Source organism: Grampus griseus (genome assembly GCF_964374135.1).
Source record: "Grampus griseus genome assembly, chromosome: 17".
NCBI lineage: Eukaryota > Metazoa > Chordata > Mammalia > Artiodactyla > Delphinidae > Grampus > Grampus griseus.
Window position 1 is genome coordinate 39,366,966 of NC_139011.1, and position 288,358 is coordinate 39,655,323.

Genomic DNA, 288,358 nt, shown 5'->3' on the forward strand with positions numbered 1-288,358 from the left:
GTAAAATATTTTACCAGTTTGAGTGACGTATAGAAAACTTACCTATTATGTCCCTTTACTTCTCCATGTTTATATAATTTTCTTAAATATTTTCTCTACATACATTTAGAATCACATTTAGAGAGTGTTAACAGTTTTCACCTCAATCATCAAACATAATTAAGAAAACTCAAGAGGAAAACAAAACCCAATTGTATTTACTGACATATTTGTTTATCATGTTCTTTCTTTCCTTCCTAATATTCCTTCTTTTAGCGTTTCCTTTCTGTTCAGAGAACCTCTTTTAGCCATTCTTTTAGGGTAGGTCTGCTTAAGGTTGTTTCTTTTACCTGAGAATGTCTTGATTTTCCCTTTATTCCAGAAGGATATTTTTGCTGGATATAATATCTAAGTTAACAGTTATTTTCTTTCAGCACCCAGAAAATACTGTGCCATCATCTTCTGACCTCCATAGTCTCTAGTGAGAAATATACTCTCATTCTAATTATTTTTCCCCTAAGGGTAAGGTGTCATTTTGCTCTGGCTGCTTTCAAGGTTCTTTTCTTTGTCTTTAGTTTTCAGAAGTTTAATTATGCTGTGTGTTGGCAGAGATCCAGTAGAGTTTATTCTGTTGGAAGTTTGCTCAGCTTCTTGAATCTCTAGGTTTATGTCTCTTATCAAATTTGGTAAGTTTGCAGCCATTATTTCTTTGAGGGTTTTTTTCAACTCTGATTTCTTTCTCCTCTCCTGAAACACTGACAGCATGAATGTTAGAATGTTAGAATAGAATGTTGAATGTTAGAATAGAATGTTGTACTGTCTTTCTTATAGTACAATGGCCTCCTGAGGCTCTGTTCCTTTTATTTTCCAGTCTGTTTTTTCCCTGTTGGTCAGATTGGGCAATTTCTATTGCTCTATCATCCATTTTACTGATTCCTTCTTCTGTCGCCTCTGTTCTGCATTGAGGCCATTCATTGAGATTTTTATTTTGCTTATAGTATTTTTCATATATAAAATTTCCATTAGATTTTTCTTTATATCTTCTATTTCTTTACTGAGACTTTCTATTTTTCCCTGAGGCTTTCTATTTTTTCATCTGTTTCAAGCATGTTTGTAATTGTTCATTAAAGCATTGTTGTCTGGCTGTGTTAAAGTCCTTGTCAGATAGTTCTAAAATTTCTGTCATCTTGGTATTGGCATCTATTGATTTTCTTTTTTCATGCAGTTTGAGATCTCCCTGGCTCTTTTGTTATGACAAGTGATTTTCAACTGAAACACAGACATTGTTGCATTATGAGACTCCGGATGTTTTTGAAACCTCCTATTTTAGCTGGTTTCTTCTGATACCACTGCAGTGGAGGAAGTGGGTAGGAGATGTTGCTGCTGCAACACTGTCAGTGGAGGTAGCAGTGCAGGTTCCCCACTTGGCCTCCACAGACACTCAAAGAGTGGGGTCTCCTTATAAATTCTGAAGGAGGACTGGAGTTTCAGATACCCCACGTGGTCTTCACTAACTATGTAGTGAGAAGGTCTCACTACTGCTGACAATGGTGAAAGTACTGACTCTCCAGGATATCCCCTCTGACACCATGCCAGCAGGTAAGTGGAGGGGTACATTGTTGCCAAATGGGTCATAGTCCCCGCTCCCCACATGGTCTCTACTTACTCTACAGGTGGGGCTGGGGGTGGGGAGGCTCATTAGTGGCTGGTGGGTATGAAAGTCTTGACTCCCTGCTTGGTCTTCTGTGACACCACCCAGGAGGCATGTTGGGATACCCTGCCTAAGCTATCCACTCAGTCTTTTTTGAGTGGATAGATGGGTAGAAGTCTAAGCTATCCAATCAGTCTTTGTTGACATGGGTCACACAGTGGGCTACATATTTTTCTGTAATGTTTGACTGGAATAGAGTGATTACTTTCTAAAAATCTTCTGTCTTGCTAGACTCTCCCTTTCCTGGTCCTTTGCCTAGAGAGAGCCAGCTTTTGTTGGGTTTTTTTGTTTGTTTGTTTTTTGTCTGTACTCATTGGTATTTCCAAGTTGCCAGCTTTTTCAGCTCCAAGTCTGAGATATATGACACAAAAAGAAAACCCAAGGAACTCGGGTCCCAATGTCCCTAGCTGGTCTACCTTCTTTCCACCTTTCAGAGTCTTATTATGTTTGAGTAGGTAGGTAGGTAGGTAGGTAGGTAGGTAGGTAGGTAGATGGATAGATAGATAGACAGACAGACATAGGTTTTTAGATTTTTTTAGTTGTACTTAGCAGGATAAATAGGAAAAAGTACATCTACCCCATCTTCCCAGAAGTGGAAACTCTCCAGCATCTTAATTTTTAACAACACACTATGTAAATTACAAAATTGTAACAAAGCGAACAAGAGTGTCAAAGCTACCTCCCTGCCCACTTCATTTTTTTCCTGAATGTTATCTCCTCTGTGAATCCTTTCCTGAACTATCAGGTCAGAATGAATTGCTCCTTTCTTTGTATGTCCACAGCATACTATTTACTTTTCTATAATGCCTTATAATCAACCAATGATGTCATCGTTGGTCATTTAAGCAAAGCAAATTAAGGATGTGGACCACGTGGACTTCCCTAGTGGCGCAGTGGCTAAGAATCCACCTGCCAGTGTAGGGGACATGGGTTCAACCCCTGGTCCGGGAAGATCCCACATGCCATGGAGCAACTAAGCCTGAGCGCCACAATTACTGAGCCTGTGCTCTAGAGCCCACGAGCCACAACTACTGAAGCCCACATACCTAGAGCCCATGCTCCGCAACAAGAGAAGCCACCACAATAAAAAGCCCGTGCACAGCAACAAACAGTAGCCCCCACTTGCTGCAACTAGAGAAAGCCCGCAAGCAGCAACAAAGACCCAACGCAGCCAAAAATAAATAAATAAATAAATTTATTAAAGAAAAGGATGAGAACCATGTCATAGTTATGTTTTGATTCTCAATGTCTGAATGTCTAATAGGTTACATGTATTACAATAACTCACGCAGTGTGGGGCATATAGTGGATACTCAATAAATATTTGTTGACTGAATAAGTGAAAAAATGAACGTTTATTGAGCACTTGCCATGTGTTCCAGAATTCAATAAGGGTTTGTTAAATTGGACTAAATTGTTTCCACATCTGTCAGTCTAATCAATCCACAATTATTTCTTCCTCTGGGGAAAAGAGAAGCTCACTAAGCATATCCAAAGTGCAATTATTGCAGGTTAGCACTTTTTCCCAATTAACAAGTAATTAACTACCAACTATTTATTTAAACCTATATGACCAGAACTATGCATGGTATAAAGATAGTGAAAGTCAGGATTCCTGCCCTCAGAAGTATAAGATACATTGTGGAGACTGAAAGATAAGCAAAAATTAAAGCGTAAATAATCAGTAGTGAAAAATGAAGTATAAGAAAAAAAAGAGAATATAGGTGACCTGAATAATTAAGAAGGACTTCATAAAAGAGGCAGGACTTCAGTCAGGCCTTTAAAAAAAATGGTTAAGATTTAGTTGCCAGGAGAGAAAAGAGAAGGGCATTTTAGGTTTAGGAACAGTAGAGAAAGATAGAACCAAATGTGGGCTAAGCGTGGGGATAGAGAGGAATTCACTTTAAAAGAGGAGATAAGGCTGAAAATTAGAGTTTGGAAAAGACTTAGAATTCATACAGCATAGAAAGAGAAATAAAGAAACCACCATCATCTGAACATTACAGTTTACAAAGATTTTTCAAACAAGCACTTTCTCATTTAAGCCACAAAATGTCTCTAATGAAATGCAGAGGAGGAACATGAAGTGACTTGAATTTAGATTCAGACATTCACCCTTGTGCCATGTACACACCATTCTCTCTATATAATGTTCAAATAACTGGGGGTAGGGGGGTGATCCTGGGGAGTAGGAGGATACTTAGCAGGATGACCTGGTTCCTCTTCTCACAGGTTGTATTGAATGTCCTCTTCTACAACTTTCTAGCACCCTCTGCTTACCCCCTTCAAAGTTTACCACAATCTGAATCAAAATTATCCAGACTATCTCACTAGTCTTAAAGCTTTTCAAGGGAAAGATCAATGTCTTTCCACCCAGTATACACTAAAAGCTCAATAAATGCTTTTGAGCTTTTAAAGTGAACTGTGTTTTCTTCATCCTTGTATCCCCACCACTCAGCACATGTGTGGCACAGAGAAGCAGCTAGATTGACACTGGCTAAGTGAAGAGCCTCCTGCAATAGACTGAATGTGTCCCCCTAAAATGCATATGTTGGAATCCTAACCATAATGTGATGGTATTAGGAGGTGGGACCTTTGATAGGTAATTAGGTCATGAGGGTAGAGCCCTCATGAACGGAATTAGTGCCCTTATAAAAGGGCACCTTCTTCTTTTGCCATGTGAGGACACTATGAGAAAGTGGCAGTTTGCAACCCAGAAGAGGGTCCTCAGCAGAACCTGACCATGCTGCTGCCTTGAACTCAGATTTCTAGCCTCCAGACTGTGAGAAGTAAACTTCTGCTGTGCATAAGCCACCCAGTCTACGGCGCTTTGTTACAGCAGTCAGAACTAAGACACTTCCTCGTCTCCAGTCTGACTGTACTTCTATCCACCCAACTCACCATTGCAGATTAATCTTGGTTCAAAACCTCAATTGGTAATTAATGATTCCAACAATGCTTTCATTAGCACCTTAGAATACCTTTGCTTTTCCTCCTCACCCAAGTTGCCAATTCTTCAAAACTAATTTTGAACTTTCTCTGTACGTGCTGCATAACACCATCATCCACATTTACTTAATCATGCCAAATATCTCCATATGAACTAAAGGCTGTCTGATCTCAGCTGGGTCCCTTGCATTGCTCAGCAACCCTTATATTTATCTTCAACTGACCCCTATCAAATTCCCCACAGCAGCTGCTACAAAGTTTTTCCACTCTCCTTAAGCCCCAGATTCAACCCCTACTCCCCTCATGCTCAGCAAAAGCTCTCCTCTTCTACATAACTGAGAATACGATATTATGACCATGAGATGACTTGGCTTTCTTTGTCCTCAACTCGTAACCCTTCTATCCCTTTATCTATACCGCTCTTCTCAGCTCACGTCCCAGTGAAAGAAGTGCTCGCCCTCCTTTCCAAAGCCAAATTCTCTCTCCATACTGTACCAATTATTGGGAGGCAGAGATACTGAATAATATCCTCCAAACTGACAAGGAACTTTGAGACAGAAAAACAAAGCAGGCAATTCCATAAAGTGCAATTATGAAGTTTGTCGTGGGTAACGTACACACAGGCAGGAAGGATCAGGCCGACGGGATGATCCAGAGGCATTCGCAGCTGCACTTTGCACCATAGAAAGGGGTACCGGGGGATCTAAAGGGGCCAGAGCTAAACACGGAATCTGACTACCAAGTGAGAAGCATGACCACACCGACGGGGACCGGGGATTTTCCCCTCCCCCAGGGATCTCAGGACCATTAACCATCTGTGTCAGCATAAGGCATTCTTCCAGTTTCCACATCAGATGAAGACAAGGGTAAAAGTTGATGGGGAACATACCCTTGTAAGTTAAGCTAACGCTGAGTCACACAGAAGGGGGACGGGGGAGGGCTGTGGACCTAAGATGGAGATGACAAAATGGAGTCAGTGTGGTTCAGCCACACACGGCCATGCCACGTGGCTTGCGCACCTTAGTTCCCCAACCAGGGATCGAACCTGGGCCACGGCAGTGTAAGCACTGAGTCCTAACCACTGGGCCACCAGGGAATTCCCTTAAGAAGAATTGTGTCTGAACAAGGACAAGATTGGGTCCAGAAAGGAAGAGCATACAACAGTATCAGCTGAAACTCCTTCCCCATCAGAAAGGCCGGGCTGACACCAGGTCAGCTGAGGAAGTGTTTAATTGGACATTTTGAGAATCTAATGTCATGTATGCAGATGCAAATGTTTGAAATGTTTGAGCTGTTTACAGTGTAGTCTGTGCCAGACAGGCTCCCATGCCAAGCCAGAACACAGCCTCCCATTATTCCGCTGGGCTTGGTTTCTAAAGATGTTTCAGGGCTCTCTGAGCCTTGTCAATTTCCACATCCAAAGGCTCATTTGTGTTTTCAAGGCAGCGTCATTCTTCCCCTCATGAGCAGACATCAGTCCTTCCCCTGCCAATCTCTGTCACTGCCTGCTCTGGTTCAGAAAAGGCTTTGGAGAAATTATTTGAGAGGCAATTACTCCATCTCTAGAAATTTTAGTAGTTTGGGGAAAACTAACACAAAGGAAAAGTCAGACTCTTGATCCCTGCCTGGAAGTTGGGTCTCAGCTGATGTAATTATTTCGAGAACTGTTTCTGTTATTCACTGACCCAGGAAAACACAGCTTATTATTAGCTCAGCGAATAGACAATTCCACCTTAACATACCCCCTAGAAGGCAGCAGTTCTTGATCGGGAGGATAAACAAGGATACACCACAACTGGACACTAGGGAATCCGTTCATCTTTAAGAACTGAACCATCCACACTCTGCCTTGAAAATGCAAAGCAAAAAAATATTGTCATTATCACAAATTGTTATGATGCCTTCGCTATATCCTCTTCGTATTATCAAATACCTTCTTCAAGAAAAAATTTTACATGTTTAAAGTCCTAAATTGGAAATACACATGAAGACTACTGTTCATGTATCATGTTAAGGATGCTCAATTCAAGAATAAAAATTTGCCACTAGTTTTACATTGGATAAGCTTATTTGTTTTATCCAATGGTCTCCATTGGATAAAAAGTCATAAGAAAATTATTAGCATTTATTAATGAGTTCATTCATTTATTCATACTACAGACATTGATTGACTACCTGTTATGCTCAGAACAACTGCAACTGTTTCAGATATACAGAGATAAAGAATATGTCGTCCTAGGCCTTAGGAAGCCAGTGAAAGAGGAAGGCAAATGACTGCGATACAGAGACAAAAGGAAACAGATTCTCAGGTACTAACAATAAAGTACAGTTGACCCTTGACCAACACGGGTATGAACTGTGTCTGTCCACTTATATGTGGATTTTTTTCAATCAATACTGCAGGTACTACAGGATCGAAGGTTAGCTGAATCTGAGGATGCAGAACCACAGATAGGTGGGGCTCACTGTAAAGTTACTCTCGGATTGCCGACTGCTGTGGGGTTGGTGCCCCAACCCCCAAGTTGTTCAAGGGTCAACTGTAATGATAAAGTATTGCAGGATTATCACAGGAGAGAACAAGGAAGCAATAACGGAGAAGATGATATTCCAGCTCAGCCTTGCAGGATAGATGAATTTGCATAGTTGTATGATGGGAAGGGTATTTAAAGAACAACCATGAGCAAAGATGTGAACATTTATAATATGTTCCCCAGAAATGATTTAAAAAAAAAAATTCTGGCGTATAAAAAGCTGAAGTATTATAAAGCACTAGGGAGAAATTTAAACATACACATGCATACAAGAAGTGTATTCCCAGTCCCATTTCAGACATAGTGATTCAGAACCCACAGGGTTAGGTGGGGGCCAGGAATCAGTATTTTTCAAATCTTCCCAGGTCGTGATGTGCACTCATGATGTGATCTGATACACACATCTAGAATACATGGAGGGATCTAGTAGGTGTTATGGGCTGAATTGTGCCCCACCACAGTTCATATGTTTAAGCTCTACTACCCAGTACCGCAGAATGTGACTATATTAGGAGATAAGGACTTTAAAGAGGTAATTAAGTTAAAATGAGGGCACGGGGGGTGGGGCTAATACAATCTGACTGAGGTCCTTATAAGAAGAGGACATTTGGACACACAGAGACACCAGGGATGCACACGAACAGAAAGAAAATGACCATGTGAGGAAACAGCAAGAAGATGGACATCTGCAAGCCAAGGAGAGAAGCCTCAGAAGAAATCAAACCTGCTGACACCTTGATCTTGGACGTCCAGCCTCTAGAACTGTGAAAAAATACATTTCTACTGTCTAAGCCACCCACTCTATGGTATTTTGTTTTGTCAGGCCTAGCGAACTAATACAGTAAGTGAATGCACCAGGAACGTACCGAGAAATACATTTTAATGCCATATTAGGAGTTTAGACTTTATTAGGAGTTTAGACTTTATTCCGCAGACAATTTCTCAAAATGTAGGTCTTTTGAGAAGGGAAGTAATATGATTGAGCCTATGATCCAGCTCTTGAAGCAGTGTGGAAGACGAAGTAATTTAAAAAATTCTGCCTGGCCAAGGCAAGAGACAATAACGGATGTGACTAGAGTCATGATAGAAAGGATGGGGGAATAAAAAAAAAAAAGAAAATTTCAGGTGCTATCACAGGTAGGCACAACAGCATTTGGTGACTTAATAATGTGGGAAGATGAGGAAAAGGGAAGAGTTAAGGCTAACCTCCCAGATTTTGATCCTGTTTCGTACCCTATATTTCAGATACATCACATTACCTACTATCTCATAGATTGAGATGCCATTAACCAAAATAGAAAACCCAGAAAGCATATTTGGGAATGAAATTGATGAGTTGAAAACCAGAGAACAGAAATCAGAAGAACGTCAAGTGTAGAGCTAGAGATCTCTTGAGAACAGAGGAGCTCTTTAGAGCCACATGGCAATGAGAGCACTGAGCTCACTTCCGTCGTCACTCCTGTCCTTACAGCAACAAATAAAATGAGCAAACTGAAAACCAATGACTCTCCTTGGAGCAGAGACGTGAGAGTGCAAAGCAAACCACCACTCTAAAATCTAGAGAGACAGGAAAATCCAGAGAGTCACAGCCCAGATCTGCTTATCTGGAGCAGAAGCCACTGGACCCATTAAGTCTAGGAATACCTAAACAGTAATTTTGACAAATTGCTGGAGACTGAGTATGGCCTACCTTGAGAGTGAGAAACACAGTCTTGGGGAAGGAGGAGGGTGATTTCCAACAATTTCAGGTAATCACAAAACAGCTATTACAAAGGTGCAAAGACAGGAGGGAACCTACCAATGAAAAAATTAATGATGATAGTGGCTAATATTGACTGAGCAGGCCTGTCCTAAATGTTTATATTTCTTAACCCTACAGCAAACCTAGAGGATAATGCATTGGTTTTCTATTGCTGCTGTAACAAATTACCACAAAATTGGTGGCTTAAACAATACAAAGTTATTATCTTACAGTTCTGTAGGTCAGAAATCCAGCACTGGACTCACCAGGTAAAATCAAAGTGTTGGCTGGGCTGCATTCCTTCCGGGGGCTCTAGGGAAGGATCTTTGCCTTTTTCAGATCCTAATGGCCACCCACATTCCTTGTCTCATGGCCTCCTTCCTCCATCTTCAAAGCTGACAACATTGCATCTCTCTGGCCGTTCTTCCATAGTCACATCACCCTAACTCTCTGATCCTCTTCTGCCCCCCTCTCCCACTGTTAATTAGGCCCACCACATAATCCAGGATATGGATTTCAAGTCAGATAATGAGCAATCTTAATTCCATCCACAGCCTTAATTCTCCTTTGTCACATAACCTATCATATTCACAGGTTCCAGGGATTAGGGCATGGGCATCTTTGGGGGAGGACATTATTCTGCCTACCACTGATAGTTATAATTAGTTTTCCCATTTTACAAAGGAAGAAATTGAGGCATAGAGAGGATATGTAATTGGTCCAAGGTCACACAAGTGTTGGTGATGGAGCTGAAATCTGAACCCAAGAAACCGACTTCCGATCCTATTTTCTTAACTGTTAAACTACAGCAAATACAGGGTGCTAGTGATGGTTAGTTTAAGTGGTAAACCCTAAAATTTAGGCTGAATAAGTAGTGGAATGAAGTCTGAAGAGTGCTGACTTCCATGATTTGCCCTCTGCTTCCCAAAGAACTAAACTGGGGTTTGGGATCCTCCGTTCATTCCCTCGTCTTCCTATGGCCCCTGGTTTTCTGTAAGGCTTATCTCAGAAAAGCTAATGAAAAGAAAAACCCTATAAAAGAACAGCCAGATGCTTCAGATGGTAAATTTTGCGATACAGCACACACGCGATTAATGATTTAGAACATTAAACAAATGTAACAAATGCATCTTCAGATTAGTCACCGATAACACAGATCCAAAGTATTCTGATAATGGTAAAAGAACCTCAAAACGATGTTCTGGGAACAAAAGGGACACATGAAGGTGGAAGATTCATTCTATGAGCCACTTGACAGCATCGTGAAAGAGAAGATGTTTTCTCTTTACCATTTCAATCAATTACAAAGCTAATTGAAAACATGGGCTAACCAGAGGATCAAGGCACAAGACCAGCAGGCCTCTCGAATTCACTGAATTCTTCGTTAAACGTTTTTTACAATCTTTCATAAATGCTTGAAGAAGAAAGGAATTTTCTGTGAATAAGGGACCATATATATACATATATAATCATATATCTTACACATATATATTCATATATAACATAAAGAATTTTTTGATAAACCTTTAATATACCATATTATGAAACTTTCGATATCCCTGTTCACCCTTATGAATTATATTCTTCAACCTCATGAATTATATTATTCAAATCTTACCATTTGGCTTTTGTCTGCTTGATCTGTCATATAAACAACAGATCTTAAAGTCTCCTATAAATTGTTTTGGTCAAGTCAGACAGAGAAAGACAAATATCATATGTTATTGCTTATATGTGGAATCTAAAAAAAGGCTACAAATGAACTTATTTACAAACAGAAAGAGAGTCACAGATGTAGCAAACAAACTATGGTTACCAAGGGGGAAGGGAGGAAGGGATAAACTGTGAGACTGGGATTGACATATACACACTATTATATATAAAAGAGATAACCAATAAGGACCGACTGTATAGCAAAGGGAACTCTACTCAATACTCTGTAATGACCTATATGGGAAAAGAATCTAAAAAAAAGAGTGGATACATGTATATGTATAACTGATTCACTTCGCTGTACAGCAGAAACTAACACAACATAGTAAATCAACTATACTCTAATAAAAATTAATTTTTTTTAATTGTTTTGGTCATTTTCTCATACTTCTGACCATTTCCTTTATATTCTTTGAAGATAAATATGTTTAAATGCCTGGCCCATAAAATGTCACAGCTATTCTGTCTTCCTTATAGATTTTATCTTTTATCAACTCTAGATCTGGTATAATGCTCTTTGCTTTGAATTACACTTGGTTTCTTTTTAATAATGATGTGGAACTCAAGGTCTGTAAAGGTTTCTGGTTTTCCCACTCCGGCCCACTACGTTGACGGATTTACACTGATGACTGTCTCTTGTGGGTCCCACCAGGGGCAGTGCCAGCGCTAGGCTTTTCTCTCCATTTCCCAGCTGAGCTGTGGCCAGTGTCCTACCTGTAGGTGCTTCATAAGAAGCAAAGGTAGCTAGATGGATTTAATTGAAAATCATTACGTTCCATGTGCTGTAAATGGCCTCAAATAATTAGGGGATCCAGGTCCAGGTCCCCATTTTCTTACTCGATACTCAACTTGGAAAAGTCTTCACATATAATATGATCAATGTAGACATAGCTTACTGCAGATGTATCTTGCTTTAAGCAAACCCCATATTGAAAGTCTGGATTTATCCAGATAATATGTTAAGGAATGATTAATAGTTCACTTTGTAAAGAGGTTATTTGCCTCTTGGAAGATTTAGTCCTAAGATTTTTTTATATTGCAAACTCTCCTATTACATTTTAAGTATTATTTGATTTCCACAGCAATTCTCTATATACAACCCTTCATAACCATCCCTACTGCACATAGCAGAGTTGGTGCTAAGGATCCTTTCCGCCACTGCCTGTCTCCCCAGAGATCTTGGCTCTGTTGGCCTTCAAATATCATCTGCTTTAGTCTTACTTTTACATGATGGACATGGTGGGAGGTGGAGGGGACTCATTGTAAAACGCCAAGGTTCCAAGGCAAAGCAAGGTTCCGATACAATGGACAGAGCAGTGGGCTGAAACTCAGAAGGCCTAGAGTTCTTGCCAGTTATGCGATCTGAGGCAAACTACAGCCTCCTTAATACCCAGATTTTCAGTTTACAAAAGAAAGATAATAGTGCCTGCCTGCACATGCTTCTGAGGGTTCATATAAAAATTATTTTTAAATATAAGGTGCTATGCTAATATACCCTTTTTTTCCAAGCAGGTCTAATGCCACGACCCTAAGAGAACACTACATCAATCTAACTTTTTCTCTGTTAGCAACTGTTTCTCACAGAATTCGTTAAAAGTTCTGAAAATTCCTCCTAATCATTATCCTTTTCATTTTATCTCACTCTACTTGTTATTCTTCCCTTAGTTCAAAGTCTCCCAACACCATCTCTGCAAAATAAGATCAAACCCTCTGCACAGCACCTCGAAACAATCACCTATCTGTCTCTCCCTGACAAGGTGAATAAGATGAGAAAGCAAAGCTTGTGATATTCTTACCACTAAAGAAATACGTTCTTTGGAAGAGCCAGCTCAAATTTCCTCTCTGTATTCCAAATCTGCCTATACCTGTGCTTTAAGCAACCAGTCCTCTCTGCTACACTCCTGCCATTTGCTCATCTTTGTGCCTTTCAACCACTCCTGTCTGTGTTGCTCTGTTTTGATTTCTCTTGGTGGTTTATAATAACCCCTCATTGTCTGAGTATCTAACTTTGTTCCTTCACTAGAACTTACATAATATTTAGAGTTCTAAAGATCTCACCTGAAATATAAGGGTCATTAGTTAAGTCTAATGTGGTTTTTTTCCTTCTTTTTAAGTGTTTTATTGAACTGATATGTCTTTTTAGACTGTGGACCTGTCGTAAAGTTTGGCCAGTCTTGGCTATATATGACGTCCCAGTACAGCTACAGTCAAGGCTGTACACCAGGGATCTCCCCTGGATGTTCCAAAGTTGTCTCACTGTCTTTCTGCCAGAACCTCTTCCTCATCTGGTGTTCATTACCCTCATTAGTGGCATCTCCATCCACCCAGGTAAGCAATTCCAAAACCTCAGAATTATTTTCAACCTTATTTCCCATATGCAGCTAGTCATTAAATCCTGCCTTCCCTATATTCTGAATATCTCTCCAACTTACACTAGTTTACACCCTTATCCTATTTCATTTGGACTATAGCAACATCATCCTCACTTTCTTCTGGCCTCCTTGGCTTTTCCCTCTCTAGTTCCTCTGAAATACTATTGCTGGAGCTATTTTCTAAAGGAAATCCAATCATAGCACTCCTCTGCTTAAAAATTCAGCTTAAAAACTCTTAAAGATTATCTAGGCTGTGATAAACCCTGAAAAACACGACATTCAAGGACCTTCCTTCTCTGGCCCCAACCTCACAAGACCTCTTTACTACAGACGCACCCAACCCGTCTCCCCCTGGGAGTGCCACGCTCAGACTGCCTCCATTTCTTTGCCCATGTAGTTCTCTGTGCTTAGAACAAACACCCTTCTCCCTCCTCTTGGCTTTCAGCCTTCGAAATCCAGTTCAAAATTCACCTGCTCTGCAAAGTCTTCCTAAATTCTGACCATACCTCTCTCCTGGGAGAATGAGTGGCCACTACTTCCACATCACCCTGTGCTGCAATTATTTGTGGATGGGTCACTTTCCTACGTAAACTCGGTATCTCATTCATCTCTACCTGGCACACAGTATGCACTCATTAAATGTTTACTGAAATTAATATGCGCTGAGTAAAAGAATAACTAAAGAAAAATTCCATAGATCTAGAAGCACACCAGTCCTCCTTCTTAGCTGCATTAAAGAAACAGGGCCCAAGGATAAAGAAAAGGACTAATAATCTGATGTAGCAAACACATGAATGGGTTGTTTGTTTTTAAAACCTAAGTGGTTTAGGGAGGGCAGGGGGAGAAGAAAGTATATTTTAAAGCTCTAGCTCCAGGGCAAGTAATAAAAATTGTTGCTTTAATGTTTTTTTTCATAATATTGTGAGCAATGGGAAGGTCTATTCCATCACACCGGCCTTCAGGGCAGAAAGTTTCAGCCTCCTGAGCTAAGTCAAACTGGCACTGGCTCTCTGTTTTTCAAGCAGCCGCAATTGGTCTCTGCCTTCTATGAGACTAAACTTGACTGACAAAGAAGAAACAAAATAATTTCCCAGTTACTTTATGGGCCTCTCTTTTCCGCTTTTGCACTTGTCAATTAATTATAAGCGTGCTGGAAATTCGTCTCACATTTCTGCCCCTACATTACACTGAGGTAGGCATTGTACTCTGTCTGCGTTAGGAGTTGTCATTAGGTTGGGAGGCAGCAACTAGCCCAAGAAACAACACTGTTTAGTACTCAGAGTTTGAAGCCCTTAGATGCCACTCACCCACATAGCTTTTGATGTCATCCTTTTTATACTCCCTGGATTGTTAAATCTGAACACGTTTAAAATTAGGATGCATGTGCATCTAGGTCAAAATATCAGAGTCTAGAGTACCAATGGAACTCAATAATTTTCAAAATGATAAAACAAACAATTCTCTATAGTTCAGTCTTAATCATTCCACCCCTGAGCTCCCATTCTAAATTTACTTACCCACAATGCCCAAGAGTTTAATATACTACCTGGAACACACACAGAGACCACATTTGACAACATTACAAGGCTTTCCTAGCAGGGATTGTCTATATTTCTGGCAGAAATCCTGCCTCCATCTACCTGTGTTTTGAATGCCTGACTTTCCCATTTCCCAAGCACTGTTTCCATTTAGGAAGGTTGAATAGGGATTACAACTGTACCTAGCACTTGGGTTTATAGCGAGGAATAAATGGAACAATACAAGTAAAAAGGTTAAATATAACAGTGCTTGGTGAGTGGTCAGTGCCCCATAATATGACCTCTGTTACATTCCATGCTGGAACCACATGTGACCCCATAATTGGATCTTTGAGAAAAGAATCAGAGAAAGTTGGTCTTTTTCACCAAGCACCATGTTTGACTTCACTTCTCCCAATAGACTTGAAAGAACTGAAGTAGGTAACATTAATTTTACTTTACTTAACGTGTTTGGGACTTTGTGTTTGTGAAATGTAGCATGCAAGAAATACTCCAATACATACGTAAAATGACTTTTTAAGTGCCTTTTAAAAATCTCTAAGGTCCTTCCGTTTCCAAAATGTTGTGACCTATGATAACTAATCTCAAATGCAGGCAAATTAATAGTGATATAACTCCCTAGATATACTGAAAATATATGGCATTGTCAGGCTGGTTGTATTGGAAACAAGTTAGACCCAGGACCAGGAACCTGGGGCAATGCACAAAACAATCTTGCCCTTCTTTCTCCCCTCCAGCCCAGAGTCTATAATTCTCATCTCAAGCTCCCAGGTCCTTTTGTAGCAGATGTGGAGAGGATGAGGAATGAGTTGGAATTTGCAGAGAAAACAGTGGAGCCAAAATTCTACAGAATCCCAAGAGGAGCAGCTGAAGTGAGCAGGCTTCATGAAATCACCTGCAATTTCACCTTTTAACCGATAAAAGAGAATCCTAGAAGTCTGACTCAAGAAGGGGCCCTACCTAACCTCCTGCATCTTGGAGATTAAGAAACTGAGACCTAAAGAGATCAAGTAACACATCTAAAGTCATCCAGCTTTTCTGAAACCTGGGTCTGGAAACCTAGAAGTGATGCAGTGACCAATCGAATTAAAGCAGGCTCAACCTATGTCACTTCCAAAGTGTCTGCACACCGATAAATGTCTCTCTTTTCCTCTCTGAACTATATTCAGCCTTCTACGGTCACCCACAAACCAGTCAGCACTTGTCTCAGGAAGACAGACAAGATCCTCCACAATCCTGAATTCAAAGGGACATCGGGTTTTACAAACAAGTTACTAAAAGCAGAGTCATGTGGTACTACCTTCAGATTCATCCTTATCTTTCAGAAATACATTAAATAATATTAGAGTGACAATGATTCTCCAAAGTAGAAAACAAAACTCAAGAAAAAAAAAAGCCTAGGCATACTTTGCTTTAAGTAATGCATATAGGAGAATCTACTTAGAGTGGAAATATGAGGGGGTGCTTCTGGTGATTATTTTCTTTTGAAACAGCATAGAATAGAACTTTTAAGTAGCCACAGTCAGAATGACTCCATTTACAAGAGTGCCACATTCACACAGCTTTTGGGAAACTACCAGAAGATAAGAGTTGTAAGCCCGTGTCTCCACTGCCTCCTTGTCGTGTGTATTTATATCCATTCATGTATTCCTTCATTCAGCTCTACTTCATGTGTACTCATTCATTAATTCACCAGTTCTCCCTCATAGGAACTCACTCATTCATTCAATTGCTCACTTGAGTACTACCGAGTACCTGAGAAGTCCGACAGGGGCTTTGCCCTCGTGTAACTTAAGAGCCTACGTGGAGCCTAGACGTACACACCGAAAATGAAAGCACAAGATAAAAGGCGAAAAGAACCACAAAGGAGACCCGATAAAGCAACCTGGAGGCTCAGGGGAACTAGGTGCTGGTTCCAGATGCAGGCGAGGGAAGCTCCTGGGCGGCTTGGGGCGGGGCACCTCCCCTCCCCGAGACAAGAGAGAAAAGGAGACATCACGCCTGGCTCACTGCTCTCCGTGCACAGCATCTCCCTCTATCCCGGCGGCCGCACGCGGCCCCCCCCCCCCATTGCTTGGCCCTTGTCGCGGAAGCCGCACGCCCTGCCCGTCTCCCGGTGGCCTCCCTACCCTGTCCGTCAGTCGCTCCCACGAATGGGTGACTTGGGAAGTCCACACCGGTGCCGGCAACGCCTAGGCCCGCCCGCCGGGAGGAGCCGGGCCCAGCAGGCCGTGGGCAAGGCCCGGCCCGCGGCGCACGAACCTGGTCGACCGTTCGGCCTGCGGCGGCGGCGGCGGAGGCGGCGCCCAGGGTCACGCTGCCGGGTATCTGCGGTTCTGCCCGCTGCGCACTGAGCGGGAAGGCGGGGCGCAGCGGCCCGGGACGCTGGGCGCGGGCGGGAGGGCCCGGCGGGGCGCCGCCCCCACCACGCCCGCAGGCCTCGCTGCGCCTCGGGAGACCTGAGGGCGGCGGGCCGACCAGCTGGTGCCTCACCTTCTGGCTCTGGCTCCCGTTAGAAAATCAGTGCCCCACCCTGGGTCCTGGGCCCCGCGGCCTTGCTTCTTTATTTAGGGGCCAAAGCGCCCGAGCGTCGCCCTCAGGCCCTCGCGGGTCTCTGGCCGGCGGAGGTTTCAAGAGCTGTAACCTCCGGTGGGCCGAAGGGCTTGGCCGAGGTGTCCTGTGCTTTCATGAGTGGCCGTGCAGGTAGGGAAGGAAGGGGTTGTGGAGCTGAAAGGAAAGCGTGAAAGGTGTTTTTCTGTCTCTGCGCCTGCATAAGGGCGTCTGGAAACCCCATGCTTTGTAAGCGTGGATAGGACACGCGGTTATTAAACCGTTATTGTCCCATCCTGCCGGGCAGGATTGTTAAGAGAGGTGGTGATGATGGAAGGTGGACAAGAGGACCCGAACTGGGAGATCAGAAAGAGTTCTGTCTCTTTGGTTTATGCGTTAATTATATGAGGGTGCCCAAGAAGAAAGGAGACTCACCTGATTACCCGGTGTAGCTTATCTCAACGAGTCACTCGCATCGCTGGTCACAAAGCGTGTGCTCACGTAGTTTCAATGTTTTCTGTTTTGATAAATTTGAATTCCTTTGTTTAACCACACTTTTCTCAAATACAAACAGTTATCTTTGTGAAACACGGAGCAATTCAGGTCTCCTCTTTAACCAGGAAAAAAAAAAAACCAAAAACCTTTTAATTAAAAGAAAAAACACGTGCTCACTGGGAACTTAAAAAAGTACAAAATTTGTAATGTCCATTTACCTGCATACACTTGACCCCCAGTTAACAATCTCTCTAAACTTTAGTAACCCCGTTGCCCACCGAATAAAGTGTGAACTCAGACATTCAAAGTAGTTCCTCACAATGTGACCCTGGCCCACCTTTCCAGGACCATCTCTATGGTGCTATAACCAGCTCCATTGAATTACTTTTTTCTCAAACTACCTGAGGTAAAGGACAAGTTTTATTATTTCCGATAAGTTATGGACTGTCATTCTTGTAATATAAATTAAAAACTTGCTAGAAAAGTGAAAAAAGACATAAAAAACTACAAGCCCCAATTTTCATTACAGGTATATAACAGGCATACAAAAATAAAATTACTGTCAATTTATTTTTGTGTTCTTTTAATTTCTAAGTGTTTACTCTCAATTTCTATATTTATCTCATCCCAGGCCAGTAAAAACAGTTCATAGATTCACACTGATGACCATACTTAAAAGTGCCTTTTGACTTTGGGGCCTTTTATTCCTTCAGTGCCAATCAAAGTTCTTCTCACTCAAGGTTCAATTCGTAACGTTATAATAACAATAATGGCTTCACATTTATTGGGTACTTTATGCCAAGACTTTACATGCATTAACTGTGAATTCTTATCAACTGTATGAGTTAGGTATTATTATTATTCCCACTTTACAGATCAAGAAACTGAGGATTAGGGAAGTCAAATCACAAAGCTAGTGAGGTGCAGAGTTAGCACTCTGACCTGAGCAGGCCTATACCGTCAACCTTGAGGTGAGCCCTCCTCCCTAAAGCCTCCGCATTTGCTTTGGAGTTGAAATGAATCACCCCTTGGTCCCTCTACTACATTTTTCCCCCACTGGTTTGTGTTTATTGTTTTGGGGGGGGGGGTTTTGGCCATACCACGCGGCTTGTGGGATCTTAGTTCCCCGACCAGGGATTGAACATGGCTCCCGCAGTGAAAGCCTAACCACTGGACCGCCAGGGAATTCCCCTCCACCCCCGCACCCTTGTCTTTTATTGATGTCTGGCGTTAAGCTTTAAGATCCTGAGTCACTGTCATTTGTGTATCTCCACACCTTTCAGTGCTGCTTTCTCCAACTGGAATTTCCTTTATGCTTTATAAATGGTCTGGCAGAGTAGGTATTATTTGATCACCATTTAACCCACGAGGAAACTGAGGCACAGAGAAGTCACTAATAAGATGCTAGTAAGTCGCGGAGTCAGCCTTCCAAGCCAGGCAACCAGGCTCCAGAGTTGATTTCTGAACCACCACGCTATGCTGATTTTCCACTGCACCATGAGGTCTTCCTGATCAAAACACTTCACTGACTTTCCATGACTCTTAGGATAAAGATGAAACTCTTTGGTGGGACCTACAAAACTCTGTGTGGCCTCCACTCTGCAGCTGCCTCTCCCAGCAAGCTTCCTGGTTCCTGTCTGCCATGCTTGTCCTATTTCCCTTGCCCCTGGGGGTCATGTTCCCTCCAACCATAGCACATGTTGTTCCCTGAACCTGGAATGTCCCCTCATCTGGTTCCTACCTGAACCTAAACTTATCCTTCATCCAATTTTAGCTCAGGAAATCCTTCCTAGACTAGGTCAAATATCCTATTAAAGAGTTTTAAAGCGTTTTTAGGTCTTAACATAATTATTTTAAATGTAGTTTATGTGGATATTTGACTACGGTCAGTCTCACACATTCAACACTGTCAGCTCCATGATGGCAAGGATTATCTTATTTTCCCACCTTTATATCCTCAGCGACAAGAACAATATCTGACATATAGTAGGCAGTGGGTAAACATTCACTGAATGAATGAAGTAAATGGTGTTCCAAGTGTTATGAAAATATAGGAGGCGCACAGCGTTGTTCCAGTAAATGTTTATTGATCAGTTAAAAAAAAAAATCCTGGTTTGTACCATTTGTCAATTTCCCTGATGCGAATACTCCCATCATGGCCAGTTTCGAGATGCCAACACTACGTCCCACAATGCTGAAACCAGGACGTGATGCGAACAATCGGCTGTGAGAGCCTGTCCCAGTTGGCTCCAGCACACCCCTGGAAGGGCACCAAAGTTAGTGGGACAGAGAGTGGCTCACAAAGCCCAGGCAAGCTGCCCAGAGATCTAAACTAAGACCTCAAGTATGAATAGAAGACAGGTTTGGGAGGTGGATGTGTATGTGGGACAAATAATTGGCAAAGTGGGTGGGACTGGAGAAGAAAAAGGAGAACAGTGTAAATTTATAACTATTGCGAGTTTTTTCAAGTATTTTTTTTAAAATGGACTGTGGTGAGTAGCCAATCACTGTGAAATTTAAATGCCTTTGGGTACATTTAGAAGAGTGATATAACAGTTTTATTTTGAAATGCCAATATTCACAATGCTGGAGATTGTATTCTTTGTAACTACTATACTTACAATGAAAACTATAGAAGTAATTCTTTTTAATGTGCCGAGGAATACAGTAGCAAAAACATCTGAAGACCATGGGTTTACATGACCTAGAAGTTAAAGTCTGGCTCTGCCGTTTGTTAGCTGTTAGCCACGGACAAGTTGTTTAACTTCTCTAAGCGTTAATTATTTTATCTATAAAATGGGAAATAATAAACCTGCTTTGTGAATTAGATTGCATAAATTTTATAAAAATTCCTAGCAAGCCTGGCACTCCAGCCTGGTACTCAATAAATGGTACACAATGGTACTCAATGTTAACAATAGCTAATATTTCTTAATCACTTACTATATGCTAAGCACTGAGCTAATGCAATTTAATTTTCATATGACTCTCTGAGGTAGGTTTCTATGAATCATAGGTGAAGAAACTGAGGCACAAAGCAGTGTCATTTTGTTTTTTAAGTACTTTACAAAACAATTGCTTAATGGTAGAGTCATCATTCAAAATCAAGTAGTTTGACTCTAGAGCCTTCCCTGGAAACCACTAGACCTTATCTTCCCTAGAGGCTCCTCTTGCCCATCCAGGAACCTGGGTTACTATCAGGATTTAAGAATAACTCTCATTTATAAGTGGAACTTTTCAGTGTGCTAGGGGTCTCTTACTATTTTTTCTCATTACTGACTTTCCAACCCTTTGTACATTACTTCACACAGAGAAAATGATATCTGCAGGAAACAATGGATTGAAGGATTGAGGTATCTCACTGTAGGAGTGACCAGCCCAGTAATCTCATTCTCTTCAATCCTGGCTTGACCACCCTTGAAGGTTGAGTAGAACCCATGCCTCCCTACACACGTAATTCATTCCCAGCATGCAGTGTGCCAAGGCACACAGATTGGGCAGCTCTAGTATAGGTACTACTGAAGAGAGGTCTATACCTTCTTTTCCCCTTGACATGGGCTTGCAGGAATAACTGTTGGGTCCTTATTTTGGTGGGTCCTGATCAACTTGGCATGATGGAAAAATGTTTTTTTTCAAAGTTGGCACTATCAGAATATTGCAATTAGGGAAGATATAATCAAATGCTATCTGTCAGCTAGAAAAAGTCAATGTTGTTTTGATTCTTCAAAGAATGCAATAAGAAGCATTGCTTATTCTCTTTCATCACTCACTCCTAACTACTCTCCCAGGTATATGAAAAAAGAAGTCTACCTAAATATGAATGGCTGAAACTTATACCAAGACACTTATCTTGTCTACTGAGAATCCAATGGCAAAAAAAAAAAAAAAAAAAATGCATGTCATAGTAACTAAAAGCAGTACAGGATCAATGGATTTTGATCATATTTCTGTTTCTATGCAATCATTTTTAAATAAGACTACATTAAATAGTATAAAGAGTCTGCTGGTAATTATGAATGCTAAATACCTGTATAACTCAATGACGTTTCAAAGTGAACACACCTGTATAATCAACACAAAGATCAAGAAACAATATTACCAGTAGCACCAAAACCCCCTTCTTGCCCTTTCCAGTTACCACCCACACCCACAAGGATACCCCCTGACTTCTAACACCATAGATTAGATTATTTTTGAATTTTATGTAAATGGAATCATACAGTTTATATTATTTTCTGACTCCTTTTATTTAAAAATGTTTGATGGCATAGAGACAGACTTATAGACAAATGGCTTAGAACAGAGAGCCCAGAAATAAATCATCATGTATATGGCCAGATGTTCTTTGACAAGGGTGCTAAGACCACACAATGAGGAAAGGACAGTCTCTTCAACAAATGGTGCTGGGAACCTGGACATCCACATGCAAACAAATGAAATTTGACTATTACCTTATACCATATACAAAAATTAACTCAAGATGAATTGAAGACCTAAATGCAAGACATAAAGCTATAAAAATTCCAGAAGAAAACACAGGGAAAAAACTTCATGACACTGGGTTTGGCAATGATTTCTTGGATATGACACCAAAAGCACAGGCAATAGTAGCAAAAATAGATTAATTGGACTTCATCAAAATTTAAAACTTCTGTGCATTGAAGGACACAATCAACAGAGTGAAAATTTATCCCTGAAGGACAGGAAAAAATATTTGCAAATCATATATCTGATAAGGGGCTCACACCCAAAATGTATAAAAATTCCTATAACTCAAAAACAACAACAACAAAAACAAATAGCTGGATTTAAAATGGGCAAAGAACTTGAACAAACATTTCTCCAAAGATAACGTACAAATGGCCAATAAGCATATGAAAAGATGCTCAACATAACCACAATGAGATTCCACCTCATACCCATTAGGATGGCTACTGTTTAAAAAAACAAAAAACTGAAAATAGCAAGTGTTGGCAAGGATATGAAGAAATTGGAACTGTTGTGCCATGTTGGTTGGAATGTAAAACGGTGCAGCCACTATAGAAAATGGTTTGATGGTGACTCAAAATGGTAAAAATAGAATTACCATAGGATCCAGATATCCCACTTCTGGTTATATATCCAAAAGAATTGAAAGCAGAGTCTCAGAGAGATATTTGCTCACCCATGTTCATAGCAGCATTATTCACAAGAGCCAAGAAGTGAAGCAACCCAAAAGTCCATCAAGATGAATAAATAAACAAAATTCAGTATATACATCCAATGGATATTATTCAGCCTTAAAAAGGAAAGAAATCCTGTCACATGCACAACATGGATGAACCTTGAGGACCTTATGCTAAGTGAAATAAGCCACTCACAAGAAGACAAATATACGTAAGATTCCACTTATATAAGGTATCTAAAGTAGTCAAATCCATAGAAACAGAAAGTAGAATGATGGTTGCCTGGGGCTAGCAGAAAGAGGAAATAGGGAGTTGTTGTTTAATGGGTACAGTTTTTCAGTTTTGCAGGATGGAAAAGATCTGGAGATGTATTGTGCAACATTGCAAGTACACCTAATGCTACTGAACTGTACACTTAAAATGTACACTTAATATATTTTGTTACATTTTTTTTACCATAATTAAAAATTTTTTAATGTATGTTTGGGAAATTCATTCATATTATTGTACATAGCTATGATTCACTCAGTCTCATTGCTATTCCATTATATACATATACCACAATATATTTACTTATTCTACTGTTGATGGGCATTTGGGAAGTATCTAGTTGGGGCTATTGCAATTAGTGTTACACATAGTATTTTAAAACAAGGAAAATAAAAACCTACCAGATTTTTAGGGCTTAGAAGGCATTCAGAGAACACTAATAATGTATTTTGAATACGTTAATGTATCCTCACTCTAAGTTTGTATATCCAACTGCTAACTACTCCACTTGAATATCCAACAGATGTCTTGAACTTATCGTGTCTGTATCTGCTTTACCTGCAACCTTCTTCACATCTGTTAGCAACTCCATCCTTCTAGTTGCCCAGGTCAAAAACTTTGGTAACATCTTGACTCCTTTCTTTCTCTCACACCCAAATTCAAGTCATCAGTAAATAATGATGGCTCTGCTTTCAAACTAAATCCAGAATCTGACCACTTTCTATTATCTCTGTTGTTATCATTCTGGTCTACACCACTGTCACCTCTTGCTTAGATTAACCTCTTGGATAGTCTGTCTTTGGCACCTGCCACTCCCATCCTTCCCCCAACCACCCAATCTATTCTCATCGCAACAGCTAGAGGGACTCTGAGGCATATTATATTTTCCAAAGATAGAAATAATAATACCTCCCAAACCACATACTCTTTTGCAGTGTGAGCTTTGCCATTCCCCCACTAGAAGTGGAGTCTACAACACCTCTTACGAATCTGGGCTGACCTCAAAGACTTGCTTGAACAATGGCAGAAGTAACATTCTGGGGTTTCCACAGCTAGTTCGTAAGAACCCTTGCTGCTTTGGTCTTTTGGAAGTCTTGCCTTTGGAATGCTTCCCCTAGGAACCTACCTTCCATGCTTGAGAAGCTCAAGCCACATGGAAAAGCCACACATGGGTGTTCCAGTCAATACTCAAGCTGCGGACCCAACCAACAGTGAGAATCAAATGTCGTCTGACTGAGAGAACTCAAGGAAGAACTGCCCAACTCAGCCCAGTCAATTCACAGAACCATGAGAGATAACAATAAATTGTTTTAAGTCACTACATTTTGGGATGGTTTGTCACAACAGTAGATAATGGGAACAGAACTTCTAAACAGTGAAAGTCAGATAATGTCATTCTGTTCAAAATCCTCCAGTGGCTTCCCATTGTACCCGGAGAGTAAAGGTTCTTATAACAGCCTACAAGAAGCTGCATGATGTAGCCTCCATCCTCGCTTCCTTTCTTCAGGGTTACTCTGCTCCATCCATACTGCTTTCTTTTTTTGCCACTTCTTAAACACTCCCACATTAGGAACTTTGCACTAGTTGCTCCTCTTTCCTAGACATCTACTTAACCAACTCTCCTCGGTCACTTCCTTTAAGCTTTGGATCAAATCTCATCTTCTCTATGAGGTTAACCCTGACCACCCATTTAATATAGTAACCAGCCCCCAATCTCCCTTACCCTGCTCTATTTTTTTTTCCATAGCACTTATCATTTTCCAACATACAATATAATAATATTTATTTATTATGTTTATTGTATACCTTCTGAAAATTCCTCAAGGGCAGGGAGTTTTCCTTTTTTACCTACTGTATTCCCAGCGCCTAGACCACTGTCTGACACATAGTAGGCACTCAATAAATATTTGTGTTGTAAGTCCTAATAATAGTTAAGACTGAGCTGGCCAGGATAACCGGGAGAGTAAAGTAAGTTGACTTGCAGGCCATGTAAGAACAGAGAGGTAAAGTTAAGTATAAGGGAATGGATTATACTTCCAGAATCCTAACCACCAGCCGTTCCTCCACTCCCAGCAGAGTACAGCACTATGGTAGAAACCATGCTTGAAATAAAGCATTCAGCTCATGTAAGAAACCCAAAATGGTAACGTGTCCCATAAGTCAAAGCCAATGTATGAGTTGAGCTAAACTTCATTATAATACTGTTCCTAATTATAGTGAATCACAGCCAAATTACATTCCCCAAAACCAAATAAATATAGAATACACCAGGTGGTGGCCCTGTTTTCCAACACCAGAATTTCAAAGGAATTGCTTGATATTTATTTTGAATGTGCTATTCTGCAGTTATCTGATTAACAATTTACTTTTCCCAGAATTGCAGGACCAAATCCAGTTGGGCTTTTTTTCTTGGTCTTGTTGGTCATGAGATATTACTATACCTTTAAAACATAATGATAGTTTAGGATCTTCTAAGATATTAGCCAAGAAAACTAAGCCTGACTCTCCAGGTCGATAGAGTATTAATTTCAAATTGTCTATAAACTTGTAGATTGGAACAATGAAGTGCATCAAAGAAGGAAAGATATATTTGAATGCTTTAAAACAATTATATAACTTCCATACTTGAAAAACTTCCTAAAATGCAAATGATTAATAAACAAAAATATTCAACTTCACCAGTAATCAAAAAAGGCAAATTTAATAAGGAGTCTTTTCAAGTAAGGTGGTCAACATATTTTTAACGTTGACCATGGTGTGGGCTTTCTCATACATTGCAAATGAGAATATATATTATCAGTACCTTTTAGACAGCAGTTTAAAAATATATACAAAAATAACAAACTGTACAAAGATATTTTAAAGTGTGTATTTTTTGTTAGTCTGACAACATTGATCCAAAAATGTATAATGGCTCAAACAAAATAAAAGTTTTCTTCTTGTTCACATGATTTTCCTGAACTGCTTCAAGTTTTTTTTTTGTTTGTTTTTTGTTTTTTGCGGTACGCGGGCCTCTCATTGCTGTGGCCTCTCCCGTCGCAGAGCACAGGCTCCGGACGCGCAGGCTCAGCGGCCATGGCTCACGGGCCCAGTCGCTCCGCGGCATGTGGGATCTTCCCAGACCAGGGCGCGAACCCGTGTCCCCTGTATCGGCAGGCGGACTCTCAACCACTGCACCACCAGGGAAGCCCTGCTTCAGGTTTTAGTTGTGTGTGTGTGTGTGTGTGTGTGTGTGTGTGTGTGTGTGTGTGTGTGTGTGTTTGAGAGAGAGAGAGAGAGAAAGATAGATGCTCCATACAGTCACTCAGGACCCTGGAAATTCATGGATCCTTGGCCCAATTTAATGGAGATGTTGAGAGTCATTCTACAGAGTTGGAGAGAATACATAGGAGTCTGCGTGTAATGTTCTATGGCCGGGCCTGGAAGTGGCTCTCATTCCCCTGGCCAGAACTCAGTCACGTTGGCACACATCACTGCAAGGAAGGTCGGGAAATGTATCTGGATGTGTGTCCAGGAAGAAGGGGCAATGTGTTTGCTGAACAGCTCACAGTCTTTGTCGCCCAGTAATGCACTTCTAGAAATCTCTTCTAAGGAAATGATTATACAGGCAGCAGATTAATTTAGTATAATAAAACACTGACAATATATCAGATGACTAATAATACCAGAATAATTCACAAGTTTATGTACATTCACAAAGTGAAATATCATACAGCAATTAAAAATCAGGCTTGGGCTTCCCTGGTGGTGCAGTGGTTGAGAGTCTGCCTGCTGATGCAGGGGACATGGGTTCGTGCCCCGGTCCGGGAAGATCCCACATGCCGCAGAGCGGCTGGGCCCGTGAGCCATGGCCGCTGAGCCTGAGTGTCCGGAGCCTGTGCTCCGCGACGGGAGAGGCCACGACAGTGAGAGGCCCGCGTACTGCAAAAAAAAAAAAAAAATCAGGCTTAAAAAATAATTCTTCATGACATGGGAAATATCAGCATATAATTTTAAATTAAAAAGCTTGATACATGGCCATAGTTACAATGCTTTAATTATATAAATATATGTATTTCATCATATATCATATATCTGCCCCAAACAAGGATATGATTAAGTAGGCAATACTCTCATTGCTGTGTAATAATATCAATATTATGAATACACTTATGCTTAATATTACACTTAATAATATTACACTTAATATTATATTCACAAGGATTAAAACAGTAGAAAATGCTTTTGTTATATTAAAGTCTGTTATAATATTAAAGCAGGAAAAATGCTTTATATGATTAACTGTGTAAAAAAATCCTGAAAAACTTGGAAATGAAATGAACCAAAATGTTAACAATGGTTGTCTCTGTATGATGGGTTGAATGTGTCTATTTCTTCTTTTTTCTTGTATGAAATTTCTAATTTTTCTAGAACTAACTTTTATTACTTTTACACTGAAAACGATTTACCTCCTCATACAGATTGATCAGTCAGAGGACATCCTTTAATAAAATTAAGTCTCTACTGGAAGGTTGTGGTAACAATCCTAGAAACAGAAGGTAGAGCTTTCTTGCATCCTCTGCCTCTTAGGAAAGAGGAAGGGGACAATCACTAGTCATCGGCACTGATCTTATCTCCCTGAAGATCTGGCTGTACAGTAACCCTTGAACCTGGGAGTAGGGGGAGGAGAGGACACCAAGGGAATGTCAGTAACTGGTGCTGAAAGATCCCCCAAACATTGGAAGAGGGCCTGAGCTATGCGTGTCCTGCCAGAGCCCCTTTGCTGAACCTCTCTGTCCTGTTCCTGTGACAAGGGGTGGTGGTATCGGGAAGCAGAAAAGGAGAGCACCTGGCTTTTCCCCAACATCACCAAGGAATCTAGCTGCTTTATTTGACTTCACAGTGACTGCTTGTTACAGTAGAACAATAACTAAGCTAACTCTCAAAAGACATGAATTCTGACTCTACTATGAACCCTTAGCTGTGTGGCTCCAACTCCAGTTCTGAACTGCTGAGAGGCGTTCAGCACATACCACAGCACTCCAGGCCTCTGCCTTTATTTCCCTAACTTCTGGAAGTACTGCTGGCAGACAATCAGCCTGCAGCTGTTAGCCCTCTTCCAGCATTTCCTTTGTTGCAGTTGCCTTATTCATGGAGTGCTTCCTTACTTCTTAGCACAAAAAGAGGGTGTGATGTATTAGGGCAATAGGGAAGAAATTATAAGAACATTGGGATTGAGGGGCTGTGCAAAGACAATAGACAGTGGTTGAGAATGATTAATGTGTAATCAAGAGATAAGTGTGAAAGCCAAGAGTGCTCCTTTGGTGGCATATAAAGAGGTTTCGTTGCTACACAGGAGAGCAGAAAAAGCTGCTGACCCTCCTTAATCATTAGAGAAGAGCTTCGAAGAAGGTAGAATTCTCACACTAGGCAGGTTTCCTATGCAAAGGTCAGGACTCTGGTTGAGCTGTGCTGGACCTTGTACAGGAATAAGGGGTTATTCCCAGAGTTGAGGCAGAATCTGATTACTATGTACCGACAGGAGCTCGATCAATATGGTACTGTCCCTAATGATGCAGGATCAAGGAGGGCAGAACACAGAGATTAATAAGAGAGAGTTTGTCAACATGGTAGCACTTTCTCCTGAGATAGGATTTAACATATGGCAAGGACCTCACAAGAGGATACTAATATGCAGCTAGGTTAGTTTTTTGGGAATCTCGGAAAAAGTGATGCCCCGCACTACAAGTGCCAGATCTGCCAAGGCAGATGGTTTAGGAAGGGATCAAAGGTTCAGAGAAGTGGGCATACTAGATAGATTACCTAAGGCTAGAAAGTCCACCAGCCAACCATTTACCAAAGCAATAAGGATGGGCTGATGAGAGGGGCAAGAACTCCAAGATAATAGAGGTCAGGTAGCTGCAGTTAAATGTCAGACGGAGGTGTGTCCAATGATCAAAATGTAAAATTGTGGCAATAGGTTCAGAGTGACACAGAGATCTACAGGATGTAGGGGTGGTGGTCCCCGCTGTATCTCCATTTAATTTTCAGCCTGGTTCCCTCAAAAATTAAATAAGTTTAGAGGATGACAGTGCACTGTTGTAAACTCAATCAAATAGTAACCTGAGTGAAGCTGCAGTTCCATGTGGTACCTTTGCTTGAGCAGATTATCACGGTCTTAGACATGTGGTAAGCTGCCATTAATCAGATACATGTATTCTCTTCCATTCTCATTAGAAAGGAAGATGAGAAAAAAAGTCATGTTCATTTAGAACGAACAGTCTTACCCCAGGGCTATGTTAATTCTACCATCCTCTGTCGTAATATAGTACAAAAACACGTAGGCCAGCTGGACATCTCACAGAACTTTGCACTGGTCCACTATAGCAGTTACATGATACTCATTGGACAGGATGAGCAAAAAAGGCTGAGAGGTAGCAATACTGTAAGACACATGAGCTCTAGAGAGTGGGAAGTAAACCTAAACAAGATGAAAGGACCCACTACATCAGTAAAATATTTGATGAGTGGTCTGGGGTGTGCTGGGACATCCCTCCAAAGTAAAAGGCAGATTATTGAATCTTGCGTTTCCCACCACAGAGAAGAAAGCACAATGCTTGGTAGACTTCTTTGGTTCCTTGAGCCAACATTTCTATAACTAGGGATTCTCTATCTCATATACTGAGGGACAAAAAATGCTGCCAGGTTTGAGCGGGACCAGAGCAGGAAAAGGCTCTTCAGCAGATCCAGACTGCAGTAAGCACTGCCCTGAAGTTGGGCCACACAACCAGGCAAACGCTATGATACTGGATTTATCAGTGTGGGAAAACACACCATAGAGAATTTATGGAAATTCCTAATGAAAGAACCACAACATAGTCCCCCAGGATTCTGGAACAGGTCTATGTCACCTTCAAAGAAATACAATACACACTTCGAAAACAGATGGCCTTCCCAGACCACATTCCTAGTGAGGAAAACTGGAAAGACCCATCCTAGTTTCAGAGCTTCCCATAGAGTTAGCTTCTGTCTTATCCTGCTTTCTTCCCTGCCCTTTCTTTCCACAGATGTTGATCCCTCCAGCCCTCCCTTATAATATTTCTGCATGGTAATTTCTCTCTTAGAGTCTGCATCCTGGAAAACCCAACCTGTGATAGGTGTTGTGTTGGTTGGTTTTAAGCGTATTGTATGATTTCATTATAACCTCTGCAAATGATTCCAGTTGGACCCTGGTCGAACAAACACTGCTGAGTTTAAATACTTTTCTGCTTCCTTTGAAAATTCTTATGGACAGTATGTCCTGAATCCAAACAAGAATTTACTTAAAACATAGTAGCAACCACCTCATACGTCATACCCTTAAGGATGTCAAAAAAATTAAAATATTAGAAAGAATGTGGAGAAATTGAAGCTTTCATGCACTGTTGGTGGGAATGTAAAATGGTAGAGCCATTATGGAAAACAGTATGGTAGCTCCTCAAAAAATTACAAAATAGAATTACTATATGATCCAGTAATTCTACTTCCAGGTATTCAAGGGGATCAGGATGGAGGTTCCTCAAAAAACTAAAAATAGTGTTGCCATATGACCCAGCAATCCCACTCCTGGGCACATATCCTGCCAAAACTATAATTTGACAAGATGCCTGCACTCCTAGGTTCATGGCAGCACTGTTTACAATAGCCAAGACATGGAAACAACCTAAGTGTCCATCAACAGATGAATGGATAAAGAAGATGTGAGATATATATATATATATATAATTGAATATATATATACATATATATGTATATACACAATGGAATATTACTCAGCCATAAAAAAGAATGAAATAATATCATTTGCAGCAACATGGATGGACCTAGAGATTATCATACTAATTGAAGTAAGTCAGACAAGGACAAATACCCTATGACATCACTTATTTGAGGAATCTAAAATATGACACAAATGAACTTATCTATGAAAGAGAAACAGACTCATAGACATAGAGAACAGACTTGCGGTTGCCAAGGGGGAGGGAAGGATCTGGAGTTTGGGGTTAGCAGATGCAAACTTTTATGTATATGTAGAACTGAATCACTTTGCTGTACACCAAAAACTAATACAACATTGTAAATCAACTATACTTCAATAAAATAAAATTTTAAAGGAAAAGCATGCGCTACCAAAAGAATATGCCACTTTAGCATAAGGATTAATTTGAGCTGAAGACAATTGACAAACAGCAGGTGCAGGGGAAAGCTCTCTACCCTCCCCTTTCTGCCTAAAGGGAGAGTACAAATTTTCCTTTGTGAAGAAGTCCCCACACCCCTCTCCTGTACCAAGAGAAGGAAAACAACCTTCATTGCTAGAGACGGCACTAAAATGAACCTGCACAAACAAACCTTATTAAAATAATACTTATCTTCCAGCATCTATTTACCTTCCTACAGTTTACCTCCCCCCAAATCCAAAACCTCTTTTCTTTTATTTTGGCAAGTCTCCACAAATTTATTGCTCTTTGTTAAAATAGTATGCAAGCCCCTGGGTCTAACTGCTTCTTTGGGTCTTCACTTCTTTTCTATGAAGTCCTCTATATGCATACATAGTAAACCATTTCTCTTGTTAGCCTGTCTTTCGGCAGTTGAATTTTCAGGGTCCCAGTCACCAAAGAAGGTAGAGAAAAAAGATTTTTTTCCTCCCCTGCAGTTTATACCCAAGAGAATTGAAAATAGATTTTTATATACCCATATTCATAGTGGTATTATTCACAGTAGCCCCAAACTGGAAACAACCCAAGTCTCCACTGACAGATGAATGGGTAAACAAAACGTGTTGCATACATAAAATGAAATATTGTTCAGGCTTAGAAAGAAGGAAAATTTGATGCATGCTATAAGGATAAACCGTAAGGACATTATGCTGAGTAAAATAAGCCAGTCATAAAAAGAAAATTACTGTATGATTCCACTTATATGAAGTCCCTAGGGTAGTCAAGCTCATAGAGACAGAAAGTAGAATGGTGGTTGCTAGGGGATGGGGGTAAGGGAGAATGGGGAGTTATTGTTTAAGGGATATAGAATTTCAGATTTGCAAGAGGAAAAGCATTCTATGGATGAACGATGATGATGGTAGTAAAACAATGTGAATGTACTTAGTGTCATTAAACTGTATACCTAAAAATGGTTAAGATGGTAAATTTTGTGGTATATGCATTTTATGACAACTAAAATGTCAAAAAACAAAAACATAGTGGCAGCCTTTAAGTAGTTGGTAGGAGCCTGGGGATCATGTGCAGTTAAAATCCTTCTCTTATTGAGGGAAAAGAGCCTCTTCTTAAAGATACAGATGGATTTCTTAGTTTGGGAATGTTTTAAGTGATTGCTTGATATCTCATGCTTTTGTTTAGTATTCATTTCTTGCAGGGGTTGTCCTCTGCCTAGCGTTGTGCTGGATTCCAGGAATCAAGGACAAATGAAACACTGTCTCTGCTCTCAAGGAGATTAGAGGCAAGTGGAAGAGACAAGCATGTGAAAAGATGGTTTTAATATGATGTGACAAGGGCTAGACGAAAGGTGAGCACATCTAAGGGGGCATCTAAATCATACTGGAGGGCAGAGAAAGCTTCCTGAAAGAGGTGATGCTTTGCTTCATCTTGAAGAATGATTAGAATTAATTAGGCAGAGGAGTCAAGACACTCTAGGAAGAGGCTGCCGTGTACACAAAGACATGGAGGTGTGAAACACGACGACCTATGTGGGGAGGGAACGTAATAAGTGTGCGGAGGAGATACAGTGGACAGTTAGGCAAGGATCAGATCCAAGACTGTTTGGAGATCAGTTAGAGTGTGGACTTTATCATAAAATCTACAGGGAGCTTTTATAAGCAGAATAATTACATCCCCATTTCAGGACAATGCAATATTTCCACAGTGGATAAAAAGTGTTTTAAGAGATTGTTTCAGCCAGCTATTGATGTATAACAAACCATCCTAGCGTCATAAAACAACTCATTTATCCTTGCTCACATGTCGTTGGCCAGGCCTATACTAGGCTGGGCTAAGCTGGCTTCTCTGCTTCAACCTGCAAGTCTGTCTGGGCTCAGTTCCTCACTGTCCATGGACCTCACATCTGTTCCACGTGTGTTAATTCTGGGACCTGGGATAAAGGGGAAGTACTACCTATGGGGGCTTCTTCTCATCCTCCTTGGAGCAGTTGACCATCCAGGGCATCTTCTTTCCATGGCAATGGCAGAAGCCCCAGAGAGAAGGCAGAAACTGTGATTCTCTTAAGCCCTGGGATCAGAACAGGGACATAATGATGTCCACCCACATTCCATTGGGCAAAGCAAGTCATATAGCTGAGTCCAAAGACAAGAGGCAGGGAAGTACACCATGCCTCTAGTGAGAGAAACTGTAAACTCACTTGTAAAGAATGTAGATACAAGGAGAGGTGAAAAATTGGGGTCAACAGTTCAATCCACAATAGAGGCCATTTTTTCTCAATACTTAGAGGCTACAGACAGACTATTATTTAATATCTCTGTGGCCTTCTACAAGTTATTTAATTCTCTAGACATCAGTTTTCTCATCCATAAAATCTAGATTTGTATCTCCCCCATCTTGTGATTGCAAGACTTGCATGTGATATTGTCCATGGACTTTGCACTTGGGGCACCACTGCTAGTTATGTGTAGCATGCCATGACTCTATGGATAAGAACTATGGGGAGAGAGATCCGTGGTTTGACTTTGGTGCTGCAAAGTCAACATATTGGAGAGAAACAAAAATTCAGTAGAGGGGCTTCCCTGGTGGCGCAGTGGTTGAGAGTCCGCCTGCCGATGCAGGGGACGCAGGTTCGTGCCCCGGTCCGGGGGATCCCACATGCCGCGGAGCTGCTGGGCCGGTGAGCCATGGCCGCTGAGCCTGCGCGTCCGGAGCCTGTGCTCCACAACCAGAGAGGCCACAACAGTGAGAGGCCTGCGTACCGCAAAAAAAAAAAAATAAGTAGAACCCAGAATACAATATTCCCCTAAGATGACTATTAATACCCTCTCTGAGGCATGGACATATATACACCACCAAACGTAAGGTAGATAGCTAGCGGGAAGCAGCTGCATAGCACAGGGAGATCAGCTCGGTGCTTTGTGACCGCCTGGAGGGGTGGGATAGGGAGGATGGGAGGGAGGGAGACGCAAGAGGGAAGAGATATGGGAACATATGTATATGTATAACTGATTCACTTTGTTATAAAGCAGAAACTAACACACCATTGTAAAGCAATTATACTCCAATAAAGATGTAAAAAATAAAAATAAAAAAAAAAACACCCTCTCTGCTGGCAACTACAACTTTTTGTCTTTGGGGAAAGATGTGTCTCCCAGAAGAAAGCCAGCCAAATGATACGTGTTTGGTCTGACAGTTCTTTTACACATCCACTTCATTCCTTGGCAGTTTGAATTTTTGGTTCATGAATAAGAGAGGTATTTACCCCAGAAGTGTCTAGGACAAAGTTGGGCAGGAGGCAAGTGGAAAAAGCACCTCCTGGCATTGCTTTAGAGATGTTCTCCTTGAGTCTGTAGCTACTGCTCTGTCCAGATGGCCTCCCTTGGCTGAAACATTGTGCCAAAGACAATACCCAAAGCGTTCTTATTTATCTTCTCAGATTGAGAGCAACTGGCCCAACATCACACAGCTCTTCGGACCCAATTCTCTTGAATCGCACTGCAATGCTCTTTCTCCTATTGGTATAAATTAGATAGGCAAAAGGCTAAGCTGCTGTATAAAAGACACCACAAAACATAGAAACTCAAATAATATTGACATTCATTTCTCTCTCGTATTGTCCAGAGATGGGCAGGCAGTCAAAATGGGTTGGAGGCTGAAGTCCAAGTGGACATCCAGGAATGCAGGTTTCTTTTATTTTCTTGCTTCAACATCCTCAAGCAGCCCTTCCCAATTGAGAGAATTAAGCCTTAATGCTTTAAAGCATCCATTGTAGTAATGAATTAACCTTTCTCTTATGTATCTGGAATAGTATAGCTTTGTACCATCCTTGGAATAATGGAGATAAGAGTTACTTAAAAGCAGAAACTAACACACCATTGTAAAGCAATTATACTCCAATAAAGATGTTAAAAAAAAAAGTTACTTAAATCATTTTCTGTAAGGTTTATTTCTCTTACAGGAACCCCACTTGAGATAGGCTGCTAGAGTGTGGTTCTTACCCCGTGGGTGAAGCCGGACCCCAGCACCACATCTGCACATTCTAATCCACGGGAAGGTAGACAAAAAACGGGAGAGAAAGGGGATTCTTAATCAACTGACCTGGGAGTTGCATGCATTACTTCTGCTCACACCTGATTGGCCAAAATATAATTTCACTGCCACATTTAGTTACAATGGTGCTGGGGAAAGCAGTTTCTACCTTGGCAGCCATAGGCACAGCTGAAACTTCTGGGGATTCTATTACTAATAGGAAGAAGGATGGAATAAACAGGGAGACCATTATCAGTCTCTGCCACATTTGACTATTATTCACTAGAGAGTAAGTTTCATGAGAGCAGGACCTGTGACTCATTCACTAAGGACGAATAAATAAGTATATATATTTTTAGCATAGTATCCAATACGTAGAAGATTGAATTCCTTTTATTTATATCACATTAAGGTAGCTCAGAGGACTGTCTGAAATTATAATTTTCAAAAGACCCAAGGACTAAATACTTCAGGGAATACTTACTCAACATTTTTTTTTTTTTTTTTTTGGGCAGGGGAGGGAGGGTAAACTTGATTTGCCCTGAGGTAAGTTTCTCACTGTTAGTTGTTGTTGTTGGGTTTTTTTGGAGTATAATTGCTTTACAATGTTGTGTTAGTTTCTGCTGTACAATGAAGTGAATCAGCTCTATGTATACCTATATCCCCTCCCTCTTGGACCTCCCTCCCACCCCACCCACCATGTTAGTTTTAATTATTGATTACTTTGACTTTCAAATGTTCAGGATCAATTTTTGGACTTTCATAAACCCGTAGAAGAAAAACTCTTTCCTCAACTGTGACACAAAGGGGACTGTTAGGATACGAAAATTATGTGGAATAAAGGAGCTGGTATTTGTAAAAAGCACTTAAAATGATGCTTGGCACATGGTGGGTGCTATATAAGTGTTATAGATGATAGAAGATAAATGGTGATAGATAGATAGATTAGAGATAGAATGAATGAAGGAAACACAATGAGAATCAACCTGATATTATCTGCCTTATTTGTGAGTATATTATAACGTTTTCTACTAAAGGCAGAAACTGTCACTAGGCCTCTTGGGCAGGAGACATCTCACCAGAAACTTGAAGATTCATTTCTTTGCTTGGCCAAGGCTGGATGTACTTTGCCTACTATATGTACTGGAGTCAAGGTAACTCTTACCGATCTCTTTGTGGACACTAAAATGACAAGCAAAAGTGGATGAGAGTGGACATTGGTTTAGCAGGTAGAGACAGCGCCTGACTCAGAAGGAGGCCAGTGCCAAAGCAAGAAACTTTAGGAGTCCTCAGACCTAGTCTTTTGAGGTCATTCTCAGGCACATTAGAGATCATCTAGCACACAGACTACTTCAGGACATAAGATGTAAAATGTGTCCACCCCTGGTTTTGGCAGAGCAGTCTGGAATAGACGCATGGTTTGGCCCACCTTCCATGCATCCATGCTCCATTCCTCTGCGACAGCACTTTGCTGCCCTTCTAGGGATCCACTGCTCTCTCTTTCCACATGGTTTTCGTACAGTTGTGGCCAACTCTCCACCATACCCAGAACGAGTATGCCATCTTCCTAACCAGGTGACTGGTTTGGAAGTGGGTATACGACTCAAACTGAACTAGAGTCTTCCTTAAAATGTAATGCAGACACTGGAAGAGAGAGGGTGGATTCTTCTGGACAGATAAAGGAAAGTGGAAGCTGATCTATTTGAAAACATCTCTCCTGGCGCTAGAAAGGACATATGTGGTGAAAAAAGGCAGCCAAACCAAAGAGGGAAGCAGGGTTGAGCCGATATCAGTTGGAAAGTACTGATGCAATTTGAACGCCAAGATCCAGTTGTTCCTGAAGCTAGATTTGCCCCTTTCAGCTACATGCACCAATAACTTCCTTTTTTTTTTTTCAGTACGCGGGCCTCTCACTGTCGTGGCCTCTCCTGTTGCGGAGCACAGGCTCCGGATATGCAGGCCCAGCGGCCGTGGCTCACAGGCCAAGCCGCTCCACGGCATGTGGGATCCTTCCAGACCGGGGCATGAACCCGTGTCCCCTGCATCGACAGGCGGACTCTCAACCACTGCGCCACCAGGGAAGCCCTAACTTCCCTTTTTATTTAAGCTTATTTTAGCTAGTGTTTCTGCCATTTGCTTCTAAGAGAGTCCTGATTCATAGAGTACATGATTTGGTTGGATTACCTTAGCAGGTGTAAGGGCTAAGCTCACCCATGGCTGACACTGCTGAGGACCTAGAGACAGCTCCTAGTTACGTCCCACTGGTTCAGAAAATTGCACCAGGTTCCACTTTGTACTTTCCACTCTAAAACTTCTTCTCTGGTTCCTTATCTCTACTTCTGTCCTGTGGTCTGGTACCTGGATCTCTTTGGATTGACACTTCATGGTACATTGAGCCTGGCCGCCTCTTTCAGGCTCACCCTGAATGCAGTTCCTCCGAAAACCCTGGGCTGCACCCTTTGTATCCCATGGGCCAATGTCTCCAACCTCTGCACCCGGCCCAGGACCCCTGAGCCAGACCTCTCTCTATAAGCGAGAACCACTGAGTCATTTTGTTTCCATCCTGTGGGCCCTTTGTTTCCTTGCATGGGCCCCTTAATACGTGTTCCCCTTCTTTTGGTGGTGTTGCCCTTGGCTTTAATTGATGTTATTCAGGAAACCCAAAGGTCAAAACTTCCTCTATAGCTGAACAAAATATTCAGACTATTTTTCCCAGATTTGTTAATAGGAATTTTTGATGGGAAAGCATAGAAAGAATAAGCTTTTACAGAGAGGTTAGTCATTCAAATAAGGAAGTCTTAAAAACCTGTTTTGCATAAGGCACTCTGGCCACTTTTAGCCTTACATAAGACTTTTAGCCTATGGGAGTATGTTCCTATTTTAGACTCAATTGTGTCCCCTCGAATTTCTTCCTAAGCCCCAGTGCCTCAAAATGTAACTGTATTTGGAGATAGAATCTTTAAAGAAGTAATTAAGTTAAAAAGAAGTCATTAGGGTGGGCCCTAATCCAATATGTCTGATGTCCTTATTGCAAGAAGCGATTAGGACAGATAAACAAAAGGAAGACAAAGTGAAGACATGGGGAGAAGATGGCCGTCTCTAAGCCAAAGAAAGAGGGCTCCGAAGAAACCAGCCCTGAGGACACCTTGATCTTGAACTCTAGTCTCTAGAACAGTGAGAAAATAATGTCTGTTTTTTAAACCACCCAGTCTGTGGTACCTTGTTATGGGTTCCCTTGCAAACTAATCAGTTCCCTACTAATTATTAGCAAACTGGCATCTCTCTTCACCAAATTCCTTGGGAAAGAACAATAGAAATCTTTTCCTGGCTCTCTCTCTCTCAAAAAATACCCACAGGAAAGAAACCCATGGTATTTGTGGAATTACTACTAAACACTTTCTTATGCAGCCAGTAATAAAGGTGTGGATCTGGGGTCTTGATCATTGGTGGGAGAGGATGATAGTACAGTATTCTCTTCCTCCAGTGTCAATTGTGGCCCCTCTTCCTTCTCTTCTATCCCTTCCTCTCTCCTTCCCGAACAATTTGTGCAACAGCCATTAGATAGAGCTGAGCAAGTAAAGTGTGTATGTGTGTGTGTTTAGGGCCTGGGGGGATGGTAAGCTGTGGTGGCCCAGAGGAGGTTGCTAGTGTCTGAGTGGAAGAAGGAGGGTACCCACACAAGGGCTAAGCCTAGCACAGGGTAGCCTGGCCCGGGAAGGATGAAGAGGGCATTTATGTAGATGAGCTGCCCGTGTAAGGAGCTGAAGGCTGAGTGGGGTGAGGCAAGTCTCCATGTGGGAGGGTGACCCTGTGTGGGGTGTCATGGCCAGAACAAGGTGAGAAGGATGTCTCTTCCCCACAGAGGTGCAACTCAGTGTAAGACATTAAAGCCTGAGCAGAGTGAGGAAGATGTCCACATTGAGGGGGGTGGAGGGGAGGTTGGGACGGGGTTGGAGCCCCAGTGGGGTGAGGAGGTTGCCCAGACAGAAGGGCGAGGTGGTGTGAAGTGGCAGGGCTTGAGCTGGGTGAAAAAGGACATCCACATGGAGCCCAAGTGGTATAAGGAGGACAGATGAGAGACCGGTTACATAGAGGTGGGTTGATTAAATAAGAAAATGTATTAAGGACAAGGAAAGCTAGATGTCTCACGGTTGGAGAAGGACATTACAAATATGGAAAAGGGAAGACTAGAGTGAACCCTGTGGTGCTGGATTAGAGGTGGAGGTGATGGTGTGAACACATAATTTTCAAGACAGATATATAGAGGATAAACAGATAGATGGATGATAGATAGAAAGTTGATAGATGATAGATAGATAGATGATAGATAAAAAAATGTAAGTGTGTACATGCACAAATACACATTCCCTAGCTCTGCGCGTTGAGAGGATCTGGGAGTCGTGATACTCCAATATCAGTGAGCACCCTAAGTGCCTAGATTTTGGTTTCTAAACACTATTCTCCACTAAAAGACACCAGGGATCCTTGGATAAAGGGCTGATGCCAGAGCTGGGCTAGGAAAAGTACAAGATAACCCTGAAACCTCATTTTGTACCAGAAAGTTAAAAAGTGATCAAAGAATTGAGAGACATGTCACATCAAAAAGACACAGAAGCCAGCTCGAAGGGACTCCCACTAGGCAAATATGGAACAATAATAAGCATGAAAATAAAGATAGTTATAGATTATGACCCATTAAATAAAAGAGGAATTCATGAACCTATACTGACATAAATAAATAAAAATTGAAGGTGTGATAAGAAACAGGATAATGCGGGGCTTCCCTGGTGGCACAGTGGTTAAGAATCCGCCTGCCAATGCAGGGGACACAGGTTCGAGCCCTGGTCCGGGAAGATTCCACATGCCGCGGAGCTACTAAGTCCGTGCACCACAACTACTGAGCCTGCGCTCTAGAGTCCGCACGCCACAGCCACTGAAGCCCTCCAGCCAGAGCCCATGAGCCACAACTACTGAAGCCCACGTGCCTAGAGCCCATGCTCCACAACAAGAGAAGCCACCGCAATGACAAGCCCATGCACCACAAGGAAGAGTAGCCCCCTCTCGCTGCAACTAGAGAAAGCCCTCACGCAGCAACGAAGGCCCAACGCAACCAAAAATAAATAAATAAATTTATTTTTAAAAAAGAAAAAAGTAATAAGATAATGAGATATTTCGCTAGTCTTAAAGTGCTTCCCCATTAGATACTGACTAATTACAAAGAGAAAGATGCCTGGGTGGCAGACACTACATTAATGGTTATTGTTAACAGCATCAGTAATGGGACAAATGTAAATCTTAGGACACCTGATGGGATGTAGTGAGAAGAATGCAACATCAGTTCTGTGATATTTCTGCCAAAGATGCATAGCCTGAATCTAATCATGAAGACACACCAGACAAATCTAAATGGAGGGACATTATACAAAATAACTAGCCTCCAATCTCCACCAAGGTCAAGGTCATGAAAGTCAAGGAAAGATTGAAAAATGTTCCATATCAAAGGAGACTACAGAGATGCGACACCCAAACTCCACACGTTATTCCAGACTGAATCCTTCATCTGAAAGGCTTTTTACTGGGGTAATGAAAGAAACTTGAAGGAGGTCTGACGATTAGATGGTAGTGATGGATCAATGTTAATTTCCTGATTTGATGGGGGTATTGTGGTTATGTAGGAGAATGTCTTTTGTAGGAAATATACACGTAAGTGTCTGGATGTGATGGGGCATCATGTCAGCAACTCACTCTCACATACTTCAGAAAAAAAATACAAATTATTTGTACTGTAACTTTTCTGTAACTTTACGATTGTTTCCAAATTAAAAAAAAAAAAAGGTCAAGGATGCAGGACAACTGGCCCAGTCTCTTCAAAGAATCTGTGTCATGAAAACAGGGATAGATTAAAAGAGGCTTATGGGACATGACGAGCAGATGCAAACACGGTCTTGGATGAGATTCAAATTTGGATAAACAGCAACAAAGCACATTTTGGAGATGATTGGATAATGTAAATATGGTTTATTATTAGATGAGATGAAATGTGTTGAAATGGAAAAATGGACATCATTGACCAGAAAAGAAAAAAAAAGCAGGTAATAGAACAGCGGTAAGCATCATGTGATCTGATTTTGCGGAAAAAAGAGAAATACAAGTAAAGTTCTAGAAGGATAGATACTAACCTTAGTACTAGTACTCAGTGAGCGGCGGGAATACGTTTTTATTCTCTTATTTTTGCTTGTCTTTATTTTCTAATATACAACAGTGTCTATGCCCTTTTTCTGTGGTAGTAAAAGATAATTTTTAAGCAAAAATTAAATAACAGAATTAGGGGGAAAGCATCAATGGGGTCAGTGTATACAACTTTGAATAACCCACATTTTTATCCTCTGGGACATGTTAATGTTACAGAAGACGTTTGGACAAAGTCCCTGAAGTATCTCCTTGTCTCTGGCATAGGGTCATCACCTCGGCTGCATGTAGCTGAGAGGTGCCTAAGGGTGTGTCTGGCTGTACCAGTCCATTTTATATCATATAGAAACATTTCAGTTATCTCACCTGTAATACTGGAACTAACACCCCGCCACAGAAGGTTATTGGGAGTGCTAAATGAGTTAATACATTTGTAAAGTGTTAAATAAACTATTAATAGATACCAATAGCACCTCATTTATACAACTACAAAATTTGTGATCATCTCATTTTTTTGTTTCATAGAGAGAATAAAAGGAAAGAGATATAGCCTCCCAGTTCAGATCGGAACATGGCATTTATTTTAATTCATGAGCTCTTATATTGTACCTTCTGTATGCTAGGCACTATTCTAAGGGCTTTACAAAGAATACTTTTTTTTTTTTTGCGGTACGCAGGCCTCTCACTGCTGTGGCCTCTCCCGTTGAGGAGCACAGGCTCCGGACGCGCAGGCTCAGCGGCCATGGCTCAGGGGCCCAGCCGCTCCGCGGCATGTGGGATCTTTCCGGACCGGGGCACGAACCCGTGTCCCCTGCATCGGCAGGCGGACTCTCAACCACTGTGCCACCAGGGAAGCCCCTAGATAGACCAAACTTTTTTAACAACATGGCTGATTCAGAACAATTATGGCCTCAAGACCAGTGTCCCGCTGGGCAAAGGATAGTGAATAGGTTTTATCTCCCAACTCAATTCCAATCAATGACTGTGGCTGCACAGAACTCAGACCACTGTCTGGAGAAGAATTCTGAGATCGGCCTTAGCAGGAAAGGATGCCAGTGTCAATTAATGATGTCTTCCATGAATGGAGAAGCAGGAAGAGAGGCCCCAAAGCCAGGCATTTGCCATCTCTGCTCCAGACCCTTTTATACCCTGACACTAAGCTGTAAGGTAAGGCTTGTGACCCTGTCTCTGGAGATGTCTCAATCTAGAGGCCAGAGGAATCCAGGGAGTGGAAGAAAGGGACAGGACAGGGATTCTGAGAGCAGAAACTGCTCGAGGCTTCCATTGACAGCGTGGGGGGCCTGGTGAAACTAGTGGCTGAGACTTCTCTGATGGGGTGACAACAGCTGTTCAGAATTATGGGTAACGTGCAAGTTGAAAATCTGTGTGTCAACCACGCCAGCCTAGCCTTTCCTCACACTCACAAACGCCACCCCAGTGATCCACACGCCAGCAAGCCCAAGGGAGGCAAGTCTGTGTCTACTCTCGTGGCATTTCAAGAAGTTGTCAGATGGTTAAAGGATTCATTCCAGGTCATACAGCGAGATCAGTCATGAGTTATATATAAAAGCAATGTCAGAGTAGGATGAAAATGAGTACATAGAACCCAGCAAGATGATCCCACAAACCACCAGCTTACGTACAGGGCTGTTAAACTAGGGTTTGGGATGGGTGGACCCTTGCTCACACTGCTGAGGTTTGCAGAGAGGGACATTAGAATGTGAAATAGACTTTGCATGTGGTTTGCTGAGGATTATTTCTCAAGATAAACTAGGAAAAGTTAATTATATAAAGCTAAAAGTGAGTCCCAGGCTAGGTTGCATTTGAGAGAGTACTGTAGCCCAGCAGGCCCCCAAAATGTCACGTCAGCTTTCAAAGGCATTTCACAGTTGCCGCGACAGCACCGTTGGGATAAAGCCAAGCAGCCTTAGAAGCAGCCCAGTCCCTTAGACACAGACGACAGCGCCAAGAACAAAATAAAAAAGGGCTGTGGCATCTGGGTGCTACAGCTGCCAAATCATATCCGTTCACCATGCCAAAGTCATCCTCAGAAAACTTCCCAGTGAGAGGCCCAGTGGCCCAGCAAGCTACAAAATCGCCTATGATCCAGGCAAGCCGTGGGTTCCAGTTCTCCAGCTTCTGCCAAGATTGCCAGGGAGACCTGATTAAGCAAGTCAGTAGGATGATTTCTTGTTCATAAAATGGACACTCCACTCCTAGCGTGTGTGTGTGTGTGTGTGTGAGAGAGAGAGAGAGACAGACAGACAGACAGACAGACAAAGAGACAAGGAGAGACAGAGAGTGCACTAGAAGGCAATGATAAAATGAACAAAAAAATGTTTTAGGGAATTCCCTGGCCGTCCAGTGGTTGGGACTCCATGCCAAGGGGGCAGGTTCAATTGATCCCTGGTCCGGGAACTAATGTCCTACAAGCCACACGGCCAAAAACAAACAAACAAACAAACAAACAAATAAATACAGTGTTTTACAAATTGTCCAGAAGATAGGGTTAACATGATTAAATAAACTAAAAAGAGGAGTGGGGGGAAAAAGAAGATGCTGGCCATCTCCTTATGCCTTCTCCCAGTACAGCAGGAAACTGACACAGGGACTGAAATCCCTCCCTGAAGGAAGGAAAGTCATGCCTTCCTCTGCTGGGGAGGTAAAAGAAAGCAAAGCGAAACTCAGAAAAGTTAGCCAAGCCAGGCAGAACCTTCTCTCCCACCTGCACATCTGCCTTGGGCTTTTCTTTTTTTCAGATTGTTGCAAGAAAACAGATGGCTGTAGAGGCCTGAATTTTAAATTTATAAATGGAAATTTGAACAGATGTTAGCCATCAAGATGGCATATAAGAATTTTTTTTCATACCGTGTTTACAGCCCAGCCTCCTTCACATAAATGGGAGAGGGGGTCATAAAAAGGGTAGTTTTTGATCTCAAGACAGCATAGATCCAGCTTGGTGATAATATGGTTCAATAATGGAAATATTGAGAGAAGAAAGCAAGAAAACACTAATCAGTTCCCTGTATAAATGCTAAATATTTATCTACAAGATGATAAAATATATCTGCAAGAAAACCGTTAACCCACCAAGAGCACATCCTGTGTTTTAAGTGGGTGATGGTCAAACCCAGGGTCTTAACAAATATCTGTGAATACCTAGTTGCTTGGATTCTGTTTAGATTTTTGATGTGATATAGATTCCTTGGTTTGCTTTGCTTTGGCTGAATGTCCCAGACATATGGGGCCTTAGTAAATTTCAGGGAGGAACGAGTAAGAGCTAGTAAGCGATCTGATGATATGGGCATTCATCCATCATCCAATGCTAGGAACTGGGCTAGGTGCTTAGGGTGGGTGGGAAGCCGCACAATGAATCAAACCTGATCTAGGCCCCCACCACGGAGAGCTGAAGGAAAAAGCAGGTATGTAACACAAGGCTGGAACGAGGTATACGTTGAAGGTTATGGGGGTGAAAAGAAAGGAGTGCGGTTGATTGGGGAATGGATCATGACGGTGGTTCCTGATATCCTAAGAAGGGAAGAGTCAGGAGCTTGTGGCCATCTGGGAGAAGAGTATCACCCAGGCTTTGTTAGCAATTTCTGTTGACTACACCTTCAGAACATGGGGTGGCCATAAAGTCTGGGAGCATGAATCATATAACGTGATCAGGTGTTATAATATAATGTCAATAAACCATCTATTATGTATTCACTTAGATTTCCAGACTTTGCAGCCAGTTTGGCTCTCCAGTATACATCACTTCTCACCACTGCCATCCACCCTGGTTCTCTCTCTCCTGGAGGACTGCAACAGCCTCCCTAGTCTCCCTGCTTGTGTTTTTGCCTACATCCATCACCCACAGCCAATCTATTCTTGACACAATAATCAAAGCAATCCTTTGGAAGCAGTGGTTCTCAAAGTGGGGTCCTTGCTGGGAAAGTTGTTGAAAATACAAATTCTTGGGTTCTCTTCACCTATAGAATCAGAAACTCTGGAGGTAGCGTCCAGAAATCTGTGTTTTAACCAGGGCTCCTGGTGATTCTGATGCGTGTTAAGGTTTGAAAGCGAACTGTAAGCATAGGTGAGTTAATGTCACTCTTTGGATCAAAATCCTGCAACTCTCCAAGGCCATTACAAAGCTACAAGGCCATCCATATACCATCTGGCCTGTGGACCTTTCACTGACTGCCCATCACTCTAGTCTCTAGCTCACTTGCTCCTTGGCTATACTCAAGGTCTTGGCATTTACTGTTCCTTTGGCCTGGAATGTTGCCCATTCCTCAGGCCTCCTACCCCACCTATCATGGCTCAAACCCTCCTCACCTTCACCCCCCTCAAATGTCACTTTCTTGTTGATACATTACATATTCATGGTCTGTCTCTTCCCACTAGAATGTAAGTTACTTGAGAGCCAGATGTTGTTTTGTTGACTCCTGTGTTCGCAGAGCTTGAACTGTGTACCTCGTACATAGTGAGTGCCCAGGAAACAGCTGGTGAATGAATGAATAAGTGATCCTGTACTGAGGTCCTACCAGATGCCAGATATTGCTCTAGGTACAGCACCTCATTGAATGTGCCTCACTGAATTCCCACAAGGCATACGGTGTATGTTATCATCTTTATTTTACACAGGAAAAAGTGAACTAAATGCGAAAAAGAAGAGTAACAGACACTAAAAAATTAAAAAAGGAAAGGACTGAGATACAAGGTTATCAGAAAAGGAAACTTTTCATAATCCCCAAGGTCTGGGTCTGACATGGAGCCAGATCCATCTACATTTTGTACCAACTTTACTGTTTTTCCTTGAAATTGGTCTGGGCAGAGGACATGCCAGCTTACTCTGGTATTTACCTAAGCAGCATGTAATTAAAGAGGCAAAATCCTGCTTTCAATGATCCCAGGACAAGGCTACAAGTAGGAGAACTGCTGTTTTGTTTGCTGACCTATTCCCATTGGAAACACAGATGACAGAGATATTTCCTGAATATTCAAATAGTTCTTACTCTTCCAATTACTTCTTTCAGTTTTAAAAACAGTTCGTAGTGTATGTTGTTAACGACCTGGTAGAAGTGGATACTTGAACATGCTTATTAATGTGCTCGAAAATGAGCTCTCTATCAAGCCTCGTGGGGATTTGTTTTTCCCCTGGCCATTAAAAATTGTGTTCTCTGCCAGCCATCTGCCGAAACGAAAATCCAGTCCTGTGACCAGCGCTAAAGAGTGAATCTGGTAGTGGCTCATCTACAAAGAAAGACTGCGAGCGGCCGACCCAGGGCCATGGTCCTTCTCTCTCTGTGCACATCTCCAGATGATCTCATTTAGTCCCATGGCTTTTAACACCATCTACATGCTGTTCGCTCCTGTGTCATCAGTCAGGGTCCAGGAAGGAAAATAGAACCCATGCCGGGTAACACAATGGAAGGAATTTATCCAGGGAATTAGTTGCAAAGATGTTGGAAAAGCCGTGTGGGTAAACCGGGGAGGGTGAGATAACCCAGAGTAGAGCAACAGCGGGAAGCTGTGACCCTCCCTGAGGCTGGAGAGACAAAAGGGCCACGGTGGTGTTTATGAGAGTTTAGGAAGAGTGGGAGCAGGGAACTTGGAGGAGAGTCAGACCAGTGGGATCTCAAACCATAGAGGAGACTCACTAATGCTACAGATGCTGCCCAAAGCAGGGAGAGGGGAAAGAACGCTGGTTTTTCCATTCCTCCTGACCTTTAGTGTTCTGCCAGTACCTTCCATTGGCCAGATTTTCCCAGGAGCCAGCTGGCAGGGAAGTTTGGGAAATGTAGTTTGCGTGGGTCACCCCCACTTCAATACAGAGCAGAGCAGGGAAGAGAGGGAAATGAATCAGAGTGCCAACAGGCAACGATGGACACTGTTCCCAAATTAACATCTCCAGCTCAGACCCCTTCTCTGAGCTGCAGATTCTTACATTCAGTTGTTCACCTGACACCTCCACTTGGGTGTCTAATAGTTCTAACTTAACAAGGTTCGAAAGGAACTTGTTTTACCAGCCAACTCCCCACGATATTCTCCTTCTCAGAATGTGGATCACCCAGGTCAGCCAGAAATATGGGTGATCTTTGATTCCCTTCTTTCCTTACTCCCTATTCCTTCCAACCTTTTAGCAAGACCCACTGATTCCGTCTCCCAAACAGTACCTCTCCAGTCTTCTGAGCCTTCACTGTTTCCACCTTAGGCCAAACCACCATCATTGCTCTGACAGGGAACAAGAATGACATCCTAACTGGCCATGGTACTCTGCTCCCCACCCCGTCTCCTTCCAACGCACCGTCCGGGGGTCAGTTCCTGAAGGCCTGGGGGGCAAGTGTAAGGAGTCAGGACTTTATTCTAAGTGCTCTAGGAGCCACTGAAGGGAGTGACATAAATAATTTATACCATAAAGAGATCAGCTTAGCTTCTTTGTGGGAAATAAAATGTAAGGGCCAAAAAGCGGAAAGAAGACTGATTCGGAGGCAGTCACACTTCTCAGCCGGCTTACCCCAGCTCTCCCACACCTATTCACTTGCTTGGAAGCCACTCCCCTTCTCCCTGTGCCTGCAACATGCCAAGCCCCTTACCTCCTTAAGGCTGTCCACAGCCTGGAACGCTTGTCTTGATGTTAGCACAGCCGGCTCCACGTCATTCAGTCCCTACCCTCTCAGAGAACTTTCCTGACTAGGCGGTAGTAATTACAGCTCTTCGCAAACGTCCCATCCCTCTCCATAGCGGCACAAAGTAGGATTGCAATTCTCTGCACCTGGGCGGTTAGTTGTAGCCACGTGACTTGCTCTGGCCAATGAAACGTGGGTGGAAGCGATATACGGCGCCACTGGGTGGAAGCCTACGAGCCACTGTGTGTTGCCACGATTTTTCTTCGGCCACAGAGACTGGCAGCGTACCAGATAATGGCTCCTCCACCGGCCTGAGACCCAGACTTAGAATGATGATCGTTCAGGGCAGAATTCTCCGCCAACCTACGGACACGTGAAATGAGCAAGAAATCAATCTTCCCTGTTTTAAGTTGCTGAGGCTTTGAGATGGTGACTGCAGCGTACCTAGCCCATCTGGGCTGAAAGAGTCCCTCAGTCCCTTACATCAGCCTGCTTCAGGGCCATCGTGGAAATACCACCAAGTGATCATTTCTACTTGCTGGTTTTATTCATTAATTTTGTTTCCCCTCTGCACCCCTCTCCAAACCCCACGAGAGCAGGATCTCTGTTTACCTAGCTTCTAGAAGAGAGCCCAGGACAAGTCACTAGGCAAGTATCTGTTGATTAAACCTCCGGTGCCTTGCACCCAGCATCTGTGCCTTATGTGTTAGTTGCCAAGGCAACTGGAATGAATGGGTCTTGCACCCAGCACATCTGGAGCATCAAGGCCTAAAGCTTCACTCTGCTATTTACCGGTTAGGACAGTTGCTTGGGTTACACCCTTCTCAATTCACAGGAAACCAAGTTTCCCAAAGTCACCATGATTCCTTAGTCAGAAAAAGCTCTGCTAAAGACCGCGTGCAGCAGATAAGCGAAAAGGAATGAAATCTTGGAACCATAAATCATGAGAGTGAAGCCGCCCAGAGTTAGGAGACATAGTGGAACAAAATTCACTTTGATACTATTTTACCAATGTTACTTGGCAGACAGTTGTCCTATCTTTTTTACAGTTTTCTATGCCAGCTAAATCTAATTCCCCAGAAATGACCACACCTCCAATTTCACTCTGGTCATAAAATACTGGCATTGAAGAAAACCTTAGTGATTACTTAATTCAGACAACTCCATGTATCAGCTGGCTTGATTCCCCTTATCTGGAAACCTCTTAGGGTCTCACTATTTTCTGCCAGAGGCTTAGAACGTAAAATTCAAGTTAGAGATTGTTTTGTTTAACGTCATTGCCTTTTTAAACCAAATAGATTTTAAAACATTTTTTTCTAGCATTCCATTATATGATTATAATAGAGCTGTAAAGAAGATCCTGATGATAAAATTAACCCTGCAATAGTTTTAGGTTTTATATTTTTGCTCCTCACTTAAAATTTTTCCTTCAGGTTTCAAAATGTCTGAGATATTGAAGAAATACACTCTTAAAAACTACGAAGTTATTACCGCATCTGTTCTTTCAGGAACTAGCACCCTTTGGTTCTTTAGGGCAGCCAGAAATTAATTATGTTCTACTTATTTAGCTTAGTCTCTTAGACCCTAGACAAACGGGCTACATCCTCAGTAAGCAAGTGCATTTTGTCTAACTTGCCAAAAAAAGAGAGCAAATATCAATTCACTAAACATTTGATCTGAAACTATCAACTTTTAATGTTAATAGATGGCAACTTCTGCAATCTTGTCCAGACGAAATTCAATGTTATTAACCAGGTCCTAATCCGGAAGTTCAGGTACTAGGCACTTGCAGGTGAAACTTTTTAAAAAAATGAGTTCATACCATTTCCCCCACATGCTGAAAATGGGACAGTTTGAATATTGCAAGTCTCTCAAACAAAGCCATATTCATTCACATGCAGGAAGTCATTTAGATGTGGTTAAGGAAACAGGAAATTTTCCCATTGGCTTTAATATTTCTATTTTACCAAAATTTTCCTGAACTTGGTAATCATCACTAACACTTCTTATAGTACTATTTACTGCATCTTAAAAATAAAATAACTAAGCAGAAAATGTACAGTTGAAGAAAACTGGATGTCAGTCTATACAATGATTTCTTACTTTCAGCACGACAGACTTTATTTTGGCACTTTAACAAATATTTTGCTTTACAGCAGTGACAAAATATTTGCCAGAAATCTCCTTTTCCTGGCATGGATATTCCAAGCAGTTGTTATTCTACGAACTGAATTTCGCTATGCTTTGCACAGTTAGAGGTATACCCACTACATTCTTAACCTCCGTAACCGAGGGACTTTGTGCAGTTTTAAGAAGGTGCTATCACTTCCTTTTAATCACTTCAAAGTGGACTGATTGTGCAAGTGACTGGACAGGAATTTGAGAATTAAGGCCATTAAGAATTGACGTAAACACTGTTCCGAGTGCTGCATTAAAAAAAATTTTTTTTTAATGAGTTCTGTGGCAATTCCGGGGAATGTTCTCTAAATGAAGGATTCATACTTCATTAAAAGTAAATTACATGTTGGAAAGGTGGCTGTTTTTGCTGTCTTCCTACTTTGGCCACTCACAGTTTAAAACAAAATTGGTGGCAAAATAGAAAAAGGAAATGTTCAGTTAGAAGGCAGTCCCCAGACAGGGTACTCTCATATTTCCAGCTCTTCCTCAGGCATCGCTGCTTTCTGGCAATTGCATTCCTAAGCAGGGAGGCCCTCCTTTGAATGCACAGAGCCTCCCTGCCTGACTCTTCTTCCCTACAGTGTGAACTATGGTATTCCATCTATTACCTCTTCGGTTAAGCTTCAGGAGAGATTTGGAGCAGTTTCGAAGGTAAAACAATCTACAGGACTAAACCATAGACACCGATGTCAGGAAAGCCCCCTTTAGTCCTTGGGAATTTATGGTCCTAAGAGTTATTTGCAAGAGCAGGCATTCGTCTCAATATTGCCATCAGCTATCTCCATAAAGGTTGCAAAAGTCACAATTCCCTCTCTGGCGGCCTTTCGATATCTACATTCAAACATACACAGGATGATACATTCAGATTTCCTCTGGCCAATTCACAAGTGAATCTGGTGATAAACAGCGTCATCACTGAGCTCTTTGGCTTTTGATTTACAGACACTGTGGAACACTCAGAAATCAAACCCACAACATCCTTGAGAGCAGACGGTCGTTAGCAAAGGGGAGGTGTACATTTGACCGAAAATGTACAAAATTTATAACAGTGACATTTTCAATATTAGGCCACATGATTTATTCAGTAGTTTTTATGTTCTCAAATTACAATTTACGTCTATTCGTAAGACTACAAAAGTTACCATTATAATCGTCTGTTCTTATAAAATACCAACTTTTTTTTTTTAACTGTTATATATACTCATTAACACCAGTCTGCGAAGAGTTACATAGAATCATAGGCACTTCAAAGGCTTAAAAAGATGTTTACAACTTAAATGCATTTTTAAGAACAAAAACTGATTTTTTCCTTAAGTCCCTACTCGTACCTTCAAATTGCAAGAAATTAACAAATACAGTGGCCAAAGGAATCTGCAGCAACTTCTCAAGATACTGTTATCATCTTTGGGTTTACTGAGGCTTGTCAGTTACTCAAATCCTCCCAAAAGAAGATCTGATTAGACAGACATGACTAAACAGTTTTGCGGTGATAATCCAATTTTACACGTTAATTTGCTGTTGCAAATCTGCCTGAAGCTACAGGTAATGAAAAACAAAGCAAGTGTAAAACGGATAGTCCGACACTTAAAAATTTATACAAAGTGGAGGTTAAAGTTGATATATTTGAAAATCACATATACACTAAATTACCATTATCTGAAATATCCAAAGACAAACTGCACCGTAACAGCTACAAAAGGCATAGAGTTTTGTTTCGCTTTCAAGGGGACAAGAGGGGCGAGCAGAGGAGAGGGGAGCAACAGATAAATTAACAAAGTAAGACGAACTTGGTAAGGTCAATCTGAGACATGCAGACTCAAATGAAACAGCTTTCATCTTCAAACCGTAGGGTAAAAACAATCTTTTCATATTTGCATGTAAAAGTTTAAACCGATTCCATGAACATTGAGGGTTTTTATAACATAATATTTTGCCACTGCTATTCACAGAACACTGCAGATGTTAACTTTGAATTTTATGTTGTTCTAAAGAAATACATGAAAAGTTTTAAATACAATGGGATTTTATCATTAAAGTGCCAGAATGGCTCTTTAATGAAAAAAAACAAAAAAACAAAGATCTTCATTATTCTATGCAAAAGCTTTATTTTTAAAAGTTCAGTGATCTCATAAATAGAGACACTAAATGGGAGTTTTCACGCATAAAACTCCTTAGTAGGTGCTTTCTGGTAAGCAGCACTGGATGGTTTGCGTTCTCCAAGGTCGTAACTTCCTTCATCCTTCTTTCTCATGCGATACACCAACAGCAGGATAAGGAAAATTGCAAAGAGAAAGCCGATAACTCCGCCAGCAATGACAGCTGAAACACACCAGAAGGAAGATTACTCTTAGAAGAGATTCAAGGGTGGCAGAAATGAGCTTTGTCAAGCCCAATCTATCTACACTTTCCTAAAAAGCTTAATTTAAAAACCCCAAAACTGGATTCAATGCAGCAACCAGGTAATTATGCAAATCTGACATTCCTCAGGAGGTATAATACTTTCTTTGATTAATATTAATAATATCCCCCAAAAGCCTCAATAAGAAAAACCTGGCTGTGACCTCAACTAATTCCATACTTTAAAACTCTTGAGTCTTTTCGGTATTCACATTCTGTAGTCTAATCTTCTAATTGCTTTTTTCAATGAAAACACAAAACATGATATAATCGACTTAAATTCTGTAAAGGAAAATAAATATGAAAAAAGCATGCAAATTTCCTTTCTAGTCTTGGATTTGGGACTATCCTCTTTCAGGGATCAAGTGTTGTACAGGCACAGAGAACAGATTTGTGGTTGCCAAGGGGGGCGGGGAGTCGGGGGGGGGATGGACTGGGAGTTTGGGATTAGCAGGTGCGAACTATTATATACATGTATAACTGAATAGCTTTGCTGTACACCAGAAACTAACACAACATTGCAAATGTAAATGTATACTTTAATAAGATAAAAATTTTAAAAAAGGATTAAGTGTTCTAAAATCGTGCACATCTTCCCCTTTAAAATCAAATGTTAATACTTTCATCAGTAAGTTACGATTAGAGACAACATCCTTTAATACCTTGGGCGCTATATCAATGGCCCTCTCCATAAAGAACCTTTCCTTCTCTTAAATTTGTTTTGAAATCAGGATGATGAATGACTTGGATCAAGACTGATTGATTTTCATATTCTGCCACCCCCGACGCCCCATTGTTCCGGACCCACTCAGGCCTTAACTTTCTTCTTCTTGCCTCTCTCCACCCCGCCCAAAAGGCTGGCCAAGGGGTAGGCTGAGGGAGCTGACAGAAAATAAAGATAACTTCTGCCTAACTCTTGCCTCTCCCTCTGGAATGAGACAGGTGCTCAACATGGTTTTCAGTACTAAGGTAACATCCAGCAAGCTTTGCCGATACCTCTGAATATCACTTAGGCAAACACAGGCCTATTTAAGGACCTGCCACCTGATCCCCACTGGCTACTCACCTGCCAGGACTTCTGTTCGTTTAAACAGATTGTCTGAGTGCTTCTCAGTGTACACATTTGTAGCCTCTTCAGCTGGGTCCATTTTCCTTTCTGAGTCAGAGAGGTGAACTTTTTCCTTATCAATTTCTTCAGGTGACTGGGGAAAGAAAAAAAGATTATGAAGATTTTCTTTTAATGTGCTGGAAAGAAGAAATAGTAGATGAGCACATTCCCAAGTTCATTCTTTGCAAACACTGAGTTTAGGAAAGAATTGCAATAATCGCTTTGTGTGGTGTGCAGACAGTGGGTGAGTCCTATGGTGGACCCACGTTGTTGATGGTTTTATATAACACCCATCACATGTATAGGCAAAATGGATAGTTAGTGAGTTTATAATAATCCTAATGACACGGTTAGCTTGTTTTACTCGACATTTCGTAAGATCCCTTTCTCATCACCCTTCTGACTTTAGGCCACCATCCCCCTCTGGCTGCTCCAACCCAACAGCACTGCCCCAATTCTCCTCACTCCTTTATCATCTTTTTGCTACACAGGGCACTGTGATGACAGCTTCCTTGTTGGCATTCTCTCCAAGTGTTCTCCCAGGGCTCTGCCACTCCGTGGGGAGCAGCCCCCAGGCTTCATCTGTAATGCTCCCCTCTATTTATTCACTCTTACAACACCTTCACCAAACCCTGGATTAAGAAGAGCTTCAGGGGGCCTGGGTTCTGCAAGTAGCTCCTATGTGGTCCTGATCAAGTCCTACCACTTTTCTGGACTTCATCTTCTATATCTGTCCAATGAATGGCACTCTCAGGTCCCTGAGCATCCTGCAAGTCTAAAGTACACTCTTCTCATAGAAAGCCCATCGCTATTCGGATACCTGGTAGAAGGACAGACAACTTGACAGATGAGAGAATGAATTATCTGGGTTCTAATCTAGGAGCCTTTTCACTATGTGTTAGCAGTCAGGGAAGGGTTAGGAAAGGGAAGAGAAAAATAGGTTAATACTCAGGTTTGTGACTAGGGAAAGAGGAAAGCAAGTTCTGGTGGCGAATGAGGGGAGAATTGTGATATCAGATTGTGATATCAGAGACTGAATTTAACTCATCCGTATCATCTTTGTCCCATTATTATGACAGATCACGTGAGTCCCCTCAGGTTTTTTCAGTCCCTCAAATCATTTGAGAGAGTTGACATTCCCTCTGACTCAGCTTCTGATCCAGTAGCCAGGAAGGAGCTTGCATTTCAGGGGCTCTGCGGCTGTGGGAACAGGAGGTCTCCACAGAACTGGGGCCACCACGGACTCACAGGAATGGTCCACCAGTGTACAAACTTCCAGGTGCTCTGGCTGGAACATTCACTCTTTAAATTTAAAAGTTTTATTGTATCAAAGTAAGAGCTTGACTAATAAGAATTCTTCCAATAGTATAGAACTAACCTGAAATACCTTAACTCCTGTATAGATGTACAAAGTGAAAGTACGAAAAGGCAGCAGAGATAATTACATTAAGCCAATTAAAGATCTGTCACATCCGTGTCTGGTTGTTTGGATGCCATGGAAATGTGACGGAAGTAAAGATGACGAGCAATGCTCTGCTTGAACAAACAACCGTGTTCTTTGTATTCGGTCACATAAATTTATAACAAACTAGACAGAATATCTATAACAGTGACATTAATGCCACAGTGATGCCCATTCAAAAGCAAAGTCTACTTTAATGGTATCATAGAGGCAACGTTTAATTTAGCTGTGCCATGTAACGACAAAATAGAAGATTTAATCACCAGTATTAATATTATTCATTATCAGTATTATCATGATAAGTACCCTGAAAAGTGTTTGACACAATGAGTAGCACTCAGTAAATCTCCCACAAATGGATGAATTTTTTTTTTTTTTTTTTGCGGTACGCGGGCCTCTCGCTGTTGTGGCCTCTCCCATTGCGGAGCACAGGCTCCGGACGCGCAGGCTCAGCGGCCATGGCTCACGGGCCCAGCCACTCCGCGGCATGTGGGATCTTCCCGGACCGGGGCATGAACCCATGTCCCCTGCATCGGCAGGCGGACTCTCAACCACTGCGCCACCAGGGAAGCCCAAGGATGAATTTTTATTATTACTACATCGAACACAAATGATACCAGGAATACATTAAAAGATTTGGGGGTCCTTAATTTCTGAGCTCATCTGCCAAACATCTGTCTTCTTTATTTTAATCTGACACAATTACTTCCTTAAAACCAATTCTTAAAAACTTAAACCAATTTTCAATTCATTGTTGTCAACTGACCAGAGAGCTCTACGTCAAACTAGGTTTTGCTTAGGATAAACTCCACCATGAAAAGCCAAAACTGAATTTCTTGGCTCACGCTAGTGAGTCCTAATGGTTCCTAACGGTTCTTGACTTCAAGGGATTCAGTTATGACAAGTGGTCAAATAAACAAAGCCAGATGCATCTTTCAGCAGCCACACTGGATGACCTACCCTCAGCTGCACCTGTTACGTTTCATCGCCCCTCTTCTCCCTTCTTCCTTTCACTCACTGAACCGAATCCATTTCTGGAGCAGCTACCGTGCACAGAGCCAGGTGTGTCTGCCTCAGTGCTCAGAGCTTCTCCCTCCTTTCCTATTGCCTGGCCTGTGAAGTCAGTGTACTGCTAACAGCAACGAGCCCTTCTCCATCCGACAAACAGCACTCCAGTCTGGAGAGGCCTGACCTGACTGCTCCACATCTACAGAAACCCATCCAGCCTGTCCCTCACCACCCTGTGCCCAGGCACCGGGAGGACGGCGGGCGAGGGGAAGAACAACTGCACTCTGGGAAGGGGAGGAGCGTCAATGGGCAGGAAGCCTGCGTGCGTTCCGGCCTGCAGAGGGGTGCTCCTTACTCGGGAGAAGGCCCGTCCCTACCTTCGTGACACAGCCTTCCACAGCCCTTCTGCTGCTAAAGCTTAGCTGTACCTCATTTCTAACCAGCAGACGGGTGAGCTCCAAGAGGGGGCACTTGTGTTTCCAAGTTCTCATAAGCAGCGTGCTACCCCCAGGCCGCCTGCAAAGCCTCCTGCTGCTGTCACTCCACAGGCTCACCTGGTCAACTGGCTCGGTCTCTCCTGCTCTAACCAAATTCAATGAAGGCTTACAAAATGCTCACTGGCTCTCAGGTGCCATGCCGCATGCCCTCACATTTAACCTTCTGAAGGATCCATCAGGAATGTGCTCAGAGAAGCTAAGAAACTTGACCAGATCTAGGATTTGAAACCTAGGCCTTCTTCAGACTTTAACATGCATTTTCCAACTTAAACAGCTTACCTAGTAGTGGGTAGTCAGCTAGTTGCAGCAGCGTGCTACTAAGGCCAAAACCACTGGTGTCACAGTTTCCGTTAACTAGTAGCTTTGCTCTGTTCTAAGGCCAAAGACCTTATTTCTTAGTAAGTCAGCTCTCAGAATGAATATAGGGATGTACCCGCATTCATCATTAGCATTGGAAGACGTCAGGGTTTCCATACCACTGAAGGTGGGCCTGAAAAAACTCTGGGAAAACACTTATTGAGACTGGTACCCGGAGCCTCCCTAGTCCATAACCTGTTTCAGCAGATGTACAAGTTCACAATGGTTTTAACTCAGAACAAATTCTTTATGAAATAAAAACAAATTTTCTTAGCATAAGGCAAATAAACTGAAAACTGAAACGTAGCCCAGTTTGCTTCTTAACTGGGCTACGAGTTCCTTAAGAAGGAGTACCCTGGAAAAAAGATTCGTTTATAAGCTACGCCTGGGTGATAAAAGTACTAGGTAGAATTAGCTATCAAGCCATGAACAGACGTGGAAGCACCGTACATGCATGTTACTAAGTGAGAGAAGCCCATCTGAAAAGGCTACGTACTGCATGATTCTGACTATGCAACATTTTGGAAAGGCATAACTATGGAGGCAGGAAAAAGATGAGTGGTTTCTAGGGGCTGGGGCAGGAGGGATGAATATGTAGGGTATAGAGCACTGTAGGACAGTGAAACTATTCTGTAGGCTACAATAATGGTGGGCACATGCCCATTATATATTTGTCAGAACTGACAGGATGTACATCACTATGAGTGAACCCTAAGGTAAAACTCTGGACCCTGGGAGACTATGACCTGTCAGTGTAGGTTCATCAGTTGTAAGAAGTGTACTCCTCTGGCACCGGATGTTGATGGGAGGAGGCTGTGCATGTGTGGGAGTCTATGGGAACTCTCCGTACTTCCCACTCAATTTCCTGTGAACCTAAACCTGCTCTGAAAAATAAAGTCTATCTAACAGCAACAACAAAAAAAGCAGTAGGTGGGCAAATGTCAAAACGATCATAAAGAGTAAGGGAGAGCCATTTACGATACAATGAAAAGACCATTTGTCCTTACACAGTTTTAAAGGGCACCTCTCAAAAGGCAGTCTGGGGCTTCCCTGGTGGCGCAGTGGTTGAGAGTCCACCTGCCAATGCAGGGGACACGGGTTCGTGCCCCGGTCCGGAAAGATCCCACATGCTGCGGAGCGGCTGGGCCCGTGAGCCATGGCCACTGAGCCTGAGCATCCGGAGCCTGTGCTCCGCAACGAGAGAGGCCACAGCGGTGAAAGGCCCGCGTACCACCAAAAAAAACCCCAAACAAACGAACAAAAAAAGGCACAGTCTGTACAATTTTTTAAAAAATCCACATTTACAATAACCTGAGAATGCAATGGAAAACAAAACACACCTTTGTCTGAGCGGGGATCTTATTCTGTATCTTGTTCAGAGTCGTGGTTTCCACTCTCGGAGCAGCAATAGTGAACGGAATCTTTGGAAGGGGTCGAGATGTGGTCAGCTCTGGACTCTCTCCGTCCTCATCAGCTCCTGGCAAAATAAGCAAAGGTGAGCTAAGCACACGAATCAGGACACAGATTTCTACAGCATCAGACAACATTGTCTAAGGTTGACGATGACAGAGCCATGTTCTTTCTAAATACCCGCTCCTCGAGAGCTTAGCGCCAAACTTCCTGCAGTCTTCATAGCAGTGAAGAGTGATTTCAAGGCGGATCTGTGGGGAGACTGGCATTTTTTCTATATCATTATTATCCTGAATGCTCTCAAGTAGCCCTTCTTTCACTTCCAGTTCAGTCTGTCCTACTCAAGAGATCTCTTCCCTTCTATGCCGAAAGGTGCTACATTTTCCATTTTAAAACATAACAACAACAAAAAAGGAACACCGACCCTTTATCTGTGTGAGCTGCTGCCCTCTCTCCCCTTTCTACAACCAGATTTTTCTAATGGTGGTGTGCAGACTCACCGGCCTCTTCCCTCACCATCTACTCCACTCTGTGCTCTACTCCCCCTAGTCAGGTATTCCCTGTCACCACACTACTGGTACTGTTTTGTTAAGGTCACCATTCCCCTCCACGTTCCATACCCAGTGGCATTTTCCAGAGTCCTCATCTAATTGAACCTCCTAGCGCCATTGGACGCTTGTCAACTCTCACCTCCTTCTTGATATACTACCTTTGGGTTTCTGTGGCTTTGACTTCCTGGCTTTCTCCCCTCCCCTCTCTGGCTATTTCTAAGTCTCCTTTTCAGGCTCATTCTCTTCTACCTGGACACAAAATATGAAGAGTTCCTTCAGGTTGAGCCCTAGGCTGCTTCTTACTCCACACTTTCTCTCTCACCCAAGGCTTCAATTACCATCTAAAGACAAATGAAACCTAAGTTGACATCGTTAGCTTCTACCACTCCTCTGAAATGTAGACCTACATATCCACTGGCCTACTTGGCATTTTCACTTGAATGACTCAAAGGTACTATATACATCTCTATCATGTTCAAAATACAACTCACGGAACAGACTTGTGGTTGCCAAGGGACGGGGGGGTTGGGGAGGGAAGGACTGGGAGTTTGGGATTAGCAGATGCAAACTATTATATAGAGAATGGATAAACAACAAAGTCCTACTGTATAGCACAGAGAGCTATATTCAATATCTTGTGATAAACTATAATGGAAAAGAATATTGAAAAAGAATGTGTGTGTGCGTGTGTATATATCTAATTATATACTGAATCACTTTGCTGTACAGCAGAAATTAACACAACATTGTAAATCAACTATACTTCAAAAAAATTAAAAAAAAAATAGAACTCATGATCTCCTTGCCTCTCCCCTCTACAAACCTGGTCTTCTCCCCACATTATCTTGCAGTGAATGGAACCCTCCATTCCTATAAATCACAGCTCTGGCCCCCTCCCCTCCTCCTTACCACCACATTGAATCCATCACCCAGTTCTGTGGATTTTACCTTTTTGTTACGTCTCCACTCTTACACCTTTCTATGGTTCCAGGGCCACGGCCCTCATCCAAACCACTGTAATCTTCCTATCAGTCACTGTACCTACCTTCTTCCTAACAGCTCCCTTTCAGTCCACTGTCCACAAGCTGGCTGTGACCACATCATCCTCCTGTTTAAAGCTATTACAATGGCATTCCACTGATTTCAAGGTGAATATAAAATGCCTCAACCTAGCCTTGTGTAGTCCAGCCCTGGCCTACCTTTCCAGCTTCCTACAGCATCATTTTCCCTGCTGTCCTCTGTGCTCCAGCTGTGGTCCCCAATCTTCGGCCAGAAGCCTTTGCTTAGTTAATTCCTATGTAACCTCCAGACCTCAGCACAAATGTCATTCCTTGGAGAGGGCCTCCCTTCCATATTAGATTAGAGTCTTCGTTAAATGGTTTTCTAACACCACCTTTCTTACCCTAAGACTGCATTTATCAAAAGTTTGTAATGATGCATTTGTTTGTGTAATGATTGACTGAAGTTTCCCCTACAAGACTGAAGCTCTATATGGCCAAGGGATTGTCCGCCAAGTGCCCAACAGAGTCCCAACACTTCCAGACTCTGACCCAGGTTTTGTGCAGTAAGGACTGACCACTGACTGCCAGCTGGGCACTATGTTTTTTTGTTCGTTTGTTTTGCTTTTTTATCAGAAGAATTTGAGAATTTCTCACAGTCAAATATAACATTCTTTTTTTTTTAACATCTTTATTGGAGTATAATTGCTTTACAATGGTGTGTTGGTTTCTGCTGTATAACAAAGTGAATCAGCTATACATATACATATATCCCCATATCTCCTCCCTCTTGCATCTCCCTCCCATTCTCTCTATCCCACCCCTCTAGGTGGTCACAAAGCACCGAGCTGATCTCCCTGTGCTATGTGGCTGCTTCCCACTAGCTATCTATTCTACATTTGGTAGTGTATATATGTCCATGCCACTCTCTCACTTCGTCCCAGCTTCCCCTTCCCCCTCCCCGTGTCCTCAAGTCCATCCCCTACGTCTGCATCTTTATTCCTGTCCTGCCCCTAGGCAACCTTGAGAAAGAAACACAGAGATGGAGGAATTAGCCTCCCGGACTTCAGACTATAACATTCTTTTCTTATAACATTCTTTTTAAGCTGACCATGCGTCAAATTTGTAACAACTGAAAAAAAAACTCAAAGTCTGTAACTCGAACTAACCTGCTTCCTCGGACAGGAACAAAGGATGAATAGCCCCCAATTCCTCACAGAAGCATGTTACAATAACAACCGGTTCAAAAAGCAAGAGGTGAGATACTGGAAATAGTGCAAAGCTATGAACAAGGCTCATTTTAAAAATATTTTGATATATCGACTGCCTCTGGCACGTATACTCATTATACAGAGAAGAAATGGTGAGGGTCTATTGGAATAAATATTGGATTTGGCATTAAACACACTTAGTACCGATTCTGGCACTTATTATCTCTGTGACCTTGGGCAAATAACGCTTGAGTCAGTTTCTTCACCTGTAAAGCGGGGATAACAACAACTAAGTCTCAGAGGTGCAAACATAATATGTATATTTGAAAGCATTCTGTATACATAAAATGTTACATAAATGTAAGTCAGTAATAATGATGGCTCCAAGTACACTGCTCTTTCATATCAGTCTCCCCGATTTTCCATCAAAGTTTTATACATATGATTGATTTGCTTCTTACAAACAAAATTCAACGAGAAATGAAAAATTTTCAATTAAGGGCTTTCAAGACTCCCTTGGTTCACAAGAGTTACAAATACGAACTGCCAAATTAGGAGTGTGGAGAATTTGTCGTGAGAGAAGAGATTTTGTAAAGTAGAAAATTCCCTCAAGTTGGTGCTTCTTAAATTAGAGACAGGTGAGTCACCCACCTCAGGGGCTCTTCCACTGCATTTATTATCTTTATTAAAAATATTGACCCTCCTGCCCAAACCAGAAATCTGGGGACCCCCTTTCAGCCCGCTTTGCCTGAGACATCCTAGCCCAGAGCCCAAAGCTCGTTTCCACCTGGGAAACTCCTGCTTAACACTTTTACGCCCAGAATCAGTGTCATCCCCTTTCCATCCATCGTGGAACTGTTTCTTTCTCTATGTTTCCACTGTTCACTAAGTCTCTTCTTTTTTAAAAAATAACATTTTCTTCTACTTATAAAAAGAATACATGTTTTTTAAAAATACATTTTTCATAGATGATATTGGGAAACAGAAATACAGGAAGGAATAAATAAAAGTATTCCACCACCAGAGAAAGCATCATTAGATTGTATTTACTGAAGTGTTCCTAGCACCTAGAATGGTGTCTGTTCCCCCGTATTATGGGTCATTATTAAATAGTTGTGGAATGAATTGAATAAATATCTGCATATCATCTCATCTCCTAATGAGTTTTTTATCTCTTAGATGACTGTTCCACCCTCCAAGGATTCTTGCACTCTCAGAATGTTCCTTTTTCAAAGTATCCTCTTCTTGTTTCAACGTTAAAGAGCCTTATCTCTCCAGCCGTAATAAGTTTTTCTGTAAGTTCTCTTCTCACTGTGAGTTTCTGTTCTCTTCCAATTTGGGGGTGTGGGAAGGTCTCCATCTTTCAGAAGTTACAAGTTCTCCTGTAAATGTCTGGGGAACCTTGGTTGTCTTCTCGTATTTAAGAAGGAAAGGCTGAGAAGCTGACTAGAAGTTCTGAGCACACAGGAGAGCGCTGTCAAATGTTAGCATCATCAGTTAGATAGACTTGTGTGTTTTGTTGGAGAAATTGCCAATGCCAGTGTCTTGTAGTTGTTTCCTTTGAGTTGGTCCAATTTCCTGGAGAGGGTAAAGGCCAGCCCATCAGTGTTCCAGGAACTGACTGGGAGAAGACAACTGGGAATACCTCCGCATTAAATAACTCTTAATCTAAGAACTTGTATTTCCTGTTTTCAGTGTGGTGTCCCTTGTCCCATCTGTGCCTGGTACACTCCCAGTCCAAAGACCCTCTGTTTTATCTTCCCCAGATGATATACCTCCAGTTTTCTCCTGAGGTTGGGAGCATCAGTCCCTTTGCTGCGTTATGGTGGGAAGGAATTAGGGAATCTACCTGCATCTTGAACAGACTTTCAACCAATCATCCTGAGTTTAGTACCATTTTCATGCTCCATCTAGTGTCATGAATTCTGGGGCCCTACGGGGATTCTACCGTGTAAAGTGGTTGCCTCTTGGCTCTCCCCACCCCCACTACTGGCTAACTCAGCTTTCTCACGTCTGCCAAGTCTGTTACTACTAGCCCATCTGCTTCTCAGCTTTCAAAACATTATGGCCTTTGTCTCCTGTACTGTTTTGTTTGTCCTTGTGAGTTTAGGCCCAATTCCTTTATTGTTGGTTTAGTTGCGTATTGAAAGGTATGTGTGTTCAATCTTCCACCTTTAACCAGAACTCTGCACTTCACTCTTACATTTTTGTTGTATAGCACCTTCTTATGTTATATACCCATGACATGGTATAACAATTATTTTTTTCTCATGTCTACATTTTTCTCATCAGACTCTTGGTTCCTTGAGGACAAGAACCTAGTTTTTCATCTGTGTCCCAAGAACATGGCCTAGTGTCTGGTCCACGGTGAATGCCCATGAAACATTTAAGTGAATGGTTGAAGTTTTCATGTCTGCCAATGTCCACCCCTGAGTGCACATATATAGTCTGGTACCATCTTCTCAGCTGGGAAGCACCCTCTAGGCCTCTGGCCATTTTCCTCCAGTCTCTTTGCTCTTCCACTGGATAGCATGACGGGAGTGAGGACAGAGGGAACGAAACCCTCTGGCCAAAACCTGGGGGATCCCAGTCTCCAGCTGGGACTGGGCATCAGCTAGGCAGGGTCTCCTCATTCTGGAGTAGAGTTTTAAGACACAAGGAGGCAGTAGAGCAAAGGAGTGAAAGAGAACACACTCTCAAGCCCAACTCCCTGGCCCCTATCCCAGCTCCATTTCTTTCCAACAGTGTGATCTGAGGCAAGTTATTCAATCTCCCTGAGCCTCAGGTTTTTTCATGTGAAAAACGGAGATAATACAATCTCTCTTTACAGAGATATTAGAAGACTAGGAACAGTGCCTGACACGCAGTAAGGGCTTTACAAATTTTAGTTACAGCTTCTATTACCTTTAAGCTGAAAATCAACATCCCCAGTGCAATGCAAGGAGGTTTCCAAAATCCAGAATGATACACTTCTTTGTTTTAAAAAAAATAATTTATTTATTTTTAAAATTTATTTTATTTTTGGCTGTGTTGGGTTTTCGTTGCTGCACGCGGACTTTCTCTAGTTGCGGTGAGCGGGGGCTACTCTTCATTGCGGTATGAGGGCTTCTCATTGAGATGGTTTCTCTTGCTGTGGAGCACGGGCTCTAGGCACACGGGCTTCAGTAGTTGCAGCACACGGGCTCAGTAGCTGTGGCTCACGGGCTCTAGAGCGCAGGCTCAGTAGTTGTGGCGCAGAGGCTTAGTTGTTCTGCGGTATGTGGGATCTTACCGGACCAGGGCTCAAACCTGTGTACCCTGCATTGGCAGGTGGATTCTTAACCACTGTGCCACCAGGGAAGCCCCAGAATGATACCCTTCTTCGTAGCAATGATCTGCCTAAGGCTGGAGCCAAGGCAGGAGCAACGTGGGCCCACATTTAAGCCTCAGCTCGATCCATCTGATGAGTGGTTCAGGATTTCAAATGACCCACTCCAATCCCCTTTCACCTGGATGGGGGGGAGTGGGGGAGGGGAGGTGCTGCCAGAGAGCAGGACTGAACCTGAGTCCTTTATATTAAACTTAGGGACACTCTTGGCAGAAGTCAGCAAAATGACTTGGACAACCTCCACGGATCTCTAACAACTCTTAGATTCTAAGATCTGTGAAATGGGGACCAAAATGTATCCATATTTATTATTTCCTGGGACATTTTGAAGAAGACAGTTACAAAGCACTTTTGAGGTGCTAACGGAAAAGAAGAGCGCCATGAGTGAACGGTATTAATAGAGTTGTGGACTCTGGAGAAGAAATTTTCACACTCTTCCCGCGTGTGCGTTATATACCACGTTCCCCAGAATAACTATTTTTACATGAGGGCTATTTTTACATGAGGACTGCATTGTAAGCTCATTGTTACTAGGTCAGCCACCACCCCTCTTGTCTTTCTCAGTCTTGCTGTTTCCCAACCTAAAACACTCACTCTTATGTAGCTAGAGCTCTCCCAAAGACACAACTGATTTTAATTTCCTCTGGGTCATTCTGAAGCCCAGGCCGATCTGATTGTGAGACACCGACGTTCAGCGTAACTTTTACCAAATGTTGAACATAAAATGAAAACTCAGATCAAGGAAGATCCTGGATAAGACTTGCCTAGCACGCTGCTGACTTTGAGTTCCTGACTGGATCATTAACATATGCACAAGCTCTTCTTTCTCTGCTACCTGGGGGCCCATCCTGGCACAGGTGAAACATTTCCCAGGTATGGTAGACCGCAAAATTGGCCAAATCCTTTATTCCCCCTTGCATCCACATCCTCTGCAATGTGGCCCTGCAGCTCTTTTCATTAAGAGGCGGACTCCGGCCTGGCCGTATAACTGGCTCTGACCCATCAGATATGGTAGTGAAATTGTGCCAGCTTTAAGCCTTGGCTTCAAAAGATTTTGCTCAGTCCTGCTTGCCGTCTTGGGATCTCTGCCTCCTCCCTGTGGACAAATGGCTGGCCTTCTGGAGGACGAGAGACCGCATGACCAGAGCCAAGTCTGCCCCATTGCCCCAGAGATATGACAGAATCTAGAGATCAGCAAAGCTGCAAACCCAACCTGCAACTGACCGTTGACATGTGAGGGAGCCCAGTCAGGCCAGCCTAAATTGCCACCCTGCAGAGTAATGAGCTCAATAAAATGACTGTTGTTTTCAGCCACTGCACTTCGGGGTGGTTTGTTACGAGTCACTACTGCGGTGATAGATAACTGATACACCACTGGAGTTGAGGATATCACTGTACAATCATTTTACCTGGCTACTACGTTCTCCCTCCTGCGTTTGAGCAATACACTAGGAGTAAGAAAGTATAACTCTTCTTGGTCTCACCTATAATCTTTAAGGTAGGGTTGGCAGCTGTGTGAAACCAGTGTCTCAGGGATCTCTTTAAGGGTGGTTTCCATGACATCGCTCTGAAAGCCTTAATAATAAAATTAAAAGCTAATGTTGACAGAACACTGACTACATGCCAAGCAGCATACTCTGAGAGCTACAGATGTGTCAACCCCTTAAGCCTCACGACAAACCTATGTGGGAAGGCCTATTATTACCTTCCATTATATAAATGAGGAAACTGAGGTTCAGCCATGTTAAATCCATTCCCAAGATCTCACAGCTCAAGTGGAGGGGAGCTAGAATTCACACCCAGATGCTGTGACTCCACAGGGCATGCTCTTAACCATCGTGCATACTGCCCGTCTCCTTGAAGTAAGTTCCACTAGTGTGTGTGTGTGTGTGTGTGTGTGTGTGTGCGCGCGCGCGCGTGCGCACACACGCACTTACACAAGCACAGAGAACAGAGGTGAGTGTGGACGTAGCCTGCCTTACCCGAGCCTGATGCAGAAGCATAGTCATCGTCATCAATAGGATACACTCCTGAAGCTTCTTCAATGGAGCTGTTGTCAAGGTACATGTCTTTATCAGACGTCAGCTCTGCCCGCTGAGAAAGGAGAGAGAAGGGATTCAGGATGATGAGAAATTAGGACATGAGCTTATTCAAGTCACTGTGCAGGTTTACATCTCAGCGACTACCCGTCCCTCTCCCCTGTTCCTTGGAACCCACATTCCTAGCCCTACCCCTCCTTAGGACACCCTGACAACTCATATTACGTCAAGGGCTGATCACAGACAAATGCCCCCGAGGGAAGCCTACAGAACCTAACTCAGTAACATGAAGATAGCTCAGAGGCCGAAGTGCCTATCACGGGCTGACCTCCTTACATCCCACTAAACCTGTCTGAGTTCCAGGGCCCCCCAGTGCTAGTTGGAACCATCTCAGGCATTCCTGTTGTCACAAAGCCACCGTGAGGCCCCTTTACTGGAAAAGTTACAAGACATTCAAATCATTTAAGACTTTCTTGGGGAGGTATTAGGGTGTTGGGCAAAATCACTACCCAAGGATCCGTCAAGGTCCCTTGGATGTTTGCAGGCCCGGCCACACTCAGAGAGGCATCACCGCAGCCAGGAGCTCGTGGCGGCGGGCAGGCTGTCACAGGGCTTCCTGCCACGGCCCAGACGCACGCAGATGCCAGCACCATACCTCTCGAGGAGCAGGGCCTGCGAGGCTCGTGGACCAGGGCGACAGCCCACCGTGAGCCACGTCTGGGGCTCACAGGCTTAGCAGAGCCTTAATGACAAATGCAGATAAACCCACACGAGCACATTCTTTTTATATTCCTAGCACTTGGTAACAGCAAATCACACAGTGAATACGGAGAGGGATCATTCACTAAGTCGACCAGTTCCACAGCTTCTTAGCTCTTCGGTAAGCATTTTAGTATTACAGTTCAACTTAATCCTACCAAGAGATCAAGTCGCATGAATTGGAGGCCGAGTAGATGTATAATTTTTTTTCTTAAATGGTTTCAGTAAATTGATATTTTACCACCAGTATCTCATGAGAGCCCAGAAACAAATACAGCAATCTGTCAGCTTCTAAACAACATCTGTGTTTGGAAAAAGGCAACACTCATTATTGTCCTAGTTTTAAAAATCAAATGGAATGTCTCTTCCTAATAGGAATGACAAAAAATGTTTCCCTCACTACAGAGGCTTTCATTAGACTCCCTTCAAAGCCTTCTGTTCCAGCTGTCACTGGGACTGCAACCTTCCTAGGAGGATGCTGGCCGCGCCCCATCACAGCACGTCTTCCCTCAGGTTTCGGCCGCTGGCTGGAGAGGCTGACGTGTCCTCAACCCGAGTCCGTGTTCTCCAGGCGTCAGGGACAACTGACGGGAAGGTATGGGCGCCCACTCTGTGTGAGCCGCCACATCGGCACATTCTGAGAACTGAGACTTTAATCAGGGACTGGTTTCCTAGTGGCCTGGCCCGCAGGCACTGAGTGACCACCCTGTGCCAAGAGTGTGCTGGAGTTTCCTACTAGAACGGCCAGAGCTTAACTCCGCCCTCTGAGGCCATTCTGCGTGACATGGGTCTCCAAGGCTCTCCCCAGTCCAGGCCTCAGGTGTTTTCCCAAGCTTGTGAACCGGCCGTATCAGGAGCCCTGGTCTCCACAGCCCCACCGTCAGCGTCACTGAGCCACAGTATGCAGTCAGCTCCTTTGAGCGCGAGGACTGCACCTCCTACATCTTCAGTCCACCCCAACTCCCCACAATCATGTATCTGGCGTATAGTACATGCTCAGTAAACACCGCCTGGGCTGTTTTGTTTGTTGTCCTGCTTGTATTAAACTTTGTCCTGTGAACCTCATCTGCAGGACCCTGTCGTTCTTTCTCTCAAATCCTGTCTACAAAACGGGCTCCGACTTCTTCAGTCCTTCCATGTCCCCTCGTTCCGAACTACTATTTTGGATTTTGTAGCCTATGAACAGTTTAAGACAAACTCTCAGTGTTATTTATTTTTTATATATATACATTTTTAAATTTTATTTATTTTATTTTTTGGGCTGTGTTGGGTCTGTTGCTGCGTGCGGGCTTTCTCTAGTTGCGGCGAGCAGGGACTATTCATTGCGGTGCGTGGGCTTCTCATTGCGGTGGCTTCTCTTGTTGTGGAGCACGGGCTATAGGCACGCGGGCTTCAGTAGTTGTGGCATGCAGGCTCAGTAGTTGTGGTGCATGGGCTCTAGAGGACAGGCTCAGTAGTTGCGGCTCACAGGTTTAGTTGCTCTGCGGCACGTGGGATCTTCCCGGACCAGGGCCTGAACCCGTGTCCCCTGCATTGTCAGGCGGATTCTCAACCACTGCGTCACCAGGGAAGCACTCAGTGTTATTTTAAATTGTTGCCCCTCAGCAGAGCACAGTTGGAGAAGGCAGGGCCTCAAATGCCCTGTGTGTGCTCCCTGGGCCTCTAAGACTGCATAGGGACTCAATAAATATTTGCCAATTGAGATTACCGAAAACAAATTGGCCTTCGACTCAGGCTTCAGAGATAACACATGTCACAAGACCCCTGAAGTTGAAATCTTTCCATCTGAAGCCTGGGAGATCACTGGCCCCAAACCTCCCACACACATGGCATGGCACCTGGCTTAAGTGACCTTGAGTCTTAAAAGCAGAAACCTGTTTGTTTGCCTTTTCTTAACATTGAACGCCTTTTTCCTCCTGGCTCTGTTAAAGAAGTTTGAGGTGGCACCGGCCACACGAAGATATTTAATCCCTCCTTGTAAACTGAATTTCTATTCATTAGGTGACCCAGTTGTCGGATGGACATGTCTGTCACACTCACAGGCAGATGCGCCAAAAACGCCTCCCAGAGGATTCTGGCCACCGCACAGTCCAACCACACGGGGAGGCTTGACAAGCAAGTCACTTCTCCGGGACAACCGGCTCCTTAGGAAGAAGCTTTCAGACCTGAATTACTATAAGACTTGGGGTCAGGATGCATGTAGAGAAGCTGGCTTGCCCTCAGGCTCTGCGGAGCTCCAGGGTGGTCCTGTGGCTGACGGGATGTTTAATGTGCTCAAAGGCAGCTAAAAATATTTGTTCCTCCAGCATCCGGTGTGGTGCAAATAATGATGACCTCACACTAAAAGTTAACTCCTGCTCTGATGTCAGGGGCACAAGCACCTAAGAGGAATTACCAATATCTATCCTTCTCTAGAGCCCAATTTAAGCAGACTCCTTTTCCCTCGGTAGCAGATAATGCTCAAAGAAACACCTCCACTGTCTTTCCTTTTAAACAAAAACCACCTTCACACACATGATAATTCCTTCGGTGAAGCCGCCGCAGTCTGTGGAAAGGATTGCTGCAGTTAACATGCCTGGAGAGGAAAAAGAATTCTGCGTTGACATTCCCTGGGGGCAAGATGTGCGTCTCTAGAAAGCCAAGAGAAGGGGTGACTCAAGGCGACTGCTTCTACACCAGCCCACTGCGATGTGCCTCACGAAGCAGAAAACCCCAAGACACACTGAACGCTCTCGTGTTTGAGGAGACAGAGCCACTGGATGAAAGGAACCAGGAGGAAATGGACAGAGGCACAGCCCAGGGTGCGGAGATGCAGCCGGACGGTAGGATTTCCTAATGCATTTGTTTCACTTGGGACCAGCCATCTCTACGAGGCAGCGCCAATACTGTTGGCTAACAGGGCTCAGAGTACAAGCTGGAAGAAAAACAAAGCTGGTCTTTCAGACCTCTCCCCCCTTGGCTGATGCAAGACATGCATGCAGGGGAGCAAAGGGAAGTTGTAGAGAGCAGCTGGGTACACGAGAAGGAAAACTGACTGCAGGACCAAACGGAGGTTCAACCACGGAAACGGAGCTCTAAGTTGCCTTCATAGCGGAAGCAGCTCCTCCCAGAGGAGAAGGTCCACTGCCTGAGGGCTGGGTCCCCACACGTCTGGAAGGCAGGCAAGGTAACACGTTTGTCTCCCAACTCCATCCCTTCTTTTCTAGCCTTCGAACTGCAGCAACCTCATCATGCTGGGTCCACACCATTACAGAGGCCTCCGTACTTAGCCACCGCTCAAGACGTTGTCTTTGAACCCACTGTCTGTTGAGGGACTATTCTTAAATATGATCGCATTGCTCCCCTGCTGGAAAAAACCCTTTAGTGGCTCCCTATCACCTATAGGATGAAAGAAAAATGCCTTTTCCTTGAAAGAATACCATATGACCTCACCTGCATTTCCAGTGTCAGCTGCTGCCACTTCCTCTGCCCAAACCCTGGGCTCCATGACCAAAAAAACTCCACTCAGAGACCTGGGGACACCAATTTCCTTTATACAAAACCCCTAAGAGGAAATACACTCCTCTAAGGACAGAAAATTGAGGAAAACAATGGTGATCTAGGCCTCACATACACGAGAATGGTGAAAACTAATATTCTGACAAGACGGTTCGGCCCAAACATACATGGTATTTGTAATAAAAATGAACAGAGAAAATGCTGATCCAGTGCCTGGAAGACCAGAAGTGCACCAATCTCGATTTTAGTAAGCAATATCACAAAGCTGCCCGCTTTCTCAGCAAAGAAAATCATGGGACGGCAACTGAACAAATCTACTTGTTGGTTTTTTCTTGTGAGGTGAAGCTTACATCGAACAAATATCATGTTTCAAAGTGCCAGGGTGGAAATCTTTTATTTAGAAATTAGAGGTCTTCCTTGAAAGATACACTGCCTTATCTACTAGATGAATGTCCTCTAAATGCCTTAAACTGGTGCAACCGATAAACAGCGGTCAAGATAATTAAAGCTCAAAGCAGTAGGTGTTAAATTCACCTTATGGTGGAAACTTAGGTTGATAACAAAGTCAGAAAGTAGAAAAACTAACTATTTATGGATACCACTCCCAGACCCAAGCTTCAGAAAATTATCCTTTGGACATGAAAATTAAATATTCACGTGGCCTGCTATGACATTCTAAATCACATCTTAGATAACAAACACCTGGATGGCGTCTCCGTTTTAGGATAAAGGCACATCCAGTCCTGACTTAGACTCAAATGTATATTAAATTTTATGGTGATTACAAAGCACCAAACTGGCTGTAACTTTACCTTATTTTTCCAGAGGTGACTTAATAAACTATTTTATTACTAGCTAACACACACTGTAAAAGAAATAATAGTTAACATTTTCTCCCACATAGTCTCACAGAGATGATACACTTGCCCTTACGATGAACTTGCCAATTCTGGCTTAGGTAGGGCCCAAAGGAACATATAATCTTAGAGCTTGACTGGACACTACAGGTATCCAGGTGACCTATTTATTTCAAAAGTGAAGACACAGAACACCACAGTGGCAAAGTCTCTTAAAATCACCCAGTCTAGTTGGTGGCCAAACTAGAGCCCCCAAAGCTTTGCCTCCTAATTCTTACTATGGCACTGTAATGTCCTACAACGTGAAGCTATCAGAGCCAGTCAGCCTGGGGTTCAAAAGGATTAGCTGTAGCTAATGGTTAAGTGTTTATTATGTGCCACGCATTCTGTGCTAAGTGTTTATAAGCACTGGCGCATTGAATCATCTCAACAATCTCCACTGCTGACCAAGGAACTGAGGCTTGTCCAAAGACAGGCAGCTCAGAAGTGGCGAGCAGGGGTTCACGTCCAAATCTGGGCTTCAAAGTGTGTGGTCATTGAGAGTGCTGGCCGTGCTGTGCCTTCCCCCAGCCTCCCTTGTGATTCACACACAATAAAGGTCCTGAGAAGAATTGTAATAAAGAGTCCTGCTGAACTCTTCTTGATCCAGGACTTTCAAACTTTGGCCATGGAAATTCTCCAACACCCCCCCTCCCCGAAAATCTATTTAACATCTTTTAGAACTAGTATTCTTGGCATCACAGATGGGGAAAAAAATCTGTGTGAAGAGTTAGAATTCTAGCTTAACAATTTCTTCTCTGCCTAACTTCTTGCAAACTGCCCATGTGAAGGATGCCAACTGCCATTCATTCATTTTTAGTAATACCTTCATCTCTATCAGATGTCCCATCCAAACCAAAGATGTAATGGAAGGAAAGAAGCCTATGTTTCTTGTTGGGAAAAGATACTGCTGTCCTTGAATATGTGAGATATGACTGCATTATATATTTCCAGGCAAATGCTATTGTATTTACCAAACACTTGTTTACAGAAAACTACCTGGTACCTAACAATGTCCTAGGCATATTCTACTAACCTGTATATAATTCCCACAAAAGCTGAGGTCAAAGGTGAGGTCACACATGAAAGCAAATTCTTAAATCCTTACTTAAGAAATCCTTAAGAAAGATCTTTAGCTCAGACCTGTTTCAAACACCTAGACTAGTCCTTAATTACTAGTCCTTTTAGCTTTTTGCTAAAGTCTCTAACCTTAAGAAACACTTCAGCATACCTTCCATAAAGTGGGGATTTAGTTTAAATTATTTACTGGTGCATATTAGGAAAATAAATCCAATGCTGAAAAGAAAAAATCAGGTTTATGAAGGTAGAATCATATTTCGGTGTGAATGAGGCAAAAAGATGACTGGGCTGCTCATAAGAACGTCACATCAAAAAATAAATTCTAAAAAAAGTCAAATCATCGGCAACTGTGGAAAATTTCAACTGTTCCATGAACCTTTTGAAACAAACCAAAGCACGACAGATGACAGAATTCCTACCGTTTCTATTCACAATCCTGCAGGTCTGAACCACTCATTTGGAATTGACCAGTCATGGCGGATTTTCCTGCTGGACACTGTAAACAGAGTGGGAATCTTATCTCACCACTTAGAATGTACGTTCCCTGAAGAGGTCCAGGAACCAGGAGCAGGTCTGATGTTTTCTGTATCCCCTACTGCTTTAGAGCCAGCATACGGTAAAGGTTCAAGAAAGAGTACGAGAGGTCACATTTTTCTGAAAGGCTAAACCCAAGCTTTAAGCCATTTGGTGAAAGGAAATAACCATGTATTTTAAATGTTAGCTGGTTACCTCACATCAAGGAAAACTCAATCGATGTACTCTTACTAGGTCTCTTTTTAAAAAGGGAGATCTGGGGGCTTCCCTGGTGGCGCAGTGGTTGAGACTCCGCCTGCCGATGCAGCGAACACGGGTTCGTGCCCCGGTCCAGGAGGATCCCACATGCCGCGGAGCGGCTGGGCCCGTGAGCCATGGCCGCTGAGCCTGCGCGTCCGGAGCCTGAGCTCCGCAACGGGAGAGGCCACACAGTGAGGGGCCCGCGTACCTAAAAAATAAAAAAAAAAATTAAAAAAAAAGGAGATCTGGAATTCAGCCTTTTACTGTGAGGAGAACTAACAGAAAGATAAGTATGACCTTAGAAGAATCCACCAACTCATTACGAATGCCTCCAATGAGCCGGGTACAGCGCTAGTCTCTGGAGAACATTTCAATGGCTGAAAAGTGTTTTAAAAAGTAACACTGAGTTAGTGTACTTCACAGTAGAAATTTTCCTCTTTGTTTAAAAAAAAGAACTGAATGTGGTTCAAAGTACTTAGATTTTCTAGCCAACAAAGCTCAAATAAAATCTTTCTCTAATAAAACGCTCAGTCCAATAATCAGCATGTTAAAAAAAACAGCAAAATAATCTTGCCAAAGGATTACTTGACTCATCTCAATTTATATTTATGATTCAATAGAATCCACATCATTTTCACCAAACATGCCTCACTGTAGGTATATTGGTGCAGCTGGAGCTTCAAAATTATTTTTCTCCCTACAACGTTTGTCTGTTGAGTCTACGGTAGGGTACCTGGCTCAGTAAGTGGTTTGTTGGGTAAATTTCAACCATCCTCTCAGATAGGAGGACCCAGAAAATCCTGTACGCTTATTTAACTGAATGATGCAACCCTCCTCTGCCCCCAAGCATTACGACACACGGAACAGGCAGGATGCAGGTCCCCAGTCCCATTTCTCTTTAATCTAGACCTTGGTAACAATGAACAGCCCTGATTACACAGACTCGTTGAGAATATGCTCATCTACCGATAATCATACCACTGGCATATCACTCTACAAGCCCCCATGTTCCAAAGCCCTTAGTTTCTATAAGCCACCATTTCATGAAGAAAAGCCCTCCACTAAATAAACCAAGCAGAAGGAAATCTAAACCTTGCACCCAATTTCTTGACACACTTTATGCTTTGTCACCTAGAGAAACTACAGGGACAACTAATTAAATGCAAAATCTCTCACCTGGCGAGAGTTCTCACTTTATGTCCTTTCATAACTTTTGAATTTCGAAACATCTATACTACAAAAATTCAATCAATATGTTTTTCTTTTTAAATCCTCTTCCTGAGATTGGTTTACTGCTAATAGTAAACAAAAACCAGTCTTCCTCTCCGGGAGCAAGGAAGTCAACCGGAAGGTAGGGGGTTAGGGGTAGGTAATGGGGGACAAAAGCAGAACACACCAACACTTCTTACTTCGCGTTCGGATTCTTGATCCAGAGAGAGAAGGGAAACCACCTTTGTCTCGAATTAAATTTGTTGGCTACAAAAACAGGGCTCTGTGAAGCAACGTATACTAAAGCAACGCCCGGGATGCAGAGTGGGATTATGTTGAATATGCATGACACACAAAAGGAAAATGTTCATGACTTACAGATGTGCTCCAAGTTGTGCTTTCTTCCTTTTTTGGAATATCAAACAGAGGGAAGCAAGAGGTTTGCAGCCATGTTATCATAAGCACTGCTGCCTCTCCCCCTCCCAAACTAGAATATTCCAGTTTTTATTTCGCCATCCATACGACCACAGTTTAGACTAGGGTAAAAATAGAAGTCGTGTGGGCCTAACCTGAAAACTCCCAAGTGCTGGAGAGGGTCAGTATTAATATATTCTAACTGAAATAACGAGATTCTGTTTCCTGGTGGCGTTTGACAGGAGGGGGGCGGCGGGAAAGAGATTTGGAATTTATTTCTCATTCAGAAGTGTTTTGTAAAAACTACCATCATGGAACAGACTCCAAAGTAAGCACAGGAAGCCAACAGGCTCTGGTTTAGATTTAATAATTCACTCAAAAGGCTTTTCATCTGCTACAATTTTAGGCCCCAAGGCACAACCACATATACTCTCCACCCTATACGGGAGCTGACAGAGTGCCACAGGACACCTACGGGACAGAAAAATGGGAAGACCCGTCCAAAGGGCACACCACGCCCTTCCAGGCTCCAGCTGATGCTGGAGAATGAACCTGCTCTTGGCAGTGAGCGGCGGTTGGTGGATGGAATTTCCAACTGAGCCTGTATTTCAGGTCTAAGCTAGCACTGAGTTTGACCCTTGATAGGAATATGGGAAGCTTTACTGCGGGCCAGTCAAGAGAAGCTTTATTTAAAAGATTCCAACTAAAAGAAATGGGCACAAGTCCTTTGGGAAGCACACTGGCAATGTGTTTTAAGAAGATATGAAATCTTTCTTACCATCTGATCAGGTATTTCTACTCTCAGGAATTATCCTAAGGAAATATTCTAAAAAGAAGGAGAGGTGGTATGGGAACATATGTATATGTATAACTGATTCACTTTGTTATAAAGCAGAAACTAACACACCATTGTAAAGCAATTATACCCCAATAAAGATGCTAAAAAAAAAAAAAGGAGAGGTGGGGTGTTTACTACTGCATTAAAGCAAACTCACTGAGACAACCTAAATGCAACCCTAGAGGGGTAGCTATGTCAATTGTGTATGATACGTTAATTTCTCAACACAGCCATTAAAAATCATATACCACAGAACAATGAATAAAAAGTTTAGACAACACACTATATTTAAAAAGCATATATTGCTTTAATATTTTCTAATATTACAACTCTTAAAATTTCGTATCATTTGGTTAAGCATTGAAAGGTGAGCGGAAAAATGAAGAGAGTTAATTGGTGAGGGTGGTGGCTTGTGAATGATTTCATTCCTAATTGATATTATTGTTATATTTTCCAACATATATATGCTGCTAAAGGCACAGAAAGCACAAGATCAATGGAAAGGGCCAGCGACCAGCTTCCAAACATCAACAGTAACTTCTAACAGTTAATGCATTCAAACAGACAGGTACATACATATATAAAGAACCTAAAGAAAGCATCATGGAAGTATATGGGTGTATAAGTGACAAACACTAACAAAAAAAGTGAACACTTCAGAAAAGTGCCACAGAATCATACCACAGTGCTTGGGCCACTTCCGATCCAGTTTAACTGAAGCCATAAAGGCAAAAGATATAGTAAAATGGATATTTAATCACAAGATTCTAGGTTCTAAAATGTCCTGGGTCTAATTACCCATCTCATTAGCTGCTCTTTGCTCTTGAGTTATTTAAAGCAAGGAAGACACTCCACATCAAGGTGAGGCTGCCGGTGCCCCAGTCAACAAGCTCCCTTCCAGCTTATCCCCACCTGCAGTGGCCACTACCTGACCTGGGAGCACTGTGCCCCCGACACACCTCTAGGGCTGATGTGCCAGTGAGCCCCCAAGATGTTTCGCGTTGTTCCTGGTTTTCAGAGTCCATTCTGTTACACTGATCTCGTCTGTCTGCAAAGGGAGCCTCTTGTTCTATCTCTCCTTCTGCTGATTCCAGAGAGCCTTGGATTGGCACAGTGACTATCTGATCTAGGAGACTTTTTCAATGAAGAAAATGACATGCGGCTACTTCCTTACGCTAGAAAACTGAGAATGTGTCAGTACTTATCTAAATAAAAGGAACAAAGCTACACAGAAAGGGATACACCCAAAGGGGATGAGAACACGGATTTCAAAAGTGGAGTCAAGGGCTTCCCTGATGGCACAGTGGTTGGGAGTCCGCCTGCCGATGCAGGGACACGGGTTCGTGCCCCGGTCTGGGAAGATCCCACATGCTGCGGAGCGGCTGGGCCCGTGAGCCATGGCCGCTGAGCCTGTGCGTCCGGAGCCTGTGCTCCGCAACGGGAGAGGCCACCACAGTGAGAGGCCCGCGTACCGCCAAAAAAAAAAAAAAAAAAAAGTGGAGTCAGGCTGTTCTGAACATGGGCTTTTTTTAAATTTTTAATTTTATGTTGGAGTATTGTTAACAATGTTGTGTTAGCTTCAGGTGTACAGCAAAGTGATTCAGCTATACATATATCTATTCTTTTTCAAATTCTTTTCCCATGTAGGTTATTAAAGAACATTGAGCAGAGCTCCCCGTGCTATACAGTAGGTGCTTGTTGTCTATTTTAAATATAGCAATGTGTATATGAACAGTGGGCTTTTAACACCTAGTGCCAAGTCATAGCGGCGGCTGCACCGTATGCCGAAGGATTATTCACATTCTTGATTATCTACTGGAAAAACACTCTGCTTCTGCCCAAGGCACATAGCCCCGGCCCTGTATTTCTTCTTGTTATATAAAGGAACTGTTCTTGACCGAACTTTCCAACCAGTAAACAATGAAGGCCAAGCAGCTTTTAAAGAAATGATTTCCTTGATAGAGGAAGCTGGGGGAAAAAGTTTAAAGGTATTAGAGTCCCATTATGAAATCCACTGTGGACCCTGCATGGAATTTCCCAAGAAACGAAGCCTGAGCTCCCAGACAAAAGCACCTGTTTCACAAGGACTGTTTACAGTCACGTGACCTGTGCCATCTCTCAAGCGAACGCAGTTTAGAAAGCGCTCCTGTTGGTGTTCTCAAGTGTTGTTTATGAGTTATTTATCTGAAGATAACATTTACAGTCTTGCCATAGGAAGAGGAAAGGAGATGTGTGGATAGTCATATTTTTTTCCAAAAACAGTAAACACTTTATTGGCTGTTCAGATTAACATGTGGGCAAAGCCTTCAAAAATCCAAAAGGTAACCTAATCCACCCCAGTGCTGCCTGTCTTTCTGATCTACCTCCATCAGAATCTATCTATGAAGACATTCTGACATTCTGCTGATGGAATCGTAACTCTTATTCTTAAAATACGAGGATGTCAAAGATGAAGGGAAAAACAGAGCCTGCAAGATGGTAAAATTACATACTCAGTTAAAAGATAATATTTAAGAAGCTCTTTAGAGAATATATTGAAAAGAGCCTGTCATTATTTTTTGCACCCAAATGAGGCCAATTCAGGGTAATTCGCTAGTGATAATTAAAAGTCTCAGCTGGAACACACATTCATAAGTACCATTTCATAGGAGACACAGCACTTCGTTTTCTAAAAATATGGGAGATAAGGAAAAGCAAATAGTTACGAGTCAAAAACATATCAGATCATCGCAAGGAATTTTTTTTTTCTCCAGGTGAATCCAGTAATAAAAGCAGCTTACTAGCTGATTCCATCAGTTCTGAAGCAAGCCATACCAAGAGCCTCTGAGGGGATTTCGCACCCAAGTGTGCTCAATTATTTTCTAAAAATTCCCACATTCCCCAGGATCTTTCCTTCTTCCCAAATTACTGGGCCACCCCATGCCTGCAAATGCCTTCTGCAAAGCAACCAATGGCAAGATCTATGTGAAAAGCCCCGCCTTTCCGGATGACAGCCGCCTGGAGCTACTTGTTACATCTTCATTTCCTAGAGAGCACAGGGTCTTACTGAGAATTAAAGCCCGGGGAGCCCAGTCCACATTCATGGTCTCTCACTTGGGTCCTGTCACAGCCTTTTGAGATGGGACCGGTTTCGAATAGATGGAACTGCTCCAGGCACCCCGCTGCCACATAGTGCCTCTGCCCACAGAGTAGAGTTTATTATTTAATTGGTACAAGATCAGCAGGCAGCCTGAGAAGAACTCTCTCCTGGGGCTCAAGAGTAAGAGACCCAAGGAAGATGCGGCCACTCCTCACTGGCCTCCAGGCCACAGCTGAGGATGTGGAAGCTAGGGGGCTATCAGTTTCTATCCTTCCTAACTTGGACTGGACCTACCTGCCTTTGGCCAATGCTCTGCAACACAGATATATGGATACTTCCATCTCTCTCTTCCAGCCGCTTACACACGGCTGGTAGAAAAACCACTTCTTCTTGTCCCCCCTGCTTTGGAGGCTGAGGGATTCGGCTGTCTGATGGCAGCTGCCAGGGTAACCTCTTCGGCATGCAAGCCAACAACCCCTCACCTAATAGCCTTTCCCCGCCCGGCCGCCCTGGCGCGCCGGTGCGGCCACAAGCCCTTCATTCAAGTGGTCACACGGCAGCGCACCCCCGTGGAAATCCGCTTGGAACTGTTCCAGCTCATACCAAAGAAGGAGGCTTCTAATACAGATTGTTCTTTTAAAATCCTTTACAAAAACAGCTGTAGTCAATCGTGCTGGGGAGCTCTGTAAAAAGCTGCCACTCGGAAAGCCCTAATATTGATTCTTTCCCCTTGCATGGCTTTTAAGAGAGCAATCCCATGGGAAGAAACCGTAATCAATTTCTTGAGACTTTGCTAACATGAAACAGTGTCTAAATTAAAATATACTTTTTAAAATGAAAGGAAAACCATAGTAAATATAAGAAATCCATCCGTTACCCTGCCTTTTATTCAAGGGCCAACGTGTTTGTCTTCAAAGAAAAGTCAGTTGAACAAATGCAATAATTATTAAACACTGATTAAATCTCAGCAACTCTTCTAAGAGTTGTTTAGCAGGTGACCCTAGCCGAAAGATTAAAGGGAAATCTGTCTTCATTTGAGGTCTGGCATTTCCAATTCTTCATTTGCAAGATAATATACCATTTTCTCTGTGCCTATTCTTAGAGAAAACTATCAATTCTAAGCCTGTGTTTACAGACAGTCATGATTCCAAGTGGTCACATCCTGAATGGACGTCCAAATACCAGAATATTTTAAGTCTTTTCATAGGAATTCTGGTAGATATATTATTCTGTCAAATTTGCCTTTCCACATGTGGCCCTCTTAGAAACCCAAGCATGTCAAAAGGTGAAAAATCAATATTTAAAGCTACAGTGTGCAAACAGAGCAATTTGGTGTTTTCAGTTGAAAATTATATTAAAAACCCTCACCAACATCACCAGCCAATTTCTAGATTAAGCATTAAGGAAAAGCACAATTTCATATAATGTCTGTTATCTGTACTTCTATTTAGAAGAAAAAAACCTGAAGACTTTATTGAAATGCCATACATAAAATGCATACAGAATTCAAATCTAAGTAGACTGAAAAAACCCATAACACTCTGCGTCAGCATGGCACTCACCACGTGAATGAAATTAGATCTGATCACATCCAAAGAGCTGGGAAAAAAGAAAAAAAACAAGAAAACTTAATTGTCATTTGCTTTGCTCCCAAATAAGAGGAATCTCAATTTCAAGGGAATGAGCTACAATTTCTGTGGCAAATATCTGATATCTGATATCACATTCCTGGCATCCAAGGACCATAGGCGTTTACTCAGGGGTGGGTATACAATTTGCAGATTTATTAGTTGAGAAGTTTAACTCCCTCTCCACACCCAACCCAACCCCTCAAATTAGAGAAGGCCCCTGCTTTTTCACCAAACTAAATAAGTAAGAACTCAGAGTTCTATAAAACTCCGTAACACTAGCTGATCAAGGGACTAAACCGTTGGCAAGCTAGGCCTCCTGGGGTTGTCACACAAGGAGGATTTCACAGCTTCACTGGCCTGGGCAGCCTTTTTAATCCCCAGTAAGTTATTTTAAGCAACTTTTCTCCAGCAAACAAATCTCTGGCCTTCCTCTCTTCCACTGTAAAATTGTTACAGCTCAGAAACAGCTAAGCATTAAGGAGAAACCAGAATCGGCCTGGTCAACTCATTTCAGTCCCCTCCTTCCATTTGAATGCTCTAGATCAGGGCTGTCCGATACAATTGTCTGTGATGATGACAATGTTTAAGACATGCCTTGTCCAAAATGGGAGGCACTAGTCACATATAGCTATCAAGCAATTGAAATGTGGCTGGTGCAACAGAGGCACTGAATTTTTAATTTTATTTACTTTTAATCAATTGAAATTGCCACACATGGCTAGTGGCTACTACAATGGACAGCGCAGTGCTAGGGAGAATGTTTAAACTGTTGTTGGAAGCCTGGGCATATCAAAGCTGTCTGCAGCTGTTGGGCTAAGCCGCTGTGGGGTTAAATGCTCTCTCCTTAAACAATAACTGCATATTAGCAGAAATCAATGCCTAACACAGAACTGCCTTTTCCATCACAACACTCCCTTTGCACTATACACCTGTCAGAAAAAGTAAGGATTCAATCTAAGTCATTTAACAACTCTTGATTTACCAAACACCTACTATGTGCCGGAATGTTCTATCATCTATTTAAAAATAACGACGACCTAGAGGGGTGGGATAGGGAGGGTGGGAGGGAGGCTCAAGAGGGAGGGGATATGGGGATATATGTATATGTATAGCTGATTCACTTTGTTATACAGCAGAAACTAACACACAATTGTAAAGCAATTATACTCCAATAAAGATGTATTTAAAAAAATAAATAAATAAAACAGTAAGCTTTGTGGATAAGCAAAGTGTGGTAGCGCCGAACAGTGGAATAGTATTCAGCGACAAGATAAAATGAGCTATCAAGCCAGTAAAAGACAAGGAGGAAACTTACATGCATATTACTAAGTGAAAGAAGCCAGTCTGAAAAGGCTACACACCGTACGATTTCGACTATAGGACATTCTGGAAGAGGCAACACGATGGAGACAGTAAAGCATCAGGTGTTCGGGGGAAGGAGGGACCGAGGAACAGATGGAAAGTGAGATTTTTAGGACAGTGAAACTATCCTGTGTGAAGCTGTAATGGTAGATACATGACATTAAGCGTTTGTCAAAACCAACAGAATGTACAACACAAAGTGTGAACCTTAATGTACACCGTGGACTATAGCTAATGATAACGTACCAATATTGGTTCATTAATTGTAACCAATGTATGCAATAATAAGGGAAATGGGCAGGGGTCTGGGGGATATATAAAACTATATACTATCTTTTCAATTATTCTGTAAATCTTAACATGTACTCCCCCAAAATAAAGTCTATTAATTATCACGACGTCCAAGTCTCTGGTGAATTCCTAAGGCCTGCCCATGTACCTGTGCTGAGCTATGCTCCTTTCTAGAATAAAAACACACGTTTTTTGGCAAACCAGCACAAACGAGATGGTTCCTGGGTACTACCAACGTTCGTATGTGGCTGCCTCACACCAATGACAATTAGGTTCACGAAAGAAATGAGACCTCTCCGACTTCTAGGAGTGATAAGTGGCCCATTCACAGTGGTGATGGGTGTCTGCATTCATGCTTATTCATTCACTTTTGCCTACACTTGCTGCATCAAGCAAGTAAGGGAACTGCCAACAACAGACAGGCAAATGCAGTCTTCTCCTGAGGAACTGTCTACATGATTAACAACGTCTGCACCACTGTTCTATCCACTGAGCCATCACAGTCATCCAGATATTCTCTGATGCATTAATAAACTACCAGGAATTAAAACTCTAGTATACTCTGTTTTTCTGTTTGTTTGTTTTTTTAATTGTAAAAGACATTCTTAGGACAACTGGGGAAAACTGAATGTGGACTGGATATTAGAAAATATTATGGAGTATTAGTTCATCACTACTGGGCCAAGAAAGTGCTGTTTTCCTAACAAGGGGGAAGAGTGAACTGCACTTGACTGAAAATTAAGTTGGCTTCAACTAAGTGGACCCACAGAAGACGGCATGGGAGGAGGGGAGGTGATCAGACAAATCTTCTAGAAGAAAAGAAGGCCATGAACTTGAGAGATAAACTACAGCCCTAAAGAGTTTCCACCTCTGAAGACAGAAAAGGGGAAGACATAGGGGTAAGAGAGGCATTGTCATAAGGGGGGGGGAAATCCAGTCTAGGTAAGGAACTCCCTTATCAGAACCACGTGTGCAGATAAACTCTTTGGGGTCCTTTCTTCGGACAAACAAGTAGGACGGGAGCAGGCCACCTTTATATATGGGGGCTTCACTGGAATTCATCTGTGTATTCAAAAGCCTAAAGCAACAGAACTGGAGACAAAAGTTATAGGCTGTGAGCACCAGGAAACAAAACTTGGCCTTCTTGAGCATGTGAGTAACGGGGAGGTTATTAAACAGCTGTGTCAAGAGAATGGAATTCAGAACTTCATTCCCATCTCCATCCTCACCGACCCCTTCATTTAATTCAATGAGAAATTGGTGGTGGCGCCAAATCCTATTAATCTTTATGTATTAACACATGAAAAGGGCAACTTGCAAATTCAAGCTGTGCGCTTCTGATTTGTGTCCTTTTCTGATGGCGTTATACTTCGGTAAAAAGTTGACTGAAACACACCAGCATAAAGAGAGCAACCTATGTCTTAGAGAATAAATCCTTTTCCCTGGTCACAGCCTTCTCTTTCAGACAAGTCTGCGTTTCCAAGATCCGTAACAGGTGGATCATGGGGTCCTTTTTCAGGCACTTCTATATATCTGAGCACGAAACTCAGAGATGTCAACACTTGCTTGGGAACATACTTAGCAGGTTTTGCATCTTTTTTTTGGGGGGGGGGACAAAGCAAATCCCCATAGTTCTCATGAAGGAGAGAGGCTTGGATTTCTAGTGGTTTCAAACATACATGTAATGCAATAAGTTTTCCATGCTTCTTGAGTTTTCCAGAGCATAACATATGGAGGGAAGCGTTAAATGTCTTTCTCACAAAACAATAAGACTAGACTAATGTCTCACAACCTTCTGTGGAAAGCTGTCAGATGACTCTGGACAAGTGTGATTCCAGCCACAACAGGCGTAGTGGTAAGTGCCTATGGACTATAGGGCCAGCAGGTCTGGCTTTGTCACTTTTCGGCTGATGGAGATGGTAGGCCTGGTAACCATGGGTAATCACTCTCAGCTGGTTGTTGATGGGGTGGGGGTGGGGGGAGGCTGGCTGCTTCTGCAGGGAATATTTAGGGACAATGATGATGTAAATTCTGAACAGTCAAATGGCAACTCTGGATAAATTCCTGGTGGGACAGCTGCTGCTGTATATACTTGAACCTCAGGTAGGCTTTCTTGCTGTGATGAAGTGGATGAATTGTGGTGACAGTGACCTCATTTCTCTTCACCCCAAGTTCCCAGGGGCAGACTCCAGGCCTCCTTCTGGCTCAGCTACCAACCCAGGGTCTTGCCCTGAAGATCCAGTCTGCGTCCAGCCTTGCCACCCCCCGAGAGGCACTGGAGACGTGAGAGGACCCTGGGCTAAAGATGCTGGCCATGCAGTATCCACTGAAGTCAAGAGTTCATTCGTTCACTTCTTGAGCACCTACTGTGTGCAGGATGCCATGTGAGGTGCTGAGACCACGAAGCTGAAGTGGGTTGACACCAGCTAGGCGTGGCAGCAGGGGGGGTCTGAGGGGCAGGAGGGAAGAGGGGAAACTGGGGACAGAGAACCAAGACATTTAGGGGACCCAGACAGGATGGGGAATTACTCAGAGGAGCCCCAGTTCTGCACGGTGGAGGGTAGCGTGTGTGTCCAGGAACAGGAATGATAGTGAGATGAGGCTATGAAAAGGGTCAGGTCATGAAGGGCCTTTGGGGAGAAACTAAAGAATTTATATTTATTCTGTAAGCAAATGAAGGACTTCAAGGAGAAGTTCAAATTTGTGCTTTTGGAAATATGAGGCTGGATATAGTGCAGACGATGGATTAGAGGGGCTGGACTGGAGCCACGGCTGATGAGTCAAATTATGGCAGCAATTATGTAAGAAGTCTAAGGCAGAGAGATTGGAAAGGACACAGTTGGTGGTATTAACGTGGGTAGCATCTGCAGGACCTGCCAATTGAATGAATGAGGGGAAAGAGGCTATAATGATATTTAAAAAATGACAACAGTAGCTGCTATCCTTGTTGAGCATTTGTGTGCCAAATGTAAATGGATGAGACCCCAAAATACTCCCAACACCCTGTAAGACAGGTATTCGCCCCATTTTACAGCTGTGGAACCCTGAGCCCTAGCGATCACGTGGTGTGTCCACCATCACGCACCGTATAATCCTAACACCCAGGTTTCGTCAAAGGAGGGGGAGAGTCTTTCACTGACTCAGAAATACAGGAAGAAGCAGGCATGCGGCTCACACAGCAAGGTGGTTTGAGACATGATGAGTTTGGTGACCACGCAAGCAGGACGTGCCAGTGGGAGTCACTAGACAGAGAATCAGAAATACCTGATGGATGATGGGTTCCTCCCCTTATGTTGAATGACCAGATTCTTACAGACCACTGGGCCACGTGCCAGAAAGTTAGGCAACATGTGAGTTAGAAGGGGCTGAAGAGAATCCAACCTGAAGTCAGCACACCTGGACAGAAACTCGGAGGCGGAGCCTCCTTACCTGTAAGATGAGAAAATAACAACGCCCATCTCCCAGGTTTCATGGGAAGATTAAAGAGAGGCAATGTGTGAGACAGCTACTGTAAACTGTAAAGTAAAAAACCCAATGCATGATTATTTATAATTGTGTAGACACATCTGCTCTTTATGGCAGATCCGGTACGCTGTTGAAAAAAAGTGACTGTTCTTCAAACTCAAGCTCCTCTGGGGAATCACACGGCTTTCTTAGTCTGTGTCATAATGAAGCCTGAGGGTCACAATGATCTGGTAACTTGGATATAAAACAAACCAAATGAAGCTGATCAGGACTGAAGAATAAAGGAAAAGCTCTGTTACTACCCTAAACCCAACTCCACCTCCATATAAACTATCCACAAGGAGTTTCTCATGTGGTTAGAAAGTGGGGAATGAATGTAGTTCATGACTTCTATTAGTTGACCATTTGACAGTCAACAAAGATGACACAACGGTGACCCCACAGAAACAGATCACAATATGCAGAGCTGAGAGATCTTCTAGGAATTATGGGACAGATTTTTGCTTTGTGGCCCAGATATCAATACTTACATAACATGCCTCTACTGTTTTTAGAAAATTAGCTTGCACAGCACCTAGGCTACCAGGAAAAGATGTCTAGTCATCCCAGGGGAGCACAACGCTTCCAGTAACTTTTAAAACTCCACATAGCCTGAGGAATCCACACTCACCTCTTCCCCTCACACCACCTGAGATGCCCAGAGCCACTTAGAAGCGTTTGGTTGGGGAGTTCAAACAGGACCCAGACCACTTCCACAAAAGACCAGAGCCCAAGGCGGTAATCATTATTGCTGGCTGGACCCACTGGTCCCCAGCAGGTGGCCAGAGAGGTTTCAAAGCCCAGAGAATGTTTTCACCAAATGAAAGATTTTTAGGTATTAACCATCTCCCCCTCTAATATGAACAAACATTTTCCACCAGGGGCTCGGGTATCGAAGACTATTAAGAAAAAGATTTGTCCTGCAGCACCTCCCATGGGATCTCCTCTCATCATCCCAGGCCCCCTGCTCCGGGAAAGGTGGTAATAACATAACGAGGCCACCAAGGTGGGTGCGGGATGCAGAGCATGGCCGCGAGATGACCTGAGCCAGCGCCGACGGCCTTTAATACATGGATGAACCACCCAACTTGCCTTCCTAACCACCCTCCCCTACGGGGAAGGCCACCCCTTCAATCTTCTTATCCTGAGTCAAGCCCTTTCCAGAAGGAAAAGTCTCCCTGTGCAATAATAATAAATGCCTGCAATGACTTGATAGAGACAAGAGATCCAAAGGTGCTAATGATACTATTATCTTTCCCTCCACATTCCAAAAGCCACAAAGGTGGCAAAGACAAAGGTTTATAAAACGGGAAACATTCAAGAGACTGCGTTCAGAATCTTTTTATGATTTGTGACAGTGTCAGTCTGTGGCCAGCTAGGTTTTCTTCCATTTCAACACAGATTTGCTATCGGGCGTAGTGCTCTGCAAGCTCTCAGAGGAAGGGTGCTGTCCTCTGAGGCGCCCGTCAAAGAACAAGTAATTAGAAACAATGAAGTGCGTTCTTTGCTCGCAGGAAGGGCATAACAAATCCCAAGATTAGGTTCCGTCAGATGAAATTGCCATTTTGTAGGTCAGAAATATTAGCAATTTTGTATGGTGTCGTCTATACAGACTTTGCATTTTTTTTATTGCTTTGTTTCTCATCTCAAGTTGAGCAGAAGTAGTATCTGAACTCTTCACCATGGCTCATAAGACTCTGCATGACCTGGGACCCCCACCTCCATCCTCATCTCACCCGCCTCCCCAAGCATTCAAAGTTGTTCCCACCCCAGGACCTTGGCACCAGCTCTTCATCTGACTGAAACTCTTCCCTCATGCTTCTGTGTGGTCAATTCCTTCTCATTTCAGAGGACTCATCTTTTCTTTTCGAAGATCTCCTCAAAAAAGCCTTTCCTGACCATCTTACCCACCACTCGCTAACCCAACATAGTCCAATAAGAATACAATGCGAACCACACACGTAATTTTAAATTTTTAGTAGTCAGTGGCATTAAGTACATTCATATTGTCTAGTAACTATCACTACCATCCATCTCCAGACTTTTTTCATCATCCCAAACTGAAACTCTATACCCATCAAACAATAATTCCCCATTTCTTGCCCCTCCAGCCCCTGGCAACCATCATTCTACTTTCTATCTCTAGGAATCCAATTATTCCTCATATAAGTGGAATATACAATATTTGTCCTTTAGGGCCTAGCGTATCTCACCTGTCATTTATTTAGTATGTTTTATTTAATCTAATATATAAACAATTTATTTTAAGATGTAATCAATGTAAAAATTGAGATATTGATAATTTTCTTTTCGTATTAAGTCTCTAAACTGCAGTGTGTATCTTACACAGCACTTCACAGTGTGGACTGGCCACGTCTCTAGGGCTCAATGGGCACGTGGCGAGCGGCTGCCGTAGTGGATAGTATAGGTCTATCACATCACCTTTTAAACTTTTTTCACTTACTTTTCTCTAGACAAAATTATTTTTTTCTTTATATGTCTATGTGCTGTTTTGTCTCCCCCCAGCATAATATAAGTTCCTCAAGGCAGGGCCTGTGTCTTCTGTTTTCTTGTTTTGTTTTGTTTTCTGCTCTAAGCCGAGCATATATTAAATAGAACAGAATCATTTAAATATTTCTAGACTAATGTCTTTAGAGCAGATGCTTTTACAAGTGGAAGACTCCATCTCCAAAATATCACAGAGATCCTCTACTATCTGGAATAGGAGCATCCCTGGGGACCACCAGTAATCAAATGTTCCCTTTTACAGGAAGACTCAGGGCAGCATGGACAGTGGTTAAGAGCCTGGCCTCAGCCTTGTCTGGCCCTGCCACTTACCATCTAGGGGTCCTCCCTGAAGCTCAGGTTCCTCATCTATAAAGTGGGGATGATCGTAATAGTGCCGACCCCGTAGGGTTGCTATGAACCTTAAATCAGTTAATATCTGTAAAGCACTTTGAACAGTGCCTGGCACATAGGAGGCGCTCCGCCTGTTTGTTAAGTCAATAAATCACGCTGATATGTCTTGCCAGTGCCGTGTCAGGGATGACTGCTCTGCTCCAGGCATCTCCCCCCTTTGCACAGTCCATCTACACAACAGTGCCAGGATTACTTTACACGGGCACACACTCCCCTGCTTAGAGCACTAACAACCTCCACTGGCTCCAGGAGCTAGTCTAAACTCCGAAGCAGGGCAAGCAGGGAGCAAAGTGGGTGAGAACAAGACTCTGGATCCAAAAGACTAGGGCTGGGCCAGGCTCTGCACTTATAAGCAACCTGTGAGGACCGATTCAACTTCTGTGCCTCAGGTTCTCCACCTATAAAACAAATAGTACCTACTTTCTGGGTTGTTGAACAATTAGAGGTGTTAATACAAATCAAGTCCTTTTCTAGCGCATGGCACATAATAAGCATTCAGTAAATAACTATTATTATTACATTATTAACTATTATTATTATTTAAAACTTACGTTTTAAAGGTATATTATGAAAAACAAATTCGTTCGAGGTGCTTCCCCCCCTTTTGTTTAAACCAACTGAATTCCAACCTTTATAGCTTCATTTAGCAAATATGTAAGCACCTACTAGGTGCAGGGCCCTGTGTCTACATGACCCTTTCTCTCACGGGAGCTTACAGTCAGGTAAGAGTCACTTATAATCCAGGGGGTAGCTGTCTGCTATGGGTGGTAAACTGTACTCTAGGACCCCACAACAAGGGAATCTAACCCAGCCCTGGGATGCGGGGGTCAGGGAAAGGCCTTCATGGAGAAAAGGATAGCTAGGCTGAGATAATAAGAAGGAAAAAGGGGGATTGAGAATGAAAGAACATTCTACCTAAACGCCAGCCACATGTAAGTCCTCACCTTTCCCTGGTCACACAATGACTTTTCATTACTCCTTATGACTTTTACTTATATTACACTCTGATTTATGTCTGCCTACCCCAACAGATGAAGAGTTCCCCTCATCACCTGCTTCCCTACTAAGCACAGAAAACATTCTGTAAATGTTTATTGAATGAATTCACTTCTCCCCTATTTTTCCTTATGAGTAAAGACCCACTTTTCCAAAATGGCAGCCTAAGCTATGGTCCTAGAGCAGGGCTACACCAACCAGCTCCTGGCTTCAGCAGACCCGTGCTCAGTTTACAGTATCAAACCAGTTCACATTCTACACACCTGCAGATACAAGAAAAGATGGCTCTAACTCAATCACTGTGGTATTTACTTCTCACCTATGAATCAAGAACACCAAGTGAGAGTTCCACCTCCAGGTTTTCCCTCAGGCAAGTCATTGAACCTCTCTGACCCACATACATCACCCCCTCCAGCCACGTTGCTTGTCTAGCTAATACAGACAGAGCTTCACGGCTCTATCACCGCGTACTAATCCAACCGTTTTAGCAACTGGATGATTGTTTAGTATCTTCAACAAGTTCTGATTACGTTTTAAAGGTATATTATGAAAAACAAATTCGTTCGAGGTGTTTCCTCCCCTTTTGTTTAAACCAACTTGTTGGACTGGCTAACAATTCATTATAGTTACCATTTCATTTTTCACCCCCACAAGACATATTCTTTCACTATAAGACGTATTCTTTCACTATAAGTTACCATTTCATTTTTCACCCCCATAAGACGTATTCTTTCACCCCCAATGTAATTAAGAACTTCTGAGGAAGAGAGGAAAAACCCACAGGCTTCGTTGCAGACAGAGGGTTTACCTGACCCCTAACTCATATAACTTTTAAGACAAAGCAAAGAAAACGGAGACAATTCTCCTTTAAGTGTAGAATAAGCTTTACTGGCATGTTAGATAAAGAGTTGGCAATTTATGTCTCTACAAGGAAACAGTGGGAAAAATATGGACATTCAGTATGCAGGAGACCTAGGTTTGAATGACAGCAAGAGTTCACAGGAGTTTCCCCTGCTAAAAAGTGAAGATTATACCCCTACAATGGTAAAATGACACCTGCACATAAAGTGTCTTAACAGTGCCTGGCACATAGTAGGTACTCAAAAGATGTTACTCCCGCTCCACTTCTCAGAATACAGCTGGGAAATGAGGTTTTTATGGCAAAAATAAGTTGAGGAAAAAATATCTATGACAACTAAATTATCCTTGTGAACACTCAATCAGATTAAAGATGGCAGAACGCGCCAAAACTTAAGACTTACAGGACACCATTTTCTCTTCAAACTGCAAGTGAGAAATGAGAATTCTTCCCTATCTTTTTGCTACTAGAATTCTTGAAGTCAGTCTTTGATGACATTTGATAGATATACTTGAACATACACACACAAACACATATACAGACCCTCTCCCTAAATATAAGTGCTTACAAAGGAAAGTATGAAAATAATGCCCATGCTTCTCAAATTGCAAGGTCAGAATGACTTTAAAACAAACAAAAACAACCCAAACATCTTAGGGAAAGTAAGATCAGCAAAAATGTTTTCTGGTATGTTATATATGCTTATTAATTGTCTTTCACCTAAAACTAATAAGTACAATAGTTATTATAAAGGCTTCTTTAGACATGTAAAATATGCCCAGATAAACTCTATTATGGTTCACGTTTCATTATTTTCCCAGAAATGTTGTGAGTAGAATGATGAAAACCCTTTCACAATATTCCTTATCATTCTAATGAATTAGCTGTAGCCTTTGCTTTCAGAGCCATAATAATAGTAATGGTTTTATAACTCCAAAGCATTAGGATGAATTAAATGCTCTTAAGTAATCAAGAAATAATTAAAGGCCAGGAGAGAGTTTAAGTGTTTAAGTTCATGAATTTACCAAAATCAACTCCAATACTCTTACATGAAATGTGCTTTTAAATTAAAATCCCATATTTCTTTAAGAGAAAGCATCTAAGAAACCCACAATAAAGTCAGCCAATATAATAAACATATAATATAACCACAACAATTATCATGATAAACACCAGACATTTCATTTGGCTGCTTTACATCTATGCCACACTTTCATGTCATCCAGGGAGATGCTCCCCACACCCAGGTGAGGGAGTCAATGCTCCCAGCACCCAGATGAGGCAGACCAGGCAGTGGGCATCACTGACATCCAAAAGGGTGCTCTCTCTTTTTCTCCGCCATCCTGGTGTGTGCAGTAGAATCTGTTCCTCACCAGGTCTACTCACAAGATTTTCAGGATCAAGTGATTCCTAGCCAAGAAACAAAACAGAATTGTCCCAATTCCCCAATGGATTTGGATGAAAACTTGTAATAAAATCAAGTACAAATCCAAGAGGAGACACTGGAGAAGAACCAAGCTGAGTCTATAAGGAGTTGCACGTAAGCTGGCACACATATTTACGCTGTTACCAAGGTCACTTGTATCTTAACGTATCACTCTGAAAACATTGCCACTATCTGGACAGCCGGATGTGCTTTATCGGGAAAATGATTTTTTCTCTTCGTTTCAATGTTTCTGCACTAGTGGGCTGGCTTGGTAATAAATACGTTAAGACCTTTCGTTTGGAAAAAAAAAAAGAAAAGAATGTGAGTCTACAGAGTCCTACTCAAGATCGCACAGCTACTAAGTGACATAAGAGGCAGGAAAGAAAGCAGGCTCAAGCCCAGGTCTTCAGGGCGCCACGCCCACGGTGTTCTTCACTCACAGTATGAGTCTTCTGGGGGTAACAACCCAGATATTTCAACTGGCTGCAGAACTTCAACTCCACAACTTCTGGGTCATTGATTCCTCAATTTTCCACCCCTGGACCTTCACCTTCCGCACTCAGGGGAAACATCATTACATTCTAAATGTCTCCAATTTCTTCATGGCAGTTATCTATGAGGCTTTTTTGATCAGACACACCTAGGGTTTGTGGAAGGAAATGCAGTTTTCCCCAATCTTTGTGTGATGTGGGTGTGATGGATGTCAGGGAAAACTGAGACACAGCCACAAGGTGACACTCTCAACACTACAGTCATAGAAGCAGCTCCTGCTGGTGTCACAGAGGTTCACTTCTGACTCCCCTTCTCCTACCGCCGCCCACCCTGTCCTCACCCTAATGGACAAGACCACATAAGAACACAGTGTTAGGAGGTACGTATTTTACACTCAGTTTGTCCAAAACCCTACTAAACTAAGACTCAACCTAAGTTCATTTCTTCTGCATAGAGAAACAAGGAAGATTTTTTTCAGTACGATGATCCCATAGGACCTGAGATATCTTCTGAATAAAAGATCAAATCAGATTCAGGGTGGTTTCAGCAACCAGTGTGATTCATCAGGACCTCACTGCACTTAACTATAAAATGAGAGACTGAGCATCTCTAATAAAACATTCACCTCTAGAAAAAATTCTGACAATTTAAAAAAATTGATGACTTACAAAGAGCAAATGTACTCACTGAGCCAGACTATTACTAAACAAAAATCTCATTTCTAAAACAAACTTCAGAAATAAGATCTTAGTGTATTAATGCATACTATTCTTTCATATAATAATTCATATAATATTCATTCATAAAAAACTGTAACTAAAATACTTGACAACATTTTATGCCTTTACTGTAATGCTTAACACACTGTAATTTTCCTAAAAATGACTTTCCTTTCCTCAATGTACAATTTTTAAAAAATAAATAAATACATCTGGGCAGAAAAAGATACCTACCTACCCTTTGATAAGCTTGCTAACTTATCAAAGTTTATGAAGTGGAGTGAACAATGGACAGAGAAAGACTAAAATGCAACAGAAGACAAGTCAGTTTTCCAAAGGATCACAAAGTTCAACTCCCAAAGCAATGGGCAAGGCGCTTTCCCAAAGCACTGGCAGGGCTGACCTCGTCACTTACTTACGGGAAACAATAAAACTTGTAAAGATAAACCACAGAAAAAAAATCTAAAATCTGACGGCATTTCCTTGGAATGTTTTATTTTGGGTTAGATATCAAAAGTCCAGAGGTGTGTAAGGGAAACATCTTAGGTACGTTCATACAACAGCAAGCACTCTTCAGGCTTTCCCTTTAGAATCCTTCACAAATGAAGCCCCATTAAATGAGAGGTCCTTTACCTCTCTGTGTGAAGCCAGGCCACAGGGAAGCAACGTTTAAGGGACTGCAGGCTAGACCTGCAGAATGTAACTGCAATGAGAAGAGGAGTGAAATATATGAGGTATTGATTACCTTTTCAGGAGTCCCAAACACCCTCCTCGAACTGCATTCACCCTGGGACCTGCCCTTGCAAAGTTAAAAGCATGAAAAGTGCCTCTTAACAGGTTGCAGGCCACCCCTCTCTTTTCCCACCCCTACTGATGGTACTACAGGCGGCTTACACAACCATTTGAAATGGGACAAGGACAGATCCCTACATTTAAAAACAAGACTAAAATGTAAAACCTTCTCGCTAGGACAGATGAGGACACCTGAGTCTTTCACAGGGTGTAATTACCAAGCCACCAAGCTACAAGATTATGCCTAGGCCTGGTAACAGAAAGAACAACCAAGAAGCTGGCAAAGCATCAGTACACAGGCCTGTAGTTTGGTAATTGGCAGTTGACGGGCTGTAGAGCCTGTTGGTCTGTAATGACAGAGCGAGGTCATCGGTGGCCTGAGAGTAAAGATGACAAGTGTCCTCATCCACTATGTAGAGAGGAAACAGAAGTATAACCCTCAATTCAACAGTGCTTTCACAGGCAAAGGGCCTGTCAGATGGCACAGAGTAAGAGCTTAAATTATACATGTTTTAAAGTTCAAAACTCAATTTTAGCACTGTTGTAAACAAACTCCAGTGCACAGATCTGAATAACTGACAACCTTCTTAAGAGTTAAATTTATCTTTTAACCCAAATGTATTAAACATGGATGGTAATACTTCCACATCAGCTTTGAAAATTGCTTAGAAGAGCGGTTCTCAGGGTATAAGGTGGAGCTCTGTACCACCAGCATCGGCATCACCTGGATACTCGTTAGAACTATAAATTCTCAGACCCCACCCCAGACCTACTGAAACAGAAACTCCAGGGTGGGATGCAGTGATCCGTGCTGTAACCAGCCTACCAGGTGGGTCTGATGCCCACTGAAGTTTGAAGACCACTAGCTTAGGAGAGAATGAAGACACAAAAGTGAAAAAATGTAAGATATTTATAGGAAACAGGGGTACGGAAAGAACACTCAGCTTAGTTAGGTAGCAAACAGCATGAAGGAATGTACCAGAAATAAAAATGAAAGTTAGGTAGAGAAGCCAGGATATTCAAGTTGGTTGAGTGCCAGCCTAGGAAGCCCAAACTCTAGCTGGGAATTGTGAGCTCTTGAAAGTTTGGGGGCAGGAAGTGAGATCGTGAGAAGGGTAGGTTAGGAAAAGCTAGGAAGACTTGACAGAAAGCTGTCAAGAAGGCTACTCTAGAGCAAGGTAATGAAATATGGACATGGGAGGGATTTGTAAGGTGTCAGGACTGGAAGTTTCAGTAAGACTTGGCAACAGAGACACCCTTTATAGAAAAAGCAATGAAAAGGATAAGTTTGGGAGAAGACCAGCTAATGTCGCTTTCGGTGTTTGAGGTACCAACAGAGTGTCCAAGGAAAATGTCTATCAGGTGATTAGAACAGTGAAAGAGAAAAGAGCATAGGGCCAGAAAAACAAATCAGGGATGAGGCGTGCATGTGAAAATGATGATGTGAAGCTACAGAGTGAAGTGATATTGCAGGGGGAAATGTAAAGAGAAAAAAAAAAAAGAATGGGACTCTTACAGTGAACTGGCCCCTCTCTCTTTTTTTTTTTTTTTTTTTTTTTGCGGTACGCGGGCCTCTCACTGTTGTGGCCTCTCCCGCTGCGGAGCACAGGCTCCGCACGCGCAGGCTCAGCGGCCATGGCTCACGGGCCCAGCCGCTCCACAGCATGTGGGATCCTCCCAGACCGGGGCATGAACCCGTGTCCCCTGCATCGGCAGGCGGAATCTCAACCACTGCTCCACCAGGGAAGCCCTGGCCCCTCTCTTACATTCACTAACCTATCATCAGATGAACCTTGGCCTCCGTGGGAGAACCATTCAAGTCCCCAAATAGGAAATCTGGAATTTAGATCAGCCTGCAGATACAGAGAGAGAAGTGGGGTAATTTAAGCACAAAAGCTCTGCTTGAAAACAATCCTAATTTTATTTTAGGTTTCACTAGAATGAAGAATTGAAGGTGAGGACTACCAATTATATTTGTATCAATGGAATCCCTGGTTTTAGTAGTTACTCATTCTCACTGATAATTATCTTACCAGTGAGCATGAGTGTGCTATGAACGGGTAGCCTGCAGAAGAGAGGGAAACGAGGCTTGGACTCATTGTTATTCTACTGATGCAGAGCCTCTGGTAACAGTCCTTTCCTCAGAAACTCCCAGAGCTCCCAAGACCCACAGGGAGCGTCCTCCCTGCCAGCCCCCTGCCATCCCGACTCCCCCGTGAACCACTGCCTTCAGAAGGCCTGCCAAGAACAAGCAAGGGAGGCAAGGCAGCTCCGGCAAACATACTGCCTCTGTCACTTACTTACCTTTAAGTCACTGAAAGGTTGTGGCCCAGAAACAGACCGGCAGAAACACAGCTGACCCTTGAACAACGCAGGGGTTAGGGGCGACAACCCTCCTCACAGTTGAAAAATCCACCTGTAACTTACAGTTGGCCCTCCGTATCCCTGGCCCCCCATATCCATTGTTGCCAGTATCCTCTGCATCTGCCTGTCACGCCAACGAGTCAACCTACCACGGATCATGCAGTAGTGCGGTATTATATTTTACTACTGAAAAAAATCCACGTATAAGTGAACCCGCACGATTCAAACCCATGTTGTTTAAGGGTCAACTGTATAGTCAGTTGATTTTTAACAAAGAGGCAAAGGCAGTACAATGGAGAAAAAACATCTTTTTGACAAATGGTGCTAGAACAGCTGGACATCCACCTGCCCCCCCCCAAAAAAAGTCTAGACACAGACCTTACACCCTTCACAAAAATTAACTCAAAATGGATTATAGGCCTAAATGTAAAACACAAAACTATAAAACTCCTAGAAGATAACATAGGAGAAAATCTAAACGACTTTGTATATGACAATGACGTTTTAGAGACAACACCAAAAGCACAGTCCATGGAGGAAATAATTGATCACAATTCATTAAAATTTAAAACTTCTGCCCTGTAAAAGACACTGCCAAGTGTCTTTGAAGACAAGCCACAGACTGGGAGAAAATATTTACAGAAGATATATCTGATAAAGAACTATGATCCAAAGGTTGTGCAGCAACTGGTCTTATTTGACAGGGGCCACCTGGCCATTCTGTGTTTACTAGCCTTGATTCGCTTTCTGCTCGTTTTTTCTCCCCATCGCGACCCTCTGGGCTTTGTTCTTAGATCCTTTTACTGCCGGTACCCAAATATTTTCCCACAGTAATAAACATTTCCAACTAAGGGAAGGAACTGGGAAAATAGATATGATAAGGCAAAATTTTTCTTTTTCGATATGGTAAGAACTTTGTTAAATCTACTAAGGGATGCCACACCATGGGGCCATGGAACCACGATGAAATAAACAACAGTGGAGCAATATCGTGAGTAGCAGCTACCTGGAGAATAAACTCAATCAAGGCCATCCCACTCACCTTGCACAGTCAGGCTGTTGTGAATTCCCACTTCTCCACAGTCCTTTGGGAATCCAATGCTTGTTTATACAAGGGTTCTAAAATGGGCAGGGGCTTCCCTGGTGGCGCAGTGGTTGAGAGTCCGCCTGCCGATGCAGGGGACACGGGTTCGTGCCCTGGTCCGGGAGGATCTCACATGCCGCGGAGCGGCTGGGCCCGTGAGCCATGGCCGCTGGGCCTGCGCATCCGGAGCCTGTGCTCTGCAACGGGCGAGGCCACAACACTGAGAGGCCCGCGTACCGCAAAAATAAATAAATTAATTAATTAAATTAAATTAAATGGGCAGGACCAGGGCGGGTGGTGCTTACAATACGACAGATGCTCTGGTTGTTTTCTCACCGGCTCTCTCTTTCAAGGACACTACCCTTCATTTCTTCTCTATGTGAAATGTGTGTACATTTCTATACCTAGAAGAAAATCCGCCTTGCTTGGCCAAACACATACTGGGCACACTTTGACATGGATACTAACACTTGGAGGGTAAGTAAACACACTTCAAGCTGATGGCTGTGTTTTCCTGCCAAGGTGTGGGACTGTTCACTCCAGCTTTGAAGAGCTATTTTATCTCTCTTTTAAAAGACTAAGGGCTCTTAATCTAGTACGCAGGGAGTATATGGATGGTTTTAAGGGAGCCATCAGCCTCCTGATGTTTTAAAAAATAAAATCAAGTGTATGTGTACAGCTTTCATCAAATTCTCAAAGGAGTTTGTGATCCAAAAATAGCCCAAGTACCACTACACTAGGTTCTGCAGGGAAATCCAGAAACACTTCTTCCATCTTAAAAGTCAAACCCTAGAGTCACATAAATAATAAAACTATAGCTCTAAAAACATAAACTCTGTCCTTTTATATGCAAACATTTGTTATGCATCATATTATGTTCCACCAACTATTTTAAAGGATGAATATTTGAGACCCTTTAGTAATTCAGTTACACACCTCCTGTGGAACAATGAACACATACATCACTTAACACTTTTATATAAACATCCTTTAATCTTCACAAAAAGCTGTGAAGTAGATATTATTCATGTTTCAAAAGTATGAAAACAGACTTACAAAGTTAAAGTTTTTTCTCAAGGTCATAGTACTAGTAAGCTGGGGTTTGAACCTAGGTCTTCTGATGCCGAAATCTGTGGTAACATTCTGTAAAATACTAGTTTTGTTTTTTGTTTTTTGGGTTTTTTTGCAGTACGCAGGCCTCTCACTGCCGTGGCCTGTCCCGCTGCGGAGCACAGGCTTCGGACACACAGGCTCAGTGGCCATGGCTCACTGGACCAGCCGCTCCGCAGCATGTGGGATCTTCCCGGACCGGGACACGAACCCACGTCCCCTGCATCAGCAGGCGGACCCTCAACCACTGCGCCACCAGGGAAGCCCTCTGTAAAATACTAGTTTAAAAAATATCAATTGGACTATAGAGACCGAAATTTGATTAGTGGTTGCCTAGAGTTGAGGAGGGGGGAGATGGAGAGAAGAGGTGAGAACTGCTGGGCGGTGGGGGGAATGACTGCTAATGAATACAGGTTTTTTTTCAGGGGCCTGATGAAAAAGTTCCCAAGTTAGAGTGTGCTGATGGTTGTACCCCTGAGCTGTGTACTTTTTAGATGGATGAACTATACGGCATGTGAATTACATCTCAGTAAAGCTGTTAAAAAGTCAATCAAAAACTAAGGGAAGGAATCAATTTTCAATATTTTGTCAGCTTTAAGATCAAAGTAAATACAACTCAAAAACTCACGGAGGTATTTTGTTTCCCCAAGTATTTACAATTCATTTCACATTAGGAAGTTCAGTACTAACTGGAAGAGAAAAGATGGCTTTACTATTCCTGGATTAATTCCAGCTTGGTTAGAATTCGGCTGCAGAACTCCTTAGTTTCCTCCCCGCCTGTAGAGTGGGGACTGAACTACTTATTTACACTCTAACTTAGAGAGGGATAAAAATGGAGACAAAAGCCTAATACTCAGAAAGGTTTAATCCCTAAATCATTACTGGTCATTAGGGGTATAGAAACAGCAAGTTATACTAATGTCATGAGAAGTACTCATGAACACAGCATTTTTTTTTTTTTTTTGCGGTACGCGGGCCCCCTCACCACTGTGGCCCCTCCCGGGCAGCGCACAGGCTCCGGACGCGCAGGCCCAGCGGTCATGGCTCAGGGGCCCAGCCGCTCCGCGGCACGCGGGATCCTCCCGGACCGAGGCACGAACCCGCGTCCCCCGCATCGGTAGGCGGACTCCCAACCACTGCGCCACCAGGGAAGCCCTCAACCTTATTTTTAAACCACAGTTTCATTCTTTCACTTCTCTTTTCAGAAATGTTCAATGGTCTCTTATTATTTATCTTATTAAATCCCATATCCTCTGCCTGGCCTCACACCCCACCTCATTTCCCACCTATTATAATAGCCTCAAGGTCGGTCACCCTCCTCAGTCTCACACTCAACTCCATCTCCAAATTAGTGGAGATTCGCCAGCAATCGCTTCCATTCTCTCCTCTAGCCTTCAAACTCCTAAATCTTTTAAGCCCCACCTCAAATCTCACCTCCTTCTTAGCCATTCAGCATTGACTCTCCTCTCTCACATCATTACATCCTATCTATAGTCACCACCAGACCTTGTACCAAATACGGCAACCTTGTTTCCACCATCATTCTTTGGGGAGGAGGTCCCACATGACAAGCACCTAGACCAGAACTGAGTATAAGGTAGATAACTTAGTCATTAAATTACCATGAGTAGACTTACTCCCCAACTCCAGTAAGTCATGTGAAACAGTCTAAAAATAGACCAGTTCCTCAACTAGCAATCCATGAAATAATCTGGAAATTATAAGTGACATTTAAGATAATGTGTGATTTAAGAGTTTTCTATTGAGGTGCTTTACTAATATATATCACTTGGTTTATTACACAGTAATAAAAAATTCATATGATTTATGGAAGTGCTTCAAAAACGGATATTTGATTTATATGGACTTATCCCATTTAAAAATCACAGCGTTCTTCCATTCAATAAATATTTCAGAGCACCCACTAGGTGTCAGGAACTTAATCATCAGAATTCAAGCCAATTTCAAGAGGTGAAATTCAGAAATGCAGCATCGTTACATTCACTTTGAAAAGATTTCCTCTGTACACATCAAGGATGCAATTGAAGACAACAGCCAACACAGGCGCCGCCGACACAGGCAACATCGCTACCAATGAAGGTCCATCAGCTTCCTGCCACAATGCCACCATCCGCCATCTCCTTTGCTTGAGTATTGTGCCCGGTCACCCAAACCTTGAGCCTGAATCACAAATCCTCTTCTCTCCCAAGAACCAGGGCAAATCCAGTTACTTTCCTCTCCACCCACCAGAAAAGCAGCGTGTCTGAACCCTAGCAAACCATTTCTAAATGACACACATCTCTACCCTACACTTACAATCTCCTCACCCGCCAAGAACAGGATGGATCCTTCTCAGACGGGTTTCATGCAATTAGAACTGCTCACTACTCATGCGTATGGGCTTCACTTACAAAGTACACTGAGTGTAGACACGGTTTAGACATGCCCTGACATCTATCTTCAGTATTGGTTTAATGTACTTATGTTTCACTTGTACTTGTGTATCTTCTTTAAAAAAAAATCCCGGCCTGGCATTCTAGCACCTTTCTGCTACACAACACAGCTGTTTTGTTGTTGGACTTGGGGCAAGTATCAAAGAGACAAAAATATTGTTTAGCAAGAAACAACACATATCCTTACATATGGAGAAACAACACTCTATATATAAAGATATGGAGTGATCGCACATATGACAAAATATTCAATTGATCCAATCTTAAAATTGGTTAAAAGTTAAAACTCCACGGCGTGAGAGCAGTAGTGTGGCCGAAGAGGAGGAATAATTTCCATGTTTAGTTTCTTTTTCTTTTAAACATAATAACATTTCTTATTATCCCCCATAGAGCAATGAGGATGATTCAAGTAGCTGATGGAAGCCACCAGGTGAAACTGCACAGCTATTTTATAGCTATTTTATAAAGCTGGCTTATACGTCGTTAACCTCTCAGATGATCAGCCCCAGAGAGGGAAACATAATGGTGAAAAATCTGAACTAACATTACAAAAATAATCCAAACCATAAATTTTCTAATTCAAGTTGGACTTCCAAGTATGTCACTTAATCCCATTCGAATATACGTGTATGTGTGATATTCTGAGAATTCACTCCAAACAAACTATGTTTTAACAACCAAGCTCAAGAGGAAGTTGAGAGGTCCAGCTTTCACTAAGTTTAACAATTTATTACGGCTCAAGCTGGATATATATTATTCTTAGACCACGAGAAAATTTATACTATCTCAAACCTCTGCAACAGGCAAAGTACGGATGCCTCAATTTGCAGGGTCAGTAAAGGGAGTCTGAGAGATGAACAAAGGAAGGACACTGGTGTAGAAAATGCTATTAAATTGGAAGAGTAAGTGTTGTCAGGAGTGACTGAGAAGTGACCTCATTTTCTGAAAACTTCCAAGACCATGAAGTATTACACGCCAGAGGGAAAACATTTTAATCTAGCCCACTTTATCAATTCCATATTTGCGTTTAAATGTTTATGCAGCTCCCTTAAATAAACACTAGTATCTATTAGCTGTGCAGTTTTACCTGGTGGTTTCCATCAGCTACTTGAATCATTCTCATCGCTCTATAAACGTGAATAAATGCTAAGATGGAGACATCAAAAAGACAACAGAGCTACAACACTTCACACCCTGTCTCATATGCAATAGATATTGGTTAACTGATTGGAGTTGGAACTAAACAAAACATTTCTAATTTGTTCAAATCAGGCCAAGTCCATACCAGCTACTTCTTTTTTTGTGGGGGGGGGGAGGCGGGGGGGCTCGCTGCATGGCTTTCAGATCAGGGACTGAACCCGGGCCACCGCAGTGAAAGCGCCTCGTCCTAACTACTGGACACCAGGGAATTCCCATATCAGCTACTCTTAAAGGATGCTAACTGAATCCCATGAGCTCCCCATGATTCTAATGGCCTAAGAAAGGAGACAAAACAAGTCTGCGCTATCCATCCATCGATCTACCCATCCAGGTATGTGAAACCTCTTATGTGCTGGGCACCAAGCGAATGACTGAGAATATAATATGTGTATAGTAAATTTTTCCAACTTCTTATTTTTCTTATGCCTCAGCATCCCCCAAACAGGCTGCCAACACCTTGTCCAGGTGACCAGTTGCAGCACTACAATATAGCTGGTCTTACCACAAGTTCCCCTTCCTGCCCTTCCCTGACTGCGAGCTAGTGACATTCAGACATACCAAGGAACTCACCTCACGTCCTACACTTGTGTACTCCATCTGAGCCCAACAAAGGCAGCTGCCCGTGGGTCCTCTCTCCCCCTGGGCCGCCCACCTGCCTGGCTGAGTGTGCGCCCCGGAGCTCCTCTCACACGGTCCCCTGAGTGGCACGCGGGGCCTCCCTCTTCTGGGACCTGTGAGTGTAGTAACTCCTTTAATTTCATATGCCTCTCCAGGGGTAACTTCTGCGGCCATTTGTGATGATCCTTAAAGACCCCACAAGGAGGCCATACTCCCCCATTGATAACACAGGGTGCAAAACTGGACAAAATCCCCATCCTCTGGAGCTTGGTCTAATGAGAGACAATCAAGCACCATGAAAGTAAATTGTAGAAAAAAGCGCTTCCAAGGAGAGGTGAGCAGAGCTGTGAAAGTATGTAGGGGTTGGCTTTTTTTTGGCGGCGGGGGGGGGGGGGGGCGGTCAAAGAAGACTTGCCCTGAGGCCTGAAGGATGCTAGGTCTTTACTAAGGCAGGAAGGAAGCAAAGGAAGAGGAAACAGGGAAGAAGAACGTTTCAAGCAGAAATAGCGGTTAATGCGAAAGTCCCTGGAGGAAGGAAGCAGCCCACGGGAGAAGCTGAAAGCTGCCCACACCGCTGGCTGACAGGAAGGCAGGCAATACAGGTCGAGAGGGCAGAGAAGTAGGCAGAGGCCAGACCTGCAGCATCTAGTTAAGGATGTGTCTTTATCTTAACATAAAAAAAAGAGAAAAAACAAAACCCCCCAAAAGTTCCATGTAGCACAGTAGAAAGTGGACTGGATCCCAAATCAGACAAGTGACCCCCAGTCCCAAGTCCCAGAGCAAAATCAGGTGGGCACCAACCTCTGCCCCACTCAGTGTGTCAACGAAGATACCAAAACCTACCTCAGAGCACCTTGTGAGGAATGAATTAGGTGAAGGATGTGAAATTGCTTTGTAAAGTGTTTAGCAAATTAATAGCATTATAAGAGTATAGATTATTTTTAATTAAATGCTGTAAAAGAAACGAGAATTTGCATAAAATCTACTTTCTCCTTTTAAAATCACAAGTTAGGAAAATGTGTCCAAAGATATAATCATTTTAAGAGTAATACTCTCATACTTGTGCTTCACTGAAGGAAATGATATTTACAAAACTCAAGACCTTATTAAATTTCAGATGTTAACCTGTTCTATGACCCTTTACGGATGGATGGCCGGCTGTTCGGATATTCATTTATTATATTTCAATGCACCGGAATCTCATATCTTAAATAATCACCATGTAAACCTCCCTAGAAAAAAATATCCCTGGTATAAATCCAGAACTGTATGTCATCAATCAATTATCTCATTACACAGAGAGCTCGGAGCCAAACTAGACAGAGAGCTTACCTATTCCTGTGTACAATTAAACATAAAGAAGTTGAAGTACAAGTGGCTCTCATGGTCTGAAGGCAATATCCTGCAGTACAGCAATAAAGCAGAAAGAAAAGAATACATCTGTGGTTCTTTACGATGGACAAATAGCTGTATCATCTACTCTGTTTTTGGTGGGTGAAGTTCTTGCTGCCAAAAGAAAGCAAGCAAGAAAAAAAAGCGAGGTGCTCTAAACTGATGTTGGGATAAGGTTAGCTTATCTCTACAGCTTCCCATTACCCTTATCTCTTCCTAAAAGGAAAACATTAAAGCAATCAAACTTTAGCAAGAGGAATGACTCAGTACACACACACACACACACACACACACACACACACACAGCCCTCAACTGTTTAGGCTATCTGCATATCAAACAGTGTAAACTTCTAGGTCCTTTACAGTTACAACTGCTGTAGGGATCTTCAAAAAATTATTTAAAAAAATCAAAATAATAAAACAGTATAAAATTTTATAAACGTGCATTCTCATACAACCCATGTGTATAGTATTCTTATAGATTTGTTATCAGAACTGAATGCCTGTAATTAATATTTTCTGAAATTAATACTGGTTTACAGGGTTTAAGTCTATTTAAAAAGTGTGCCTCATAAAACACATTTTTCTTACAAATATTTATCAAATGAAACTTATTTTATGCCTTTTAGCAATTTCTCCCTCAATGTAGAAGAGCATTTTGTAAAATAAGCGTGTCAGATTTTTCCATCATTTTTAAAATATCAACCTTGCATTACATATTAACTCCAAGCCCAAGACTGCTTTTTTTTTTTTTTTTCATCAGTCTGATTATAAAATAGCCATTCTGGAATTCCTGAAATACCTACAAGACTTTTTCATTCAATCCCAGCAAACTCTTATAAGCTTAATGAATTGGAGAAGCATTACCCGCTAACAAAGGCAAGAAGCTTCAAGACTCCACAGGAATTTCATCATTCAGTTTTCCAATGGGGATGGGGGAGGGGAGACCACACTCGAGGAAAAGTTAACTAAATACACTGAAGGATTGTAAAGTATCCCTTCTACAGGAAAACAGAACCACAAAACAAAATAGACTTCAAAACAGCATGAAAATACTTTTAATTATATGTTAAAAGTTAGTGACAAAAGTCTAAAAACTCCTTTGTCCCTTTTAGCCTTGAAAGCAGAGGAAGACTGCCTATAGGGAGGACTGTTAGAAAATTTTGTCCTAAGTAAAATTTAGGACTTTACAATGACATTGAATCAGAATAAACTCTTACATACGGCAAACACCAAAGGTATTGAGTGAGTCAATCCAAAGTGCAAACTGATTTTATGTCAAAAGACAGTGGCTGGATAGAATTCCTTCCTTTTAGATGTCGGATAGAATTCAAACAAAGGCATGGTAACGACACGGCACCATTTACGTCTCTCAATTTTGAAACCCCCATTTGCCAAGATCAATAACATGGAATATAATTCAAGAACTTTAATGTATCAAAACAAAAGAGGGAAAGAAGGTCCTCGGGGCCTCTGGATAGAACAGAGTCCCAAGATGCAGCTCAGAGTAAAAACAAGTTAGAGTTTTATATTAGATACTAGAATCTGTATTTCATTCCTCGTTTCACCTGGAAGCTGAGACAGTCACTGGAACAAGGTCTGGGTGAAGCAGGGGTTCTGGCCAAGCCTCGCTGGAGAAGAGCACCATCAAATGAGAGGCAAGCCAAATACATACCAATGTGTCGCAGCTTCTGCTGAAGAATGTTGAAGTGGGTTACTTTCCCCAAATCAGGACACATCAAGCCCTCCAAGGAGGCAGCAAGAACTGGCCCCTCGCACTGCCAATCAAGTCCCTGACTCATGGGGCAGATACCCTGCCCCCCCCAGAGTGAACACAGGCTGATCTTGTTCAAGAAAAAGGAAGGAGGAAGAGAAGAAAACATCTGAAGGAAATGGAGATATCCAAGAAAACCTATTCCAAGAAAAAGGAAATGGGCACAAGAGGCACCCAGGTTCACGGAGGTTGGAATCAGAGCTGAAGGAGAGAAGTCTCAGAGCACTGGGCCTGCCAGACTCGCTGAGCTGGTCAAGAACTCTTTCTGTTACTGGCTTCTTTCTTGATATCTCTCCTCCGTAGATTCTCAAAATGACCTGCCTAGTCTCAGAAATAATCAAACTCAGTCACCTGAAAAGTCCATTAGAATCCAAAATTAACCACCCTAAAACTAGCTTGCACTTGATGACGAGCAGTGCAAGAGCTTAAAAGCCTTGGAGCTAGATAGGCTGGGTTAATTCCTGGTTCTACCAGCCCAGTGACTTTGGGCAAGTGACTTACCTGCCCCGGGTCTCTCTGGTTAACCCACCTGTAACCTGGGGTGGATAACAGTATGCCTGCCTCACACAATGGCAGTGAGGACTCCAGACATAGACTGCTTAGGAGAGCTGCTCGGCACCTAAGTAAGCAGTGCATAGCATTAGTTACTAGTAATTATTTACTGACGAAGTCGTCGGTTTTCTACTGTCCTATGAAGAACAGATGGGTTTGATAAGGAAAATTTTAACCACAGGCAGATTTTCTCTCTTAATCCCATTTAGGGGGTGAGAGGTGAATTTCTTGGGGCTTGTAGGAGGAATGTGATGCAACCCACAACAAGCACGTGACAGGTGTCTTCTCTGCACCTACACCACCTGCCTGGGCTAGGTGTGGGCTAAAGAAAGCCTCCCCCGGCGAATGGGCTAATGTGCTCAATGGCTAGAACCAAGCGGGAGCTTCCCAGGGACAGTCACCTACTTTTCCAGTAGCCCTGCTCGCGGGTGGAACTTGGGTGAGCGTGCTGAAATCACTGGCTGGGCAGGAGGCAAGTTCGGAGTCCTCCTCAACAGTAACCTGCGAGCTGTGTGCAACCCAGGGACCTTGTCAGACCGATGATCATGGAGACCGTGGGTAGGAACCAAGAACTGATGATATTAGGAACTAGAAAAATGATCAGGGCGCCCATCAACAGGAAGTAATTTGACTCCTGTAACTCCAGAAGCGAGACCCACACAGGAGGCTCCTGGGGGCTCCAGACGCCAATGAGGAATAATCACAGAAGGGCGGTTGACTGTTAACGATTGGCCAGTTTAAATAAGAATCACTGTCATATACTTCAATGGAACACTTTATTCTAGCGAAGAGAGGTCAGGGGACTTGATTTGGGCTAAAAGCCTTGGAGCTAGATAGGCTGGGTTAATTCCTGGTTCTACCAGCCCAGTGACTTTCCCCAGGGTTCTAGGGCTCTGTGTGTTGGGTGGGAAACAGCCCAAGTCAGTGCACTTGCTACACATGCACAGTGGGGAGTATTAAAACTCCTTCCTCACCAGCACCACTGGCACAAGTGTGGTGCCAATAATGATAGTATAATTAGCCATTAAGCTTTCTTTTTCAGTAGAATTTGTCTCTCTCTGGGAATGACTGTTAGCATTCTCCATCAACTGCTTGAATTATCACTAGATTCTACCAAAAATCCTACAGTGAGACTGGGGCAACCATCCCGTCCTCCATTTTGCTTTTAATTTTTATATTTTACATTATACCCACTTGTAAATATGAGACCGTTGACAAGCTTTTAGGGTTCAAATTTTCATGTGAGCACAGAGATCCCAGCCTATCTAAGCTGACCATATTTGGAGGGACTGTACACTACTAGGGAAACCCCAAAAGCCCAAGGGTAAAATTTCAAACCGAAAAGAAAGAGAGCAGTCTCAAAGGTGAGCTGGATTTCAAAACTGATGAATCAGAAAAGTTCTTCTAACTCTATTCTTTCAGCTAAAGGATTACTAATCACTGCAACGGTTTCTAGGCTCTGGTTCAACCTAAGGAAATAGGCGTTATTTGTTTTAAACACCGCTCATTAAATTAAAAAAAATCAAATTCAGTAATATTTGAGTAATTATTTGAGTAATATTCAGTACTTACTGAGCCCCTATACAAAGGCATTTCTGGGTATGCGAACATATGGGAGTTATTACCATAGCCCTCAGAAGAGAAACTGATACTAGGGCTTTTAAAACCATATTGTCCCTGATAGGAGGCACCAAGATAACAGCCTGATGAAGATACTCCAGACAAGGCGAAACAAAGGGCCAATTAATAAACATTCCGCAAATTACTGGCTCCAAAGGGCCTACTCGTGAAGGACAACTGGGTCTATCTACCAGCTGTGTTAAAGCTTCCTAGTGTTGCTGTCAGGTTTGAACTTCCCCTTTCCCAACAACTCATAAGCCACTCATTTCTAAAAAGGCTGCTCAGTTCACAGCAGTTGCTGGACAGCTCTCAGAGACAAAGACTTCAGTCCCATTTTCAGGGTTACCTACAGATAAGTGTTTTGTTATTCACTTATACCACACCCTTCAGGAGAGCCTCAAGCCACCCAGCTGTTCAGGGGGATTGTGGTTCAAGAGCAGGAAACATACAGAAAACACTGGGAAAAACATTTTTGTTTGTTTTTTCCCCATGTCAAGGCCATTGCTTGGGAGGAAAATGAATGCAAAGGAGAAAAAGAGGGGGAAAGTTTAGAAATGCATCCAATTGGTTTCAAATAACACTCTTCCCTAAGTTTTCTTGAAGAACTAAGGATCTCAATTTCAGTATAAGGTGTTCTGTTAAACACTCCATTTTTAGATTCCTGTATTATGACTACCCAAGAAATGTTTCTGACAGAGAATTTGAGATCCAAGAGATAAAAGGTACCCAGGCGCATTTGAGTTCAATTTGCTAGAACAGTGATAAGAAGGAATTGTACACAACACATAATATGCCACAGAAACCCATTAAATGATGTCTACTCCGTGTGCGCAGTTTTCTAGGACGCTCTAAAGTTGGGAATCAGAGCTTTTTTGTTACTGTGGTCCTACTTACCACCAAAATCGACATGAAGACAGTAAACTGCATGCCCTCAAAGCTGCAAATTCCCTGTTTCGTGTTCATTGCAAAGCAGATTCTCACCTTTAAAACTGGCCGTTTAAACAGAAGGTTCAGACCAGGAATTTCATTGGTCCATTTCCGGTCATAGCTACTTACAGTAGCGCCTCACCTTTCATGAATATTCCTGTCACTTCAAAAAGAAAAAAAGGAAGCACTGAAATGGTGGGGTAAAATATAGGTTAAAAAACAGTGAAAGGACGGCCACTCGCTCCCTGCAGGGAAGACTGCCTGAAGGTGAGGAGAATCCCTCTATCAAGATGGATCACGTTGTACGTCTGTCTGCAGCAAAAAGCATCTGTGATACTTAGAACTTTCTTCCTCCTTGACCTTTCATGTTTGGGGAAAGACAAATAGTGGATATCTCAACTGCCTCTATCATTGTTGTTGTTGCTAGTGTTAGTAATAAACATCTACGAAAGCTGCAGTATAATCTGCATAAAAAGTCAAACCAGGACCCACTCAAGTCAGGCCAGATATCAAGACAAACAAAGCATCCTTTAAATCCAGACCCCACAGTTTTGTGTAAGAGCCACTTTGATATCCTTGGTCAGCAGGCAAAAAAATATAATAATAATACAAAAAAAACTTTACCCAGGTACACCCTGACGCCACGCATTACCATGTGCAAACCTTATGAAGAGCCCAGACTGGCCTCCAGATTGAATACTGGGATGCGGCGAAAGAATACAGACCCTGACAATCGCCGGTGGCTTCTTCTATAAATAGTGGGTGGAGAGCGCTGGTGGGGAGGTGGGCTCCAAGTTTATGGGTGAGCTTGAGTCATAATTAGGCCTTCTAGATCCATATTTACCGACTGTGACTCACGCTGTAAGCAGGGCTGCAGGAGTCTTTCATAGGATAAGCTACTGAACCAGATTTTTACATGTACATCCAAGGCACCTGATGGTAGTAGACCTTTCAACAGCAGGGGAACATCACTGCCTAAATGTCGTCAACTCAAACCTTTGAGACACAGTAATAAATTGAAAATAGCCTGCGTTTCCCCCTCAACTCAGATATGAGACCATTCAATCTGACACCAAAAGGTTTTGCAAATCAACAGGCCCTTTCATTCTAGCACGGTGGCTTTTTTAAAATGGTCACACCCAGTAGAGCAGGCTACAGCCTGCGTGGAAAGTGCCAGTTCAGAAAAGCTTTGCTCTTTGTGAAGGTTCCCATCAGCAGAGGGAATTCACAGCAGGATGCTCTGCTGGGCCCATTAATCAATATATGGAAATTCAAACAAAAGGCTTGTGGAAGCCCTCTTCCCAAAAACATTTTTTAATTCCACAGAGGAATCAGAGGCGATACTCCAGTTGGTTAGAGGGCTAACCGTTCTGACAAATCTTTAATGAAACACTTGAGAAATCCATTCACACGTAGTCCTATTTCACACACCAGCTTTTTCCCTCAGTTCCAAACTTGATAGCGATAACTAGTAATTCACCTCCCTGTCGTTAAAATAGCCCTTTCTTTGTACTTCAGCTGAGACCACTGAAATTGCTCCATGAGGAACAGAAAAATTCATCACACATTCTACAAAAAGCTCCCCATTCCCCTTTTCCTCCAGTTTACTATGATGATGGCATTCCCATCACACAAAAGCAAAGGGACGGTCTTCTTCATGGAAGTCCACGGCTCCTCCATCGCTCCATACTATGGACTGGAGTCTTCTGTGTTCTCTTGGCTAATTTTTTCACTAATAGGAACTTTGTTTCATATTTTAAGAGAGAAGAGACAGAAAGCAAGCCAGCCAATCGGCCAAGTACTAAATTATCTTAACCCAAATCCTAGGAAGGGCTCCTCTGAGAACATGAGGGAGACTACGGACCCTCTCCCCCCAAATCGTGTGTCCACACAAAATTCTACAGTTTCTGGAGTTGATTCATGAAATCCTTAGGTCCGTCCAGGATTCACGGATTCCTAGTCAAACCCCAAGACTGGACCACTCTCTGATCTTAGTCTAGTTTGGATGTCTGTGAGGGACCACTGACAGACCCTTCGAGGGATGGATGAAAAGGTTTACCTTTCTAAAAAATTGCAACAGATTATGAAATGGAAAATTTCTCTGCAATTTCTGTGCCGTTTACAGCAGAGTAAACTCCTTTTTCAGCTAATATCTTCTTCCGAGTTAAACTTCTGCCCTTTAATTCCTGATTCTCCCCTCTCCCTGTCCCCTGCCTGCTTGTAACTCCTCACCAGGATTACTCAACAGCCCTGGAACCGATTCCCCAGCCAGAGCTCTGGTCTCCCCACCTTAAACCCCAAAACCTCATCCCAAAACGGAAGGGCTGCCAAAATGTAGTCCCTGCTACCCCGTCAGCTTATCCTCTTTACTCCACAGAGCAGGGGTTCCATCCACTGCAGGGAGTTCAAGGTCATTTGGATGTCTGTCAGACATGCAGATGCCCAGGCCACACCCTAAATCTCAGAACACCCCAAACTGACAGAATTTCAGAGTGGGGTGCAGGAATGTGCGTGTTTACAGAGCTCGTAGACATTTCTCATGCACCCACAGTTTGTGGACCGTTGCTCACAAATCATCCTCCATTGAAGCCTGGGTAAGATCCTCCTTGCCTGCCTCCCTCCTAATATTATGTGCTCATTCTCACCTTAGACTTCTATTCTATTTCTTACCTCTACATGGAAATATTCTCCACCTACCTAAATCTTACACATTTCAAAAGGTCTATCTCAAAGCCCCTCCTTCCCCGATACTGATCTATTCTGATCTCTCTCGAGGTGAATTTTTCTCTGACCTCACACATCAGGATTACCTAGTCCTTAAAATACCAGTTATTAGCCCAGTCCTGGTGCTACAGAATTGGTGGAACATGGAGTGAAATGTAAATACGTAAACGTTAAAAAATGAAATAGATGAAAAACTGAGAGAACTCTCAAAACCACCAAAATCTTGTCTGTTAAATTTCTACTTTCCAAAAGTCCTCTAAAATACTTCTGAAACGAAGGCCAGGCAGAGAAGAGTTAAAGTCTTTAAACTTGCTCTCTCAGCTAATGCAACAGATGCCAGCTACCAGAGAAAAGCTAGTCAGGTGGGGACAGCTGTGCCAGGGCTTAGCCTAACAGGATATACTGACAGCACAAAGAGACAGCTCACTGAGCTTCTGGAAAAGACCTCAACTCTGCCCCTCCCCCCTCCTCACAGCAGTGTCTCAAAAACCCCTATGCCATTTCATTAAACCACAGGCCCATAAAAAGTAGTGTGGACTTAAAACTGCACATGATGACCTGCTGCATAAAAATATACAATTATTTTTTTTAAATTATGCACAAACCAGGTGATAATTATAGCGATAATAAGGTTCCCTAGAACATGCATGTGTTATAAAAAGCTTCAGTCCTCAAATCTTATGAGTGGGCATAACCATGGCTAAACCCATCCATTTATTAAAAAAAAAATTAACTGCAAAGTTTCCTAGGGATATGGCAATTGTGCTAACTGTGGTGGGGACACCAAGATGAATGAGAAATGGTTCATTGCCCTTGAGGAGCTCAGCACGATCTTGTAAGAAGGAATATAATACAGAAAAATAGTGCAAAGCAGTGTGTGATAAGTGCCATGAGATTCTCAAGGTACTAGAGGAGAGAAGGAGTGATTACTAGAATCAATAGAGAAAACAGCACTGAGGCAGCAGCAGTTCACCTGGTTCTTGAGGTTAGAATTGAGAGCACAGTCAGCGTGCAAGAAGGGCAAGGGCTTAAGAACACAAATGGGAAAATCCTTCTGCTCGGAATGGAATGGGATGGCAATTGAGTCAGAGCTGTCGACAGGATAACTGAACGGACGCTCCTTGGCCTCTCTTGGGTATACCCGTAGGATGGGGATGATTTTACAACGGTCAAGTCACTTTGCTGATGGGTAAACCATGTCCAATTAGCCTAAAGGCACCCAGGTTATTTCTTTACTAACAGTAGTGCAGCCCAACCTCAAATTAAGCCTCCATGGAAAGGAAACTGGGGAAAAAACGATATTCTGCAATAAACTAGGCGAGAAAAAGTACCAGGGAGCATCATGGCTAGACCAGTGGACGTAAAGTCAGAAGACTTGGGTTTGAGTTCAAGTTCATTTTGTCAGCTGTAACACTTGCAGTAAGTCACTCACACTCTGTTTCTTCGCATGCAAAATGCAAATGATAATTTCTCCACCCAGTAAGAGTGCTGTTCCAACAGCATGGATGTGAAGGAAGGTCCTCTGTAAAATTATAAAGCTCTTTCAAAATGTAAGGCAATATTACTGGATAAGTTTTGAAAAGTTTTAAATTTTATTTTTAAGTACACATTGTCGTGATTAAAAAAAAAATAAAGACCCTCAAATAACATGATGACTGTCCACAGCAAGGCGAGCGCTAGGCTCAGGCAGAAGCAGATACCAGAGATGCCAGAGCAGAAAAATGGAAATAAACAGGATGGTGCTGAAATTGTTGGGCTGCTAGAAAACCAACCCTGAAAGCACCCTACAGCTAGTCTTTCCATTTACTTAAACAGAGACACCTCCTTAACAGAAAATCAGCTCAAACTTGTTTAAATTGAAACCTGTGACATAAAAAAATCCTAAATGATACTGGATTTAAAAAGAAAACACTTATTCTGTTCAGATTACATGATGTTCCCCTCAATAACTAAAAAGATATTACTATGGTCCTACCTAATTTCCTTCATTATCACCTTGGCTTTTTTTAAAAGCAAGGGTCAATCAATAATGAATACCCAATAAACAATTATCTAAGTTAAATACATACACATATAAAACAGAACTTTAAAAGATTGAAATTCATTCTCATAGTTAAAGAAACAAATGCAAGATATTCACATCCACTTGTACGTTACAGTGAACTCTTTTGCCATTAGCCATAAAAATGTTTGAAGCTCTAAGTAAATATATTAACCTGCTAACCTGCACTAAAGGATTCTATAGTGTGACTAATTAAAATAAATCTTCATTTGATGCCATGCAGCCCTCAAGACTTTCAAATTCTAACATATTAGACTAGCATGCTTATAATTTAAGAGCCAACTAATTTTTTCCAACCAAAGAATATTTAACATGCCAGACTACACAGCTATTTCTCAAATTCCTCACCTCCTGAATCTCTAGCAGCCTAAATTTCCCTTCCTCGTTCTCCCCACCTTCCCTTAATAACTGATTTTCTCTACATGTTCCTCCTTTTACCACAGTAGCAAAAAAATTTATCATCAACCAGGGCACTTTGGTGAGTGAAAGAGGGGAGCTATTAATAATTAAGCCAGAAAAACAGGTATAAAAAACCGGGACAGGGGCTTCCCTGGTGGCGCAGTGTTTGAGAGTCCGCCTGCCGATGCAGGGGACGCGGGTTCGTGCCCCGGTCCGGGAAGATCCCACATGCCGCGAAGCAGCTGGTCCCGTGAGCCATGGCTGCTAAGCCTGCGCGTCCGGAGCCTGTGCTCCGCAACGGGAGAGGCCACGGCAGGGAGAGGCCCGTGTACCGCAAAAAAAAAAAAACCAAAAAAAAACCCGGGACATTCAGTAACCCTACCTATAGCTATTATTCTAGGTAGAGGGAAAAGTCTACTCAGGAAGAGGGAGAGAAGGAAATCTCTTATTTTATAGGCTGAACTAGTATGTAAATATTCGGACACGGGAGTTTCCTGGTGGCCTACTGGTTAGGATTCAGCGCTGTCACTGCTGTGGCCTGGGTTCGATCCCTGGTGAGGGAACTGAGATCCCACAAGCTGCACAGTGTGGCCAAAATAAAAAATAAACAAAAATTTAAAAAATAAAAGACTATCTTAAAAAAAACTATTTGGACCCATCCCAGCCCTGATTTCCTCTCTGAACCATGAACAAGAAAGAAAGTTGCCCTGCTGCCCCATCCCTCCTCCTTTCTGGGGTGCAAAGTCCAGGTCAGAATGTACCTGACTGCAAATTCTTTGGGACCACTGGCAAAAGCTTGAGGCCTTGTTTGACCTCTGGTTTAAACGGAGGACTATCCTTTACTGTTAAAGAGACATTAATAACCTTCAATTAAATAGGCACTAGCAATGTCATCTTCCAACTTCAGAGGCTCATCCAAAACATTCATTAAGTGTAGTTTACTGTGCTGGGTGCTGCAAAGGTCAAAGGGCATAGCCCTCGTCCTCCCTGAATTTACAGTCCAAGAAGGAAAATGACATGGGCTATAAAGTAAGAGATACTCACACATCAAATAGAGGATACAAAAATGCAGGCCAGGGAGGAAGAACAGAGCTGGATTTGGGAACAGAGCAGAAAGCAAACCAGTTAAAGGAGAAACTGGTTCAAATGATCCCAAGGGGGCTTCCCTGGTGGCGCAGTGCTTAAGAATCCGCCAGGGGACACAGGTTCGAGCCCTAGTCCAGGAAGATCCCTCATGCCACAGAGCATCTAAGCCCGCGAGCCACAACTACTGAGCCTGCGCTCTAGAGCCCGTGAGCCACAACTACTGAGCCTGTGCTCTAGAGCCCGCAAGCCACAACTACTGAAGCCGGCGTGCCTACCACGCTCCACAACAAGAGAAGCCACCACAATGAGAAGCCTGCGCGCCATAACGAAGAGTAGCCCCTGGTCGCCGCAACTAGAGAAAGCCCGCACGCAGCAATGGAGACCCAACACAGCCAAGGGAAAAAAAAAAAATGATCCCAAGGCACTGGCTTTGGGGATGCAGCAACAAGGCAGCACTACGTGTTGTGAGGGGAAGCTGGGCAGAAGTGGGAATCAGAGAACCACGTCTGGTCCTTTTTCATAGCTCGGTTCAGGTTCACCTGAGTTTAGGACCAAATCATCCTTAACCGTGACGTGACTGTACTTCTCATCCCAGCAGCATCACACCCTTACCTCTCCTGTGAGCACCTTCAAACCTGGGCGCTTTTGTGTCAGTCACTGGAGTATAATTGGCACCCAAAACACAGATGTCCAACAAATGCCTTTTTTTTAAAAAAAAAAAAACATAATAAAGTATGCAGAACATAAAATGTATCATCTTAGCCATTTTCAAGTGTACAGTTCAGTAGTGTTTACATTCATTATGTTCTACAACCATCACTGCCATCCTCCTCCACAACTCTCTTCATCTTACAAAACTGAAACTCTGCACCCATTAAACAACTGCCCATTCCTCCTTCCCTCAGTCCTTGGCAACCACCCTCCTACTTTCTGTCTCTATAAATCTGACTGCTCTAGGTGCCTCATATGAAAGTGGAATCATACAATACTTATACTTGCCATTTGTGACTGGCTTCTTTCACTTAGCATAATCTCCTCAAGGTTCATCCATGTAGCATGTGTCAGAATTTCCTCCCTTTTGAAGGCTGAATAATAACCCATTGTATGTATAGACCGTGGACAGTTTTTCTATAATAAATACTTTTTGAATCGAACTAGGTGTACCTCAGAGACTAGAACACAGTCTCCCCACATGTGAGGGAGTTTTAAGTCTCTTTCTTCTTTTTTTTAACTTTATTTTTGGCTGTTTTGGGTCTTCATTGTTTTGAGCAGGCTTTCTCTAGTTGCGGCGAGCGGGGCCTACTCTTTGTTGTGGTGCGTGGGCTTCTCATTGTGGTGGCTTCTCTTGTTGCAGAGCATGGGCTCTAGGCACGCGGGCTTCAGCAGTTGTGGCACGTGGGCTCAGTAGTTGTGGCTCGCGGGCTCTAGAGCGCAGGCTCAGTACTTGTGGCGCACGGGCTTAGTTGCTCTGCGGCATGTGGGATCTTCCTGGACCAGGGCTCGAACCCGTGTTCCCTGCATTGGCAGGCAGATTCTTAACCACTGAGCCACCAGGGAAGCTCTAAGTCTCTTTCTTAGACCGGACTATTTGAAATTTCTTAGAGAAACAGAGATGAATTGGCAATTAAAAAAAAAATCAGGTAAGAAAATGCTTCCCGAGGCTCTCTTCTATTACCTACCACTCAAGGAGAAGGTGGGACTTAAAAGCTCACTTGGCCTGTGTGAACTGAGATTTTTCCAGTAAACTGCCTTGCTTTTATCAGCTTATATTTTTTATAATATATATATATTTTAATTAATTAATTAATTTATTTATGGCTGTGTTGGGTCTTCGTTTCTGTGCGAGGGCTTTCTCTAGTTGTGGCAAGCGGGGGCCACTCTTCATTGCGGTGTGTGGGCCTCTCACTATCGCGGCCTCTCTTGTTGCGGAGCACAGGTTCCAGACATGCAGGCTCAGTAATAGTGGCTCATGGACCCAGTTGCTCCGCGTCATGTGGAATCTTCCCAGACCAGGGCTCGAGCCCGTGTCCCCTGCATTGGCAGGCAGATTCTCAACCACTGCGCCACCAGGGAAGCCCATCAGCTTTTATTTTAATGCTTCTGTTTCACGGCAGGAGTAAAACCTATTTTCACGGAGGCCAAGAAGGTAGCCTCTTCATCTGGAAAGAGAAAGCCGCTATGGAATGAATAAACAATTGCTAAATCTTTTCAAATCCAGACTTCCACAAACCACAGAAGTTTAAAAAAAAAAAAGCTGTGTGTGGGGAGGGGCCTCTGGGCAGCCACTGTCTCCACAAGGGTGACCTATCAAGGCGGGCAGGTGAGCACAGGGGGGGCCTGCTGAAAGCTACTGTGTACAATTCTGAGTCATCAAGGCGTTTACTGCTGCCCCTGTAGGGGCTTCCCTTTTCCTTCCTCCCTCCACCTTGAGATTCTAAACAGACATCAGAAATGCATAATCACAGACGCTGTTCATAATGAACCCGACACTTTTTCTTCCTACTCCTTGGAACTTCTTGGAAGCTTGATCTAATTATCTCAGTGAAGCTAAATATAATGACTTGTTTTAGAAGCATTTCTTCTGTCAAATCTTCCTGTGAATATGGTCTCATTTTCCCAACCACGTTAATTGGTCAGAACTCCTTCTGTTCATTCCTCTCATATGATGTCCCAAAGGGTTGAATTATACCTTGATCCAGAAAGGACACCTTAGAAAACTGGAAAACCTGAATAGGGGAGTGACCTATAAGACTAAGAATACCAGAAATGTTATCTAACACAAGCAAACTGGATGAATGAAAAAAAATGGACGTAGAATGCACTGGTAGTGAAAACCTCATTAAACTCACATCATATTGCTTTTTAATCACTAATAAGTGGTCAGGCGACTTCAAGGGAGTAGAGACCCTTCCTCATGTCTCCTTCGGATCCCTGTGGTATAGTGCTAGGCAAATAACTACTGTTGATTAACGCATGTTGATATATAGATTGATGTTTACTTGACTATGAGCAATAATGCAAGATTGCTGTTTCTCTTCCTTTCTTAACATAATTCAGTTATTTTTTTAAAATAAAAATTCTACCAGAAAGTGAGAGTCAACATATCCATAAATTCTTAGGTAATTTACCATGTATGCAACTCTACAAAGCACAAAATCTAGATGAGATGATCAGTAAGAAAAAATAAGTACCCCAAGATGTTTGAAGAAAATATTTTTATATCATCTCGTTCACACTTAGATGTGTTTCATCTTTGACAACATGGGAGATAAAAGATCTTCCTTTAATGTCATTTCTGCAGGAACTCCTACATGAAATTCTATGGTCAGTGCTGGTTATTACAAGTAATGCCAGGCCCTGCTTTGTTTTCTTATTTAAAAGGAAAACCAACAAATGATTACAGCATAAATTTGTTCTCTTAGCCAAAATTTATGTTTTGCTTACTTTCTTGAGACACAAACACACACAGATTAAAGAACATCCTAATGATGTTTGGGCAGCAAACCCCAAAGACAGGTCAACTTGGAACTGCCTTTCCTCTTAACAGATCCTTATGGGGATAACAAAACTGATGGCAATCAGACCCACAAAAGTCAATGCCTTGGTCAGTGAACTGGCCTGGCTGACACAGCTAGGGACAGCACACATCCAGCTAACTGTCTGCTCTAACCGTACTTAGGGAAAATGAATTTCTTTAGCAACTGCTCATTCTGAAGACTTGAATGAATTCTTAGTATTTCATTCACTGCTCAGCAGAGAAGATCCTTCTGAAATATCAGAGCATGGGTGGCTGCAGAAGTTGCCATGGCAACTGCCCCTCCTTCAACTTTCAGCAATTAAGAAACTTAGTGGCATTTCTAACAATTTTCATGTGCAACAGAATCTGAGGCAGACAACCCTGCCATATAATACAATTTTAAGGTCTTTGAAGCAATGGAAAAAATACCTATATTTGCTTAAGGGAAATTCAAATAACAAGCTTCAATCAATCCAACCTAAGCAGAAAAATTCCCCCAAAGTAACATTTATTTACAGCAAAGCTTTTTTTTTTTTTACTATCTTTAGTATCTTTCATTTAAAATATTTAATGTTTGTTTTTTAAAAAGTGCATTTGTATTTTTGATATATTTTCATATCCATTTTGTTATTTTTAGTATTATAAAACCGACTTCCAGGAATGGAAGCCCAATACATCACATAAGCTTTACATTTAACACAGCCTACAGGAAATAAGAGTTTGTGTTATGGCCATGCCTCAAGACTAAACGTTCGGGAACCAATTAGGTCTAAAGTCAGAGGTCACTTGTAAATAAAAAGATTTTAAAGACATACTTTTAAGTGTATTAGCCCTTAAGGAATAGGAGAATGAACTTTTTCCCCCCTAAATTATCCTTAAAATTCATGGCTAGGTTATAGGCCCACTACAAAACACTAGGCTCATTAAAATAGCATTTGAAACCAGTACAAAATAAACAAAATACCCCAAAGCAAAAATCTTTCAGAAGAAAAGTTATTAGTTTCTTTCAATTTCCCTGAACACCTAAAACCAATGATTTCTATGCAGTCTTTTTGACATGATAACCACCTGATTTGCCTGATTTGCTATTTCCCCCCCCACAGAGAACGCTGCTAGCCCTCAAGAGTACTCCACTGCGTGCTTCTATTCCTTAAGTATATTGTTTTCAGAATTTTTGGAGAACTCTGTGACATCTCTGAGATACCTGGACACTGTGAGATCCCGTGAACTTCAGGCTGGGGATCTCAAGCAGCCCAAGAGACTTCTAGAATACAGGCAAGAGTTCAAACTCCAAGGGGTTTAAAATAAGGCTTATTTTTTCTCTTATCTTAAAAAAAAATTAGAAATTCCAGAACCACGAGCTTTCTCTGTTACTCTGAACCATTTATAAATTCTCTTGGTAAGGAAGAAAAACCTAACTGTCACAGTACAATCTATTTAGCCCCCTCAAATTTATCAAAATTTCATCAGAATTAATCAAGTTCCACCATTTTTCGTAACAGTAGACTCCCTACAGAAGTACTGCTAACGTACCAATATTAGGAGGCATGCTATCTAACAAAAGATGGAGGGTTCCTTCATTAGTTTATGAAGATAGATGGACTGGCTGGTTGACTAGCTATTTTATTACAGCCTGCCACTGTCAGCTTGGACTGGCTACCGAATATTCTGGTATAAAATTCCTCAACGAGGGACCTGAGGTTTGATGAGCTTCCCAAACAACAACGCACTGACAGACTTCCAGTGCTCTGGTCAACGGCAGACTCTTTCTCTAATTGAACAGAGGGAAAGCACATAGGAACCAATCCTAATTAGGCTCCTGGAGGCCAGGGTTCCCTCCCAACCTGGTACATCTGTATTTCTCGAAGCGCCCACATGGATGGAGCACAAGCTCCATGTAGCTGGGACTGTACCCATGTCACTCGCTGCTGCAACCCCAGCACCTACAGCCCTGCCACACACACACAAGGCACTCAATAAATACGATGACCACCCACATCCAGCAGGTACTCAGGAAATATCACGGAGCCATCAGTGTAACCCCTATGTGGGAGCATTCTGGCCGTAACCAGCCTTCACGTAATTATTCCTATCCAGAGCTGTGGCAGCCCCTAGTTCTGTCTTTCGGGAGGGAAATGAAAGGAAGAAACAAAAAGAAGAAAAAGAAAAGTTGGCATGAGCCATTCTATTTTCAGATTTCTCACCCATGAATCAGATTCCTCGTGGGGCAAGTCCATGTCATCTGATTACTTCGGTGCTCTCCATGGACATTTCCAGAAGTGTTCATAGTCGATGAACACAAATCATTCCTGATTGGGTTTTCCCCTTCAACATCATGCCTTTGAGCTGCATGAAAACGCCTTTTCTACGTTTCATAAAACTGCCTGATGTAACACTTAACTGCTGAACGACCATCTTTTTATAGTGTCAATCTCCCAAATCAAAGTAATAGATATGTATCTCATGCCCTGACATCACAGAGCCCCCTAATAACTGCCAGACTCTCCTCTTAACCTGCGGCCATTTTCCTTTCAAGGAAGTCAAACCAAGGCCTCGGGAGGTGCCTAGGAAGCCTCTCTCATTCCCGCGGACGCTCCTAAAGCCAAAAGATGCCCCTGCAGGAGTAAGTTACAACAGTGTCACTGGTACCGGTATGCACGGGGTTGTCAGCCCTAAGAATAGGGTTGCTCAGCTAAATCTGAATTTCAAATAATGAATACTTTTTAGCATAAGTGTGTCCCACTTAGTGCATAGGAGGTACTCATGTTAAAAAAAATTTGGTGTTTATCTGAAATTACATTTTAACTGAGAGTCCTGTATTTTATCTGTCAACCCTATGGGTGAGGGGGTAGGACAGTGAGACAGCAAAGAAGCGCAGTGAGGCTAGAGGCTGTGATGAGGGGACTGAGAACTTGGGTGACAAAACTAAAGGGGCTGAAATAACTTAGAATGATGCTCAAAAAGTTTGTGAGGGAAGAGGGCAGAGGACGACGAACCTGAGAACCATGCATTGAAAGCCACCATGGAAAGGCCACTGGAGTGAAACAGCCTCCCATGGGCCACCACACAAGACTGCCCAAAGACAAAGGCAAAAAAATGCATTCTGGGCTTCCCTGGTGGCATAGTGGTTGAGAGTCCGCCTGACGATGCGGGAGACACGGGTTCGTGCCCCGGTCCGGGAGGATCCCACGTGCCGCTGAGCGGCTGGGCCCGTGAGCCATGGCCGCTGGGCCTGCGCGTCCGGAGCCTGTGCTCCGCGACGGGAGAGGCCACAGCTGTGGGAGGCCGGCGTAAGAAAAAAAAAAAAAAAATGCATTCTGAGTTCATTGTTGCACGCTGGCACCAATGAACTCAGAAGAGAGAAGTCACATTCATGGCATGCAGTCTACATTCCAGGCACCTAGCTAGTCTCTTACACCATATCCCTGATGGCTCACAACACCTCTAGCAGTTGGCTCCCACCTGGAGGACTGTCAGAGAAGGTGAAGGCACAGCCCGGGATGTACTCAGTCATATGTGGGCCAGAAGCCATCTAGATTATTGGTACTTGCGGTCTTCGGAAAGCCGGAAGTTGGGACCTTTATCCCTCCTTCTTATTCCACGATATTCTGCAAAATAATGACTAGAATTTCATGTTAACTATGGGGAAAAATATATTTACCCATGTCCCAGGAGGTAGGCTTTCTTTTCCCCCCCCCACATATGAAAGCCCAACAAAAAGCCCCCTCAAAAGGCAGCCAGTTGGTGCCTGGCAAGAGTCACACTCCCTGGGGTCCCAAGCACTCAGGTGACTGCTGTTTATATAAAAGGTGTAAGTCTGAGACTAACAATACGGTAGTTCTTAGCTACACCTGAAGACCCCAACTGCTGCCTTCTCAATGACAATCGTGGCAAATAATAACAACAACTAACGTTTATTGTGGGTTTACTATGTGCCAGATGTTATTCTTAAGTCTTTGCGTTTATAAAAAGTATTTAATCTGTGCAACAAGCCTAGCAGACAGGTATTATTATTCCCCCACTGTAGAGATGAGAAAAAGGAGTCAGAGAGAGACTAAGGAACTTCAAGGTCATATAGCTGTTAGTGGCAGGTGATACTGGTCCAGAGCTACACAGCTAAAGGTAACGATGGAACAAATCGATGTGATGTCACAACTCTAGCACGCCATAAATTGTCCTAAATTGGCACACAGAGTTTGTAGTTCAGTCAAGGAACTGAAAATGAGATGCTGTGTTCCAGTGCCCATCTCGACTGGCACACACGTGGACGTACATAAGGCTGAACCAAGCCACGAATATACTAGAATCATTGAGTCATATTAAATAGTCGGTCAGTAAACATAAGGATGGAGGTGATGATGGTTCATGATGATATTAACATTTTTCATCTCCTTTTCCATCTTACTTTTATCTCTTGAATTTCAAGAGCAAGATAACTCTCAAACTTACAGGTTTTAAAGGTTGAGTACATCTTTTTTTTTTTTTTTTTTTTTTTTTTTTTTGCGGTACGCGGGCCTCTCACTGTTGTGGCCTCTTCCGCTGCGGAGCACAGGCTCTGGACGCGCAGGCTCAGCGGCCATGGCTCACGGGCCCAGCCGCTCCGCGGCATGTGGGATCTTCCCGGACCGGGGCACAAACCTGTGTCCCCTGCATCGGCAGGCGGACTCTCAACCACTGCGCCACCAGGGAAGCCCTTGAGTACATTTTAGATTTGTGTAAATAAAATATTTTAAAATGGTTTGGTGTTTTTTACGTATACTGGACTGTTTTTAGTTTCATAACCTTCATTTTGCTGTTTTTTTTTTATTTTTTTTTTATTTTTCTATGTGGGATGGTTGATCTTGAGCCTGCAGGGAGCAAGCTGGCCCCAGACTTCTCCAAGTCCACATTTCTTTGCCTCCAATTCTTACGTGTCCAAAGACGGGAAACCACAGACACACCTTTGTAGGAGGGTCATTTTGCTGTTTTTTTAAGCAACCTTTTATTCTTTGGATTGTTGAAAAGAAATATTCGTATAATTTCCTACTCTTAAGCATGTACTTCTCTTTTATATAACAGGGCAAAGAGATAATAAACCTCTGGGAAAACGTGCCCTATAAAAGGTCTTCATGGTCCTTAATGATCTTGAAAAAGATCATTCTATGTAAAAAAGAAGTCATTTCAGACTCCGACATGCTCCAAATTCTATCTACTATAACACATCACTAATTCATTGTATGACCTTGAACAAGCTATTTCACCTCTCTGGGTCTCAGTGTAAACACAGACGTCTCATTTGTAAAATGGGAGGGTTGGTTTAGGTCACAGTTCCCCAACTGGGATGCGCTGGCACAGCTGTGCCAGGATTCTGATGCCCCTGGGCCCTCAGGGCATCTGGACAGAGCCCACTCTGGAGGCCCCAGAACCATTACCTCCAGCCAAAAGCGACCATTTGTTTCCCGGCAGTGGGCTGTGCAAACCGTTTCAATGTGTGCCATGATGTGAAAATGGCTGGGAAGCGCTGGATAAGATGACCTCAGGGTCCATACTACCTCTGACATTTTGTAACTCTAAATTTTAAGTCTGAGCTCCTGCCAGTGGCCAGCTACTAAGTGATTCTATCACCTGCAATGCGGAGCATGGCGCTGTATAATCAGGAAGCACTCAACAAATTTGTTACAATGGCTCAGAGTGCAGGGGCATCACTTAAGAAAACGACATTACTTTAAAAATTAAATATATAATTACAATGTTCTTTACTAGGGTTCTACCGACTGGAAATTTCGATTACTTAATACCTTAGTTTGTTATCTCTGCTCAGAATGTCAAAGCACCCTGTAGGACCCTAAAGTGTTCTATAAAAGAAAGTAATCTATATTTAGTATAGTTTTAATATAAGCAATATGATAGTATATCTAAACTTTATAAGTAATTACCATATGCCACAGTAGCCTCACTATTAATCAATCTAAAATTTTGCTTAAGAATTATAATGGCACGTCTCATTTCCCATGCGCCCACCACTCCCATCGCTTAGACAAAGCAATTACATTTTTCAGAAAATTAAAATGTTTGGAGTCAATCAAAAGTACCTGTTTAAGAAGCCAGAGAAAATAGGGGTTAAACAGATTTAATGTCTATAATGTTTATCCTCAAAGTAAAGCAAAGCCAACAAAGGGTGAAAAAAAGCCCACATTCCCCAATCTGATTTAAACTAATAGGTTGGAAAGTTCCAGGCAACTCATTACCAGAAAGATGTAAATAAGCAGGTGGGGGCTGGCAGAGGAAAAACAATAATGACTAAGGAAGGAGAAGGGCTGCCATATAAAGGACAAGTTAACAGAATCTCCATTACTTAGCTGAGCGGGCACAAGGGACATCTAACTAAATCCACACCGGGGATCAAGAAGAACAAAGAAAGAAGGATTATTCCGTAATTCCAGAGATCCCAGGGAAGGGAAAAGAGAGAGAAGAGAGCATCTGGGGAGGAATATGGGGCAGAAGACTTTTCTGGTGAGCTACCCTTGAGTAAGGAGAAGGCTTCTAACTCCCTTGACAGATAGGTCTTCTGCTTAAAGATTACTTCTCACACCTTAAACCAGCCTGAGCAAGAAACCCTGGGATGAAAATGCCCAGGGATATTTACATAAAGAGAAATGGGTCCGGGTTTGGTGTTTTACTTTTGTTAGAATCTTAACACTGACAGCCGCAAGTGGCCACCTGTACTTATGGAGTTTTGGAATATAAGGACGGCTACAGGGAGAATTTGTTTTTAAAGACTATTCTTCTGTTAAACTTAACCCATTCCTAACACAGCAAATTTAAAAGATATAGAACATTATAAATAAGAGAATAAAACTATCCACCACCAGAAACAATTACTGATAACATTCTGATGTATTTTCCACCATTCATTTTTTAACACGCTATTGAATATTGAGTGGAAAGGGTGAGTGGTTTATTATGATATTTGAAATCATCTCCTTCTCCACCTAGCTTTCACCTCTTGAATTTAAGAATAGAACAACTTGCTTCACACAGGTTTGATGCATTACGTGTGATTTGTGGTAGTATTTGCACGACTCACTGGGGGAAAGAAATGGCTGCCGTTGGCTGGAAGTGATGGACCTGTGGCCTCCACCACAGGCTCTGTCCAGCTGCCCTGAAGGCTCAGGGGCATCAGAATCTTGGCACAGCTGTAGCACGGCATCCCAGCTGGGAAACTGTGAGCTAATCCAACTCTCGCATTTTTACAGATGAGGATACTGAGACCCAGAGAGGTAAAGCACTTGTTCAAAGTCACCCCGTGGGGCTTCCCTGGTGGCGCAGCAGTTAAGAATCCGCCTGCCAATGCAGGGGACACGGGTTCGAGCCCTGGTCCGGGAAGATCTCACATGCCACGGAGCAACTAAGCCGGTGTACCACAACTACGGAGCCTGCGCTCTAGAGCCCGTGAGCCACAACTACTGAAGCCCACGCGCCTAGAGCCTGTGCTCCGCAACAAGAGAAGCCACCGCAATGAAGAGTAGCTCCCGCTCGCTGCAACTAGAGAAAGCCCGCGCACAGCAACAAAGACCCAATGCAGCCAAATTTAAAAAAAAAACAAAAAACAAAGTCACCCTGCGACTTACAATGTGAACATTTCAGAAACTGGAGTCTAGGATGACTTGTTTTTTACATAGGATGCCTCATGATGATCTTCTAGAATATTAAGGATCATAAATCCCCTTCATAAGGCATGTTTTCCCCGATGGTTTATCTCTTTGCCATATTTTATATGGAGAAGTAAATGATTAATAGAAGTAAATTATAGATATCTCTCTTTTGGACAACCCAAAGGCCAAAAGGCCTTTGTTATTTTAAAAAACAACAACAAAACTAAGATGAAAAACCAGGGTTATAAAACTAAAATTAGAGATTTTCATTTTGAAATAATTTACACTAGTTTTTAAATAGTAACATTCCCCCAGTATATGTAAAATCCAAACCACTTAAAAATATCTAGAATTTATTTTAAATTACATTTCTTTCTAGAAAGGATGTATCCTAATGTATCTAGAAAGGATGTATCCTAATGCAAATACCAAATGGGTATTTGCATTTCCTAAAGCTTGTCTAATATAGGATAGAACAATGAACACTTGTTTGGGTTTGTATTTTTTGGTACTAGTGATCATTACTGTCATTTGTAATTCCTCGGTAAAAGGAATAATTTTCTATATTCAAGTTGAGCAATCACTAAGTTTCTTGCTTTCAGGCTTTAAAAGATAACCTTCTTCAGAGATCAAATATCCCTTTTTTTCTGTTTTATATAAAAATATATAACCCAAACCACATGAATATATTTTGGTGATGACCTGAGGCAAGGATCTAAATAGGTTGTGTGTGTTTTTTTTTAAACTATCCAATTTCACGACCTCCTTTACCAGATAATCTGGACCTTCCCCCAAGGACTTATCGTGGAATTGCTATTCCACACTGAAAACTTCTGAGAGGTGTTATTCTGTTTGATTGTTTGAATATTTTTACTCCCACATCATCCTCTTTTATTATAGCTTTACAGTAAGTTTTAATCTCCAGTAGTACAAGTCCCCGTCTCATTCCTTTTCCAAAGTAAAATATATATATGTGTGTGTATATATGTGTGTACCTATACAAACATATATATTCTTTCAGATAAACTATAGGATCAGTTGAAAAACACTTTTTATTGAATAGAGTTTTGAAGACTATATGCAAAGAACTCTTAACATCTCAATTTTCTCTGGTCACTTAACATGAATTATTGCACTCCTGTTCCAAACATTCAATGACTTTTTTTTTTTTTTTTTTTAGTGTACCTTGCTGACTTGTCCCAAAGATATTGATTCTCAGCTCATCTGGAGACTCAGCACATAGCAGGTTTTAAAACTCCCTGTTTTTAAACCCAGCAGATCCAATTCCACCTGGCAGATTCGAGCCCCTCCCCCTCCCCCCCACCAAATAGCGTGCAGGGCTGCCCAAGGAGGCCCTGGGGTATCACACAGCGGAGGCACCAAGGCCAGATCAGAGGGCCCTGTGCCGCGGCAGCAAGGAGTGCGGACTTCACTGGCGGCGATAGGAAGCCGCTGAGGGCACTTAAGTAGTAAGGAAAGTGCCGTGATCAGATTTCTCTTTTAGAAGGATAAATTTAGCCGTGAGAGTGGACAGCTAGCTTAGTGTAAAAGCATCCAACAGAGGCACAAGAACAGCTGGGAATCTCCCGCAGTACCTGTTCTAGACAAGCAGTGACCAGGACAATGGCAACGGAAAACAAAGAATGATTTTGGTGATATTTATAGCACTGCAGCGTTGCCTCTATTGCTACGTAGAGTACATCTGAACGCTCCAGAAGCAGAAATAATGAAGCTCGAAACTTGTCGCCAGGCATGGTCTCTCCCCACATGTCAGTAAGCACACTGTCCCTCCTCCCCTTGAGGTACATTCGCTTGACCAGTATTCACTGAGCACCTACTACGGGTCAGGCACCATGCTAGCTGTTGAAATAAATCCTGGATGGGTCAGTGCCAAAAATCAGCAGGTGTCACAAGAGAACGAAGGATATGACTCTGACATCCAAACACCAAGTGTTAGGAACCGGCGTCACCCGGACATCAGGAAGACTGCTGCACGGAGCCACCATCTTCCAGAGGACACCTGTCTCTCCACTCCAGGCCAGTGGCCAGGCCCCCATCTCCCCCTGCAGATCCAGGAGCCCTGTGAGTGCCTTTCAAGCCTTCCTTGAAGCGGTATCACCATCCCGGTTTTACGGATGGATCAACAGAGACAAGCGAAATCAGGCGCCCCGACCATGGCTACATGCAGGGGGATCAAAACAGAACCCAATTTTGGATTCCCTGGCTTGTCCACTTTGTCTTTGTGATGTATCCCAAGTATTTATGAAGGCCCTTAATTCTCATGAAGAAAAAGGAAGGGCTTTTCCCCACTTTTTGCTCACTGTTTAATCTCCTCCCCTTGATGGGGGTGTGGTTTCCACAGCTCTCTGGGCACAATCCACCCACTGTTAACAGGAGACCACCCTCTTGGCACTCGTGTCATCTAGAAAGAAGTTTCTCTATTTCCCCCATAGCACTGAAAACAGACTAGAGACATCTGCTCCACCGTTTTTTTTTTGTTTGTTTGTTTTGTTTTTTTGCGGTACGCGGGCCTCTCACTGTTGTGGCCTCTCCCGTTGCGGAGCACAGGCTCCGGACGCGCAGGCCCAGCGGCCATGGCTCACGGGACCAGCTGCTCCGCGGCCATGCGGGATCCTCCCGGACCGGGGCACGAACCCGCGTCCCCTGCATCGGCAAGCGGACTCTCAACCACGGCGCCACCAGGGAAGCCCTGCTCCACCTTTTTAACGTCAAGGAAAGGAGTGAAGAAATTTCTGCCTGTAAGGCGTAACAAGAATCACATATTGTTATATAATAACAGGGTGGTTTTAGCAACTGCTTTAAGGAGATCAGCTCTGTACATCGAGCATGCAAACTTGTAACTTTTTCTCTGGCTTATGTAAAATGATTTTTGATACTTCATTTTCTGTAAGACTTAAAAGTCTGCATTCCCTTTAAAGATTCCTATGTTTAAAATCAGGAATCACAAATAATCAGTATGTATTCACTGAATTCTAACCTCCTTAGACCTATAACAAAAATAGGTACAAAGCCACTTTGGGGAGACTGCCAGGCCCAAAACATCAAGAAAGGCAAAACATGCCTCCCACTACCCGTCATGTCCAAGAGTCAAGGCCACGTCTACCATCTGACGCTTCATAAACTTCAGACCGAATGCTCAGTTTTGCTAAGCCTGTCCTTCAACCTCGCGAGGAGACTGCTTTCCTCACCTGTGAAACAAGGTCAGTGATGCCCACCCCACACAGTTACTGTGAGGAATGACCTTGATAAGTGTGAGAAAAGCTCTGTAAGTTATGAAGGGCCATGAAAACATCCTAGATCCCTCCCTCTGGAGGCACTGGGACTGCTCCCCTTTCAGTTACATGAGTTAGTTGTCTTAATCTGATTTTACTTATGGAGAAACGAAGGCCAGACAGTGCTTTTTCCAGGGCAGGCGGGCATCTAACAAATCAAGAGAAAGCCCCCAGAAATGAATAAAGACTGGGGAATCCAATAGTAAGGTATGATCTTAGAGGAGTCTAACCCTTCCAAGCACCGGGGTTTCAAGCTGTCAGAGTTCAACAAACCTGCCTGGAGGGTAGACCAGCAGAGGAAGATTTTATCACAAGAAAGCTTTAAGGCGAAGACAAAGACTGAAGGAATTGGGCCTGACTTCTAGCTCCCAGGTCAAGAACCTTGTCCCTGCTCCCTAAGCGGCCCACGGATAATGCAGTCCAACCAAGACAGCAGGGGTAGGAGGCGGTGCAGCCTCAGTCTAACAGGAAGGGGGCTCTGTCGAGGAACTTGTCCAGTGACCTAAGTGGACCGCCCAGTGCTACAGGGAACGAGGCCGACCAGTATTAACCAAGCACAGCTGGGAGGCTGAACATGGAGCTGCTGTGGAAAGAAGGCCGCATCAACCCCAAGGAGGGCGTCTTCCAAGGTGAGAGGCAGAAGCTTCTCTAGGATGACCAAGTTCAAGACAAGGCCATCTCCTGCCCTAAGTGACATCATACCCAAACCAGAAGCCTCACCACTGCTTGCCTCCAGATTGGCCAAAGATGAGAGTGAGGATGCCGTAGGGAGAAGGAACGGGCAGCCAGGAATACTCAGGGGCACTTGGGCAGAGGGAGAAACCATGACTGGGATTTGCCTGAAGAAGGGAGAGCAGGCGTTCCAGCCACTTCTCTGGAGTAAGTTGAAGGACAAAGTCCAATTTTATATTATTGTGACCTAATTCCTCTGATATCCCCCAAGCTCACATGGAAATTCGGATGACTTGTTAAATAATGGCCCAAGTCTTGTCTCCCGCAGATTCTGATACCGTAAAAGACTGTAATTATTGGAAAGTCTTCAGACCTCACAGCTTTTCAACAGTGAGCAGTACACCACACAAAAAAAAGAACCATCCGCCACCCACTGAAGTGCACATGACACTCCATTAGGTCCCATTAAACAGTCCAGTGAAGTCTAAGGGATTTATTAGGTGTAACCACAGCCATGCTCTGACTCCTATTGGAAAGGCGGAGAGGGAGGAGGGATGGTTTTTAAATATTTCTCGAGCACGTTGATAACAAGCCTTGCAGCGCTGGCTCATTATTCCCAGCCGCCCTGCAATCATTAACCCGGGCAGCGGGAGCGGGGTTGCGGGGGGAAGCGGCGGGGGGGAGGGGGGGCGGCGGGGGGGAGGGGGGGCGGCGGGGGGGAGGGGGAGGGGCGCGGAGGGGGGCTGTCAGACAAAGGCACCCAGTCCCCCGCCCAAGAAGCCTTCCTGATGCTGCCTCCAGCTGTGACTTGCAGGAAGCCCTAACGTCTACATCTGAAACGAGGAGAGCTGAGACCCTAAACTGGAATAGCTAAGTGAAATTAGTTCTGACTGGTTTTCATTAAATCTTTTTAGCCAATTGTCAGTGTGCTTCAGAGGAAAAAAAAAAATTATGTATATATATATATATATATATATATACCCCACATGTTCAACAGATGTAGGCTGAATCAAAGCCGAGCTGAGCACAGCAGCAGTGAGCTGCAACTCCCCCAAACAAAAGGTCAGCCACAGATAATGACATCCCCCGAGTGATATATGTGCACATTAGAAAGTTAAATTTCATGAAAAGAATGTCCAATAAAGCCATCAATTTTATTTTTGGTTCATCTGGCTTCAGTTTCTGCCTCCGGTCGTTGGGCTCCAGGAAAACAGCCCCGGGCAGGCACCTGGATTCACTTGGGGACGGGGGCCCTGGTCCGTGAACTACGACATTCCACACATACTTTCCCAAAGCGAGCACTGAAAGGCCTGCTCCCTACTTCTTAGCTCACTGTCTGTACAACATTCCCTGCCCTTTGATGTGAAAGAAAAATACTCTGCTTTACAACATTCCCTTCGACGGGGCTTTTTCTGAAAGAAGCCCAAACATCCCCACCCTTGTGGCCACCCTGTCGGTCCCAACACCTTGGGAATGAATGGCTATCTGAATGTTACAAACACTTGGAGCGAGTTTACATCCACTAAATCCTGTTACCCTGGTAATATTTAAGGGGAGAGAGATCATTAGCAGAATTCCCCACAATTTTCCTTGAAAAAAGCCCACCTCTTTTGGGGGTGGTGAGGGTGGATTCTAATCCCACACAGTTAAGAATTCCTCCATCCTTCTTAAAGTGCCAGAGTAATTTGCTTTTAAATGCACATTTAAACCAACATTTTATAATGTTGCTGCTGTTTTCAATGAGTTTCCTCCCCTTCCTACCAGGCATCTCGGGCTAGAATAGCCGTCCTGTACAGTCACCTCCTACTGAATAATTATAATAGTGGGCCAATTAAACTAATCACCTTTCCATGTATTTTTATCCGGCTTACAGATGTAAATCTCCCCCAGAACGCCAAGAATGAAAGGCTCCTCTCTAACAGTACCTAGGACTCTGAGTACCTCTCCTGGAAGAGGCCCAAGGCGCCAGGGGCAAGCTTAACTCCCAGCCAAAATTAATAAGTCACATTTTCAAACATGGGACATTCATGTATATTCACACCATACATTCCTCTTTCTTCTTCAAGGAAATCTAAAGGACCTCCCGTTATTATTCCTTCACTGCTTCTACATTTCAAAAGCTTGAACTTCATGTTAATGTGGTTTAGCTGAAGCAGCTAAACGACGCTGAATCCTCTAAAAAGAGATTACAGACGATGACAGCGCGATGCAATGTGGGATTTTTAGCTGCTCGGAAATCCATTGTATACATTTTGGGAAGAAAAGAAAAAAAATTTTTTTAAGAGACTTCAAATTCAGAGGTTTATCATTGCAGTGTGAGCTATTTGCTACGGAGCAACTGAATTAATAACTCCTCGGAGAAACTTCTCCTGATGAATTACGCAGAATCATCTGGCTCTGCAAGGGAGGACACATTGCCATTCAAAGGCCAAGTGACAAGCAGTGAAAGGGAAAAATTCCAACCCTAGGCAGAGAGCAGCAGGTGGCAAAGACACTTCATTTGTGTGAAACTAATCCAGAAATAGACATATACATCCCCTTCCCAGAGAAAGCTTCCACCTGAAGAAGGTTGCTTCTGGGCAAGGTGACAATTTGGAGGCAGTACATACACAAAATTCATCTTACGCTACACATCCTGAAACTGACCATTCTGCTCAAAATATCCAATTAGAGAGACTAATAACTATCTCAAATAAAGATCACAGATCCCTAAGCTACTTCCCCTCTCTTATGAGTCTAAATGGCTCTTCAAAAAGTTTTATAATATATCATAAACTGGAATAATTGCCTTCAGAGAAAATCACTTTAGTTGCCTCCTTTGATATCATTACAGCATTAGAATAGCATTGAGAAAGTGTTTCTCAAAGGAACAAAGAGCCACTGCTATCAATTAAGGGAAACAAAGGAGGAAAGGATTCATTACCTTTTGATAACCTTCTCTTTCCAAAGTTCCCAAAACTCTGTCTTTGGTGAAGAAGAAGGATAATAATCTATAACTTCTTCTTGTGCCCTAACTTTTCTCCAGTCGAGGGGGAAAAAAAATCAGGTAACTAACTACTTGAAAAATTCACTTGCAGGCAACAGGTACTTCAAAAGCTTGTCAATCAATAAACGGACTCAGGCATGTCCTAATTAGACCACTAAATAAAAGACATTCCCAAGGCATAGCTCTAAAAGAAGACTCCCACATTTGCCTGTTTGGGATATGCTCCAGACCTCCCGTCAACCCCTTTATTTTCAGCTATAGACGTCACCAAAATCCTAGAAAGAGAATAAATGCAAAGAAAGACATTCCACTGTTATCTCAGTAGGGTATCCTAAATGTAGTATTTTCTTTTAAGTCTTGCAGAAAGGATGCTGAGACATAGAAAAGGATGCTCAGCTCACACGCAACATAACCTTTAAAAGTGAATAAAGTAATGAAAAACCCCACTATTAAAAAGTATAAAAATAGGTTCCAGGGACTTTCCTGGTGGTGCAGTGGTTAAGAATCTGACCGCCAATGCAGGGGGCACGGGTTTGAGCCCTGGTCCGGGAAGATCCCACATGCCGCGGAGCAACTAAGCCCGTGCACCACAACTACTGAGCCTGCTCTCTAGAGCCCGCGTGCCTAGAGCCTGTGCTCCGCAACAAGAGAAGCCACCGCAATGAGAAGCCTGCGCACCACAACGAAGAGTAGCCCCCGCTCGACGCAACTAAAGAAAGCCCGCGCGCAGCAACAGACCCAACGCAGCCAAAAATAAATAAATAAATTTATATTAAAAAATAATAGGTTCCAAATCCACCTGGCATGTTAGTGAATAAGATCATCCTGATTTTTCTCTCTTCCTTAGTCAAACACCCTTTTAGGTCAACAATGATACCCAGTTCCATTATACCAAACAAAACTCTACCAGTTCAGTCCTTTAACTGGCCAAGAAGGGAAAGCATTCACATTTCAGTGACATCCCTGGATTTAATGTATTATTTCCTACAAGAAATTCGCTTCCCAACCTTTAAAAGGAAGAAAAATGGGGATCTTGTTTCAACTACAGAGCAGGGAAAATTATCACTTCCCAACACAAATGTGAAACAAACAGCCACACATTACTCTCCAAGAACTCTAGACAGCCATCTTCTTTGACGAAGCCTTTTGTTACCTGGACACCATTAGGCTCAAGGACCCCACACACATTCTTCAGCACAGATAATGTGAGCCCACCTACCTTCTCCAGACTGGAGGCCATAAATCCTCAGAGGTGGCAGCCCTGCTCCCGACACCACCATTGTTTAACAAGAGTTCTTTATGTAAACATCCTTCCTAGTTTTCAGAACAGGCTTCCTAGACTCAAATTTTCCCTCCCAACACCTCTCTACTATGCCTGTTCTGTCTTTAGGAATCATACACAGAATTTACTGGAATAATCTATATACTGGTCCAGTTATTAGGATTTACACACTGCGGAAACACTACTGCTTTAAAGAAAAATCTGAATGTGGCTGGTTAGCTCATAACTCCAAATGCTTTTTTAAAGTCTCTTCTCTTTCGGCTCAATTTTCAAAAATATACAACGTATTACGTATATTAATGTGAGAATCGTGTCATTAAGAATGTGGTGCTGCAGGGAGATCAGCTCGGTGCTTTGTGACCGCCTGGAGGGGTGGGATAGGGAGGGTGGGAGGGAGGGAGACGCAAGACGGAGGAGATATGGGAACATATGTATATGTATGACTGATTCACTTTGTTGTAAAGCAGAAACTAACACACCACTGTAAAGCAATTATACTCCAATAAAGATGTAAAAAAAAAACAGCAGAGAAAACTTGGAGAAAAAAATCTACTGCTTCCCAACCCTAAATTCAAGGGCAAAATATGTGCCTTTGACTGTCATTCGCCTAAGTTAATTATCGGCAGAGTTAATTATTCCATTCTCCAGACCACTGTGAATGCAATTTAGGGAATAAAAAGCCATAATAATTTTCCTGAGGCTTCTGAGAGAGTGGCCACAGGACTCCTGTAATCATATTATGAGCACGCAAAGCCTCAGTGTTGTGCCAACAATTGAGAAGTTCGTACCAAGAAATGAAGAGAAATAAAGGGGGGTCTCTTGCTATCATTTGACTCTTGAATAAAGCTATGCCTGAGACATATTTGCTTTTGGATTATTCAGCTTTGTGAACCTCAGAATTCTTTAAGCTAAGTTAAATTAGTTGAAAGAAAAATGCAACTTTGATAGATGTTGGTGCAACATCTTGCTAACTTAGGTATTATTTCCTTCAACATGTACATCAAATTTCTTCTCTACATGGGTGTCAAAATGTTGTAATTAAAAAATTTCCTTATTTAAGAACCTTAAAAAAAAAAAAAAAAGAAAGAAAGAATGTGGTGCTCTACAAAACAGCTGTAATCCGGGGGCGAAGAGACCTGGATTTCAGTCCTGACTAGTTCTCTTTGGGCAAGTCACTTAATTTCCCCAAGTCTCTGCTCCTTCGTCTCTAAAATTAAAGGGTCTTAAAAGGCACAATGCAGTTCCGAACTTCTGCAATCAGGTTGCTTCCTAGATTGTTTTCTCAAATCCAATCTTCAAAAGCTCCACCTTCTTTTAACCCCCATATTGTTTTGGCTTTTGCCCTTGGGTGTGCAGGGGAAGAGTCTTTTGTTTAAAAGACAGCCCTGATGTTCCCCAGGGGCCCAAGGGTTAAGGCAGGTCTCCCAGAGCAGGATGTGCATAATCAAACTCAGACAGCAGCTGCAGAGTTGGAGATAATCCTAAAAGGACTACTTCAGACCTCCTCTTTCTCTCACAGTGAAACTGCCTGGCACCAGGCCTGTTCCGGCTGTTTGGACCTTATGTTTTCGGCACATTGCAAACAACATCTTCTGTGGATTCAACTCTCAAAATGCCAATGGATTTTTCTGTTTTGCTTTTTCAAGCTGGCTCTCCAGAAGCAAATACTTAAAAGACATAAGTATGCACAGTGTCCACACGTTCATCATATATAAACAGCTCGGGATGAAAAAAAGAGAGTCTTTGAGGGGCAGGGAGGTAGGGCTCCTTATTAAAGGGATTCTTACTGTCCCTCTGTTCACTTGGACAGACAATCTTTCATGAAATAGCAAAAGTGACTAAAACAACAAAAATCACCCATTTAGAAATTGCTAAATTTATGGATCTCACACTAATTCCTAATAGTGACCTAGTGTTTCCACAAAGTCAGAACCTCTCTCCACTTCACTTCCATGGCCCTCTGAAGTAAAAACAATTCCAACTTGCTCCCCTGGAAATACAATGTGAACAACAGCTTAGCTTTGTAAAATGGGTTCTATTTGTAGATTCAAGAGAGCTTTTTACAATGTGTTCTTTTAAAAGCAAAAAGGTTGTCATTACAAAGTTTTCTTGGCAGGATTCTTACACCAGCTCTACCTGGCAAAAGTTTTCATGTTCCAGGAAGTCCTGTGGGAAAAGTGAAGAGGATGTGCTATGAGAATCACTTAGTTTCAGAACACAAGTGTGGACTGCCGCAGCCAAATTAGTGGTCTGTGTGAATTATAAGAAGCTATCAATTTGTTCATAAAATTAAAGTTCTACCACTAACTTCTAAAAATAACATAAATTAGGATTTACATTTCTTTGACATGAAATGTAAATTTAAGATTCTTTTTTCTCTCCAAGGTGTCCAAGGTAAAAGAGGTATCTCTTAACAATTTGATGTAATTACATGTTCTCATATGAGATCTATTTTGTCGTTGCTTTAAAGTTTCTCAGGAGGGGTGCTGGGAAGATGGCGGAAGAGTAAGACGCGGAGATCACCTTCCTCCCCACAGATACACCAGAAATACATCTACACGTGGAACAACTCCTACAGAACACCTACTGAATGCTGGCAGAAGACATCAAGCCTCCCAAAAGGCAAGAAACCCCCCACGTACCTGGGTAGGGCAAAAGAAAAAAAAAAAAAACAGAGACAAAAGAATAGGGATGGGACCTGCACCAGTGGGAGGGAGCTGTGAAGGAGGAAAGGTTTCCACACACTAGAAACCCCTTCATGAGCGGAGACTGCGGGTGGCAGAGGGGGAAGCTTCGAAGCCGCGGAGGAGAGCACAGCAACAGGGGTGCGGAGAGCAAAGCGGGGAGATTCCTGCACAGAGGATCGGTGCCGACCGGCACTCACCAGCCCGAGAGGCTTGTCTGCTCACCCGCCGGGGCGGGCGGGGCTGCGAGCTGAGGCTCGGGCTTCGGTCGGAGCGCAGGGAGAGGACTGGGGTTGGCGGCTTAAACACAGCCTGAAGGGGTTAGTGCACCACGGCTGGCTAGGAGGGAGTCCGGGGAAAAGTCTGCACCTGCCGAAGAGGCAAGAGACTTTTTCTTCCCTCTTTGTTTCCTAGTGCGCTAGGAGAGGGGTTTAAGAGCGCCGCTTAAAGGAGCTCCAGAGACGGGCGTGAGCCGCAGCTAAAAGCGCGGACCCCAGGGACGGGCGCGAGCCGCGGCTAAAAGCACGGACCCCAGGGACGGGCGGGAGACGCTAAGGCTGCTGCTGCCGCCACCAAGGGGCCTGTGTGCGAGCACAGGTCACTATCCACATCCCTCTTCCTGGGAGCCTGTGCAGCCCGCCACTGCCAGGGTCCCGGGATCCAGGGACAACTTCCCCGGGAGAACGCACGGCGGACCTCAGGCTGGTGCAACGTCACGCTGGCCTCTGCCCTTTAACCCTGTCCTGTCTGAGTGAAGAACAGACGCCCTCCAGCGACCTACACTCAGAGGCGGGGCCAAATCCAAAGCTGAGCCCCTGGGAGCTGTGAGAACAAAGAAGGGAAAGGGAAATCTCTCCCAGCAGCCTCAGAAGCAGCGGATTAAAGCTCCACAATCAACTTGATGTACCTGCATCTGTGGAATACCTGAATAGACAACGAATCACCCCAAATTGAGGAGGTGGACTTCGAGAGCAAGATCTATGATTTTTTCCCCTTTTCCTCTTTTTGTGAATGTGTATGCTTCTGTGTGAGATCTTGTCTGTATAGCTTTGCTTCCACCATTTGTCCTAGGGTTCTATCCGTCCATTGTTTTTTTTTTTAAAAAATTTTTTTTCTTAATAATTAATTTTAATAATTTTATTATACTTTACCTTCTTTCTTTCTTTCTTTCCTTCCTTCCCTCCCTCCTTTAGACAACGAATCATCCCAAATTGAGGAGGTGGACTTTGAGAGCAAGATTTATGAGTTTTTCCCCTTTACCTCTTTTTGTGAGGGTGTATGTGTATGCTTCTGTGTAAGATTTTGTCTGTATAGCTTTGCTTCCATCATTTGTCCTAAGGTTCTATCCGTCCCTTTTTTTTTCTAAATAATTATTTTTAATTCAATAACTTTATTATACTTCATTTATTTTACTGTATCTTCTATCTTTCTGTCTTTTTTCCTTCCTTCCCTCCTTCCTTCCTTCCTCCTTTCTTGCCTACTTTCCTTCTTTTCTTTCTTTCATTTCTTCCTTCCTTCCCCTTCCTTCCTTCCTCCCTCCCTCCCTCCCTCCCTCCCTCCCTTCCTTCCTTCCTCTAATTCTCTCTACTTTTTCTCCCTTTTATTCTGAGCCATGTGGATGAAAGGCTCTTGGTGCTCCAGCCAGGAGCCAGGGCTCTGCCTCTGAGGTGGGAGAGCCAACTTCAGGACACTGGTCAACAAGAGACCTCACAGCTCCACATAATATCAAACGGCGAAAATCTCCCAGAGATCTCCATCTTAACACCAGCACCCAGCTTCACTCAACGACCAGCAAGCCACAGTGCTGGACAACCTATGCCAAACAACTAGCAAGACAGGAACACAACCCCACCCATTAGCAGAGAGGCTGCCTAAAATCATCATAAATCCACAGACACCCCAAAACACACCACCAGACATGGACCTGCCCACTAGAGAGACAAGAGCCAGCCTCATCCACCACAACACAGGCACTAGTCCCCTCCACCAGGAAGCCTACACAACCCACTGAACCAACCTTAGCCACTGGAGACAGACATCAAAAACAACTGGAACTAAGAACCTGCAGCCTGCAAAAAGGAGACCCCAAACACAGTAAGATAAGCAAAATGAGAAGACAGAAAAACAGCAGATGAAGGAGCAAGATAAAAATGCACCAGACCTAACAAATGAAGAGGAAATAGGCAGTCTACCTGAAAAAGAATTCAGAATAATGATAGTAAAGATGATCCAATATCTTGGAAATAGAATGGACAAAATGCAAGAAACATTTAACAAGGACCTAGAAGAAATAAAGATGAAACAAGCAACGATGAACAACACAATAAATGAAATTAAAAATATTCTAGATGGAATCAATAGCAGAATAACTGAGGCAGAAGAACGGATAAGTGACCTGGAAGATAAAATAGTGGAAATAACTACTGCAGAGCAGAATAAAGAAAAAAGAATTAGAAGAACTGAGGACAGTCTCAGAGACGTCTGGGACAACATTAAACGCACCAACATTCGAATTATAGGGATTCCAGAAGAAGAAGAGAAAAAGAAAGGGACTGAGAAAATATTTGAAGAGATTATAGTTGAAAACTTCCCTAATATGGGAAAGGAAATAGTTAATCAAGTCCAGGAAGCACAGAGAGTCCCATACAGGATAAATCCAAGGAGAAATATGCCAAGACACATATTAATCAAACTGTCAAAAATTAAAAACAAAGAAAGCATATTAAAAGCAGCAAGGGAAAAACAACAAATAACACACAAGGGAATCCCCATAAGGTTAACAGCTGATCTCTCAGCAGAACCCTACAAGCCAGAAGGGAGTGGCCGGACATACTGAAAGTGATGAAGGAGAAAAACCTGCAACCAAGACTACCCTACCCAGCAAGGATCTCATTCAGATTTGATAGAGAAATTAAAACCTTTACAGACAAGCAAAAGCTGAGAGAGTTCAGCACCACCAAACCAGCTTTACAACAAATGCTAAAGGAACTTCTCTAGACAAGAAACACAAGAGAAGGAAAAGACCTATAATAACGAACCCAAAACAATTTAGAAAATGGGAATAGGAACATACATATCAATAATTACCTTAAATGTAAATGGACTAAATGCTCCCACCAAAAGACATAGACTGGCTGAATGGATACAAAAACAAGACCCAAAAAATGCTGTCTACAAGAGACCCACTTCAGACCTAGAGACACATACAGACTGAAAGTAAGGGGATGGAAAAAGATATTCCATGCAAATGGAAACCAAAAGAAAGCTGGTGTAGCAATTCTCATATCAGACAAAATAGACTTTAAAATAAAGACTATTAGAAGAGACAAAGCAGGACACTACATAATGATCAAGGGATCGATCCAAGAAGAAGATACAACAATTGTAAATATTTATGCACCCAACACAGGAGCACCTCAATACATAAGGCAAAAACTAACAGCCATAAAAAGGGAAATCGACGGTAACACAATCATAGTAGGGGACTTTAACACCCCACTTTCACCAATGCACAGATCATCCAAAATGAAAATAAATAAGGAAACACAAGCTTTAAATGATACATTAAGCAAGATGGACTTAATTGATATTTATAGGACAATCCATCCAAAAACAACAGAATACACATTTTTCTCAAGTGCTCATGGAACATTCTCCAGGATAGATCATATCTTGGGTCACAAATCAAGCCTTGGTAAATTGAAGAAAACTGAAATTGTATCAAGTATCTTTTCCGACCACAACACCATGAGACTAGATATCAATTACAGGAAAAGATCTGTAAAAAATACAAAAACATGGAGGCTAAACAATACACTACTTAATAATAAAGTGATCACTGAAGAAATCAAAGAGGAAATCAAAAAATACCTAGAAACAAATGACAATGGAGACACAACGACCCAAAACCTATGGGATGCAGCAAAAGCAGTTCTAAGAGGGAAGTTTATAGCAATACAAGCCCACCTTAAGAAGCAGGAAACATCTTGAATAAACAACCTAACCTTGCACCTCAAGCAATTAGAGAAAGAAGAACAAAAAAACCCCCCAAAGTTAGCAGAAGGAAAGAAATCATAAAAATCAGATCAGAAATAAATTAAAAAGAAATGACGGAAACAATAGCAAAGATCAATAAAACTAAAAGCTGGTTCTTTGAGAAGATAAACAAAATAGATAAACCATTAGCCAGATTCATCAAGAAAAAAAGGGAGAAGACTCAAATCAATAGAATTAGAAATGAAAAAGGAGAAGTAACAACTGACACTGCAGAAATAAAAAAGATCATGAGCGATTACTACAAGCAACTCTATGCCAATAAAATGGACAATCTGGAAGAAATGGACAAATTCTTAGAAATGCACAACCTGCCAAGACGGAATCAGGAAGAAATAGAAAATATGAACAGACCAATCACAAGCACTGAAACTGAAACTGTGATTAAAAATCTTCCAACAAACAAAAGCCCAGGAGCAGATGGCTTCATAGGCAAATTCTATCAAACATTTAGAGAAGAGCTAACACCTATCCTTCTCAAACTCTTCCAAAATATAGCAGAGGGGGGAACATTCCCAAATTCCTTCTACAAGGCCACCATCACCTTGATACCAAAACCAGACAAGGATGTCACAAAGAAAGAAAATTACAGGCCAATATCACTGATGAACATAGATGCAAAAATCCTCAACAAAATACTAGCAAACAGAATCCAACAGCACATTAAAAGGATCATACACCATGATCAAGTGGGGTTTATTCCAGGAATGCAAGGATTCTTCAATATATGCAAATCTATCTATGTGATAAACCATATTAACAAATTGAAGGAGAAAAACCATATGATCATCTCAATAGATGCAGAGAAAGCTTTTTATGATAAAAACCCTGCAGAAAGCAGGCATAGAGGGAAATTTCCTCAACATAATAAAGGCCATATATGACAAGCCCACAGCCAACATCATCCTCAATGGTGAAAAACTGAAAGCATTTCCACTAAGATCAGGAACAAGACAAGCTTGCCCACTCTCACCACTCTTGTTCAACATAGTTTTGGAAGTCCTAGCCACAGCAATCAGAGAAGAAAAGGAAATAAAAGGAATCCAAATCGGAAAAGAAGAAGTAAAGCTGTCACTGTTTGCAGATGACATGATACTATACATAGAGAATCCTAAAGATGCTACCAGAAAACTACTAGAGCTAATCAATGAATTTGGTAAAGTAGCAGGATACAAAATTAATGCACAGAAATCTCTGGCATTCCTATATACTAATGATGAAAAATCTGAAAGTGAAATCAAGAAAACACTCCCATTTACCATTGCAACAAAAAGAATAAAATATCTAGGAATAAACCTACCTAAGGAGACAAAAGACCTGTATGCTGAAAATTAGAAGACACTGATGAAAGAAATTAAAGATGATACAAATAGATGGAGAGATATACCATGTTCTTGGATTGGAAGAATCAACATTGTGAAAATGACTCTACTACCCAAAGCAATCTACAGATTCAATGCAATCCCTATCAAACTACCACTGGCATTTTTCACAGGACTAGAACAAAAAATTTCACAATTTGTATGGAAACACAAAAGACCCCGAAGAGCCAAAGCAATCTTGAGAAAGAAAAACGGAGCTGGAGGAATCAGGCTCCCTGACTTCAGACTATACTACAAAGCTACAGTAATCAAGACAGTATGGTACTGGCACAAAAACAGAAAGATAGATCAATGGAACAGGATAGAATGCCCAGAGATAAACCCATGCACATATGGACACCTTATCTTTGATAAAGGTGGCAGGAATGTACAGTGAAGAAAAGACAGCCTCTTCAATAAGTGGTGCTGGGAAAACTGGACAGGTACATGTAAAAGTATGAGATTAGATCACTCCCTAACACCATACACAAAAATAAGCTCAAAATGGATTAAAGACCTAAATGTAAGGCCAGAAACTATCAAACTCTCAGAGGAAAACATAGGCAGAACACTCTATGATATAAAACACAGCAAGATCCTTTTTGACCCACCTCCTAGAGAAATGGAAATAAAAACAAAAATAAACAAATGGGACCTAATGAAACGTCAAAGCTTTTGCACAGCAAAGGAAACCATAAACAAGACCAAAAGACAACCCTCAGAATGGGAGAAAATATTTGCAAATGAAGCAACCGACCAAGGATTAATTTCCAAAATTTACAAGCAGCTCATGCAGCTCAATAACAAAAAACCAAACAACCCAATCCAAAAATGGGCAGAAGACCTAAATAGACATTTCTCCAAAGAAGATATACAGAGTGCCAACAAACACATGAAAGAATGCTCAACATCATTAATTATTAGAGAAATGCAAATCAAAACTACAATGAGATATCATCTCACACCAGTCAGAATGGCCATCATCAAAAAATCTAGAAACAATAAATGCTGGAGAGGGTGTGAAGAAAAGGGAACACTCTTGCACTGCTGGTGGGAATGTGAATTGGTTCAGCCACTATGGAGAACAGTATGGAGGTTCCTTAAAAAACTACAAATAGAACTACCATATGATCCAGCAATCCCACTACTGGGCATATACCCTGAGAAAACCAAAATTAAAAAAGAGTCATGTACCAAAATATTCATTGCAGCTCTATTTACAATAGCCCGGAGATGGAAACAACCTAAGTGTCCATCGTCAGATGAATGCATAAAGAAGATGTGGCACATATATACAATGGAATATTACTCAGCCATAAAAAGAAATGAAATTGAGCTATTTGTAATGAGGTGGATAGACCTAGAGTCTGTCATACAGAGTGAAGTAAGTCAGAAAAAGAAAGACAAATACCGTATGCTAACACATATATATGGAATTTAAGGAAAAAAAACTGTCATGAAGAACCTAGGAGTAAGACAGGAATAAAGACACAGACCTACTGGAGAACGGACTTGAGGATATGGGGAGGGGGAAGGGTGAGCTGTGACAGGGCGAGAGAGAGGCATGGACATATATACACTAACAAACGTAAAGTAGATAGCTAGTGGGAAGCAGCCGCATGGCACAGGGATATCGGCTCGGTGCTTTGTGACCGCCTGGAGGGGTGGGATAGGGAGGGTGGGAGGGAGGGAGACGCAAGAGGGAAGAGATATGGGAACATATGTATATGTATAACTGATTCACTTTGTTATAAAGCAGAAACTAACACACCATTGTAAAGCAATTATACCCCAATAAAGATGTTAAAAAAAAAAGAATAAAATTACAAAAAGTGACATTAGCAACCATTCCAGAAGAAGCACACAGCCTCTGTAGAAATACAAGTAAATTCGCTCTTTTTCCTTAAAGGAGCATTCAAGTGCATTTTGTTCATTTTTACAGTAATGAAAGAGAGTGCCCTTCAGTCAATTTTCAGGACCTGGTACAAATTATTATATTTTCTCCCTTTAAATGTCAAGGGCAAAAAGTGGAGGGCTCCCCCGCCACCCAGAGCCAAGCGCCTGGGCCAGCAGTGGGAGCTGAAGGATCCCCTGTGCTCAGAACACAGGGGCGCCCCGCGAGGCCCCAGGTCCGCTAGGCCCCGGGTGGGTCCGCGAGGCCCCGGCCTGGCTCGCGCAGAACCTCGTGCCCAGAGGTTATGACGCCCCACGAACCGTCACACACCCTGATGCCAACGGTCGCCTAGCGCCGTAAGCTTCGCGTCTACTGACTTCGGGGCCTCCCAGAAGCCAAAGCCCGTCGAAAATCCGACCCCACTGACCCGCTAGCATGGGCAGCTACCTGAGCATGTACCTGGACACGGCCGAGGCCACGCAGCCAGCCCACGTCCGGAAGTGCCAGTCCCCATGGTTGCCACGCACCGGGTCCGCCCACGGCACCTACTTCCCGATGGACCGGGACGGGCGCCCAATCCTGTCCTTCCGCCGCCGCCGCCAGGATCATGAGCTCTGGTTACGCTGCCGGCGGCCGCTCCCCGCCGCCCTGCGCCGCTGGCAGTACTACCCAGTCCGCGGGTCCTCGGCGCCCCAGGGCTGGAGGCGCTTTCCCAGCGGGCCGCCCCTCCGCACCTCCTCGGGGCTGGGGTTTTCCGGCCATGGCAACGGTTTCACGATGAGGTCCCGGTGCACCGTCCGCCTCTCCTGCCACACGCAGAGCCTGGTGGACATCCGTACCCCCCCCGTTGAAAGCCTAAACAGCTTGTCCCCGTGTCCGCCCAGCCAGGAGTCCCCAGACCCCTGTGCCATGGAGACCGAGCTGAGGGCCCTCAGCCGACGCGAGGAAGGACAAAGGCGGCTCGACGGGCCTCTCAGGTCTGAGAGCCCCGAGCCCAGGCTGTCGGCCTTCCGGCCCGTGATGAGGAATGGAGTGGTCCCTGTCTTTGTGCCCAGGCCGGGGCCTCTGATAAGAAGCACCTGCTCCGGGTGCAAGCGCCTCCGAGAAGAGGACACTGAGCCCCAGCCTGATTAGCAGCCCTGCCTGAGCCTTCCCCGTCTGCCGCCCACCCTGCTGTGAGGCCCCCCCCACCCCCCACCCGCCCCGGGCACAGTCACAGAGCCTCGCTGGAGAGATGGGGGCGGATCAGCACTCCCGGGCCTGGGCCTCCTGCAGCCTGACGTCCCCCTTGAGTCCTGAGAGCCAGGACCACCTCCTCCTGACACTCAAACCCACATTTCTTTTCCCCAGCTGACCCCTGCCCTACCCCTGCCTGAGTCACTGACACGGACCGCCAGGCCAGCTCCCTCCACTCCAGCCAGGAGCTGCCAAGCCCCAGAGCCACCTCTCCTACCTGCAGAGCCCGCCCCGAGGAAGCACCGCTGACGTCCAGGCCTGCACTCCCTCCTGCCCACCCACCCTTGCTGCCTTTGCCCCTGAGAAGACCCTTCTCAGGAAGGCGTGCTTCTCCCCTATTGCCCACTTCATACGGTTTAAAGGTTGTTCTTATTTTAAATAATACTGAAATAGCTTCATTATCCTAAAAAAAAAAAAAAAAAAAAGTTTCTCAGAATACTACTTCCGTCCAAATCACTGTTCAAGAATACATGTTTTTTAATACTTATTCTCTCTCTCTTTTTTTCTTCTTTGTGTCTGCGCCTCATGGCATGTGGCATCTTAGTTCCCTGACCAGGGATGTAACCGCGCCCCCTGCAGTGGAAACACAGAGTCTTAACCACTGTGTCCAATACTTATTCTCTAATAAATATTTATCACTTAGAAAAATTTCTCTAAGATGGAGCCATGGAGCATGAACTCCACCAATAACTTGTCTTAATACTTTGGAATTTGAAGACTTCACAAAAAGCAAGGTGGGAGGGATAAATAACTTATAAAAATCAGCTTTCTGATTTGGGTCTACTATCCAGGGAATAGAAAGAGGTTTTTTGTTTTGTTTTGTTTTGTTTGCGGTACGCGGGCCTCTCACTGTGGCCTCTCCCACTGCGGAGCACAGGCTCCGGACGCACAGGCTCAGCAGCCATGGCTCACAGGCCCAGCCGCTCCACGGCATGTGGGATCTTCCCGGACCGGGGCACGAACCCGTGTCCCCTGCATCGGCAGGTGGACTCTCAACCACTGCCCCACCAGGGAAGCCTTAGAAAGTGTTTTTTATCCCAAGGAAGTAATGAACGCCACAATGGGGTTCAGCCCCCATTCACAAGCACTTAATTCAAGCTCACTTCCTCTCCTAACAAGGCTCCCATCTCCATTAGGTAGGGTCCAACTGCAGGGGCCACATCTGAGGCCCCAAGCTCCCCAGATATGCTTGATCCCGGCTCATGGTACTCACTGCATCTGCTCAAGGGCTCTGTAGTGAGGATGTCTGGATGGATTTTGTTGAGTATGGGCTGGTTTTGTGTATGTCCTTTTAGGTGGAAGACATTCAAATCAAACCATGGAAATCATTCTAACAAATTGGCAAGACAAGGCAAGACACGCACACTTCCTGACTGAAAACTAGGATGGACCCCCACCTAATGTTCCACTGGAAGACGCTGCCGGACTTCAGATCAAAAAAATTTAGTGGATTAAAACTAACAACTTAAGAGGTGAACCATATTGTTCCTAATTATTATTACCACTATATCCATGCACCAGCTGTGAACAATTAAAAGCCTTTATTTCTAAAATTCCCACAAACCCAAGAATAAAATTAAGACATTTCTGAAAGAAGTTTCACCTATTTATCTGTAAGTTAACTGCTCTCAAGGTAAGGCAGTCTCTCTAACTATATCCACAAGGCAGAAGTACACAGTGTCACAGCAAAATTTTGTTTTTTCCTTTTTCTGTGTCACACATTTTATCGTTAAAAATTAAAATAACCAAGAAATATTATGAAAGCACACGACTAGGCTTTTTATACCATTAAACTAAGAGAACTGATCACTTCAGTCCCACCGTTTATGTGCTTCCCAGCCTCTTCTCACCAGAATCACCAATAGAGAACATTAGTAGGACATGTCTTTACTCTTTCAATTATATGTGTAGGCGACAATGATAAAACATACCATTTTTTAAAGGGTGGCCAGGCACAAAAATCACACAATTTCAAGCTGACTTGGGGAGAAGCATCAGCATCTACGCAAGCTCCTTCATTTCACAGCTGAAGGAACCCAGGCTCAGAAACTGTAGGCAGGGTAGAGGCAGTCAGAGCTCAGGAAGGTCACTTAACCAAGTTTTTACCGGCAAGGCTAAGCCAGGGACCAGAGACCTAAAATGTACTCCACTCCAAACATTCAGAAATGCATTCCATTTCAGAAGGGAGAAAAACAGAATAAAAACTAACAGCAATCCAACCACTCTGCTACCTAACCCTTTGTATCCCTGGCAAGTGGGCTCAACGAGGCTTGAGGGACCTCATGGCCAAGTCTCCTGATAGAGTTAATGTCTTACATTCCTACTTTTTAATTCATCCCATTTCCTAACCACCTAAATTAAAGCCAAAGGAAAGACATCCATCACAACCAAGTTTGTTTGAAGATTCCCTTCCATAGGTGTGTCTACAGAGAGACACACATTATTTATGTACATAAATATGTACATATAGTACTTATAGATCATACAGATAAATGGAATAAAATTAAGAGTTCAAAAATAAAGCCTTACCTTTATGGTCAACTGATTTTTGACAACAGTGCCAAGACAATTCAATGGGGGAAAGAATAGTCTTTTTAATAAAATGTGTTGAACCAACTAGAAACCACATGCAAAAAAAAAAAAGTTGTACCCCTACTCCACAACACATGCAAAAATTAATAATTAACTCAAAATGGATTACAACCCTAAACGTAAGAGCTAAAAACATAAAACTATTAGAACACATAGGAGTAAAGCTTTGCAACCTTCAGTGAGGAAACAGTTCCTTACATGTGACACTAAAAGCAACAAATGAAAAATCAGATAAACAGGACTTAATAAAAATTAATACTTCTGTGCTTCAAAGTATACTACCAAGAGGATGAAAAGGCAATCCACAGAATGGGAGAAAATATTTACAAACTGAACATCTGATAAAGGACTTGCATTAAGAACATATAAAGAACTCTCGAAACTCAGTAATAATAAGACAAATGACCCAATTTTTAAATGGGCAAAGGATTTAAACAGACATTACTCCAAAGAGGAAATACAAGTGGCTAATAGGAACACAAAAAGATGCTCGACATCATTAGTCATTAAATGCAAAACCACAGTGAGGTACCATGTCACCCCCCACTAGAATGACTATGATCAAAAAGGACAGAAAATAACAAGTATTAGCAAAGATGCAGAGAACCCTTGTGCACCACTGGTGGGAATGTAAAATATTCCAGCCACTTTGGAAAACACTTTGGCAGTTCCTCAAAATGTTAAACATAGAGTTACTATGTGACCCAGCAATTCCACGCCTAGGTATACAGCCAAGGGAAACAAAACAACATGTCCACTCACAAACCTGTACAAGAATTTTCGAAACAGCATTGTTCATAACTGCCCAAAAGTTGAAACAACCCAAATGTCCATCAACTGATGAATGGGTAAACAAAATTTGGTACCTCCATACAACGGAATATTATTCAGCAATAAAAGAGAAATGCAGTACTCATCCAGGCACCAATATGGAGGAACCTTGAAAAGTTTATGCTAAGTGAAAGAAATTGGTCACGAAAGACCACATATTATATGACTTCACTTACACAAAATGTCCAGAATAGACAAATCTATAGAGACAATCTATAAAGACAGAAGGTAGATTAATGGTTACCTAGGACTTGGTGGGGATGGAACTACAGGTCACTGTAGATGGGTAGAGGGTTTCCTTTGGAGGTGATGAAAATGTTCTAAAATCAAATTGGGGCAAAGGTTGCACAACTGTGAAAATACTAAAAGTCACTAAACTGTACACGTTAAATGGGTGACTTTGTGGTATGTGAGTTATAACTTAAGAAAGCTATTAAATTCTATGTATATATGTACCTCAACTGCAAGCAGCATAAAAGACAGACTGTTTGCCAGTGATCCTATTGCACAGCCAAATAAACTATCTTTTAATAACTAAATAATTTCCCAACAATGCAAGGTATGTTTTGATCCTGAGCTCAGTGTCAAATTTTGCATTTTGTAGAGGACCTCAGACCAGAACTAAAAACACCAAAAAGGTTATTAGCATAGAGGTGGGGTCCACAGAAAGTCCTTCCAAGCTTTCTAGTTTTTTGGCCAAAAGCAGTTCATTCTGTAACTTCAGTGTGTTTAGACATTAAAATGCAGAGTCAAGGGTGGGAACCAAGAACGTGCATTTTTAACAAACCCCCCTTTCCCTCCCCCAAGATGATTCCAATCCAGGCAGTGTGAGGACAGCACTTTAGGCAGGGAGACCCATCCACCTGGAAAGCCTCCTCTGGGCAGTCCTGGAGCTAATGAGCTATAAATCGGTGGGCCAGTCGTGATCACAGTTGGGCAGCATTTTTCATACTAATGCTTGCCATCAATTTCATAGGCATTTGGGAGATAGTCAAATTTGAAACTCTGTGGATAAATCATGCTGGGTGAAATGCTCACCTTTAGAAGAGGAGGTTCAGTCACTCCTTGAAACCCCAGAATACCATGCTTGAGCTACTCAAAGTCTCAGTATCTTTCTAGAGTGCATTCACTTGCACAGTTTTTAACAACTATTAGATTCCAGGACAAAGAAACTGTACAGTGTGTAATATTCAGAGCCCAAAAATGAGGAAAAAAATCGGCTGGGAATTGCCATCCACAGAACAAGGACAGCTGGCCTTCACACCCCAGTTGTTTCCTGTCTCTAACAGGTGGAGAACATTCTCCCTACTGTGAGAACTTCACCTCCTACTCCAGCTTCTATTTCCCATACTCGAAGCAACCTCCACCCTCCTATCTGGGAGGAAGAAATCTGAGCTATAACAGCTAGATGGAGTGGCATCCCTGAGAGGAAATGGTTAGTCATGAAAGATTATAGCATTCTAAATGACAACTGCAACCAATTTACTTGGCTGACAAAGGAGAAGAGAATAGAGCAAAATGTTAAAATGTGGACTGGAATTTCAAAAACTTCATTCCAAGGCAACAGGTAGAGAGGAGAAAAAAATTATTTCCTTAAAAAAAAAAAAAAGAGTGCAGCCATTATAGAACTATAGCACATTTGGTGGCAGAGATCAGGGGGTTTTACAAAGGGGGGAAATGAGACAAAAGAGGTTGAGTGATGTGCCAGAGGTCACTGCTGGTTACTGGCAGAGAAAGGCCAGCTTATAAGAACCCAAGTCTTCTGGCTACCTGGCCAGCATTCTCTTGCTTCATGCAGAATAAAGAAGTAAACATGAACGGGGTGCTATTTGGACAAGAGTAAAGAGGTAGAGAAATGGTTCCTAACCTAGAGTCCTTCTGCCCATCATTTGTTTCAGGGGTGTTTTTCACAGTGGTTGCTTAAGCCTCATAAGGAAAGCTTTGTGCTATGTCCCATGGGTCATGGGTGATCATGACGCAGCATGACCATCTCATCCAGTCGAAGAAGAGGTACTTGGTGCATGTCACAAAGTGATGGGGGAATGAATGCTTCGGAGGCTAAGCCTACCTTCCACATCCCTGACAGCCTGGGACAGTGGCCTCTTTGCCTGATACTCTTCATGCTGGCTTGGAGACCGTCTACCTCTCCTCCTTTGAAGACTCTTCCGCTGCCCTCAAGTCCTGGCCCCTTGCTGTGACTTGAGTTTGCCTCATCTCCCAGGTCCACACCTCTCTGGTTCACATCAGACAGTCATGCTGGCCATTCTGCCTGATTTAAGTACCTGTCAGGGTCACTTGAAGTTTGAGGCAATGGCAAATTTCAATTGCTACTTGTCCCCTCAAGTTGGCAAATAGACATCTTGCCAACAGTTTAACAGAAAATTGGCCCTAGAGTGCCATACTCCTTCAACTAAGGCAACAAATCATGTCTAGTCTAAGACCAAGTTATCAGGAAATAAAATGTATTTTAAGTTGTTTGGCGTTTAACTTCAAAATATTATAAGAACAATAGAATCTAAAGTTAGAAGGAAGCTATACAGGTCAGCTCATCTCCCAGCCAGCTAATGCTTCGAATCTCCTCTAAAAATCCCAAAAGGCCATCCAAGCACATGCTTACTTACCTCCAGGCTGGGGCCCTCACTACTTCTGAAGTGGTCTATTCCATCCCTGCCTGCCTTTTAGAAAGGGCTTCCTTTTATTCAATCAACATCTGCCTCTTTGGAAGCTACCGCCCCTTTCATTCCTAATTGTCCAAAAGGATATAAGATCCAAGAAGGCAAAGGGTCAGATGTAAGTCATCACATTATATCTTCCTAGTGCTTGTTAGATGATGATGCTTTCCAGAAAATGTTTTTATTATTGTTTTTTAAATTTCCAGTAAAATAAATACAAGCTCTTGCACATGTAGATGCTAAAAGAAAGTAGTTTTATATGAAATAGATTAAAAGGCTTTCCTGAATGAATACTAAACACATCTGCGAATAGTTTATGGTATGGAACTTGTTTGAATCTTCTAGGTTTTCTGTCTCTATTTATACCTCAAGGCACAAAACAACACAAGCGGTCTGGTAAAGACTCACAGAGTAGTTAATGCCCAGGGAGAAAAATGGCAAACACTACGAGGCATCTCTTAATATTTATTAAACCAACAATAGTGTTTTGGGTAAATCTTATTAACGCAATACACAAAGTTCTGGGCAAATGAAATTTTCATTCATTTACATCAAATGTACCTGCAATCCACATTTTTATTAAAAAGGACAAGAATGAAATAAGCAATAAGCATTCAGTTAAGAGGCCTGGAAATAGCATGTTATTTTGAATATTATGCACTAGTTTTCTATCATTTAACTGTTACAACTTTTTTTTAACATGGTATACTTTTAAAATGCTCCTGTTTCCTAGAATTCAACAACATAGCATTTCTTCTAAAGTTTGTGGAAAAGTTTGCATTCTGGAAATCACCTCAAATCTTCTACGCAATGAGTAAGTTATTTTATATATATATATATATATATATATATATATATATATATATATATAAAAGGAAACAAAACCTTCAGAATGAGAGGTAAACACAGCACAATTCATCATTTTTATAACACTCATCACTGTTTGATCATGGCCTCTATTTATACAATCTTTTGCAGTTAAAGATGCAAACCATTTCATTTAGAATATTTAAAAAAAAGTTTACCAATCAGTCAAAGATAAACAAATGTATCTTTTCCTTTATCAATATTTACCAGTCATTAAAATAAGACATCAAAAGTACATTGCTGCAGTCTCCTATGTTTATTAAACTCATCAAAATATTTGTTTTTAAATGCCTTTTATCTAATGTGCCAATAATCTTCAAATATTCCATACACGACTAAGTTGACAGTAAATACTCCCCCACCCCTGGCTTTAGCACCCCCAAGTTCTCCACTTCCCTTTCTTGTCTAGGTCCAAATGCCAGTTAAAAGAGTAAGCTCACTGTATACTATGCCTGCTACTTAATTTGTCACTAAATAGATGAATACTGGAGTTTTTACCTGGACGAAGGGCAATGCCTGAACCCACATCCAAGTTACGACCTCCACTTCCAAGTTATGACCCCCTCCCTTCCAAGATATGACCCCCCTTCCAAGATATGAACCTACTTCCAAGATATGGTCATCAGGAGTGTAAGCCCCAAGGCAAACTGTTGTGTGTGTCAAATATCTTACCCTGGCAAAATCAGGTAAGGTGAAGGTCAGGCTTGAAAGAGGAGAGAAAAGTTACTGTAGTAAGAGCCAGAGCACAGGTGAAGGGAAAATAAGGTGTCCCATTTTGACAGCATTCATTCTCCTCCCTCAGGTAACAGTCACTCCATTTTTATCTGGGGAGCCAATCCTTTCCTGTCACAGTCCAAGGGGATTCAGGCTCTTCCTCCACTTGTAGTTCCAGGGATGATGCATATTACCTAGGCCAGAGGCAGTCAGGTCAAGCCAATCAAGAGTCAATGACGGGGGGGCTTCCCTGGTGGCACAGTGGTTGAGAGTCCGCCTGCCGATGCAGGGGACACGGGTTCGTGCCCTGGTCCGGGAAGATCCCACATGCCGCAGAGCAACTAAGCCCGTGTGCCACAACTACGGAGCCTGTGTTCTAGAGCCTGTGCTCTGCAACAAGAAAAGCCACTGCCATGAGAAGTCCACGCACCGCAACAAAGAGAAGCCCCCGCTCGCTGCAACTAGAGAAAGCCCACGCACAGCAACCACGAAGACCCGACACAGCCAAATAAATAAATAAATTTATATTTAAAAAAAAGAGTTACTGAAAAGCTATTTTCGGATTCTTACTAGAATAACTGGGAAAGGGAAGCTCTTTCTACCACAACTGCTGAGAAGACAGGCTGTTTGCTAACCTGAAGTTGCCATACCCCATGTTGCCACCACAAGGGGAGTGGTTTCTCCTGGTTGTCGTCAATATCCAAAATCGTCCCTTCTTTAGTAATACGACCTCTCCAGATTCTTACTAGGCACGTGGCTGCCCACGGAGAGACATTTCCCAACCAGCACTGCATCTTGTGTAGCCACGACTATACTCTGACCAATGGGATGTAAGTGGAAGTGACGCTACGCGTCCAGGCTGTGGCCTAAGGAGGAAGGTGCATGTCCACCCTTTGACTCTTCCTCCTGGCTGGGAGACGGGAAGGATGAAGCAGCCACCTTGGAGCCACAGATAAGAGCTGCATAGGAACACGGTAAAACCACCCCACCAGCTCTGTCTTTGGACTGTTATGTCAAAGGGAAATAAAACAGCTATTTTAAGCCACTATATTTGGGGAGATCTCTTTTTAACAACAGCTGAGTTGTTACCTTAATTAGGAGAAGTCCTGGGAGTAAACCTAAGAAAGGAAAGTTGCACTGAAAGACATGTAAAACCCAAGACCTGATACTTAAGCCTCTTGATGCAGCCCAGCCTGAAGACAAAACTGCTCCTGGACTTCTCCATTATCTTAGCCAAAAAGTTTCTTTTTATTTCTAATGCCAGTCTGAATTGGGAGTTTTATTACTTGCACTGGGGAGTGTCTTAACTGCTTAAATGATGATGGCTTATGGGCTACTGTTATACCTCATGGTCCCAGGATCTCCTAAGCAGTAGCTATCGAGCCATCCCTTGCGTCCTCATCAGTGCCTGCTTCCCTGAGTCAACACCGGACAGAAGCCAAAGCAGCTATTCTGCCTCCCCTCAAAACTGTAAATTAAGGGCATTCTAGGGACTGACTTCTTTAAAGGAAACTCACTATTTCTATAAAGTAGTGTTTTACCAACTATAATGTGGCTATGAGTCACCGAGAGTCTTGTTAAAACGCAAATTAGAAGTCAGCAGTCTCAGATGGGGTTTGGGGTTCTATATTTCTAATGAGCTCCCAGGTGATGCGCAGGCTGCTGGTCCAGTGCCCACATTTTGAGTAGCAGCGCCCTAAAGCAGTGGTCTGCAAGCCTGCCTGCACAGTAGAAACACCAAGGCAGCTTTAAAGAAAAAAAACACTGATATCTGGGGCCCACCACTAGGGGCCCTCCTTTAGTGGTGCCTGTACCGTCAGGGATGAGAACCATTTCTCAGTAGTTCTCAAATTCTAGCATGCCACAAAAATCACCCGAAGGGCTTTTCAAAACTCAGATTGCTGGGCCCCACCCCCAGATTTCTGATTTGGTTGGACTGGAGTATGGCCCAGAACCCACATTTCTAACAAGATCCTAGGTGATAAAGATGCCGCGATCCATCCACACTTTAAGAACCGCTCGTCCAAAGCTCGAGTTAATGACTCCTGCGACAGACCTCAATTTCCACTGAGAACAAATGCCTTTATCTGCCAATTTTATTCTATTAATGCTCCGGAACATCTATCAGGGGATACACTGGGGGGAGGGGAGTAGAATTCACATTTCCACTTCCTTGATTTCTAAGACTAGTCTCTGTGCACGCTTAATACTTTGTAAAGACAGATTTAACCCTATTGTCGCCAAAACAATAAACAGTAACGATACATTTTCTTCTGGACATTACAGACTCATTGGGTTTAAAAGCCTATGAATCATAGCGAATGGCTCCCTTTCACAGCTTGCTCAGAATAATACTTCTTCCATCTGTATTGTAGGACAGATACATGTTGAGTGGTAGTTTCGAAAGGGTCAGCATTTTAATGTTATCCTGCAGAGCTGTTTTTAAAAGCTTTGAGAACTCCAGCATTCTTAAACAAGGTTTTTTTTCCCCCTGAGTCAATTAAAGAGATCCTCTTTTATTCAAGGGATGGAAAATTGTGTTCAGAGTTGAGTGAGGGCAAACATGCTCCCAAATTAGATATCTGAACAAAGTAAACTATGAATAGATTAGATAATGGGCTGCTGCTTTTCTACTTAAGAAAGAACGAAAGACAACTCAGATGTCTTATTCACAGGACAGCCTAAAGCACTCTCTCTTCCCAACTCCAACCGGAAACAGTCTATTTCCATGGAATTAATTCGACTTGAACCAGGTTCAAGTAGCTGAAGTGCAGTTACAATAAGAGGGCCGTCATTAAGACACGTGTGCTCGGCTTATACATGACCAGGACATTCAGACAAGCCCTAGAATACATTTTCAATCAGTAAAACACACCATCTCTCTGCTCAAAGCGTGAACTCAGGCAAAGCTAATAAGCTGACCCAACATGCTTTTCTGCCACCAGGCCAAGAGGACAGGCATCCTTTGTTCCACCAAGCAGAGCTTTCAAAAGGCATGAGAAATATTTCACATTTTTTAAGACATCCTTAGATGAATTTCATTTATACATGTATAATCTTCTGTCTAAAGACCTCTCAAATGGCATCCTAATCCACCAACATAATTATCAGAAGAGTATAACCCAAGAGAAAGAGATGTTGAAGAGAAGGGTAGAAGAGGAAAAAGCTCGGATGGAGCGAGCACTTCCCAATTCTACACAGCTTAGACTGTGCCGGGAAGCCACCGTATTCCACGTGGCTGGGTCACAGGCAGTGGAGGGCATGGTTTAAGAAGACAAAATCTTGAGTGCCCGACTTCCTCTGGAGCTGGAGGAGATGACAAAAGCACCCAAAACAGTTCTCTTCTCAAATCTTCTAGAAGTTAGAATCACCTGGGGAGCTTTCCAGCTGGCTGGGCCCCATCTCCAGAGATTCTGGTTTAATTGGTTCTGGGTGGGGCTCAGGTACAGAGAGCTTTGAAAAGCTCCCTGAATGAGTTGAATGTGCAGGAAAAGCTGAGAACCACTGACCTAGAACCTGCTCTTCACTCTCCAGATGAGAACAAGAGCTGAGGAGGTAAAACACCACCTCTTTTCACCAAAAAACAACAGCTACAAAGAAAAAGAAAACAATTCAGCCTCTCCTTTTGTCTTTCTCATCTGGTCAGTGGCACCATCATTCTTTGTCTCAGTTTCAAAACCTCAAAAGAGGATGCTTTCTTCTTTGATCAGCACACCTAATTAGCCATCCATTTCAATTAGCGTCAGCAGGAGGCTAGCGCCTATTCTATACCAGGCACTCTCCTAAATGCTGGACGTGCAGGAACTCTAATCCTCATAGCATCTCGATGAGCTGCTACTGTGACTCATTTTCTTTTCACAGATGAGAAAACTGAGGCCCAGAGAGACTAAGCAACCTGCTGAAAGCCCTACAGCCAGACACCAGCAGATCTGGTATTTAAAGAGATTCCTATTCATTCTACACTCAGTTCTCCCATTCTCTCCATAGACAGAAGCTTGGGGAGAGAAGCGTTTGAGGTAAGATGCTAAATGCTGGTAAAGAAATCAGGAAATGTGTGACCTAGAATATTAGCCCAACAATGCAAATGAAGGGTCTGACCCTTCACTAGCGGGGGCTGCACCCATCAGATGGCTTTAAAAAGTGATTATACATTTAAACACTCTCACTGCTCTCTTGAAAGATTACAGTATCAAGCCAGGGCTATTTAAAGCTAGAAAAACTGAGGATCTGACTTCTGCTCTGTCACCTAAAATACAGCCATGGCAAGTAATACCACCTAGCAGTTGTGAGACAATTATAGGCAATAAATGGGAAATGCCTACCATAGTTCTAAGCACACAGTAGGAGATCACTGTAGTAATTTCTCATGTTATTGTCTTTTAACAAAATTCAATTCTTAAAAATATCATCCCACAGACTTATTTTCTGAAAAACTAGGACTCAAATATATTCATGTTATTACACTAAGATTGACGTCAGTACTCAAGAGAAAAATGTTAGAAGATTATCCAATGCTGGCAAAAAGTGCTTCTACCTGGGCCCTCAGTTCCACAGACATTTTTCCCTGAAGGCTCTGACATAATTTTAGTATAAAAATCCAAAGAATGTTCTTCTCCCCTCAACCTACAACAGCAGTTTGCTACCTACATAAAATGTGGTAGTAATTCATGAGGATTTCGCTTCCAGTTTTGATTCTTATCTCCATGAAGTTTTTATCTCCTTTTCTGCCTGCAAGTCTCCACAATCTTCCCAAGATTTACAAATCAACTTGACTTCATTCTCTCTCTCTCTGGGTCTTCCAGATCCTAGTGCTCTCAGGCCTCCTCCCCTAATCAGCCCAAAGGGGCACAGACAATAAAGAAGTTAGCAGGAGCACATCTTTTGCTGGAAATTCTGAAATTATCTCAACATCACTTTAAATATTCATTTTGCGCAAAACACACTGATGCAGAGTATATAACATATAATGTATGTTCCACTTGGAATTTCATTTATTTATCAAACATGTGGCAGAAGTAAGTGTATTAGGTGCTAATCATTAGTGTAGGGAATAAGCGAGAGTACGGAGCCAAAAAGGGTATGTGTTATGGTAAGAAGAAAATAGCAACAAATCAGATAGCCTGGGCCCAACGTGTAACTCCACCACTAACTAACTATGTGATCTTGGACAAGTCAATTCTAGCTCCAAAACCCATTGTTACATACTGAAAAGGCAGAATCCAAAAGAACACAGTGAAAATCATCCCAACACTTGTATACCTCTTTCATTCATCAGCTAAGACTATTTGATCAACTGAACACATAGTATAAGGTCTAGCTCTCCCCTTTAAGAGGCCAAAGCTTATAAAGTATGGAGAATTAAACTGGATGAAATGTAAGATTTCTTTCTCCCATAATATAAATATCAATAGCCTATACAGGTTCTAAACAATTTCTTGCTCTTCGTGTCTTTTGTACATTTTAATATTTGGAAGTCTTTGCTTGCAGAGCAGGTGAAGGAAAACTAAAAAGTATGAAAATCCAGTGTCTAATTCTGGTTTCTCTCTAGCACACTGTGCCACTTCAGAGAAGGCTTTTTTCTAGGAAAGCAGTAACTTCTCTTCTACAAGGGGTTCTTCTTATCCTTCTCAACTGTAGTTCTTGTGCAGTTTTGATTGCTAGATACATTTAACTAGATTCAGACAAAAACAAACTGATCCATAGTTTACAAAGAATGCATATGTTAAATATGGGCTCAACCCAGGTGCAATTACCCTAAACAATCAAAAGGTAGATAATAGTTGCTTGAAGGTAGATATCATGTCATTTCTTTTTAATCTGCAAGACAAGCAAGAGCTTTGCCCTTGTTTGATGTGCAGTAACATGAGTTAACTATTAACTGACTTACCAAATATAAAACTTCATCCAATAACTAATCAGGACAATTACAAAATCGAATCAACTCAAAAATAAACAAAATACTCAACCCAAAATACTCTGCACTCTTATCTAAATGAGTTCAGAGGTGAGACATAAATGAAGTTAAGATTTTAATTCATTAGTAAACCTAACAGATAAATCAGTGTTTATAAGACCTCCTTTAAGCATTTTACAATTATAATCCCAAGTTCTATGTTAGATTTTTCAAATCTCAACTAAATTTCCAACCCGTATGCAAGTCTATTTTGAGCTTTACTTGAATGTAATCCAGGAAACGGATGATGCAGGAAAGAAAAAATATAATTCAGCATCACACCCTGCTTGGTGAAAAATAAACTGGTCATAAATGTGTGAAAATATATGTCCCTTGGTGGGCTTCCCTGGTGGCGCAGTGGTTGAGAGTCTGCCTGCCTATCCAGGGGACGCGGGTTCGCGTCCCCGGTCCTGGAAGATCCCACATGCCACGGAGCGGCTGGGCCCGTGAGCCACGGCCGCTGAGCCTGCGCATCCGGAGCCTGTGCTCCGCAACAGGAGAGGCCACAACAGTGAAAGGCCCGCGTACAAAAAATATATATATATATATATGTCCCTTGGTGCCAAGGGTCAGAATGCAAGCAAGAAACAAGAAACATGCATACATATTTGTGCATATATAATATACTTGGGAATCATGAAACTTAAAGCTGAAAGGAAAGAGGATCAAATGAGTTTATAGCACCTACTTTGGGTCAGGTTTTTTGTTAAAAGTTTTCAGTCATTATTGAAGCTAATCTTCAAAATTAACCCAAAAGCAAAATATTATAATTCCCAATTTTACACTGAGAAAAACGAGCTCAGAGATGATAAGAAACTTCCCCAAGGTCATGTGGCTTTTAGGTGGTAATACCAGAAACTGAACTACAGCATACCTGACTCATCATCATACCCTTCAATATCATCTCCTGTGTTATCTTAATTTGGGAGGGCACACAAGTGAAACATGACAATGCTAGAACTACAACTTAATGTGAATTAGGATCTATATATGTTATGACCCATAATTTACTGCACTGTCACACACCTGTCATCCATGCAGAGACTGTTGCCTAACAACTCAGTACACAGTGGCTTTTTGGTTCCTAAACATGTCAAATGTATTGAGTCTTCAGCACAGATGTACTAACCCTAATACAGTAAGCCTTCAGTTAACCAGATATTAGACCTTTATATTAACAGTTTTGTAAATTTTTATCAGATGCTTTTCTGAATCTGTTGAGATGACCATACTGTTATCTCCCTTAAACTGTTAATAACTGCATTGCTTTCTGATGCTAAAGCATTCCTTGGATAAACCCTACTTGAACTCATCATTATTCTTTTAATAAGCTGCTGTACTCGGTTTGATAACATTCTATTTAAAATTGTGGGACAGGGAGGGTGGGAGGGAGATGCAAGGGGGAGGAGATATGGGGATATATGTATATCTGATTCACTTTGTTATAAAGCAGAAACGAACACACCATTGTAAAGCAATTATACTCCAATGAAGATGTTTAAAAAGTAAATAAATAAAATAAAAATTTGGCATCTATGATCACAAGTGAAACTGGCCTAAAGATTTGTTTTCTTGTGCTTTCCTTGTCTGGTTTTGACACAGAATAATGCCAACCTCATGAAATCTTCTGTCATTCTCTAAGCTTTGGAACAAGTATCTGTTCCTTGAAGGATCAGCAAAACTTATTTGTAAAACCATCTAGGTCTGGTGGCATTTTTTTAAGGTTTTTTTTTCTTTTTTTTTGATGTGGACCATTTTTTTAAAGCCTTTATTGAATTTTTGTTACAATATTTTTTATGTTTTGGCTTTTTTGGCCGTGAGGCATGTGGGATCTTAGCTCCCTGACCAGGGATCGAACTCGCACCCCCTGCATTGGAAGGCGAAGTTTCAACCACTGGACTGCTAGGGAAGTCCCCTGGTGCCATTTTTTTAATGGAATTTTTTGTTGAGATAATTGTAGATTCACATGCAGTTGTAAGAAATAACACAGAGACTTCTGGTACCCTTTACCCAGTTTACCCCAATGGTACCATTTTATAAATATAAAAACAAGGACACTGACATTGATACAATTGACCAATCTTATTCAGATTTCCCCAGGTTTTTTTGGGTTATTTTTGCGGTACGCGGGCCTCTCACTCTTGTGGCCTCTCCCAGTGCCGAGCACAGGCTCCGGACGCACAGGCTCAGCGGCCATGGCTCACAGGCCTAGCCGCTCCGTGGTATGTGGGATCTTCCTGGACCGGGGCACGAACCTGTGTCCCCTGCATCGGCAGGCGGACTCTCAACCACTGCGCCACCAGGGAAGCCCCAGTTTTCCCCAGTTTTACCTGTACTCATTTGTGTTTGCGTCTGTGTGTATTTAGTTCTATGCAATTTCATCAATGCACAGGTTTGTGGATACATAAATACACAGTATGTACATATATGTGTAGATATATTTAAATTTATTCAATATAACCAGGGTTTTACTATACATAGTTTTCTTATTAAAGTATCATTGATTTACAATGTTGTCTATACATAGTTTTATGTCTGACTTTTTTTTCTATTATAAAAAGAGTTTCCAAGTTATAAACGTTCTTCCAATATATTTTTAATGGTTGTATGATAATTCATGTATAATTTAGAATCTTTTATTTAACCATTCCTCTAGTATTATACACGTAGGTTGTTTCCATTTTTTTAACTATTATAAGTAAAGCTTCAATAAATACATTTACCCAGCTACGATTATTTCCTTTGGAGAGATTTGTAAAGATAAAATTACTGGAGAAACTTTTCATGGGCCAGAAATAATCAATGACATATTCTCTCACATCACCCACATTTAGAGAAAAGGGTGAGTACAGGCATACTTTGTTTTATTGTGCTTCAAAGATATAGCATTTTTTTAAAATTAAAGGTTCGCAGCAACCCTACGTCTCGCAAGTCTATCGGCGCCAGTTTTCCACCAGCTTTTGCTCACTTCGTGTCTCTGTGTCACATTTTGGTAATTCTCACAATATTCAAACATTTTCATTAGTAATATATTTGTTATGGTGATCTGTGATCTGTGATCTTTGATGTTACCGTTGTAATTGTTTTGGGGATGAGCCTCGGCCATATAAAACCACAAACTTAATAACTGTTGGATGTATTCTGACTGCTCCACGGAGAAGTTCCCCATCTCTCTCCCTCTCCTCTGGCCCCCCTATCCCCTGAGATACAACAATATAGAAATTAGGCCAATTAATAACCCTACAGTGGCCTCTACATGTTCAAGTGAAAGAGTCTCTCACTTTAAATCAAAGGCTAGACATGATTAAGCTTAGTGAGGAAGGCATCTCAAAAGCCGAGGGAGGCCGAAAGCTAGGCCTCTTGTGCCAAACAGTTAGCCAAGCTGTGAAAGCAAAGAAAAAGTTCTTAAAGGAAATGAAAGTGCTACTCAGGTGAACACACAAATGATAACAAAGCAAAACAACCTTATTGCTGATATGGAGAAAGTTTAATGGTCTGGTTAGAAGGTCAAACCAGACACAACATTCCCTTAAGCCAAAGCTTAATCCAGCGCAAGGCCCTGACTCTCTTCGAGTCTATGAAGGCTGAGAAAGGTGAGGAAGCCACAGAAGAAAAGTTTGAAGCTAGCAGAGGTTGGTTCGTGAGGTTTAAGAAAAGAAGCCGTCTCCGTAACGTAAAAGTACACGGTGAAGCGGCAAGAGCTGATGTAGAAACTGCAGCAAGTTATCCAGAAGATCTGAGATAATTCATGAAGGTGGCTACACTAAACCACAGATTTTCCATGCAGATGAAACAGCCTTCTATTGGAAGAAGATGCCATCTAGGACTTGCATAGCTACAGAGGAGAAGTCAGTGCCTCGTTTCAAAGTTTCAAAGGATAGGCTGACTCCCTTGTTAGGAGTTAATGCAGCCGGTGACTTAAAGCTGAAGCCAATGCTCATCTACCATTCAGAAAATTTTACGGCCCTTAAGAATTATGTTAAATCTACTCTGCCTGTGCTCTGCAAATGGAATCACAAAGCCTGGATGACAGCACATCTGTTTACAACATGGTTTACTTAATCTTAAGCCCACTGTTGAGACCTACTGCTCAGAAAAAAAAGATTCCTTTCAAAATATTACTGTTCATTGACAATGCACCTGGTCACCCAAGAGCTCTGATGAAGATGTACAAAGAGAGTAATGTTGTTTTCATGCCTACAAGCACAACATCCATTTTGCAGCCCATGGATCATTTCAACTTTCATGTCTTACTATTTAAAAAACACATTTTGTAGGGCCATAGACAGTGATTCCTCTGACGGATCTGGACAAAGCAAATTGAAAACCTTCTGGAATGGATTCACCATTCTAGATGCCATTAAGAACATTTGTTAAAATATCAACATTCACAGGAGTTTGGAAGAAGTTGATTCCAACCCTTTGAGGGGATGACTTTGAGGGGCTCAAGACTTCAGTGGAGGAAGTAATTGCACATGTGGTGGAAATAGCAAGAGAACTAGAATTAGAAGTGGAACCTGACGATATGAGTGAATTGCTGCACTCTCATGATAAAACGTGAATGGATGGGGAGTTGCTTCTTACGGATGAGCAAAGATCGTTGAAATGACAACAAAGGATTTAGAATATGACATAAACCAAGTTGATACAGCAGCACCAGGGTATGATAGGATTGACTCCAGTTTTGAAAGAAGTTCTACTGTGGGTAAAATTATCATACAGCACCAAATACTACAGAGAAATCATGAAAGGAAGAGTCAACCTATGCGGCAAACTTCACTGTTGTCTTATTTTAAGAAATTCCCAGTCACCCCAGCCTTCAGTAACCACCACCCTGATCAGTCAGCAGCCACCAACATCCAGGCAAGACCCTCCACTGGCAAAAAGATTACAATTCGCTGAAGGCTCACATGATGGTTAGCATTTTTAGCAATAAAATATTTTTTAATTACGATAATGTACACTGATTTTTTTAGACACAACACACTACATTTAACAGAATACAGTATAGTATAAACATACTTTTATATGCACTGGGAAACCAAAAAACTCATGTGGCTCACTTTATTGTGATATTCGCTTTATTGCAATCTTTGCTTTTTTTGTGGTGGTCTGGAACCAAACCCACAGTATCTCCCAGTATCTCTACACAAAAATGTCCCAAATATCTCGAGGTAGAGCTAGGCCTCCCCAAGGCAGGGAAAGAACCCCAGCTATGAAAACGCAGGCTCAATCGTGTAGTTTCCAGGCCACCCTCTGGGCTGGAGCTTATCAGATGTGCCCATAGAGTGTCAAGCCCCCACTCCTTAGGGAAGCAGAAAACAGAACACGAGTAACTAACATGTGACACAGAGTGTGAAGATGCCACTGTGTTAAAAGCTCCAGTGTGTTCTGTCCCACGTAATCCTAAGAACCTATTTGATGATACTCCATTTTACAGATGAGAAAACTGAGCAGAGAGAGGTTTAGAAACTTGCCCAAGTTTACACAGTAAGTGGATTCTAACCCAGGCAAGTCTTAACTCCAGTGCCCAGGCTCTGAACCACTGTACCATACCGCCTGCTCATTTAGACTCTTGCTATGGTCTCTACAGCACTGACGCTGGGCTCCGGTGCTATAGAAAGGAACCAAAGGGAAGGCAGTTAAAGGCCCCTCTCTGGAAATGAAGGTCAAGGCCAGAAACCAAATGAGAAGCCTGAGACCCTCAGTGGCTTATGCTTCAAAAGCCCTCCAGATGACATCAACAAGTCATGTTGTCTTCTTTCTAGAATGAAAGTGAGTTCCATCACATCAACTGCTCTTGCTGCTACATTAGCTTATATCAGAAAATATATGGGAAAACACTAGATATTAGATCATGAATATTCAGAGCAATGTATATAATCCCAGTACAGGGTGAATAGTTAGCTCAAGTTAACTGATTACCACCAGCATTTTACCAGTAGCATTACATTTCTGTAATGTGAATAAATTCCTTGCTCCAGTAATAAAATAGTAAGTATTTGGCAGGAGCTTAATAACTACTTATTGATTAGGTTAATCTTAACATTGCTCCAACCATACCCTGAAGCATATAGAAAAAAATAAATATTAAAGACAGAAAGTTCTTCTAGTTCCCTTTATCATTTTATAGATGGGAAAGCTGAGGTCCCACAGCGATTAAGATTGTTAATTACATGTGTGCAAAGCCTCTCTTTTGCCTTCAATTCTGTACATTTATTTTCACTATCTTTATATTTAACAATACATTGTACAAAAATACATATTTAACTCTTACTCTTTTTATGATAAGAACTTTAAAAATATAATTTTCCTTTAATATTTGTATATCTTGCTCCATGTGTCATTCTTACCGTGAGACTAACCTCTATTAATTGTACATATTCCTTAGACATCTGTACTATTTGTATTTAACATACCTGTATAAAGATAAGAAAACATCAAAATGCTTTGTAAAGGACACATTTTACTGCATCTTTGTGACATTTTTCACAGAACAGATTCAACAACAGAGGAGAGAAATGTGAAAACATATCTTATCTTTAATAATATTTTTCTATAGCTTGGAGTCCAACACCATGACCTGACTCTCACATCACCGACTGGGGTACCAGTTGGCCTCACTGCTGATTCAAATGGGAAATCTCCAATGACTTTCTCCTAGTCCCACCAATTCTTTGAGATACCCAAGAAAAACAGATGTACACAGTCTATTTCAACAGTATCCTTTCCTACTCAGAGGCAATCACCCCTCTAGCCTTATTGTTAAAACTGATGTTGCCCTAGAAACAGACTCATCAAAATGCAATGGAGATTTTTAATAGTAGGACCCACATCTCAAATTGCTAAGAGAAGGAATTCTTCCATGCATTTCTACTCTTACAAAATAAAAATCCTCACTATTGCTACTCACAGCTGCCCAACATTCCCTGACCTCCCGTGCCACCTCATTCTAGATACCCAGTGGCACTTAAGCATGCGATGCCGCTGTAACTCTCTCCTTCCGACCTGCTAGAATTTCAACTCAGCCAAAGGACATGGGAGGAAGCAGGAATGTACGCTGATGGGAGGCACTGGATTTGTCTTTTTATTTTTCAACACCACAATGTTGATGAAACTGAGGTCGAGAGTCAAAACTTGCAAACTAACCCAGGTCCACCCCCAAGCTGGTAGATTCAGCTGACCCCAGACCACACTGTCTTCAGTGGCCAGAGCAAAGGGGAGCTTCAGCAGGTCCAGCTGACCCTGACTGCCCCAGCCATGGGCACCTGCCCTTAAGTACGGAGCATCAACAGGTGTTTACTGCAGGGGTCAAAGGTGTGGAAACAAGGACCTTCCCCTCAGAGAGTGCCAATCTCCAAAACATCAGAGGGCTAAGGGGCCTCAAGAATATCATATATGGCTCTCTCATTTCATAGTCAAGAAAACAGCCCAAGAAAGAAGAAGGAAAAAAAACAACACTTACTTTCTGTGCCTCGGGTACCACTCCCATGCTCCCTCATTTTAGCCTCACAACAATCCTGTTATAAAGGCATTCTCAGGTGCAATTTATATGCACACGCACATATGTATTTTTTTAAGTGACTCAAAGTGTCAGTATCTTGTCCAAGTCCTAACACGGAGTAAGTGGCAAAGTACCAACATCTCTCCCACCCAAACCCTTTATCTCTACGCTGGTCCCTCAGGTCACAAAGCTTCTTATCCCTGGGAGCCCCAGGACTAACACAAAATAGCGCGTAGAAGGGGTAAAGTGTGTGACTAGACCAGTGGTTCCCAGATGTAGCTAATTCATTAGCATCATCTGAGATGCTTTATAAAAATACAAATCCCCCGACCCCCTTTAGGCTTCTGATTGTTAGAAGGCCCTGAAATCTCTATTTTTTACATACTTACATTGATTCTGATTGTCAGTCTGCCTTACTAGTTACAGAAAGAGAAAAACAATGGCTAGATCAGTCATGAAAGGCTGTCTGGAGCTTGGATCTGAATCAACAGAATTTAAAAGGAGAAACACTGAAGAGGTGGCTATGTCCAGGGAGCGTTCACAAAAGTGAGATGAGTGGGCGAGGGCGGGGAGACGTGATGGAGAGGGATGGGGGCAGGGGGGTGGGACTAACTAGGAAGGAGCGATATTCTGGAGCATCATATAAATCTGGCAGAGGTATTTAGACTCCAAACCATGATAACAAGAAAACACAATCCAAGTGGTACAGGGTAAATCAAAACAGCAGGTGAACATCTGGGCCAGGAAGGGCAATGGCAAGGCTGTTGACATGGGGCACGTGCTGGCAAGGTGCCAACAAAGAAGAACCTGAAGGGGAACACTTCCTGGCTGCCTGGATGGATTACGCCTTTATCCTGAGCACTTAGTACAATAGATGCTGAATAAATATCATGGACTGAACAACATGTAGGTACCTATAGTGGCCAACTGGTCACGAAAGTCAGCAAAGATGAACGGGTCAAGGACTGGACTTCAGGATTCAAATCCGGTTCAAATCTAGAATTAAGATGATGGTACTGGCAGAGGTGACTAAAAAAGAGTAGCTTGTTTTCAGCGAAAGCTCTCCTTCATTACTTCTTGCTTTTCTCTAAAACTTTATTTTGGCTTCTGGTGCATGAAAGAATTAGGTGGTTTTGAAATACCGGAATGTACCTTCGACAGTGACATGAACAGCAGGTCGTCTGTCTTGGGAAGAAAAAAACGATGGGCAAGATCTTTTGGGTTGATTTTTGGCAAAGGAGGAGAGACAATCTCGTGAGAATCTAAACTCAGATGACATTCTTCACATGACCTAAGATCACTGCCAGCTGACATGCCGATAGCACTGTGGCATTAAGCCACCGGACTCCCTGTAAACCTGAATTGACAGAGCTGGCCGGGCTCTGTGTGGCTCGGTCAGCCTCAGGCTTTGCCAACCTGAGGAGACTCAGGGCCCCCTGAAGCTGGCCGGTCAGGTCTCTGGGGGCTTCTAGGAGACTTGAGAACTAGTTCTACGCAGGTAAAAAATTAGATGATCTTTTGAAATCCCTTCCAAACTAATGATTATTCAAGGTGCCTTGTGTGTAATTATATTCCACAGTTCCTCAAATGGCAAGCACCTTCAAAATTTTACGTTCCAGGTCCCAGAAGCAGGAGTTGGAGCGTGTACTCAAATTCCTCTGTATGCCCATCTTCCACAAGCCTGGCCTTAATAAGATCTTTCCTTCTCAAGTGACATCTACCTACTGCTCATATCCAACTAACAGAGAAAGAGCCCTTATTTCTCTAAGATTCCCTAGCAAGTACGATTTGCCAGATTACTGGAGCAGCCAAAATGTATTTTTTTAAAGAACTGCAAAAGGTTATATGGTTCCAATTTAATTTTTCCTTCAAATGCAAGCTTTCCAATGCCTGCCTTTCATAATACAGAGTCGTAATGCACGGGTCCAAATGACTTGACAGTTTCTTTTAATTTACACACATCTAAGCATGTGCAAAACATTCCACTAGTTCAAAACGCTTCCTTTTCTTAAACATACTTCCAGTTCAAATTACGTGTTTATGGCAGTCTGCGATGTATTATTTCTGAAGATAAACAGTCATGTAAAAAATTGATAGAAAAGCAGCAGCATATCACTACTGCCACACTCTGTCAGTCTTTCCTCTCTCATGCCGGTGGGAGGTATAAATCCACCGCCATGACCAGGCTCACCCTGCTGTCTCCAGCGTCCAGAAAGGCAGGGCCACAAGTTCCTCTCCACAGACAGCTTTGAGCCTTGGTTGCTGAGAACCTCTTTTTTTTCCCCCCCTTGAACTTAGTATAAAACTCAAGAATGCACTAACTGGAGATGTTTTTCCTTTTAAAAATGAGAGGTTTTATGCTCAGATGATCACTACTTCTAACTCCCAGAAAACAGTTGCAGTTTTCCAATTAAAATTAGAAGTACTGGAAATAAGGTACTCTAATAACTAAATGTTGAAAAGTGAAGTCTTTCAACTTCGCATACATTTATGCCGCTACATGGGAAACAGAGGCTGCAAAGTAATTTAAATGGACTATTGGCTGTCCTGGGCCTTGAAAAAGCTTCTATTGAGAAAAATTGACTCACTGCCTAACAAAGACTCTCTGCTACAGTCTTCAAGTTGACATTTTAAAAATATCTAATCACCCTTTTGAATGATATTCCAATTACTGAAAACAGTATCTACCACAGTGAAACAGCTCACTTGGAAAGCATCCAATTCTGGTTGGAAATGAGAAATATTAGAACCCCAAAGGCACAGAGTTGGGGGTAGAGGTGTCACCAGAGAAGACAGGTATAGTTCAGCCAAAAAGCTTCCTTAAGAAGCACTGTCAGAGGGAGATCAGCTCGGTGCTTTGTGTCCACCTAGAGGGGTGGGATAGGGAGGGTGGGAGGGAGACGCAAGAGGGAGGGGATATGGGGATATATGTATACATATAGATGATTCACTTTGTTATACAGCAGAAACTAACACAACATTGTAAAGCAATTATACTCCAATAAAGATGTTAAAAAAAAAAAAGAAGCACTGTCAGATTTATGCAAAACTCCAAGGAGACATTATTCCTCTAGAATCCCCAAACATCAACACTTTCTAGCAAATTTATGAACAGGACGCAGCAAAAAAGGGACCTCCTTAATCCTGTACAGCTTTTTAGGCAGGCAGGCTTCTCCTGAAAATCTTTAGATGGAGTTCTCCCTTTGCCCTGTTTTGCAACAAGATGAGCAATAATGTTTTTCTGAAATAAACAGAGAATCTCTCCCTTTCGGTGTGCAAAGAGCCAAAGTTCATAACTGGCTGGGAGATTACCAATCCCAAGGGATAAAACGATCATTTGCCAAAGAGAAATGCTGATAAGTTTCGGAGTTCTATTCTACAGCCGGAGCACCCAAATTCTCATCTACTGTGTTCAGTTTACAATCCTACTTGCTCTCCAATCTCGCCTAACGTTTGGGCACCTGCTAGCACACACACAGGCTCCCACACCGATGAAAAATGCCCATCTGCTGCTGAGTGCCAAAGAGGTTTCCCAATCCTAAATCGCATCAACTCAAAAAAGTGGGCTGGGGTGGGGGGAGAAGGGAGAAATAACACGCCAAAGGAGAGGAGGAAAAACTCACAAAACCACCTCTAAAGATGACATTATTTGTCTTCGAAGAGGCGGTTCAGTTTATTAGAAATGGACAAGTTATTCGGTGGCAAAGGGAGGAGATATGGGGAACTGGAAGGGACAGAAACAGCTGCACTCCCTAACCGAGGCCCCGGACCGCACTGAGGCTGCAGACGGGATCGCGGACAAAGCTCAGGGCGCCCAGGTAGGGGCCGCCAAGCACAAGTGAAAGCCCAGGAGGCAGTTCTCTTTAGAGGGCGCTCATTGGGCGTCTTAAGGAAACAAGCTCCAACCCCCCGAAACGCGACCCAGAGGAGGAGAAACCAAGTTCCCACGGCCGAGGCCGGGGAGGGAGGCTGGGTGCCCGCAGCCGGCCCCGCCGGAGAAGAGACTCCTCCGGGCCTCGGGGTACTCCCGCCGGGTCCCAAGCAAGCATGGCGGGATGGAAGCCTCGGTCTCCGAGCGGCCGGGCGACCCGAGGCCGATCGACCCGAGGCCGATCACAGTGTCACAGTACCCCGCCTCGCCCCGCTGCTGCACTCGAGTGCAATCCATACTGAAATGCCCCCCTGTCCCTAAGGGCCCGCGAGCTGCCCCCCGCCTCGCAGGAAGCACGGGTCGCCGCACCACCGGGAGTCCAGCGGCCCGCACCCCGGCATTTTCGGGCGCGTTCCGCTCACCCACCGCGGGACCGAGGACTGCCCTCCGCCGGTAGCGTTTCCACGTAGTGTCTGCTCCCTTGCCCCAGCCAGAGGAACATCAAACAAAAGAACTTTTTGCAAACTTTCCTCTCCGGACACTCAAGGGTTTCTTAAAGCTGAGCCCCATCTCCCCAGAACCTGCATTCAATCGAGTAGGAAAGCTGGCGTGGGGGTTGGGTGGGGGGGATGGTGTGCAGGAGAAGGGACCCCAAAGTTTCCAGGGCGTCTCCGGGTCTCGGGGAGCGCGCGGAGGGGACCAGTTCCCTCGCAGCCCTATCCGGGCTTCCTCTCTCCGGCCACCCTTCCCCATCGGTCCTTCCCGGCCACGCAGCAAGACCCTCCGACTGCGAAGAAGTTGGGAGTGACTTCAGGGGCCTCTGCGGTTCGACAAAACTGCAGTACTCTTGCCCTCATCCCGGGGGACCTCGGGACAACTCCAGCGAGCGGCGCTTTTCTGCGGGAAGCGAAGGGGGAGAGGAGTGGAGGAGCGAGCTCATTTGTCCCAGCAGATCCCCGGGGGCCGAGGGGCACGTCTGGGAGTGGGGGGCATCCCCCAGGTGGCGCTCCCCGATTCCCCGCGGGCTCTGCGGACTCTGCTCGGTCTCTGCACCCTAAGCGGCGCGCGCGTCCCCAGCCTGGCCCACTCACCGACTCCGCCGACACGCAGGCCACCAAGCCCAAGGTGAGCAGGATCCAAGCGCGCCGCATATTCCCCGGGGCCCGGCTGCTCCCAGCCGCCGCTTTACAACGAGGGAAAAACGAAGTCTCTCGCCCAGCGCCCGGCGCAGCCTGCGCAGAAGGACCGGAGCAGAGCAGCCGCAGCGACCGCGGCTCGGGCTCGGGAGCTCGGGCTCCGGGCTCTCGCTTCCTCCTGCTGCGCCTGCGGCTGCGCCCCGGGAACGCGGCGCCTTCTCACTTGTTGGTTCCTACACAACCGATGCCTAGCTGTTGCTCCGGTGAGGCAGCTCTCTGGAGCTCTTCTTGCTCTGCTGTTGTTGTACTCCTCCGCGGACTCCTTCCCCGTGTCGCGGCTCCGTTTCTGATTTTTGAGGAATAAATTAGGTGCCCTGGAATGTAGCTGCAGCTGAAGTTTGGGTACAGAGCGGTGGGAGCGCCTGATCCGCGCGGCTGGAGCTCCCGGAGTATCTGGAGAGAAGCGCGTCGGAGCGGAGCTAGTGGCTCAGCGGCTGCGCCCCTCCTCCTCCCGCGCCGCCGCCTCCCTCCCAGGGTCCTCCTCCCTTTCTCCTCCTCCTCTTCTCCTACCGCTCCCAGCCTCCCTCCGGAGCCCGCTTCTCCGGGCTTCTCCCGGCGTCTCGAGGAGGGGAGGCGGCAGTGTGACTCCCAGCTAAACCCGGGAGAAATTCCTACAGGATTACGCCCGGATTGGCAGCTCCGGGGGCCAGTGGCCACCAGCAGCTCCGCGCTGTGGCTGCTCTGGGTCTGCGCGTCCGCAGTCTGTGCTCCAGTGCTCTAGTATTCCTTCATTTTCTGACTCCCTTACACCCCCCCCCCCACTCTCTCCCCCTTTTTCTCTCTCCTCCTCCGTGCTCCTTTTTTCTCTATTTTCTATTCTCTTCACTTTCACTTTTCTGGAGAAAGATCGGTGAAGCGACGAGAGACATGTTTAGCTTTTCTGCCTGTGAGAATCAGACCAGTACGAAGAAACTGCTTTGAGAGTTGGAAAAACACACACACGAAGTTTACAGATGCCTTCAAGCAATGTGAAATTTTCATACAATGGCTAGTTCATGAAAATTGTATTTTAAAAAAGAAGACAATAAATATATTAAATGTGTATTGAGTATTTCCCACCCTCCCTAACCCCCCCCCCAAGAAAAGGAAGTGAAAGAAGACTCCCATAAACCCAAAATGCGACACTTTCCAAAGCTCAGAATTTCATTAAGGGCTTAAATACCATTTTTGCCTCACACACAGTTTAAGCCCCTAATGCATTTTATAGGCTCCATTTCAGCACAGAGGTGTTAACGTTTGGAAGCTACAAATAGGGCAATTTGATGAGAAATTGGATAGAGATCCTGAATAATAACAGATTTAAGAGAACTTCAAAGGAAAAAGTAATTTCAAGTTTGAAGAAAATAATGAGCATGTATTTCCTGAATGGAAGTAATCTACCTGAAATATTTTCCTGTGAAATCTTTTTTTTCAATTCTGTGTCTATAGTACACTACAGAACATGGCAAATGCATACTCCCTTCCAGTTTCTAGCACGATTTTTCTCTCTGACTTCTGAAGTAGATAATTCTATGGAGCCATTCTGCTCCTAGAATGCCCACTCTAGGAAACCAGGGATCTTTCTGTCTTGTTCACCACTGTATTCTCATTCTGACTGCATAAAGATACACAATAAATATTTCTTGGGTAAACTTTCATCTAAAACTCAATCTATACTGCATAAGAGTTGTGAGTCTTTAAGAAACATAGATGTAGATATATAGATACTAGACCTTGAGATTTTTTGAACTTATATTTCAAAATATAAGTTTTGAAATTTAGAGAAATTTAGAGAACTGGAGAGAATTTTAGAGAACACAACCTCTGAGACGTCTGCCTCTTTGGTTTTAAGTCCCAACTACCAGGCTCCCAACAAGCAAATCTAAGTCATTGGCAGCCAAGAGGTAATTTGGAAAAATGGAAGAGTAGGCAAAAAAGAAAGAAAAGAAAAAGATCAGGAGACTGGGCGTTGTAACATCAGGATGTTTCTGATTCCACAGAAACTGAGCTGGCACCTGGGTGGGTCAATGTGGGTCTGGCTTGGTTTTTGGAAGAATGAGCTACGACTATATTTTTAAGATGGATTCTTTGTGGGTTGAACACGGCTGAACATGGCCATTCCTACTTCTGCAGGGCTGCCAAACTAGGGGCCACTGTCATCCTGTAATTTGGATGAAAGTAATATTCGCCCCTGCCGCAGAAAAGGGTCCAGCTACACACGCTAAGTCAGCAGCTTCTAAGGAGGGAAACTGAACCCGGGTCTATGGGTTTCGGATCCTGTGGGTTCGGTAGAATTTATTTGTGGGTTGAAGAATTTCTTGAGAAGGGGAGACTTCTGAAAGGAGTTTTCCAAAGGACAATGAACAATGTGAGAGAAATGCACAAAGCCATAAAATGTCACCTCTACTCCCAAAAGAGATCTAGTCCGCTCTCCAGGCTTTGGGCAAGGTCATACCCCTTTTCTCCCCAGCAGTTAAGAACCCATCAAATAAATTAGAATTCCAGCGAAAGGGGAAAATGCACTTCTCCACTGGCTTTCACAGCTATTGCTGTTTATTGGGGCATCCACCTAACAAGAAACATGGTGGCTGATTCAGCTTGGGCAGGCAGTGATAAAAATGAATTAGCAGATGCATCTGTTGAAGGAATGTAGCTGTGCACCTGAAGACATACCCCAAGGCTCTTGGTGTTTATGAGACTCTCAGTGACTGGGTATTTTTTAATCAATGGTCATGTAGCATTGAGAGTTTATGTAATAAGGCGATGGTACTATTTTGACAGTCACAGAATATCAGATATATGATAACAAGTAAATATTCAAGTTCTTGTGCTCAAATGCATGAACAGTTGTGGTCAAAGGATAATCTGACTGTGTAAAAATCACGAATAGTGAAAGCACTTAACACAAGAGCTGGCTACAAAAAAGTTACCCATGCTGAGTGGGGGTGGGCCTTGTCCCCCGGTGTTAGAAGCACGTCTAAACTTGGAAATGATGAAGGCCTGTGTCTTAGTCTGTTTGGGCTGCTATAAGGAAAATATCATAGACTGGGTGGCTTATAAACAACAAAAATGTATTTCTTATAGTTCTGGAGGCTGAGGAGTCCAAGACCAAGGCACTGGCAGATTCAGTGTCTGGTGAGAGCAGGCTTCTTGGTTCATCATAGACAGCTGTCTTTTCATTGTGTCCTCATGTGGTAAAAGGGGTGAGAGAGTTCTCTGGAGCCTCTTGTAAGGATGCAAGTCCTATCCATGAGGGCTATGCTCTCATGACCTAAACACCTCCCAAAAGGCCCCACCACCAAGTACTATCACCTTGGAGATTAGGGTTTCAACATATGTACTTTGCGGGGGACACAGACATTCAGTCTATAGTCACCTATTTGTGTGTTTTGCTAACTGGAATATTTTTAACCTGATGAGGACTAAAATTCAGTAGAATTTTGTGGAATATATCTAATACACTAAGTGTAGCTTGTGACTAGGGCCAGAGGCTCCTCTCTAATATATGTTTTCAAGTCCTTCATTTGAGGACTGTACTTTGAGGGGCACAGCAAATACAATAGCAAAACTCATCACTTCCCAAATAGTGTCACTGATTGCTAAAAAATAAACACCCTTCCTCAAGAATCTTAGAAGAAAATATAACAAATGAACAGAATATAGAGACTAACATGCAGAAATATAAAAAATAAGAAATAATGAGAACCAGACAACATGAAATAATAAAAACGAAAGCTACTAGAAACATATTTTTAAACCCAAGCTGACACATTGGATTCTATCATTATGGTATCTAAGGATATCATATAACTGTGGACAAGCAGGTGTATGTTCCAGGGTGATCTGTCACAGCAGGAAACTGCAGAGGGACAAATATGCCACTTGGTTGTTCTCGGTTGTTCTTCCACTCACCATCCCCTGGAAAGTTCCCAGGGGTCCAGGCTAGAAATCCAGTTATTAGCATCAGTCCTGATTAAATTCACTCGAATTACGATAGAACCTGAGACTAAGAGGAAATCCAGCTAGCCAGCTATTAATTACCCATGCTAATAATGGCAAGTGAGCGGAGACCATGATAAAAATCTACCAGCAATCCAAAAAATCTATTCTTAGCCTCAGTCTTTCCACTATTCTCTCCATTCACCTCTGTCAACCCTTTGCCAGGGAAGTTGGCTCATTTGAGTCTTATAATTTGATTCGGTGCTAATGTTGAACAAAATTGTCACATTTTGGGCAGCAGGGCACAGGCAGGAAAGTCAAAATTGTATAATACATAAATTGTCCCCTGAATAAAACAGGAGGCAAAACATTCTTATCAGTTTACCTAACAGAGTGGCATGGTTCTTGAAAGACTGGCAAAACTTGACATTCACTCACTTGATAAACATACGTGGATCACCTGGCACATGCCAGGTACCCATGGGGTAGGAACATGAATTTTCTTGAAACGTGTTAGAGTTAATACATTTTACACTAAGAGTCTTCCTCAAGTCGCAAGTCTGTGACTAAGGTCCAAGTCAAACTTCATCCTATGAAAATGGAAAGAAAGCATTATTTACGGACTACATCGTTCTTGGGCATCAGACAACATTTTCCTAAGAGCCATACTTGGATATGTGAATTTAGAAAGGCTCCATTAAGGCATCTTGAAATTATTTGCATTGCATTTGTATATGTCCAGCTGGACAGGAATATCTCATCTTGGCTGATTTTATGTAAAATGTTACTTCTCTTGTTACTACTGTCTGTTGACTATTACTTTGATGGCAGCAAGCCATTCCCCCTTTACTATTCTTAGAGATCCATCCTCTCCAAGGCCCTGGAAGGGAACCCTACATACTATATACTAAATGATCCCACGCTTCCTTGCTCACAATTATTCAGACCAGGGCTGGATGTGGGGGGAAGCAATTTATTAGTGGGCCAACAGACCTTCAGATCATTTAAACCAGGGAACTCAGAGTCTAACTCCACTGTACATTGACCTGGGAGTCATCCAAAACCGGTAGGGGGTCCTTGTGTGCTGAAATAGAAGTGGCTGATCTGCAGTAGAAAGAATAAAGCAAGTGAACAGAGAGAATCAGAAATAGAGAACACTTGACTCCAGAATAATGTAGGTTCCTGATTTTTTTCCAGTTCTTTTCCTAGCCTCTTTGGAGACCCAAGTCAACTTGATTCCTTCAGGATCCACGAGATACTCTGGTATCTTAAGGTAAATTCCTCATTTTTTCCTTAGCTCGTTTAAGAGGATTTCTGTTCCTGGTAAACAAGCGATCCCAAAGACAGAGCTGAAAATGAGGCAGAGTTTTGACTACCTTACTTTCACTTGGAATAGAATAGAATCCTTGTCATTTAGTGCTTTATACACATATATGAGTAAAGAACAGTTAATGAAGACAAGCTGCTATAAAAACTATTTAGATTTTCAGAAAAAAATTAGGAAAAAATGTGTTTAAATTATTGAATTACCTTAGGGAAAATATTTTCCCCACTCAGTAGAGTTAGGTGTCTTAAAATTTCTAGAAGCAGAATAGAATACATAGATACTTCTCTGAATAGAATAGTATTAATACTGGGACCACCTGCAGGTTAATGCTGGAAATTGCTTCACTGAACATTTTTCTAAAAGATCTAGAAGGCAAGGTGTACAAACATCCAGGTGTGAAACGTTACAAAATTCTTTCAGGTAGTGAAATGTGAAGAAGGTAGCATGGTCATGCCTGGGTGAGTTGTTAGGTAACCCAATACATTCAGGAGACAGAATGCAGCCTCTTACACCTGCAGTTAGGGTAGGCTGTACACTCTAGCAGGTAATAGCTCAGGCTTTGGCGACAGACAGACTGGAGTTTGAATCCCAATTCCACCCCTTACTCTGTGTGTGTGTGTGTGTGTGTGTGTGTGTGTGTGTGTGTTTCGTATTATTTACTCATTTATTTATTTTTGGCTGTGTTGGGTCTTCGTTGAGGCACATGGGCTTTCTCTAGTCACAGCGAGCGGGGGCTACTCTTCGTTGCGGTGCATGGGCTTCTCATTGCAGTGGCTTCTCTTGTTGTGGAGCACGGGCTCTAGGCGCACAGGCTCAGTAGTTGTGGCACACGGGCTTTGTTGCTCTGCGGCATGTGAGATCTTCCCGGACCAGGGCTCGAACCCGTGTCCCCTGCATTGGCAGGCAGATTCTTAACCACTGCGCCACCAGGGAAGTCCCCTTACTGTGTTTTAAGAGGCCTTGACACCCGAGCAGGCCACTGAATCTAAGCCTCGGTTTCCTCATCTGTAGATTGGAAATATAGGGTTAATGTGTAGAATCCGTGAGCTAGTGCATCAAAGCGGTTATCGAGTTACTTTGTACATAGTGAATTTCCAATAAATGCAGGCTGTCTCAATAAATGCCAATTGTTATTATTAGTATTTCCTCTGCCTGGAATAACCTATCTGTTCTCCCTATTCTCTGGCTAATTCCTACTTGCCCCTTCAGTGTCAGTTTAGAAGTGTCCTCACTGGCAAACATTTGAATACCTATTATGTATTACACACCTCCTCCAGGTAACCTTTCCTGATCCACCTCAACTGAGTAAAAGACCTTTAAGACAATTAATTCTCGGGGCTTCTCCGGTGGCGCAGTGGTTAAGAATCCACCTGCCAATGCAGGGGACATGGGTTTGTGCCCTGGTCCAGAAAGACCCCATATGCCATGGAGCCACTAAGAGCCCGTGCGCCACAACTACTAAGCCTGCGCTCTAGAGCCCGCAAGCCACAACTACTGAGCCCGTGTGCAGCAACTACTGAAGCCTGTGTGCTTAGAGCCTGTGCTTCACAAGAGAGGTTACCGCAACGAGAAGCCCGCACACCCAAACGCATAGTAGCCCGTGCTCGCTGCAACTAGAGAAAGCCCATGTGCCGCAACGAAGACCCAACACAGCCAAAAATAAATAAAGAAAGAAAATAAAGAAAGAAATCGGAGAAAGGAAAATTTTTAAAAAGACAATTAATTCTCACCTATTAATTATAACCTAGGATAGAATATTTGAGTATTAATAAAATTTGCTCATAGAAACATGTTCTGTTGTGGCTAAAAGTACAAACAAAACACTGAACAGCATCAGTAAGGGCATAGGAAACAAGAGTACCCATCAATCTACCTTTAAAAACATGGGCACCATAACAAGTTTAAACCTGAATAAAAACCTAGGGAAAGAGTGTAAAAATCTAAAGTTGCAAATTCTGAAATAAAAGTAAAGAGAATTGAATTGTTAAAACAAACAAAACAATCTCACTAGTTTGAATTCAGATAGAAATAAGGAAAATGCTTCTGGGAAGGAAAAAAATACAATCTATCATAAAGTCAGAACTGAACATGTCTGATGTTTGCTCTTTTTTCTTGTAGCTGTTAGTGATTCATGAAGCAAAGGAAGGGAAGTTCTCTGCAGATTTCACTCCAGGGTTTCATTGTAAAAGCAGCTCTTCATGCTGCCAACTCACCACACGCCAGGACCCCAAGATGACCTATGTGAACAGCCCAGTCTGGATGTCTCCCTTTCCCTCCCTTCTCATGTAACCCTGTATGGATACACACACACATACATGACACACACGTGAGTTTTTTGTGTTTATTTTGTTCTTACTGTTTTACAAAATAGTATCCATTAAACACTTTCTCCATCTCGTAGAAATTCCTTCAAGTCACTTGACAGAAATTTCATGCATTTTTTTTAATGGTTGCATATTTCCCTTTGGTGTGGGTATTTCCTACTCGATTCAGCCATTTCCCTATAATAGGCATTCATTCTGTTTCCAGTTGTTTCCTACAAACAATCTTACAGGAAATACCTTTTATATATTTCCTTAATTCATGGTGATTTTCTTTCTGAAGGCTAGATTCCCAAGAGTGGGATTGTTGGGTTGGAAAGTGTAAACATTTTTAATTTTATCAGATGTTGTTCGACGGTTTCACAACAACAAAAAGTTTTCACACTTCCACCAGTGATGCTTGAGATCGTGCTTTTCCTTTCTCTATGTCACAGCCAGCAATAGATGTTAGCTTTCTTTTTAGCCGTTTGATAAGTATGAAGTGACAGCTCATTGCTAGTGTTGTGTGCATTTTCCTGAGTTCCAGAGCTTTAGAGCATCTTTTTGCGTATTTGTTATATTTGGAATTGGCCCTTTGTGAATTATCTGTTGATATCCTTTTCCCATTTTCTACATGGCAACATGCCTTTTTCTTATAAGAGCTCTTGCATGATTGCTATAAATATATCCATCTACAACTATGGTATTCATCCAACTTACATATATTTTTATATATACTACAATCTATTTCCAATTCTCTATTCTATCCACTGATCTATTTGTCTGTTTCTATGTCATACCATACTCATTTAATTACCTTGAAGATATAGTACCTTCTGAAATTTCCAAAACCATTATTGCTACTCTCCCTAACATCACATTGTTTTCTTTTCTTTTCCACACATTTTTGGACATCTTTGGGTATTTTTTCATCCATATAAGTTCGAAGAATATTTTAGACAATAAAATAAACCATTTTAGAGGGACGTTCAAGACGGCGGAGGAGTAAGACATGGAGGTCACCTTTCTCCCCATAAATACATCAAAAATACATCTACATGTGGAACAACTCTTACAGAACACCTACTAAATGCTGGCAGAAGACCTCAGACTTCCTAAAAGGCAGGAAAACCCCCACATACCTGGGTAGAGCAAAAGAAAAAAGAAAAAATAGGGATGGGACCTGCACCTCTGGGAGGGAGCTGTAAAGGAGGATAAGTTTCCACACACTAGGAAGCCCCTTCACTGGTGGGGACAGGGGGTGGCCAGGGGGGAAGCTTTGGAGCCACGGAGGAGAGCTCAGCAACAGGGGTGCGGAGGGCAAAGCAGAGAGATTTCCACACAAAGGATCAGGGCCAACCACCACTCACCAGCCTGAGACACTTGTCTGCTCACCCTTCGGGATGGGTGGGAGCTGGGAGCTGAGGCTTGGGCTTTGGAGGTCAGACCCCAGGGAGAGGACTGGGGTTGGCTGCGTGAACACAGCCTGAAGGGGGCTTGTGTGCCACAACCAGCTGGGAGGGAGTGGGGGAAAAAATCTGGACCTGCTGAAGAGGCCTTTTGTTTCGGGGGGTGTGAGAAGAGGGGATTCCTGCTCCATGTGCCCACAGAAGGCAGAGCTTAAGTGAACTTGAGAGATGGGTGCGAGCAGTGGCTATCAGCTCAGACAGCAGAGACAGGCATGAATTGCTAATGCTGCTGCCACTGCCACCAAGAATCCTGTGTGCAAGCACAGGTCACTACCCACACCTTCACCTGGAGCCTGTGCAGCCCGCCACTGCCAGGGTCCCATGATCCAGGGACAACATCCTCTGGAGAACACACAGCACACCTCAGGCTGTTGCAATGTCGTGCTGGCCTCTGCCACCACAGGCTTGCACACATTCCAATTATGACTACTTACCCCTCCCTCCTCCCAGCCTGAGTGAGCAAGAGAGCCCTAATCAGCCGCTGCTTTAACCCCCTCCTGTCTAGGCGGGAACAGACGCCTGAGGGTGGCCTACATGCAGAGGCAGCGCCAAAACCAAAGCTGAACCTCAGGAGCTGTGCGAAAAAAGAATAGGAAGGGAAATTTCTCCATGCAGCCTCAGGAGGAGCAGATTAAATCCACACAATCAACTTGATAAATGCTGCATCTCTGAAATACCTGAATAGACAACGAATGTTCCCAAAATTGACGTGGTGGACTGTGGGAGCGACTGGAGACTTGGGGTTTACATTCTGCGTCTGATTTGTTTCTGGTTTTATGTTTAACTTAGTTTAGTTTTTAGTGCTTGTTATCATTGCTGAATTTGTTTATTGGTTTTGTTGCTCACTTCCTTTTTTAAATTTTTAATTCTTTTATTTATTTTATCCTTTTTTCTATTTTTGTGAGTGTGTATGTGTATGTTTCTTTGTGTGATTTTGTCTGTTTAGTTTTGCTTTTCCCATTTGCCTTGGGATTCTATCTGTTCATTTTTTTCTTTTCTTTTTCATCCTTTTCTTCGGAGCTATGTGGCTGGCAGGGTCTCTGTACCCCGGCCAGTTGTTAGGCCTAAGTCTCCGAGGTGGGAGAGCTGAGTCCAGGACATTGGAACACCAGAGACCTCCTGGCCCCACGTAATGTCAATCAGCGAGAACTCTCCCAGAGATCTCCATCTCAACACTAAGACCCAGCTCCACCCAATGGCTAGCAAGCTCCAGTGCTGGAAGCCCCATGCCAAACAACTAGCAAGATACGAACACAACCCCACCTATTAGCAGGGAGGCTGCCTAAAGTCATACTAAGCTCACAGACACACCAAAACACACCACCGGACCTGGCCCTGCCCACCAGAAGGACAAGATCCAGCCCCACCCACCAGAACAGAGGCACCAATCCCCTCCACCAGGAAGCCTACACAATGCACTGAAACAAACTTACCTACTGGGAGCAGACACCAAAAACAATGGGAACTGCGAACCTACAGCCTGAGAAACGGAGACCCCAAACACAGTAAGTTAAACAAAATGAGAAGACAGAGAAATACACAGCAGATGAATAAGCAAGCTAAAAACCCACCAGACCAAACAAACGAAGATGAAATAGGCAGTCTACCTGAAAAAGAATTCAGAGTAATGACAGTAAACATGATCCAAAATTGTGGAAATAGAATGGAGAAAATACGAGAAACATTTAACAAGGACGTAGAAGAACTAAAGAGCAAACAAACAATGATGAACAACACAATAAATGAAATTAAAAATACTCTAGATGGGATCAATAGCAGAATAACTGAGAGAGAAGAACGGATAAGTGACCTGGAAGATAAAATGGTGGAAATAACTACCACACAGCAGAATAAAGGAAAAAGAATGAAAAGAATTGAGGACAACTCAGAGACCTCGGGACAATGTTAAATGCACCAACATTCGAATTATAGGGGTCGCAGAAGAAGAAGAGAAAAAAAAGGAACTGAGAAAATATTTGAAGAGATTATAGTTGAAAACTTCCCTACTATGGGTAAGGAAATAGTCAATCAAGTCCAGGAGGAGCAGAAAGTACCATACAGGATAAATCCAAGGAGAAACACGCCAAGACACATATTAATCAAACTATCAAAAATTAAATACAAAGGAAAAATATTAAAAGCAGCAAGGGAAAAACAACACTTAACATACACGGGAATCCCCATAAGGTTAACAGCTGATCTTTCAGCAGAAACTCTGCAAGCCAGAACAGAGTGGCAGGACATATTCAAAGTGATGAAAGGGAAAAACCTACAACCAAGATTGCTATACCCAGCAAGGATCTCATTCAGATTCAGCAGAGAAATTAAAACCATTACATACAAGCTAAAGCTAAGAGAATCCAGCACCACCAAACCAGCTCTAGAACAAATGCTAAAGGAAGTTCTCTAGGCAGGAAGCACAAGGGAAGGAAATGACTTACAATAACAAATTACAAACAATTAAGAGAATGGTAATAGGAACATACATATCGATAACTACCTTAAATGTAAATGGATGAAATGCTCCAACCAAAAGACATAGACTGGCTGAATGGATACAAAAACAAGACCCGTACATATGTTGTCTACAAGACACCCACTTCAGACCTAGGGACACATACAGACTGAAAGTGAGGGGATGGAAAAAGATATTCCATGCAAATGAACATCAAAGGAAAGCTGGAGTAGCAATTCTCATATCAGACAAAATAGACTTTAACATAAAGACTATTACAAGAGACAAAGAAGGACACTACATAATGATCAAGGGATCAATCCAAGAAGAAGATATAACAACTGTAAATATTTATGCATCCAAGATAGGAGCACCTCAATACATAAGGCAAACGCTAACAGCCATAAAATGGGAAATCGACAGTAACACAATCATAGTAGGGGACTTTAACACCCCACTTTCACCAATGGACAGATCATCCAAAATGAAAATAAATAAGGAAACACAAGCTTTAAATGATACATTAAACAATATGGACTTAATTGATACTTATAGGACATTCCATCCAAAACCAGAAGATTACACTTTCTTCTCAAGTGCTCATGGAATATTCTCCAGGATAGATCACATCTTGGATCACAAATCAAGCCCTGGTAAATTTAAGAAAATTGAAATCATATCAAGTATCTTTTCTGACCACAATGCTATGAGACTAGATATCAACTACAGGAAAATAACTGTAAAAAACACAAAAACTTGGAGGCTAAACAATACACTACTAAATAACCAAGAGATCACTGAAGAAATCAAAGAGGAAATCAAAAATTACCTAGAAACAAATGACAATCAAAACACAACAACCCAAAACCTATAGGATGCAGCAAAAGCAGTTCTAAGAGAGAAGTTTATAGCAATAAAATCCTACCTCAAGAATCAAGAAACTTCTCAGGGCTTCCCTGGTGTCACAGTGGTTGCGAGTCCACCTGCCGATGCAGGGGACACGGGTTCATGCCCAGGTCCGGGAGGATCCCACATGCCGTGGAGCGGTTAGGCCCGTGAGCCATTGCCACTGAGCCTGCACGTCCAGAGCCTGTGCTTCACAACAGGAGAGGCCATAACAGTGAGAGGCCCGCATACTGCAAAAAAAAAAAATAAATAAAATAAACATCTCAAATAAACAACCTAACCTTACAATTAAAGCAATTAGAGAAAGAAGAACAAAAATCCTGAAAGTTAGCAGAAAGAAAGAAATCATAAAGATCAGATAAGAAAAACTGAAAGAATGTCGTTTTCAGAGACAGTAGTCTGCCACCTTCTCGGTCTGTCGGCTTGCTGAATAAAGTCGTACTCCTTGCCTCAAAAAAATAAAAAGAAGAGAAGAGGAAAAAAAAGAAGTAAATGAAAAAGAAATGAAGGAAACGATAGCAAAGATCAATAAAACTAAAACCTGGTTCCTTGAGAAGTTAAAAAAATTGATAAGCCATTAACCAGACTCATCAAGAAAAAAAGGGAGAAGACTCAAATGAATAGAAACAGAAATGAAAAAGGAGAAGTAACAACTGACACTGTAGAAATACAAAGGATCATGAGCGATTACTACAAGCAACTATATGTCAATAAAATGGACAACCTGGAGGAAATGCACAAATTCTCACAACCTTCTACAACTGAACCAGGAAGAAACAGAAAATATAAAGAGACCAATCACAAGCACTGAAATTGAGACTGTGATTAAAAATCTTCCAACAAACAAAAGCCCAGGACCAGATGGCTTCACAGGTGAATTCTATCAAACATTTAGAGAAGAGCTAACACCTATCCTTCTCAAACTCTTCCAAAATATAGCAGAAGGAGGAACACTCCCAAACTTGTTCTATGAGGCCACCATCACCCTGATAACAAAACCAGACAAAGATGCCATAAAAAAAGAAAACTACAGGCCAATATCACTGATGAACATAGATGCAAAAATCCTCAACAAAATACTAGCAAACAGAATCCAACAGCACATTAAAAGGATCATACACCATGATCAAGTGGGGTTTATCCCAGGAATGCAAGGATTCTTCAATATTCGCAAATCAAACAATGTGATAAACCGTATTAATAATCGGAAGAAGAAAAACCATATGATCATCTCAATAGATGCAGAAAAAGCTTTTGACAAAATTCAACTCCCATTTATGATAAAAACTCCAGAAAGTAGGCATGGAGGGAACTTACCTCAACATAATAAAGGCCATAGATGACAAACCCACAGCCAACATCATTCTCAATGTGAAAAACTGAAACCATTTCCACTAATATCAGGAACCAGACAAGCTTGCCCACTCTCACCACTGTTATTCAACATAGTTTTGGAAGTTTTCACCACAGCAATCAGAGAAGAAAAAGAAATAAAAGGATTCCAAATTGGAAAAGAAGAAGTAAAACTGTCACTGTTTGCTGATGACATGATACTATACATACAGAATCCTAAAGATGCTACCAGAAAACTACTAGAGCTAATCAATGAATTTGATAAAGTAGCAGGATACAAAATTAATGCACAGAAATCTCTTGCATTCCTATACACCAATGATGAAAAATCTGAAAGGGAAATTAAGGAAACACTCCCATTTACCACTGTAGCAAACAGAATAAAATACCTAGGAATAAACCTACCTAAGGAGACAAAAGACCTGTATGCACAAAACTATAAGACACTGATGAAAGAAATTAAAGATGATACAAACAGATGGAGAGATATACCATGTTCTTGGATTGGAAGAATCAACATTGTGAAAATTACTACCCAAAGCAATCTACAGATTCAATGCAATCCCTATCAAACTACCAATGGTATTTTTCACGGAACTAGAACAAAATATTTCACAATTTGTATGGAAACACAAAAGACCCGGAAGAGCCAAAGCAAGAAAAATGGAGCTGTTGGAATCAGGCTCCCTGACTTCAGGCTATACCACAAAGCTGCAGTAATCAAGACAGTATGGTACTGGCACAAAAACAGAAATATAGATCAATGGAACAGGATATAAAGCCCAGAGATAAACCCATGCACATATGGTCACTTTATTTTTGATAAAGGAGGCAAGAATATACAATGGAGAAAAGGCAGCCACTTCAATAAGTGGTGCTGGGAAAACTGGACAGCTACATGTAAAAGAATGAAATTACAACATTCTCTAACACCATACACAAAAGTAAACTCAAAATGGATTAAAGACCTAAATGTTAAGGCCAGACACTATCAAACTCTTAGAGGAAAACGTAGGCAGAACACTCTATGACATAAATCACAGCAAGATCCTTTTTGACCCACCTCTTAGAGAAATGGAAATAAAAGCAAAAATAAACAAATGGGACCTAATGAAACTTAAAAGCTTTTTCACAGCAAAGGAAACCATAAACAAGAAGAAAAGACAACCCTCAGAATGGGAGAAATTATTTGCAATCAAAGCAACTGACAAAGGATTAATCTCGAAAATATACGAGCAGCTTGTGCAGCTCAATATCAAAAAACAAACAACCCAATCCAAAACTGGGCAGAAGACCTAAACAGACATTTCTCCAACGAAGATATACAGATTGCCAACAAACACATGAAAGGATGCTCAACATCACTAATCATTAGAGAAATGCAAATCAAAACTACAATGAGGTATCACCTCACACCAGTCAGAATGGCCATCATCAAAAATCTATAAACAATAAATGTTGGAGAGGGTGTGGAGAAAAGGGGACCCTCTTGCACTCTTGGTGGGAATGTAAATTGATACAGCCACTGTGGAGGCCAGTATGGAGATTCATCAAAAAACTAAAAATAGAACTGCCATACAACCCAGCAATCCCACTGCTGGGCATATACCCAGAGAAAACCATAATTCAAAAAGAGTCAGGTACCACAATGATCATTACAGCTCTATTTACAATAGTCAGGCATGGAAACAACCTAAATGTCCATTGACAGATGAATGGATAAAGAAGATGTGGCACATATATACAATGGAATATTACTCAGCCATAAAAATAAATGAAATTGAGTCATTTGTAGTTAAGTGGATGGACCTAGAGACTGTCATACAGAGTGAAGTAAGTCAGAAAGAGATATACAAATATTGCATGCTAACACATATATAGGGAATCTAAAAAAAAAAAAAGGTTCTGAAGAACCTAGGGGCAGGACAGGAAAAAAGATGCAGACATAGAGATTGGACTTGAGGACATGGGGAGGGGGAAGGGTAAGCTGGGACGAAATGAGAGAGTGGCATGGACATATATATGCTACCAAATGTAAAATAGATAGCTAGTGGGAAGCAGCCACATAGCACAGGGAGATCAGCTCCATGCTTTGTGCCCACCTAGATGAGTGGGATAGGGAGGGTGGGAGGGAGACGCAAGAAAGAGATATGGGGATGTATGTATATGTACTGCTGATTCACTTTGTTATACAGAAGAAACTAACACACCATTGTAAAGCAATTATACTCCAATAAAGATGTTAAAAAAAAAAGAGAGAGGACTCAAATCAATAAAATTAGAAATGAGAAAGAAGTTACAACTGACACTACAGAATTACAAAGGATCATAAGAGACTACTATATGCAACCATATGCCAATAAAATGGACAACCTGGAAAAATAGACAAATTCTTAGAAAAGTACAACCTTCCAAAACTGAATCAGGAAGAAATAGAAAATATAAACAGACCAATCACAAGTAATGAAATTGAAACTGTATTTAAAAATCTTCCAACAAACAAAAGTCCAGGGCCAGATGGCTTCACAGGCAAATTCTATCAAACATTTAGAGAATAGCTAACACCTATCCTTCTCAAACTCTTCCAAAAAATTGCAGAGGAAGGAACACTCCCAAACTCATTCTAGAAGGCCACCATCACCATACCCAAACCAGACAAAGATATCACAAAAAAAGAAAATTACAGGCCAATATCACTGAGGAACATAGATGCAAAAATCCTCAACAAAATACTAGCAATTCGGGGCTTCCCTGGTGGCGCAGTGGTTGAGAGTCCGCCTGCCGATATAGGGGATGCGAGTTCGTGCCCCGGTCCGGGAAGATCCCACATGCCGCGGAGCGGCTGGGCCCGTGAGCCATGGCCGCTAAGCCTGCGCGTCTGGAGCCTGTGCTCCGCAACGGGAGAGGCCACAACAGTGAGAGGCCCGTGCACCGCAAAAAAAAAAAAAAAAAAAAAAAAATACTAGCAATTCGAATCCAACAGTACATTATAGAGGTCATCAATGAATTTGGTAAAGTTACAGGCTACAAAATACACAGAAATCTGTTGCGTTTCTATATGCTAACAATGAAAGAGCAGAAAGGGAAATTCAAGAAACAATCCCATTTACCACTGCATCAAAAAGAATAAAATACCTAGGAATAAACCTACCTAAGGGGACAGTACAACTGTATTCTAAAAACTATAGGACACTGATGAAAGAAATTGAAGAAGACACAAACAGATGGAAAGATATATCATGTTCTTGGATTGGAAGAATCAATATTGTCAAAATGACTATACTACCCAAGGCAATCTGCAGATACAATGAAATTCTTATCAAATTACCAATGTCATTTTTTACAGAACTAGATAAAAAAAATCCTAAAATTTGTATGGAGACATAAAAGACCCCTAATAGCCAAAGCAAACTTGAGAAAGAAAAATGAAGCTGGAAGAATCAGGCTCCCTGACTTCAGACTATAGTACAAAGCTATAGTCACCAAAACAGTATTTTACTGGCACAAAAATAGAACTATAGTTCAATGGTACAGGATAGAAAGCCCAGAAGTAAACCCATGTACCTATGGTCACTTAATCTATGACAAAGGAGGCTGGACTATACAATGGTGGAAAGACAGTCTCCTCAACAAATGCTGCTGGGAAAACTGGACAGCTAAACTTAAAAGAATGGAATTAGATCATTCTTTAACACCATACACAAAAATAAGCTCAAAATGGATTAAGAACCTAAATGTGAGACAGGATACTATAAAATTCCTAGATGAAAACATAGGCAGAACACTGTCTGACATAAATTGTAGCAATATCTTTTATCCACCTTCCAGAGTAATGGAAATAAAAACAAAAATAAACAAATGGGATATCATTAAACGCAACAGCTCTTGCACAGCAAAGGAAACCATAAACAAAATGAAAAGACAACCCACAGATTGGGAGAAAATATTTGCAAATGATGTGACTGAGAAGGGATTAGTCTCCAAAATCTACAAAGAGCTCATGTGGCTTAATATCTTCAAAACAAAAAACCCAGTCAAAAAATGGGCAGAAGACCTAAATAGATATTTTTCCAAGGAAGACATACAGATGGCCAAGAGGCATATGAAAAGATGTTCAGCATCGCTAATGATTAGAGAAGTGCAAATCAAAACTACAATGAGATATCACCTCACACCAGTCAAAATGGCTATCATCAAAAAATCCACAAACAATAAATGCTGGAAGAGGGTGTGGAGAGAAGGGAACCTTCCTACACTGTTGGTGGGAATGTAAATTGGTACAGCCACTATGGAGAACAGTATGGAGTTTCCTTAAAAAACTAAAAATAGAGCTACCATGTGACCCCACAATCCCACACCTGGGCATATATCTGGAGAAAAACAGGGTCTGAAAGGATTCATGTACCCCAGTGTTCATTGCAGCACTGTTTATAAAAGCCAAGACATGGAAGCAACCTAAATGTCCATCAACAGAAGAATGGATAAGGAAAATGTGGTACATATATACAATGGAATATTACTCAGCCATAAAAAAGAACGAAATAATGCCATTTGCAGCAACATGGATGGACTTAGAGATTGTCATACTGAGTGAATTAAGTCAGACAGAGAAAGAGAAATATAATATGATATTGCTTATATGTGGAATCTAAAAAGAAATGATAAAAATGAATGTATTTACAAAACAGAAATGGACTCATAGACTTACAGAATGAGCTTATGGTTACCTGTGGGGGAAGGGTGGAGGGAAGGGATAATTAGGGAGTTTGGGATTGACATGTACGGATAACCAACAAGGACCTACTGTATAGCACAGAGAAGTCTGCTCAATGTTAAGTGGCAGCCTGGATGGGAGGGGAGTCTGGGGGAGAATGGATACATGTATATGTATGGCCGGGTCAAACTATCACAACATTGTTAATCAGCTATACTCCCATATAAAATAAAAAGTTAAAGAAATTTTTAAATAAATAAAAAGACTTTTCATAATATTGAAGTGTCATTTAGTCAGGAAAACATAATAATCCTGAATATTTATGCAGCTAGTACCAGAGCTTCAAAAGACATGAAGCAAAACTGTCAGAACTAAAGGAAGACAATCGTAGCTGGATATTTTAACACTCTTTTATCAGTAATTGATACAAGAAATAGATTTTAAAAATCAGTAAGGAGGTAGAAGATATGAACAAAACTACCAATCAACTTAACCTTATTGACATTTACAGAACACTATACCCAACCACTGCAGAATATACATTCTTTTCAAGGGACATTCACTAAGGTACACCATACCTTTGACATAAAGTAAGTATCCTTAAATTTCAGAAGTGATTTAAATCATGCAGAATATGTTCTCTGGCCATAGTAGAAACTACTCAGAAACTAATAACAAATTAAAAAGTAATAATAATTAGATACTTAGAAAAGGCCCAAACTTTTGGAAATTAAACGGCATAATTTTAAACCAATAAGTCAAAGAAGAAATCATAAGATACATGAGAAAGACTTTTCAAGTGAATGAAAATTCTGTATCAAGGTTTGTGAAATATAACTAAAGCAGTGTTTAGAGAGAAATGCATAACTTTCAATACTTATATTAGAAACAAAGAAAGTTTTCAAATCAACTCCCTAAATTTCCAGCTTAAAAAGCAAAATGAACTCAAATGGGTAGAAAGAAGGAAAATAGTAAAGTCAGGAATAATAATATAGAAAATAGACCAACAGTAAAGAAAATTAACAAAGCAAAATGTCAGTTCTTTGAAAACATTAATGAAACTATTAATCCCTGAAGCAAGATTGATTAAGAAAAAAAGTAGACCCATAAACAAAAATGAAAAACTCAAAGAACTATGAAGTCATTGCTGCTAATTAGGGGAAGTGGGCACTGGTGTGCTGTTGGGTATAAAGCTAAAAGCTAAGAAGTCATTTTTCTAGGCTCACCACTGTTTTATGAGAAAAACATTGAAGTATTTTCTTTTCTGCTCATTTTCTCAACTGTAAGCCAAAAAGGAAACAGTAAGAAGAGATAAAGTGGGGAGAGGTGGATAAACATACTGTTAAGTAGTATAGAATCTGTGAATGGAGATTTGTCAATACTTTATAATACTTGAAATATCATAAAAGCACAAATAAACCCATTGTGAAAACACTTGTTTTATTTTTTTATTTCTTTTGGATGTATATATACAAAACCGGGTTAATCATAATCCTTGGTTCACAAACACTGTCCTCTTTGGTCTGGGCATAACTATCTTTTCTTTTCAGTTATTTATGTCTTTAATTATTTAGTAAAAACCTAAGAAGCTGCCATGCAATCTAAGATCTACAACTATCCCTAAATTAAACTTTTCTATGTGCTATCTTCCTCAACTCCAGAAAAAACTATTATCCTGAATTTGGTTTATCATTTTTAAATATATGCTTAAACAATATGTTGTCTAGTTTTGCTTGTTTTATTTTTTTATAATTTTTATCATTGTGCTCTCAATTTGCAGCATTTAAAAAAATTATTTATTTTTTATTTTAATTATTTTTGGCTGAGTTGGGTCTTCGTTGCTGTGCACAGGCTTCTCATTGCAGTGGTTTCTCTTGTTGTGGTTCACAGGCTCTAGAGCGCAGGGTCAGTAGTTGGGGCACACAGGCTTTGTTGCTCCGCAGCATGTGGGATCTTCCCGGACCAGGGATTGAACCCGTGTCCCCTGCATTGGCAGGCAGATTCTTAACCACTGTACCACCAGGGAAGTCCCAGTTTTGCTTATTTTATATCTCAGACTTGTTTTTCTTATTCAATGTTGTGTTACTAAAATACATGCATGTTGTTGTAGTTATAGTTCACTCATTCTATTGAGTGAACATGTCACAGAATAATTTATCTATTCTTCTAGTGTGAACATACATTTTTTTCTATCCCCCAAAATATGAGTGTTTGTGTAATGCACAAGTATATGCCTAGGAGTAGAATTGCTGTATCATGAGACATGACTTTACAAGATGATGCTGAAGTGTTTTCCGGAATTAATGTATCAATGTACACTCCTATTTGCAATGTACAAGTGATCCTGTTGATTTATATCCTTTCCAATATTTGGTATTGTCAGATTTCTTAATTTTTGCCGATTAAGTTGGTATAAAATGGTATCTCACAGTCTTGATTTGCATTGGCCATTTATGTTACCTCTTCTGTGAAATGACTCTTCATTTCTTTTTCCTGTTTTTCTATTGTATTATTTGTCTTTTTCCTATTAACTTGAAGGAGTTCTGTGTATATCTTAATAACAATATTGTCTGTTATATGTGCTCCAGATACCTTCCCTCAGTCTTACCTTTTCACTTTTGAAAGGTCTCTTTTGATGAGCTGAAGTTGTTTTAATGTAGTTGAATTGCTCAAGCTTTTATTTTATGGCCAGCACATTTTGACATATTTAAAAGATCTATGGTCAGAAAAATAATCACCTACAGAACTCTAAAAGTTTTGCATTTGACAAATAAATAATTCATATATTGATAAAATTGATTGTTGTGTTTGGTATGAGGGAGGGATCCAATTTCACTTTGTTTCCCTTTATAGGTAATTGAGTCTGTCTTTATTGTTTTCAGGTAGGAAAAGTGACAGGAAGTCTAAGAAGAAAATCTCGCAACAGATATTTTTCTTATTGGAGTCAAAGGGAGAGAAGGCCATGTCACCCATTTGAAAGGACACAAATCTAATGTAATGTCCAGATTTATCATCAGATTGCAGGAATGGGAAGAGCCTTCAGAGTTATATCATTTATCACTCAGCCTCCAGAGATGCTTCAACTAAATCTCTCAGGACAAATTAGTACCTGACTCACATTTTGACATATCTCTGGGAAACTATTTCTCATTCCAACCCTTGATTGTTTTTCTTAGGAAACTTCTCCTCTGCCTAGTCATAGAATCATGCTCATTTCCTTTACACTAAACCCAACTGGAAAATAATTTATTGTCATAATAATTTGCACATGGATCACAAATCTCCCCAACGATCATAAACTCAGATTAGCTTGAATTAGCATAATAGATAAAGGTTTTGAATCCTTGCCCATTATAACTTTCACCGGCCTATAAAACAGCTGCCTCTCTTTTGGACCCACAAGAGAGTCAGAGCACAGCTGTGGCGATGGCAGGGGTCATTAATAGCATAGAGAATATTGGTGGGGGTTTTTTTCAATTGAAAAATATCACAACCATTTAATTTTATTGAAGTCTAACTCAATTTATTTTTGCCCTCCTAGAGGAGGGAATAAATACAGGAATAGAGTTAGAAATGGTAACTGTTTTACACGATAACAACAGCAACAAAAACCGAAAGATGAGTTGCAAATTATGAGTTTAAACCTCATTTTCAGGTTTTGGAACTTCTTTAGATAACAGGGAAACAAGGGGCAGAAATAATTAAATAGGCTGTGGTTCCATTTTAGCCAATTACATGCTGAAAATAGTAAAAGAAAGCCCTTCTGACAATTCAAATACAAGATCATAGTCTTGGATAGATATTTTATCTAGTAATAAAAGTGATAATTGTCTTCATATTTGTAAAGAATTAAGATAAAAGTAAGCCAGGGGAGGGTGGGACGGAGGGAGATGCAGGAGGGAGGAGATGTGGGAGCATGTGTATATGTATGGCTGATTCACTTTGCTGTAGGGCAGAAACTGACACACCATTGTAAAGCAATTGTACTCCAATAAAGATGTAAAAAAAAAAAAAAAAAGTAAGCCAGGAAACTTACCCCAACCTGCTAATTCTGAGAAAACCGTAAATTATTTCATTTCTTTCTATTATGTTCTAGTGCTCTTCTTCCCTGGTGAAGTCTTCCTCTTGGTACGTCTCAATTTGCTTGCCTTTAACGTTCTCATTGCAGATCCTTTGTCATTGGCTGACAAAGCATACTTTTTTTTTAAGGGCAGGGTTTGAGTTATGGTTTTCCTGCTCAGCTTTAGTGCTCTCAAGATAGGTGCACGAGAAGTGAGTCATAAAGGCACACATCAGTTTTAGATAGAAGTTGTTGATGATGGCTTTATTGCTTTTATGGACAACTGGAAACAGCAATGCACATTTAAGGGTGGGGATAGAGAGATGATATGTAAACATCTAATTTCCTTTTTTTTTTTAACATTGTTTTTGGAGTATAATTGCTTTACAATGTTGTGTTAGTTTCTGCTGTATAACAAAGTGAATCAGCTATATGTATACATATATCCCCATAACCCCTCCCTCTTGTGTCTCCCTCCCACTGGCCTCCCTATCCCAATCCTCTAGGTGGTCACAAAATCTCTTATATAGCAATGCTGCTAATAGCAATCTAAATGAAGCCTTAACTGAGGCTTGTACAGAAATCATTCAAATGCTGAAACAGACTTTAAAACTGGAGGCTGCATTCTCTGAGAATTAGTAAATGGACTAGAAGTTATATTTCTGTTTTTGTTTTATGTTCAAAGACGTATACTCACAACTTCCACCCCCCGCATTGTACTGGAAGGTAAACAAGCTCTTTTGGGTTCAGATCAAAGAGTTCTTGGGTTCTTGCTTTGCCTCTCATAATGTGATGAGTTTTGAACAAATCACTCTATTTTTCTTCTGTTTTTGTTACGATATTAAATGCAGATGACCAACATGTTTTACAAGGCTTTTGTTAGAAATAGAAATACTTCAGTATGTTTAACTACTACATGCTCTGTTCACTAGCATGATTCCTCATTTGCCCTTGAAGTAATTTAGGAGGTATCTGGATTCTGGTATATCTCCATTCTTGGTTTAGAACTAAAAAGAGCAAAGCAAATAATTATAAAAAAGACTATATGAAAACCCAAAGCATATATTAATGTATATTTTTAAGAGAGAAATGAGAGGAAGGAGTAAAAGCATCTTTTTTGTCATTTTCCTCCAAGTTTCAACTTTATACCCTAAGAAAGCAAAAATCAAAGAATTACACTGGGGGCTCTCCAACTGAGTGTCAAAACATACATGCCAGTGTGTTTCTGAGTGAGAAGTAGACAGAGGCAGGTAAGGGGTCCCTTCTAACTCCCCCTTTCATACGTAAGCACCTCTGGTCCAGGGTGGAAGACCTGCAGCCTTTCAGCCACCCTGGCAGGGCCAGGCTCTCCAGGTGGTACCCAGCAGGGCTGGAGTGACTGTGTTGTCGAACTGAGTCAGTTTAGGGCCAGTTCCTACAGTTCAGTTTGGTTTGTGTTTGGTTCCTGGCAACGGTCCAGGAAAGGTAAGGAACTGGTGGGTAAGAAGGAAGGGGATGAAGAAGCAGATGTGTAGTGGAGAGTCACTAATTACCATTTTTCTGTCCTATTCAGCGGCAAATGATTGGTCTTCGTTGGTTGTTCTTATGTGCTGGGGAAGACACTGTCCTTCAGATTCTTTAATTTTTTTTATTGAGTATAGTTGATTTACAATGTTGTATTAATTTCTGCTGTACAGCAAAGTGATTCAGCTATATATATGTATATATATATATATATACACATACACACACACACACACATTCTTTTTTTAAAATATTCTTTTCCATTATGGTTTATCATAGGATACTGAATATAGTTCTCTGTGCTATATGGTAGGACCTGTTGTTCACTGTCCTTTAGATTTGCTATCTGCACCTCCAATGGAATATATAGTCAGTGTCTTTTTCAGTGAATTCATATGATATTCTTATGACTCCCAGAATAGCTGGCCAATGGCCATAGTTCTTTTGTTTAAAAATAGAAAATGTGTGTGTGGGAAGCATCTGTATGGATGGTGGGAGAGAAGAGTTTGAATGGGGGCAGGAGTTGTGTTGGGTAGCAGAGGATGTCAGGAAGAACAGAAGCATGTAAACCACAGAAAATGTAATGAATTAAAATTCTGAGACACAATGGCAATAAATGCTTACATATTAAGCAGTATATCACCTAAAGGGAAAATAAAACAAAAAGATCATAGTATGAATTGCTGAGATGTCTCAGAACTTAATGGTTTATTTTGTCTTTTTTTTTAATGTATTCAGGAAAAACTACAAACCTAATTTTACTTGTCTTAGAAACTTTTTATTTGGTTTCCAGGTGCAACAAAAATTTGAGCTTTTAAGTTTTACTTTTAACATTGAGGACCTAAGGGGTAGAAGCATTATTGCTTTTGAGCAAAAAAAAAATGACTTTGTGACAACTAAGGTTGAACTGAAAATAGTGTTACACATTCTGCGTACATAGGACACAATGACTGCGTACATAGGACACAAGCCTGGTCTGAAAGGATGCTTTTTTGATTAGGTGCATACAACCGGAATTTTGGCCCAGGTTAGTCTGGGATGCCTTCCCTGCTCCTCCAGCCCAAATCTCTCCTTCTTCTGCAATCCCATAGCTTCTTATTATCATCTTCCAGGTCACCTATCATGTGCCCTAAACAGCCCCTACTAAGTGTCTTGAGAACTTAGGCCACATTTTAGATTAAGTTCCGTAGAAACAGAGCCAAAGACAGAATTTCATGTGCAAGTGATACCTTGAAGGAGTTCTCTCAGAAGGCATCTGTAGGGTAGTGAAGGCAGCAGGACAGGGAGGGGGAAGCATGTGGTTTCCATCAGATCCTCTCAAGCTTTGGAGCATAAATTGTACTGTAGAGTCTGTCCTACCTTGAAACAAGAGAGCAAGACGTTTATACCCTTCCCTTGGGTTCCTGACCTTGGATGAGGGTATCTTAACTTTGGGCAAGGTGGCTTCCATTGCCCAAGGGCAATCCTCTGGACAAGGTTGTAGGGGTGAGCCTTAGCCAAAGCCACAGCAGAAGCTAGGGGGACAAGCACATCAACCAGCAGGTAAAAGGGATTCCAAGGGATCTGGGTGAGGGTCTGATATCTGTTTCAAATTGGTATGGGAATCAGCATCTTGCTTCCAGAATGGTGGGAGCATTCTGGAGTAGAATTAACTGAAATACAGACAGACCTGGGTCTAGGGTTGAGGGCTCACTTGGCAGGAACCAACATGGACTAATCAAGGCCTGAGACTAGATGATAATAATAAGAGTAACCACAATAATAACTAATAGTTATATCGTGTTTACTGCATGCCAGGCCCTGTTCTAAGCCCTTTATTTAAATGAACATATTTATTCTTCACAATAACCCAGAGAAGTAGGTACTGATCTTATTCCCAATTTACAGATGAGAACATTAATTTACAGATGAGGAAGTAGCCATTTGTGGAGAGGTTCCATAAGTTCACTAAGGTTACAAAGCCAACAGGTGACTGAGCCGAGTTTTGAATCCAGGCAGTTTCTACTCTGAGTCCCTGTGCTCTATATCACCTCTCGGTATCACTGTTGCCTCCCCTTTCCAGAATTTAGTTACCATGCCAGCAAAGTGGGGATGGTGTGTTTTAGTCTCCTATTGCTGCTATAACAAATTATCACAAACTTAGTGGCTTAAAACAACACACACTTATGATTTTACAGTTCAGGAGATTGGAAGTCTAAAATGGGGTTTCATCAGGCTAAAATCAAGGTATCAACTCAGCAGGGTTCCTTCTGGAGGATTTAGGGGAGAATCTGTTTCCTTGCCTTTTCCAGCTTCTAGAAGTCTTCTACATTCCCTGCTTCATGGCCTCTTCTTCTTTCTTCAAAGCCATCAAAGTAGCATCAGCAAATCTCTCTCTCACTCTGACTCTCCAGCCTCCCTCTTTTAAATTATAAGAACCCTTAGTAATTACATTGGGCCACCCAGATAATCCAGGATAATCTTCCCATCACAAGATCCTTAATCATATCTGCAAAGTTCCTTCTGTTAAGAAACTTTAGCATATACATAGGTTCTGGGCATTAGGATGTGGTCATCTTTGGGGGCCACTACTCTGCCCACCACAGAGTGGCAAGGAGCTGTCTCAGATTTAGTTTTGGCCACCTAGCCCAGCAGAAAGAAGGTTTAATATATTTTTTTATTTTAATTATGGAAGAATAAACTCACATTTCTATCACATCTGAGTTTATCAACTGATATTCATACCTGGTACTATGGCTTGTATACACATCTTATAAACCACACTTATTCATTCATCCATTTAACAAACATTTATTTACCACCTGCCATAGACTGTTACATGAAAGAAATGATCTTCTATTATGTTTTAGCCACTTTACATTTTGAGGTCAACTTGTTGGGGTCTAGGCTACTCCAACTAGTACAACTAAGTTTGAAGTGCAACTTTAAACGTGAGCACTAGAGGGTAGGTTCCTCAAAGTCTAGCAGATGCCTTGTTATTTGGGTCAGATCATCTGTAATTTTTAAAAATTTTGATTAAACACACATAACATAAAATTTACCATCATAACTGTCTTTAAGTGCGCATACAGTGTTGAGTATATTCACATTGTTGTGAAAGAAGTCTCCAGAACTTTTTCATCTTGCAAAAGTGAAATTCTATACCCATTAAACAATGGCTCTCTACTTCCTGCTCCCCACACCGCTGGCAACCACCATTCTGCATTCTGATTCTATGAGTTTAACTACTCTTGATGCCTCATATAAGTGGAATCATACAGAATTTATCTTTTTGTGACTGGTTTATTTCAATTAACAAAATGTCTTCTAGGTTCAACCATGTTTTAGCATGTGTCAGAATTTCCTTCTTTTTTAAGACTGAGTAATATTCCACTGTATGTATATCCTACATTTTGTTGACCCATTCATCTGTCGACGCACATTTGAGTTGCTTGTCTGTAACTCTTTCAGGGTCTAGGAGCCATCTCTACAGGAGGAGGACCCCACAGGCAACTCTGGAGTTTGGCTTTTTATTTCTTCACCTCCTACAGACTCTTGCCACTAACTGCATTCTTTTTTCTTTGCCTCATCTTTATTTTAAAAAATGTTTTATTTTCATACAGTTTTTAAAGTTACTTTCCACTTAACAGTTATTAAAAAATATTGGCTATATTCCCTGTTTTGTGCAATACCTCCTTGAGCCTGCCTACACCCAGTAGTTTATACCTCTCACCCCCCCACCCCTACCAACTGCATTCTAATTCTGAAATGACAAATTCAGGGATTTAGGAATGGTAGTTGAATCGAAGTATGTACAGATGCAAAATATGTTAAAAAAAAAGTACTTGAGGGGCTTCCCTGCAAAATATAGGGAGAAATGTACTAATGACTCCTCAAGTACTTTTTTTTTTTTTTTGCGGTATGCGGTCTCTCACTGTCGCGGCCTCTCCGGTTGCGGAGCACAGGCTCCGGACGCGCAGGCTCAGCGGCCATGGCTCATGGGCCCAGCCGCTACACGGAATGCGGAATCCTCCCGGACCGGGGCACAAACCCGTGTCCCCTGCATCGGCAGGTGGACTCTCAACCACTGCGCCACCAGGGAAGCCCCAACCCATATTTTTTGAGAGTGAACTGCCTAATAGCTAGTTGTGAGAATTTAATGAGGTATAACTCATGCAAAACTTAATTAGAAATCATGTAAAACTTACTTAGAACACTGGCACATATATTAAGTGCTCCAAAATGTTAGTTCTTTTACTAGACAATATTCTGCTTGTATAAGCAGAATAACAAAATATGCAGAATAATCTCCAAGAATAAGTCTCTAAGACATGATTCTTCCACTTCCTTAAACAGGGCCAGTCCCTGGTGAAATTATGGACTTGCTCCTAAGAATTCCCTTACTCACTTTGCAGACGTGCTACTCTTCAGACTTCCAGAGTCCTTGGGCTATAGTACTTCTGTCCCCTCATGTCCCATCACCCTGTCTACTCAAGATGCCTCATGTGGCCCTCATACAGACCTACCATCTTTGAGCAGAAGATAAAATATCTATCTGTACTGTGTCCTATGTCCATAAGATCCCGACTGAATTATTAGCTAATCTGAAAGAACTTGTTTATACCAGATCTACAAGTCTTTCCCAAGAATCCTCATTTTTAATCAAGATGTCACCATTTTGGAAACACATTCTCCTCTTACGGCATGACTGCCAGACCTCTACCACTCCTGATTCAGAGCACATGGAGGACGGGGTTTGTAATCTTGGTTCTGCAGTCCTGTGACCTGGCTCAGAAACCCAAATCCACAACTTGTTCATGGCTCTGTGGTCTAGCACAAATTAATTACTTTTCCTAATTAGAACTTGTTCATCTGTAATTGAAGATAATATGTACTTTCTAAAAGTCATTGGAAGGATTATTTTAAAAGTAGATGTAAAGCATTTAGCATAGGGTGGGGCATATAGGGTACACATACCAACTGGTAGAGGTATGGCTGTCTAGATAAATGAGTGGATATCTAGACAGTAAGTTTCATGTGTCCGGGTCACTCTCTCATTAACATGTATGTTGATCTCATCTCCTTATTATGGCTGTAAGCTCCTTGAAGACCCTACCTTCTGCTTAATTTTTTTCCCCCATTGCTAAGGTTGACTTGGTTCCCAGATCTTTCAAGGAACCTTTCCTGATCTCTTTGAGGTACCGTGGTCGGGACCATGCATTCATTTTCTGGATTGGACCGTATGGCCAGCAGAATAACATAGAAGTTCAGGCTATGCTCCCTGGAGTCCAACAAAATATAATTCTGCCACATACTCATTGTGTGGTCCTGGACAGATTATTTAAGCCCAATAAGCCCCAGTTTCCTAGGATGTGTATGTGACCAGTAGAAATTCCTACCTCATAAGGGCTGATGTGAGAATTAAATAAGCTTGTGTGTGTAAAAGATGTGACAGAACGCCTGGTGTATAATAAATGCCGATAAATGTTAATCGATATCATCATCCTCAACATCATCATCGTCATCATCGTCATTGTCATTATCTTCCTCCTCATAATGCTAGAAAACTAGCCCTAATATTGAGCATATAGGTCTCATTCCTTCATTTAGACCATTGCTTAAGGATCATCAACTATACCAAGAACAGTGATGGGCGCTGTAGGATATAAAGATGAATGAGCATGCTGCTGAAATCACTTTGCTCACTCAATGAAGGAGACAAACACATACACAAAGCGCTGAGTTAAGTGACAGTGGTGGTGGCAGCAGGGAGCAGGGTAGAAGGAGGATTCTCTGGATGAATTGAACGGGCCTAGATGTGCTCTCTGGAAAGGCTGACCCATCGTTTCCATTTCCTCTCAGATTGTGAATGTATGTTTTGTCCAGGACTGGGGGAAACACTCTACCTTTGCTGCCTGGCTCTTAACAGAGGCTGCCTGGGAGGGTTTCAGGACAAATGGGAGGAAAATGTGACATCATGACACAGGAAGAGATGTTCTGGAACAGGTGGAACTCTGTAGTTACCCTCTGGACCCTGAGGCTGGCAGTGGCAGTGTTGGATTTGGGGCAGGCCCTCACTCATTCGTTCATTCATTCATTCATCCAACTGTCTCTGAAACTTCTTGAGGACAGTCTCTCATTAGTGTCAGTGGTTGGGCTCCTACATAAACATGTGATGCATGTTTACAAACACTCCAAACCTTCTGTCAACTATTTACTTTTTAAAGGTTTGTTTATCTTCTATGTTTACAAATTATGATGCTATATACAGACTTTCATGTATAGAGAAGAGAGCACATGATTTGAGTCATAAAACTTAGATTTTCATCACAGTTCTGCTTTGGATGTCACTTTAACTTTCTGGACCACACTTTTCTCATCTGTAAAATGGGAGTGACATCATTGATATTATCATTGCTGTTATTAAAAAGAATACATTTTACATTTGTAACTGTTATTTTTCTTAAAGAATAGATTGGTGAAAAATCAGTGGATAACACGTCTTGATTTGCCAGCTGCTGGTCAGTATACATGTTTAAATCACACTAAAAATGTGATTTGCTCTAGATATGCTCTAGAATGCTCAAATGGGGTGCTCAAGAGTGGCGGTCTCCAACATTTTTGGCACCAGGGACCGGTTTCGTGGAAGACAATTTTTCCACGGACTTAGACAGGGGCATGGTTCAGGAGGTAATGCGAGTGATTGGCCCTCTGCTCACCTCCTGCTGTGCGGTCCAGTTCCTAACAGGCTGTGGACTGGTATAGGTCTGCAGCCCCGGGGGTTGGGGACCCCTGCCCTAGAGTATCAAGGTGCAGTGATAGTTTTGCCAGTCAGTGATAGGCATTGCATACAGGCCTCATCATTTTTAGCATTTTATTACAAATGTTAAATGAGAACATTGATTAAAGAGATTCTGAATGTGGTTTTTAATAAAGCAGAAGACGGCTGGCCTCTGTTGGCCAGATAGGAGGATATGAGTGGAGGGTGACTTTGATCTTTGAAGAAATTTATACAGAAGGATAAGAAAGGAAGAAGAGGAAGGAGCCACAATATTAAGGAAAAAAAACATCAGTTAATGAGGAGCCAGGGCAAGAAATAGATTCCAAGTCCAGTTCCGTGTCTGTGGCCAGGGAAATTGATCTAAATGCCATTAGAAATGCATTATATTGAGTTCTATTAATATTTGGGTTTTGCCTGAGCAGGAAAATGCTGTAGAATTTCTAACTCTATTAACCTTGAGATCTTCATTTCTGAGCAGGGGAGGGTCCAAATTATTTTACATGTTTGTAATATTCCAATTAAATTTAACCTTGAGATGAAATTTGCATTTGGGGAAATAATAAGAGTTAGAATCCGATCGTTCTGGATATTAATTCCTCTGCAGCATTCACAGAGAGGCCAAGCCTCTCCAAGGCTGCTCCCAGCCAATAGCTGAGCACGGTGAGGCGTGGGGATATAAGAATCCTGGTGATTCCTACCCAACATGGGGCTCCTCTAGCGGGAAAGTTTTGTTCTAGAATTTCCCCCATAAACCTGGCTGAGATTTTCTCAGACCTGTGCTACAGTCTGAGTCTCCTCCTACTTAAACTTCCTTCCTTACCCCCTTCTTTCACCGTGTCAGACCTTTTGCAGCATCATGACCTGAAGGCTTTCCCTGTTACTCCTGTTCCCTCTCCCTTTCAGCCTCTATAGAAATTGCACGGAATAAAACTTTTGTAGGGGCTTCCCTGGTGGCGCAGTGGTTGGGGGTCCGTCTGCCGATGCAGGGGACACGGGTTCGTGTCCCGGTCCTGGAGGATCCCACGTGCCACGGAGCGGCTGGGCCCGTGGGCCATGGTCTCTGAGCCTGCGCGTCCGGAGCCTGTGCTCCGCAACGGGAGAGGCCACAACAGTGAGAGGCCCGCGTACCACAAAAAAAAAAAAACCCACTTTCGCACTTTTAAATCAATGTTGACATCTGCTTCTTGGCAGGCTTGAACTGACACAGATCCTCAGAGGTCTTTTGTGAAGATTAAATGAGATCATTCACATAAGGTGCTTGGCATGGTGTTGGACTCCTAGCAAAATCACATTGAAAACTGGCAGATGAAATTCTGAGGAAGAAGAATAAAGTTAGAGGAATCACACTACTTGATTGTAAGACTTGCTATAAAGCTACAGATATCAAGACAGTGGAGGCATTGGTGAAGGGATAGAGACACATCGGTCAATGGAAGAGAATAAAGAACTCAGAAATAGACCCACACAGATACAACCAATTGATTTTTGACAAAGGTGTAAAAGCAGTTCAATGGAGAAAGGATGGTCTTTTCAACAAACTATGTTGGAACGATTGGACATCCATAGGCAAAAAAAAAGAGAAGCTTGACCTAAGTTCACACCTTATACAAAACTTAACTCAAAATCGATCATAGAACTAAAACTATAAAACTTTTAGAAGAAAACACAGGAGAAAGTATTTGTAACTTGGTGTTAGTTTTTAGATATGACACAAAAGCATGATACATGAAAGACTATAATCAAGTTAGATTTCATCAAAATTAAAAACTTTTTGTCAATGAAATATATTGTTAAGAGAATGAAGATAGGAGCTACAAACTGGGAGAAAATATTGGCAAGTTAAATATTCTACAAATGATTTATATCCAGAATATATAAGAACCCTAAATACTCAACAGTAAGAAAACAAACAAATGAATTAAAACACAGGCAAAAGATGAACAGATACTTCACCAGAGAGGATACAAAGATGGCAAAGAAGTATAAGAAAAGATGTTCAACATTATTAACCATCAGGAAAATGCAAATTGAGGTCACAATGAGATATTACTGCATGCCTAGTAGAATGGTTAAAATAAAAATTACTGACAATACAGCCTGCTGATAAGGATGCAGAGCAACTGGAACTCTCATTCATAGTTGATGGGAAGGCAAAATAGTACAGCCACTCTGGAACTTTCCCATATGAGCCAGCAACTTTCCCATATGAGCCAGCAATCCCACTCCTGGGCATTTACCTTAGAGAAGTGAAAACTTGTGTTCATATAAAAATCTGTACACAAATATTTAGAGAAGTTTTATTCTTAATTGAAACTGGAAACAAGCCAAATGTCCTTCCACAAATGATGCATAAACTGTGGTAGAGGCATGCAGTGGAATACTACTCAGCAATGAAAAGGAGCCAACTATTAATACACGCAACAACTTGGATGTATATCAAGGCATTATTCTGAGTGAAAGAAAATCTCAAAATGTTACACACTATATTATTCCATTTATATGACAGTCTCTAAAAGACAAAACTGTAGTGATACAGAACTGATCAGTGTCCGGGGGATGGGGTTGGGGAGGGTGTGACTATAAAGGGGCAGCATGAGGGAGTTTTCTGAGGTGATGGATTTGTTCTGTACCCTGATTGTGGTGGTGGGTATGTGAATCCCTACATATACTAAAATGCATAGCACTGTACACACACACACACACATACACATACACACACAGGGTGATTTACTACATGAGAATATTTTTTATTTTATTTTATTAATTTATTTATCTATTTTGGCTGTGTTGGGTCTTAGTTGCATCAGGGAGGATTCTCACTGTGGCATTCGGGATCTTTTGTTGCGGCACGCAAGCTTAGTCGTCCCACGGCATGTGGGATCTTAGTTCCCTGACCAGGGATCGAACCCGCACCCCTGCATTGTAAGGCGGATTCTTTACCACTGAACCACAAGGGAAGTCCCCCTTCCATGAGAATTTTAAAAATAAAATTAATTTAAAAATTAGTCATTAATGTTATTGATATCACTGAATGTTTGTTACGTAAATAATAGTTGCACTGATCGTTGTCTAATTGTTTTAAGTGTTCCTGTTTTTCACTTCCCACACCCTGCTAAACCTACCATCAGACTCATGCTTGCTGTGTTCTAAAACGTCATTCAGTCCCATGGTCAGACTAGGAAGATTTTGTTCAGAAAATTGGTTCAGCAAAGGATAGCTATCGATTGCTATGAAGATCGCATAGTCGATTTACTTGAAGTTAGTAATGATGACAGTGATGATGCTGATTATGATAATGGTGTTCTGAAGCTCTGGAGCATTTTCTCAATGGTTCATACGTGTAAGAAGAACCTAAGAGATATTAACATTAACTCTTCCCATTGGCATGAAAGTCAGCAAGTCATGGCTCAAAATGTGGTGAGGACTTCCTGGGGAATCCCTGGAGTGACACATCACTGTTGCTTTGAGGAACTAAATGATTCTTTTGGCTTCCTAGAAAAACTCTCAGTGGGTCTGCACGGGAGAGTGGAAGCCACAGAAATAACTGTGAGGCGAGATTCATCACCTTTTTGCTTGTCACTTTCTAATCAAGCCCTGGCTTTTTGTCAGTGGCTGACCCTGCTTCTGATGATCGGGCCGTGTTTTCACCAGTTTCCGCTGGATGGCAGATGGCCAGCCCTAGCCCAGTGGCAGAACATAAAGGCTGGCATGGAGGTATCTGGGTGCCATTTGTATATGGAAAGTGTAGCCACTGGACCACCTTCCCCCACTTTGGATTGTCAGTTTTTCTCCAAAGCCCACCCAGCTCACCTACCATCCAAAGGCCCGCTCTGAGTTCGGAGTCCCTACACGAGGCTAACGATTCCCTGGTGGAACATAGAATTCCACAAACCTTATTTATGCATTCATTGAAAGCCCATCCAGCTTTAAGGGAAAGTTCACTAAGGATAGAAATGTGAATTTTGTGTGTACAGAGAATACTGTGGGTGTCCCTTGGATGACATCATACTGTACAACAGATTCCCAAAGTGATTTCTCAGTGTGTTTTCCAAAAGAGAAGTGTTCGACAACACTGGTATCAAAATAAGAAAAATTAACGACACTGAGTAATTATCTTTTTCATTTGTCAAATTGGCAAAGAATAAGAAATGCTCTTGTCCATACCTTCACTCTGCAAGTTCACAGCTTGACTGGTCTAATTCTCAGGTCCAGCCAGTGCCTTCTTCCTGCACACAGCCTCATATTTTAATTTACTGTTATTTATTTACTATTATTGAATAAAGCTTAATGCTTTTCTATTATAAAAGCAATATGTGCTCTGTTCAGAAAATAGATAAAATACCAAAAACTACAAGCAAGCAAAAACAATTACCTGTAGAGAACAGATTTGTGGTTGCCAAGGGGGAGGAGGTTGGAGAAGGGATGGAGTGGGAGGTTGGGATTAGCAGATGTAAGCTATTATATAGAGAATGGATACACAACAAGGTCCCACTATATAGCATAGAGAATTATATTCAATATCCTATGATAAACCATAAAGGAAAAGAATTTTAAAAAATTACCTGTAGTCTCAATAGCCATAGCCGATCACTGTTGAAAGGTCGAAGATATTCCTCACACCTGCTTTTGTAAGGCGCACATGTTATTTTTAAATAGAGTTAGTATGACATTAAATATAGTATTCTGTAGCTTACTTTTATTTTCATGTAACATCTTATCAAGCATAGTCTTGTTCTAACACATTCACATCATTTAAGCAGGGCAGTTGGCAGTTCTGTCCCCAGTGATAGTCATAATGCTTCATCATAAAAACACTCATCCCCATGGCTGTCCCAGGTTAATTTCCTTACTCTGTTAAGACTTTTGTGCTCTCTCTTTCTGTCTGCTGCCACAGGGAGAGGGAGAATTAATGTTTACGTGGGGTTTTCACTTCCAGTTAAAAGCTTTACAGCTGACAAACATCTCCCTACCTTAAAGGGCCTCTTGGGATGAAATTCTGTGTCTCTTAGAGAGCCTAGGATGTGTCCACGGAACACCCTGGCATCCTCGCAGCAAATTTCCAACAGGAGAGGAGATACTCATCTGGGTCTAGTGTTACCAACCTTATTAATGCCTAATTTCTTCTCTGAAATAACACCACCTGCCACAGTTTAGAGTTTTGTTTTCTAAAGGCCTCCTCAATGTTTTCTAGAATACCCAAGAAAAACAAATGCCTGTTTGCTACAATCTATCAAATCGGCTTCCTGCAAAATAATGACAATAGAGGATTCCAGCTGCTCCACTAAGTCTCAGAAATGACATAACCTTGTTGAATCGCATTCAGACCTGTGCTTCAAAATTAAGAAAGAATAAAATTATAAAACTTTATAAAACTTTACTGCACATCTGAAGACAATGCAGAAAAAATGCAAAGTATCCTGAATTTACAAAAAAGGATCTTAAAGGATCTTGAAGACCCAACCCAAGCACTCTCATTCAGGGAAGGCTTCCTGGAAGAGGTGATATCTGAGTTGAAGAGTAAAGGATGAGTGAGTTAACTGGGGTGGGGTGGGGGGCAAAGAGTGAGACCGTCTTGGCAAGGAGTGTGATATGAGCAAAGGTACAGAAGCAAGAAGTAGGGAAGTGAATCTGTTCAGTGTTCTGCTATTAAAGAATAAAGTACAAGGTGGTGTGGGGGGCAGAGGGAGATTGGTCATAAGTGAGACTAGAAACCTAGGGAGGGAACAAAAGAAAAAACCCACACTGGTCCAGGCTGAACACAAAATGTTCTATTCCAGTGAGATTTATTGATTTGGTGACTCTGTCTGCCACAATTTTGTACAATATGAAAACTCTTATATGTAAACTGAAATATGAACAAATGGTTTTTTTTTTTTTTTTTTTCGGTACGCGGGCCTCTCACTGTTGTGGCCTCTCCCGTTGCGGAGCACAGGCTCTGGGCGCAGAGGCTCAACGGCCATGGCTCGCGGGCCCAGCCGCTCCGCGGCATGTGGGATCTTCCCGGACCGGGGCACGAACCCGTGTCCCCTGCATCTGCAGGCGGACTCTCAACCACTGCGCCACCAGGGAAGCCCTGAACAAATGTTTTTAAGCAATTTTTACTCCCCAAATTTCTCCTTCTCAATAAGAACCTATCTTCAATTATTTTCTATCCTTTCTTGATGTAGAGTTTTGTGTAAGTTTACGTCATTTGTAAGTTTCACCCTAATGGTAAGAAATAAGCTTATATTTGAATTAGGGTATACATGTACATATATACACAAGCATGTGTGTGTGTGTGTGTGTGTGTGTGTGTGTGTATTTGTAAGGTGGCACAATAGATATACTTTGTACTTCATTCCCTAAATATCCTTTCATATCTCTGTGGCTTGATGCATGCTGTTCCTATGCCTGAATGCCTTTCCTCCTAATCCTTTCCCGCCTGATAAATTCTTGCATATCCTTCAAACCCAGTGCCCCCTCCTTGAAGCCATCCATCATGGCCCTGGCTGTGTTCATTGTTCCATCTGTGCTCCCAGATCATTTTCTATCACTTTTGTAGCATTTAAGACAGTAGTTCTCAACTGTGGCTGTATGGTAAAAACATTGGGGTTGCTTTGCAAAAATACCCTTGCTTGGACTCCACCCCTAGGGATTTTGATGTCATTAGTCTGGGGTGGGGTCCAGGGATCAGTATTTTCCAGGTTCAAATGTGAATCAAAATTGAGAATCATGACTTATCTAACACTAAGTTAACTTTATTTCACAAATTTTGAAATGTTGTAGTTTTATTTTCATTCAGTTCAAAATATTTTCTGATTTCTTTTGAAACTTGCTCTTTGATCCATGGATTATTTAGTAGTATATTCTTTAATTTCCAAGTATTTGAATATTTTCAGTTATATTTTTGTTATTGATATCTAATTTAATTCCATTATGGCCAGAGAACTTACATTGTGTACTTTTAATTCATTTAAATGATTTAAGGTTTGCAATAGAACCCAGAATATGGTCTGTCTTGGTGAATATTCAATGTGTATTTGAAAACCATCTGCAGGCTTTTGCGGTTGGAAAGATGTCAATTTGATGTAGTTGGTTGATGGTATTGTTCAATTCTACTATATCCTTGTGGATTTTCTGTCTACTTGTTCTAACAACTACTAAGAGAAGAGTATTAAAGTCTCCAGCTATAACTGTGAATTTTTCCATTTTTCCTTCCAGTACTATCAGATTTTGTTTCATGTATTTTGAAACTGTTGCTAGTTTCATGCACATTTAGACTTATGTCTACCTGGGGAATTGACCCTTTTATTGTGGTGTAATGTCCATCTTTATCCCTGGTAACTTGCTTTTATTCTTTTCTTTAAAATTTATTTTATTTCTTTATTTTTTATACAGCAGGTTCTTATTAGTTATTTATTTTATACATATTAGTGTATACGTGTCAATCCCAATCTCCCAGTTCATCATCCCACCACCCCACACCCCACCACTTTCCCACCTTGGTGTCCATACGTTTGTTCTCTACATCTGTGTCTCTATTTCTGCCCTGCAAACCGGTTCATCTGTACCATTTTTGTAGATTCCACATACATGTGTTAATATACGATATTTGTCTTTCTCTTTCTGACTTACTTCACTCTGTAGGACGGTCTCTAGATCCATCCACCTCTCTACAAATGACCCCATTTCGTTGCTTTTTATGGCTGAGTAATATTCCATTGTATATATGTACCACATCTTCTTTATCCATTTGTCTGTTGATGGGCGTTTAGGTTGCTTCCATGACCTGGCTATTGTAAATAGTGCTGCAATGAACATTGGGGTGCATGTGTCTTTTTGAATTATGGTTTTCTCTGGGTATATGCCCAGGAGTGGGATTGCAGGGTCATATAGTAATTTTATTTTTAGTTTTTTAAGGAACTTCCATACTGTTCTCCATAGTGGCTGCATCAATTTACATTCCCACCAACAGTGCAAGAGGGTTCCCTTTTCAGCATTTGCTGTTTGATTTTCTGATGATGTCCATTCTAACTGGTGTGAGGTGATACCTCATTGTAGTTTTGATTTGCATTTCTCTAATAATTAGTGATGTTGAGCAGCTTTTCATGTGCCTCTTGGCCGTCTGCATGTCTTCTTTGGTGAGATGTATATTTAGGTCTTCTGCCCATTTTTAGATTGGGTTGTTTGTTTTTTTAATATTGAGCTGCAGGAGCTGTTTATATATTTTGGAGATTAATCCTTTGTCTGTTGATTCATTTGCAAATATTTTCTCCCATTCTGAGGGTTGTCTTTTTGTCTTTTTTATGGTTTCCTTTGCTGTGCAAAAGCTTTTAAGTTTCGTTAGGTCCCGTTTGTTTATTTTTGTTTTTATTTCCATTTGTCTAAAAGGTGGGTCAAAAAGGATCTTGCTGTGATTTATGTCAAAGAGTATTCTTCCTATGTTTTCCTCTAAGAGTTTTATGGTGTCCAGTCTTACATTTAGGTCTTTAATCCATTTTCAGTTTATTTTTGTGTATGGTGTTAGGGAGTGTTCTATTTTCATTCTTTTACATGTACCTGTCAAGTTTTCTCAGCACCACTTATTGAAGAGGCTGTCTTTTCTCCATTGTATATTCTTGCCTCCTTTATCAAAGATAAGGTGACCATATGTTTATGGGTTTATCTCTGGGCTTTCTATCCTGTTCCATTGATCTATATTTCTGTTTTTGTGGTAGTACTATACTGTCTTGATTACTGTAGCTTTGTAGTATAGTCTGAAGTCAGAGAGCCTGATTCCTCCAGCTCCATTTTTCTTTTTCAAGATTGCTGTGGCTATTCGGGTCTTCTGTGTCTCCATACAAATTTTAAGATTTTTTGTTCTAGTTCTGTAAAAAATACCATTGGAAATTTGATAGTGATTACATTGAATCTGTAGATTGCTTTGGGTAGTATAGTCATTTTCACAATATTGATTCTTCCAATCCAGAACATGGTATATCTCTTCGTCTGTTTGTGTCATCTTTGATTTCTTTCATCAGTGTCTTATAGTTTTCTGAGTACGGGTTTTTACCTCCTTAGGTAGGTTTATTCCTAGGTATTTTATTCTTTTTATTGCAAAGGTGAATGGGATTGTTGCCTCAATTGTTCTATCTGATCTTTCATTGTTAGTGTAAAGGAATGGAAGAGATTTCTGTGCGTTAATTTTGTATCCTGCAACCTTACCAAATTCATTGATTAGCTCTAGTAGTTTCCTTGTGGCATCTTTAGGATTCTCTATGTATAGCATCATGTCATCTGCAAAGAGGCACGGTTTTACTTCTTTTCCAGTTTGTATTCCTTTTATTTCTTTTTCTTCTCTGATTGCTGTGGCTAAAACTTCCAAAACTATGTTGAATAATAGTGGTGAGAGTGGGCATCCTTGTCTTTTTCCTGATCTTAGAGGAAATGCTTTCAGTTTTTCAACATTGAGAATGATGTTTGCTGTGGTTTTTTCATATATGGCCTTTATTATGTTGAGGTAGGTTCCCTCTATGCCCACTTTCTGGAAAGTTTTTATCGCAAACGGGTGTTGAATTTTGTCAAAACCTTTATCTGCACCTATTATGATGATCATATGGTTTTTATTCTTAAGTTTGTTAATATGGTGTATTACATTGACTGATTTGGGTATATTGAAGATTGCCTGCATCCCTGGGATAAGTCCCTCTTGATCACGGTGTATGGTCTTTTTAATGTGTTGTTGGAGTCTGTTTGCTAGTATTTTTTTGAGGAGTTTTACATCTATATTCATCAGGGATATTGGTCTTTAATTTTCTTTTTTGGTAGTATATGTGTCTAGTTTTGGTATCAGGGTGATGGGGGCCTCATAGAATGAATTTGGGAGTGTTCCTTCCTCTGCAATTTTTTGGAAGAGTTTGAGAAGGACGGGTGTTAGCTCTTCTCTAAATGTTAGATAGAATTCACCTGTGAAGCCATCTGGTCCTGGACTTTTGTTTGTTGGAAGATTTTTAATCACAGTTTCAATTTCATTACTTGTGATTGGTCTGTTCATATTTTCTTTTTCTTCCTGGTTCAGTCTTGGAAGGTTATACCTTTCTAAGAATTTGTCCATTTCTTCCAGGTTGTCCATTTTATTGGCATAGAGTTGCTTGTAGTAGTCTCTTATGATGCTCTGTATTTCTGCAGTGTCTGTTGTAACTTCTTTTTCATTTCGAACTTTATTGATTTGAGTTCACTCCCTCTTTTTCTTGATGAGTCTGGCTAAAGGTTTTTCAATTTTGTTTATCTTCTCAAAGAACCAAGCTTTTAGTTTTATTGGTCTTTGCTATTGTTTTCTTTTTTTCTATTTATTTCTGCTCTGATCTTTATGATTTCTTTCCTTCTACTAACCTTGGGTTTTGTTTGTTCTTTTTTCTCTAGTTCCTTTAGGTGTAAGGTTAGATTGTATTTGAGATTTTTCTTGTTTCTTGAGATAGGATTGTATTGCTATAAACTTCCATCTTCCCTGCTTTTGCTGATGCCATACGTTTTGGGTCATCATGTTTTCGTTGTCATTTGTCTCTAGGTATTTTTTTATTTCTTCAGTGATCTCTTGGTTATTTAGTAACATATTGTTTAGCCTCCATGTGTTTGTTATTTTTACGTTTTTTCCCCTGTAATTCATTTCTAATCTCATAGTGTTGTTGTTGGAAAATACGCTTAATATGATTTCAATTTTCTTAAATTTACTGAGGCTTGATTTGTGACCCAAAATATGATCTATCCTGGAGAATGTTCTGTGTGCACTTGAGAAGAGAGTGTAATCTGCTGTTTTTGGATAGAATGTCCTGTAAATATCAATTAAGTCCATTTCGTCTATCGTGTCATTTAAAGCTTGTGTTTCCTTATGAATTTTCTGTCTGGATGATCTGTCCATTGGTGTAAGTGAGGTGTCAAAGTCCACCACTATTACTGTGTTACTGTCGATTTCCTCTTTTATAGCTGTTAGCATTTGCCTTATGTTCATATTTGGGTGCATATATATTTATAATTCCTATGTTCCTATGTTGGGTGCATATATATTTGTAATTGTTATATTTTCTTCTTGGATTGATCTCTTGATCATTATGTCCTTCCTTGTCTCTTGTAACATTCTTTATTTTAAAGTCTATTTTACCTGATATGAGTATTGCTACTCCAGCTTTCTTTTGATTTCCACTTGCATGGAATATCTTTTTCCATCCCTTCACTTTTAGTCTGTATGTGTCCCTAGGTCAGAAGTGGGTCTCCTGTAGACAGCATATATATGGGTCTTGTTTTTGTATCCATTCTGTGAACCTAGGTCTGAAGGCAGTCTCTTGTAGATAGCATATATACTGGTCTTGTTTTTGCATCCATTTCTCGAGCCTGTGTCTTTCGTTTGGAGCATTTAATCCATTCAACTTTAAGGTAGTTATTGATATGTATATTCCTATTACCATTTTCTTAATTGTTTTGGGTTTGTTTTTGTAGGTCTTTTTCTTCTCTTGTGTTTCCCACTTAGAGAATTTCCTTTAGCATTTGTTGTAGAGATGGTTTTGTGGTGCTGAATTCTCTTAGCTTTTGCTTGTCTGTAAACCTTTTCATTTCTCCATCGAATCTGAATGAGATCCTTGATGGGTAGAGTAATCTTGGTTGTAGCTTCTTCCCTTTCATCACTTTAAGTGTATCATGCCACTGCCTTCTGGCTTGTAGAGTTTCTGCTGAGAAATCAGCTGTTAACCTTATCCGAGTTCCCTTGTATGTTATCTGTCGTTTTTCCCTTGTTGCTTTCAATAATTTTTCTTTCTCTTCGATTTTTGTCAGTTTGATTACTTTGTGTCTCGTTGTGTTTCTCCTTCGGTTTAGCCTGCCTGGGACTCTCTGCACTTCCTGGACTTGGGTGGCTCTTTCCTTTCCCATGTTAGGGAAATTTTCGACTATAATCTTTTAAAATATTTTCTTGGGTCCTTTCTCTCTCTCTTCTCCTTCTGGAACCCCTATAATGAAAATGTTGTTGTTTTTAATGTTGTCCCAGAGGCCTCTTATGCTGTCTTCATTTCTTTTCATTCTCTTTTCTTTATTCTGTTCCATGGCAGTGATTTCCACCATTCTGTCTTCTTGGCCACTTATCCGTTCTTCTGCCTCTGTTATTCTGCTATTGATTCCTTCTAGTGTATTTTTCATTTCATTTATTTTGTTGTTCATCTCTGTTTGTTTGTTCTTTAATTCTTCTAGGTGTTTTTTCTTTAATTCTTCAAGTCTTTGTTAAACATTTCTTGCATCTTCTTGATCTTTGGCTCCATTCTTTTTCTGAGGTCCTGCATCATCTTCACTATCATTTTTCTGAATTGTTTTTCTGGAAAGTTGCCTATCTCCACTTCTTTTAGTTGTTTTTCTGGGGTTTTATCCTGTTCCTTCATCTGGTACATAGTCCTCTGCCTTTTCATTTTGTCTATCTTTCTGTGAATGTGGGTTTTGTTCAACAGGCTGCAGAACTATGGTTCTTCTCACTTCTACTGTCTGCTCTCTGGTGGATGAGGCTATCTAAGAGGCTTGTGCAAGCTTCCTGATGGGAGTAACTGGTGGTGTGTAGAGCTGACTGTTGCTCTGGTGAGCAGAGCTCAGTAAAACTTTAATCTGCTTGTCTGATGATGGGTGGGGCTGGGTTCCCTTCCTGCTGGTTTTTTGGCCTGTGGTGACCCAGCACTGGAGCCTACCAGGCTCTTTGGTGGGGCTAGTGGTGGACTGCGGGTGGGCTCATGCTAAGGAGTAATTCCCAGAACTTCTGTTGCCAATGTCTTTGTCCCCACGGTGAGCCACAGCCAATCCCCACCTCTGCAGAAGACCTTCCAACACTAGCAGGTAGGTCTGGTTCAGTCTCCTATGGGGTCACTGCTCCTTTCCCTGGGTCCTGATGTGCACACAACTTTGTGTGTGCCCTCCAAGAGTGGAGTCTCTGTTTTCCCCAGTCCTGTTGAAGTCCTGCAATTAAATCTCTCTAGGCTTCAAAGTCTGATACTCTAGGAATTCCTCCTCCCATTGCTGTTCCCCCAGGTTGGGAAGCCTGATGTTACCCCTGGTAAGTTTCATTGCTCTGAAATTTACTTTGTCTGTTATTAATGTAGCCATTCTAGCTCTCTTTGCATTGGTATTTGCATGGTCTATATTACCCATCCTTTTACTTTTAACCTACATATACCATTGTATTTAAAGTGGGTTTCCTGCAGACAACATGTAGTTAGGTCTTTCTCTGTTATTTACTATGACATTCTCTTTCTCCTAAAAGATGCAGTTAGACTACTTAAACTTTCTGTAATTATTTATGTATTTGAATTAAGTATTCCACTTTATTATTTGTTTTCTATTTGATACCTCCCCTGATCCCTCCCCTCTGCTGCTATCTTTTTAATTATTTGAATATTTTGAATAATTTTATTAGTGGTTGCTCTAGAGATCACAACATATTACTTAACATTCACAACCTACCTAGAATAAATATTTTAGCATTTTAAGTGAAGTTCAGAAAACTTACCATCATATAAGTCTCTTTACTCTCCTCCCTTTATGTCAGTGGTCCCCAAACTTTTTGGCACCAGGGACTGGTTTTTTGGAAGACAATTTTTCCACTGGGGGGGGGTGATGTTTCAGGTGGTAATGCGAGCGATGGTTCAGGTGGTAATGCAAGTGATGGGGAGCGATGGTGAGTGATGGGGAGTGGCAGATGAAGCTTCGCTGGCTCACCCACCGCTCACCTCCTGCTATGCAGCACCATTCCTAGCAGGCCATGGACCGGTACTGGTCTGCGGCCAGGGGGTTGGAGACACCTCCTTTATTTTATAGTGGTCCTGTGTGTAACATCTATATGCATTGAAAACACCATCAAATAGTGTTATTATTTTTGCTTTTAACTGTAACATATATTTAAAACTTCACAATTATTCTATTTACCCAGATATTTACTACTTCTGTGTATTGATTTTCTTTCCTTCATGAAGTTTCACTTTTCCCTCTGATATCATTTCCTTTCCCTCCCAAGAACTGCCTTTAGCATTTCTTTCAGAGAAGATCTGCTGGCAGCAAATTCTCTTACTTATCCTCCTCCTGAGAATGTCTTCACTTCGCTTTCATTCCTGAAGGATATTTTCACTGTATACAGAATTCTAGGTTGACTGTTCTTTCCTTTCAGCCCTTTGAAAGTGTTCTGTGGCTTCCTTCTGGTCTCCATGGTCTCTGATGAGAAAACTAGTCATTCTAATTCCTGTTCCTCTATAAGTAAAAGTATCATTTTTCTGTGACTTCTTTCAAGATTCCACCCCATGCTTTTTAGTGTTCTGCAGCTTGACTATGATACATGTGAGCATGGATTGAGCTTACCCTGTTGGGGCTTCTTGAAACTGTAACTGTTGAATCCCAAGTTTACTCTAATTTGAGAAATTTTCAGCCACTATTTCTTCAAATACATACATATATGTTCTTTCTCCTTCATTTCTGGGACTCTGATGACAAAAACATCAGGCCTTTGTGTATTGTCCCATAGATTCCTGAGGTTCTGTTCATTTTATTTTTTATCTTTTCTCCTTTTATTGTTTGACTGGCTAATTCCTGAAGTATTATCCTTCAAACTACAAAAAATATGCTAAGGTTAACTGTCAGTGGTTTACTACCCTGTTTTACAACATATTGTGGCAGCAGTGAAACCAGATTCATTTCTCACCTGACAATCCTGCAATCACTGATAGTAGATGATAATTCTTAACACTTACATGGTGACACAGTTTACAAAAAGTCTTCCCACACATATTGATCCCCATAGCCTTCAATGAAGGATTATGTATTATTCTCATTTTTTAGGTAAGGAATTTGAGAAGCAAAATAATAAGTAGCCAGTCTAAGATAGCAGAGCTTGTAGAAATTAAAATGGGGACCAATTGATTATACACTATACAGAGTTTCCTCCTTTATGGCAGTGGAATTACAAGCTAACTTTAAAATTAGGAATGTGTTTTCAAGCAATATATTAATACAACTCCAGTATATAAATGAACATGAGCAGAGTTGCTCTGGTTGCAGGATTGGCTTGTAGGACATTATACTCTGAGTGATAGAGGGTGAAAACCACTGCCATGCATCACAATTAGGCGTTGAAGGACTGAGACGTGACCACTGAAAACATAGCTTCTTCTCACCAGAGGTGAAGCCCATCTGTCATGCATTCTTTATTTCAACAGATTTTGTCAAGTTCAATAACAGTTTCTTCTTGTGCACACTAAAGGTGAATCCATTTTTCTTGTTATTTTTACTCGAAAATTGGAAAGAGAGGGGGCATCCTGCATCTTGACAGACTACCACCCTCAGCAGCCTTTGTTAATTTGTGAGATTCTCCCCTAGATTTACTAAAGAACAGCAGAGACCAGATTAATCTTGGGCAATGTTCATTGTAATCCTAAAATTTCTGGGTTTTCAGCCATTCTTCACATTCCTGAAAAGGGATGCTTAGCAAGGAGGCAAAGTTGAGGAGCAGAAAGCCTACAGGCAAGGGTCCAAAGGCAATCAGTTATATGGTGGTCCTATGTCTCACTTGCAATGACTCATTAACAAGGCTCAGTATTTTAGTGTGACCTTGGTGGGCAGCATCTCACACAGTAATGCTCCAGATTAAATTTTAAAATTTATACTGCTATTATTTTTAAGTTTCAGGTCTGGAATTTAGTATCTATTAATTCCTGGGGAATAAAGACTAAGTGGCCTCCACAGCCACAGCTCCTGTTGTCACTGTCCCCTGCTCCACACCTTGAGGTATAACCAGATAAGCATGTATAAGACTGAACAGCCTGCATCTCAGGATTTATTCCAATGCTTGTCTGTGTTCTTTCCGTGACTCTTTGTTGGCAGCTCTCAGGGCTAGAATAGTAGCTATTCCAGCATCATTCCGGAAGACAATAGCCTCATAGAGTGTTTAACCACCTCCCTCAATCGTGCAAGGTAAAGTCCTTCATGGATGCAAACTATTTGATTTTTATCAAAATTGTAAAGTTTTATCTTCTATGTTCTTCTCTTCCATATTTTCTATCTCTGCTTAGTGTTACATTTCACGTAATTTGATAGCATCAGTTTTCCAATTCTCTAGTTCCTTCTTCAGGGACAACAGTGTCTAGCCTAGCCTAGTCTAGCCTAGTGTTTTAAAGCCTTTACCATTGGCTTCTCCCGCAGACAATAGTAACTAGCTAGTATCTACTCTGACAAAGACAAAGCACAGAGATATCTCTACTAAACATTTATTATTTCAAAACAGAAAAAAATATCATAGGGTGAAAACCTCACTAACAAGCAAAAGGAATAGTAGTTTTTTGTAAATTTGTATTGGAGTAGAGTTGATTTCCAATGTTGTGTTAGTTTCAGGTGTACAACAAAGTGAATCGCTTATACATGTATCCACTCTTTTTTTTTTTTTTTAGATTCTTTTCCCATATAGGCCATTGCAGAGTATTGAGTAGAGTTCCCTGTGCAAATGAAAGAGTATTAAAACAACCATGCACTAATCTCTTTTATTCTTTTATAGGAGACCAGTCAGTGCTGGCAAGGAAGTATGGAAATAGATGTTTCCATATATTTCACGTGTAGGCATAAATTAGTACAACAATATTAAGAAGCAATTTTAAAAAAATGTATCAAGAAGCTTTACCCAGTTTTTATTGGAACCAAGATGGTGAAGTAGAAAGATGTGCTCTCACTCCCTCTCACGAGAACACCAGAATCACAACTAGTTGCAGGACAATCATCAACAGGAAGACACTGGAACTCACTAAAAAAATACCTCACATACAAAGACAAAGGAGAAGCCACAATGAAAAGGTAGGAGGGGTGCAATCACAGCAAAATCAAATCCCATAACTGCTGGGTAAGTGACTCACAGACTGGAGAACACTTATACCACAGAAGTCCACCCACTGGAGAGAAGGTTCTGAGCCCCATGTCAGGCTTCCCAACCTGGGGGCCTGGGAATGGGAGGAGGAATTCCTAGAGAATCAGATGTTGAAGGTTAGTGGGATTTGATTACAGGACTTCAACAGGACTGGGGGAAACAGAGACTCCACTCCTGGAGGGCACACATGAAGTAGTGTGCACATCAGGACCCAGGGGAAGGAGCAGTGAACCAAGGGGAGACTGAACCAGACCTACCTGCTAGTGTTGGAGGGTCTCCTGCAGAGTCGGGTGGTGGCTGTGGCTCACCATGGAGATGGGAACACTGACAGTGGAAGTTCTGAGAGGTACTCCTTGGCGTGAGCCCTCCCAGAGTCTGCCATTAGCCCCAACAAAGAGCCCATGTAGGCTCCACTGTTGGGTTGCCTCAGGCCAATCAACCAACAGGGAGGGAACCCAGCCCCACCCATCAGCAGTCAAGCGGATTAAAGTTTTACTGAGCTCTGCCCACCAGAGAAACACCCAGCTCTACCCACCACCAGTACCTCCCATCAGGAAACCTGCACAAGTGTCTTAGATAGCCTCATGCACTAGACAGCAGACAGCAGAAGCAAGAAGAACTACAATCCTGCAGCCTGTGGAACAAAAACCACATTCACAGAAAGATAGACAAGATGAAATGGCAGAGGGCTATGTACAAGATGAAGGAACAAAATAAAACCGCAGAATAACAACTAAATGAAGTGGAGATAGGCAACCTTCCAGAAAAAGAATTCAGAATAATGATAGTGAAGATGATCCAGGACCTCAGAAAAAGAATGGAGGCAAAGATCGAGAAGATGCAAGAAAATGATTAACAAAGACCTAGAAAAATTAAAAAACAAACAAACAGAAATGAACAATACAATAACTGAAATGAAATTTACACTAGAATGAATCAATAGCAGAATAACTGAGGCAAAAGAACAGATAAGTGACCTGGAAGACAGAATGGTGGAATTCCCTGCTGCAGAACAGAAAAAAGGAAAAAGAATGAAAAGAAATGAAGACAGCCTAAGAGACCTTGGGGACAACATTAAGCTCAACAACATTGACATTATAGGGGTCCCAGAAGGAGGAGAGAGAGAGAAAGGACCCGAGAAAGTATTTGAAGAGATTATAGTCGAAAACTTCTCTAACATGGGAAAGGAAATAGCACCCAAGTCAGGGAAATGCAGAGAGTCCCATACAGGATAAAACCAAGGAGAAACACGCCAAGACACATAGTAATCAAATAGGAAAAAATTAAAGACAAAGAAAAATTATTGAAAGCAGCAAGGGAAAAATGACAATTAACATACAAGGGAACTCCCATAAGGTTAACAGCTGATTTCTCAGCAGAAACTCTACAAGCCAGAAGGCAGTGGCATGATACAGTTAAAGTGAAGAAAGGGAAGAAGCTACAACCAAGATTACTCTACCCATCAAGGATCTCATTCAGATTCGATGGAGAAATGAAAAGGTTTACAGACAAGCAAAAGCTAAGAGAATTCAGAACCACCAAACCAGCTCTACAACAAATGCTAAAGGAAATTCTCTAAGTGGGAAACACAAGAGAAGAAAAAGACCTACAAAAACAAACCCAAAACAATTAAGAAAATGGTCATAGGAACATACATATCGATAATTAACTTAAACGTGAATGGATTAAATGCTCCAAACGAAAGACACAGGCTTGCTGAATGGATACAAAAACAAGACCCATCTATATGCTGTCTACAAGAGACCCACTTCAGACCTAGGGACACATACAGACTGAAAGTGAGGGGATGGAAAAAGATATTCCATGCAAATGGAAATCAAAAGAAAGCTGGAGTAGCAATACTCATATCAGACAAAATAGGCTTTAAAATAAAGAATGTTACAAGAGACAAGGAAGGACACTACATAATGATCAAGGGATCAATCCAAGAAGAAAATATAACAATTACAAATATATATGCACCCAACACAGGAGCACCTCAATATATAAGGCAACTGCTAACAGCTGTAAAAGAGGAAATCAAGAGTAACACAATAATAGTGAGGGACTTTAACACCTCACTTACACCAATGGACAGATCATCCAAAATGAAAATAAATAAGGAAATGGAAGCTGTAAATGACACAATAGACCAGATAGATTTCATTGATATGTATAGGATATTCCATCCAAACACAGCAGATTACAGTTTCTTCTCAAGTGCACACGAAATATTCTCCAGGATAGATCACATCTTGGGTCACAAATCAAGCCTCAGTAAATTTAAGGAAATTGAAATCATATCAAGCATTTTTTCTGACCACAATGCTATGAGATTAGAAATGAATTACAGGAAAGAAAACGCAAAAAACACAAACACATGAAGGTTAAACAATACGTTACTAAATAACCAAGAGATCACTGAAGAAATCAAAGAGGAAATCAAAAAATACCAAGAGACAAATGACAATGAAAACATGATGATCCAAAACCTATGGGATGCAGCAAAAGGAGTTCTAAGAGAGAAGTTTATAGCTGTACAAGCCTACCTCAAGAAACAAGAAAAATCTCAAGTAAACAATCTAACCTTACACCTAAAGACACTAGAGAAAGAAGAACAAACAAAACACAAAGTTAGCAGAAGGAATGAAATCATAAAGATCAGAGCAGAAACAAATGAAATAGAAACAAAGAAAACAGTAGCAAAGATCAATAAAACTAAAAGCTGGTTCTTTGAGAAGATAAACAAAACTGATAAGCCATTAACCAGACTCATGAAGAAAAAGAGGGAGAGGACTTAAATCAATAAAATTAGACATGAAAAAGGAGAAGTTACAACAGACACCGCAGAAATACAATGCATCCTAAGAGACTACTACAAGCAACTCTATGCCAATAAAATGGACAACCTGGAAGAAATGGACAAATTCTTAGAAAGGTATAACCTTCCGAGACTGAATCAGGAAGAAATAGAAAATATGAACAGACCAATCACAAGTAATGAAATTGAAACTGTGATTAAAAATCTTCCAACAAACAAAAGTCCAGGACCAGATGGCTTCATAGGTGAATTCTATCAAACATTTAGAGAAGAGCTAACACCCATCCTTCTCAAACTCTTCCAAAAAGTTGCAGAGGAAGGAACGCTCCCAAACTCATTCTATGAGGCCCCCATCACCCTGATACCAAAACCAGACAAAGATACTACAAAAAAAGAAAATTAAAGACCAGTATCACTGATGAATATAGATGCAAAAATCCTCAACAAAATACTAGCAAAGAGAATCCAACAACACATTAAAAGGATCATACACCATGATCAAGTGGGATTTATTCCAGGAATGCAAGGATTCTTCAATATATGCAAATCAATCAATGTGATACACCATATTAACAAACTGAAGAATAAAAACCATATGATCATCTCAATATATGCAGAAAAAGCTTTTGACAAAATTCAACACCCATTTATGATAAAAACTCTCCAGAAAGTGGGCATAGAGGGAACTTACCTCAACATAATAAAGGTCATATATGACAAACCCACAGCAAACATCATTCTCAATGGTGAAAAACTGAAAGCATTTCCTCTAAGATCAGGAACAAGACAAGGATGTCCACTCTCACCGCTATTATTCAACATAGTTTTGGAAGTCCTAGCCTCAGCAATCAGAGAAGAAAAAGAAATAAAAGGAATGCAAATTGGAAAAGAAGAAGTAAAACTGTCACTGTTTGCAGATGACATGATAGTATACATAGAGAATCCTAAAGATGCCACCAGAAAACTACTAGAGGTAATCAATGAATTTGGTAAAGTTGCAGGATACAAAATTAATGCACAGAAATCTCTTGCATTCCTATACACTAATGGTGAAAAATCTGAAAGGGAAATGAAGGAAATGAAGACTCCCATTTACAATTGCAACAAAGAGAGTAAAATACCTAGGAATAAACCTACCCAGGGAGACAAAAGACCTGTATGCAGAAAAGTATGAGACTGGTGAAAGAAATTAAAGATGATACCAACAGATGGAGAGATATACAATGTTCTTGGATTGGAAGAAGCAATATTGTGAAAATGCCTATACCACCCAAAGCAATCTACAGATTCAATGCAATCCCTATCAAATTACCAATGGCATTTTTTATGGAACTAGAACAAAAAGTCTTAAAATTTGTGTGGAGACACAAAAGACCCTGAATAGCCAAAGCAGTCTTGAGGGAAAAAAATGGAGTTGGAGGAATCAGAGTCCTTGATTTCAGACTATACTACAAAGCTACAGTAATCAAGACAATATTGTACTGGCTTAAAAACAGAAACATAGATCAATGGAACAAGATAGAAAGCCCAGATGAAACCGATGCACCTATGGTCAACTAATCTATGACAAAGGAGGTAAGGATATACAATGGAGAATAGACAGTCACTTCAATAAGTGGTGCTGGGAAAACTGCACAGCTACATGTAAAAGAATGAAATTAGAACACTCCCTAACACCATACACAAAAGTAAACTCAAAATGGATTAGAGGCCTAAATGTAAGACCGGACACTATAAAACTCTTAGAGGAAAACATAGGAAGAACACTCTTTGACATAAATCATGAAAGATCTTTTTTGATCCACCTCCTAGAGTAATGGAAATAAAAACAAAAATAAACAAATGGGACCTAATGAGACTTCAAAGCTTTTTCACAGCAAAGGAAACCATAAAAAAGATGAAAAGAAAACCCTCAGAATGGGAGAAAATATTTGCAAATGAATCAACAAAGGTTTAATCTCCCAAATATATAAACAGCTCATGCAGCTCAATATTAAAGAAACAAACAACCCAATCCAAAAGTGGGCAGAAGACCTAAATAGACATTTCTCCAAAGAAGACATACAGATGGCCAAGAAGCACATGAAAAGCTGCTCAACATCACTAATTATTAGAGAAATGCAAATCAAAACTACAATGAGGTATCACCTCACACCAGTTAGAATGGGCATCATCAGAAAATCTACAAACAACAAATGCTGGAGAGGGTGTGGAGAAAAGGGAACCCTCTTGCATTGTTGGTGGGAATGTAAATGGATGCAGCCACTATGGAGAACAGTATGGAGGTTCCTTAAAAAACTAAAAGTAGAATTACCATATGATCCAGCAACCCCACTAATGGGCATATACCCAGAGAAAACCACAATTCAAAAAGACACATGCACCCCAATGTTCATTCCAGCACTATTTACAATAGCCAGGAAGCAACCTAAATGCCCATCGACAGGCGAAGAAGATAAAGAAGATGTGGTACGTATATACAATGGAATATTACTCAGCCATAAAAAGGAACGAAATTGGGTCATTTGTTGAGACATGGATGGATCTAGAGACGACATGTCATACAGAGTGAAGTAAGTCAGAAAGAGAAAAACAAATATCGTATATTAATGCATATATGAGGAACCTAGAAAAATGGTACAGATGAACCGGTTTTCAGGGCAGAAATTGAGACACAGATGTAGAGAAGAAACGTATGGAAACCATGGGGGGAAAGCATTGGGGAGGCGGGGGTGTGTGTGATGAATTGGGTGATTGGGGTTGACATGTATACACTGATGTGTATAAAATTGATGAGTAATAAGAATCTGCTGTTTAAAAAAAAAAAACAAGGAAGCTTTACCCAGTGTTTATGCTCATGGAACATATGGACCATAGGCAATAGTTTGGAAATAACATTAAGTGCGAAAACAAAATATAAATTTTAAATGCACTGTGAATTATTACTCTGGAACATAAACTGAAACGAAGTACGAAGGGTGTTTGGCTTTGCATGGTGCAACTCTGGGGAATATTTTTTCTTTCTGCTTCTCTTTCTTTTTTATACATTTTCTTGTACTATTCTTTTTTTTTTTTTTCGGTACGCGGGCCTCTCACTGCTGTGGCCTCTCCCATTGCGGAGCACAGCCTCCAGACGCGCAGGCTCAGCAGCCATGGCTCATGGACCTAGCCACTCTGTGGCATGTGGGATCTTCCCGGACCAGGGCACGAACCCATGTCCCCTGCATCGGCAGGCGGACTCTCAACCACTGCGCCACCAGGGAAGCCCTGTTCTATTTTTTTTTTTTTTTTGCCCTGTTCTTTTTTAATTGAGGTAAAATTCACTTAACATAGAATTAACCTTTTTTGTTTTGGCTCTGCAGCATGTGGGATCTTAGTTCCCCTACCAGGGATCGAACCCATGCCCCCTGCAGTGGATGTGTATAGTCCTAACCACTGGACCGCCAGGTAACTCCCTAAAATTGACTATTTTTAAAGTATACAATTCAATGGCTTTAAGTACATTCACAATGTTGTGCAAGCATCACTTCTATGTAGTTCCAGAACATTTCATCATCCCAAAAGGAAACCCTACACCTGTAAAGCAGCCTCCTCACACTTCTCCATCCCCCCCAGTCCCTAGCAACCACTGGTCTACTTTCTATCTCTATGTATTTACCTTTCTGGATATTTCATATAAATGAAATCATACAGCATGTGACATTTTGTGCCTGGCTTTTCACTTAGTATAATGTTTTCAAGGTTTATCCATGTCATAATATATATCAGTACTCCATTCCTTTTTATGGCTGAATAATATTCCATTATATGGATATACCACATTATGTTTATCCATTCATCCATCAATGCACATTTGGGCTGTTTTGACCTTTTGGCTATGGTGAATAGTGCTGCTATGAATATCTGTGTACAAGTTTTTGTTTGAATACCTATTTTCAATTCTTTGGGGAATATACCTAGGAGTGTTTTTAGAGAATTGGAACTGGTTGCTCAGTGAAGGCATGTTAATTTTTCTCTCTAAATGTGTGTGCAGCATCTTAGATGTGACAGAATACATGAAAGCAGAACCGTATGGTAGGTTTTCCCATCTCCACAGGTAAGTGTGTGAGCTCTGGTGGGCTGCCATACTGGTCCTAAGGAGTTGGTTCTCTAATTCAGTCTTACTCAAAATGCAGGCTGGGAGCCAGGTGCCAGCATGTGAACGATGTAGCACCAGTCAGGGACTGGCATTTTGAGCAGTGTTGCTTAGCATTGGTAATGTGCTAAGCACTGATGAGAATCTGGGAAACTTTTGTGATTAGACTAATGGAGGTCCAGGAACCTTTGAATGAGGGTTAGGGAAAGACAGGTCTTTAGGTCTTTAGGGATCTATTAGGTTTCTATTAACCTTGTATGGCATCCTTAGGCCATATCTGGAGACGGGGAAGGATGAGAGGAGTTTGCACTGCCTTCTATCCTGGCAGACCTCCTCTCCATGCCATTTATGACTCAGGGCTGGCTCAGTGGATGGATGGTTACCCAGGCAACAATGTTGTACGGCTCTCCTCCATAGTTCTGCTCTGTGTGTGACAACTTGGTGAGGAGCATGGGGCTTTGCCATGTTCATCTGAAACAGCTGGGTCTCTCACCTGGGATTTGCTTCCAGTTTCATCACAGAAAGCTGATCCCAGAGTTATGCATGTGGCCCAAATGCACCTCTACTTCTGTTTCCTGCAAGAAGAAAATCATAAAAAATTGATTACAAATGGAGGAGAAAACTCCCTCGGTGAAATGGATAGAAATTCATTTACCTATTATGTTTTGAATGTCATATATTTAAGTCCACAGGAGCCCTTGGAAGAATATTACAACTATATTGCAGCCAGAAAAAAAAAAAATAACCTACCTGAGAAATAGTTCTTCCTCTTAATGGGACGTGGAGGTTAACCTTATTTGGGCCTCAGACATCAGCCAAGTGCTCAAAAACTTGAGGTAGAAAGTGAGGCAGGTTTTAAATCAAAGTCTGGCCGAGTCAGAGTGATGTTTCAGGTTAGTTTAGCCTAACATATATGTTTCGACCAAAGTTGGGTAGCCTTTAACATTTCTCCTTAACTGAAGAGTGCTTTAATTAGGGAAAGCAAAGTAAGCAGCTTGTGTGAATCTGTTCAGCTGTTAAGTTTTCTATGCCAAGGCCCAATTTGGGGCACTTTTTAGTGAGCTTTCAGTACCATTCTGGAGTCTGAATTTGGGGTAGTCAACAAGTGTTTACCTGACCTCAGGTCCTTTTCCTTAGGCAAGCATTAGCCTCAGCTTTTTAGCAGTGGAATTTTCAGGTCAATAACTTTTTCCCCTTAAGGCAACCGAAAACTTGAGAAAATTCAAATCATCCTTCCTGAACCTCTGGCTCCGTGAGGTTCCTTTAGAACGCCTCTGGCTCTTCCAGATGCATTTTCTTCTTCTAGGTGGCAAATAGGTTTCAGATCCGATCCACGGTGGTCCTGGAGTGTGAGACTGGGAAGGATTCTAAGGCCACTTCAGGGCCCAGCAACAAACAATGCCATGTGCCTGCCTCAGACACGGGCCTTTTCTGTCTGACTTGAGTCCACAGAGGTTTCCCTCCGCTGGGAAGGTGATTCCCTTGGCCTGAGATCCCATCCTGCAACCCACCTGCCCAGGCCTGCCTGGTTTCTCAGCAGTGGGATGAAGTCGAATGGGTTTGGGTATAAACCAATCTAATTCAAACCCTAGTTTCGACACCTATTAGCTCTGGGACGCTGGTGAGAGAATTAATCGAAATGAGGTAAGTAAAATACCCAGGACAGGTGTTCTGTGAATGATGCCCTTCTTTTGAGACTCAACTTGTTCTTGTTTGGGGAAGCTACTTCTGGCTCTCTTCTCTCTCATGGCCTCTCGTGTAGCTTTCTCCTCTGGTCTTTTCCCATTTTACTGTGATTGGTGTTCTCCTCACCTCTCTCGCTCACTGGACCAAGCCATTTGTAGTGTTTACGTTAGTTGTTCAAGAAATGTTGCTTGCTGATTAAGGGATTCTAAACTACTGGTCCTTACCCATCTGTGAGGGAAAGGATGAGTCCATAAGACTCCTTCAGCACCGTCAAGGGCAAGGGAAGCCCTAGCACCATCTGCTCTTCCCAAACAGAAATGAGCCAACAACACGGAATGTGAAGACAGCCTTAGTCGTTTCCAGACCATCAAACTATAAAAGAGCTCTTCCGAACTGCTTCTGAACTCTTCCGAGCAGACAAACGCAACCAGTGGCAAGCTTTGTGGGGACTCACAGAGCCTGGCTGCTCACTGAGTCACTGGGATGATAGGATTTGGGATGCTGCTGGAATCAGAATCCCGAGCTGGGCAGAGGGTGACGCTTCTATCCAGCTGCTCTTCAGCAATGCAAAGCCTCCACTAAACACTTAACCCTCCTAAATTAGACCTCAGGGGCTTAAGCTTGGCGTTGGGTGAGCTTATAAGTAAGGCAAGCCACGAAATGTGCTCTATCCCAGACTTCACTGTGGGGAATTGAGTAGGGACTTTTGTAATATATTTTATGTAGGGTCAACACTGTTCACCCCCATTGTCCCTCCCTGTTCTACCTTAGCAGGGAAGGGGTCTTTAGTATAAAATACAAATTATTCTATGGGAAGTGATTGGTTTTAGCTGGAAAGAGGCTGGCTTATGTAGTGGGTGCCCTCTCTGAAGAATTTTAAAACACAGGCAAATAGGACCTCAGTCACGGATTTGTGGGAAGCCCTGAGAGATGACATTTACTGGCTCCAGCTCAGGGCCAACGTCAGGATGAAGCCAGGACCCTGGGGAAATGAAAGTGGATGGTGGGAGGGTAGGTGACCAAGGAGAAGGGCCTTCCAGGTGCCCACATAATAAGCCAGCCCTTGCTGAAAAGTGGCCCCCAGGGCAGGTAAATAAGTATCTATGCAGGCCTTTAGGAGCCCCATGTGTTTCAGATAAGCCACAAGGAAGATTGGGTTCTTCTGGGGGTAAACTAAGAGGATCCATCTTTCTAGAATTCAAGGGGTTCAGTGGTGGCATTCCATGGGGTAATGTCTAGTTTCAAAACAAAACAACAAAAAGCAAAACCCCTGATATCTTATGTGCCTGAAAAATTCTCCCTTTCTCTTACCCACGCCATAACAATAGCTTTCACTATAAGCCACATGCTTCATTGGGTTTTAACTCATTTAATTCTGCAAGTATTATCATTGCACCATTTTACAGCTGAGGAAACTGAGGCAGGGAGGGATGAAGTAACTTAACCAAGGTCGTATGAACTCATGGGGGCAGATCTAGGATGACGACCATCTGAGACAGGCCTGTACCTAACCCCTAGACCACACTGCCTCTCCTCAGCCGTCAAGACCCTCCAGGAGCTTCCTTTAGTCCTGACCAGACTCATCCCCCACCTGGGTCCTCCTCTGTAATCTCACACCTGTGCACGGGGCGCTCCGAAGGTGGCTCTCCTGTTACCTGGTGGATCTAGGATTCATTTTCAGACTAAACTAGGACATTAGGATATTTAGGAGGATATTTATGCTGCTTAGATATTTAGGAGCATGAACCTCACCTCATAATCATTTTTGAATTCTTGGTGTCAGGTTTGATAATAGACACAAAGCTAGTCCTGGTAAATGTTTGACAGATGGAATGAATGAACAAGTGTATAAACTTAGGGATATGGGACAACACTGGGCCAGATGGAGCAGGATGGGACCTGGTAATAACAGTCATTAATATTTATTGAGCACTTGCTATGTTCTAGAAAGTATGCTGAGCACTTTTCATACATCATCCATTTAATCATCAACACACCCGCGGAGGTAGGTTCTGCCCATTGTACATCTGAGGAAAGTAAATCTCAGACAGATTGAATTCCTGGAGTTCACACGGCTAGTAATCTGCAGAAGTAGGATCCCAACTCAGATCTGTCTGATGCCAAAATCATCGATTTCAAGCTTCACAATCTTCTCCTGCTGTTCAAACCCCTGCCGTGCTAGTCTAACCTTGCGTACCTGTTAAGGAACAGAGCAGAGGCTTTTCCAGCTGTGTTTTTATAGTCCCAGCACCTTTGCTAGGATCTCCCAAAAACAATGCTGCATGCAGTCATCTCAAGAAAGCTCTATTTTTCTTATTGGGTTACATAATCATCTCATTGTTACTACTGCTGGCTACTTCATGCTGAACCCTTGCCCTAAGTACTTTCAGTCTTTAAATGCACTTCATCCTGACAACAACTACATGAAGAAGGTACTTTAGTAAACTCCTTTTACAAGTGAGGGAATTGAGACTCAGAGAGGCAAATTAAAACTTGCCCAAAGTTCCACCATTAGCGAGAGACAGGTTGGTACTTAGTCCCAAGCAGTCTGATTCCACAGCCTACGTTCTGGGCACTCCACATCCCAGCCCGAGGCTGCTGAGTCTTTAATTAGCAGGGGGTCTTCAAAAGCCAGGGCTCTGGGCTTGATCTCTTATCGTGGTCGGCTGCATTTTAATCCTGGCCAGATGTCCTGCAGACGTCTCACAGATCTAGGCCCTTGGTTACCAAGGAGACCAGGTGAGGATGGATCAGTGCCAGTCTCCCAGCACCATGGGGAGAACTGTGCTGCAGATAAAAGCTCAGAACTAGCTTCTTCACATCATTAAAATACCCATTAAAAAGTACGTTGGTCAGTGAATCTGGCTTACTTGTTTCTCCAGTGTCTGTACACTCACAGAATGTTGGCTTTCATATCCATGATTTGTCAAAAGGGTCAAATTCCACACTGTCCATTTCATCAGAAGGGTAAATACTGTGTGTTTAGATATTTGCTGTCTTTAGACTGAGAGAGTTTTTCAGTGAAAGCTTTGGAGGTTTTTGGACAGAGGCTAGTGTCACAGGGGGCTTTAGGGCTCAAAGTCCAGCCCTGACGTTTTACAGATAAGGCAGGCCTGGTTGGTGGGTTCTGCGTCCGCGCAGCTAGTGAATGGCAGACCCAGGACTGGACCTCCCACTTGCCACTAACAGGCCAATTGTGACTGAAATTATGCTCGCTCAAAACTCTTCAGGAATTTGTTTTGGTTTCATTGGCAAGGTCTGAGAATTGAAAATGGCTGTTTCCCCATTGGAGAAGGAAGAAGGCTGTGCTATCAGGGCATTCACATCTGTATAGTCAAAGTGAAGTGAAGAATTGGTCGACTTCCTGGCCAATTTGATCATCAAGGTGGTGAACAGGAAGTTATTTCCGTAAATATCCAGGTCCTATATTTGAATTAACTACACACTGTGTGCTAATTCTGTGTAACTCCATGTGTTTCACTATGTTTCTGTAGATAGAATCACACTGAAGTTTGTTTCTTTATCCTTTATTCTTTCTTAATAGGAAAATTGTCACACCATTTAATATCTCTTTATTTATTTATTTTGCATTTAATAGCTCTTATGTACCAATTATCTTTCACAAATCTTTGCACACAAAACAAGTCTGTCACTTTAAAAACAAATTTGTAGTATGGGGTGTCCATTTGGGTTAATGAAGGAACTGGATAGTAATGGTGGTTGTGCAACATCATGAATATACTTAATGCCACTTTAAAATGGCTAAAATGGTAAATTATGTATATTTTTCCATAATAAAAAATAAATCTATAAAGAAATCTAATTATTGGGAATAAGAAAAAAATTAGATCAGTTGAAAATAATATATTTCATTGATTTATTCAATAATAAATAAATATATATATGTATTAGCTATGAGTCAGGTGCATATTTGAAGGATATTTTGAATTTCTTGCTAACTGTGAGGTGATACGAACATGTAAGATACATGTTTAACTGTGTCTGTGTTTGTGGTGTGACTGCTGGATATAGTCCAGTCACTCTTTCTTTTCTAACATCTTTATTGGAGTATAATTGCTTTACAATGTTGTGTTAGTTTCTGCTGTATAACAAAGTGAATCAGCTATACGTATACATATATCCCCATATCCCCTCGCTCTTGCATCTCTCTCCCACCCTCCTTATCCCACCCGTCTAGGTGGTCGCAGAGCACCGAGCTGACCTCCCTGTGCTATGCAGCTGCTTCCCACTAGGTATTTTACATTTGGTAGTGTATATATGTCCATGCTACTCTCTCACTTCATCCCAGCTTACCCTTCCCCCTCCCTGTGTCCTCAAGTCTGTTCTATACGTCTGTGTCTTTATTCCTGTCCTGCCCCTAGGTTTATCAGAACCTTTTTTTTTTTTTTAGATTTTATATATATATATGTTAGCATACGGTATTTGTTTTCCTCTTTCTGACTTACTTCACTCTGTATGACAGATTCTAGGTCCATCCACCTCACTACAAATAACTGAATTTCGTTTCTTTTTATGGCTGAGTAATATTCCATTGTATATATGTACCACATCTTCTTTATCCATTCATCTGTCAATGGACACTTAGGTTGCTTCTGTGTCCTGGCTATTGTAAATAGAACTGCAATGAACATTGTGGTACATGATTCTTTTCGAATTATGGTTTTCTCAGGGTATATGCCCTGGGATTGCTGGGTCATACGGTAGTTCTATTTTTAGTTTTTTAGGGAACCTCCATACTGTTCACCATAGTGGCTGTATCAACTTACATTCCCACCAACAGTGCAAGAGGGTTCCCTTTTCTCCACACCCTCTCCAGCATTTATTGTTTGTAGATTTTTTGATGATGGCCATTCTGACTGGTGTGAGTTGATACCTCATTGTAGTTTTGATTTGCATTTCTCTAATGATTAGTGATGTTGAGAATCCTTACATGTGTTTGCTGGCAATCTGCATATCTTCTTTGGAGAAACGTCTATTTAGGTCTTCTGCCCATTTTTGGATTGGGTTGTTTGTTTTTTGATATTGAGCTGCATGAGCTGCTTGTATATTTTGGAGATTAATCCTTTGTCACTTGCTTCGTTTGCAAATAATTTCTCCCATTCCGAGGGTTGTCTTTTGGTTATGTTTATGGTTTCCTCTGCTGTGCAAAAACTTTGCACAGTTTCATTAGGTCCCATTTATTTATTTTTGTTTTTATTTCCATTTGTCTAAAAGGTGGGTCAAAAAGGATCTTGCTGTGATTTATGTCATGGAGTATTCTGCCTATGCTTTCCTCTAAGAGTTTGATAGTGTCTGGCCTTAACATTTAGGTCTTTAATCCATTTTGAGTTTATTTTTGTGTATGGTGTTAGGGAGTATTCTAATTTCATTCTTTTACAGGTAGCTGTCCAGTTTCCCAGCACCACTTATTGAAGAGGCTGTCTTTTCTCCATTGTATATTCTTGCCTCCTTTATCAAAGATAAGGTGACCATATGTGCATGAGTTTATCTCTGGGTTTTTTATCCTGTTCCATTGATCTATATTTCTGTTTTTGTGCCAGTACCATACTGCCTTGATTACTGTAGCTTTGTAGTATAGTCTGAGGTCTTGGCTATTCAGGGTCTTTTGTGTTTCCATACAAATTGTGAAATTTTTTGTTCTAGTTCTGTGAAAAATGCCAGTGGTAGTTTGATAGGGATTGCATTGAGTCTGTAGATTGCTTTGGGTAGTAAAGTCATTTTTACAATGTTGATTCTTCCAATCCAAGAACATGGTATACCTCTCCATTTATTTGTATCATCTTTAATTTCTTTCATCAGTGTCTTATAATTTTCTGCATACAGATCTTTTGTCTCCATAGGTAGGTTTATTCCTAGATATTTTATTCTTTTTGTTGCAATGGTAAATGGGAGTGTTTTCTTAATTTTTCTTTCAGATTTTTCATCATTAGTGTATGGGAATGCAAGAGATATCTATGCATTAATTTTGTATCCTGCTAATTGACCAAATTCATTGATTAGTTCTAGTAGTTTTCTGGTAGCATCTTTAGAATTCTCTATGTATAGTATCATGTCATCTGCAAACAGTGACAGCTTTACTTCTCTGATTTCGAATCCTTTTATTTCTTTTTCTTATTTGATTGCTGTGGCTAAAACTTCCAAAACTATGTTGAATAAGAGTGGTGAGAGTGGGCAAGCTTGTCTTGTTCCTGATCTTAGTGGAAATGGTTTCAGTTTTTCACCATTGAGGACGATGTTGGCTGTGGGTTTGTTGTATATGGCCTTTATTATGTTGAGGAAAGTTCCCTCTATGCCTACTTTCTGGAGGGTTTTTATCTTAAATGGGTGTTGAATTTTGTCAAAAGCTTTCTCTGCATCTATTGAGATGATCATATGGTTTTTCTCCTTCAATTTGTTAATATGGTGTATCATGTTGATTGATATGCGTATATTGAAGAATCCTTGCATTCCTGGGATAAACCCCACTTGATCATGGTGTATGATCCTTTTAATGTGCTGTTGGATTCTGTTTGCTAGTATTGTGTTGAGGATTTTTGCATCTATGTACATCAGTGATATTGGCATGTAGTTTTCTTTCCTTGTGATATCTTTGTCTGGTTTTGGTAATAGGGTGATGGTGGCCTCATAGAATGAGTTTGGAAGCGTTCCTCCCTCTGCTATATTTTGGAAGAGTTTGAGAAGGATAGGTGTTAGCTCTTCTCAAAACGTTTAATAGAATCCGCCTGTGAAGCCATCTGGTCCTGGGCTTCTGTTTGTTGGAAGATTTTTAATCACAGTTTCACTTTCAGTGCTTGTGATTGGTCTGTATATATTTTCTATTTCTTCCTGGTTCAGTCTCGGAAGGTTGTGCTTTTCTCAGAATTTGTCCATTTCTTCCAGGTTGTCCAATTTATTGGCATATAGTTGGTTGTAATAATCTCTCATGATCCTTTGTATTTCTGCAGTGTCAGTTGTTACTTTTCATTTCTAATTCTATTAATTTGAGTTTTCTCCCTTTTTTTCTTCATGAGTCTGGCTAAAGGTTTATCAATTTTGTTTATCTTCTCAAAGAACCAGCTTTTAGTTTTATTGATCTTTGCTATTGTTTTCTTCATTTCTTTTTCATTTATTCTGATCTGATCTTAATGATTTCTTTCCTTCTGCTTCCTTTGGGGTGTTTTTGTTCTTCCTCTAATTGCTTTAGGTGTAAGGTTAGGTTATTTGAGATGTTTCTTGTTTCTTAAAGTAGGATTCTATTGCTATAAACTTTCCTCTTAGAACTGCTTTTGCTGCATCCCATAGGTTTTGGGTTGTTGTGTTTTCACTGTCATTTGTTTATAGGTATTTTTTGATTTCCTCTGATTATTTCTTTGATCTCTTGGTTAATAAGTAGAGTATTATTTACCCTCCATGTGTTTGTGTTTTTTACACATTTTTTCCTGTAGTTGATGTCTAGTCTCATAGCGTTGTGGTTGGAAAAGATACTTGATATGATTTCAATTTTCTTCAATTTACCAAGGCTTGATTTGTAACCCAAGATAAGATCTATCCTGGCGAATGTTCCATGAGCACTTGAGAAGTATGTGTATTCTGTTGTTTTTGGATGGAATGTCCTATAAATATCAATTAAGCCCATGTTGTTTAATGTATCATTTAAAGCTTGTGTTTCCTTGTTTATTTTCATTTTGGATGATCTGTCCATTGGTGAAAGTGGGGTGTCAAATTTCCCTACTATGATTGTGTTACTGTCGATTTCCCCTTTTATGGCTGTTAGTATTTGTTTTATGTATTGAGGTGCTCCTATCTTGGGTGCATAAATATTTACGATTGTTATACCTTCCTCTTGGATTGATCCCTTGATCATTATGTAGTTCCCTTCTTTGTATCTTGTAATAGTCTTTGTTTTAAAGTCTATTTTGTCTGATATGAGAATTGCTACTCCAGCTTTCTTCAGATTTCCATTTGAATGGAATATCTTTTTCCATCCCATCACTTTCAGTCTGTATGTGTCCCTAGGTCTGAGGTGGGTCTCTTGTAGACAGCATACATACGAGTCTTGTTTTTGTATCCATTCAGCCAGTCTATGTCATTTGGTGGGAGCATTTAATCCATTTACATTTAAGGTAATTATCAATATGTATGTTCCTATTCTCATTTTCTTAATTGTTTTGGGTTTGTTAGTGTAGGTCTTTTCCTTCTCTTGAGCTTCCTGCCTAGAGTAGTTCCTTTAGCATTTGTTGTAAAGCTGGTTTGGTGGTGCTGAATTCTCTTAGCTTTTGCTTGTCTGTAAAGGTTTTAATTTCTCTGTCAAATCCGAATGAGATCCTTGCTGGATAGAGTAATCTTGGTTGTAGGTTTTTCTCCTTCATCACTTTAAATATGTTCTGCCACTCCCTTCTGGCTTGCAGAGTTTCTGCTGAAAGATCAGCTGTTTACCTTATGGGGATTCCCTTGTATGTTATTTGTTGTTTTTCCCTTGCTGCTTTTAATATTTTTCCTTTGTATTTAATTTTTAATAGTTTTATTAATATGTGTCTTGGCATGCTTCTCCTTGGATTTATCCTATATGGGACTCTGTGCTTCCTGGACTTGATTAACTATTTCATTTCCCATATTGGGAAGTTTTCAACTATAATCTCTTCAAATATTTTCTCAGTCCCTTTCTTTTTCTCTTCTTCTGGGACCCCTATAATCAGAATGTTAGTGCGTTTAATGTTGTCCCAGAGATTTCTGAGACTGTCCTCAATTCTTTTCTTTTTTCTTTGCTTTATTATGATCTGTGGTAGTTATTTCCACTATTTTATGTTCCAGGTCACTTATCCGTTCTTCTGCCTCAGTTATTCTGCTATTGATCCCTTTTAGAGAATTTTTAATTTCATTTATTGTGTTGTTCATCACTGTTTGTTTGCTCTTTAGTTTTTCTAGGTCCTTGTTAAACGTTTCTTGTATTTTCTCCATTCTATTTCCCAGATTTTGGATCATCTTTACTATCATTATTCTGAATTCTTTTTCAGGTAGACTGCCTATTTCCTCTTCATTTGTTAGGCCTAGTGGGTTTTTATCTTGCTCCTTCATCTGCTGTGTGTTTTTTCAGTCTTCTCATTTTGCTTATCTTACTGTGTTTGGGGTCTCTTTTTCTCAGGCTGCAGGTTCATAGTTCCCATTGTTTTTGGTGTCTGTCCCCAGTGGCTAAGTTTGGTTCAGTGGGCTGTGTAGGCTTCCTGGTGGAGGGGACTAGTGCCTGTGTTCTGGTGTATGAGGTTGGATCTTGTCTTTCTCCTGGGCTGGTCCATGTCTGGTGGTGTTTTTGGGGTGTCTGTGGCCTTACTATTATTTTAGGCAGCCTCGCTGCTAATGGATGGGGTTGTGTTCCTGTCTTGCTAGTTGTTTGACATAGGATGTCCACCACTGTGGCTTGCTGGTCGTTGAGTGGAGCTGGGTCTTGGTGTTGAGATGGAGATCTCTGGGAGATTTTTGCCGTTTGATATTACATCAAGCTGGGAGGCCTCTTGTGGACCAGCGTCCTGATCTTGCCTCTCCCACCTCAGAGGCACAGCCCTGATGCCTGGCTGGAGCACCAAGAGCCTGTCATCCACACAGCTCAGAATAAAAGGGAGGAAAAAAAAGAAAGAAAAGATAAAATAAAATAAAAAATAATTATTAAAAAATTTTTTTAAGTAATAAAAAAATAAAAAGAAAAGAAAGAAAGAAGAGAGCAACCAAACCAAGAAAGAAATCCACCAATGATAACAAGTGCTAAAAACTATACTAAAAAACAAACAAACAAAAGGACAGACAGAACCCTATGGCAAATGGTAAAAGCAAAGCTAAGCAGACAAATCACACACAGAAGCATACAAATACACGCTCACAAAAAGAGAAAAATATATATATATCATTGCTCCCAGAGTCCACCTCCTCAATTTGGGATGATTCATTGTCTATTCAGGTATTCCACAGAGGCACTGTACATCAAGTTGATTGTGTAGATTTAATCCGCTGCTCCTGAGGCTGCTGGGAGAGATTTCCCTTTCTCTTCTTTTTTTGCACAGCTCCTGGGGTTCAGCTTTGGATTTGCCCCTGCCTCTGCATGTAGGTCACCTGAGGGCATCTGTTCTTCGCTCAGACAGGACGGGGTTAAAGGAGCAGCTGATTCAGGGGCTCTGGCTCACTCAGGCTGGGGGGAGGGAGGGGTACAGAATGCAGGGCGAGCCTGTGGCGGCAGAGGCTGGCATGACGTTGTACCAGCCTGAGGCACACCGTGCGTTCTCCCGGGGAAGTTGTCCCTGGATCACGGGACCCTGGCAGTGGCGGGCTGCACAGGTTCCTGGGAGGGGAGGTATGGATAGTGACCTGTGCTTGCACACAGGCTTCTTGGTGGCTGCAGCAGTAGCCTTAGCATCTCATGCCCATCTCTGGAGCTCATTTAGGCGGTGCTCTGAATCCCCTCTCCTTGGGCACCCCAAAACAATGGTCTCTTGCCTCTTCGGCAGGTCCAGACTTTTTCCCATACTCCCTCCTGGCTAGCTGTGGCGCACTGGCCCCCTTCAGGCTGTGTTCACGCCACCAACCCCAGCCCTCTCCTTGGGATCCGACCGAAGCCGGAGCCTCAGCTCCCAGCCCCCAGCTGCCCTGGCGGGTGAGCAGACAAGCCTCTCGGGCTGGTGAGTGCTGGTCGGCACCGATCCTCTGTGCGGGAATCTCTCCAGTTTGCCCCCTGCACCCTTGTTGCTGGGCTCTCCTCCATGGCTCCAAAGCTTCCATCCTCCACCACCTGCAGTCTCCACCCACAAAGGGCCTTCCTAGCGTGTGGAAACTTTTCCTCCTTCACAGCTCCCTCCCACTGTTGCAGGTACCGTCCCTATTCTTTTGTCTCTGTTTTTTCTTTTTTCTTTTGCCCTACCCAGGTACATGGGGAGTTTCTTGCCTTTTGGGAGGTCTGAGGTCTTCTGCCAGCATTCAGTAGGTGTTCTGTAGGAGCTGTTCTACGTGTAGATGTATTTCTGATGTATTTGTGTGGAGGAAGGTGATCTCCACATCTTACTCTTCTGCCATCTTGAAGCTCCCCTCCTATAATCTCTTCAAATATTTTCTCAAACACTTTCTTTTTCTCTTCTTCTTCTGGGACCCCTATAATTTTAATGTTGGTGCGTTTAATGTTGTCCCAGAGGTCTCTGAGACTGTCTTCAATTCTTTTCTTTCTTTTTTCTTTATTCTGCTCCCCGGTAGTTATTTCCGCCATTTTATTTTCCAGATCCCTTATCTGTTCTTCTGCCTCAGTTATTCTGCTATTGATTCCTTCTAGAGTATTTTTAATTTCAGTAATTGTTTTGTTAAGCACTGTTTTTTTTTTTTTTTTTTGCTCTTTAGTTCTTCTAGATCCTTGTTAAATGTTTCTTGTATTTTCTCCATTCTGTTTCTGAGATTTTGGATCATCTTTAATATCATTACTCTGAATTCTTTTTCAGGTAGGTTGCCTATTTTCTCTTCATTTATTTGTTCTTGTAGGTTTTTACCTGGCTCCTTTGTCTGTAACATATTTTTTTGTTGTTTCTTTTTTTTTTTTTTTTGTGGGTGGTCCTATATTCCTGTCTTACTGGTTGTTTGGCCTGAGACATCCAGCACTGGAGTTTGCAGGCAGTTGGATAGAGCCAGGTCTTGGTGCTGAGATGAGGACCTGGGAGGCCTCACTCCAATTGATATTCCCTGGGGTCTAAGGTTCTCTGTTAGTCCAGTGGTTTGGACTCGGAGCTCCCACCACAGGAGCCCAGGCCCAACCCCCGGCCTGGGAACCAAGATCCCACAAGCTGGTTGCTGGGCGTTCCTCCCGTCCCTTTAGGTGTCCGTGGTCCCCCACTGGTGCCTGATATGTGCCCTAGTTGTGAAGAGACACGGATTCCATGTCCTCCTAGTATGCTATCTTGACTCCACCCTCCTGTTCACTCTTTACCCTTCTCCCCCTTGCTTTGTGTTTTGGGAGGCTCTCCTGAAGAGACTGTAGCAATAGATTCCTTACCATTTGGCTTCCTATTAGGTTTGGCCAATGGGAGGTGCCAGGAGAGGAAGAGAGGAAGGGAGGAGTGTGAGGCTGGGACATTTATTCCCTCAACTCCCTTTCTGCTAGGTCTTGTATGTTGGCTGCATCCCTCTACCAAAGGCCAAGGCTCCATATGTTCAGCCTTCTCTGGCAGAGTTTCAGAAACTACCTTCTCCCCTTTCCTCTTCTGGCCAAGTTTCGTAACATCTCCCAGCCATTGCTAGACCCAGAGTGCTGCTGCAGTCCTCCTTGATTCCCTTTGGCCCTAACAATACAGCTGTGAATGATCCTTTTATTCAACAATCCTCAATTACCCTGGCTGAGTGTACCAATTGGATGACTGTGGGAACCCTGACCAATACAGGATGTGTGTGCATATTTGTGTGTGTGTGTTTGTACAACATTGTATAGCAAATGGTAGGCATTTTCTCTGCCCCAACTCATGTTATCTAAAGCCATTGGAAGTGCATAAATTAAACTTTGCCGTCCAAGAAATTCAGAAGTATTCAGAATAGAGAGAAAACTGAGGGTATTTTTCTTTTTTAAAAAAAATTTTTCTCTACAAATGAGAGAAACTGAGTTTTAAAGACTCTTTCCACTTAAGGTTGCTTTTAGGTTTTTCTCCTAATCTTTTTAGCATTATGTCCCATGATTTAAAAGGTGACCATCCTCCAAACATTTTCTAAAAACTCCCATTATTTTAGAAAAAAACAGACTTCGAATGAACAGAGTTTTGAAGTACGCAATCTCTTTTATTATAAAACAAGAAAGCACATTTCAACTTGCGGATACTGATTGCTTAAAACAACACACTTTTCAATAAGCCTATGTAAGTTTAATGAACTTTTCCTGTGATTAGTATAATTTACTGCAATTGTGTTCAAACCTCAAATTATGGGTATTATACATATGAAATACAACACTGGTGTAAGGCAATTAGTTTAATCACTTTCCTGATGTGAAATGAAACAGGGGCTCTACAGGGCAGGGCTGCCAATTAGCACATGATGTAAAGAGGCCAGCCGTCCTTATTGGTCTTTGCAGTGCAGATTCTTACTTTCTCACAACTGCCACTGCCCTTGTATGTGTAAGATGCACATGGTATGTTACAAAGCAATGTTGCCTATAGTGGTGCTTGTTGCTGTTAATCAACATCCTCAAGCTGTGTAGTTCAGGCCTTCCTCATCACTCACGTGGACAACTGCCAATACACTTCCTCATATGATCATGCACTGGGTTCATTGCACAAGGATGCCTGAGCTGAAGCAGGGCTTAAATCTAGTACACTCTCTTTACCAAGCTTGTCTGGGCTGCTTCTATGAAGAAAAGTTGCCTTTTTAAAATTTACTCAAAAGTGGCAACAGCAGCCCTGTTGCTAGTGTCTCCTGACTGGGCTCACTTCTGCTGGTCTTGCCTTCCTTTCATTATCCTCATTCAAGAGTAAACTTCTAAACTGCAGGTTTGAAAACACTGATGAAAGTAATTGAAGACACACATCAATGGAAAGATATTCTGTGTTTATGAACTGGAAGAATTGATATTGTTAAACTGTCCATACTACCCAAAGTGATCTACAGATTCAATGCAATCTCTATCAAAACTCCAGTGGCATTTTTCACAGAAATAGAAAAAAAAAATTCTAAAATTGACAGGGAATCACAAAACCCCTGAATAGCTGAAGTAATTTTGAGAAAGAAGAACAAAGCTGGAGGCATCACACGTCCTGATTTCAAACTATATTACAAACCTATAGTAATCAAAACAGTATGGTTTCTGGCATAAAAACAGACATATAGACAAAAGGAACAGAAAAAGAGAACCCAGAAATAAACCCTCATATATATGGCCAGGTGATCTTCTATGAGGGTGCCAAGAACACACAATGCGGAAAGAACAGTCTCTTCAGTAAATGGTCCTGGGCAAACTGGATATCGATATGTAGAAGAATGAAATTAGATCCTCATCTCACTCCATATACAAAAGTCAACTCAAAATGAATGAAAGACTTAAATATAAGACCTGACACTGTAAAACTTCTAGAAGAAAACATAGGAGAAAAGCTTCTTGACATTGGTCTGGGCAATGATTTTTTTGGAGATGACCCCAAAAGCATAGAAAACAGAAGCAAAAATAGACAAATGGGATTTCATCAAACAAAAACACCTTCTGCATAGCAAAGGAAACAATGAATAGAGTGAAGAGACAACCTAGTGGAATAGGAAAAATATTTGCCAACCATATATCTGATAAAAGGCTAATATCTAAAATATACAAGGAACTCAAATAACCAATAGGAAGAAAACACATAACCCAATTAACAATGCGCAAAGGATTTGAACAGACATTTCTCAAAAGAAGACATACCAATGGCCAACAGATATATGAAAAGATGCCCAACATCATTAGTCATCAAGGAAATGCACAATGAGCTATCACCTCAAACCTGTTAGAATGGATATTATCAAAAGACAAAAGATAAATGTTGGGAAGGATGTGGAGAAACAGGAACACTTGTACAATGTTGGTGGGAATGTAAATTGGTTCAGCCGTTATGGAAAGTAGTATGGAGGTTCCTGAAAAAATAAAAAATAGAACTATCATATAATCCAGCAGCTCACTTCTGAGTACAGTGTATCCAAAGGAGATAAAATTAGTATCTCAAAGAGGTATTTGCATTCCCATGTACACGGTAGAATTGTTCACAATATTCAAGAATGGAAACAACCCAAGTGTGTCCCTCGATTGATGAATGGATAAAGAAAATGCGATATATATATATATATCACATTTATATAATATATGATATATGATATGATATTCAGCCTTTAAAAAGAAGGAACTCCTGTCATTTGCCACAATAGGGATGAACCTGGAGGACACTATGCTATGTGAAATAAGATGGGCACAAAAAGACAATCTCTATCTCTACTCATAGAGGCAGAGAGTAGAACGCTGTTTGCTGGAGGGGTGGGGTGGGGCAGTGGGGGAAATGGGGAGATGGGGAGCTGGATAAAAAAATGAAGAAAAATAAGAAAAAAATGTGAGTTTGACCATGCTGTTTCCGCTTAAACCATTCGATGGCTCCCCATTCTAGAGTAGTGGTCCCCAACCTTTTTGGCACCAGGGACAGGTTTCGTGGAAGACAGTTTTTCCACAGACGGGGGGGTGGTGGAGGGAGATGGTTCAGGCAGTAATGCGAGTGATAAGGAGCGCTGGGGAGCGGCAGATGAAGCTTTGCTCGCGGCCCAGGGGTTGAGGACCCCTGTTCTAGAGAGCAGTGCGTCTCACACTTCTATGTGCAACATGAATCACCAGAGATGGGGTGGGGAAGTGGGGTGCGTCTTGTTAAATGCAAATTCTAATTCACTGGGTCTGGGGATCTGAGGGCCTGCATTTCTAACAAGCTCCCAGATGAGGCCAATGTTTCTGGTCTGCTTACCACTCTGAGTAGCTGGGTTCTAGAGCAGCACTGTCCAATACAAATTCCTACAACGATGGAAATGTTCGCTATCGAACTGTCTAATATGCTGGCCACTAGCCTCATGGGACTACTGGGACTGAATAATGAAATGTGACTATTGAAATATGGCTTGTGTGACTGAGGAACTGAATTTTACATTTTATTTCATTTTTATTCACTTACATTTATTTATTTTTAATTTATTTTTTTATTGAAGTATAGTTGATTTACAATGTTGTGTTAGTTTCTGGTACACAGCAAAGTATTCAGTTGTACATATATATATTCTTTTTCATTATAGGTTATTACAAGATATTGAGTTTAGTTCCCTGTGCTATATAGTAGGTCCTTGTTGGTTATCTATTTTATATGTAGTAGTTTGTATCTGCTAATCCCAAACTCCTAATTTATCCCTCCCTGCACTTTCCCCTTTGGTAAAAGTAAGTTTGTTTTCTATGTCTGCCATTCACTTACGTTTACATAGCCACATGAGGCTAGCAGCTGCTGTATTGGACATCTCAACTGTAGAAGACACCACCCGTGCTCCTCACTATGACATACGGTGATCTGTACTTTGACATACGGTGATCTGTACTTTGCTCACTTCTTGCTCCTTGTTTCCTGCCCTTCCTTGTTCCTTATTTTTCATGGTACAACATCACTTAACAACCATGGTTTTCCAAACAGACCAAGTGTTTTTTTTTTTTTTTTTTGCGGTACGCGGGCCTCTCACTGTTGTGGCCTCTCCCGTTGCGGAGCACAGGCTCCGGACACGCAGGCTCAGCGGCCATGGCTCACGGGCCCAGCCACTCCGCGGCATGGGGATCTTCCCGGACTGGGGCACGAACCCATGTCCCCTGCATCGGCAGGCAGACTCTCAACCACTGCACCACCAGGGAAGCCCGACCAAGTGGTTTTAGGCCTCTAATTTGCCCATGCTATTCCCTTTCCTTTGAAATGTCCTTCTCCATGTTTTGTGCCCAGTAACGTCACATCGTTTTCCTGGTCCAGTCCCAGCACCAGCTCCTCTGTGAATCCTTCCCTGACCTCACCCTGCTAACAACATCATTTACCACCTACAGGTATTGAAGGCCCTTCATACACATTATTTCCTTCAATCTGTACATTAAGCCTGGTAATAAGGAAACTGAAACTAGAAGTGGCTTGCCCGGGGTCACAGAGCTAGAAAGCAGATCATAAATTCAACCGTAGATCTGCCTGATCCTGAAGCCCATTCTTTTCCCTCCACGCCATGGTGCCTTCTGCTGGTGCGGTGCAGTGATACGCATAGCACTCATCACACAATGGTGAAATTACTTCTCTACAGTTTCTCTTCTCTACGGGATCATAAGCTCCTAGAGGTCACAGATGAGATAGTTATTTCTGTATCCCTGGGGCCTGGCACATCATGAGCGCTTGATATCTCTTGCAGAATCAATGTGTATGTTTCTGCTCTCCAGCTCCATTGTAAGATCCCTGAGTGCAGCGAGTATGTTTATTTCACTGATGTGCTTGGTGCTTGACAGGCCCCTAGTAAGTGTCTGAATAAAAGAATGAATAACTAAGTGAACCTGTTGACTATGGGCAACATTGGCAAGGATTCTTTTAGGAACCCAAGGGTACAGATTCTTGCTAAGCAGCTTTTGGACTTCCAAATAAAACACTCATTTTCATTCTCTTCATAATTTACCAAATGCCATTTTTCTACACTATGTCACTTTCTATCTCTTGAGATATTTTGGATCAAAATTATACATTTGAATTCAGTTAACTTAGCTTATTTAACAAATGTGTCACCAACAAAACTGTGCTAGGCCCTAAGAGCATAGAAGAATATAAATTGAATCAGACATGTTCCTTACCTTCAAACCTGTTAAGACAATGCAAGAGAGAGAGATGGGTACCCAAATCGTGCCAAGGAGAAAACAAAGAGACAGAATAGAGGGGTGTGAGAGGGCTGAGGATGGAAGGAAACTGGGATGATAAAATTTTGAGGCATACTTCCCTTCAAATCTGCCTAATGAGTATCGCAGTGTTCTCCTGCATTAACATCTGGTAAGGTACACTTTATTGAGAATGTGAGAAAATGGAAATGCTTTTATACTGCCAGCAGGACCCAGGGATATAAATTGACATGATCTTTGTAAGGGTAATTTGGAATCCTATTCAAATTCTTTAAAAACATGCATACCGTTTGTTCCAGTAATTCTACTTGTAGGAATTTACCCTAAGATAATCATCATGGCTATGGACTGAGTTTTATTGGCAAAGACTTCTCTGTAGCATTGTTTATAATGATTAAAAAATTTCTAAACCAGAGGGAATTAAATAAATTACTCAAAATTCATATGATTGAATACTATTTAATCATAAAAAGTCATACAAATCTATATAAATCGATGTGGAACAACATTGTTATATATTTTTAAGTGAGGAAAAGGAGGTTAGAACATAGAATATGCCATGTGATTTCCTAATTTGGGGGGAAAGTTTGAGGGTGCTTTTATATGCACAGATTAACAAAGACTTTAGGGAAAGACCCAGGGTCTCTGGGTGATGGGATTAGATTATTTGTGTCTATGCTTTTCCTCTGTATGTGCTACTTTTTATGACAGAAAAATACATCTACCAAAAACGAAGACACCAGTCTATTCAGTGGTGTCATTTTAGCCTGGTCTCTAACTATAAAACATCTTCTTAAAGATCCAGGATACTTCACAGGAAATCCATAGGGGGCCAACTGCTTAGTGAGGTCTCTGGCTTGGAGAAGTCCCGTTCTCTCCTGTCATCATTCAGTGTCCTCATTCTTCAGTTGCAAATGGCCTTGATTTTCCTGTCTCTGCTTTCAAAGTCAGCCTAAACTGAAGCCATCTCATCTTTGTCCAGCCTTCACTTGATCACTGACCCCCAGGGGTGGGCCACCTGTAGCAGGTGTAAGCCTTCTGGTGCCCAAAGGCTAGTGGCCCAGGCACATTTCTCACTGTCCAGTTTCCTTTGACATGCAACTTCTGTCACTGAGGTCTCTTGCTCTTAGTTTGGGAGCTGTTGTTGTCTTTCCTCTCCTGTGCTGTCTCTTCCTGAGCTTCCTAGATGGTGAAGAGTGGGGGTCATACACTAGACCTTAATGAATTGTCCCAGGAGCCCATGAGTCGCAAAGGGAAACAAAGAAGTAATGCGAGCCTATTGTAGCAACTAGACATTATTTGATCTATGAAACAGACATGTAAAAAGAGGGAAACAGGCTAAAGAGTAGCTTCCTGGTTTGTTGCAATAGCATAAGATAGGTTTAGAAGCATTACATTAGCTCCTTCAAGGAAATCCATGTTATCATCTTAAAGAGTTCTTCAGCTTTACATAAGGTAGAAGAGAGATTTTTAAGAGCAAAATTAGAAAATGATTCAGACACATTTTTTTGCTGCTTAAGGAGTGTGGCTTCAGCCACCTGCATGCGTTTTCACAGAACTTTTATAACAAAGTCTGACTCCCTGATGTCACTCTGCACGGTAGATTTGCGACAAGGGGATTCAGCAGAAAGCCAGGGCGTGAGGAGAGAGCTGTGTACGTAGGAAGTGCCACAGACTGTGGGGGTGTGCGCTGTGTTTCTGTTCACCATTTGTTCCTAGCGCCTGGCACACAGGATGCAGTCAACAAATGCTCGCTGAGCGAATGCGTGAACCCTATACCGAGTCCCGACACAGCAACTGCAGTGGGGAGTAAGATCCAGCTCCTGGCCTCATGCAGTTTTCAGTTTAGCGGGGAGACAGACAAGCAGACCATTGCTATTCGGTGTGAAAGTGCTGGGAAGAGCCTGAGCAGGGGTGGCGTGTTACCCAGCTGGGTGGGTATGACCCAGTCTTAGAGGTGCGGGAGGGGAGAAGGCGGGTGAGGTTTGGGGGTGGGGTCAGAGAAGGTTCTCTGGGGCAGGTGGCATCTAAGCAGAACTGGTAGGTAGTAGGCGGGTGATGGCAGGAAGGAATTTGAGCACAGTCATTCCTGCCAAAGGGAACAGAGCCGAGACTTGAAAGGGAGTCAGGGACAAAGCAGCAGAGACCCAAGGGGATAGACACACAGATGGGAGGGGCAGGCCGCCACGCTCAGGGTAGAGGCAGTGAAGTTTACCCTGTCTAAATTTACCTCTTTTGAAGAGGGGAAGATACTGTACAAAAGCCTCATCACACAGTAGAGACACCAACTATGAAATTGCTTTATTACCAAAAAAAAGAAGGAAGAAAGAAAAGCCTGGTTGGGGAGGGCTCAGTTTGTAAGCAGGTGTAAGCCTGCATTTTCTGACTTCAGAAAGGCCCCTGAAATGTCCCCAGGATCGTTGTTGACGAGGACCGGGCTTCTAATTAGATGGGGCTGGATTCTGCTCAGGGCCCACGTGGCTGGTCACGTGAGCTAGGCCTGCTGGTTAATGACTAGCAGTGAAGAGAATATTTTTATAAACAGGACTTTTCTCCTCCTAAAAGCTAGCTCTGTTCTTGAAGAGCCCCAGTCCTGTGCCCCCACAGCTGAGGCGAGGGGAGGCCCTCTTTATTTTTTATCACCTTCCCCATACCTTAAGGCTCGCAGTTACCGAACATACCATCCAGGAGTGTTAGGTGCCCCCTTGAGCTCCCCTCCTATTTGAGGGAAATCCACAGTATTTGTGTTCCTGTTGTTCCTAGAATTGGCTTAGTTGTACTCTGAGAGGTACAGAGAAAGCAAAGCAGAGTCCTTAGCATCAAAGAGCTAACATCTAGTTGAGGATATAAAAATGGATGTATCTAAAGCAATTAGGGTATAGTATTAATTCAAGTTCTTTTATTTACAGGCAACAGAAACCATCTCTTCCCTCTTAAGCAAAAGGGGAAAATTACTGGGTGGAGACAAGGTAATCACCCAAAACTGAAGGAGAGTTTGACAACCAGGATGCAGTGTGTACAGAATCCAGGGCAGCCCGGGGATCTCAGTAGTGGGAATGTGGACCTTCTCTGTTGAGATTTGTCATATGGGGTGTTTACTGGGGTAAATGGGAGTGGGTAAATGGGAGCTTCTCTCATCTGGATTTTAGAAAACACTGGAAAATATAAAGAAGAAAATGAAACCCACCCAGTATCTTACCTCCCAGAGACACCCACTGTTATGCCTCTAATACGTATTCCTCCGGTCTTATATTCTGTGAGAAGGTGGGTGAGTATGTGTATTTCTCACGAGGTTGAGGTCCTCCTACACTTTATACTGTTTTGTGTCTTGCTCTTTTCACTTAACATTGTACCGTAAACATTGAACTGTCATTGAAAGCTTTTTTGAAAAGATGACTTTTAGTGGCTGAATAATTTTATCATGTGGCTGCCTTTAATTCATTTACCAGTCCCCTGGTGTTCGACATTTCCAATTTTTCATTGCTATAAACGACACTGTAATAAATATCACGGTACATTGAGTCATTGAAATTTATGATTAAGAAAAAGGCTATGGGGCTTCCCTGGTGGCGCAGTGACTGAGAATCCACCTGCCAATGCAGGGGACATGGGTTTGAGCCCTGGTCCAGGAAGATCCCACATGACGCGGAGCAACTAAGCCCATGAGCCACAACTACTGAGCCTGCGCTCTAGAGCCATCGAGGCACAACTACTGAAGCCCACGCGCCTAGAGCCTGCGCTCTGCAACAAGAGAAGCCACCGCAATGAGAAGCCTGCGCACTGCAACGTAGAGTAGCCCCTGCTTGCTGCAACTAGAGAAGCCCACATGCAGCAACGAAGACCCAACACAGCCAAAAATAGAAATAAATCAATCAATAAATTTATTTTTAAAAAAAGAAAGAAAAAGGCTATGACCAAGCATTTAAGATAGACCCTCACATGATTTTAAATACCAGCATCACTTGAAGGATTCTGCCCAGCCAGAGCCCTGTTCCATTACCTTTGCCATTCTGGAGGGGGTATCTTCCTCTGTGCGCGCAGGATGACATTCTGTAAATCACTGACGGTTTATTGTTCTAAACAGATCAAAAGTCACTGGAAAGAAAGAGTGACCTCAAAGTCTAATCAATAACAGGCCAATTATCTATTCTTGGTCCCCAGAGATGAATCTATGTTGTGGAAGCTAGGGAGAGTCAACTGATTGCCTTCTGATTTTAGGAGACTTTGCCATGGGACAGGAGAGGAAGGAGGCAGATGTGTCTGGAAGGCAGATAAAATTTAGTTGACCATCAGGGACCCCAGAAACCTCTAGTTTGCAATTTTTTATTTAACCAACACTTACCATGTGTCAGGCACTGTTCTAAGGGGTTTACTCATATTCAGTGACTTTAATCCTCCTGCCAACTCTATAAGGCCGGTATTACTGCTAATGTCATTTTATGGATGAAGAGACTTAGTCACAGAGTCATAGTAAGGGAAGTGCTGGAATTTGAACGCCACCACCACCTTGCTTCCATGAATACATTAAAGTTTATATTCAGAAATTAGGATGTTTGAAAAATGCCCAAACATTATCATCAGAGGCATCAAGACAATGCGCCATTTTTTCTTTCCCTGGACTTGAGTATTTCTATGTCATCCTATGTCACTCAATTACCAGCAACCTGAGTGTCCTCAGGCTTTCCTGCTTTTACTTTAATATCGTAAGAACTGGCTCAAACCCTATATTGTGGTTGCTTCCCCAGCATCCATGCACCACCCCGCCTTCCTCCATGTATAGAAGCCATTGATTTGAGCGGGGTTGACCCTGCCCCCAACCTCAAGGGTAGGCCTGTTGGTGTCAGCATAACCTTACCTTTCTGTCTCAGAGAGGAGCAACCAAGCCCTAAGCCCATCAGTGCTTTGCATTTCATGGCCACAGGGATTGGGTCAATCTTGCACAGTACCAGATTTTCTTTACTAATTGGGGGAGAAAAGAGCTCTCTTTTGCATCTCACCTTTCTCCTTTCTACTTTGCATCTAAGAGGTACCTAGTCCCTTTTTCTTTGACTTACCTTCCCAAAGAACCAGTAACACAAGACAGAGTATGTAACAGATGGTTACTGGAAGTTAAGGATAATGGAAGTGGTTACAGGCTACACAGAACAACAAACAACGTAAGATATTGGCCCATTCTTCAAAGTCTCTGTGCTGTCCTTCCAATCTGGCTCTCTTTTCCTTTTAAGTACCAGCATCCACCATCTTGCTTAACACCCCTTCCTCTGGTCCACCTTCCTTGCATCTTCTTTATCCTCCCCATCTTCCTGGGTCCCTCACCCTCTCCCTCTGTGCCCACTCTGAAAAATAAACCACTTTCATTTCCTTTGCAAACTAGTTCAGCCTTCCTTTGCCTTAACTTCCTCTTCATATCAAGGCCTGTGTTTATTCCCTTAACCTCCTAGAGAAGGACTCGAAGTTTTCTAAACAAAAACTCCTTTGTTGCTTAGGAAGGATTCTAAGGTAACTTCCAGCTTTCAGAATTTTTTTTTATATCAGACAATTAAAGAAAATATTATCTGCCCATCACGCACATAGACTTCTTCCCTGGCTTCACATTCCACATCCCATCAGCCATGACATTCTATTGATTCTGCACCCGAGAACGCCCTCACGCTGAGCTCCTCCATTCCCACCTCACCCCACCCACGCCACTCTGCAGCTCTAGTTTAGGCCATCACTATCTCTTCCCTAGACTGGGGCTTCCAAATATCATCTCGCAGACTCTGATGAAGTTTGCACCAATCTTCAGGGAAAAGGAAAATTAAAGACAATGCAGTGAGTTTCTAGATATGTCTAAATTTATTTAAAATAAAAAACTCAAAAAATGAAGTTGGACTCTTACCTTACAATATATACCAGAATTAATTCAAAATGGATCAAGGGCCTAAATGTAAGATCTAAAACCAGAAAACTCTTTGAAGAAAACATACAGGAAAGTTTCATGACATTAGATTTAGCAACAATTTCCTGGATATGATTCTAAAAGCACAGGCAACAAAGGAAAAAAATCGATAAAAATTGGACTTCATCAAAATATAAAACTTCTGTGCATCAAAAGATACTATCGAGAGAGCAAAAGATAACCCATGGAATGGGAGAAAATATTTGCAAGTCATCTATCTGATAAGAGAGTAATATCCAGAATATATAAAGAAGTCCTGCAATCCAACAACAAAATGACTAGACTAAAAAATGGGCAAAGGACTTGAGCAGATATTTTTCCAAAGAAGATATGCAAATGGCCAATAAACACATAAAAAGATTCTCAGTATCACTAGTCATTAGGGAAATGCAAATTAAAACCATGATGAGATATCACTTCACATTCATTCAGATGGCAGTTATAAAAAATGAAACAAAACATCAACTGTTGGTAAGGATATGGAGAAAGTAGAACCCTTGTGCATTGCCCGTGGGAACATAAAACTGTGCAGCCACTGTGGAGAGGCGGTTCCTCAGAAAATTAAACATAGAATTATCAACATGGAATTATGATCCAGTAATTCCATGGGAAAAAACTGTCCACTGACAGATAAATGAATAGACAAAACATGGAATATACACAAAAGGAATATTATTCAGCCTTAAAAAAGGAGGAAATTCTGACACATGCTACAACACGGATGAACTTTGAAGCTATTATTCTGAATGAAGTAAGCCAGTCTCTAAATGACAAATATTATATGATTCCATTTGTATGAGGTACCTAGAAGAGTCAAACTTCTAGAGACAGAAAATAGAATGGTGACCGCCAGGAGATGAAGGGATGGGAGAAAGGGGAGTTAGTGTTTAAGGAGTACAGACTTTCAGTTGGAGAAGATGAAAACATTGTGGAGATGGATGGTGGTGATGGTTACAGAACAATGCAAATATACGTAATGCCACAGAATTGTAAACTTAAAAATGGTCAAGATGGTAAATGTTGTGTTATGTATATTTGACCACAATTTTTAAAAATCTATAAAAAAAGGAACGCGGGCTTCCCTGGTGGCGCAGTGGTTGAGAGTCTGCCTGCCGATGCAGGGGACATGGGTTCGTGCCCCGGTCTGGGAAGATCCCACATGCCGTGGAGTGGCTGGCCCCGTGAGCCATGGCCACTGAGCCTGCGCGTCTGGAGCCTGTGCTCCGCAGCGGGAGAGGCCGCAGCAGTGAGAGGCCTGCGTACTGCAAAAAATAATAATAAAAAAAAAAATCTCAAATAATCTTTTCCCCCTTAATCCTTATTTAGCAAAAACAAAAAAGCTGACAAACTGAAAAAAATAATAGTTGATGATACTACTGTTATTACCATTACTGGTCCATGAAATCCTAGAGGTTCAGGAGCTATTGTTCTAGTCTACCTGCTAACTTGCCTTCTGGTCTCCTCCATACCACTCCAGAATCATATTTCTGAGATCTCATCATGTTACTGTTTCAAACCCTTCAGAAACTCTTATTACTCACACTGCTGAAATCCAGGGGAGGTTGCATGCATCCCAAGTGTAACAAGATGATCCATGGGGTGCAAGAAGAAATCTAGAATTACACTTTCTATTAAATTTTCATTCTGTCATTAATAAGTATTTATTAAGTATTCTTCTGTGCCAGGGGCCATCTAGGTACTGGGGATAGGCAGTGAATAAAAGAATAATACCCTGCCCTCAGGGAGCTTATACTCTAGTGTGCAACTTATAACCCACCTGACATATTAGTGCAGTATATAAATTATAGGTAAATAAATAAATAAATATACACTAAGGGTATACACTCCAAAAAAGATTTTTATTGAATAAAACTACACAATCAAAATGTTGGACATCCCTGTCTTAAAGCATAAAATCCAAATGCCTTGATACGGGACATGTGTTTTTCATCATTTTTCAACACTCTCTACCTCATTAGTTACGGCCTAACTTTTCCAAATTGCTGGCCATTTCTTCAGCAGGCCCTTCTGACCCACAGATCTGCATATGCACACCTTCTGCCTGAAATGCCCTCATTCATCTGGCAAACCAAGGCACTTCCAAGAGTCACTTTGATGACCTTTGCCTCATCCCCAAACACAGATTTAGTTGGATTTAGGCACTTTGCTTCCACGATAGGAACTGGTGTTTCCAAACGTCATGCCACAGACACTGTGGACACTATTATTGTATTATCTTGGCAGGTGTTACGGATCAGATACTCAAAATCCCCTTTCCCCCTTGCCTATCTGTACAATAAAGTCTGGAAACTTATCTTTCTAGACTCCCTTGCAGCTAGATATAATCATGCAGAACAGTCTATCCAGTGAAATGCAAGTGAGGATCCCTGAGGAATCCCACAGGCATTTCCTCCAATAAACCTCTTGCACATCTAATTCCAGGTGGCATCTTCTTCTCAGAAGACCCAAACTAACATATCAGAAAGTTTGAGTAATTTGCCTGAGCTAATGGCATGGGTGGAATTTGAACGCATGTATTTTTCACTCCAAAGACCAAACAAGTTCTTTCCAACACACTGCATTATAATTTTGTATTGAGTTAAATAGTACCCTCCCCCGCCCCCCAAAGATATGTCTACATCCTAACTCCTGGAACCTGTGAATGTGACCTTATTTGTAAAAAGAGTCTTTGCAGATGTAATTAAGTACCTTGAGATGAGATCATCCTGGATTATGTGGGTGGGTCCCAGAACCAATGACAGGTGTCCATGACAGCCACCATAAACTGCAAGAGGCAAGGAGATGTTCCCCTAGAATCTTCAGAGGGAGTGTGGCCCTGCCAACATCTTGATTTCAGCCTTCCAGCTTCCAGAACTGTGAGATAATAAATTTCTGTTAAGTGACTCAGTTTGTGGTAATTTGTAGCAGCAGACAAGAGAAACTAATACTAAATTTTTCTTGTTCTCTATCTTGGTACTAGCACCGAACCTGACACATAGTATATGTTTTAAAAGAGTGAATTAGTTAATAGATTAATAGATGGGGATGATGAAACAGCTTGACATTGTTTCCAAGTAACTTGGACTGAACGTTACATAACTGTACTTGATGATAGATTTCCAGTATGAGGTTATCTAGGAAGAGAACTAATATTTATTGAGCGGCTGCTGTGTACCAGAAACCAAGATAAGTTTCATAAATTACATTACAGTAGGACTATTATAAATTATAGCGGTAAAGGCAAGGTTTTGGAGTCAAATGTGAACTCTGATTCTTACTAGCTGTATGACCTTCGGCAAATTACTTAAACTGTCTTAGCCACAATTTCTTATCGGAAAAGTGGGGAAATGAATCCTATCTCCCCACCCTGTTTTCGAGGATTAAAGGAGATAAATGGCTGAGCACAGTGCCAGGCACCCAGAAAATCTCAACAAACATGAGTTATTATGAGGGTAACATGGTCGTGGGTGCAGAGGGAGGTGCTGGAATTGGACCCTTACCTGAGAACAACAGGTGCGAAGCGCCGGCTTGCTGAGACGAGCCCTGTAGGTCACCTTGGCCTGTAGGAGGCAGTGTCGTTTAAGCTATCTTGCCAGTACCCTCCCTTTGGAAGGGCGCCTGGGGCGGGAGGGGGCTCTCAGCAGCAGGAAGCTGTCGGGGCGGGGGTGGGGGTTACTTCCGCCAGAGGGCTGATTTGGGGGCAAGCTGAAGCCTCGTCTCCACACCAGGGAGCAGGCAGAAGGAAGACCCTCACGGAGCTCTCCAGAGCACGTAACAGGAGAGCCCGCATTTGGATGCCTGCCCATACACTGGGAACAAAGGGCCCGTCGGTGTCAAGTGGAGGCGCTGTCGTGACCAGCTGAGAGGGTTACGAGCTTACCACCGACAGTCTCGTAAAACGAGACCGGCCTCTCCGTCTTCCGCCCCCCACGCCGCAGCAGTGCATGCTGGGAAGCGGGAGGCGTTGCTAGAACGGGAAGAAGCCGGACCCCCCTCCAAAGTGCTGCTGTCAGCCGCGAGCGCACGTTCCAGTCCCTCGGGGAAACTTTGAAAAAAAAATTCTTGGTATGCCCAGATATTCCGATTTAACTGGTCTGGAACGGAACCCAGGCATTGAAATTTTTAATGAGCAGCCTGAATTGGGAACCACTTCCCTAAAGCCTGTGCTTGGGAGAAGGTGGAGGGTTGCCAGATTTAGCAAACAAAATGAGCGGTACTTAGATGAAAACGTTATTTATCTAGAACTCTAATTTCATTGGCACTCTGCAGTTTTAAGAGGGAAGGAAAAGTACTGGAAATGGACAGAAGGTTGAAATTTTTAAATGAACAGGGCAGAATCTTAAGGAATGAAAATAACCGTCTAATGATAAAAGGTGACTGAAACACTATGGAATTGGGCTGATCTGTTACTTAAAGGAGCAGCTACCCAGTGAGAAATGGGGAGTTTGAGAGTTTGGGAGCAATTTCAGGAAAAATAAACCGTTTCATGTTTATGACCCCAGTGAACTGAGATTCCCAGTAAACCAGTGCTATCACTCTGACCTTGCCCCAGAGATGAGCAAACAGAAGCCTGGAGAATTTACGTGATTTATGCAAGTTCAACACAGCTGGTAAGTGACAGAGCCAGGATTTGAACCTAAGTTAATTTGGCTCAAAAAAAAAAAGGGGGTGGGTGGGAGTTAATGGAGTAGAAAGCTCTTTCTACTGTGCCATAATGACTTTCAGACGTGTTTTGTTTTTTGTTTTTTGGCATTAGTAATATTAACAGATTGATTCCCTAAAACCATAGTTAACCCATAAAATAGCCCAGGGAAACCCAACTTCATTTGAGGTAGGGGCTGGAATTGTGCATTCTGGAGCCTTGGGGGCCCAGACCCTCTGGACTGGCCTGTTCCTGCCTTCCGGCCCTGCCCTGGGTGAACAGGGTGAGGGGCTGAGCTGGGACATGCCTGTCTCCTGTCCTGTGCTCTCAGTTGCTGAGCAGTCAAATGGCAGTGGCTGCTTGGATGTTTACTTGGCGGCGATTTCTGCTGCTCCATCGTGATGATGGCTGCTTAAATGTCTGTATTTTGATTAAATGCCATCTCACTGTGCCTGTACTTGTTGTGCTTGAGTCCTGAGGCTGTTTTAGGAAAGGGTACAATTTTGTAAATGAAATGGAGAAAAATAAACAAAACCACCTGTTCTGCAAGACTGCGTGCTGCCCAGTGGAGCTCTCCCATCCGTCCCTCCCTCCCTGACTCCCTCCCACCAAAGGAGGGAGGTTCCCCTTCTCCATCCAAAAGTAACCTTTAGATGGAGGCTCCCAGTCACAGGGCCTTGGCTTTGGGGGGGCTGAGGACAAGCTGTCGTGACAGGCGGGGGCAGCGACTCACAGCGTGGGGGAAGACAGGCTGCTGAGGGCGGCTGGTACCCAAATTACCTTATGCTCCCATATGTGAAAGAGGCAAAACTTACTAATGAGTAATACCAGCCTTCGGCTCGCCCATTCCCACCACCTGTTAAAGGAAAATGTGTCTTTACCCCCTCAGCTCCCCTCTTTCCTCACCCACATGTGGAATTCCATGTTTGCCAGCCTGCCTCCTGGGATTTTGAGACATGGGATAGAGGGATGGGTGCAGACAGGACTACAAGAAACAAGAGGGAAGAGAAAAGGAACTAAAGTGGAGGGGTTTGTGGACTGGGCTTTCAGGAACGTTTTTGGTAGAGTTGAGAGTAAGATACAAAGTAAGTCTTAGGCTGAGAGAAAAAAGGTATTTTTTTTTCTAAATAAGTTATTGAGGTGAAATTCACATGACATAAAATTATCCTCTTTAAAGTGAAAAATTCAGTGGCGTTTAGTTACATTCACCATGTTGTGGAACCACCACCTATCTATTTCTGAAACATTTTCATCACCTCAAAGTAAAACCCTGAGAAAGGGTAGTTTAAGATGGTCGATACAGAATAGGAATTGGATCCCTTAATGTTCTTTAAGAGAAGTAAGTGAAAATCTCTTGGGGTTTGTTCTTAATAACTTGAGTTGTGGAATTTGGTAGGACTTTGACCTACCCAAACTAGACCATAAGGTCCCTGGGGGTTATTGGGTTCCATAAACACATACAGTGATCCCACGGTTACCCCATTGCCCCCTGGCACGAGACCTGCAGGAACACTTCACCCTAAACACAGCATTAGGTCCTGCACATCCCAGACTATGGGTCCCTCACAGTGGCCTTGGTATTTGTCATGACATGATTTCACCTGGTCAGATGTTGGGAGGGACAGGAGGCATTCTCTGTGATATGTCCTGTACCCACATCCTCTAAGGAGGGTCTGGCCTTAGTATCCCCCAGGAAAGGCCCCCACCAGCAGCTTTGGAGTTCAAACTTTGAGTATACCCAGAATTCTTGAAGTACCCTTCAGATAAGTGGAACTACTCACTCCCATCCATACATTCCCTGCAACTTCTCATTTCTCAGTCTTCTCAAGTATCCATCCCACCCGCTCTCTCCCCCAGTCCCTTACCCCAGATGACCAGGTGCTAATAGCCTTTTAACTTTCTCCATCTTCATATAATGACATAAGATTATATACACATAGATATATAGATTATATATCAGATAGATGATAGATGATAAATAGATAAATCTCTGTATATGTAGGGTTTGGGGGAGTTCATTGCTTTCTCTGGAAAAATCAGATCATGGATTTTGTACATATTCTATTTCTCACTTAAAAATACCTTGTGGAAATCCCTCTGTCACCTGGTATGGTTCTAATACATTGTTTTGTGTTGGCTTACATAATAATTCATGATGAGACTCTTTCATAATTTATCCATTATTTATCTTTCTCTTGAAAGACATTTTTTTGTTTGTTTTACGTTTCTGTCGCTACAGTGAAGCAATAAATATTCTTAAGCCTGTATGTTTATGTACTGGTGCTTTTGCTTCTACCGAATAGATTCCAAGGTTGAAGGGCATGTGTATTTTAAAATTTATTATATATTTCCAGATTGCTTTCAGAAAGGCCCAAACATCATATTTTCAGTAGTAAAATATGGAGAGTGCTTTACCCACACCCCTACTAGCAACAGTCGCTATCACTCTTGTTTTAATATTTTCCATTCAGATCGTCGTAAAGTGATATTTCATTGTAAACTTAATTTGCAGTTTGTGGACTACTGGTGAGCTTGAGCATCTTTTCAAGTTTGTTGAGAATTTGGATTTGCTTTTCTGTGAATTATCTATTCATAGTCTTTGCCCATTTTTTGATTGGGCAATTTGTAGGAGCTCTTTTTATAGTATTGTTATTTATCATTTATCTGTCATCTGTAAAACTCTTTCCGTCCAAATGTATCACTTACGTATTATCTTAGTGGCGTTTTCAATTTAAGTCAAATATGTCTTTCTTTCAGAGGGTCTGGGTTTCCTGTTATGATAAGAAGATTCCCCAACCCGTGTATTTACCTAGATTTTCTTCTAAGCTATTTATTGTTTTATTTTATACAAATGTAACAAGTCTTATATATGTCTAAAATTTGTTTTTGTATATAGCATAAGATGGGATTCAACTTGTTCTAGTAAGTTGAGCTAGTATCATTTATTAAATAATCTATTCTTTCCCTGCTGTCTTGAATTATCAGCTTTGTATTAAATGCTCACAGGTACCGGGATTGATTTTTTTCATCCCCTATTCTGTACCTCTTACTGCTGGTCTCTTCCTGTACTAATACACAATGATTTAATTACTATAGCTTTTTGGAGTGCTCTGATACTGATAAGGTTAGACGTCTCTTATTGTTATTCTTTTTCCTATTTTTCTTACCTTCTGAACATTTATTGTCTGTGTAAGTTCTAAGCACATTTTATCCAATTAAAAAACAAAACCTGTTGGAGGCAAAGTAAGTCTGTGGTATTAAAAGTCAAGATAGTAGGTGGTTTCTCCTTGGTGTTGGGGGACACTGGGAGGGGACGGGATGGGGAACTTAAGGAGTGCTGGTTATGTTATATTTCTTTATGGGGATGTTAGTTACATGGGCACACTTATGGTTTGGCACTTTTCTGTATGTACACTATACTTCAAAACCAATTTATTTACAATCAAAAAATCTACTGGTGCTGTGGAGAGAAATCAAAGATTTAAATAAATGAAAGGGGGACCATGGCTGTGGATGGATTGAGAGACTCAACATAGTAAAGATAACTAATTCTCTCCAAAGTGATATACAAATATAATGCAATTCCTATTAAAACCCCAGCCAAAAAAAAAAAAAAACAACCCACAAACTACTGGGATTATAATTGGCATTGTATTACATTTATATTTGGGGGGAGAAGGAATTTGTTAAGATATTAACTCCTCTGAACAAATTGATTGGTGTTAAAATTTCTTCAGATTTTGCTTTGGTTTTTTTCATAAGGTTTTTTTCCATAGTCTTATGTTTCTTTTATATTTATCCCTCAATATTTTATAGATTTTGTCACTAAAATTAATTGAGCGTTTTTCTCATTTCTATTTTTAGGTGAACATGCTATAGTATAGAGAAATGATTAATTTTTGTATGCGTTTCTGTAAAATTTGTCACCTTACCAAATTCTTCATTAATTTGAGTGTTTTTTTTAAAACTAGAGTTTCCTGGGTTTTCTAGTAAGGAGTCATGTGGTCAATGGAAGAAAATATTATCAAATACTTATGTCAGTTACTTAATTTTATGTTCTTATTGTATTTTCTAAAAACCTCCAAGCCAATGTTAAACAGGAACATTAATAGCAGGCTTAAATCTGAAAAGAAGAGATAAAACCATGAGCAAAAAGAAATATTCCAATACTTTATTTCTTCTTTCACATGCTTGTACTAATCACTTCATTTTCTTACCTTATGACATTTGTTTTAATCTCTGAATCTTGAAGAAAATGTTGAGTTACAGTGGCAATAGTGGGCATTTTTGTCTGGATTTGATTTTAATTGAAGTGCTTTTGGTGTTTGACCAATGAGAATGATATTGGCTATTGGTTTTTGATAAAGAGACTTTATTATATACAACAGCTATCATTTCATTCTTATTTTCCTTAAAGCTTTAATATGGATGGCTGCTGAATTTTATCAAATGCCTTTTCAGGAACTATTGATAGGGTATGGTTTTTCACTTTTAATTTATTGATGAAAAAATATATGTTGATAGATTTCTTGATGTTGTGCTTTGTAATCCTAGAATAAACTCTGCTTAGTTACAGTGTATTATTTTTTTTGCCACATGGCTAGATTCTATTTGTTAATATTTTATCTAGCATTAAAATCATGCTTGCTTCATAAAATAAGTGGAGAAGCTTTCAATTTTTTCCATGGTCTAGAATAAATTAATTAACACTGATGTTATCTATTCTTTGAAGATTAGAAAGCTGAGCTGTTAAACCATCTGTCCTGATACCCTTGTTAATGGTTGATATTTAACAACCTTTCTTTTCTCTCCCACTCTCCCACTGAAAATTCAGGTTTTCACTTGGATTAATTTTGGTAATTTCCTCTAGATCTTCAAATTTATTGTCATAGAATTAGCATATAATAAATTCTTATAATTATTTTAATCTCTTCTGTATCTGTGATGATGGCTCTTTTTTCACTCCCAATTTTGTCTATTTTTTTAAATTGAGGTATAATTGACACAGAACATTATGTGTTTCAGGTGTTCTTGTTTATTTATTTATTTATTTTTTAATCATCCAAAATTATTGTATTATTCCTAATTAGAGCAACGCTCTTGGGACCGTTGATGTCATCTGCAGCTTTTGATCCATGTCGGCTATGTGGCTGAGACAAATCTGGGATGTGGGGGGACGGACGTGTGGGAAAGGGTGGGGCATCCCGACCCAGCCCATCCCTGAGCCCCTGAGTCCCAGGGCAGATGCTGGCGGGCAGGTGGCTCTGGGCTCTCACGTCTGGGGAGCGTTCTTGTTTATTTTTTTGTTCTCACTTTTCTTTAAACAGACTAGGGAAGGGTTTATCAATTTCAGTGAACTTTTTAAGAACAAGCCTTTGGATTTGTTCAGTAGTGTCTCATATGATGTTCTTTTCTATTTAGTTCACTCCACTTTCATGTTTACTAACTCTCTTTTAGAAGACTTTATCTTCCTCCTCCCTTCACCTTTCTCTCTCCAGAGGAGATATAATAAATGCTTTTGCTTTGTTGCCTCATCTGTCTCCCACTTCTGGGTTTTGCTGAGATAACAAAAGAGTTTTTCATTCTGGATTATTATTATTATTAGAATTTCCTTGGAATGTTCCTTGCCTATTTCAAGAATCCTCATTTAGAATTTGTATTACACGTTCTCAGGCAACCTACTGTTATGGATTTAGATATTACACATATTTATATAAATAGCAAGCATCATAGCTCACTACTCTTTCCTTTTACTTATTCTTTTTTTCCTGATCTTGAGGTCTCTGCTATGATTCATTTGTTGTTTAATTAGAGCCCTTTCTTTAGTATTTTCCCCAGATAGTGCGTGGGAATAGTATATTCTCTGAATTCTTGCACGCCCCAAGTATCTTTCTTTCTCGCTGACAGATGAAGGCTAACTTGGCCAGCAGAGGAATCCTAGGTTGCAGTCCTTTTTCTCAAAAGTCCATAAATGTTACTGTCCTAGTTTTCAATGCAGCAGAGTTGAGTGCCAATGTGATTCTCCTTTCTTATTCTTTTTACCTGTAAACCTGAAAGATTTATTGCTTTACCTTTGGAATTTGGAAATTGACCAAGATACACCTGGGTGTAGAATTTGGTGAAAACTTGCAAGACAGGTGCTGATCTTTCCTCATCTGTACCAAATTTTCTTGCATCAATGTTTGTTGCCTCTCTCCAGCTGTTCCTCCTTCTCCTTCTGGATTTCTGTTTTCCCTATGGAAGCCATCAGTTCTGTGGTTTGAATTGTTTCTTCCACTTGATCCTCTAGGCCCTGAATTGAGTCTCAACACTGACTATCCTACTCTTTACTCAATTTGTTTTAATTTGAAAATCACATTTGCCCATTTAAATTCTAGGCTGTCTTCTGAAGGTGTTTTAAACATCTCCTCAGCACCTCTTATTACTGTTATTTTTTGTATAGTTTGTAGACGATCTCCTCCAGTAGCTCTAAAATTTTACAAGTCTTTATTTTTTATGTTTTGATTGCTTTGTTTATTATTTCTCTCTCTCTAGCTGTTGTCCTTCTCTGATGTATTGTTTTTCTTTGTTTAATCCTTGGGGTTTGGGTATAGTTGCTAAGAGCCTTCTGCAGCATCACTTCTGAGAGTAGTGGAAGGCCCTGTGGTCTCTGTTGCAGGGGCTGCCAGTGGAGCAAACGGTGGGTTGTCAGATCCCTGTGAAGGCACCACAGGAAGGAAGACTTTAGGTTTCCCATCTTTTCATGAGATCCCAACCTCAAGGATGAAATCACTAACTTCCCTTTTCAGCTCTTGAGTTGGAATATACCAGTGGATACAGACATGCCCTGGGGTGGGCAGTCCCTCAGGCCAGCTCTCCCAAGATCCTCAGTGTTCAGACCCTCACATGAGTCCTTCAGACACTAGTGGCCAGGCTCTTAGGTGGCCCAGAGGGGGAAAAGTCATTTAATTGCACAGGCGCCCCCTTACCAGTTGCCAGCATCTGTCTGGATTAGGTAGGATAGACAGTCTGGAATTGTGGTTGTGAGGGAAGGGTGGTCAGGACATCTTCCCTAGTTCCTGCTCATTTCTACAAGTCAAAACTCTATCCATCCTTAAAGGTTGTTTTAGAAAACCATTTCATTTATGAATCTCTTTCTGATCCTCATGTCCCAGTGGCTCTCAACTCTGGCTGAACATTGGTATCTCCTGAGGAGCTTTAAAAAAACACCAGTGCCTGGGTCCACCCTGAAAGATTCTGATTTAACAGGTTGGGCTCTGTGATTTGTAAAGCCCTCCTGGCGACTCTACCAGATACAGCCTGATTGAACATCACTCGTCTCACCTGATGTGATCATTCCCTCCCACCTTCTCACAGTATCCATTCTTTCCTGTGTTATACCTTTCAGGAACAAATTTTATCCTCCTACCAGTAAGCTTCTTGAGCTCATTCATTTATTCACGCAGTAATTATCATTTGTTTCTTTCATTAACTCATTCATTTATTCATTCAACAAACATTTAATGTCTATTGTACTCCAGGTGTCAGACCCTGGAAGATTCAAAGATGAATAAAAGTCTCTGAGAAAATATATTTACAGACTTGTGTGAGTTTAGTTAGGGTTTTTCAAAGGAAGAGGATCTTCTCGCACTTTTCCCTAAAATAAACTGGGAGGAAACTGCTATGGACTGCTTGCCTGAAAAGTGCTTTTGTGAGCAAAGGTGCTATCACAAGTTCAATTTTTAAAAATCCAGATAAATAAATACCGCAGTGTCAATTGTTGACAGAGACAAGTGGAAAGATCCAGAGAGATCTGTGAGTAGGCAAACCTCAAAAGCCACATAGCACACAGGCTTGTGTCACTAGCAGCTGATGCTTCCTAACCCAGAATCTAAACTCTGGGAAGAAATGATGGCAAAGTTATCTTTTCTTGCCACAAATTTCTCTTTTCTTCCAGAAGTGGGTGTATTCAGAGGCACTATATGAATAACGTTTGCTCTGAGTCATGGAAATGAAAAAACATTTCTGACTATGAAGTTTTGGGTGCAGTGTAATGTTTGCCGGCCCCCTGTACACACTGGTGAGGAGGGAGTGTTTTGGGGGTGGGACTCCCTGCCTGAGAACTGGGTGATGATGCAGTTCTGGCCCCTCTGGGACATTTTCCTCCAAGGTCATGAGCACCCCTCACACACAACTGGGTGCCCAGGTGGTCTGTTTTCATCCTGAGTGAACATTTGTGTGGACCAGCTTTCACAAATGGGCAGATGGAATGCCAGAGGAAGGGGTGTCTATGATGACAGGCTGTTTTAGGCTAAATTCTATAAGCTCCAGACGCAGTAAGGAAAATTGGCTTCTGAGTTAGAACCAAAAATGCCACAAAGTTAGAGTAATTTTTCCCTCTCTTATTTATTGCATTTAGAGTCCCATCTTACCTATCTGGAACCTAGCCAAGAACCAAGAAAGTGGGCTTCCCTGGTGGCGCAGTGGTTGAGAGTCCGCCTGCCGATGCAGGGGATACGGGTTTGTGCCCCGGTCCGGGAGGATCCCACGTGCCGCGGAGCGGCTGGGCCCGTGAGGCATGGCCGCTGAGCCTGCGCGTCCGGAGCCTGTGCTCCACAACGGGAGAGGCCACAGCAGTGAGAGGCCCGCGTAACACAAAAAAAAACAAAACAAAAAACAAACAAACAAAAAAGAACCAAGAAAGAAACCAAAAAATAAAAATTTTACAAAAGGCTCTAATAAGTGTAGCTGGAGATAGTGGAAGTTCTACCGTGTGGCCACTCAGGCACTTTCCATCTAGGAAGACCCAGCTCTCACCCAACAGCCATTTTCTTTTCTTTACACACAGTTTTAACAAGTTTGAGGATCTGGTTATCCAAACCTAAATGGATAGTTTCACGTTGGAAGCGATGTAATGGATGCTATAGACATGCGCACTGACAGCCATGAGAAGCAAGCAGGAGACAGAAAAAAGGAAATGTGCGTACAGCGGCACGTCTCCGTCTTTTTAGCCCACGCTGCTTTCAATAAATGTGAACATTTCGCCTCCTTCCAGAGTTTCTGACACCTCAGGTAGATACACCCTCCCTCCTTGCCACACTGGCTGGCCTGAGAAGTGGACTCTGAGTTGGAGGTTGGCACACAGGAGGTTTATTAAAGAGTGAGCATGGCATCCATGCTGTGGAAGGGAGGGCAAGGAAGTAGGAGTCACTTCTGGAAAAAAGAGAGAAATTTGTGGCGAGAGAAGGGAACTTTGTTGTTTTTTTTGTGGAGTTTAGATTCCAGCTTGAAAATTCAAACTACAGTGTAACCCGACAGTGGCCTTAGCCAACTCCAAGGAAAGAGCTGGAGCTAGCATAGTTCTTCTGAGTTGTCCTCAGTTGGATGAAGATGTCCATCTTATATTCCTGTATTGAAGGTCACTGAACATAAGCTGTCTAGGCTCCTTGGGTGCGGAGGCTCTCAGAAGGGGCTGACAGATGAAAGCTCTCTGTTGACAACGCTCTCTGCAGCTGAGGCAAAAGTCCTTCATGGAAGGAGACCTGGCTGGCACATCACAGTGTCCACCAAACGCCATGACTCATCCCCTGGAGGGCTAGGATATTCTCACCTTCTCTGTGTCTCACTTGATTGATGGCTATGACAGAGACTCCTAGGTATCCATCAAATATCATTCCAGATATTCTGGTAATGATAGCAGGGCTAGAATATATTACTTTCCTGTCATCCTCATTAGTAGGTATAGCCATTGGCTTTGGCCAGTGAGATATAAACATCAATATGTGTGGAGATCTGGAGAAGCCTTTGCAGAAGTTGATGGCTCAGCTTTCTCCCTTCTTCCTTTCCACTACCAGTGATGTGGACCAGTTAGATGGGCTCTGGCAGCCATCTCGGACCAAAAGGTAACTTTAAAGACAGAAGCTATGTACTTGCAAGGTAGATCAGAAGAACAAGAGGAACCTGACTCTGCAGTGACACTGGAGCCGCCAGACCACATCTGGACTGATGTCTCTGGACTTCTTTTTATAAGAGAAATAAACATCTATCTTGTTTAAACAATTGTTATTTTGAGTTTTCTGTTTTACAGCCAAATTTGACCCTGGCAGTTTCAAGGGCCAAGCTCTACTGGGGATTTCTTATGGTTGAGATAGAGATTTTTGCTTCCTTAATAATTCTGGAATCTATCTCCTCTCCATTGCCCCTGTTCCTTGAGTGGAAGTCCTTACTGTTTCTCCATTGAATCTTCACCCCCTCCAATAAGTAGTCTGTACCACTGCCAGAGGGATCTTCTAAATGACAAGTTTGATTATATCACTCCCACTGTTAAAAACCTTTCCAGAGGCTGGTAAGCTCTGACTTGTTTGTGATAGGATGTTTTGTCTTATGAATTGAATATTAGGACCTGAGCATGTCCTACTCCATATTTGTGCTTATTTTGTTATGCGGTTTATATCATGTGTCCATATGTATCCAAGGAACATTGCTAGAAACATGACTGGAAGTTCCTGCAGGAGAGGAAGCCACTGGTGAGCACTGTATCCTACAATAGCCAATGAAAGAACATAAATTTATTTGCTAGTAAGCTGGGCGTTGGGCACATCTAAACCCACTTAGGAATCATAGTCCAGCAGCCACCTCTTTCCCCAACCACGCAATCTTACTCCTCTTAGTAACATTCCATTGCTCTCTGAGCCATTCCATTTTTCCTTCCTGTATCAGTGCTCTGATCACTCCCAGGATTTTTTTGCAATGAAAATGCGGATTACAGACCCACTGCTGAACCTTTAGTCACCTCTAAAGCTCCATTGGATGAATTGCTTCCATTGGTTTTCAGAAGCTATCAGTGGGTTCCATTGTGTTGTTTTACTATATCAATATTCTCCTTCCCGTGAAGATGTCTTTGCCTTTATTTTTGTGTGTGGTGCATTTAAAAAAACGTTTGTTCTGAGATCTTTGTAGATTCACATACTGTTGTGAGAAATAATAATACCCTTCACTTGATTTCTTCCAATGGTAATATCTTAGGTAATTTTCGTACAGTATCACAATCAAGAGATTGACATTGATACAATCTGCATTAATTTTTAAAAAAATTATTGTTTTCCTTCTTTTTAGATACATTATATACTTAAAAGGCAGTAACTCTTGCACCGTCAAGTTGTAGTAGAAGATATACAATGTACTCTTTTTACTTCTGTTCGTGTGTATTGTACAGAGCCTGTGTGCTTTTTGTAATGTAAATAAAAAAATTTTAAGAGCTCCTTTTCCGCCTTGGGATAAAGTCTGGAAGTCTTTACATAGCCTTCAAGCCACTCCAAGTTCTGGCCCTAGCTCCTCACCCTTATCCATTGCCACTCCTTACTTGGTCCCCTCACACCCCACTTTACAGATCTCCACTGCCTGAAAAACCCTCTTCTAACTGGATCTAGATAATTCCCATCCATCTTTCAGCTTAAACAAAGTCTGTAACTCCTAGAAGCATTAGCTACCCTCTCTCTCAGGCTGGGTTAGATACCTTTTTATTTTTTACTTCCTTCATGCCTGGCACAAAGAAGACGCCCAATAAATATTTGTTGAATGAATGAGTAAATGAGTGAATACCTCTAACCAGTTTAAGAGAGTTGGAATAAACTGACTACTTTTTTTTCATTACCTAATTCTAGATTCCACTGTTGGGAGGACTCCTGTTTAATTGCCTTCATATGGGCAGCACCTAGCACAATGCCCTGCATACTAAGTGTTCAATATGTGATGGTGGATGACCAGAAAGGAGGTGGGAATTGCGACAAGAAGAGCAATGTGAGCACAGGCTAGGAGATAGTGTGTTCCAGGGCACTGAGTGGACCGTTTGGCTCAGAAAAATCATTTTATAGGTCATTTAATCCATTTGACCAGAAAGCCTGGCTTATATCACTGGTTATCTTAATAACAGGCATTTTCCCAGTCCCTCTTGCTCCTGCACCACGAAAATAAAATATAAAAGAATCCGCAGCTTCTGCAACCCTCAGTTCTGTGAACATCGTTAACCCCCATGGGCTCAGTTAGCGCCTGTGCTCATCAATAGCCATTCCCGGGATCCTAGGATCCAGAATCAAAGGGAGTGATTAGTTAGATCTGCTACGTTCACCTTCAGAAAGGTAAGGTTCACCTGAATGCTCATGTAAACTTAAAATGACCTTCTGAATAGCTATGCTATCATTAAAATTTAAAGGGACACTCTCAGTACAGTATTTTAGGGCAACATGGAGCTCCTGGAGCTGGAGTCAACAAGCCAGTTTTGCAGCCAGTGGTTTCTCTGGGCACCTGCAGCAGCGGCACATGCTCCTGCCCGTGAGACGTTCCTTTCCAGGGAGTTGGGTGCACTCCCAGTGAACCAGAGACAGGGTCTTGGGAGGTGGACACCCCCAGTTTTGAACCCTGGTTCTGCTTCTCTCCTAACATGGATTTAGCCTCCTCCATTTCCACATGTGTAAAATGTAGAAATATGATGGTCCTACCTCATTGGGTAGTTGTGAGGATCCTTGGGGGGCAATGCATGGGAACTTAAAACAGGACCAGGCATGTGGCAGGTTCTTGATAAATGTTTTATATCATTGTTATTATAAAAGAATCACAATTGACCATGGAGTATGGGGGGCTCAGGGACAGAGGTGGGTGTTCTTACAGGCACCTCTCTGAGATTTTCATTTTGTTAGGTTACTGGTGCATAGATATAATTAATATTAGGTTTACCACTTGTGGAAAGCTAAATAATGCCCCATCCCCAAAGATATCTATGTCCCAATCCCTGGAACCTGTGAATGTCACCTTAAATGGCAAAAAAAAAAAAAAAAAAAAAAAAAGACTTTGCAGATGTGATTAAGCAGGGACCCGAGTATAGGCCCTGAACCAAGATGGCGAAGTAGAAGGACGTGCTCTCACTCCCTCTTGTGAGAACACCAGAATCACAACTAGCTGCAGGACAATCATCAACAGGACACTGAAACTCACCAAAAGAGATACCCCACATCCAAAGACAAAGGAGAAGCCACAATGAGACGGTAGGAGGGGTGCAATCACAGTAAAATCAAATCCCATAACTTCTGGGTAGGTGACTCACAGACTGGAGAACACTTATACCACAGAAGTCCACCCACTGGAGTGAAGGTTCTGAGCCCAGTGTCAGGCTTCCCAACCTGGGGGTCCGGCAAGGGGAGGAGGAATTCCTAGAGAATCAGACTTTGAAGACTAGTGGGATTTGATTGCAGGACTCTGACAGGACTGGGGGAAACAGAGACTCCACTCTTAGAGGGCACACACAAAGTAGTATGTGCATCAGAACCCAGGAGAAGGAGCAGTGACCCCATAGGAGACTGAACCAGACCTACCTGCTAATGTTGGAGGGTCTCCTGCAGAGGCAGGGTGTGGCTGTGGCTCACTGTGAGGACAAGGACACTGGCAGCAGAAGTTCCGGGAGGTACTCCTTCGCGTGAGCCCTCCCAGAGTCTGACATTAGCCCCACCAAAGAGGCCAGGTGGCTCCAGTGTTGGGTTGCCTCGGGCCAAACAAGCAACAGGGAGGGAACACAGCCCCACCCATCAGTAGTCAAGTGGATTAAAGTTTTACTGAGCTCTGCCCATCAGACCAACAGCTCTACCCACCACCAGTCCCTCCCATCAGGAAATTTGCACAAGCCTCTTAAATAGCCGCATCCACTGGAGGGCAGACAGCAGAAGCAAGAAGAACTACAATCCTGCAGCCTGTGGAACAAAAACCACAGTCACAGAAAGATAGACAAGATGAAAAGGCAGAGGGCTATGTACCAGATGAAGGAACAAGATAAAACCTCAGAAAAACAACTAAATGAAGTGGAGATAGGCAACCTTCCAGAAAAAGAATTCAGAATAATGATAGTGAAGATGATCCAGGACCTCGGAAAAAGACTGTAGGCAAAGGTCTAGAAGATGCAAGAAATGTTTAACAAAGACTTAGAAGAATTAAAGAACAAACAAACAGGGCTTCCCTGGTGGCGCAGTGGTTGAGAGTCCGCCTGCCGATGCAGGGGACACGAGTTCATGCCCTGGTCTGGGAGGATCCCACATGCCGTGGAGTGGCTGGGCCCGTGAGCCATGGCCGCTGAGCCTGCACGTCCGGAGCCTGTGCTCCGCAATGGGAGAGGCCACAACAGTGAGAGGCCTGCGTACTGCAAAATAAATAAATAAATAAATAAATGTAGTTGATTATTGAAACCCTGTGAATGGTTTCAAGGTTCTTCAGATTGTGTGCATTAAGTTATTCCAAAGAAACTCATTTTTGGCTTTAACATTTTCAATGTATTGACCCTTACAGATTTGTTTTAGAGCAGAAATACCAAAAGCTGAGTGGAACCCACTGATCAGTTTGTCCTCCAAAGTGGTGCCCATGCAGAGGCAGATGACCTAATAGCAACAGGTGTTTATTTGGTGAGAACTTAGTGATCAATGCTTCACGTCTGTCATCTCATTTAATCTTTACCCATCTCTGGGGAAAGATTTCTTGTTTTTCTCACTTTTCCAGTGAGAACCCTGAGGTTCAGTGAAGTGACCTGCCCCAAACATACATATGTGCAAGGGGCAGGGCTGGGGCTGTGATCTAGGCCCCCCTGAACCCACCCCCAGCGGCCTGTCTGTGGGGAAACCGGGCCGGGACCAGTAGACTTACTAGTAGATAAACCCCTAAATGCACTCATGCAGCTGAATTTTTGAAGCTAAGTGAGGGATATCACATTCCTTTCTCCTCATTTATATTTTGTTAATTCAGCCCAACATTTTAGCCGGTCGAGATATTTTTAGACTAGAAAACCAGTGCAATTCTGAGGATTAAGCTACTCTAATTCCATCGCACTTTCCTACATCTGGCAGAGGGGGCATACCTTTATGTAAAATTAAAAGCCAATGAAAGCTAAAAAATCTTTTTTTAAAAAAAATTGGTCAGTAAATCTGCTTTCTTCCAGTTATTCACAAATGAAACATGCTGTGCTGGTTTCTGAAAACCAAGACGCCTGGAGAGAAATTTATGACTTCAAAACAAAATTTAGAGGTTGAGGGATTTAGCAGTTTGCAAGGAACACAGAGCTAAGCCTGTGAGAAAGGCTGTTCAAAACGTCCCGGCCTGAAGGGCCAGGGTCTTTTTCAAAAGTCCCCGAAGGGGCTCTTAGGCATCTGAAAGGGTGCAAATGGGGAGAGAGCATTTTGAAGGCATCTTTCCACTGGGAGCTGGCGCTGGCCGGATTGTGCGTTTTCCCACACAAACGTGCTCACCCTTCTGGGAGCCAGGCATTTCCTGTGCACCGCGGGTTTTGTTATCCTTCCTTCTTTTTTTTTCCTTCTCAGGGACTTATCCCAGATTTTTAGCCAGCCGTCTCTGCCATATTTTCTCTCAGAGCTTAGTCACACTCCCATATATGGGAATCCTTATCACATAGCTAACTCCCCAGCTAGGACATTTTATAGGAATTGTTTAGTGCATTGTGGGCTTTCTAAACTAAGTAATCCTCAGGATGGAATGGCAACAACGGCAGCAAGCATGGGTGTGTGTGTGTGTGTGTGTGTCTGTGTGTGTCTGTCTGTCTGTCTGTCTGTGTTTCAATAGCCTGTTTTGCTGCTAAAGCATATTTGACAAATTTAAACTCAAGGTTTCATCCCCTTCAGTAGTTTTTGGATTGCAAAGTGAATTTTAAACTATTTAGAAAGGAATCTGCATTTATTGCCTAGGAGTAGAGTTGCAAGGCACGATGGGAGATTTTTTTCCCATAATAAAGGGTTTCAAATCCCCTCCACATTTGGACACTTTCTCTGCCTAGGCAGCAACAGCATACGGTTAGAAAGAATTACTCAGTCACAGGATAGTCCAGCTTAAATAAACAGAAATAAGATGAGCACCACAGAGTGGTCTTTTAGCAGATTTTCTTGCCTTGTGAGGAGTGCAGAAAGGCAAACATGAAATGCTATGGCTCTCATACAGTTATGCAATGAATTATGCTGTTCAGAGAATTTGCACATCTTTTTTCCCTTGGACAACCTAATTCCTCTTACCAGAAACCTGAGGTTCCAAAGGACAAGTCATTTGCTTGATAATACACAGCTAATAACACTCCCCATTCAAAAACTCCAATTGTTTTTGTTGTTCAAGTCCAAACTCCTTAGCACAGAATTTAAGGTTTAACAAACATTTAATAAGCATCTATACAGTCACGTACCTGTGGTTAGGCACCATGAGGGGCAAAGGTGAATAAGACTAGCTCTTGGAGAGCTGTAATATAAGGGAAGGAATCTGTCATCAAACAAATAATTAATTGCAGCAATGTAAGCGTCTTAGCCAGCTCGGGTTGCTATAACAAAGTACCGTAGACTGGGTGGCTTTATTGGTCACAGCTCTGGAGGCAGGGAAGTCCAAGATCAAGGTGCCAGCAGATTCAGGTCCTGGTGAAAGCCTGCTTGTTGGCTTGTAGACAGACAGACACACTTCCAGCTATGGGCTCACATGGCCTATGCCCTGTGCCTGCGTGTGAAGAGAGATTGAGATCTCTCTCTTTCTCCTCTTAAAAGAGCACTAATCTCATCTTGAGGGTCCTACTTTCATGACTATCACCTCTTGTAGGACCCACCTCTACATACCATCACTTTGGTGGTTAGGGCTTCATCAGATGAATTTTGCAGGCCACAAACATTCAGCCAATCACAATAAGCAAGTGAATGAGGAAGGATGATCTGGGATAGAGATTTGAAAACCCATCCTTCCCAATGGTCCCTCACTTGTTCCTGGGTCTATGAATAGCTTCCTTCCCATTGATGCATCAGGGAAACAAAAGGTAGAACAGCTTACATCACTTAGATAGGAGGACATGTGTGCGCTTGTCTGTTAGACTTTCAACCATAAGGTTAAAAGAGGGGCAGAGCTGTGGGTGAGGCTGGGGAAAAGGGGGTGAAGAGGGGCTGGCAGGGAAGACCAACACAAGGTCATTGACAATGACCCTGGAAGGTACTTCCCAAATTTCCTTCAGCTAAGACGGTCTGTTTGTACATTTTAATCAACATTTTGGACACAGAATGTATGCTTTTTTCTGAGATGTCCAAAATCTTGAGACCCTCTCCAAAGCCAGATCCCCAGGGCCAGGGGGATAGTTAATACATAAGTGAGATTGACTTCCCAGAGTGTAAGAACTCTTTTCTATAATCAGTGCCAGGTTCTGTGAGTCAGGGTTGCCTTCCTGCCTGTGTGCTGTTGGCCTGGGGAGGAGAGTATTTGCTTTGCTCCAGGAGTAACTGACTCTAGGCCGCTCCACATGTGTAGAGTCCTGAAGTGGGCAAGTGTCTCTGCTTGGGGTAAAGCAGACTGACCGAACAGTTTAGCAGCCAGTCCCTCGGTCTGGAGCCCGGCCCCACTAACGCCCTCCGGGTGCAATGACGCCAGCCTTTGCTGTGGGGACACTTTGCCCGTTGTGCTCCATAGGCTTGGAGAGTTTCAAAAACATTTTGAAATAGTTGGACCCCCGCTTACAGTTTTTCTTGGAAGTAAAATGCTGAGAAGTTGTATTGTTTGATCAAGTCAGAAGGACACAAGTTAGCTGTTTTCCTTGAAAGGCCCAGCGCTGTTTCCTCCATTCCTCCTTTCTCCCCTTCTTCTCTCCTTTCCTTTCACTCTGATGGAACACCTGCCATGTGTTGGCACCGCCCTAAGCACAGAAGTACACACTGAGGCATGGCATGACACCTCTCCTCTTCGTTCTAGAAATATTTATTGAATGTGCCGGGCACTATGCTATGTTATGCATTAAACAGGAAACACAGATTCTGCATCATCAGTATATAGTCTAGTAGGACTGGTGTTGAATAAGCACTGAGGAGCATTGCAAGTGAAAAGAATAGGGTTCCGTGAAGGTGTGTAACAGGGGGACTGAACTGCTTTTGGGGGATGAAGCAGTTCATGTTCTAAAGCAGGAGCATGCAGAAAGTGTTTAAAACATGCTTTTAAGTAAGTAAGCTCTGTTTTTTAGTTTCCATCTTCCTAAAGTTGGCAATCAGATTAATAATAAAAAAATCTATTTAATCAAGTTATTTTGATTACATGAGCCAAGCAACCAGTCTGATAAATGAATTAGTTGCCCAAGAGTTAGGCAGACTTAGTCTTGGAATGATTGGCCTTTTGAAATAGGTCTGCTCAAGATGGATTTAAACTTCCTAAGCTCATGTAGCAGTGGTAGTTGGCAGAATTCTAAGGGGGGGTCCCCAATTCCCACCCTCCTGTCCCCCCGTATCTACCTTCTCCTAGTTATTCAGTCAAACACTAAGCTAGGTACTGTTGCAAAGGGATTTTGCAGATGTAACTGAGGTGTCAAATCAGTTGACTTTAAGATCAGGAGATTATCATGGCGCCAGGGCTGATCTAATCAGATGAACCCTTAAAAGGACCTGGGCTCTTCCTGGTGAAAAAGACTTGAAGAGTGAGACAGATTCAACACTGGCTGGCTTGAAGATGGAGGGGACCGTGTGGCAAAGGATGTGAGTGGCCTTTAGGAGCTGAGAGCAGCCACCAAAGAAATGGGGACCTCAGGTGTACACCACAAGGAACTGAATACTCTACAACCACATGACTTCGGAAAATGACCTTGAGCTACCAAGGAGAACAAAACCTTGTGGGCACCTTTTAACCATGTGAAATCCTGAGCAGAGAACCCAGTCATGCCGAGCACAGCCTTCTGACTTACAGCACTGTGAACTCACCGATGAGGGCTGTTTTAAGCCATTAAGTCTGTGATAACTTGCTGCATGGCAAGAAATAGAAAACCAGTGCAGCAGCTATGTTTCCCTGTTCAGAATCTTTTCCTTCAACTCCTAATAATATACTCAAATATTCCTGACAACAAAGACTGGGCAAATGACGAGGCAGACCATCATATTTCCTGCCTCTGGGCATGGTGATTGACTCAGGTGTTGGGCGGTGACCCAAGCTGTGCAGTCAGTGTCTTTACCTGACTTACCTGAAGAAGAGAGCTAATTTTCCTTTCTGGTCCTAAGCTGCAGAAATGGGAGCCCAGAGCTGTCCATAGCCATGTTCCTCAGGATATGGTGAAACTGGTCTAGCCCTTGACACCCAAAGGGCATGGAGAGTCCTGACAGAGTTTGAGTCCCTGAATCCATTGTCCTTTGTCACCTGACCCACGTTCTTTCAGTGATTTGTTTACGTGAGCCAAGGCTCCCCCTTTCCAGTTAAGCTAAATCACGTTCAGCTTTTGCCATTGGCGACCAGAGTCCTGAACAACACAGCTAGGAGTCAAGAACAGTTAACTGGAAGATACCAGTTCTGCTTGTTAGACAATATCAAAGCATAGAAGTACCTCTCTGCACATATCCTGGGTTTTTTTTTTAAATCAGTGCTGAAGGTCATCGCATGATAGCAAAAATACTAAACGCTAGCTCAATCTTCGTATTATTAGCTACCTTAGATGTCATCTGGTTAAGGTCCCTCATTTTCTACATGCAGAAGCTCAGGCCCAGAGAGGAGCAGCTAATCAGGAAGTGAGTGGGTCATTCCAGAATCACTGGATAAAAATGACCCAGGTTGAATGAAAAACGATGCTGCTTGCGTCTAGTTTTTCTCTTCTGCTTTCCATGGTTACTTGACTAGTTCTGTGACCATTCCAGAGTGTTTTCCTCAAGTTTTAAAAAATTGTGTCTAGTGAATGCTGTGACTCTCCAGATCCTTGTGGTTTAATTTCAAATGAAACCTTCCAGTCTCTGAAACTCTGAGGATATCTCAGTTGATCAGGATGATTCTTACTTGATTCTACCAAAAAGGGTGTAAAACTGCATCTTCCGGTACAGGCTGTTAGATGCTTAGCTCCAGCATAGCTTATCTTTGTGAAGATTGTATGGAGATAAATTCATAAATGATTGTCTCCCTTGAGTACAAATATAAGTTGTTTCCATAGATACCTGTTCACAAAACTAATGAAGCAAGTGTTTTCCAAAACCTGCTTGAATGACACCTCTGACATATGAACTTATTAACTTATTTCACTTGACTGCTAGAGCTGGCAGGGGTCTGAGAGCTCATTAGACCCAGCCTCCCATTGTTCAGACAAAGACAATGGATTCCAGAGAGGAGGAGGGTCTTGCTCCAGACCAGATTCTATTTTTTTTTTTGCGGTACGCGGGCCTCTCACCGTTGTGACCTCTCCAGTTGCGGAGCACAGGCTCCGGACGTGCAGGCTGAGTGGCCATGGCTCGCGGGCCCAGCCACTCCGCGGCATGTGGGATCTTCCCGGACCGGGGCACAAACCCGTGTCCCCTGCATCAGCAGGCGGACTCTCAACCACTGCGCCACCAGGGAAGCCCCTCAGATTCTATTTTTAAAACATCAATAAGCAGTCTGCAATGCCTTTAAAAGAGATGAATGGATAGAATTTTTTTTCTTTAAAACTTGCAATTTCTGCATAAACACCAAAAAAGGAGCAAAAAATATAAAGATCATCCACCATTTGCATTTTACAGCAACGTGGGAAAGATTTGCTTCCAAAATTAAGAAAAATCTTAACAATAAGATATAACAAAATGACCTATTTGTTATAAATCCAAACATTGGGAGAGAAGGATGGCTTTTCATTATGAAAATTGATACCAATTTATTTTTAAATATTTAGGAAATTTTAAATTGTAGAAAGAAATAAGCAGGAAAAATGATCATAATTTTCATTACTCAACAAAACCACACTTCAACATTTTCAGTGTTTTTTCTTTCAATCTTTTTTTTTTATATGTATAGGAAATTTAGGAGGATGACAGTCACAAATATTTTCCCATGTTATTACATCTTCTTTATAAATATCTACTAAGTGTATGTGAAATGTTTTTCTTTTGCAACTTGCTGTTCTATTATGGAAATGCTGGGGTTTAAAATAACCTTACAATGAGCATCTTCATGTATAAATATCCTTTTCCATATTTAGGATGATTTTCATATTCCTCATAAATGGAATTTCTGGGTCTGTCTTATAGTAGGTGCTTAGCTCAATAGATATTCATGAACAGAATGAAATAAGTATATTAATCAAAATAGGTGAGGTGTGCCATGGTAAATGCAGCTCTAGTATCTCAATGAGCTAACAAAATAAGAATTTACTTCTTTTTTTTTTTTTTTTTTTTTAGCGGTACTCGGGCCTCTCACTGTTGTGGCCTCTCCCGTTGCGGAGCACAGGCTCCGGACGCGCAGGCTCAGCGGCCATGGCTCACGGGCCCAGCCGCTCTGAGGCATGTGGGATCCTCCCGGACCGGGGCATGAACCCGTGTCCCCTGCATCGGCAGGCGGACTCCCAACCACTGCGCCACCAGGGAAGCCCAAGAATTTACTTCTTAGTCATACAAAATCATCTTTGGGTTCAGGTTACCCTCTGAAGCTGCCATCTTCCTTCTGTGGATTCAGCAATCCAGGCTGTTCAGTCTTTTGGCTCCAACTTCCCAACGGTGGCCTATTCTGTGATCACATCTTCAGAGGAAGGTTCCTAAATGCTTCAGTCCAGAAGTAACACACATCACCTCTGCCCATAACCCAACGGGCAGAACTAGTTACACAGCTAGTTCTGACTCCAAGGAGGTGAGGCAGCGTGAGGAGGTGTGATCTTCCCACACATAAAAAGGAGGTGATTGCTTTCCTATGGAGTCACCATCGATTCCCATAAGAAAGTCCTTTCACTATACTTAATTACTACACTCATTGGATATTACTCCATTTAGAAAGTATTTGCTCTAGTGATGGACAAAAAAATTTTTAAGTTTTATTCCTTTGATTACCTCAAGATTGACTTTTTCTTGTATTCATTAGTTCATTCATTAAATCAATCATTCAACAAATATTTACTTAATAGGTGACTCAGCACTGACCCAGGTACTGGGGCTGCAATGGTGAACACACAGACATGGTCCCTTCCACATGGTCCGTGTAATCAATGACTAGTGAGAGTTCCTCTTTGATGAACTGTCTGTAGGATACCTTTGCCTGTTTATATTGAGTTCTTTGTGTTTTTCTCATTGAATTGCTTGACTTCTTTATACAGCAAAGAGAGCAACTGCAAATGTTTTCTTCAGTTTGCCTTTCAGTCTTAATTTTGGTGGTGTTTTCCCTTTTTTACAGAATTTTGAAATTATCTATTCAAATCTACTGGATCCTTTCCCTTATGATTTCTTCTCTTGCTTTTAGGCTTAGAAAATAAATGGTTAGAACTACTTATATCCAGAAAAATGGTTATTTCTGAGTTTTCTTATAATTTTTCTCTCGCTGGAAACCACCTTGTGAGAAAACACACACATATGACACATATATTTATAATTATAGTATAATAATGTTACTCTTTTTATCATTTCAATTGAATATAATTATATATATTAATTATATTATATATCAAATATATGTATGCCTGTTTTCTCACAAGAGGAAAATTGTAAGAAAATTCAGAAATATATATATTATATATACTCAAAAAGACATATTACATATAATTATATATTTTATGTGTGTGTTATATATGATTGCATTATATATGTATGTGTGCGTTTTCTCATAAGGTGGTTAATATATATAATTGTATATATTAATTATATGCTACGTAATTTATAAATATATACATATAAAATTCAGTGCAGAATCCAGGATGCCACATACAGATTATGAGCATAAAATTCCCTATAGTAGATCCCATGCCCTCTCACCTCTCCTGTTAGTACAACCTTTTCTCCTCTTGGGGTTCCTACTCTTTCTCACCTCCAGCTTCCCCACTACATTTCTATAGTGTTTTGCTCTCAGCAGCCTGTCCCCTTTGAGGTATTAACTCACAAAAAATGAAGACCTTACTTCTGTTGGGGCAGATTGCATTTTAATTGGGGCTTCCAGCCCTTTAACTGACAAAGATTAATTTTCAAAAGAGAAATTTCAGGCACTGTGACAGTCAGTAGGGGGGAGATTTTGAGCCAGGAACTCCTGACTTGTCTCTTCAAACCACACCACAAGATCTGCCTTAAGTGGCACCTACCAAAATCTCATGTTCTTCTCCCACGCTGACATGAAATCCAGAGTCAGCTGTCATTTGCTCACCCTGTATAAGGTTAGCTCCTCTCAGATGGCTTCTTTTCACCTTATTTATCTTTTCCCCAAAGACTAGCTTCCTCTCCTGGCTACCATACTTCTATTATTAGCTCTAACACTGAGGCCCAGAATCTCAGTCACTTCCAGCCCCATGGTTCATTCACTGTCCCACAACACCATTCAGACATCCCTGTGTGTTTCCGTACTCTGGAAACATCTTTCACTGGGACACTGGTCCACTTATCCATCGCCTTGCAGGCATGGTCAATAGTAACCCTCGCTCTTCTGAATCCACAGAGACCTGTGTCTGTGCCAGCAGTCTCCAAAGTGGGGTGTCTATGGCAATCCTTTGGGGTGCAAGAAAGTAGTGGAACTTTTGCTTATAAAATGTCAACCTTTTAAAACACCCATTTTTTGTGTGTTTTTACATGGACATAGTATATTCATTTAGAAGTATATGACCTATTTTGGGGACTTCCCTGGTGGCTCAGTGGTTAAGAATCTGCCTGCCAATGCAGGAGACATCGGTTCGAGCCGTGGTCCAGGAAGATCCCACATGCCACAGAGCAACTAAGCCCGTATGCCACAACTACTGAGCCTGCACTCTAGAGCCCATGAGCCACAACTACTGAGCCCACGTGCCACAGCTGCTGAAGCCCATGTGCCTGGAGCCTATGCTCCGCAACAAGAGAAGCCACAACAATAAGCCCGGGCACCACAACGAAGAGTAGTCCCCGCTCGCCACAACTAGAGAAAAGCCCATGTGCAGCAACAAAGACCCAATGCAACCAAAAATTAAAAATAAATTAATTAATTAATTTAAAAAAGAATAATCAGTCCTTAGTCTGAGAAACAGCTGGAGACAGTGTATGAAGGTAAGCTGAAACATTCTGCGCGAGGGGATGCATTGATGCTGGCTTTGTTTCAATGAACTGGTCACATTATGGAGTCAGAGAGAAATCCTCCCTTTCCATGTTTAAAAGTTGGAAGCTTGGGCTTCCCTGGTGGCGCAGTGGTTGGGGGTCCGCCTGCCGATGCAGGGGACGCAGGTTCGTGCCCCGGTCCAGGAGGATCCCACATGCCGCAGAGTGGCTGGGCCCGTGAGCCATGGCCGCTGAGCCTGCGCGTCCGGAGCCTGTGCTCCACAACGGGAGAGGCCACAACAGTGAGAGGCCTGCGTACAGTAAAAAAAAAAAAAAAAAAAAAAAAAAAAAAAGTTGGAAGCTTATCTCTATCTGCTTCTCCAAAAACTGCTTTAAACACATCAGTTTTAGACATGTCCTATGCACATGTTTGGTCCCAGGGATGTGGAAAAGTACTAGAAAAAAATTCACGGGATAATTTGGACCTCCAAAGAAAATATTCGACTTCACGGGGCACATATGCTCAGTCTCTGTCACCTCTCCCATCTCTTTCCTGTTGGTGACTCCTTCCCCTCGTCTGTCCTGCTGTCTGTCTCCCCACCTTTGGTTTCTGCCCTCCACGGCATTTTGCCGTTTTTGCTCTGGATCTGTAGCTCACTGCCAGGGGCTGGTGAACAAAGACTGTCCTCCACCTCCTCTGCTCAACTTGTCTGTGTTGCTTCAATCCTAGAACCCACTTAAACCCACTCAGGCCCTTCCTTAGCTGCCATCACCCACAGCTCTAGTGGGTGGGTGCTGTGAAGAAAATACTTCTTAAAAATAAAGGAGCCCAGCGGCTGCCCTGGATTCTTGGTTTCCCAAGAAGAGCTCCAATATCAAGAGTCCTGGTGTAGATGCTGAGTCAAACTCCCTTTGGGGCCCATTGGAAGATGTGTTTCAGACCCATGGAGAACAAGCAGCAGGATGGATACACCGTCCCTGGTTTATCCACCACCATTGCCAGAGCTCAGGAACGATGCTTGCCAAAGAGCACAGCATCCCATTAAAGGCTCATAATAAAATTCTAAAATTTACAAAACTAATAATGACTGAATTGGGTTTAAGTAACACTATCCTGTTGCAGTTGCTTCCTTCAGCTTCTGTTACATCTCAGAAGAAAAAGAATCACAACAGAAAAGGACACATAAAATGTCCCTCCCCAAGTCCCTGTAGGGGAACAGTACATGTGAAGGCTGCCAATGGAAACCTTAACTCCTTAAAGGATAAGTATGAAATAATCCCCCTAAGTGTGGATCTTAGATTTATTTGTTGTTATAAAGACAGGTTGTCCTACTGAGGCCATAGGCAAATACGCACCGTAGAAACTATCTTTCCTCTTGGCCACAGCCGTGGTAGGCACTGTTAGTGATCACCTACTCTTTCTTGCTAATCCTCAGTAGAATACTTTAGGAGAAACTAAGGAACGTTGCCAAGGGAGGTGAAAGCTGTTTTCCCTTCTGACCTAGAGGAAGCACACACCCGTAAAGGAGTGGACTATTATCCAGAGAAGATGTAGCCCTTCATACGGGAACCTGGAAACTTAGAGATTCAGCCTACCGTGGGAGGGAACTCCTGTCTCTCTCTCCCTGTGGGTCTGTCTTGAGAAGTCTAGCTGTGCTGGAGTGCACCAGGTGGAAAGGGAGAGAGAGAGATGTGGGGATATGCCAGAAGCTAGGCAGGGAGACCCTGAAGAGGAACACAAGCTGGAGATGAGTAAGTTACACTTCGTAAGCCAGATTCCTTCGTTACAGCTAGCTTTCTGGGTCTGTTTTCTCTTTTGCTATCCTTGAGCCATAGGCAAAATTCATTCATTCATCCATCCATCCATCCCACCCATTCATTCATTCATTTAGCAGATATTTATTGAGCATCAATCTTGTAGCAGTCTCTGAACTATGATCTAGAATATGGGGATGAGTGACATAGAGACAGTCCAGGGAATGCAGACCAATGACAGCCATTTATGCTCATTTACACTCAAATGGCCATTTATGTTGTTTGGGGGAAATGCTGATGTTATGGGATCACACAGTAGGGGAGCCCAGGCTGTCTAAGTGCTCTGGTTAAGGGGTGTCTATTCTCCAACATGGTCTCATTGGATGGACTGGATACAGAGAGTAGCATTATGGGCAGGGCTTGGGCAGGAAATTAAAGAGGAGCTGTTCCCTGGGAGTTGTGGCCATGAGATTCAGGCACCTTATCTACATAAAGGCTCTTTTTCCACTGCCAGTCTTGGAGGACTGGGTGTGATACTAGTAGAGGTTTGATTTTTATAGGGTGGGAGCTAAATCTGGGCTCTGCCATTGTGTTTTTCTCTTCTCTCCCAAAGGTGATTCTTAGAAACCTCCACTCTGAAGGCCTCTTGTCCTTCAATCAAGCATCCAGCACATCCTCACAACTCCCTCGGATCACCCTGAGGCCACTCTTCTCACCGTTGACACCACTACCATTATTCCTGACACATGAGGCAGGATGACCCAAGACCAGAAGGTCATCATGATCAAGAGGTGAGCAGATAGTACTTAAAGGCAGGGAGGGTTGGGACTGGAGAGGAATTCCCTAATAGCTATTATAAACGGAGATACAACAGGTTTGAACAAACGACCTGGAACAGGAAGAGGGGAGGAGGGAGGAGTCAGGCAGAGATAATGCCAAGAGTGGATGCCTGGGCTGTGCAGGGACATAAAAGGGGCTCAGAGAGGGCTTAGGAAGCAGATCGGAAAGGAAGATAGTGGAGGAAGGTAAAGAATCCAGTCTTTGGTGTTCAGGTGTGTGGCTGGGGATTGTGAGAGACTGGATCAGGGAACTGGAAGGCTGGAATGTCCGCTGTGTTCTTGGAATGACTTCCTGAGGGCTTCGCATGTAACCAAATATTAGCACTCATTTACTAAATAAAAACTCTTCTGTCCCTGGGCTAGCAGGGAGTGGAGTGGCATGCCCCCCACCCTCATCCCAAAGACAGGTCAGTCCCCGTCCCTAAGACTGTCACAACCTAGACCAAAAAGTGCCCCGAGAGCCTAGCAGGATCATTCTGGTGCACAGACTCAGTGTCCAGGGCTCCTGAGTGGCCATAGGACAGCCAGGGCTCCTGCCTCCCATAAATCCAAGCCAAGAACAGTAAAGCACAGAGAAGGGAGGTAAGTAGGAGCAGGGAGAAGAAAAGTCCCAGAAATGCAGGTTAGATTGCAAATAATAATAAAGCAATAACCTGGCTGAACTCCATCCAATTCAGTTCAATTCCCCAAGTACATGCTGAGTGCCCCTGTGTGCCTGTTCTGAACTAGTATGCTGGAGAGGAGGGCTACAAGAAAAAATGAGCAGTTTGGTGGAGGTCAGGCATGCCAAAGAGAAGGTATCTTTTCAGGCACCAAAGCTCTGCCCTGTAGATGGCTGCCTTTGCATCGGAGGTCCCCTGACAATTCACAGGAGATTTCTCTCAAAGACCTTCCAAAGCAGTGCCTCTAAGACCCTAGTCCGTGCCCCCAGGCAGCCAGGAGTCTGTTCCATTTGATACAGACCAAGCAGACCCTTTCTGAAGTTTTTGTAGAAATGGAAGTGATCTGATGAGAGTAGGGAATTTTAAAGGTGAAAACAGGGGCAAGAACGGAGAATGGATTGGAGGTGGAGAAAATGCAGAAGTAGGGGGCCAGTTAGGAGAATACGAATACTCCAGTTTCACTGAGTTGGTGGCAGTGAGTAGAGCAAAGGGACAGAAGAGGATGAGGACACAGAGGCTCTGCCAACTAACTGGCTGTAGAAGACAAAAGAAAGAAGAGTTTGAGACGGCCTTGGGCAAATGACTAAGGAGGGTCAGGGGGCTCTGAGGAGAAGCATTTGAAGAAGGAAGGTAATGAGTTCCATGTTAGTGGTAATACAGGATTCCATCCTTCCTTTCCTGGATTCTTCCTCCTGGTTCCCCTTCTCTAGGCTCAGCCCTCCAGTTCCCTTTTCATGGGGTTTCTAAAAGGCAAACTTTACTGGATCGTTCCCTACATCCAGCCTCACAGTGGTTTCCATCACCTTCAGTGAAAGCCCACTGTCCTGAGCACAGCATACAAAGCCTTGGAGCTCTGCCTGGCCTACATCTTAGCCTCGTCTCCTGCCACTCTGCCTCTGGGACTCAACACTCCAGACATCCTGAAATATTTGCATTTTTTTCAAAGAAGGCAGTTTCATGCCTCAGTGCCTTTGTAACTGTAATGCGTCACCCTGGAAGTTCTTTCCCTCCTTAACTGCCTGGTGAACTCCTCACCATTTGTTCTCACGTGGCTTAAAATACAACAAAGCATTCCCCCATGGTCCTTCTCACCCTCTCAAAGGAGGTTTACTCAAAGAATGCAAGGCTGTTCAATACTTGAAAATCAATCAATGTAATCCACGATATTAATAGCTAAAGAAGAAAAATCACACGGTCTTATCAACTGATGCAAAAAACATTTTTAACAAAATTCAACATGTATTCATGACAAAACTCTTAGAAGAAAATAGGGGTAGTGGGGAACTTTCTCAACTTGTTGAAAAGTATCTACCAAAAGCCTACAGCTAATATTACACTTAATGGTGAAAGATGGAATGCTTTCCTCCCAAGATCAAGAACAAGGTAAAAGATGTTTTTTCTTACCACTCTTATTCAATATATTATTGGAAGTTCTGATCAATTAATAAGACACAAAAGGAAATAAAGTGCATACAGGTCAGAAAGGAAGATATAAAACTGTCCCTATTTGCAAATGACATGGTTGTCTATGTAGTAAATTCCACAGAATCTATAAACAAACATACAAACAAAACCAACCCAACTCCTAGAACAAATAAGTGAGTTCAGCAAAGTTGCAATATACAAGATAAACATACAAAAATTGTACACATTTGTATTTCTAGATATACAATTGTATATGCAATTGTTATTTCTACATATCAATGAATAGGTGGACATCAAAACTCAAAATACAATGCCATTTTCAATTACTCAAAAAAAAAAAGAAATGCTTAAGTGTAAATCTAACAAAACATCTACAGAACTTCTATACTGAAAACAATGTTGAAAGAAACCAAAGATCTAAGTAAGTGGAGACATAGCGTGCTCATGGATTGGAAGGTTCAACATAATTAAGAGGTCAATTCTCCCAAATGCAGGTTTAATGCAATTCTTATCAAAATCCCAGCAAGATTTTTTATAGGTATAGACAAAAGTATTCTAAGATATATATGGGGACTTCCCTGGTGGCACAGTGGTTAAGAATCCGCCTGCCAATGCAGGGGACACAGGTTCGATCCCTGGTCTGGGAAGATCCCACATGCCGCGGAGCAGCTAAGTCCGTGCGTCACAGCTACTGAGCCTGTGCTCTAGAGCCCACGAGCCACAACTACTGAGCCAGCGTGCTGCAGCTACTAAAGCCGGCACGCCTAGAGCCCATGCTCCACCAGAGAAGCCACCGCAATGAGAAGGCCGCACACTGCAACAAAGAGTAGCCCCCGCTCAAAGCCCGCGCACAGCAACGAAGACTCAATGCAGCCAAAAATAAATAAATAAAATAAAAATAAATAAAATTTATATGGAAGTGCAGATGAACCAGAATAGCTAACATCATTTTGTAAAAGGATTCTACAATGGAAGGAATCAGTCTACCTGATTTCAAGACAGAGCTGTGATGTTTACAGAGTGATAGACACATAAACCAATGGAACAGAATAGAGAATCCAGAAACACATTAACACAAATATGCCCAACTGATTTTTTACAGAAGTACTAAAGCAGTTCAATGGAGGAAGGCTAGCTTTTTCAATGAACCTCGACTTAAATCTCACGTCTTATTAAAAAATTAACTTAAAAGGATCATGGGCTTAAATGTAAAATGTAAAACTACGAAGCTTTTAGAAAAGAAAATATCAGAAGAAAAATCTTTGGGATCCAAGGCTAAGCAAAGAGTTCTTAGATTTGCCACCAGAAGCATGATCTATAAAAGAAAAAAAATTGAGTTTCATCTAAATTTAAAAATTTGCTTTGTAAGTATCCTGTTACGAGAATGAAAAGACAACCTTCAGACAGTGAGACAATAAGTTTGCAAAGCATACTTCTGACAAAGGAATAGCATCTAGAATACATAAAGATCTCTCAAAATTCAACAGTAAATAATAAAAGAAAACCAATTAGATTTGGGGGAAAAGGCATGAAGGAACATTTTGCTGAAGAGGATATAGAGATGGTAAATAAGTGGGTGAAGAGATGCTCGACATCACTAGCCATTAGGGAAATGTAAATTAAAACCACAACGAGTTCACTATACATCTACCAGAAAATCTAAAATAAAACATAGTGATGGCATTAAAGCTGATCACTTATACATTGCTGGTGGGAAGGTAAAATGGTGCAGCCACTTCGGAAAAGCTCGGCAGCTTCTTAAACAACTAAAAATGCAACTACCGTATGACCCAGAGTTTCAATCCCAGAGAAATTTTTGCAGAGAAATGGAAACACGTTCAAACAAAAGGCTGTACACGAATGTTCAAAGCAGCTTTTCTGGTAGCAGCCCCAAACTGTAAACGACCGAGATGTCCTTCAACAGGTGAACGGCTAAACACACTGTGGTACATTCATATCATGGAATACTTCACAGCAGTAAAAATGAATGAACCATTGATACACACAGCAAGTTGGATGAATCTCCAAGGAGTCATGCTGAGTGAAAAAAGCCAATTCCAAAATGTTACATATTATATTACTACATTTACATAACATTCTTGAAATGACAAAATTACAGAAATGCAGAATGGATTAGTGATTGCTGAGAGTCGAAGATAAGTGGGGGAAGGAGATGCAGGAGGCAAGGGGGCCTGGCTATAAAAGGACTACAGGATGTAGTGATGATATTGCTCTGTGTCTTGACTGTCTCAATGTCAATATTCTGGTTGTGATCTCGTACTACAGCTCTGCAAGATGTTACCCTTGGGAGAAACTGGGTAAAGGATACAAAGAATCTCTCTGTACTGTTTCTTACAACTCCACATGAATGTACAATTATCTCAAAATAAAAAGTTTAACTAGAAAAATAAAGCAAAAACCACACCCCTTTATCATCTCACAGGTCAGAAGTCCAAGTATAGCACAACTGGATCTCTTGCTCACGTCTCACCAGGCTGAACCCAAGGTGCCAGCCAGAGCTTGGGGGTCTCATCTGAGGCTTGGGGGTCTTCTTCCATGTTCAACCAAGAGTTGGCAGAACTCAGTTCCTTGTGGCTCTAGGACTGCTCTCCCATTTCCTGGCTGACTGTCAACCAGGGACCATTCTCAGTTTCCTAGGGCCTTCCTGCTATTTCCTGCTATGTGGCCCTTCCCATATTCCCTCTCATGCTTGGAAGGACTCAGATCCACTTATGGCCTCATCTGATTAGGTCAGGCCCACCCAGATAATCTCCCCTTTTATTAACTCCAAGTCAATTGATGAGTAGCTTAACCATGGGCGTGATAGCCCATCATATTCACAGCTTCTGCCTGCCCTCAAGGTAAAGGAATTGCACAAGGCATGTACACCAGAGGGCAGGAATCTTGGGACTATCTTAGTCCCAGTGCTCTGGGTGGCATAGACTGAGGTCTTTGTTGGGACTGCATTGCAGTGCAATTCTTCTCTCTGCTCAGTCCTTCAGCCTTCATTCCCCATAGTCATTGATCCCTAGAGCACTTGCCAATCAATTTTCTGCTGTGAGTCTGTTTCCCAAGGAACCTGACTAAGACAGTAGTGCTATACTAGAGGGCATGGAAGACAGATTGATAACA

General features: G+C 42.0%; 2 protein-coding genes, 1 long non-coding RNA gene and 1 pseudogene across 6 annotated transcripts in view; 2 read left to right on the forward strand and 2 right to left on the reverse strand.

Annotated features, from left to right (window-relative positions):
- The window catches only part of CPQ (carboxypeptidase Q), a 466,878-nt gene extending 450,006 nt beyond the window's left edge, over positions 1-16,872 (reverse strand). For 2 of the 3 annotated variants that reach the window (XM_082674776.1, XM_082674778.1), the window contains exon 1: positions 16,664-16,833. The gene's annotated coding sequence lies outside the window, so the exon portion shown is untranslated. Of the gene's footprint in view, positions 1-16,663 lie in introns of all 3 variants that reach the window. The other variant, XM_082674777.1, reaches the window with a different exon arrangement.
- A 33,261-nt stretch (positions 16,873-50,133) lies between these two features.
- On the reverse strand, positions 50,134-172,919 carry SDC2 (syndecan 2). Its single transcript, XM_082674857.1, has 5 exons — positions 172,232-172,919; positions 66,565-66,676; positions 58,386-58,522; positions 53,680-53,815; positions 50,134-52,535 (listed from the first exon to the last, which is right to left on the reverse strand). The coding sequence occupies exons 1-5, from the start codon at positions 172,289-172,291 to the stop codon at positions 52,372-52,374; spliced, it is 609 nt and encodes a 202-aa protein (XP_082530983.1). The 5' UTR covers positions 172,292-172,919; the 3' UTR covers positions 50,134-52,371.
- On the forward strand, positions 82,203-92,260 carry LOC309835680 (large ribosomal subunit protein eL39-like; annotated as a pseudogene). The gene is made up of 2 exons: positions 82,203-82,261; positions 92,107-92,260. The product of its transcript is annotated as a large ribosomal subunit protein eL39-like (transcript).
- An 82,910-nt stretch (positions 172,920-255,829) lies between the features above and the next one.
- LOC309835175 lies at positions 255,830-266,681 on the forward strand. Its single transcript, XR_014297956.1, has 3 exons — positions 255,830-256,032; positions 256,470-256,577; positions 266,443-266,681. It is a non-coding gene; the product is annotated as an uncharacterized lncRNA (long non-coding RNA).
- The last annotated feature ends 21,677 nt before the right edge of the window (positions 266,682-288,358 follow it).

Excerpts from the sequence above, each read along its gene's own strand:
- SDC2 (XM_082674857.1), bottom strand. The coding sequence starts at position 172,291 with ATGCGGCGCGCTTGGATCCTGCTCACCTTGGGCTTGGTGGCCTGCGTG. Across the intron at positions 58,523-66,564 it reads TGCTTCTGCATCAGGCTCGG|GAGCTGATGAGGACGGAGAG; the intron begins GTAAGGCAGGCT and ends TTATTTTGCCAG. Across the intron at positions 53,816-58,385 it reads AGATCCCCGCTCAGACAAAG|TCACCTGAAGAAATTGATAA; the intron begins GTGTGTTTTGTT and ends TTCTTTCCCCAG.